The following is a 279,572-nucleotide window of genomic DNA, read 5'->3' as shown; positions in this document are numbered from 1 at the left end:
GGCCTGTGAGTCATTCAGATTAGATTGCGTCTGTCACACTGCCACAAATATGGCAGTGTTATCAGGCTTTGCATCTTTTATACCACTTGCTCCAACCACAAACGCATGTTTATGGTGAAAAATATGAGTAGATGCGGAATGCCCATTGAGCGCACGGAAACCCTGCAGTGCAAGGCGACCACGCCAAACATGGATTCAGAGTCTATAAAGGACATTTTAGTTGAACTTGGAGTTTAATGATACTTGCCGTGGTGTTTGTAGATCTTAGTTTGCGGTTTGAAATAATCAGTTGATGGTTGCCGACTTAACTATAGCAATCTGCTATGTGCTTTTATTCCACTGATTCTACACAATCCTGTTTGATCACACTACATATACAGAATATGTCTATTTTCCCCATTTCAAATCGGCTTGCGTGCCATTTGAAACCTACATGTGATCGTCTTTTGGACCTTTGGTAGTGTTGTTGTTGTTTTTTCCCCTCTCACTCAACTGGCCCACAGTCAATCACTACAATTAGGAGCAGATGTTCTGACTCACGGATGCAGTCGTCTACTGAGTCAAGCTGCCCAGTGAGATAGAATCGTCCAAAGTTGCCACTGTGTGCAGAGTTTGCATGTTTGTCCTTTTGCAGCCTGAAAAGAGATAAAGCAATATAGAAGATGAATGAATTGGAAAAATAAATTCCAGGCACAAACACTTTATCCTTCCTGACATCATGTGTGACGTCCCGCTATAATCCAAAGTGTAAACAAATACAAAAAGCCATATAATGTAGTATAGTAATCAAGAAATTAACAATATTTCTTTTACATTCTGTTAATATAAGAAGTCTTTATTATTGGGGGAATGAATCCTCTAATCCAACAGGTAAAAGCTACCGGTATCGATTTCTGTTTGGAGGGATAAAACAGCTTATGACTGAATGCTGCTTTTACTGTTGCTGATTAATGACCAATCTATCTAAAAGCATATATAGATACATGCCACGATTAAAATAATGGCCAGCTTCCTGGAATAATAACAATTTGGTGCACAAACTTTACATAAAATCTACAATGAAACTACAAGTGGAAGTGATACATCAAACAAGTAGCATGGAGCTTATAGACAGAAGATATTCATGAGTCTCCATTCAACCATGCCGTACACTTTACGGTCACAGTATCATCGTACAAAGTGGTGGCAGCTTTTTATTAGGGAAAGTGCGTGTTGCTTTTCTCAAAGAAAAGCCTCTGTGTCAGTGAGAGGTTGAAAGATAAATCCAGAAAAGTGCGACAATAGAGACAAAAGAGAGGAAAGAATATGTGTGAGGGGGGGGGGGAGAAAACATGTTGATTTGTTCAATTTGGCTGGAGCCATGAAGAGAAGGTCACCAGGGAGAAATAGTTATTGATGCATACTGTTTGAACTACTGACCGACTGAGATATAGGTTGAGGCAGCCCAGAGCTCGACAAATGACATGCCAAGTGTGACTGTTGCCGTGGTGACTAGCAACATGACTGACCCCGGCCATGCCTGTACAGCCGGAATCAGCGTGACACCCAGAGGGGATGAAGCAGGCTGTCTGCTTAAGACTGATTTAATGCATCCCTAAATTAAAGATATAATGTAGAAAGGTTTTTTGGGGTTGTTTTTTTTTTTCAATCTTTCGGTGCAGTGTTGCACATGATAAATCTTGCACTAAGACAGATTTTTGTCATGTCTATTCACTTTGTGGAATCAAAGGCACCTGCCTGATGTTTATTAGGACTATAAAACAGCATCAAAATCTGTTTCCTTGGCAAAAAAGTAAAAAAATACAAATGTAACATAATTTTCTTTCCCTGGACTAAAGTGATTCTATTTCACAACACAAAAATATCCAATTTCAAGAGTGAATATTGAATTTTTCAGCACTGAATGCTATTTCATTATGTTCTGTCTCTAAATTCACTCAAACCAGAAGATAAATGGCGAAAAGGAAAGTTTATCTGGGCTTGTACTTAGTGCACAGAATGTAGTCTGCGCAGTTACAATGGCAGAATACTTAAGTTAAGATATATCATGCTTATGTTGAATAGAATCTAATAGAAAAAATGAATAAAAAGCTTGCATGTTTAAAATTTGAGTCTGTTTCATTAGATTAGCTGCCATCATTCTCATAAATCTTTCAGAAACAATTTGGCCTTCTGGTGGTGAGGAAGAATTTGTTGTGGTTCTTAAAATGATCAAAGTTTCCCCAATTCCCGCAGTGTTGCATAATAAAACGTACTCTTAGACAGCGACACCTACTGTCAGAAGAATGCAACAGCAATTATAAAATGAAGCACGATGAAGGTGCATTTCTGTTTTAAAAAAAATCTGTTTTACTTCTCACTTGTAAATAAGGCTACTTTTCCCCATTTCTATATAATATATCTCAGCCTTCATTAATCAAGCTCTAGCTCTCAGTCTAACAAGTCCAGACGATTGGTCTTTGTCCGGTTAAACCAGACTTGATAGAACTGGTACACAGAGTTGACATCAGGCATCCAGGACTGTTAAGAGGGTTTTCCTAAATGGTAGTACATTAATATTACGTTGAAGAGTAAACCGATTGGTCGATGTGGGGCTTTTCCAGAATGGTGAGCATCCCATTGCAGTTGTATCTAATGAACAATGTGAGGTAGACAGGCTTTATAATCAGACCTCGTCTCTCTCCAGCAGTGTTTGGAGCATTTAAAGCAGGATTCTTGCCAGCCAGCTGTCGAGGTCTCCAAGACAGTCCATTCTGATCATGGTGCAGTTTTTCAGGAGACCTCGTCTTGAGATGAAACCTAGCAATATTTTCTCTGCTGTGGGTCGTCTTGACTTATTCCTGGTGTGATTTGCTTGAGAGAAAACAGACAGAATGGTCAACGAGGACGGTGGGTTAATGACCTCTTTTGCTCAAGGTGGATGTAAAAACTAAAATCAACTTAAATAGAGAGCTGTTAGTTATGGAACCTATTGGGGCTTTGTCTTGGATACAAGGTCTCCTCTGTTTAATACAAGCACACTGTCTGATCACATAATCCTCTATTTCCTTTAGCATAGAAAAGCCAAAAGTACCTTTCTCTTGCCAAGCGAATTACCTTGTCAGCCCATACATGTCCAATGTCGTCATGCACCATTTGTTTCCGTCCAGTAGAAAGAACCAGCTGTTTCCTGTGACTAGTGTGCCTTTACTGAACTCCGCTTTCCAATTCAAGTTTATTCCGCTCATGGATCTCCTTGTCTTCTGTGACATTTCTTCTTGGTCTTTGTTAGTTGGGATCAAATCCTCTCTTTTCCAGCACTTCTTCTCCCTGTAATTTAACTGCAACTACATTTGTGTCCACAATTTCTGGGTTGTTAACATCAAAATGGTCATTTGCTAACTTGCCCATGCAGCCATGGCATACTGCATTAAAAAAGAAAAGTGTACCCACAAACTCCATAAAGTGTTGAATGCAGTAAAGTGTCTGTTTGACTGTTTGACCGGTTTCACGTCGATCACCTCCTTGCCGAGCGTTCGATACTGTTCACTCTGAGAGGAAAGATCATGTTTGATGATGTCCTGGACGGGGATTTTTACATCTTTTGATGAACCTTTGCAGACAGCCACGAGAACAAATAACAGTCCTCCGGTCACCTCATCGACGTTTTCCTTTAACAGACAAGGTATTGGCACTTTTATGTTTTTTCAATTTATTAAAGGTTACTTTTACACCCTTGCACCTGATTTCTCCTCATTTACTCAGCAACGTTTCAAGTGACAAAAAACCTTCTTCGTTAAAGAAAAGTGTTGAGTTTAATCTGCAGCAGCAGACACACTAATAATGATGTAGTTAGTATGTCAGACCACCAGGGGGCGCGGTTGTTTCTTTTTTTATAATGAGACCACACACTCGTGTGCAGAGAACAATACGCCATGGACGTCAACACAATGAAGAGTACCGAACATTCATGTGGACAGATGAAGAATTGGATGCTAGTAGGAGTGAATCTCAACTCTAAAACTGCCAATATCGAGAAGCTACGGAAGCCGCGATGTTTGTAACTCACTCATGAGCAGAGCTATTTTTCAAAGAAGGAGGTGCGCATGCGCAGTACCAGCGCTCCATAGAATCTCTGAGGGGCGGGAATCGAGAGCGTGAAAGAGAAGGTCCACCTTGGGAGCCGGTGTGAAAAAGTGAGGGATGCAGTGGATTCACGCAGCAGTGTTGGGGGGCCGTAAATATGTAAAAATAGCATTTGACGACTCGGCTTCTGAGGTGTTACCGCATCAGCTGCAGAGGTGTAATTAATAAAAATGATTACGGTGGGATTTGATTGAGGTTTTGACTCTTTGCTGAGGTGTTTAGTGAAGCTCCCACAGACTCCTATTGGAACTGAGCCATCATTAAGAAAATGACTCTCAGGTGCGAGTGTCCCTGCTGTGACTATTAACTAATATTGTCTGCTGTGTGCAAATTGTCAGGGAGCAGAGCTGCTCTTCTTCAGTGAGTTTATCCATCTATAATTCTCAGTTTGGCCTCCAGGTTGAAGCATGGAGGTAGGAATGGACTGTTTTCTGATCGGTGCCTTTTGTTGCTGGTTTCTTCTTCCCCTTTTCTTTGTTGGTGTGAGACGTTGGCGCGGTGTTGAATTTGCCGTCAGTTACTTCTTGAGGAGAATTTCCAAAGTAAAAACAGGATGCAATGTGGTGCATTTTCTATAAGCCTGTTAATATGACAGATTGACCAATTAGACATCTTGTTTAACAGGCTACCTGTCGAAAAGATCAAATCAAATTCACAATATGCCAGATACCAGAAACAATATATAATGACTCTGCAAACATTTCATGGCGTTGATGTATTTTTGGGGTGGGTTTTTACAGTAAAAGTGTTATGGTAATAATTTGCAGTGCCAGCAGCAGGCATTTCTTTAATCTCACCTTTTAAAAAAAACACATTTGTTTAAAACACATTTCTCAAACAATGATAAAAAAAATTAAATGCACTGATTTACAAATGAAAGTATAAAACAGGAAATGTATCTGATAGTAAAATCGAATTATTGTACACATAAACAAGCCTGGATATAAATTCAGAGTAGATTATATATTGTGAATTGTGTTTTAAGTCGATAAATAAAAATAAATTCTCACTAATTACAGGAAGGTTTTTTCTTTCCATCACACCCTTATATTGTTAGTTTTTTTTTTTGTTTGTTTTTTTTTTAGGAATGTGGGACATTCTGCAGAAACTTTATCAAAATCTCTTGACAGCACAATTTTGTACATAAGCAAAAGTGAAAAAAGCAATAATATATTACAGACTCTTTTGTAATGACAGGTAGATGCAGGAAAGATTTTACCTTACTGACTAAGCTTACATTTTTTGTGTTTAATCCAAATGACCATTATTGTTTGTATCCACTTGTAAAAATGAAATCTATATTGATCGTTTTATGCAATTATTACATAATTTAAGATGTATACATCTTAAGCTGTTTAAAGCCTATTTATATCTGTACATATATTTTAGAAACTTAATGTATTATGTACTGATATCCCTTCATATGTAGTGTATATAAACTCGTACCACACATGCACACAGAGAGTTATCATGTCTGAAGAAGCAAAGCTATTTGAATGGAATGTACCAAGTTTGAATTAAAACAATTGGGCATTTGTAAATGTATAATTGTTTAGATCAATTATCCCTTTTTGTTGAACTGCAGTGAAGAAACGCAACAATTTCATTGAATGATTTCTAGCAAAGCAAATCAAAAGATACAGCTCCGGTTTCATTGAAGAGATTGACTCAGAGCTATTAAAAAGGCCCATTTGTGGGATTTAAAAAAACATAATAATACACTCTGTGTATTGTCTGAAACAGTCTTTTTTTGGGGTATGTGACCGGTCTTTGAACCTGGACAATTCACTAATGTCTGTGTTCATCAGCAGCTGTCCTTTTTAATAGCGATTAGTGGATGGCTGCACAGTCGGCGCTCACTAGATAATTTGTTGTGGTCAGAAACACCCAGCATGGCAAATGGCGGTTTACACAGAAGGCAAGAGTTACTGCGCTGGGGTTCTAAAAAAATAAAAATAAAGGACAATGATGTGTGTTTGTGAATATATCTACTTTATGTAACTTTTCTGAGTCTGCACAGAAGCTGAAATCGCATTGTATTTCTATTGCGTGTCACTGGGATGACTGAGCTTGCAATTTAGTTGATGCACTGGACATTATATGATTGGTTTTGTTGGTGAGATGCTTCCACCAGTGTAAGCAAGATGACCTCACTTTGAACTTTTTATTGAAAATAGAGCTGTAAATGTATAAACAAGGACACTTATTCACATAGCTACTGAGAACATGATCGCATGCTAATACCATCATGTAAAACTCATATTTTTCAGTTTTTTATAAATACGAATTATATGACATTCAATCAATGAATAAAAGTGATTTTGCTCTTTTTCACATCACTTCTTTTCCATACTTGAAGTCAAGTTGAGCAGCATTCATATATTCCTCGGAGGGAAATTGTGAGACATGCCATACTTCAGCTGTGGTTCGGGACTCTGTAACGTTTTTAAGTTACAGTAATTTACCGTTGGAAGGGTCAAGTTTGGAAACATAATGACTATCTTGACATTGCTGTATGCAGCTATAGACTGAGCCCAGACGGGTGGTTGAGTTCCATCGGGGGAAAATGTGCCGCGTGGTTCTCTGCAGTCTGACTCAGCTCAGTGTTCAGTCATTTGCTAATGATATCGTTTACAAAGTCATAAATGACAATTTCGTCAATTTCAGTACACTTGTTTGTTTTAACTGCCCTGTTAACATGCAAAGAGATTTGCGTTAAAAGGATCATTGGCTCCAATCTGTCAGGCTCCTAAAACATCTGTGTCTTTCAAGACAGTCGATCAACTCTGCGCCGGTTTGTCTCTTTCAAACATGAGTGGAGGGAGGGATGTCTAAAACTGACATGGGTGTGGTTGAATCTCTAACCCTGTGGCTTTGACTTGAAGGGAATGCTGGGCGATGGAGCCGCACTTATCTGCCGTCTCATTGGTCTGGTCTTGTTTTTAGGTCTGCCTCATGCGCCCTGACACCCTACACGTTTCAGAAAATCAACTGTGGGATTCAGTGTAATCCCCACTGCCCGCAACAAGTAGTTGGCTTTCATGACACCAGTAGCAGACTAACATTATGACCAAAGCTGTATAATGGTCCATTAAGGCTCCATAAGCTGTTTTATGCATCCATTTGTCCACGAGTAGGAACAATCCTGAAAATAGACGGAGATAAAAGTCCATGTGACCTTTTGCTCATCTGCCTACGTGACAGTGTGCACACACAACCTACGCCGTCAAAGAATGCGTCCCATCCCAACAAAAATGGCTGCCATCACCATCCCTCAGCCTGCACGTCCAATTTCAGTTTGCTGCAATGTGTGGTTTTGAAATACCAGAGCACTAATAAACACAAATTGAGGTCTTGTGTGTGTATAATTACAACAGGCACTGAAGTGGAGTTTAATCAGCCGGCCTCTGTGAGCCTTGTCTGCTGGATAGACGAGAAGTTTCCAGGAGGGATAATAGTGGTCATATTTTATGTTAAAATAACAGTTTCTACATTGTTACAGCTTGTTTATTTTTGATGCTGTGCAATATTCTTCTGGTTTTCCTCCACTAACTTAGCACAGTGTTATGTCATTTGTTGGTTTACAATGTTATTCCCTCAAAATCACAATATGGTATTTGAGTACATCCGATACGTTTGTCTGACTGGGCAGAAGAACTTCTTAGTTCTGGAGAGGACAAGCCTGCATCTGGAGTCCTCTGTGCAAGGATTCCTTTGTGTAAAATTGTTAAATATTTTACCCGTCAAACTGTTTTATTCTTGTACAGGAAAGCGCGGCTTTGCTTCTTCTGCCGAGGGGACCATTTGAATGTGCAAGGCATGCTGTGTTTCAACACAAAAGGAATAAAACTTTAATCGTTGGTTATGCAAGCCACAGAATGGCTTCAGTGGCTCGCGTCGGATCAATTGCCTCCGTGACATAGTTTCGCCGATAAAGCAGCCGTTAACTCATAACTGCATTCAGGAGGGCCTGTGAAGTTTCTTTCTAATTAAGTACATAGTTAATTTTTTTACTGCCTGCATTTAATTATTGCTTTAATGTGATTAGAATGAGACGTAAGAACACATGCAGAGAAAAGCTTATATGCGTCAGTCTCTCTTTTCCTTTATAAAGTGATGGGCGCACAGGTGAGCCGCTCCTCACCGCCGCACCATCTGCCAGCCACTTTTATGTGTCCTGGCTACCATAACAAATTCATTAACGACGTACTCGGTCTTCCATAATGTATATTTGATCATACCAGGAAATCTAATCTAGTGGCTGCACCTCATCAATAATTAACAGTCTCAGCAAGGTGTCTGTGTAAATGTCCTGTTTTGCAACAAGAGACTGTCTGTATCACTGAGGTGAGCATGTGGAAGGACATTCATTGTTGTTGCGCCGCAGCTCAATTTGTATTGTGCGGCATTCTGTGTAAAGGATGACTATAATTACGTGTCTTATCTACTGCGGTGCTTAGAGTATCCAATACCCAAGCCAGTTTTCAAATGTTTGTTCAGTATTCCTCCGAGACTCATAATCCAAAGGTGTAGTCCAAGGGCTCTTGTGAAAGTAATAAATATCCATGATCCTTGTCTGGACCACACAGCCCCCCGACTCCTCTGAGGAGTAGAGCGGTTATCATTCCTCTGATTTAAACACACCACTCATCTGCTCAAAATGGAAATGCGTATAATGCTCCAACAGGGAACAATAGAGAATTTAAGCGCGTTCACCTTGTGGAGGCAGCCTCAACATGCACCATTAATGATAATCAAATCCTCAAACAAGCACATTTATCTGCACATTCTCATCCACCAAAGATCATCTGCAGAGGCCCATTCTCTTTCTATGAATCCATGTTGGTCAGAAAGTTATTTTCCACAGCTTTGTATCGTTGCCAATAGACGCATACCTGCTCTGTCTGCAGTTTTCTTTTCCTCCCAAAAACAATAAAGCCAACTGAGAGGAGACCCCATACATCATCCTGTCTCCGAGCTCCTAATTTGGATTTTAACATGCTTTTTGGGTAACCTGTGGTGTTTGAGGGAATGGGAAAGCTGCAATTAGTTCAGGCTGTGCTTTTCTTTGGTACTCGGCAATGACTTTTCTTTTCCTGATTCTAATGCGCCTTTTTTCATAGGTGTGGTCTGAAGATGAAAGTAAGACAACTGTAAAGATGTCTGACTTGTAATTGGGCAACGAGATTCCTTTTAATGGAGTCAGAGATAAGACGCTGCATATTGGAAGGCAACATGGTCAACACATTACATTCTCAGAATGATTTTATGTTCATTGTAAATTGATTTGATCATATCCTGGCCATGTCCTTTGGGACTGATCATCTGGTGTAAAAACTCAGGACAAACTGAGGACTTTTGTTGCATTTCGGGGCTCTGTTTACATGACAACAGTGCACAGAGCCACTGATTGCGTAACCTTCTGAAAAGGGCTCCCAAAGTGCAACTGTAAATGGGGGAAAATGCAACTTTTTGAAAATGCTCAGACTGTGACGAAGAGCAGAAAGTGTCCTCGTCCTTGTTATTGTTTAGAGTGTATTCTCTGCGTGCATGTTTGTGGTTTCATTACAAAAACAAACGGCACCCGCTAGTGGCCTCACATAACAATTGCATTGTTTAACATTTGTGCTATTTTTATTTAAAGCGTTTCCAAGTAAAAGTGAAACTTTTCCTGAAATGAAAATGCGAAAGATATGCGTTTTCACTTAAAATGTTGTCATGTGAATGCGATCTTAAGTAACTTTGCATCAAAATACAAGTCCTAATTAAGGCAAAGCTAAACTTGCTTCCAATTTATGATCAAATCATTGAAATTATTGACAATAATTTTAAATTTTTAAAACGGACATCACATTTGTAGTCCCCTCTGGCTCCTGATACGTTGCTGTATCTCTGATTGATGTGGGGGCAGTCTTCCTAGAAAATAGTTCCCAAAGTCAATAGTTCCCACACATTCTGACATGCCATCAATTGCGCCTCTTTCACAGGATTAGTTCTACTTGTTGTTCACCATGTTGGTTCTTCTTCTTTTCTTCTTCTGTTGAATTAAATTTGATTTCCATAATATAATGAGGACTTGAAACGCTGCAATCGTTACACATGACCATAATATTTTTAACCATAATATAAGCATTTATAGGAATAACTGAGTTCACAATATAGTTGTATGTGTTGTAAAGCAAGGCAAATTTATTAATAGAGCACCATTCAAGCACAAAGCAATTCACAGTGCTTTACAAAGAAATAAAAGAAATACAGAATGAAAGAAATACATTAAAGCTTTAGAAGAAATGAAAGAAATGCATTAAAACAAATAATGAAGAAAAGTATAATAAATAAGGTTAGAGATTAGTTTAATACTTAAGTCAAATCTATTTTTTATTCAAAAGCCTGTGCATATATGAATATTGTAAGTCCTGATTTAAAAGAAGTGAGTGTGTGGGCAGTCTTCAGGTGTTCAGGAAGTTTGTTCCACAGCTGAGGAGCATAGGAACTAAAAGCTGCTTCACCTTGTTTTTATTCTGACTCGAGGAACACTGAGTAAACCTCTTCCTGAGGACCTCAGAGGTCTGGAGGTTTGATATTCTACAAGTCAATCTGAGATGTATTTAGGCCTGAGACCATTCAAAGCTTTATAGACCAGAAGTACGATTTTGAAGTCAATCCTTTGACGCACAGGCAGCCATTGCACAGAGTGGAGCACGGGGGGTAATGTGCTCCACCCTCTTTGTGTCGGTGAGGACTCTGGCTGCAGCGTTCTGGATCAGCTGTAGTTGTCTGACAGATCTTTTACTGAGGCCTGTAAAACACACCGTTACAATAATCCAACCTACTGAAATTAAATTGTTTCTCAGAATCTTGTTTAGTAAGAAATCCTTTGATTCTTCAATATTGTTCAGATGGTAGTAAGCTGATTCTGTTATTGTCTTAATGTGGCTGTTGAATTTCAGGTCTGAGTCCAGAACTACACCCAGATTTCTGGCCTGATTTGATGTCCTTAGTGACCTGGTGTCAAGATGAACACTGACCTTTAAGCTTGCTTCTTTGGGGCCAAAAACAATGACCTCAGTTTTCTCTGAGTTGAATTGTAATAAAGAAGCAATGTATTTAAAAGCTGTAGGACAGCTGCTGAATGGACCCCGTAGTGAGCGGCTGTCTCCTAATATGGAATCGTATGTGTCTGTACACACTCGAATGTTATGTCTCCTATCTGCTTGAAAAGCACACAGCGTCTAATTAACATGTCTGGCCAGTAAATTGCCGTTCTCCCACAACAGTGGTGATTTAAAAAAAAAAAAGAATAAAAAAAGATTGAATAAACAAACTCGGATGCTTAGCATATTGTCTATTCAAACTGGGGAGATGGTATAAAAGCACTCCATAAAACACAAACCACTAAGTACACAGCTTTAGTATTGCTTCCTCATTCAATTTTCCTTAGTGTCATTTCAGATTACACAAGATAATCATTTAATGCAGCGTTTCACAAAACAAGGTGGTATAAAAAAAAACAAATTAACAGTACGTGGTGATGTGTGTTATCCTCTTACTTAGGACCCATGTGTCTCTGGCAGAGGATATTCCCACCGCTGGTATTCTCGCAGATCCCAGTGCTTCATTTAGGAATTTTTAAATGACTGCTTGGCAGCCGCTGGCGTTTCCACGGCAACGCTGTGATTGGGAAAGGGAATTTGAATGGTCGCTGTCAGCGAGGAAAATTGAGTGCTGCCACAGGGATACATTTTACCCTGTGAGAGTTTATGTTAAATGTGGGTCAATCATAAGCCCCTATTAAGTCTTCACCCCGGCGAGGCATAATAATTTGCATGTTGCTTGCCTTGTCTGTGTTTCATTAAGAGTAGTATGCTGCTTGCTGGTTTTCTTGAGCCACAGTTTAATGCATGATGAACGTGTGCCTTTGTTAGGCTTCAGAGAAAATGAAGTATTCCTTGCTGGGCTTGCAGGTTAATGGAGGCAGATGTCATCTTGCACTTTGCCTTTTGATCGCCATTTAAAAAACAACATTATTTTGATAGGCCAATGAACAACAAATGAGCAGCAATGAGCTGTAAGCAGCAGTGAAGGCTTGCATTACCAGATATGTCAATATGTACTGTATATTGTATAGTGTTCATGTTGATTGTTACCTTTTTATAGCAATATTGTGTGTCCTGGTAGTCAATTACATCCTGCAGTTAAAGCAGATTCAAAAATTCAACATTAAAAACCAAGCACTGTCAATTCTTATGCATTCGGAATCTAAAAATAAATCCTTTGTTGTTTTACTCTGTTACCAGCTCTTGGACATTAGGTGATGCTTCTTTAACAAAATGTTTGAAGATCTGTGCTTATTCCCAAGTTTAATTCATGAACAATTTACCCATTCAAATGCTTCTTCCGAAATACTCTGGTTAAAACTTGACACAGGTCTGTTAGAATTACTGCTTCGGACACATCTGGCAGTATCTGCCTCTGGGTATATGAATATTTTATGGGTCATTTCTAATGGTATGTATCAAACCAAAAGTTAATAGATAATGTTAATCTATAATTACCAAGGAGGAACATCTGTGCATGAGGTTATAGATCATATAATTACGGATGTTTTATAGCTGGTCCATTACCATTGAGTTTGCTTCAAGCATTGTCAGATGTAGAAGCCACACAAGGGAAGTGGTGAAGTGTCATGGCAGACACATTATATTTAACAAAATCTATTTCTAAACTAAACTATGGGCCAAAAGTAAGGACATTTGGTAGATAATTTCCTTGTCAATATAGTTTAAGGCCTTCTGTTTTTTCATGTACTTTTTCAATGGTTCCACATTTGTTAGGAATATGTATTTGTTGGATGAGCAACTATTGATTTCCAATGTGCTGACAACCAGGTGTCTCACTGGTAGTGATATTTAAATGAAAGTCTGCAACCAGTGGCAATTCCACATCTCCACAGTGTGGGACCAAACTATCCTCTGAAATGACAATCTTTGTCCCCACAGACTGGATTTTATCAGACTTCCTGAATTTGAGAGTGAAGATGGTGGAATAATCTGCCAGCAGTCCGGACTTCATTGAACACTTGTGGGATGAGTTTTACCATATATGCTGATTTGTGAATATCGGCTCCCTGGAGCGTTGTAATGTGGCTGCACCGATGCATCCTACTGGTCAATACAGAAAAAAGCGGGTTAATAAAGTATGATTAGTTAGTTTGGTTTTATTCCATCCTACAGCCGTGTGTGAGCAGGCATCAGGCTCTGGTAGCTGTGTGCGTGGTTCTTCCACACACTACTAAGGCTCCTGTTTGTTTGATGATTACAAAGTTAAATTGCCAATATGTTTGCCCCCCCCAACACACACACACACACACACACACACACACACACACACACACACACACACACACACACACAACCCCCCATTCATACTTCCATCACCCAATCCACCAAGCAAACAAAAGCTTGGTTCCTTTTTCATGTACGTGACCCACATACTGTAAAGTAGCTTTCCAGTGGTAAAAGGTGTATTGCCAGCAAGCATTGTTACAACAAAGAGTCCATCTACAAAACAGATACTTATAAATTAGATAATTTATTTATTTTTTTCATCATTTTAGAATATAGCATACATCTTCAAAGCGAAAAAGTTACTTAGTGCTTTCAAACTAATGACTTTATTCAAGGTTCTGATTCCTTGAGTTTCTGTTTTTGCTTTTCTATCCAATATACTTGTTAATTTCTAGTTCAAATAATGTCCAAATGCAGAAAAGAAGATATTTAAGACCGTTAAAGTGCTGCGTAAGGAGTTTTGAGATATTTGCTAATGTAAATCAGAAGATAAATGCAACTGTATGGAATACCTACTGATGTGGTGAACACATTAAGTCATGTGATCGTTATTTTGTCAATCTGCTTTGCCTGTAGACTCCCTCATCTTCACACCAGCATGCACGCGAAAACGCTAAATTCCCAAAAGCATTAGCACTTTTGTTAATGACTGTTACTCTAAAGAGTGCCTCCAGAAACTGGTTATGAATGAGTTTATGTGTGAGCTCCCACGGTAAGCCTTTTCACAGACTGAAACCTCCTCCCCAGTGACTTCTGGGGCTGTAAAGAGCTCGTCTGCTTACCTCAGCACTAATCCAGGAAGAAAGCGAGGTCCGGCCACAGCCAGCTATGGATCCTCTGCTGCTATTCACAAAAACACCAGGCTCACGTTTCCAGCTCTGCACTGCCTCTCGGGGTTTCTGTCCTACACAGTGAGTTTGTTACTCCCCTTTCCTTGTCGCTGTGAAGTCGGAATGAAAAACAAGTTGCAGATTTGCAGTAGAAGTTCAACTTTTAACATGTCTATAAATAGGAGCGGTTTCAATGCCTGAGCTGTTAGGAAGCTTGGAAGTGGGATGCTGGCAATAAGTAGAGCCTGTACTTGTTCAACCACAAGGTGCAGGTAAAACCCTACAAAGGTGTTTTTCAAGGTTCACTCAACAGGCAAATTGTCTGAAAAGATGCTGAGACTCCAGCTTGCAGCCTTGTAGCAAACAAAGAATCCCTTTCACATATTTGCTGAATCCCTATTGCTCCATTAAGTTACTGTCGCAGGTTTTTAAACATTACACACACATCTTTCACCCCCGGCAAACTGAAATTCAGTTGAGTGTAGTCCTAAGTGAAGCAGACTATAAGAGGCCGAAGCTCAAGTGTAAACATGTACAAGCATCATTGTCTGCTTACAATCTGCACCGGGCCTAAAATGTGTCTGACACATTAAAAAAAAAGTGTCTTTTATGATTCAATTAGCTGCTGATCCTAAGTTCTGTCTTCTATTTATGCGGCTCGGTATCATGAAAACACCACGAACATGTCACCAAACACAGAGAGGATAAACGCCTGCTCACACTCATACATTTGGACTAATGAAGCCAAAGTGCGGTTCTGTTCACCATTTAAAGAAACCAGACACCCACACATGGATGGGGAGAACACGAAAAGTCCACAAACTCCGTAACACTCAGAACGTGAGTTGGAAACAGGTTTGTTTTTCATGAGCACGACATGTAGCTGAAATCCATTTGTAAATATTTTCAATCTGATTTCCCTTAGTCTCCTTCTGTGTAAAACAACTGTGGATTGTTGCAAATGTCACATGGCATTAGTACAACTGGCATTGTTGTGATTTACGAGGAGATAATTTTGTGCGCCGTCCTCACACTCGTGTACACGTCTAATTAAATCATGCAAATGTAACACTGGGTTGCCTACCTGAACACTTCCCCCAGTCGCAGCTTTATGAAATGTGACCTTGCAGCACGTTTCTCAGACGGCCTGTGATTCAGAATGAATGGATGCACAGTAAAGTCTGTGGTGGCATTAACAAAAAACCATTCATCCGTTCCACGAGGATGGAGAATGGGAAGTAATTAAGTCAAAGAAAAGTCACTGTCAAGGATTTTATTTGTGTTCTTTCACAACCGATGAAACATTTGGGGGAAAAATATCAACAACTGATGCTCGACAAAGATTTCCATTCACTTTGTATTTTTATAAAATAAAAGCAATCAAACTTCAATTAAAAGCTCCAACACGGATCAGAAGCCACATTTGATTGTGAGTTTGCAATGATAAATCCAATTTCTAATCCCCTAAATCGATTCACGTCGGTAAAATGATTTGGTCGTGTTCTTAATCATTGAAACAGAGTTTATTTTGTTTTAGGAATTAAGAACTCTTTAAGAAATTGAGTTGCATTTAAAACTGTTACATCTGCATGAAACGTTGGCTGTGAAGATGCAGAAAATGCAATGTTTGCGTGCACAGTTACAGTGGTATTTCCTGTTGCTGTAGCCATGTAATTATAGATGCAGCCATGCAGGCAAATACTGTTTAACTGATAATTACCATGATGGAAACTATTTATATTCATTAATTTTACAAATTGAAAAACTGCTATTTCCATAAAGACGTGCATGTGTAAATAACAAACCACATGAAGTAAACTCATTATTAAAACTATTTACACTAATATAAAGATTAAACATGTCTCACTTGCTCTGTGGCTTTATTTTCATAGGAACCACTGCAAGTGTGTGTGTGTGTGTGTGTGTGTGTGTGTGTGTGTGTGTGTGTGTGTGTGTGTGTGTGTGTGTGTGTGTGTGTGTGTGTGTGTGTGTGTGTGTGTGTGTGTGTACACCATGTACACGGTCAGTATGCAAACGTGTAGATTCATGAATTCATCCAACATGAGCAGGATCATCAGATCCTTGTTCAACACATGCTGAAGTAACTCCATCTCTGCCGGGAGGAAGACTTGGACATGGCAGCACGCGGCTCGCTTTGTGTTTGCAGCGGAGTTCAATTTGGCCCAGAAATGGGATAGTGTCTCCTATACTTTTTCTCATTTCAGGGAAATTGTTTTTTTTGTTTTTTTGTTCTAAAGGAGAAACCCAAGATGCCAGAACAGACTCTAAAATAGAAAACCAAAGGAATAAGATTTCTTCTATAGTCTCTTTAGAGATGGTAATGCGAACAATTGTGTTTTATTTAAAATTGGCCCATGATTTCACAACAATTCAGACTCTAATAAACATCACAGAAGCACTGTTTATAGTGGGAAATGCAGAGGGCTGCTTAGTGTGGCAACAATTAATTGTTAAGAAGTTCTTAACAGTGAGAAATGGTTGCACAAATACAAGCTGACAGAAATTGATCAGGCTAATACCTTAATAATACCCTCAGCCTCGGGGAATGACCCCATAATGAAGTCAAATACAATTTTATTCGGAGAAGTACCTCGTGACTAAACATGTCTGTAACCGTCAGCATCTGGACTGCTGCAGTTTAATTTATTTTCCAACTTTAAGTTGGCTCCAGGCATCTGCAGGGGTCTGCAACCTGCGGACCTGAGCCACATGTGGCTCCCCCAAAAATGAACGACTATTTATTGGATTTTTCATTATATTTGCACACTGCACTATTTTTCAAAAGGATAACAAAAAAGAAAATCTACTGAATGAAAACCAAGAAAATGACAAAAACAGCTAAAACCAGCAAAAAAAAAGTAAATACATTCTGCATCTCCAATTTTTAATTGAGTCCAAAGTGGCAAACACTGGTGTTTAAGTCATAAAGGACGGTGGACCCCTGGTTAAAAAAAAAAAAACATCTGCCCTGCAACTAATGGGGCAGCCATCAGTCACCTGTGAGGCTATCTTTAGTCACGATGATGGCAGAAACCGCTCGAAGTGGACCGCGTGGTGTTTTAATGGGTCGCGGCCGTTTAGTCAAGAACACATTCTGCAGTCTCTTATCTTCAATCTTCAGTCTTCAGCAGGCCGAGTGACACTCAAAACAAGGCACATTTACACTTGTAGGCGAGGTTTAATGCATGGATTTTCCCTGCGTGTGCCTTCGTCATCTCACAGTCCAAAAACATACACTTCAGGTCGATTAGTGGCTATAAAATGGAGGAATGAATGTGAGAGTGTGTGATTGTCTCTGTGTTTGCCCTGTGATGGACTAGTGACTGGTCGAGAGTGTATCCTGATTCCTCCATCAGCTGATGTCAGCTCCACAACCCTGGACAGGATGAAGCGGTGTAGAAGATCGGCAGATGAATAGATGCAGACCACCAAACTTTAAACGTATTAAATAGGAAACTTGTTTTACCACGAGTTAGATTGAACAACATAATTTCATCAACTTCAGGTAAAACATTTCCGGCTGTATTTAAACCAAGCAGTGATAGTTTCCCTTTTCAACCCTGGAGGTAAAAATTGTCACGCAAAAACACCTTTTCAAGTGAAAAACGGTGAAATCTCTGTGATGTTCTTTGTTGGCGCTGGCAGTTTCTGGCAACTATACCAGCAACAAAGAAGAAGACCTAAATCTCTGGTGGAAATCTCTGCCAGAGAATAGAACTGGTGCCTTGGTTCCTAGGTACAGTGTGGGTTGTCAGTTTTGTATTGAAGGTTTGACAGCTTGCATGTCAGATTACTTCTCTGGGGAAAAGAACAGTGGATCAGGCAGCTAGAGAAAGTCCTTTTAAAAAAAAAAAAAAAAAAAAAATACAATCACTCTCACATGGAAAAATATTCACAGTTTGTCTGAAACCAGCACGATGACACATGTCATATCTGAAGACTTTTTCTGGGATGTTTGAGTGCACAGAAAAGATAAGCAGTAATGTGAATTTTTGCTATTGTGATTTCCTCAATAGGTTCTGTAAAATATAAATTAAAAGGATTTGCGCTCATTATTATGATCATTGCTATAATTTGTGTGTTCTCGCACTGAAGTGGAATTATTTTTGTTTGAATGATTTCAAATTGTTCATGTGCTTCATTTGCCCATTTAACTCTGTATCAAATAAAAAACGATGCACAATTGTCATGTTCTCTACAAAAATAAATTCACTTTGAGCGCTTTCATCTTCCCAGTGTTGCATCACGCTGCATCTCGGTGTGTGTCCTGCATATAAATAGTACGGTGGCCCTTTGTCGACTCGTTCCTGCTGTCAGCAGAATGTGCTGATGTGTGCAGCCGCTGGTTGCTGTCTGTTCTGTCAGGGGTGAATGTAATCGAGAGTGAACAACACACACACACACACACACACACACACACACACACACACACAGATACCAGCACGCCCATCTCTGGTCTGGCTTCACACAATGGGTTGCGGCGCTGATCGCTGCCTGTCTTCAGCTAAGCACAAAAGCCGGTTTTGTGTCTTGCTGTGATAGAGGAAGCTGAAGCATGTTCCTCATTGATAACACTGTGTGGTGTAATTGAATCATTCATGGTGGATGGGACACGCAAATGTTTCGCCAGCTGCTGTTATTGTCGCATTGCAATGTATCGTAATGATCCATTTATGAGTAAATCAGATCAAATTTGATTCCAAATCTGTGACATTGTCATTGACATATGTTTGCTGTTACCCGAAGCAAGAGGGCAAAGCCTTATTTAGCCCCGTTCCTCATAATATTGATACTGCAAATGTGAGTGTGTGACTGCCTCTCTGTGGTTACCCTGTTAAGTAAGGACTGGGGACCCGTCCAGCACGTCCTCTGGGATCATTTGATGTACATGAATCTTCGGCAAAATGTCTTGCACTCGACCGCTGCTTTGGTTTGGGCTCAATTGGACAAAAATAAGTGTTTTTATCATATTTATCAAGCAGATTTTTCAATTTGTATTTTGTATTAATGCATCAATTTATTTACTAATTAGATGTAATTTTGACTTGTGGCATATTTTATCGTTTTGGCAATCCCTCATCTGCTAATACCTCCTCCGTGCCATACTACCTGTACTGCTGCTATATCGACTGCTGAACCTGGTAATCCATCAGTCTGCGCTTTTAACTATGAAGGACCCTATTCATTCACATCCTTTGCATGCTACTTTACCTAGATTCACATGGCTGCCTGCTTTAGTGTCTTATCAGCACTTCTTGATGTCTATATGCTGCGCCAAAGGACGTACATTGAATCAATTACTGAGAGTACGCATGAATCCACGCCATCCATTAGAGTCATGTGTTAACCGTGGATGAGATGCAGAACCAGACAGAGGACACTCGTGATATTGCTGTGCCTGCTTTTCCCATGACAAATTATTCACTGTTCCCCGCTCTGCCTTCGTGTAGTATCACTTTACAGAATATACTGTTATGTAAAAGGGAGTTCATATTATCACTTTATATTACCTTGAAAAAAATTATCATTTCGGTTTACGACCATCAAGTCAAACCAATGTCATTAGGAAACAATGCAGGTATAGGAGGTAAATCACTGCCATTGTGTTGTCCTCCAGTCATCAGCTCTAATATGTTACTGTGATGAATTGCTCTTATTTGCTATGCAGGCTCTTTTCAAGTTGTAATCAAATCACTATATACTTCAAACTACAGCCCCTCGTGTCACTTAATATTGGCAATGAAATGTGATTTTTAATTTGTTAAATACAGATTATTTTGTTTTGTCATGAAGTGACAACTGTGAGTCTTTCCAGGTTGTGTTTTATTTTATCATGGTGGTTGTGTTTCTATAGATTTAGAATTCAATGCTCATAATGGGTTGTTGACTTTTGATCCCTCATTGCAAAAAGAAAGCAGATTCAGGTATATTTAAAAGCAAAATTAATAGGCAACCTGAGGTAAACAAACCATATGATTAACTTTTTGAAGGATTTTTTTTGTGACGTATATGAGGCTGTGCGTGTTTGCGCACACACACGCCTGCAGATGCAGTAACAACGTTCAATAATGACAATATGAGGAAAAATAAAAATTGATTGGTGATCACATTTTTTCCAGCTTATCTTTCCTGCTGCAGCCATAGTGATCGCTCACGTTCATCAAAACCAATTGATAAAAATTGATCAGCCCCTGCGGTAGAGCTGTTCAGCAGAAGGGGGCATGTGTAGACCAGAGGATGAGTCTATCCCTCCCAGCAAACAGCGGCCTGGCTCTAACACAAAAACCCATATGTTTACACTTGATGTGACTGCTGATCTATATATTTAGATATAAATGTAGCCAATATTGTTTGTACTTCAAGAACTAAAACAAGGCTAATGCAGTTGCGATCGTATGAAATTGCCGAATTATGGCCATATTAAACACATGACTGACCCTTGGCTTGTTGTTTCCAGGCAGGACAGACCTGCTACCGCCGCTCTGCCTCAGAGCTCATGCTAATCAGAGCAATTAGATAACGGCACGTGTCTTAATTTATGCGGCTGGGGCCAACGCTGAACCTCATTTTGAAATGCGGTACAATGACAGTGATCGTCAATTATAGACGCGGTATCAGGGATCACGCAATGCCACAGATGGATAACACATTATTATGATCCCTCCCGCTAATTCACAGCCTGATTTGCATGATCCATTTAGGAAGCATTTATGAGAATGGAAAATGGCTGTTGTCAGTGATGAGGAAACGAGTAGGATAAATGGAGGTGGATATATATATATATATTTTTTCCTCTTGGTCGCTTGTTTATATCTGCTTTAATTTGTGCAAATGGATTCTAAATGTGAACCTGCAAGGATTTAAATAATGAAAAAGAAATGTGAGAAAATGAAATTTAAATCATGCTGTTTCCTAACTGCTTCTGTGAGGTTTTGCAAGTGTTGTACAGAGGCACGACTGAGCGTAACGGTTAATTAGAAGTTGTAATTAGTTTGTCTACCAGTCTTTTTTTTTTTTTTTCTTTGCTAATTAGGAGTTGCTTAAGTCTGAGCCTAAAGTAGGGCACTTCCAGTACTGCATGTTCAAAAGATTGAAAACAGATCCCATAAGCCACTGTGGGGTCATCCAAAGGTTACCACGAGAAAACTGGTTTTATCTGTAGTCAACAAAAAAGGCGCATCAAAATGTTGTCAACAAGCTGACAAACTGAGGCGCCTCTGTTGTGTCTGCCCATGCTTTTTTATTCTCCCCCCACCCCCCCCAAAAAGGCTCTGATGTAATTTAGTCTTTTAAATCCCTTATTCTCTCTCTTCCTTCTCAAACATCTCGAGCTGCATGTGCTTCTTAGATCTCATACTCTTGTTTTCTCTCTTCTTCTTCTTCCTCGTGGCTGTATTCAGTTCCAATAATAGTTGAAGTGGGCCAGGGTTCAGCTATTGTCGCACATCCTCAGGCGATTTCAAGTCCAGCGAGGATTGAGCAGTCGACTCCGAGTCCAACGTTATTTAAAAGGATGTAACCACAATATTTTCTTCTTTTTTTTTTTTTCTTGTCAACCAGATCTTGGTTGTTGCCACTTGGCCAAATCCTCCGGTTTGTTTTGACGTTGTTCGAAATCTGTAAGACACCGATCTTGTTTCTGATATTTTAGCATTTGGAGGAACTGTCTGTTGCTTCTTGAACTGGCTGAATCAAATCGAGTTCAGTACAACGGTAGAGAGGACATGATTGAATCTTGACATTTATCACTCCTGAAATGAAACCGCTGCCTGATGATGTTGTTGAAACTTATTTTGCTTGATTTGTCTGAACTTTGTCTGCTGGGAAATATTGCGAGCATTTTTGCCCGGTGGTTTGCAGAACACTATTTGAGCATTGGTTTACAGGGGCGACATGAATAGCTGCACACTTGTACGCGCTGAATTAGGCGGTGTTTACACGTGAAACCACACATGCATGGTATAAAAAACACAGCAAAATGCAAGAAACCTTGTTTATATTGGACCAATAGCTTGAAGGCAATTTACAACTTGATACTTGCGCATTGAGGTTTACAGGGCGTAAATAAAATCACACAACCAAACAATTCTCAGTCCAGTTGTTAAGTCTATCGCATACTATCTATCCTCGATTATGTTGTGACAATCCCACCTCCACACCAGGGATAAAGGCAACTGGATCCCTGCAAGATATGCCTACAGTTTAATCCTACCAATTTGGATCCCCCCATATTAACATGCTTCTTGTAGCTTTTGTCGATGGCTTCAGATTCACACAATGTAACGTTGGGCTTTCTGGATGGCTGGTCAAAGTTTTTAAAGTGTAGAATTATGCATTCTGCATCGTATTAAGATTGTCCTACACATGCCGTTGTGGGGCATAAATCTAAAAGTGGATGCAGTTAGATGGAAATGGTAGGATTGCCACACGTTCTGGTGCAGAGCATGAATCAAAACTGGATGCATTTAGATGCAAATTTATGCGGGCATAAGTATTCTGACTGAGAGGTGATGCATTTGCCAAATTCAATTTATAATACATGGCGAGTACTCATTAAGAAATGATAATGTGGCAGCTCATATCCTTTTAGTATTCGTTTTAGAAGGCCAAACAAGGCAGTTTTTGGTAGTTTATGAAGTCATTTTTCAATCAAATAAATGGATAGATTCAGTGAGCAGTTCATTTTCAGATTTTGTCTCACTCATAGAAATATTTCATTTTATTTGAAGATTATATATGTGCAGGATAAGTGTGACAGATTATTAAAAATAGATGTGGAATTTGTGGAACAGATGTCGTCACATCAGCATGCCAACACACACATACCAGCAGGTGTGTGAAGAGGAGCGCCTTCTAATGTGTTAGATTTTGATGGTATAATAAAACTGCAAGAGCATATTACATAACAAGTGCTCGTGGCATTTTTTCCCCTTTTCACAGAACCCCATAATTGTTTATTCTATATTCAAGGCAAAAAATATCTTGAAATATGGCTGTCTATATTATTTTTCTTTTTTTTTTTGTGGAAAATCTAGCTGTCTGAAAGCATTAGAGACAAGCAATACTTACGTTGAGGACGTTATTGGTTGTATATAAACTTTACCCAATCTGCACCGTATTTTGAAATCCTTTTTCATTATATTAGGTGTTAATTGAAACCACACCCCTAAGAAATTGTTGCATAATGTAATTTCCAACTAGATATACATCTATATAAGCTACAACAGCAGACTTTAGACCTAGTACAATCACTGAAAAAAGAATGACTTCCTCTGAGTCCAAACTTCGTATGATTTTCTGTAAAGTTCTGAGTTTAAACAGGCATATAAATCTGTCATCCTTGTGACGCTATACACACTCGTCTGCTCCACGACTAATACCATCAATAGCTCACCTTGTTGGCACTTTATTTACTTTCAAAATGAACAACTCCCTGACTCCAGCATTCAGGACACAGGAAAAGAAGATGTACTGGTAGATGATGCCTAATTGTTTTGTATTTCTCTGTTGTCACCCTCTCTTTCACAGAGACAACAGCCTTATGCAACCAGAGAAAAGGCATCTTGTCGGTTGAGCTGTGGGCAGAGCTAAAGCGGATAGTGTGGGTGTGACTCAAAGGGCATCTGAAGCCTTTTGAAAGCATTTTCTCATGTTTGGTGTCCAGGGAAAGGAGCTCTGGAAAGCTGTCGGGGGAACGGGGTGACAAGGCGAGCTGTGATATGACAGCTGTCACGTGTCACCTTCAGAGGACAGATGGTTTTAGGGGGGGGAAAAAAATCAAAAAGTGATACCTTGCTGATGTTGCTGTGAAATGGCCCAGAAAGACCACCCTGTACTTGTGAAAACACTGCACTAATTCCAGCTTCAAACTAAACCCTCAATGGGATAAATGGCAAAAGTAAAATTGAGTTTGGAGTTGGCGAAACTGGAGCTATTTTGATTGAGCTGATAAGGATGTGGGTGTTAAATAGAGAGTGAGTGTCGGCTTTCCATGTGGACAGATTTCGAATGTAGGACAGTGAGAACTGAAACGCGGCTCTGAGTCATTCGTGCCAGCTAGGTGCAGAAAGCACAATGTTCAAATCCAGCCACCCACATGCCTCAACAAAAAACTGACAAGTACTTGAAGCAGCATATCGAGCTTATTCTTGATTGAAATGGAAAACAGTCCATTTGAAATTAAAGAAAAGGTGCTGTTCTCTGTGTCCGACATGGCATTTGTTTATAGATATACCTAGATATACCTTTTGTTTGTGCCATATTCTAAAATTGAGATGTATTGAGATTGTAAACTAACTTAATCTGTATGAAAAGATGGAATCATTTCAGATTAGTAATGAAAAAAAAGTTGAAACCACGACACCACTCGACAGCCTAAATTTTAGGCTGTCGAGTGGTGTCGTGGTTTGAACTCTTTCCTCGTGGTGAGAAAGTCAGTCTGAATCCCTTCTTAGGAGCCTTTCTGTGTGGAGGTTGCATCCTCACTGGACGCGCATCAGTTTTTCTTTCGTTTCCTCCCACAATCCAAAAACAAGCACTTGAGCTTAGCTGAAGTGTTGAAATCCACCGTAGGTGTGACTGTGTGCACTGTCATCAGTCCACTGAAGGCCCTTTGCTTTATCGTTCAGGGCTGATAATTAAGCAAACATTAGACAGACGTGTGAAGGTTGAACCAATGCTGGTTGACAAACCTATGTGGGACATAAGAGTCCTCACAGATGCAGATTCATTGTCCATCTCTTCTTCTGTTACATAGCCATTCCTCAGCCCCGCCACATGGTGCTAGGAGCATATGTTCTCAGGCAGCCACCACATACAGTAAATATATTCCCACTTTACAAGTATATGCATGACACTCAACCGCACCGTTAAATTGTATATTTAAAGCTGTCTGTGGGGCGTCGAATGTCCTGAAACAATTCTAGTAAATCCACATGCGCGCATCTCATGGATTTGAATTTCCAAATCCACAAGGATAAATCCCATCCTACTCCCCCTTACCAGTCCCTATTTTAAGAGAAAGCTGAACTCTGATTAAGATAGAGATTCTGACTCATCCTTCTCTGTACTGTTATTAGTGTATTGTATACTGTTATATTGTTAAATAAAAAGTCAACATGGAGGATTTATTGGCTAAAATAAAAATTTACTTTAAAGACGATTTTGCTTTGACTGGTGTGTTGTTAAACTCCCAGAAACTGAAGACTCATACACTGATGAGTTCATTCTTTCAGGATTACAGTGTCTCATTGTCAATGTTGTTCCACCTCCAACGTGTTTGCAGTGATCGCCTGTTGTGCCAAACTACTCCTGTATCCCGGTCTGGGTCATTGCCGTCGTGTCCACACACTTGCTGTGTGTGTTTGGAAGCAAATGTGTGGAAAGATGAGGAGCAGGTGAGCAAGGAGACGGTGGAGCAGAAGAAACAGAATCTCTCTGCACGCACATTGTCTTCAAGTGGCTGGGGATCATTCCCACAATATTGAAATATTATTGCAGCAGCTCCATAACTAACATGACAAACTTAGAAATGTCGGTTCCCATGATTCACTTTGAATTTCTGTTCATTCATTTGTCCTTTATTGACTAACTATACAGCGAGTGAAATGAGTTCCACACATGGCTTGGATATTCACCCATAATCATATCAACCCCACACACAGAGCTATAGTTATTATAGCCTGCAGACATTGCAGCTGGCTGCTACAACCGCTCTCATTTGGTAGCAAGAGTAAAAAAAAACAACAACAAAAAACAATTACCCCCACCACTCCTCGTCACAACAGCAAGTAGTAACCAGCCAGGCTTGTACTGTATTGACGTTCTACACTGTAATGCACTGATGGTCTTTGTCTCCTCGCTCTGAATACGAGAGGTCCGAGTCAGGATGCGCTTTCATCCTAGGGGGCTGTTTATGTTGTTGATGTCACTTCGAATTGGGCTGTCTTTTCCTCTGTAATTATCTACGGCTTTGGCCTTTGTTTCCTTAATTCTTTTATTCATTTGAATCAGAACGCCGTCTGCTGCTCTTTGTGGAGTCTTCATGGGAGCAAATGAATGGATTGCAGCTTTTAATTAGAATAGAAAAGACCTCGGATTAGGTCACCGTCAGTCTCTTCCTTTCTGTTTCACTCGTTATTGTGGCTGTAAATAGCAATAAACAACGATGTGGCCAACATTTTTCTTTTTTGCATGAATGACTAATGAGTTCCGTCACTTCATTGTTGGTCTGTTTTTGTTAACGTGCAGTGATTTGTGCAGTGTTATGGAGGATTAGGACCACTGGGAACCGATTCTGAGCACCTTCTTCACTGAACAAAAGAACCAGAACAAATATTAAACTCTTGAGGCTGTCAATGAGCTCAAAAACTGTTGCTTTGGGAGAACGTGAATAAACTTACTCAGAAGTCTGTTCACTTTATTCCATAGACATAATACCCAAATAACTTATCTTTAGATTCAATTATTTCCCCGGGGGACCATGACAGGAACAAAATCCCCTAAAACATATTTTTCTTGATCTGTCAAGGTTGGAACTTGCTGCAGGAGATCTGTAAGAATCACACAGATATTTTACGGTCAGTGTCTTGATCCCATTTAGTGTGTTTTGTTTATAATTTTGCTGTGATGGCGATTTTGATTGTGAGGTAAGGACTCCTACGGGATGTGCAGGTGGTGAGAAAAGTGAAAATGGAAGGGAATGATATTTCCAACAAAGGGGGCACTTTTTCTAAAACTTACTTAGTTTTACGAAACACTGATGTTCTGGCAAATATAGCATGGCGTTGTGAATTTGTGTTTTCCCTGTTGCACTCCGTGACCTCTCTTTGATCTACTGGTGTTTATCAGCAATTGTGAACCGTCGTCTCTGTTGTGACTCTGAAGACAATCTTGCTTTCCTCTTTTAATTTATAATTTAAGCATTTCAAGATGATTTGCAACCATTCTGGGTTGGCTGTCTTCAACTTTTCACGCACGAGAGCTGAAGCATTTATTACCATGGATTGTTTTTGTTTTTCAGTTTTACCATGTGTTCGAAATGGGTCTCATGTGCCTTAAAGGTCATGAAACACATCAGCTGCACTAAAGGTTGTAAATAAAGCAGCTTATAAGCGTTCATCTGCAAGACCACACACACAATGTGACTCACAAGTTGTTTTGTTCAGTAGCAACAGTCTTTTTAATGGGATAAGAAACACTAAAACACTTGATTTTATTTCTATTTGGTAATCCATTCAGAGATATCCTGTTTCTTGTAGGTTCATGCGGAACTTTGAACTCTTAGCAACTCTGCAGAGACTCAGCACTACACGTTGTTTGCTTGTTTTGACAGGCGTGGAGTTGTTTAGGGTCATGGCTGTGGACCAGATCCTCCACTCACATCCTTAAAACATTACTCCGATAACCCCGTCTCCTGACTCCCTCATGTCCAAAGCTTTTAGTGTTGCTTTCTTGGAAGCAGAGTATCTGTTAAAGATTACTGGTGTCCACGAACTGCCAGGATGAGAGGCGAGTCTGTGCTTGAGACAGATGCTAAAGTTGAAAAGTTCAGCTGCGATAAATCTAAAGACCCAGCTGTCTCTCACACCGTTATTATTTACTGGATCTACAGCAGACTTTAACTTTACGTCAGACACTTTGACAAAAACAAACAATAATCACAGTACCTACATATTGGCTGCACGTGAAAATGGCACATACAATCTACAAAGATAGATGCAGCTCAAACAACTGATTATTTTCAATGCAATAAGAAAAACCTCACGACAAGGTAGACAGGATTTTATTGTGGGACCTGTCTTTCGTTCCCCTCGAAACACAGTCAACATACAGCCGATTTACATTCAAGCTTGATTCACTGTGTCTTAATAACAACAGTTAAGGTCAAATCTGCTTTCCTTGGCTGTGAGATCATTGAATGACTTTTATTAATACGTTGTTTCTTGTATCAATGATTAAATAATTCTTTTGGTTTGGCTTTGTCATCCTTTCTGTTAATGGGAATAAAACCCCATTCATATTTTCTTATTTATTTGTGAAGATTAGATTAACTGTTTTTGTGCTTTATGTTCCTTATTGCAGTTCTGTGAAGCCGTGAAAGGCTCAGTTGTCCACATGGAATTAAAACAAGATGTAGCCCTGCAAAATGGCTCTCTTCATTCTTACCTGGCAGCTAAGTAAACACAGTAAGACCAAGTTTTTGCGAGTGGATTATGAAGTGGGGAAAAAAAAGTGACCTTGTTTTTACTGGCTGCAGTTCAGGAAGTGAATTTCAGGACACCGTTTCACAGTCTTTGGTATATTAATTCTGCAGGCCCTCAACGGAAGCCTTGACATCGCCTGCCAACTCATTATGCAGAGCACAGAGCTCCCTGAAGGGTTTGTCCCCTCTTGTTGCCCTTTTGTGCATGCTGTTGTGTTTTTTTGTTTGTTTACTTGTTTGCGTGCTGGGACCTTCCCAGGCATTCGCACGGACCTCCAGTTCTTGTTTGGTGGTCACGTTTGTCCTCACCAATCAACTTCTTTTTGGACCATGTTCTCTCTGAACTTAAGCTCCCCTGGTTCTACACAGAAGATGCATGTATACATGACAACATGATATTGGTCATTAGCAGGGGGAAACAGCACATAACACTCATGGCATATAGATGTTATAGATGAAACAGAATTTTTAATTTCTTTTAATTTTTTTCATCTGAGCTGATAAAGTTCAGTTTGTGAATGGTAAACTCTTCCAAAAGGTTCATTTAAGGAGGCTGAGCAGTACAGCCAGTCAGGAACGCACAGTTAGTTATGGATAATGAAATGAACAGACAAGCTGAATTACATCCTTTAGGAAATCAGTTGCAAGAATATTAAGAGAACAGGAAGGACCATGTTATAGGTAATTTTCTCAGCTAATGTGAACAAGAGCTGCTGGAGGATTGATGAGTCTCAGGAAGTCTCGCTTCAAGTTAAGCTCTCGGACATCAGCATAATTGGGTTTCTAATGTAAATGTATGCAGTATTTATGAAGTATTTCTCAATTCTTTACAAGACTTTGGATGTTTAACCTCCGCACAGAGAGCAGCCAAACCAAACCAAGCAATGAGTTCATACTGACAGTAAATACCACACTAGTCTTCATTTTAGTGTGCGTTAATCGTACAGAAACTGATGCTACACAAAGTATGTGAACTGTTATTGTTAGCTACCAGAATACTAAATACATTGCATGGACTGAGGCTAAATATACAGTCGAGCAGATAAGTGTTTAGACTGCCTCTGCAGGAGATGACAGCTGCTGTCAGGAGTGATTTACCTCTCGTATTGGTATGGAGAATGTCATTCTTGAAGATGTTTCCCACAGACAAGAAGGCCTGTCAATGACTAGACTGCAGGAGCAGCAGCGGCAAGAGAAGCTGTCCACTCAATAGCAACAATTACATAATATATCCACACGCATGAACGGTTAAATAAATAATGCATACTCCATGTTCGTGTTTGTGTGCATGTGTAGTCCCGAAGCAAATCCTGATCGCTCTCTGCCTTTGTGTGTGTGCACGTTTGGATGTCTTCAGGCATTTGTACTCCCCAGAGTCCTGGTTTATTTACTCCAAGGCCCAAATGTAACATGGCTGCCACAACAGGCGTTGTATTAAATGTGTCTCGATGGGTCTCCCGCACGCCGCTGAGCGGCTCTGTTCTGCTCCTCACTTACAGCATTAAATCAGTTTCATTGCTAATAGCCAAGTGGAACAACATAAACTCTAAATCCCATTGTCACCATGGCTTGTTTGATTTGTATGTATTCACTCTCATGTCAAATGCAGGATCGTATGTATTGTCCCGCCCGTTAGAGATATGTTTAGGTACTTTTCCTTTGAAAAGAAGTCGTGGATAATGATGGAGAACATGTAACACTGTAGAATCACTGTCGTGTTTTTTGTACAGGAAAGGTTTATTCCAAGTTTGACCTCAACAGCCATTACTCAACTGGATAGGTCAGTTTGATAGATTAGTTAATGTAATATTGTATATTTGTTGTGTCAATGATAATCGTGGCGTTGTGACTTCTACGCCTACTACAGATGCCAGATTTAAGAGTAAAATTGAAGAGCTTGTATGAAAATATCATTCGGCTGACAATCGCCCACAAAAACCATCCAATAACATAAAAAGAATAAAATATTGACAAGCAAGAGTAGCACACAGTTCTGTTTTCTCATTGTATTTTGCACCTCCTTCCTCATATTCTCGATCTCTCTCTCTCTCACACACATACACACAGGAGGCAGCTGAGCCTCTTTGAGCATCAACAGCTGTATTGCTATGATAAGGCAGCAGAAACCCAAGGGTGGGCTTTATTTTTTTCGGCACGGTCAGAATCCGAGTACAGCAGAGGTTTTCACACTACGGTGGTACATAACTGTATTTCTGCTGAGCCCCATATTTATCATTCCTCAAACCATGTTATGGCCTTAAATGAAGACCAGTGACACAAGCTGAAATCTTCTCGACAGCTGTTCTGTCGAAGAACATCTGTATGAGAGAGAAAGATTGAACAGACAAAAATGAAAGAAATGGAGCAAAAAAAAAAAATAAGGGAGGGGGGATGTTTTCTGAGAAAATGTCCTCACTGCAAGGCCACTTTCCATTTCCACCATGGTGACAGTGATCTATGTCTCCTGGTGGGGAAAAAGAGCTTGTTTTTCTCCCCCTGTCCTTTAATCTGAGATTGACTGTACAGATAGTGAATGCATCAGTTCAAGGAATGACGAGGAGACCCCCCCAGTTGTGCTTCATCAAGGACGGCCTTCTGGGAATTCAGTGTCATCTTTCACTGTGTTGGTCTGGTATACTGGATCCAAATGGGAGAATAGTAAAATGGAAGCTCTTTTATAAATTGCTTGCTGTTAAGATGACAAAGATATTATCAAAATGCACTAATGTTATACAGCATTACTCTCCAAGACTTTCACACCTCTAAATTTCAAACTAGAAACGATGTCTTAAACTCAGTTATATGAATAAGAGATGGCTTTTATATCAAAGATAAATGAGCTCTGTATGTGCTCTGAAAGTATGTGTATTTGTTATTTAAAAAAAGGTTGTATAAAAAGAAGTGAACCCGCAATCTTAATTGGCGTCAACGTGAGCACAGGGATTTTTCAAAAGCAGTAGATTCTCATCTGTTTTTACTTTGCAGCGCAGCAAAACAAACGGAACATGAACTACACTGAATCAATGGGGACTACTGGGATTTTATGTGTATTTCTTCAGCCTTTCAGAACCGTTACTATCTATTATTGTAATTATGACTTTGATGTCTCTTTGAAGATCATTCAAATGCAGATAAAAGACCTGCAGGTTTGTGGGATGATCAAAAGTGTCAGTATTTCTTTCAATATTCTTTTTTTTTTTTTTTTTTTTTTTATGAAACATGAAAATGAGGGGGATTATGCTCTGCCTGCTGTTTGCTGCACTTTGTCACAAGAACTGATGACAGTCTGCAAACTTTAACTGGCTATTTATAGCTTTTAATTCTTTGACATGCAAATGGCTAACATGAAAATCAAATCCTAAGTACAATTTATGTTTTATACTTGTCTTGTGACCTTAATCACACAAACTGGCTTTGGGCACATCTCTAAAGTGGTGTCCTGATTTGGAAGTCCATTTACTTGCAGTGTTACATCAGTCACCTAGTGTATGGCCTGTGCTAAAATATTGCAGAAAATACCATTATTTTTAACTTAATACAATTTCCTAATACATACTGAGATTAGAAGTGTCTGCCTGCTTCCCTCTCATTGGGAAAGTCGTGTGATTTAAAAAATAATCTTCTATAGCCTGCAGCAACATCTCGCCCCTTCTTCGTTCATATTTCCAAGTCCCTGTTATATGTCAAGATTCTATAATTAGAAAAATATTTCACTGGACACATACTTGTTAAGCCACCCTCTGACTCTCACAGAAGGCCACACATAGATGCACACAACACACAATGCTGCCAGACGCATTAACCCTCTTCCTGTCTCTATCTCTGGCCTTAATGTCCCTCCCAATTAGTGCCAATTACTACTCGCACCACTGGTGTATAGCAGAAAGATTACTGTGAAATACCAAAGTCATTGGGCTGCTTATTGAACGTAACACTCTCCTGTCCGAGAGTGCTGTTACTGTATTGATTTTCAAAAGGCGACGCTGCTGATCCATGAAGGCAACATGGTGGCATATATTAGAGCCATTTGAGCCAATTAGAATGATGTATGTCTCGGCAGCCAGTGGTGCCATAGTCGGCGACACACCCGAACGGAGGCACGCTCCATCATTTTTCAGACTAATTAGAAAAACATCACATGCCATGAGAGGCGGGTTTGGGTTGAGGGTGTAACCCCTGGCACACCGTGATACCGCGACAAAATTACTCACAGACACACACAAACTCCAAGACAGACGATTAACAGTAGACCCCATTTAATGTTGATTTATGGTTCAGATTTTGCCTTAATACCTTGTATCATTTATCTTCATTTAGAGGGGGGAGACATCTTATTTACAAGTCAAATTGCAGATGATTTACCTGGCGATGTTTAACACCTCCACAGCTTACCAAGGTTTGATCTCACATCTGTAGGGGGTGCTCTGGGGCAACTGGGGTACTTGCAGGTTTGTTGGAGGTACAGCACAGACGAAAAGGAGCTTAACTCAAGCAGCCAAGCTTGGTGGGAGCCATTTCAAAGGAAATAGGGATGGGGGAGTGTTTGAGAGGATGTGTGTGTGTGTGTGTGTGTGTGTGTGTGTGTGTGTGTGTGTGTGTGTGTGTGTGTGTGTGTGTGTGTGTGTGTGTGTGTGTGTGTGTGTGTGTGTGTGTGTGTGTGTGTGTGTGTGTGTGTGTGTGTGTGTGTGTGTGTGTGTGTGTGTGTGTGTTGCACGTACACTCCATTTTACTCTTCAGTGGCCCCATGAACACAATCATTCGTGCCCACTTACATTCTCCCCAACAGAGTCATGCACAGACAAACAGCAAGCTGCTGCTACACGCTTGTGTTTGTATACTGGCGTCTGTCTGTGTGCAAGTATGGATAATATGTGAGACAGGACCATATGTGGCACGTGACTACCGGTCGTATCCGCAAACTAAAGAGCTTGACTGAGCGACACTGGAGGAAAACGAGATGTGACAATCACCTCAGATGCGGTGTTGAGCACGCATGTCGTCTGCATGTTTTCATGAAGGGAGACCAAAGCAATTGCATACATTTTGAACATGGCTGACTTTCATGTCAGGAATAGGTACAATGAGGTTTTGTATGGTCAGGCAAATGAATACACACACGCAAGGTCGCTGTTGAATGTATATGTAGACTTATTTATTAAAGAAAAAAAGGTTGTTTCATATTTAAATTACAATTTAGGTTTTCCATCTGTTGATTTTGCACAAGCTGTTCGGTTTAGAGAGACAAAATGTATCCGTCATCTGAAATGTACTTCTAAGACCAAGACACCAATAGTTTGAAGTTTTACCAATGCCACATTTTAGATCACAAAAAAGATGAGCAGTTTGTAAAACCCTGAACTTGGTTATATTGGTCTTATTTGTCTTCCATGTTTACGTCCACATGCTAAGAGGGATTTCTGAATTGTCAGATTTTACTGAGGGGGGGATTTCAGTTCTTTCCCAGTTTGGAGTGACGCTCTGCTTTTGCCTTGAAGCAGAAAAAGCAGTTCTCCGTGACCTCTTGTAACACTATTGTTTCAGTGCCCAGACCGATGAGTAGGAGTGGACCGTACGACAGAAAAACCCTGACCTACTTTCCATCCACAGCTAAAGCCAAATACGTTTTGGAATGCATGACAAAAACCGAAAGTGATTGCATTTTCATATTTGTTATTGAATAAATAGAAGGATAAGTCTTCCAACATTGCTGCTTTATACTTTTGTAGATGCTTGAATTGGGCGCTCTCCTGTTCATACGTACAGTAAATGGAAGGGCCCCATAGCTTTGTGTGTCCATATAAAGATGGCTGCAGAGTGAGGTGGAAGGACAGACTGACACAGTGGAACAGAAGACGATGGGTGGCTCTGTGTTTTCTCTGGATGACAAATTAAATCAGCACAGTGTCCTCTGCTCTAATGGAGTAACTGTGTCCTGTTTTATCTATTTCTGATGTTATCTGCCTTTGTTTTACTGCCGGCAGAGATTAGAGCTACTTAGCAGTGCTGGTCTCAGCAAGTTTAGATGAGACTGGTTGATACTGAAAGTGTCATAGAAAGGTTGAAAATGTTAAGTTTTGCCAGTGCTGCTAAAATGGCACCAAAAAAACCTGCTGGGAAAATGAAAACCAGCACATCAGAGTGACTCTTGTTACTGAAGCATTAAAAATTCCAAATGAACCCTTTTTATTTTTGCTAAAAATTTTGATTAATGATCTTTAATGGGGGATTTCTTATTAAAATATAGAGGCGGAGGGATAGATACTTTATAGTTCCTTGGATCAAAAGATTTGGGAAAACTATCTAATTGTGATTTATCTTGTGGTTTATCTTATTGACACTGATTGTGATTTGTGATTGAATTAAAAAAAACTAAAAAAACTTTACTTGAATGCACTGTCATGTTCCTTATTCCAGTTTCTCTGTGATAGCTTCCATTCACAGTGATGGCTAAAAGCTATCTTATAATGCAACAATGAGACCTGGAAATATATGATTTCCTTAAACGAGGATGCAACACAGTTCACAATAGCACTATTGGGTGCAAATACAAATTCAAAAGAAAGATAGGCAGTACTGACAGGTACACAGAGTTAGAGGAAGTGGTGAACTGACATGACTGGCATATTTGTCCTAAGAAACGGTACCATTAAATATGAATTGCTGATATCTATTCGTCAAAAATGAATTATTGCTTTTCGATAAATGAAGAGTTTACAGTATGTAATGAATTTGTTATTTAATGTAATTATTCATTTCATTTGGGCACTTTTCATCCTCCATATATATTCATCACTTTGAGTTTATTGCTGTAGTCCAATGTTGACCAATGTCTTATGGCAGGAGACGCATCATCAGTACTACAATAGTTTTCAAAAGTTTTTCAAAACTTTCCCATGACGGATGAATCTTGCTTGACAACTGTAAGGAAAGTGAACTTCAAAAGGCTCAAAAGCAACATTACAATTCATCTTCTCCATAGTTTAGTCTCATAGTCCCATTTTACAAGAAACTTTCCTTCTTTCTGCCATTTTAAAGAGAAACATGATCAGTTTTTGTGAACTGGCCGGCTGTATCGTCACGGTACTGCTCCGTGTTCCTCCGGTCTCTACTCAATCCAGACTGATCCCGTTTCCCTTAAAACACAACTCCAAAGGGGGCTTTAATCATTGGTAATTGAAGACCCTGCTGGGAGTAAATGAGCCTTAATCTGACAGCTGAGTGCATTCCATTAGCACCAGGGGCTTAGGCATTTAGATGGCACATTGGAGGCTGTGCAGATAGAAAACGGGATTTGTGGAAGCGTCGGTGGCTCAGCAGTCGTATCGGACGGCCAACACATTCTTAAGGTTGTGTACAACCGCTGTAAGATATTTTAACTTATGTGGAAATATTCCGAAGACGCTGCATGTAAATGCATCACGTTTGTTGTAAACCCACTTTGGACTTAAAAACTGAATTAATCAGTCAAGACTTTGTTTCCGGTCTCGGGGCATAACAGTTTAATACTTACTTAAATACCATATTTTGTATTTTATGCTTGCTTCACAGTTTGGTCTAGGTAAAAAATATTCCACTTTTATTCAAATAATAGCTCACATTTCCAATTCAGTTTGTGCCTTATCTGCTTTTTTTGTATGCCCCATCTGAGGTGAAACCCCTCTGACTTACATCCCATTTGACTGATAAGCTTCACATTTATATTTCTCTGTACCTCAGTCAGCTGGTGATGGAATAAAGCTCAGGAAGAGACAACTTTAAAGATGGGGTGTGAATTAAAAGATAGGACAAAGTTTTTATTACTTTTTGAAAAGGTCATTATAACGATAAACCTGTCATGTGTGGAAATATGGCACATTCAATATGCCCTTCATGCAAACGCTCAGGGAAGGCTGTGGCTACTGGAAGGATAAAAACACCGACAGCTCTGCCCAATACGTAACCTATAATATTAACAAGTCAATATTCAATATTCACACATCATTATTAATTCATGTAGGCACACTGGACCCTTAAGATGGCTTCTACTGCAAGCCTTAAGTGAGAATAAGAGTGATAAGTGCGTGTGTGTGTGTGTGTGTGTGTGTGTGTGTGTGTGTGTGTGTGTGTGTGTGTGTGTGTGTGTGTGTGTGTGTGTGTGTGTGTGTGTGTGTGTGTGTGTGTGTGTGTGTGTGTGTGTGTGTGTGTGTGTGTGTGTGTGTGTGTGTGTGTGTCCTCCAGTTGAAGGAGGTGTTTGAGTGTTTCTGTTCCTTCTGCTTGACCAACCACATTGGGCGAAAAAGCCTTAGAACCAAAAATGGCCATCTTCACAGTTTTTTCAATAACTTCCCAATGAAAAACTAAAAACAGCATCTGGCACCGTCGGTTGAACTGAAGCTGGGGAATATAAGTTGCGAAAGGAAGCTGTTCAGAGAGGGCAAATTACCTGAAACTGAAGTGTCTCTACAGCTTTTGCTTAAATTCGACGCTTTTCACTGTTTTAGGAGATCAACTGCATTTCATTATATTCAACTAACACATGAGTACAAGTTTGTTCTTTAACGTTTGGTTTCCTGGAGGTGACATTGACAGGGTCACTGTAGATTCAGGCCTTTTCTCATAGAAAAGGCAGTGAATAAATATCTAGCACAATCAAAATGATCTCTTCGACAGCCCAGTCGGGCTTAAGTAAAGGAAGCGACTGCGTCGTAGATGAAATGAGTTCAAAACACCGACGCATTGCATTTGCATATTGCTGAAATGGCCTCAATGTGTAAGATGAAAACAGGTTGTTGTTGTGCTAATGCAAGGAAAATGAGCCATGTTTACTCATCAAAGCCATACTGTGGTGGAAGCAGTAAAATATAATGAGCCATAGTGCATTGCAAATTACCGTGCGTTGTGCTGTCACGACTCTTTATCGGGAAAACAAGACGGAAGATTTACCGCCGCTGGTACATGTGTGTACTGTTTAGATTAACAACAGCCACATCTTGTCATAGTGTTTGTATGTAGAGTCATGACCCGAAGAGTTGCACGCTTCCACGTACCATGTGATGATACAGGACCATAAATCCTCGGATGTTTCAAGTGCAATAATGATTTAGTAGCTCCTGCAGAAGTTAAGGGTGAAGAATACAAAGCAGAGCTGCTTTTGAAGTGTGTATTGTTAAGTGCTTGATAATGTGTCCTTTTTCACAACGTCTTCATGTTTTGCTTCCATGTTTTTCTAGATTACAACCGAATCGCCTTGCAAACCTTCGCAGCATTACGTTTTGTAGACTACATGAAGCGAATTCTGACTCGATACGCCAAAGCAAAGCTCTTCATTCACCTCTTGGCCTTTTTTTCTCCTCTGTGACGCCTGTTGCTCTTGGAGCCGTAAAGGTTTTGACCTGTTGGTGGATTAGTAGCTTCTAGGCCGGCTCTGCCACAGATTGGGATTGACTCGGTACTCTGACCCATCCTCTTACAGCTAATTGGTTAACCTTCTAATCCAGCTGGCGGTCAGCAATAACACTCTCCAAAGGCAGCTTGGCTGTTTGGCTAAAACTCAGCCTGCTGCGCCAGGACGCTGCTGCCAGACTCGCTGTGAGTTCATTAACAAGTGAGACTACACAGATCCTTGGTTGACACGTTTGTGTGGGAGAGCTGTTGTAAACAATAAACTTGTACTGAAGCTCTCGTCAGATTTGAGTGTGACATAGAGCTGCAGAGCTTGTTGTAATGATCTTTTGCAGTCAAACGACTCTCGTGTATCAGTCATCCACAATCTGTCATCTGTCATCCAAACACTGTGCTCACTGTTCACAAATCCATCAGTAAATCGGTTGTTCCATCCATTCCCTCTCCAATTCAAATATACTTTCCAATTATAATGTCTGCCGACCTGCCAACAGTTATACTAAGGATTAAACAGACCAAATGCATTTCATGGGGAACTTTCTGTGTAAGTAAGCATCTATTCATCAATACATCAAAGTGTAACATAACGGCTCACTTCTTTCTAGCACAGGAAAAACTGAGCGAGCATCAAGAAACCTAATATTATCATACCAACACATCGATACCATGGACAAAATACATGCGAGAATGGTAACAAAAAAGAAATTATCAAACAAACTCAAGCCTCATCTCATCCTCATTCACTGCTGTATCAGAATAATTAAACAGATATCTTATAAACACTGTTAAACCCACACATCTCGATAAAAACCAGCCCGAAACCAAGAACCTTATGTAGAAATCATGTTAAAAATGTCAAACTATATTATGTGTAATAAGGATTACTCCATAAGCACACAAATTCATGAAATAAACCAGAACGGGCACTCGGTTGAGCGGATACCTTGCTGTTTTTTTGGATTTATTAGGAAATGGTTAACCAATAACATCCCAAAATCTAATCGATTGGTCGCTGGATGATGACAAATCATCCTTGAAAATGTCATGCAATTTGCGTGAGTACATAAAATATATACATACAAACCAATAAATAAATAAATACACGCAGACAAAAACACCCCCCTCTCAGCCAACTTTGTTGGCGAAGGTACCTTGTCTTGTAAAGGTAAGACAATTTGGCTTCCCGCTTGGGGGATACCTGCCGTATCTGGCAACACACGTCAGTAGGTTCATTTTCAAGTGGTTGTTACATACGAGCTGTCAGTCACACGTCAATGACGAGGCGGTCGCATGTAGAGAAATATCAGAATTGGTACCACATATGATGAAGGCGTGGGTCTGGTGTGAAAGAACTGGGTGGCATTTCTCTGCGGTGTGAACGTGCCCTATGTCACTCTGAATTTCCCATAGATTTGACTGAAAGTGTGTGTGATGACTCATTTGGGATTGGGTTCCACAATTGGACCTTAAGTATGATAAATGTGTAGAAAAAGTGTGGCTTTCATTCAAATTGTACATTACTTAATGACCAATATGCAAATGCAAACAAGTTTACTATTGTATGTATGTACTACTTCAGATCATACTAATTGTCTCATGGCATGAGCTACTATGCTACATGTTGCCACTGCCCATTAGTTAAAGTGGACCGCCCTCAGTCAAGGACTTCCACATTTCGTTATCGATCTATCTATGGTGACACAGCGACCTCCTCTACACCTTGTACATGTAGCACTGCTTGACCTCCAAGTTCCTGCTCCTTTCAGTTGGTCCTGTTCTTCCATTCCTCCTCCTCTATGTTGCATATCTCTTGAATGCTGGCCCTACACACCCACCCATTCCTTCTCTACACCTCTTCATTCACTGTGATGGAGCACTGCCTTCATGGAGGACTGGCAAAGGAGGTGGTAACTAACCACATGCACACACATGCATTTGAATGTAATGTGGGTTTTGGAAATGAGATGTACATGCACACTATGGCCGTAGGAAACCATAGCACGCGAGTAACAAAAATGGCGGCGTCCAGAGTATTATGACTTCCAGTCCATAATCTTCTGGGACTTGGTAGTTTTACAGCTGAGAGTCGCCTGTAACAGCAATTCAACTTGGTTGTCTGTCCATACAAATGCCGTGCACTCGCCATTGTTAATGTTTATAGTGTGATATTTTCTGCGTGGATGGGTGCGTGGCTTCATTTCGAAAGCAAACGGCACCCACTAGTGGCCCTACATGAAAACTACATCAAGTTTAGAGTTTCTGTTTAAACAGACATCTTTCCTGAAGCAAGAATGCAAAAACGAAGCGTTTTCACATGAAACATTGTGTAAACGCTGGCAAAGGTTCGACTGATCAGCTTGATAAGATTATAGATGTGAAGCAGTGGCTATCTTTGAACCGAACCCCGCCCCCTACCCACCTACTGGAAGAATCGTTACGGACAGGTAATCTGAATGAAGATAAACCTGTACCTGCAGGATTTTAATTACTATGTAATCTTATTGTTGTGCCATGCACAGTGTGCCAGCCTTTCAGTTTGTACTAACAGCATTATGCTCAACGAGAACAAGAGGCCATATGTTCTTGTTGGAGCTGTCAGTTCACATTGAAGAGATTTCACTTGCATAGAGTCCTCCTTTCTCTCCATTTGTGTCAGGTATTTCCTCCCCAGTGGCAAACTGGAACAAATGTTGGCGCTAATTGATCCAGCTAATGAAATGGCTGTGCCCGAGACTGAGGCCACACACACACACACACACACACACACACACACACACACAAGACGAATTACTGATGTGCTTATACTACAAGGGAGGAAATGATGGCTGGATATGAGGGGATAAATGAGTGGTCAATGACTAATTAATTGATCTGATGAGTTGTGTGCCTGTGTGTGTATGCGTGTATATGTTTGCGTGTAGCAGGTCTCTGGGCTAAATGTAGGAATGGCGGTTGATGGGATGGATTTGTCAGAGAGGAAGTTACAGTAAGTGATTCCTTAATGGGCAGCTGCGGCCTCATCTGTCCACTCGGGAAGGAACCTTTAACATACGGGCTTCTCCTGTGCCCTGTGCATGTTGTCCGGGGGGGGCACTGACACAGTCAATCACTTGATTAGTCAATTACCATGCGTTCTGATAACTGATTGGCTCTAATTTATTGGGCACAAATGCAAAGCTTACTCAATGGATGTGTTTGCTGCTTTTCTTCCCCTAGTTTTGCCGACAGTCGAACCAACAAACATTCTATTACTTAGTGCATTTCTTTTTTAAATAGCCTCTAATGGGGATTCTCATTAAATCAGTCACTGGCTACTGGCTGGTTTATGTTGCATTTATTTTAACGATGCTCCGAAAAAGCATTGAAATATCAGTTTGATAGAAATAATTGAGCAATGATCATGTTAATCCTGGTTTCAGGTCCTTCTAAATAGAGCAACGGCACATATCTGTAACTGTTTTGTCTCAGTTGTGCTGTTGTCATTCAAAACAAGGTCAAATAAATAAAGGGTTTTTTCTTTGTTGTTTTTTTTGTATTTATTCTGCACAGTTGTGTCTGTAACATGGTGGTTGGGAGGTGTCGTGGTTAGCACTCTTGCCTTAAAACAAAAACCAGGATGGCATACGGTTGAGGGATGGCGTCTATAAAAACCTGAGAAATTAAGAATTTAGGACCCCTTGCTGTTTCAAAGACTGTAGGCTAACCTTATGTAAAGTGTGTGTTTGTGGGGGGGGGTCAATGAAAGAAACCGTCGGAGGTTTAGAGATTCCTTTTATAAAATTCAACAGGCTGGGATTTGTCATTCAAAGGCTTGTTTCCTTCGAGTATTGATGAGGAAATAATTCCTTTCCTCGTTTGTTTGCTGCCAGCAATTTGTCTGCCTCTGTCTCTTTTTCTTTTTTTTTCCCCAACCTGCCCTTTTCATAAACACTCAAATATTAGTTTTTAGCCCTTTCTCCACATGGCCACAACACCCTTGCTGTCATTCTCAATTTACATTCACTTGTACCAAGCTGTGATGGTTTTAGCCCCCTGTGTGTCTTTTAGGCACAGAGCTCCAAAGCTGTGCAATTTGCTCTGCCTAATAATGGAATATTTCACGGTGAAGCCTCTGTTTTATGTGCCTCTGTTGTGTTTTGTGGCCGTGTGCGTACATCGGGAGTTGGCCCTGAATTGAAATAAAACTGTGCTGATGAATGTGCTTCCTGCAAGACCCCCCCCCCAAGGCTCATTAAAGTGCTACAGTACCAAGAGACCATTTGTCTCTGAGTGGTAAATACACACAGCAGAGGCAGAGAGAGGAGTGATGGCACAGCAAGCTGTGTGGTCTCTGTCTCTTACACGGAGGCTGTGCAAGAGGTGGGAGGTGTTTTTATGTACTGCGTGTGTGAGTTTGTGTGGTCCTCTGTATTCACACGTTTGCACACTCCTGCTCTAATTTCCTCCACTGAATAATGTGCTTCATTTGGATCCAGGGTCACACCGCTTCTATTAAAACAGATTCAGATACCTGGAGCCTCGTCGATATTATCCAGAATTAGAGGAATGCAGATTCTGGGGGGGGGGGGGGTTCTGATTGAAGCCTATTCTGCATGGACATGCTTTAATGTGGGAAACTTGTGTCTTGCCACAGCTGAGAAACAAGCTCTTCTGGACTGTCTCTCAGAGAAAATAGTTGATTTGCCTCTCCTGTTTAGAACTCTAACTTAATTTGGAGTGTTGGAAATTGCTTTACTTAACTGTAGATTTTAGATGGTACTTAATATAAACGTTTTTTTTGGAATCTATCATTTTTGATGAATACGTTAACATTTGGGTCAAATCACTTTTGCACTGTAATGGTAGAATTTGTTTTTCACCCACTGCCAAAAGGACTTCTGAGACACATAATTCCTGTTTCATAGTTGAAGAATGAAAACATGTTTTCTTCTTCTTCTTCTTCTTCTTCTTCTTCTTCTTCTTCTTCTTTCAATTAACCTGTAATTGTACTCATGCCCATGTTGTCTTTCAATGGTCCATACATGCTTTAGTTTTGCCTCATACTTCGGTATTCTGTGGTATAAACAATCCACCTTCTTTCGGTTGCCATGCCAAGGGGAAACCGTGTCTTGTCAGCCTAAACACTGTTTGAATGTTGTTTTGACAGAGGACATTTGTTGGACCATCTCAATACATACAGCTCTGATATAGAGTTGCTCTGTCTGTGTGGAGTTATTCTGTCCTTGGGAGTGAAAATGTTTTTGTTTTTTCTGGAGAGTCTGAGAAAAAGAGAACAGTTTTACTGGAAGCATTTCTACTGTTTTCTGAAAGTCTACATCCTTGTGATTGGTTAAAACATTGGAGGGTGTCATGCTCAGCGTGGAAAAGCAAACATGCAAAACTTCTTTCTGGTCATTTTGAGAAAATGAAGCCATTTCTCTGCTCTTGCCGAGTATGTATCCACCTTGTTGTGGAAAGCGTCAACTAAGTATCTTCAAGGAAATTACATAATTAAGAAATTCTAAGGTCTGAGGAAGCCGGAAAGTGGAATTACTTGCTTGGTTTATATCTAAAGTTAAATCTTAATGATTCAGTTAGATATTGACTCCATTTGAAAATCATTGTACCAGATGGTCATTCTTCTGAGTTTGCCTCCTCATATTTTCTGTCCACAATGAAGGGTGTTGTGTGTGTTGGCTAATCCCGTCTCGACTTTGTACTTTCTGTTATTATTTAACGTGTACCTACTTTTAAGGCACCGAGCCTGAAAGGCCTGGCCTGGAGGCCAGGACGCTATTGCTTCTGTAATGTTTCTTTCCTTTCTTGTGACTCCTGACACGACATTGAGCCCACTTCTGACCCCCTAAACACGCTCAAGAACACACCAAAATTGGTGCGCTCATCATTACTGGTGAAAAATCTAAGAAAATGTAAAAATGAACCCGCAGAGTGCCAGAATGTGCTCTCTCGCGCCACCTAGAAACACTAAAACGGCCACCACGGCCGGTAGGAATGAGATGTTCAGTGTTCGTCTCATCAAGACCTAAAAATCACATGCCAATACCCCTGACCTAAATCCAACAGGAAGTTTGCAATTTGCCTTTCAAAATCAGATTTTCACCCAACAAAGGCCGTCACGCAAACGCTATCTCCTCTGAGGGTGAATATCATATCGGCTTCAAAACACTATTAAATGACAGAGGAGACTCTCCTGCTCAATAACTTGATCACTTTTTTTGACAAGTCCAGCGGTTTCGTTTTTATTAGCAATACATATTAGAACTACATGGGAAAAGCAAAATTTCTTCTAAAAAAGAGCCGTGACAGAACACCCCGAACAAGTGGCGACTGTGGCTAAACCGTGACTCTGATCGACAAAGCGAGCAGATCAGAAGCGCGATTTCAAACTACATTTATCATTGAGTCAGATGGAGCAAAATCATGCGTCTGCGTCAAACTGCGCCTCCTAGTGTCTAAAGTTTACTTCTGACTGCTCCGAAACCCACACAGACTGAAAGACAACTTTTCCTCTCAAGAAATGATAATTTTCTCAAAATACTTGCCCAAAATCTGTGGATTCTGGGGAGTTGTTTCCAAAATATGCAGATAAAATCGATCCTCTCTCTACTCTGATGACATCACTAACTGCAACTGCGTCCATTAGTGTTGCTTCATTCACGTCAATGCCAATCGACCTGTGACCACTTAACCTGCAAGTCCTGACTTTCCAAATAAAAGCAAATAAAAACTCCTTCAAAATAAAAGTCCTTATTTATCAAAAATTACAATGTTAACTTCAAAATGGATATTAAGTGTTTAGCTAGGCATAGGGGTGAGCTGGCTTTCAATATAAAACCCCCAAAGTCCTTTAAAATATAAATCGTTGTTCATCAAATATTATTAGATTAAAGATTAGTTGGATTTCAAACTAAAAGCCCCCACATTTTTCAAATTAAAAGTCCTTTTTTGTTAAAACCTTCAAAATGTATATTTGATCAATATTTAAATTGGCCAGAGGCTATGAATGGGCCGACCCAGACGGGACAGAGGCCAGAGTGCGAGGTCCTGAACAAGGCTGCTTGCACGCTTACATTTTTTTTTTATGTCTCCTAAACTGTAAACTCATTGTCACCATCTTCAGATTTAACAGCATTGACAGAAGTAGTATCCTTTGATATTAGAAATGTTACTGAATAACTAAATTCAAAGAGTCACCTGAAATGTTTTTGGGAAGTCAATATGGGATTCATTATTTTCAGTTAAAGATTAAATACAAGCCTAACCAAACAAAAATAAAGGACTTACTTCTGTAGACAACAACATTACAAATGTACTGATCATCAGATATTTACTATGAGATAAAATAGTGGCTGCAAAAACAAATATTGGCTGTTAATTAACTTGGATCATGTGTGTCCATCATGCAAGAGTTTTGAGTTTTATATCTGGAAGCAATTTAAATTAACTTTTTTTTTTTTTTTCTGTTTAGAAAACTCAGGAAAGGAATCAGTTTGGACAGTTTCTATTATTGTTAGACATTTAACATTTTTCTGGGTTCATTGGTCTTCCTGAAACTAATCATGGATGATTCATTGACTCATCCAACAAGTCAAACTTGACTTGTCATCTATATGACACAACTTCAAGACAAAGGAACATGATGGCACAGAGACACTGTTTCGTAACACAACTTTGCACAGTTTCGCTCTCTCTTTCTCTCTCTCTCTCTGTCTCAACACACACACACACACACACACACACACACACACACACACACACACACACACACACACACACACACACACACACACACACACGCTTCTATTAATAATAGGGTGGGACTCCCGGGGAATGTGTCCAGGCAAGCAAAAACATTCAGAAGCTGGTTTGGCAGAAACTGACTGCCAAGTCTTTTAATTTGCCCTTCTACTATTTTCTCTCTCTTGTACAATCATGGCTCTGTGTATTTCCATGTATAGTAGGGGACAAGACAACAAGCTGAGCTTATTTATTTACCAGTCAGGATTCGTTCTTGCGTGACTGTGTGAAGTGTTCCGGAGGCATTGCTGACTCAGGCAGACGTGGTGCTCGGATTCAGCTGCTGCCAGTGTTGTCGATGGCCAAACCACCATATAAAATGAGTCCTTTTCTAATAAGGGCAGAAAGTAGCAGAGAAAAGAACAACTGCTTTCCATTTTGCGCTGTTACTGATACTCGGTTGGTTAAGTTAAGTTAAATGCTCGAAATAAATTTAAATTGAACACAGTTCAGGATGTGGCTTTACTTCGAGGTCTTCTTTTCACCCATTCTGTGTCGCCACAAAACAATTGTTAACTCTGCCACTTGTCAATACTGCACACATGGAAATGAGAGGAAATGCATGTTTTGCGAAAAGAGGACAGGTTTGTATAATTGTGCCATTGTTGTTTCTTTCTTTCTTCTCCCGTTTGAATCAAAGGGGAAATGCTTGTAATGTTTCACTCCCGACTTGAATCCAGTCTTGTCTTTCATTGTCTGGCTTGGTCAAGCAAAATTCATTCTTGTCATTTCAGACTGATGCTTTTTGTATTGAGAGCAGCGTGATTCACAGGGACACAGTGTGCTGTCAGAAAATGACAAATTGCCCAAAATATGCTATTACATTGTCAATTTCCTGTCCAGTTGTGCCTTTTTTGGAGCCGGGGTGACAATGGGCCCGGACACTTTAATTCTTTCTGGTGTATTCCGCATCACACCACTTGCAGCCTTCGTGTTGTTTCTATTCCATGTTTTCAGCACACATCCTTTCTTTGAGCCGCGCTCTGCTGCACACATCAGCTCCTCTGAGCCGCCTTGTGTAAAAACAGTTTGGATGGAGCGTAGAAAGCCATTATATGGGTGTCTTGATGATAGTTGTTGAGAGAAGAGAGACCATTACCTCTCCACTCAAACCACCTGGATTTTCTTTCTTTCTTTTTTTACCAAATTGTCTCAAGATGCAACCCCTTAAATTCCAAAAGTTTCCTATTGTGCTGTATCTTGTTCACACCATTACTACTATGTAACACTTGTCTGTACAGCTTTTCCTTAAATGTATAAAACGTTTGTGGGCCAGAGTTCATCAAATTATCCTGTATTCTGTTTTAAATCCAAACATTAGTTTTGTCCAAATGTCCAGCTTGTGTTCTTGTTGATATTACGTTTCATTTACATTTTGAATTATTATTATTTAATTTTTTTTCTGTTTTCATTAGTTTCACATTAGTCAACTAAACAGGGCCTAAAAGAGAACTTTTGTCCCAGGACTGGAGTTGTGCACTCGAATTTCTCCTGAAGTATGAAATGTCTTGTCCTGAACTAACTTTGTTCATGTTCTTGCCACCTCCAAAAAAACGAGCCACTTCCTCTGTACTATCAGAGTACGCATCCACCTGTGGTTTCAAATGAAACAAACAAAAAAAAGAAACTGTTTTGACTTTCTCTGCCTTTTGCATTGTATGGTAGTTTGTGATTGTCAGGTAATAGAGAATATATTGTGGCGGCGGCTGTGGGGGAGTAGGGGGCGGGGCACCGCACTGCAAGAGATGATGGGATGTTATTTCCTGGGACTTTTCCTCTCAGTATATTCTAATTATACCTGTTGGTTTTATGTTTGTGTTATTGTTTGATCATCCATTGCTATTACCCTGCACAGTGCGGGTTGTGTTATAACTGTGGGTGAGAGGGGCGTTGCAGTTGAACACGCCACGATCTTTGTTGAACGTATCCCTCCTCTTTTAGTCCTTACAGCCTCCTGTAATGACCAAGATGTAACATTGAGGCCTTTGCCCACCATCATTGCTCTCACACCAACCAGAGAGATCTCCACTCCTTCCTTTGAGCAGCCATTCATCATTCAGACACAAACTAATGCTCTGGGGCTCTTTCTTTGTCTGCTTCACCAAGGAATTCCTGGGACTTTTCCCATCCAGCCCTCTTGCTCAGCATAACAGATGCTGGCGTTAGCTTAAAACTGGTGGATTTATTATGATCAATAATCCATTATTAGGTTTAATGTACTTATTATAGGCCTCAGGGTAAGAGCTGGGAACAGAAGAGCAGAGGTGATGTTTGGAAGGCACAGGAAATGGAGGGTGCTGAGTGGTACAAGGTGTATATAATGCCTGCTGATATAGTCGTATAATGACAGCACGGCTGAAATGAACTCATTACTTCAGGATAAGTTCATATTTTCACTGTCAAGTGCTGAATATTTAAGAGGGTTGAAGTTTGCGATAATTTCTCAAATCAAGGCTGAGTAGAGGTTGAACAAAGTTAAGACTGGAAATGAGTTTTGTCACATTGTGTTTTAAGGCTTTCTTAAAAATGTTTAGATATGACTTAACACATTTTTGAAGCACAGTTGAACTTTGTTTTTTTTCGTTTTCAAGTAGACATTCCAGTGAGGTAAATACTCTCAACTGAAAATTAAACTCAACATATTCCCCCATAAGGTGAATTTACTAGGACTGCCACTCAGGCTCTGAGAAAAAGACACATTTTATAGTTTGGTTTATACTTCATGTTGGGATTTTGTTTGACTTCATGTCAAAATATAATACTTGCAATGTCTTAGGCATTGAGTTTGTTGAGATTGGGACTGACATGTTTGTGCCTGAAGTGTTCACACATAGTTAAATATAAACCACAAGGCTATGTATTGTAGAATTTTAGTCTTAGAAGTTTAGATTGTGTTTTAAATTAAAATTTTAGTATGGTATTGTCTCATACCATCACAGGAAAATGGGACCTTATTATACAGGTATTCCAATTAATTTTCTTTTGTACTGTTTTCTTTTTTTTTTTTCTTTGTCAATTTTGAACCTCTCATTTGAATTCTTTGACCTCACGTCCTCTGAGATACTGAAATACTTATTTTGTGGTGTGTTTTTGGGTGTTTGCCAGACTCTGAAAAACAAGGACAGGCAGTACAATGTAATGAGTCTATCACTGACCCTGAAAATCATGGTAGGGGCATAAAGCACAAGATGTTCTCTGCCTTTGGCCGTGCCCCGTGCTAAACCTTGACTGCTGCAACCCTGGGTTCTTGACGTTTTTGTGGCTTTCCTTGTGTCTTTCTGACATTATGCTCAAGCCAATTGGAAAACCATCTGCCATTGTTTTGGAGACCGATAAATCCTCCTTTGTCCACAAATAAGTCCCTCACCTCATCTTTCAGGTTTCACAGGTAAAGCAAAAGAGCCGGTCAGGCATCAACAGGAAATGTAAACTCGGTGAACAAAAGTAATCAGAAACGGTGAGTTCCACATTGATGAAAATAATGGATTTTATTAGGATCAGGGCAGAATATGCTGAATATCTCAGTAATTTCCTCGAATTGTTCTTCTGAGGTTTCCTGCAGCAGTGTACCGCATGATCTCGCAGTGAATCAAAAAGAAAGGAAAGACAAAGGAGAAGCTTGTTAGGTGTGATGCACTGTTTCTGGCCTCTGTCCTTCATTTCTAAGCAAGGCCAGCTCTATTTCCCCTCCTTCACCTCCACCCTCTTCCATGCTCTGCAGGAATATCTAATGCGGTTGCCCTTGCTGTCCGTATAGATTGTGAATTCCAGTTATGGTGCGTCTGAATCATTGGTATTCAGAGTGCAGGGCACAAGTGGCGGATGTGTCGGGCAGAATCGACATGCACAGGTTTATTGAAATACTCTTCTCGTTCCCCCGGTAATTGCTCTCGGTCTTGCCTCCACTCTTCTGCTTCCTTCCTTCGCTCAGTCACCCTACACTGTCACGAAATTGTGCTCATCTTATTGCTTGTTCCTTGTCCTTTTTCATTTCTGCCTTGCACTATTTAGTCCCTCCCTTGTTACTCCCTCCAGTACCCCTATTTCCTCATCTTTCTTTATCCAATTTATCTCTTGTTACCTTTCCCCCCCCGTACTTCCTTTCTCAATTTTCATCTTCATTAACATTCTCCTCGCTCTTTCCTCGGCATTTCTCTTCACCTATAAGATTGGAGTGGAGGATAACTAAGATTCCATCATGGTTTTCATGAATAGGTTATGCTGATGTCACTGACACTACCCCACCTCATAAATACACAATTATTACCTGCCTCTGTCTGCAGCACACATAAGGACTGATGTTCATCCTGCCTAACTAGCTGTGTCTTTGTCTAGATTTGAATTTATGCAGCATATATGGCATTCAGTGTAACGCCACGGCAAATATATGCAGATCACAACTTCAATTCACCTGCTCTGGATGTCATCCTCGCTCCTCTGTTTGTCTTTGGCAGAAGACTGCACGTAACAGCTTCTTCTGTTCCACCGTGCTGCTTTCAACTCTGCTTTTTCCACAGCCGCAGCTAAAACAAACACGAGCAGCGTGCGCCGTTCGTAGCTATAAATCACCTTTCTTGTTGCTGTTGTTCCCGTGCTCATTTTCCCGTGTTCCTTTCTGCCTTTTAAATTCCTGGTGTTTGTACAACGTCTCTCTCACATTCTGACTCGTAGTTTCTTAAACTGCATCACTGGCACCCGTTTCTCTCTCTCTCTTTCTGGACTCTTCAGGGCGGTCTCCAAGGGTCTAGTGACATTCTTTTACTACCAACATGTTTATACGGTGGTATGTGTGTGCATCAGATAGCCAGTGTACTTAAAATGAACTTTATATCCCTGCCACTGCCTGAAGGAAGCGAGAGGAGTGCTGTCAAGGATTATAGCTCAGATTGGGATGAGTGCAGGTCTGGAGGCAGACCTGGGTTGTTAAGAGAGAGGAATTATGAACAGGATTTCCTTGCACAGGATAAAATTGAGTGTCACCCTGACCATTTGAACCCCATAATCAGCCGTGGACTGTGGGGAATCCTTTTTTTTTTTTTAATGTCACTATCTAGCAAGTCATACTACATAGTGATAGCGAAGAAGGTATTGGAGGTTAGAGTGTGTTTGCTTGTAGGTGTCACTGGTTCATCAATATTAACAGTGTACATGCTTTCCGACGCGACAGATATTTTAATGGGCGTCCCACTTTATTTTCCTGTAGGATGAAAAAACATATGCAGCAGTCTGGCAATACAGAGCGGTCATCTCCAGATGGCTGAACGCCGAACAGTTTGACCTGGCTTTGCTCAATGATGCATGTAAGCCGCATTGACCACCAGTGAGATCAACTGACCTTTCATCTCGCTTGCCAGTCTGTGGCCATATTCAAGACAGACAGCAATTTATCTGCTTTGCTGCCATTTATTTTCAGTTAGTGACAGTCAGCTGGCTGTTGGCGGAAAATACGTATTACTGCCAACAAAAAGATCTGCAACTTTCCTCCATGATAAACTGCTTAAGAACGAACTTGCGGATGCGATACTCAACTGCACCACAGTTTTACATGCGACTCAGTTGCTTTTCAGACTTCCTTGTGTGTGTTTCGTTCGCTGCTCGTAGGCATTCTCTTTCTGAATAGCTTCAAAGATGAAGCACACTTTTATGAAGAGAATACATGGTATAAGAAACAACGGTTGTGGATGGGTGAGGTGGGTGTCAAGAGTGTACCGAGGAATAAATCCAAGTTAAAGGCAGGATTTGTGAGCGTGTGACGGTTGATGGATGGATGAAGGGTGTAGACAGACATGGAGGGGTTCTGTCTGCCTGCTGGCTCTCCCCATAGGAACAGCTGTCTTTCAGGCTGTAACAGATGTAGATTCACAGAGGGGGGAGAAATGGTCCAACAACTCATTTGGTCCTTTCTTCACTCCTGTTTACTTGTCAAATGAAGTATCCTTCTTCTGCCTCTTAGCTTTAATCTCCTTGAGGTTACAACATGGACACGTTTCTTCACACTACTTTTCATTCAATCATTAAAGCCATATACACGCCACTTTAATTTCCTTTACTTATTGTTTCTGTCTTTTACACTTCAGCCGTTGTCTACAGTCCACCATGATTTAACTCATGTCTCTCCGAAGTGGAACCCCACTAATGAATATTTATATTCTGTTATGTTGGGTTAACTTTTTAATGTTTGTTTATTTGCCCATTAAGCACCAAACTTTTAACATTAATGGTGAATAACAAGTGTTAACATCATTGATGCTACAAAGATACAAATGATTCACAATGGTGAATAACGGTAAACAGGTTTTGTCACATGTATTTTTTCCTTTATTCTACTCACAATTCTAACCAGTTAAATACCAGAAATATATATGATATCAACCAAAAGACACTCTTAAGTAACACCGCCCACTGGTAAATAGTAGTTGTAGTTATTGTGAGAATAATGACCATGAATGATTATAAATTGTCTACAGTTTCATCAAAAATTTAGCTAAGGAAAAACTTCAGAGAGGACATTGCTAAACTGAAAGAGGAGTAATTGATTCATTTTGAAGAGGAAAACAACAATCACGTTCACACAAAATGTGTTTACTTTGAAACCAAAATATATTTTCTATCATCTTGCCCTCACATTGTGGAGATACATTAGTTCCCTTTTTAACTTGCAATTCAAGTGACAGATGTTTCCTTCAAAGATACTACATATTGCAAGTTTACAAGACAATATTATCTTTGGTCCTGTATTTTGTGTTCTGTTCTTCATACTTGACAGAAATACCGATAACATTTGATTTCAAGCGGCTGAATTAAAAGTTAGGTTCTCGGTTGCTCATCGACTGACCATCTTAAAGTCTCCAATGCAGTTTGAGCTTCCGGACCTCTTGTAGAAATCCAATGTTAAACTAGGTTGCATACATCAGCAGTTAAAAGTTTCAGTTGCAAAAATTACTCTTCACTCTCTGGCTCCTTTTTGAGTTCACTGAAAGGATAGAGTGCTTCTCTATGTGTGTACATCTTACCAGCTGCAGGGCTTGTGTGTTTTCCTCTTGTAACAAATCATCCTCCAATTAATTTCGACATATCCGAAAATTAGATTGCTCCCTGCTTGAGGCTACTGCTAAATTAGGATAATCCGGAAATTTCAAGGGCTTGAGAGACTGAATCTATTCTGAGCTGAAATAGTCAAAGAAAACACTTTGACACTTGTGATTTCATCCTGTAGAAGGTTATCAGCTGGTCTTACACGGTTGTTTAACTTTGTGGGCGGTCGCAGTGTGATGTTTCTGTTGTCTCTGGTATTTTCAGTATCTGTGTGTCATATCAGTCAGTGTGAGATCCACATAGGAGGCAGATGAATACAGTGCTGCATATAACGGCTTGCTCTTCCAAATATTTACCTCATACTGTCCAAGTTTGGTCCTGTCCCTGCACTGCACTGTCATTCCTTCCTTTACCTCTGCTGAAGGATCTGTCCTCTCCTCCTTCCCTTGTGTCATCCGTTCCACTTATTCACTGTGGCTGTGTCTGTCTGGAATCTATTGTGAAGGATGTGGGGAAGGCAGGCAGACTCTCCAGAGACCCGGCAGCAGATTCAAAACACAAGGCATTTGACTTGGGTGTCAGAGGATGTGCGCTCAGATAGTTGACTGTTGAACTGCCCACCCAGAGGCCTGTCTTAGCAGCAGTCAACCAGACACAATGCAGCAGGGGAGAGGAGGAAAGTGAGAGAGGAGGAGGAGGTTAACAGCTGATACAACCATGTACGGCACACTATCCTGCCCAATGGGAGGTCTATTGAGTGAAAGCGCTTTGTGCTTCAGTGGTTTGCAGAAGAATTGTGCTGAACACAGGCACTACATTGCATGTCGATTAGCCCCCATTTACTTTTTTTTTTTTTTTTTTTAAATTAATGGCTCTATTCTTGTTTACTACTAGAAGCTGGTGCCTCTTCTTGCAAAATGCAGATATAACTGCATGTTTCTGGTGTTCACAGGGTCATTTGTGGAGCAAGTGTAACTGCGGGTTATGCCAGTTGCAAAAGCAGGTCTTTTCCCCGAGTGCTTGGCGCCACTTCTTTGAATTCAATCAAATTGTGTTTGTTTTGACAGCACAGTTCATACACGTCTTAGCAGTTTAGCATCAAAGCAGTTGGGTAAAGAAAAGCCAAATCTCAAACAGGGTCCTAAAAGTGTTGTAATGCTGTACTGTGCTGTTGCATCCTCTGATCATATGCCAGTGACTAATATCCTGTATTTGGCTGTGAAAAAGAACCCAGTTCTTCGCATCATGCAGGCTACAGTCAAAGGCTAATACGCTTTTTATAACTGATAGAGATGCTTTTGCTTGCAAAGAGCCTAGCGCTATTGTCGGATATATTTTAGGACAGATAACTACCTTCTCACAAATGGGAACAATTTACTATAGAGACTTTTAATAGTGTGACAGATTGCATTTCGATCAAGCATTTTTCCATGTGAGACATCATGGAACTGCTGCAGTGGTCAGAATTCAACCAGGAGATGCAAACTGAAAAGGCGCACAGCCACTCAGCCCAGCATGAAGCCAATCTTCTCACCCGCCTGACCGACTTCTACAAAGTTAATCAATGATTAACTCTAAAGCGTGCTGTGATAATGAACGTTTAGTGAGATAACACCTCTGTCCATTTACCTTAGTGGACATTGGAGAGTATATAGTCAGACTCTTTGTTACTGACTTTCTTTTGTATACTTAAGTTCAAAATGTGTCTTTTACTAAAGCTAAGGTTTTTTTGGTTTCTTGGTTACTTTATTTCACTAATCGTATAGTGGTTCTTTTAAGATGCTCACTCAAGCATTATTTTAAGATATATCCTCAACCTCTGGGGTAAATATATAATTCCTTAAGTTAAAAAAACCCACAAAATTCAGGATCTTAGCCAAGCACAAGTGTCTTAACTGTTTTTGACATCATGATGTGAAAATGTGCATCTTGTGTATTTCATACAATAAACCTGTTTATCAATTTAAAATGGCAAGTGAAACATCACAAACACACTCCCATATAAATGACAAGCTCATCTTTTGCAGTGCTTCCAGATTCGATACAACGGGAAAATGCTTGAACAAGTGTGGCTTACAGGAAGCAATATGGCAACGTAGGGTTCCAGACCAATAAAAACGACAACAAAACACGTGTTGGCTTTCTGCAAACAAAGCTGCTGATGCTCAAAGCAAAGTTACAAGAGTGCAAAGAGCTTGGAAATGCTTTTAAAGGCTTGTCAACAAATGCCAGGAATCAGGAGATAATGATGGAGGAGGGAGGGCCTTATCTCGGAAGTGCATGGGACACTGCACATTTGAATATATATATATATATATATGTGTGTGTGTGTGTGTGTGTGTGTGTGTGTGTGTGTATATGTTTTGAGAAGCTCAGGCCAACGGGTGTGTGTTGTGGCTGTGTAACAACAGTTGATGAAAAGAATCAGTATATAACTATGATTTACTGTATTTCCCACAGGATGCTTTTCTTCTTTAAGGCTCCACTTGTCTTCTCCCATGTCTTGTCCTATATCTTTAATTGAATCTAGGTTATGTTATATCCCAGGAGTACTTCGTTTCTTTTGCTGGATATTGAGTCAAAAGTGTTTAAGTTGAGGAAAATTCAAAGTCCTTTTTGCTTTTCTGGATTCCCAAAACATTTTTATTATTCTCCATAGAGAAAAGGCTGTTCACCAGAGTGACCATTTGTCAGTCAATCTTTGTTGTCTGCCTCTGAAACAGTTTGAATTAACAGCTGTCTTTGTTACTGACAAGTCCTCGCAGAGAGAGGAAAAAAGTCAATGGCAGCGAGCTGTCTAAACAGATGCATTATTCATATAAGCTCATAAAACATTCTTCCTCTGCGCGACTCCTTCTCTCCTAAAGAAGCCGCCGTGGGGCCTGAGTGGAAATCTAAAGATGTGAGAGAAACATGGAGCAGCTCCTTTAAGGTGTCAGATACTCGGCTGTGCGTTTGGAGTCAACAATAGTTTCAGAGAGAGAGAAATATATTGTGAGGGAGCACGTTTCAAAGCAGATGATATACCTCTGGTTTGTAGGAGTGAAATGAGAAATGGCTTGGAATAGATATTTGACCATTTCCAATGATTTGAGTCTGTCCTCGTGTTTTTCCCCTCATGGGTAGCTTGTCTCGACAACAAGAGAATCCCAGAGCTGCTCATTAAAAAATGGCCTTTACTTCTTGATGATCTTGCACACCTAACTCTCAGCTGCAGTGTTATTCAAGCAGAGCTGCTCGCAGCGCCCCACCATCCCACCAGGGACAAGGACCTGGGAGTTGAAGGCCGCTCCCACAATACCAGTCACACCAGAAGCAGCGGGCACATCAGATAATGAAGAAGTTCAACAACGTCTCAACCTCAATCAATTGAGGAATCGATGTCACACAGCAGTGTTGAAGAAATGTCTAGAGCACCACATTGGTAAAATGTGATAGTTTGCTCATGTGTGCATAGACAGATGCATGTGTCATGGTGCACAATTTCTGTTTCCTGATTGAAGTCGTCCTGTTGCCTCTGGTTTCAAATTCCTTGACTTGCCCTCCTCGTGTGTAATTGCTGTTCTCTGCCCTGATGTGTGTCACCTGAGTGTGTGATGTGTGTCACCTGGTGACTTCACTATAAGGCTACGTTCACACTGCAGGTCTTGTTGCTCAATTCCAATTTTTTGCTGGAATCCAATTTTTTTTGCGCGATCATTCACCTTACATTTTAAAGGCGACCTCTATCAGACTGCCGCGTGAACGTGATGGGCCCGACGGGTTCGGGCCTCAGAGCGCATGTGGACAGATGGAAATATGGATGGCACGCAGGTCAGCACCAGGGTTGCCAGATCTGACTCACTGTTTTCAGCCTAATCAACGTAAATGTAATGTAAAACCCAAATACCTCAATAAAAACCAGCCCAAATCTTAGCCTGTGTAGAAATCCTGTTAAAACCATAAAACTATTATATGTGTAAGAAAAAACCATAAACACACAAATGCACGAAATAAACAAAGTTAAAAGGTGAGGCAATTTGGCTCTTCAATTGAGGGGTATCCGCGATATCTGGCAACGCTGTTCAGCGCGTGTAGATCCTTTTTCAAGTGGTTGATAAATAAAAAATCTAGACAAAATGAGGAGGGAAAGAAGAAGGAGAATGAGGAAAAAAGAGAGCACAGCTTTTAACATTTTGGCGAAGCCGCTTCCTCCGGCGCTTATCCGTGATGTCAGTCACACGTCAATGACGAGGCAGTCGCACGTAGAAAAATTGGTACCACGTGCTATTGAGCCTGCTGTGAAATAAATCGGAATTGGAGCTTTCACACAGCCACAGAACAGGTCTGAAAAAAATCTGAATTTGGTCGCATTTCCCTGCAGTGGATGAGGCCTAATTTGGGCTTCAATTCTGCGTTTGTTCCTTTGGTCTCTGAATGTCTGTGTTGGTTGCCCCCAGTGCTTTTGAATAAATCCGACTCCAATCTCATGAACACGAGCCCTCCCTTTGTTTACCTGTGACAGCATAGTGCATATCTTAAAGTATCTGCGAATAGCACATATAACACATATAGTACATATGGACTCTTAGATATTTGATGATGATGTTCCCCACATTTCCAAAGCAGAACATAGTGAATCCACGGAAACACCTGGATTCCTCTCATCGATCCATCTTCTCTACTGCTTTATTTGACTTGGGTTGTGGCTCCTGGAGCTAATCCCAGCTGACTCTGGGTAAAGACAGACAAAGGCTAACACACACTGTCGCAATCATAATTTAGAGTCACTCATTAACCTCAGTTGTACGCTTTAAGGAGGAGGGTGGGGGGTGTAGGGGGTGCACCTTACCCCCTACACCCCCCACCCTCCTTCTTGCACTATATTCTGCCCTTTTTGACTGCTGCACTGTCACTGGAGTTGTTTTTAATCTCACTGTACCTGTACATGTGACAATAAAAGGCATTCTATTCTATTCTATTCTATTCTAAGATTGTGGGAGAGAACCGGAGAACTAAGACTGAACCCCACGCACCCACAGGGTGAACATGCAAACGTCACACAGAGAGGCCCACCGACCCTGGCCTGACTCCAACCTGACACTTTCCCAGTAACTAACTACTGCACTTTATATTGAGACAGCTTCAACCCGAAACTTGTACATTTTTGAGGAAATTGCTCAAATCAGCCAGTATGTTACTAATGCCTTCTTCTTCAACATCTGTACTTGAGCTAAAATCATGTTGTTTTACAGTGAAACAACTAAGTTCAACATCTGCTTATGTCTGCATCTTGGTGTTTACTTTGACTGTTTATTGTACCTCTGCTGTTAAATCTCCTAGATTAAAGAAAACTATTCCCACTGCTTCCGTAAACACCCATCACACCTTTCATTTTACTGAAATTACAATGCATCCATTGAGTATCAGGTTGTTTTTTTTGTGTGTGCGTGTGTTTTTGGACCATCCCTGTGATACAGAATAATTTGGATTCAAATGAGCTTGGCAATGTTAACAAGTCATTATGTGTTTGTTGGTTGTTGTTTTTTTTTTTAATCAGTGCAGCTGCAACCTGAAGAGCTTGAACCTGAACAAATGTGGCAATTATTACAAATTGCTTCACTACCGGCCTATCTAAACAAGATTTGACAAGGAAATGCTCAGGATCTTAAACAATATTTTCCTTCCTTGTCTTGTGGTTGTTTCATTCTAAATGACTATCACAGTAAATATAAGCAGGGTCATTTGCATGTAAATCGACCTGTATTTATCCAAGGTCAGTTTTTAACATAACTCCAACCCAAAACTTACGTTGGGTTTGTTACTTTTAATCTTGCCTCAATGAGATGCTTTTTATGCTCTGTATTTAGATCTAACAATTTAAATACTATGCAACAGTGAAGTGTTTTTTTTTAACAGTATATGTAGAAAACTAATTTGATCCCTTCTCTTTTTTGTTGGCTGAGACTTTTTTTTCTGTTTTTTTGAATACCAATTCATGTATTTGTACTTGGCATTAAGCGCATTCTTCTAAATCTGTAGAATACATCCATTTCTGTATTTAATCTGCCCTCGAGAGAGGAGGATTTGCTCCTGTGTGTCTCTGCATATCTCAGCCACCTCCACATAAAGCCAGTTATTTGCTGTAAATAGCTGGCCCTCTCCGGGGAATGGTTTATGGCCTGTGACAGCCGGGATGGCTGCTGTTCTTTACGGTCTACCAGGGCTCCGCTCTCTAATCGGCCTCTGTTCATGCAAAATGTTCAAAGCCCTTCCTTTGCTTTTCAAAATATTAGACGATGTTCTTGAAAAGCCTCCGAGGCGACGTGTTATATAACAACAATTAAATGCAATGTCACATTTGGTGCTTGTAATAAAATTGATCAGTTTAGATGATGTCACGCAAATTTTAACAGCGGTTCTGAAACTAGATCAATTATATTTTGTAGTTACTCATTACTTGCCGATTATATCTACACAGTGTTTCACATATTTCCTTGTTTTAGCTGTAGCAACATTGATGTTAATGTTGAATTTATCACAAATGCTGTAATTATCCATGAAATTATTACACAATAAGACCTGGAAATTAGTGAAGCAAAGCTTTGATCTATGTGTGAGAGTAACAGCGATTACCAGAAAAGAAAGCAGAGGTAATATGTAACCTTCATCCTGAGGCAGTAAATGACTCATCTGTTTTGCTTTGAAAGTTGTTTGAAAGAGCAAACTTTTAATGACTCACATTTTATTCTGCTCTTTTCACAGCTCTACCGAACTGACCGTTGCACGCACGCACGCACACACACACACGCACGCACGCACACACGGTTGTATAATTGCACCAAAGAGCACCACCTCACACCACAGCAGAAAAGCCTCTGGTACTTGCACTCCACAGATGATTGGCACAAACCCAGCTGCAGGGGCAATAGAAGCAGTCCCAGCAGGTGGACGGCTTAGAATAGAAATGAACTTTGAGATGTTCAGTGCTCGAGGCAATGTTTCAGAACCTCGACTGAGAACCGGCGTTTTTTTTTAACGCAACAATGCAGCGAGGCAAAGGAGTATGAAATTGTTTGTGTGAAAACATTTCCAAATGCTCCTGACAAGAAAATGACTTTTCTTATCTGACGTGTGGAGTGTGTTGCCCTCAGCAACTGACCTTGTTTCTACTTAAGATGTTCAGTGTACTGTATGGATTCAAAGCAAATTAATTTGAGGCTTTTCAACTTTGTGTCCTCCCTCAAGAGGAGGACTTGTGCTTCTTCAGTCATTTCAAACTTGAAGATTCCTTGAACTGCTCGGAACCTTGCTACCCAATCAAGCCACGTGCGTACCGTGATAACCACAAACAATATCTGCTCAGCAATCACAACACAACTTCAAGACACTTAAATAAACGCATGTGACATCCGCCGTAGCAAAACATTTGTTCATGCATTTAAATAGGAATATTATTATAATGATGGATACGTTCTGCTTTCATATTCTGCTCGTCTGCCCGTCTGTTAACTCTTTCCCATGCCACTGACTATTTCACTGTAATTGGTTTGGGCCTTGGAAAAAAAGAAAAAAGAAAAAAGAGCTCAGACATTTAACCCCGTGTTGTTCACCCTGTTGTGGTTCTTAATGATTCCACTATCAATCTCTCACTTACACTGGCACTTTGACCATTACTGCTGTCAAGATGTGGAAATATCACATTAAGGTATGTGGCAAAGTGTCAGCACTAAAACGAACCTTTATCATTTGATGCCTCCGGAGCAGAAGAACACCCGTGTGCTGTTTGTCAAGGTGAAAGAATTAAAAACTACTTTAATGAGTGAAGGAAAAAGGTTCATCTATTTTGGGGGGAAAAAACTCCCTCATTGAGCTTCGTATAGTTTGTTATCAAACCAAATCATGAAATATCACCCGACATATTGCTCATTTTACATCTATTTCACATGTAGACCAGGAGCCTTAGGAACAGCCTCAGGAACACGTTCAGGTGCAAAAAGTGCAATCTTAATTTTCTCTTTGTCTGACGGGTACGTGAACTCTACACACATTTCCCAGTAGGGTTCAGGTGTGTTATTTGAAATGAAATACGATGCCTCAGTTGCAGCTTTTGATCTGTCCAAAAAGCTCGCAATCTTAGCAGAAAACCACGTCTCACTGAGATCAAACAGCATCCGCCAGACTGTACGCCGAAGCCGGGCTGTGAAGGACGACTATAAAAAAAATCAACTATAAAAGTGTGTCTGTGTTTGCACACGTGCCATTTTTTCCCTTGCAGGTGAGGCTTTCAGGTCCCAGGGGGGGCCTCTGCACGGACTCAAATGCAGTAGAGCCATTTCTGTCCTTAATTGTAAAGCATGTTTGAAGAAGCTTGCTTGAGCAGAAAATTGAATAAAAAACACTTTAGTCATCACTCTGCTACATTATCTTCCGTGGCAATGAGCGAGATTCCAGCAGAGTGTTGGTTTCTGTACGGACGCACCGATGCCATTTTCTTTAAAGGGCGAGTACTAGAAGGAGTACTAACATTTAGCTACTTGCCAATATTGACTATAGATACAAGTACTTATCAAATGTCATAAAGTCTCATTCATACTCCATACACAAACAATATGCGAGGGCTATGCGTCATCCTGCACACAATGAAGTGTTTTTTGACTTGAACAATTGTGAAAGGCATAGTCAATTTATCACACAGTGCCAAAATGGAAACTTCTGGGTCATTTTTAGGCTGTGTGTTGCTAAATAACGGTTCATAAATAAGAAAGTACTTGTGGTCGTGTCAGAGGAAGAGGTGGAGTTCTCCGTCATGTATGAAGTATAATTATAGTGACCACCCAAAGAAAGACTTAGAACATGTTAAAGGCTGTTGAATTGCCAAATCTACCATTAATGTTGATTTTCAAAGAATGAGTGTGCAAAAAAAAAAAAACTAAACACGCGTGTAAAAATGACTTGAGAACACAATCAGTTCTATCCAGGATGCTGAATCTGCTCCTATGAATGACCAGGCCTCCTCCTCCTCCAGGATCAAGTGAAGGCTTCATGACCAGGACCCCTAAAATTCACCACGAAATCCAAACAGTCGGGACAGTTTGCAGTTCATAAAAATCATATAGTTTCTTTGAGCAATATTCACTCAACCAACAAAACTAAAAAAAAAAAATAAAAAAAAAACGGTGCAGAGAGAAAAAAATAACGTGTGTGGTTAAAAAGCGTGGATCACAGCCCGAAGAAAGCCACAACATCTGTCAAACAAGCGGTTTTGTTATGGCTCAGGCATTTATGCCTGCCAAATGAAATGGGTACACCAGCATGTTTTGGTAGTTTTACTGCTGATGTTAATGGGACAGTGATCCTAAACATGTCGCTGAAGCACCCAAAGACCTTTTCTGGGTGATGTTTATGCAGTACCCAACTGTACTGCTCTCTTCTCATCGGACAGTGCAGATGTTGTACCTGAAGCCACTTTCCTTTGGGATCCCCGCCGTTATGCTGCTGTTACCATTGGAATCATGTTAAACTCCACCCCGCAACTGCTTCTGCACACCGCAGCCGTAGGAAAGAGCTCTTCTGCAATTGTGCAAGTAGATCAACAACAACAAAAATGACAACACTCCAGAGTGTCATGACTCCCAGTCCATTTTTTTCAGCGTATCTGCCGTTTCCATATAAATGGACTTTGTTTTTCAAAACGTTGCCTTCTCTGAAACAAATGCAAAAACAATGCTTTTCCACTTGAAACGTTATCGTGTAAACTGGGCCTTAGATGTCTCCCTGCCGCAGCATAATTCTGGGATTAGGGGAGGGTTAAACCTAAAAATAAAGAATATCCTTGTGGGATTAATAAAGTGTTTCTCTTCTAACATACTTGGCACAGATGTTTATGCCAATGTTTCAGGGGCATGTTTGTAAAGTTTGTCCTTTGGGTCTTACCTGTGTCGGGATTGCTGGGAGCAATCCTCTGTGCCGCCCGTCAGCCGTTTCCAAGCACCGTAATCTCATGATGTCACCCAGTTTCTGTCAGAGGTGCATTGAGGGGTTTTGTTCTTTCACAATTTTCTCTTCCCCCTCTTCATCCCCTATCGTCACCTGCCTGAGGTACGCGCTTGATAGTTCTTCGCAGGGAGCATTTTTCTTCATGCTTTTGTGTTTCATCTTTGCTCGTGGCTTTAACACTCCCCCGATCTTTTCTGCTGACTCAACAGTCAGAGGCTGTATGTGGGTTAGTATTGTAAGTTGTTCAAACAGTTTTGCAAAAACAAGCCACTGCAGTTTGATATTGTCTATTGTTTTCAGGACTAGTCATCAATTTACCTTTTTAAAGATCGTAAAGTTTCATTTTCATTTCAGATGACATTAAAACATTGTGCGTCTACGTAAGTGTAATAAACTGAGCTAAATCATCAAAAAAGTTGTATTCATAGAGATACTTTTGAAACAAAGGACAACATTCATTGATGCATAGTTTAACATAGTTTCTGCCAAGTATTCTTCAAGGGTTTGTTTTTCTTTCTACTAAAATAACCTTGTTTTCTGTCTTAGTCACTTCTTTGTTTTCTTTTTAAAAGAACAGTGCAACATAACTGATGGGCTGAAGCCCGGCTCATAGTGAGACATTGAATCTTATTGATTTGTAATTTCCTAGTTGGGGAAAGCGTTTGGCCTATGATGGAATCCTTATCCACGGCCATCATTGTCACTTATAATGACCTCTGGACCGTTTCTCTTTCCATCCATCTTCTTTGTCACACCGCAGGAATTAATACAGCGCCTGCACCTCGTGCTCGATAACCCATTTTCTTTCCTTCATTTTTCACTTTGGTGTTCATATGTCACTGACCTACCTATACGAAGTTAGCTGGGAATAGACACATAGTTGAAGAAAACTGTTGCCACAAATCAGCTGTCATTTACACATATTATTGCAATCCAACTATCAAAATCCATGTCCTGTGTATGTTGTATCTGTATATATCATAGTCCTTTATGAGCAATCTCTTTTGGCCCCGAGGAAAGGTCAGATGCTCAGAGACCTTTTCATTAATATAACATGTTAACACATCGAGGCCCGCAGCCATCATCTTTCAATCCATTGAGACCAGATTTATTGTAGTGAGACTCTGCGGCAGTCTCGTCTAATTGCTCTTTTGTCCTCGGTTCTCCTGAGGTCCAGAAGCTGGAAAAGGGTGGACCCATGGCTTCGTAAGAGATCTTTACACGCCATACACCAAAGCTCTGAACAGAAATACTTTGCTAACTTTATTTTTTTATTCTATTTTAAATGTTTCAATTATATATTGTATCTCTGATGAAGGGATTTTACTCAAATTGACAAGAAAATGAAGTCACACACATTTATAGCATTTAAATATTTCTGTCATGAAACATTTTTTAGGAAATTTTCCAACAAATATCTAATTCTAGAAAAAGCACCTGTTCACACGTATGCATATTAGTTAATTTCTATTTCAATCACCCAGTTTTAATTAGGATGGAAAATTAGGTCTGTAAAAGGAAGAGCTGATCTTTATTAATTGTGCTTTCTGCACTGTTGCCTTGCTGAGGGAATTGTTAAAACGTTCACTGAAGTCACGTGACGCTTCATTTATCATCGGCTGGAAACCCTCCCTTTGGTAGACGGAGCCCAAGGCATGCACGCACGCACGCACGCACGCACGCACGCACGCACGCACGCACGCACGCACGCACGCACGCACACGCACACACAGACACACAGACACAGGCTGTCATGCTAAAGGCATCTCACAAGTCCTGTTCTAGGTGAAACACCTTTTTCCACCTCTGTCTGCTTGTATTTCATTGTCTCTTTGGATTTAATTACAAGTCGGGTACAATTCATCCGTCCTCCGCAATGAAGCAATCTCTACTGAGCGTTCAGGGCAGCAGTCATCTCTCATTGAGCCGCCCGGTTTGGCAGTTAAACCCTATACCTCTGGGTGCCGTTGTGCTCTGAGGTTGGCTATAGATCACAAGGTGATGTGGCTTGCTGGAAGTGCTCCCTGTCAATATCTCCTGTCGGAGATCCTCCAGTACGTCTTGAGCCGGACTCGAACCCTTCCAGATTATACCTCGCTGTAATTAAAGTCAACTGTGGAGAACAAAGGAGGAGTTTGGTCAGTCTGGTTGAAGAAATACAAACGGCTAACTCAGAATCTACAGCCTTAAATCAACAGCTGTGCTAAGGGCTTTTTTTTTTTTTAAGGTTATGGTTATTTGTATGTTATGCATTTCTTGTTGTATTTATAATCATCCTCAATGAACAAGTGTTTAGAATTATTTTTGCAAGCAAATGCTTTGTGAGCATTGTGAGCAAAATAAAAATAGACCAGAATACATGCATGATCACTGCTCGCACTTGCACATCTCAAATTGTTACTGGCCATGTGTCAAAAATGTGCATATTCTATATACATATTCCAATTATGCTGCTATGCTTGGCCGCTGCATGGTCTTCCATACTAATTATATGGACTGTGGCTGACTGTGATGGTATATCAGTGCAGTTCACAGGGGATTAAGTGGAGGCTCCGGTGGGCAAGTCGATGCCCTTTGAGTCACCAAATCTTTTCTTCAGCGAGCTCTGCTGCTGCGACTCGGGTCACAGGTCTTCTGGGTCTTATTAAAGTATTGCCAAAGGCAATAACGGGAGTCATATTGGCTGATAATGCTCTCTTTGGTAGAGCCTGGGTCTCCATGATAACGGCTTAAGACTCCAAAACCACCGACACATTTCCGAAGTTTCTGTTCGGAGGAATGTTTTGCTTTTCTCTTGTTTTGCTCTGCCTTCTATTTTGAACACAGTCGAGCTCAAAGAAGCTTTGTGTCAGCATGTAATGTTTGAAGACAGTCTGACCCATTTACCGAAAATTAATGTATTACCTGTTATGAAAAGGCTTTCTTTTTGTGTATGCCTAAATGTGTTCAGCTCATTAGCCTGCCATGCGACTTTTTAATTCTTGGCTCCCATAATACAATAAATTTTAAGTGGTGGGTTTGTAACACCAGCGATTTTAATTAGCAGTACATTTTATTGTCGTGGTTCTCTGCACTTGCACTGCACAAACTCCATCTCTTTTATGTGCTTTCTGTTTTGTTCCCTGGGAAAGGCTTTCGGCTATTAACGTATATTGTGGGTATAAAATCAGGTTGCGGGGGGATTAAACAGGATGCCAAAGACTCTCCGTTCCATACCGAGTCAATAAGAACAAAAATCTGTATCACTACTACTTTATTTTCTCCACATTCAATGCTACAACCCTCCTTTGATTGAGCTGGAATACAGAGTTCTAGGTGTAGTAGGTGTTCATTTGAAAAGAAGACGGCTTGCTTTCCAGTCGGTGTTCCACTCAGGGTAATCACCACCGATGTGTGATCGGAGATCTATCCATCACCGCCTGCAGCTTTTATTGAACCAGGCCGCAGGAGAAGTTAAGATGCTGTCTCCTGCTGCAAATCAAACGAGTGGTCTGATTGATGGCATCGGTTTTTATTTCTCCAGCGGGAGCCGAGCCTACTGACCGGTTCCTTTTGCTGCGGTGACTGGCAGGTGTCTGTCGCCGATATGTTTAGATATGCAATCCCCACATTAAGCCCGAGCTGCGAACCCTCTCCTCCCTCCCCCTCTGGGTCTGCAGATGTTTAGGTTGATGGTGAGCTGCCAGCCAGAGTGGCAGCTGGTGCAGACGTGCTTCCTTCACCTCTGGTCTCCGGAGACGGTAGCCCAACCAGCCGTTTGTAATTAAAGCGCACAGAGACAGATCAAGCTATTTCCTTCTCCCTCCATTTAAAATTCCGGGAGGCTGGAAAAGAATACGTCCGATGCCCAAACCCACCATCCTCCAGGGGACGATCCTTCATTTGTAAGTCCGCAAAAAGTAGTTCAATTTTAGCCCTTAATTGCATCCCAAGACAGTAAACAATGCAGATTTACTGCTGATATTTTTTGGGTTCACCACAAAACTACTAATCATCATAATTCTCCCAAAAAATATTTATTCTAATCATAAATTGGTTTGTGTTTTTATGTACAACCCTGAGAGTTTGGTTTTATATCATGCCTTTAATATATTTCTGGTCACTACAAAACTGCTTGCTGTTCTTGATAAAAAAACAACAACATTTAAGCTGTTTCTTTTGGCTTAATCTGGCAATTCCAATCAACCTCTAAAAAGAAAAATGAAAAGAAACACTATAATGATTCTAACACAATCGACTTTCTTACCACTGGTCCTTTTGTAAAATAAAATTGACCTATTTACACTTGTATGCATGACAAGTTAAATACTTATCCGTCAGAAATACTTTGCAATATAAAAATGGAGAAACATTCTTTACTTTCAAGTGAGCAGAGCAAAAAGAAATGTCTTGTAGTAAATAAATGGCGTGCCTATTGCTGTCTACTGCATTCAATTTGAAGCATGTACTTGCACTTTCTTTTTCCCCACCTTGGCTGTGTTGCAGCAGAAAATCCTACATATCTATCAGGGACTGACTGATAGCCACCCCTGAAAGCCTTGACCTAGAAACCAACATCCGTGACCTTCATGGCGCTTCTGCATTTAGGTGGACAGAAGCCATTCTCTGCTTCAAAGGATTTTAAAATTGAGGTCTCTAAAAGTGCAACCTAGACGTCTGAAGCCAAAGGCACCCTAAAATTTCAACCAGCAGATATCCCCCACTTTCTAATACCCAAAGTCTTCCTTGTCGGAGAGAAACAGAAGCCTCCCAGTTTTGACTATTAGCATAGAAAGAGCCCCGCTCCCTGCAGAGCCACTATTGTCTATCTACCTACCTGCTGGAACTTTTGTTCCATAAACCTTCTCCGGTCGCTTTCAATCAACACAACCTGCCGACAGTAGCAGCAATGTTAATGTTCTCTCTTGCTGCCACGCTCTCATATTTACCGGCTCGGCTGCTACCTATTTGAGTTTTTTCTTATTTAAGCGATGGTTATTGAGGTGTTATTGATGTAGCAGCAGCTCTCTGGCTCCAGGGCGATACTGCTGCACTCAGTCGTAAGAACAATGTTTTTTTTTTTTCCTGAATAGGACATAGACCACAGTTTCTATTACGCTACAATGGCGTCATAAAGTACAGTACTAAAAACTATTACCACAGACTATCTGGTAGTGCCTTGATATAGTAAATGTTCAGCAATTGGTAGATAAATCAGATAGTTAAATGACATAAAATGCTTTGACTATAATCTTCAAAATGATTTACTACTTAATGAATACTTCCAAGTTAATCACAAGGTGAACATAAATGGTTTTGGTCTTTTCTGCTTGTTCACAATGCGTTTTTCCATTCACAATAATCGCAATGGTTTCCAATCGAGATCAATAAAAACAGACACAAGAAATCATGATGATAAAAAGGAATGAGAAGGGCAAAATCAACATAGGTCTTCACAATGTTAGGCTGATTCAGTCGCATCTTAAGAAACTCTTTAGATCTTTACAATCAAGAAAAAAGGTTTTTATAACTGACAAGCATGCTATGTTTAATGAGGCTAATTGGAAAGTGATTCTCTGTCATTGGTTAAACAAAAAATGATCACAATGCTTGATATTGGAAAAGATTGACTTCTCTGCTCAGGTTGCAATTACAATTAATGAAGATAAAGTTGTCTTAGCCTGAAAGCACTCCTAAAGTCTAGGTACTTGTCCTGAATGAAAACCATTGAGTGATATAATTGCCTGGATTTACAAACAGTTCACAAGACACTTGTGCAAGGTTGCCACCTCTGCCGCTCTTGGACTTGAACTCTGGTCGTTTGCGGTGTCCCGGGGCAGCAGAGTGGAAACACAGCAATCTTGGCACTGCCAGAGCGCACTCCGAGTGCGTCCACCATAGAGCGCCCCAGTCTCCCTGTTCCATCTGTCACTGTACTCCCATAATCCCCTGCTCCTGTAAGCAATCTAACGACGTGACTCTGCCCAACACAGTAGGGAGTGTTGGAAAAGTCTGGATAGGTCTGTATTCACTGTGAATCTTAAAGAGTAATATTTAGTCTCTGTAATCACCAAGGTTTTCAATCAGTCTTCAGTCTGAATGATCTTAGGCATCAGACGTAATGCACTTGTCTTTTCTTCCTGTGGTAATGTCAGTGTCTTTTCTTTTCATTTCATTGTTGTCTTGTATTAAAATATACTTTGAGTTCACTCATTACACTCTACATGCTTGACTGCAAACGATAAATACTCTACAGAAGATGGGAGACAAAGGAACATGTCAATGTTGTGACTGTGACAGCAGAAGACAGGTAAATCACTGGAAATGTCAACTCACTCAAATCTGATTGGACTGTAACGTGATGAACGAGCTAAACTGGCAGACATATTATACTGACATTCTGACATGAGTTTTTTTGGGGGGCATATTTCTGAGATTGCGTTTCCAAAAGTGGGCTATTTGATATGCATCCTCAGTCCTCACTGACTTGCCATGTTTGTTCTCCAGACCTGCCGCATGTAATAATGGGCCATGGCAAATCACTTCCAGCTTAGCGCTGAGATAGTGATTGTATCAAACTGACCCCTAACAAGCTGTCAGCTCACATTTGATAAAGCATGCATCAGCACTGGTGAGCCTGGCACACATTTGTACGGAGCAGACAGGCCTTACTCATGCAGTGTTGTTCCCTTACGCCTCCGTGCCTCGTCCTTCCAAGTCACAGATTTACCAGATAGTTTTAACTTGTTGTTTCTTAGTGGTGGTGACTTCCAGCAGTGCTGGATTTTTGGTACAGGCATCTGGAAGGCATGCACAAGATGTCTGTTCATGTCAATACTGTGTAGACGGATAAGAAATATCTGTTTTTCTCCATCGGCTGCAGAGCTTCTGAAATCTTCAGTTCCCCAGTCTCCACATAGAGGGAGCTCATGCGTGCTTAGAAACCAAACCATGGAAATGCTGAATGAGTTGGAGAGAGAGAGAGAGAGAGTGAGTGAGCGAGAGAGAGCGAGAGAGAGAGAAATCACATCGTAGGGGAGTAACAATGTCACACAATCCAGCAACAAGATGATCCATTAGGACTGTGCTGCAGGTTTTTACGCAAGGCTTCCCGTTAAGGATCAACTTTGGACGAGTCGGTGACAAACCTGGAGAGCCGCCGAAAGCCCCGAGTCTGCGCGACAAGTTGGAAGAGAGAGAAAGGAGTCGTATCACTATTTTTAAATGGACAGTGTGAGATTTTGGGGGGGCGTGGACGGTAAAGGAGCAGCAGCGAGCATGTTGGGTTCTGGCAGCGTTTCCACTGTAGTGATGTGCCGGCTGCAAGGACTCAGCTGCGCGTAAAGACCGAGCGCTCAGGCGCGGCAACCTGCGGGCAACAGTCAAGCGTCAGGCTGCAGACTTTTTGGTCATTTTGAAGGAGGTTTGGCTTTTTTTGGGGGGGGTGGGGGGGGATGATTTATGTCTTTCTCGCGTTACCGTCTGTGGTAAGGAGTACTTGATGGAAGGAGCAGAAACTGATAGAGGCTGCCGTGCGTAACGTGGGAAATCTAACCAAGCAGCTCTCACAATAATACTTTGAGACGTTTGTTTTTAAGACGCATAATTATCTGGACTGGACGCACATGGTGCGTCAATGTAGCAGGAGGGATCAATGTTCCAATAACGCGTGGGATTTTAAAGCTGTCTGGTAAAACTCAAGGCTTTTTTTTTTTTTTTTTGGTATAATTTCTCATTATTGACAGGTGTTACAGTATTTCATTGAAACACCCACAGATGATAACCAAACCTTCGCTATGGATTATCCACACATTGTTTGACTCGGTTTATATTTGTGCAACACATATTTAGGGAACCCGCACACATCTGACAATCTTATAATGCGTTTGAAACGCCGGACGGTGAAGTAACATTTACTTTGGGTTCTTTAAATTCTCGAGTCGCAGCCGATTTGGCGACAGCCACAATGACAACCAACGGACCTGTCATCGTCTACGAGTGGCTGAAGACCCTCCAGCTTTCCCAGTATGTCGAATCTTTCGTGGATAACGGATACGACGACCTGGAGGTCTGCAAACAAATCGGAGATCCCGACCTCGATGCCATCGGCGTGTACGTCCCTCACCACCGGCAGAGGATCCACGATGCGGTGCGCAGGCTGAAGGAGGAAGCCAAAGAGACGGCCAGCGGACTGTACTTCACCCTTGAACCCATGTCACCGGCGGCCGAGATCTACACTGGTCACATGTTGGAGTACGAGTCTAAACTGCGAGGATCCAAGTCCTGGACGGAGCCAAACAGTGACCGGGTCGGGCGTAACGGAGGGTACATTGGCGCGCAGAGGAACCTGACTCTGGGCAACAGGAGGGAGCTGGTGATTTATCCCAAGTTGAAGCTGAAGATCATGATCAGGGATAAGCTCATCAGAGATGGCATCAACCTGGCCAAGCCGCCCTACTCTAATAAGGTAACCCTGATCATGGCACTTCAATGGCAACAGCATCCAAAAGTCATACATGATAACCAGTGAATGAAAGCACAACATACAAGCTCTATGCACACTCACACTTTCATTTCATGCAGCTTTCATAATGTAAATGTATTCTTACTGTGCCACATCTGCGCCTAGTCTGGAGAAAGTATAAACAGTGTGATTTGCAAAAGTGGTTGTTTTTGCATTGTGGCACAAAGGAGGCTGTCACCTGCTCAGCAATGTCTATCATTTGGATGAAAGCAGGCTGTCAGTCAGGGCACATTTCCTGTAAAAGGCATATATATCAGTGGTGAGTTGAACATCAAAGGAGAAGCTGAGCCACAGATAAATGCTAGTGTGATACTGAGTATTTTCAGGACCACTGCACTTCGCAGAGGTGTGAGTGGTCCCTGTCAAGGTGAATGATTGGGGTGAAGTTGCGGCAGATCAATAAGCAGAGAGGAGGAGCTCTGAGCAGCTTTCACTCTCTGTGATTCCCTGTTGGAGCAAAAGATTTACTGGCTTGATTATTAATCCACTCTGACCTCACCTGTCCACTGATTTCAGTGTGTATTCACTTAGTGGGTGGACCAACCAGGCCAATAAACCACAGGTCTTTGACAAATGGGCACAGGGTGTTGATTTCAGGAGCAGTAAATGAGGTTTGAATCATATGCCTCACCAGTTGAGAGGGCTCTGCGCAATTACTGCTGTTTACATACAGGCAGGCTTGTCATTGTAGTGTCTGCAGGCCACTGGGAAGGTACAAGTCATCCCAACTGTAATTTATTTGGGGCTGTAACATGTTCTTTTCTACTGCAACAACTATAATTCAAAACAGCACTGCGTGTACAACCTTTCGTTGCAACCCCTCACGTCGTAACAGAGAGTTTCCCAGCCTGTCAGCAGAAAAGACAAAACATAAAAGCAGCTGCTTAGACTTCCACTGATTTATTAGTTTATGTAGCCTTTAAGAGCTTCCACACTTTATTCAACTGATTATGAACCTATTGATTAAGTCCACAGCTATGTATCCACATTATGATTTGTTTTGATTTATATTAGATATCATATTTAGGAGTCGATTGTGTCCAAATTAGCTATTTAAATTTGGAAGCGGCTGCAGTTTCTGCATGTTTTGTAAGCTCTTTTTATCTGTAAATTTTGCCACTTTGGCTGACTGTGAATCCCACAGAGATTTGGGATTTGTGGGGGGGATTAACTATCAGGCCGTGTCTGAAACAAAGTGTTGCTTCCTGAGGGTTAAACTGGCTTTCCCTTTCGAAGGCTGTGTGCATTTGGAAGCACAAAAAACAAACAATCCCAAAAAATAAAATGCATTTGGGCTTTTAAGAGGCCTGAGCAGGTTAAGGTATTTCTGTCTTTCGCCAGCCGTCTTTGTGTGTGCACAACCCTGCAGTTTTTGAATTGGCCCAGTGCTTTTCTCCCCAGGAGGAGTGAGAGGAGTGTGGGAGATGGAGCTGTAACCAGCCGATGGAGTTTGACGAACCGGCCTCTGATTGGTCTGGAGATATCTACCTTCTCGCTGCCCTTGAGACAAGATGTCACCCCCGGAGGAGACTTGTAGCAGAGAGGCAGACCCGGGGCAATTATTGGACACACAATGTCAGCCTCCGGAGATGGTCATTGTATAGCACAACTAAGATATCCATCCACATTTCAGCTGTTGGCTATGTTGTTGGTACACAGGAATGTGCCCGAGCTCCAGGCCCCATCCTTTCTTTCTGAGCCGCTTTGTGTGGCTACATCTTTAGTGTTTGTCATTAAGCAAAACCATCGACAATCTGAGCACCAAGACTCACAAAATCCTCTTCTTCAGTATGTGCTGAAAGTCTTCTGAGACAACCCATTACCAGACGATTCACTGAAAGGACTCTTGAGCTTGTGATAAATACTCACGATTTCTATCAAGGCCGCAGAGACCCCTCGTCTGAGATGGAATATTATTTCTTGTGATGTAAACAAACACTTTACCCTAGGTTGAACATTTATGGCTGTCTCAATGGGGAACACTATAAGCCACAATGATCCTAGTGATAACTTTCCTGTTAAATGCATTGCAGTCACACAGTTAATAATAGATATTTATTTATTCATTTTCTTCAGTCACACTTACCTTGTTTCCAGAATGAAGCACCATGCTATACATGAAGATGTGGAATCGATCCTTTTGTCCAGTGTCTTCCTTGTGAGACCACATTTGTAAACCTTTAAACTAACGATGGTTCCATTTTGATCAGTGGCAATGTGGGGGCATTGAAAAACAATTTTTTTTGATCTTCAAAGCTCCTTTTCTCTCAAAACTGTGCCTTTGGTCCATATCATGAATGACAAGTGTCACTCTGCAGTTTGTGCCTTTAACTGCAGGGCTGCCTTTGAATTTCTCTGCTGAAAGGGGAAAGTTTCTAGTCTGGGCGTAAATCGTGCACCTGTGAGCCGCTTTTGTGACGTTTAGTTTGAAAGTCAGTTTGCACAGGTGCAATGTGAAAAAAGGATAGTTATATCACGTAGTTGGCATTTTAATTCTTCACCGTAGAATGAAGTACCAGTATATATATATTTTTTTCAGAATTGCAACCTCATTAAGTGTAATTTGTTTCTGAAGAAAAACCATGTCAGACACAAGTTCAGAACATTGTAAATTATCTTTGTTCTTGCCTGGAGGGGACCTTTTAAAGAGTGGTTGTGCCTTTCACTGCTTTCACAAAGTTTTTGATAATTGAGACTACTGCCATCGGCTGTTCGTGTCTCTGCGTGCTTTTCTCTGTTGATTATATATTTCATGTAGGTTGAATGATTTTTATATTAAAGTCTGTGTTTGTTCCGGCCTTTTTGACTCCGGGACACAATTTAAGTGCTCACGCCGAAAGGTTTGACAAAGAATTCTACTTTATCTGTAATTATTAAAGTTCATTTTTGCCATTTTCTGACGCTTTGCTCATTTTCAGAGACATATCATTGATTTTCTGTTTGACATGAAATTATGTGAAGATGTTTTCCCCTCCTGGTTTCATCCAGGCGCCGGTGCTGGAAACAGACACAGTCAGTCATAATAGCGCCTGGCTGTTAGTGCCGTGTGTCAGGAGGAAGTAGAGGCTAAACAGCGGGAGATTCTCCATTGTTTGTATGGAAGCTTATGGAGCCACATGTCCTTTCACTACTGCTCTGTTTTGCATTCCCAATTTCCGTCTATTGAAAGAGGCAGCGGAGGCAAGTGTCCAGCATTGTGCTGATGGGTGGGCGATTAAAAATCTGATTATCAAGCAGAGAGAGAGAGAAGGAGAGAGAGAGGGTTGTAAATAGATGGGCACATTGTTTTCCATTGCTGGAGAAGATTCAGTGTTTGGACTGACTGATTTGCGGGGAAAGTTTGGTCGTCAAGGCCTTTCCGTGACCCCACAAAAACAGCTGATCAAATGTTACTAGTGACAGTCGTGAAAGGGCGGCAGCTCAACTGGCTGGAAGAATGTCAGAAATGCAGTGGACTCTCCGGAGTGTTGTGTCTGGCCGGGAGGACGCAGCAGCAGAAAGCAACTTTTTAACTGACTTTTCTTTTTCTTTTAGCAAAAAAAAAAAAGCAGTTCAGCACCTTACATGCTGAACATTCACCTCGCTTCCTGTTTCAGGCCTCTTATCTTGATTAATATTCCAACACGCTTTGCCTAGCCAGGAAATTAGTGTTTTGTTTAAGATGACCTTCTTTTAGCCCTCTGTGGTTATTGAAGGCCCTCGGGTTTCACTGGACTGTTTCCAAGACTTGGTGAGAAAAGTAATTCCTGCAAATTAAATTAATCAAGAGCTTTCCTCTCCGGCACTCCCTAAACATATACATTCGTAGTCCAGCTGCAAAGTCTGGTGAGCTGAAACTGAATTGGATTAACATCCTCTGACTGATTTTCCTATAAGTACTGTATATGCATACTGCATGTGCATTTGATGATGCACATGTACCCTGAAAGTCATTATTTAAAGTTAATATGAGCCGTTTATTGCAAAGTTTGAGCTTTTATATTTGCATTGATGAGTAAAACCTTTTGAGAGAAAACTCAGAGCTTTTCATTTCGCCTGTGTTTTTTTTGTTTTTGTTTTTTTGGTGAATGTCTTCATCCTCAGTGGTCGCTGTGATAGTGCTGGCATTTTGCCACGGAGAGAGAAAAAGCCTTTCTTGACAGCCCCAGAGTTTTCCATGAGCACTGCTGAAAGCACTGTTTGCTTAGTTTTTATTAAAGCCCCCTTTAAAGGCATAATCAACCCAAGGACTCATAAAGGGGAAGTCATAAAGAAGTCAAGGACCGGCTCTATTGTCCTGAGAGGACAGAGAAAGTCAATTAGCAAAGTGAGCTGCTGTTTACATTATAGAAAAGCTGGGTTATATGGAGAACTGGAAGGAAGGGAGATCACGTTCCCATCAGACAGAGAAGTCACATCTTGGCTCACACAGCGGCTCTTTTTTTTTTCTTTCTTCTTCTTATAAACAACCCACATTTTGGGAGATTTGGACCATCATAGAACAGCCTAAATTCCCAGTAATACTGCTTCGCTCTTCGAAAAACAGTGATGGCTGGCATGCAGATCCAACTCCATTGCTTTTACCCTGCTTGACCAAAACACGACGCTTAATTGCTGATTCAACTCAAACAATGAAAATGACACTAATCTGAGTGCTGGATGTTATGTGTGTTTCAAATGTATGTAACACATTTCCTACCTCTTCCATTTACATACAGGGCTGTATACGACAATACATTGTTGATGACATAAGTCCATAAAAATAACACCTGCAATAGCAGTTTCTTCCATTATTTTCCTAAACCATATCGCAGAAAAAGTATATCCATTCACAGGCTGTTTTCGTTCTACTTTTTGGACTGTGAGTAAAGAGACTCGCTGTCTGTCCCTCCATCAGAAAGACCGGACCACCAATCTCCTGGGAACACGTGTGAATTTGGAAAAGCAACATTTATATTATACATGCAACTGGCTTTCTCATTTAAGCAGGAAGAAGCTCGCAGGGCTTGCTCCCGCTGTGCTGTTTCTCACATCACCAACTAGTTTCTAAGCTCATTTTATTCCCCCCAGCCTTGTGAACGTGTTTGGAAAGATTACATCTCGCAGAGCTCAGATTTACAATTTATCAAAACTGCACTGAATATTCTCTCTGCACAAGTCGTCAGCCAAGATTATGTTCTATGTTCAGTTCAAACTGAATAATTGTCCTAATGCTCTCAGAGCAAACACTATTTCTTCCAGTCTCCTGAGATGTATTTACAGTAAGTAACGCGTGACTTACAGTATGTATCACCTAAAGTTGTGGAGTCATGGTAACCGCTTTAAATAAAGCAGAGCAGGCGGTCATTTCATTTTCCACACTGTGGGGGGGACTGGTCCTGATGACACACATTCATGACAGATACATTATCAGAGCTATTCTGGTCCAAGGTTTTAGCAGCTTCCAGACAGCCTGTCTACATGACGCATATAGAATCGGCACCAGTGAAGTCTGCAGCATCAGTACTAACACACCTTTCCTCTTTTTACCCGTTCCAGCTCCTCTTTTATTCTGTCGTTTAGCTGATTTGTTCTTCCTAATTTACGTTTTGTGCTGCTGGATGAAATTTGAAGGCCTGATGTCAAGGGGAACTGCCACGATTGCATGTTTTTAGTTGGCTTCACCAAACCCCCATCAATGTGGATTATATAAGCTCAATGTCAGAAATAGGCTTTATTTTCATGCAAAGTTGTTTGACATGTGAAAAAAAAAAAAAATCCTCTGTACTTTTGTGTCAAATCTTTTTAACACACTGGTACATTTCATGGTTCAGTCCACAGAAGGCTTGTCAGCAAACAGCAAACGGAGAAGCTAAACATTCGGTCCCTGCTCAAAACATGTTTGTCTTTTACACTATTCTTCACTAATTCTCTGAGCGCTGGCAAAGCCAAAATGCATCAACATAAAAGTTATTGTCCTCCCAAAAAAAAATGCTGTGGCGTTTACCGTTTTTTGCAGTTTTTGTCCCCAATAACAACCCTCCACTGCTGATAATGAAGACATCAGGTGCCCCAGCAGAATGGCGAGACAACAGAGATGACAAGAGAGCAGGCCTGAGCATCTGTCTGTGTCTGAATCCAGATTGCAAACACACTTGCAAGTCAACACATCCACACGTGTTTTCTCTGCCTCGACATCTCTGTCTTGCACACACTGATTAATACATTCACGGTGATTACTCGAGAGGGGATCATTAAGGTTTCCCTCTCCCATAAAAGCAACAGTTTTTGTTGGAAACACACCACCATAAACAGATACTGAATAGATGCCGCATGAACATATCACTCTCGTGGGGGGTTGGGATTGTCGTTTTGCCTTGGGTGGTCATGTGGGTATGTGACCTATAGTCCTAGAAAGCACACTTATAAGCCATGAGGTCACTCACGAAAGCAGCTTTGTTAAAGTTATGAAGATAAACTGTTTGATAGCTAAACTTCAAGCCATGTGCCTTTTTCTTTAATATCACCCTGGAAATGTTGAGCAGAACTTAATACAGGATATAGAGGTTGAAATAATCAAATAAAGCTGTAATTCTGACAGCAGTATCGGAGCGCCATAGATTTAAATATTGCTCAAGCTTTAGGCTAAGCGGCTCTCTCTCTTACAGTTATTTGTGCAAATTATAATCCCGGCGAAAGGGTCAACTCAGTTTAGCAGCTGATGATTAATCCACCGTTTAAATTTTTGATAACTCTTATTCTCCGACATATTGATGAAAGAAATACGACTTAAGTCATAACGTCGAGATGATCTTTTAAAATGCTGACTCGGTGTTTCAGCTGTTTTTTGTCTGCTGTTGAAGTTGCAGGTGGGAATTTTTGTGTAATTTCAAGTCAGTAAATTCATCCATACAGATTTTTTATTTTTTTTTACAGCCACATTCACTTAAGTTTGGGGTGAGGGCTGAGCTGAAGGCGATTCCAGCTGACACCGGGCAAAGGGCAGGGTAATTCTTGGACAGGTCGCCAGTCTATCACAGGACTAACACCTAAAGACTGACAAATACCCCTCTCACACACACATACTCACACCTTGAAAAATCCCAGAATCACAAATTGAATTAGAATGCTTTTCCTTTTGGATTTCTCGAGAAAGTTGGGAGTGTAAACAATCAAACGCCACACTGTTCACTGCGAGAGGTGAGTGGTATGTTACACCACAGTGCAGAACCAAATGATCAATTAGTTTGTGAAGATATTTCAAAAAAGCTATTTCTATGTTGGTTTTTTTCCATGAGCAGATGTCTGCTTTTTGAAAAATAAATAAATAAATAAATTACTCATCATTTTGTTAAGCCTCGCATCTGAACGATGTCCCCGAATGAACTGACTAATCCTCTTTCCTGTAAAGATGCTCTTAAGAGTGACCAATGACAATGTTTTCTGCAAATCGTAGGCTCCATAAATCATAATGATGAGGGTGGAGGTGTATGCTCGTTTGCCAGTCTTGATGACGTTCAGGGTTGTTTATCTTCGGGCGTCAAGCAGCTTTGGGAGGGTCGATGTTCCTCCACCTGCTTGCAACAGACCTTAATTGTCCCACATGCAGCTACAGTTTGGCTCATGTCGGCCCATATAATCTTGGCCTGTGTTTAAGGGATGTAATGTCGGGGTGTAGAGAGATGAGTGAGGCATGATAACTGAGAGTATGAGTGTTAGAGAGAGACAGGAGAGTGTGTATAATTACCTTGTCTGAAGCCGCTGCCAGCTGGGCGCATGGAACGCAATACAACCGACGCTAAAACCCCTCCACCTCTCCTCACTCCTAATTGGTCCATTTCGAAAGCATGAGGGCAGGGCGACGCTGAAAGCTTTGATCATGGAGACCACACCAGTGTCGATATGTTCCTACCTGAGTGCTTTTGTAGTGGTTGTGCCTGGCAGGTGATTAAGCCATACAAAACCTACCGAGTGTCTGTCTGTCTGTCTGTTCGGCTCAGTGTTCCCCGCGGCTCTGCATACCTGAATCTGAACCCTAATTACCTGGTAGTTTTCTACATTCCTTAAACACGCTCACACAAACGCTCTCGCACCTTAAACTTGTATTGCACATGGGCTTTTTAGAAGCACAGACGGCCTGCCATAGGTATGCAGTCGTCTTGTGTGGTATGACATCTTCAATTATTGAAAGCATTTACAGGTTCCCAAACAAATTAACCTGAGCATTGTGTGTGTTCTGTTTCTCCGTTTCTGCTCATCAGTTCTCTCTGAGCTTGTTTCATACTGCTAAATGTAATGGAGGGAAGTATGCGATGGCAGATTATGCAAAGTATCCTCCCAGAAAACTGACATTTTCACCATAAGACAATGCACACGTGGTCGTTTTGTGCTTGTGGTGGACGCACAAATTGTAATAAATGTTCAACTAATGTCATGACTAAGTGTGAAATTCAATTAGGAACATGTGGGAGAATGTAAAGAGCAATGTTTAAATGTTTCATTGTTTTATTTTCCTTGAAAAGAGGATTAGGCTGAACTCTAGCAGCTCTGTGCATTTGGGATACTGCCAGCAAGTCAAAGTCATCAATCTCGACATGTTCAGTATGGAAGGCGAGAGTTCATCACACTAATTGCTGCTTTTTGACCTCTGTGCACATTACACTTAATAGTTCTATTCATTAAATGCTAATCACTTGCCACTCTGCTTCACGCGGGGATGAAGAGTTTGTACTGTAACTGTGAAGCCGGACCAAAAACCCCTCTTGAGGCTTTAAATCTGCTGTCTGGCGTCATTAAAGGTTCACTAGGAGTTGCATATCTGAGGCTTCTGCAGATAGGACTGTGGTGAAGTTTTTGTTTGTTCAAGTCAAACAACACATTCAAATCAGACGTTCGAATCTTACCCCAAATATGCAGAATGAGTGCACTCAAGAGATACTTATTTATACTGTGTAAATGAGAATATGTGCAAAAATGGATTTCCTTTCAGTTGGGCATCCACTTCATTGTAGGCATACTTGAATGGGATACACAGAAATGGACACGTACCCGACAAAAACTGTTGTTGTCACTGAATGTGTTGACCCCGCTGCCAAGTTTGTGCTTCATGAGAACAAAGACTTCAGTGTGCTTCCCGCTGGACGTATCTAAACCTCTTTGATGATATGGTTGAATTTCAGGATGCTCATGTGGCCGTCTAAGGTCGTCCTCTGTTAATGTCTGATTTCTGTCCCCTTGGTTAAAATTGTAGGTCAACCATAAAACCACAATTTTCATGTCAGCGGATCTTTTACACAGTGCTTCGCCAAAACAGCCACAGTTTACTGTGATGACCCTTGACAGTCTTTTCTAAAAGGAAATGCACTCAGACAGACCTCAAAATGCATAGTGTATCCGCCCATTGCACTTTTGTCATCCTGGGGTTGGCCTTCAGGGCTTCGTGCCATTATCCCAGACAGTGATTTCATATCGTTCAGTCTTAGAGTTCCTGATATCAGCAAACGAACTCAAAGCTTATCTTGAGCTGAACACGTTAACAAAGTCACCAGGAAACTTGGGTTCATTAGTTGGGGATCGTTCATGAAGAGATCTCTGTGGGAAAACTTCCTTACTGTAGTTGGCCTGGTGTGGCTACTACTCCGACGCAGGAGTTTATGTAACCAGTCAAGTGACAGATTTCTGATACTCAGCTTTGCTTAAATAGGATTAGGCTAAGTCCATATTTGTTTCGACATGGAAGTCTTTTGAAGTAACATTACATCTACAGTAGCTTATGTTTAATATTTGAATTTTTCTGGTGTCTTTTGTGGAAAATTCTGGACTAATGAGGACAGCTAAGCTCAAAAGTCTGTACTGTGGCTCAGTCTTTGCTTGTCTGATTATTTGTTGTTGTTTCTGAGGACAATGACCCCTGCAAAGCAGACTGGTGATACAAACAGTGGCGATGGTTGCAGCTGGAAGTTAATCTGGTAGATCACCTCAATCCGTGGAAGAGCACAGTGTCGATGCCACAGGGAACGATTAATGAGCCCGACTGACGGCCCTCCATCTGAGGACGACCGGCGAGGTCGTGCATCACAAGTTTTCTCTGCTCTGCCAAGCATCCTCACCCACTTTCACCTCATTCTCGCACACTTACGGGGAAGACGGGAGGCAATACAAATTGACAGACTGGCAGACCTGACACATCAACAGAGGGGAAGAGATAAAGTCCAACAGGCAGGCAACAAGGCAATTTCAGACAGAAAAACCTACAAATGAAATGCTGGTCAACATGCGGCTTGATTGACAGAGGAAAGTGTGTGTGGTGTACATATTAACACTCATCAATCTTCTCTCATTTGAGACATTTCCAGTGGGTACTACTGCTATCAAGTTCATAACCATGATATATTTATAATAACCTGTTTTTATCTGCAAGTACAAGGATGTGGTTGCAGCTTTGAGCACGAGGCAATTACCCTCATCTTGTATGCTCCAAAGCATATAATAGTTGAATAATTAATATAGAAATGATTAGATCATGATTCAGTTCATAAACCGTGCAGGAGCGATTGCTGAGGTTCCAGTTTAAAGTGACTGAGTGAAGCACTTCTCTACGGAGAGAGCAATCTGTAGCATGAAAATTGAATGCCTTACAGTAATTTTTCTTCAGGACGTATTACCTGATTAAAAACTGGATTGAGACTAAGATGTGATTACATTAAGGATGGATGGATTCAAGAATATTTGCAGTTTTGGGGATTTTATCCTTCTTGCGCCTAGATTTTCATGCAGCATCAACAGTGACCACGAAAGAAATGCACATGCTTTTGAGTAGAATCGCGCCATGGGAATGCTTGCAATCGATTGGCTCTCCCTCAAACTGCATGGTGATCTGTTCCTTTGTTATGGTCACTCAGCCTCGTCCGTGAAGAAATAGTCTTTCCCCCCGCTGGTGAGAATCCACTGTCAGATCAGAACAATAGACTGCAAGACTGAGCTTTTTCTCCCAGCAGCCCCTGCAGCTCTGATCCCTGTCCGCTCCATTTATGGAACAGCTAAAACATTAAGTGCAACCCACCCACCCACCCCCAAATCAAACAGTGACCTCACTTCACCCAGATTATTCCTGGAACTACGGTATATGCCCTGAACTGCCATCTAGTTACTTTCATCCTTTATATCCTTGAGTGGAACAAGTACATTTGGGTCAAAAGACTAGATTATGTAGCTTATACTTCCTCTAAGATGACAAAAGGTCTTCACCACAGCCAAGCTTAGGCTTGTTTTGGGAAATAGAAGACGGTGCCGCAGCGAATGTTGTTCGATTATGTGAAGATGGTCCTCATTGTCATGCAGGAATCCCACAGCTTCAGTTTATACCAATTGTTATGTAAAGCAGTCACTCATATTGTACAATCTACTTGGGTTGAGTTTACAGTTAGAGCTTTTGTATTGAAAAGGTACAGAGAAATGCAATACTTTCTGATGATATACTGCTACGGTGTTATCTTTGTGGTTTTGATTTCAATACACCTGTACACACAATATCCGTTTCTCTTGTAATGCCATCTAGGACAAAAAAAATAAAAAAAGCAGGCCTTCTTTTAAAGAAGATCTTGAGCTCATGTCCTAAATATGTTTATCTAGATATGAAAGCAGCTCACTGCTTCTATGATCATTACCCAGCAAAATCACAACCAGGCTCAAGTGTCCTTATTGTTGATTATGATAAGGCTTCTCCTGTAATCCTAATGAGGATATTGATGATCAACCCTCTTCTGAAAGCTTGAGAGGGCTTTTGTTATGAAATGGCATTATGTCCTCAGCGGCTGAGACTCAGACGTGATTGCTTATTTCGGTCACAGAGGCAATGCTTTTCAAACATGTTTAGAGAGTTTTCCAGAATGCCTGACTTTGGGTACTCGATGTATTTAAGAAGTAGTAGCTTGTGAGGTGTGGCATTGCAGCTGAAAGTCGAAAGTTGTTTTTATCAATTAATAGAATATTGCTGTACCATTTTAGTTAAGAAATTCAGACCTATTCTTGAGATAATCCACTCCTTAATGCCATTGGACTCTTAAATTGACATTGTATTTTCGTGCAGATTACAAATATAAGGAAGGATCACTGTCAAATATACTGAACACTTTAAGTTTTAAGATTTTGTGTCCACAATTTCTTATTGGAGCACTCTCTTGCACACTTTTTCTATTTCTCTCCTTCCTACAGTCATCACTTTCCTTGTTTGTCTTGTTTCCTATTGGTCCATAACATTAAAACAACTGCATTGTGCACAATACTGCATAGTGATAGTGATTACTTATTAAATGTAGTTACTTACTATCACACCAAAAACAAGACGAAAGTCACCTGCAGCTTAGATTTTGTCCCCGGAAACGTCAAAATGTAGTGTTTGTTGACTGCTTGTACCAGCAATTCAATTTACATGTGAACAAGCAAATATAACAAACTCATTATAATATGCTGGCTAAACCTTAAACTGACATTATGTGCATGCTGCTGCTTTAACAAGCTGCAAATAACTCTGTGTCCATAAATAGCTGCCTGGCCATATAGGAAGCAACATGACATTCAAGTCCAGTTAAAACTATGGAGCCATGCACACACTTATAGACAACAAATAACTTCTTTATGGATTCAAAAGCTCTGCAACAACATAAAACTGTGCCATCAAACACAACATAATGCATTAGGCTCCAAGAAGAAACAATTTTCATTTTCAGGTAAACAGCATTACAGGAAACTGAACAGTCACTCCATCTATAAAAATGGATACAGAGACCGGAGGAAATGGCATCCCAGCGCCACAGTTTGAGTGGTTGCAAGTGCTTTGCATAATCTACCGCACAACGCGCAACAAATGATTAGTCAATATGACCAGTTTCTGCCGCCATTACCCTGAGTGTAAAGGGTTTGAATGTGGTTACCCCCAAACATGTTCAGTAATTCATTATAGAAACCTCACACAATAAATGTTAGAAGGAAACGCTGTTTTAAACCATTGTTCCTGTAATTCCAGCCCACCTGAGGATTTCTTTAATATAATGACTTTTTAAAATTGAGTTGAATCAATGAAAAAAATAAAATAAAATGTCAAAGTATATTGAAAAAGCAAACTACTTTTTTTGTGTGTGTGTTCTTGCTGCTCTGTAATGGTTGTCTCATCGCGTTCTTGTGCTCTCTTGATGTGCATCACTGTGTGCCGGCTGCCGCTTGAGAAAGTAGACATGCATCTCAGTGCCAGATAACATCCCACTCGTCCACAGGGGTCTCTGAAATCATCTTGTGTAGTCTGCTCAATATCTGCATGGCTCAGATCCTGTCAGGGAGAGTCTGATGACTCCTGTTTAGCAGGCTGCTGATTTTCTCTCTGGGACTATGTGACTGCATTGTAGATTAAATTGCAATATGGACAAAAACACAAATGTGACATTGTCTCTATGGTTGTTTTTCTCAGGCATTTATTTTTTTATTTTTTATTTTTTTAAACCTACCAAACCAAAATGCTGTATATTTATTAGCTGTGTCGTTTTCACAGTAAACTCCTGATCATGTTCAGCATTTCAACCTCTCTCTACTTATTGTAGTCCAATGACTGAGTAAAAGCCATGCAGACTCTCGCCAAGGACACTTACAGTTGACTCAGCACTTTGGCTCCCCGGGAGATAGAAACTGCCGTGGGATGTAAAACACAAGCAGAGATGTGACAAAGCTTTTTTTATGGTGTGTGCGCGTGTGTGTGTGTGTGTGTGCGTGCGTGCGTGCGTGCGTGCGTGCGTGCGTGCGTGCGTGCGCGTGTCCGTGTGTGCCTGAGCACACAATCTGATATCGGCCACCCCAGAATCATCTACCCTTCAGCTCCTATCGGACACTGAGTGTCCTCTTTTAATACGTTGCCACTGCAGTGCACCTCCATTCTGCCCGCGCTGTAAACAAGTTCAATATTTTGATGCTGTTAAGCCTTTTTGTATTTGGCTGTCCCATGTGACAACTTGTCTATTGGGTGTTCTCTCCTTTCTGAAAGGGAACATGAAGTCTGGGTATTTAATGTTGACAGTCCCCACAGCCCTGAGTAAAGCCCCCCCACTGAACTCCATTCACAGCTCACTCATTATGGGATGTCAAGTCTGCCATCCTTCCTCTTTTCCAAGCCATGAAAGTGTTTTTTTCTTTTTTTTTAACTGTAATAGGTTGCCAAGGCAACATGCAGAAGCACCGCTGAGGGGTTTTTGGTGGCGTGTTCTCCTGTGATCCTGTGGACAATAAGCCCAGCGACAGGCATCGCCGCTATGCCGGCTGCAGTAATCATAATGACTGAGATCGGGCCTTGCAGCCCAGTTAGGGCTGTCAGGGTGTCATTTATTCACGGACACCAGGTGACACAGTCCCAGTGCTATAATTCCCTCAACTGCTTCATTTGCTTTTCATTTCTCATGTTAACCCTCAAGGGTGCAAGCTAAAGCTGAAGAAGTAGGTCAGTATGTGTTGAAAGATTGAGTGTGTGTGGCAGCATAGTGGTAGAATGTTCTATAAGCTCTTGCCCTTAAACACTTTTCTGCTAAATACCAAGTCCTTTGAGGAATGCATTACCAGAGATGAAGACCCTCTCGGTCATTCCATCCTGAAGGGTTGGACTCAGGCATGTCCTGTAGGAATATCCTGACTCAGCCAATCGTGGCACGCCCGCGAGCCCTCAGCTGTTAATGTGCTCCTAACTGTGTGTCACGTATCCCCCTACTGAAGGTTAGAGGTTGAGTGGAATCATTCATCTGGTCTCCACAGAGGCGGAAATGGCAGCAACAAGACAGGAAGCGTGGTTCACGCTTGGTGACGAGAGCCGCTCGGGGCGCTGAAACATGCAAAGTTCCACATTTCCACACGTGCAGGAAGTTATTATTAATTCTCTGCTTTTCCAGGGAGAGGGGAGGGACGAGTGGGGTTGAAGCAGGAATGTTTTCCCCTGTGCTTTGGTTCACAGCAAATGGGATTTTACTATAAAGTACAGCACTTGTACTTATACGTCGTCCAATTTTCATTTCAAATTGAAATCATTCAAATATTACACATATATGCCAATATGAAATCACCCAATAGTCAAAGATATGTTTTCAATGACATTGATCTTTCAGCTGCTGCTCTCTCTTTCATTTTCAATTAAATTCTAAGGAAGTGTGAACATTTCTGAACTGAAAAACAAATAAACAAAAAAAACATTTCTTATTCTTAAAGATACACTCACAACACAACCTATTTGGTAATCCTGTAGAACCAATATTTTATAAACTGTGTAATGATAAGAAACCATTTGGTATTAAAATTACATTAGGCATTGGGCATTCTTAGTCTTCATTGTCTTCATTGTCATTTGAATTGGTTGTCTTCTTCTGTAAAAGTTAGTGAAGTTATTTAAATCTGCACTTTTCCTCATGACCTGTATTCCTATGTTGGCTTGACTAGGAGCCCCCCCCCCCCTCAAAAAAAAACCCCAGTGTATCAGATGGCATCAATATTGCATGTGGTTGGTAGTTTTAAGTGTGATTTGGCAGTGTCCTCACTGTAAATATCACCACCAGAAGACATGATGAGTTTGACCTGATCTGCCATTTTTAATGTGGGTGATGTTGTGAGCAACTCTGGAGCCCTTTCCGCATTAAACCAAGTTTATTTCAATGACTGTGATTGACACGTCTGGACTTCAAAACAAAGCACAACACTGGATTTGACTGTAAATGTTAGTTTATTCTGTTCAGTCTGAGTTTCTCAGACGTGACTTAGCAGTTAGATTATAATGTGTATTGATTACGGTACTCGGCTAAGTCCTTGCATTTGTTTTTGGCGTTTAAGTTTTTCTGTTTATTTACTTTGTAGGAGATGTATCTTCATTAGCAATTCAGGCAAACTCAGTACAAAGAGGAGAAGGCAAAGTTCATTTATTTATTTCCATTTCCTGGCAGCAGCAGAATCATCTATTGTGTGCATGTCTGCTCTGCCTCTGTCCCGTCTCCCTCCCCTCTTTTACTCAGCAAACGAAAACTCGCTGACAGAGGCTCTTTGTTAATGGGGGTGGGGGGGGGATGAGACTGGGTCATGCAGGCAGATTAGTGCTCATTGAAATCCTATAGCAGGGGTCATTTACATAGTGCTGCCTAAATCCACTTGTGACCTCATTGGTGAACCCATTCATAACCCTGACACCCTCCACTTATGTCTGACACTGTTTTGTAAACAAAGGTTGAGCATCCTTCTCAAATGTCATTTTCTACATGTGTCTGGCACTGCTGATCTGCCTCGGAAGGACTTTTTTTTTTTTTTTTTCCCAGCTGCCCAAGAGTAGCAGTGATTTTCAGTCCACTGCGGTGTTTGCTTTCAGGAGCTTTGGCTGGGAGCAGCACATTTTTTAGCATGAATGCCAAGTTTTGTGAGGACCTTCAGACGGCCTAGTCTGACAACATGGGTTTGTCACATGTTACTTTCTTCACACGAATGTGTAAAATAACTGAAGCCACTGTTGTGATCTTTGGAGAAGGTTTACAGACAAAAAAATCCTCCCTGATTCTTGTGCATCTTCTGCCATTTTGCCAAATTCAGCAAGGCGGTAAAAAGAAGTACTTATTGCTGGAATACTCTCTTTGGCAAGTTTAATTGGAACAATGCAATCAAGTGGGACTGCTTGCATTTACATGCACGTACGAGTGTAGCCATAACCAGATTACATTTTTTGCATGAGTGCAATACTAAGCTGCTCAGCTGAGCCAAACATGACGAAATAATGAACTGCAGATCAAAGACGCTGTGTTTATGTGCTGTGGACTCCACAGCATCATTACCAGACATTTAAAAAGAAGCCCACAGAAAATAGACCTTGGAAATGGTCTGTTGTAGCAAAAAATTCATAACCCCAAAAATAGAAGTCAGTTATTTCTTACAGACTTGGCAAAACTGCAATGCAGTCACAGGGTTTTCAGTGTGGCAAAGAGAGATGAGATGAGATACTCAAATCCGCAACTATGTGCACCTTCTGCTTTACCGTCACTGCATTTGTCATTTACAACATGCATATTTGTCTATTGCAAAGCATTTGATCAAAATCCATAAGTTGCCAAACATTTGCTTCTACTGCACCCTTATGTCTGTCTGCATGCTAATTATACATTGTAGTAAGATTCTTTCTTGCTGGATTAGTGGGACCAGGATAGATTACCTAGAACCCACAGTATGCACTTTTAGGGGAACAATAATGCTCCACATTTCTCATGGTTGGTTGAAACCACAAAACAGAGAGATGGAGAGACAGAATGAAAGCTAGAAAGCGAAGGCAAGTCCACATGTTTTCTATTTGTGTTCTCTAAATTTAACATCAATGTCCCTACTTCTTAGAAATCAAACTGGACCATGCTTAAATGCATGGACCTTACATTTTCTGAGACTATGTTTACAGTAATTGGCTTTAGATCTTTGGATTTTGGGCAGCGGTGGTCTCGAGGTTACAGAAACTGACTTGGGATTGGGAGTTCTCATGTTCAGATCCCACAGCTGATGTGTCACCACTGTGGCTCCCCGAGCAAGGTCCTTGACCCCCATCAGCTCCCCGGGGCACCGTGATGTGGCCGCACCTCCGCATCCTAGAAATAAGAAGAGGTCAATGTGTTGAGGGGAAAAAAAGAATTTCCCCCCAGGGGGTTAGTTTTAGTTTAGTTTCCAGACTTTACTCCCAGCAACAGTTTGCTTTGATCATTCAACACCATCTTCCTCTGACTCGTTCCTATCTTCTGATGTATAATTACAAATTCAATTTAACTCGTGAGGAATTTCTCCCTCACGGCTGCAGGTCACCGTAAACAAGCCGGCGCTGCACGTTACGACCTTATCACAGTGTGACATGTTATCTTCCTTATCAGTCACAGCTGTTTTGTTTTTTGTTTTTCCTGAGGAAACTTTCTAGTCTGAACTAATTTACATCTAATAAAGTATTGGTGCCAAAAAGCAGGATGCGTCATTGCTTGCGCATTTATTATTTTGTGTATCAGTTCACGTCCAACCACTGACTTACTGTGGATTGCATCATGTGCATTAATGCTAATGCATGCATGGGGCACCTGTGCCCAGTGTCAACACTGTACATTGTGTGCTTGTCTGATTTAATGCAGCCGTCTTACATTTAAAAAAGGCGAGATTGTTTGTGAATGTCTTCAACATAAAGGTGTTTTTTTGTTGATGTTTTTTATTTATTTATTTAAAGATGGCAAAGTAAAGACGGTCGAGGTCAAGACCTGAACGTCTCTGGATATCGCATCTTTCACAGTCTAAAGACGTTTGGTTAAGATGAATCTATATCAGCTCAAAGTGGGGGTCTGTGTGGGTCTGATCGTCTGCCTCTCTGTCTTCGACCCCTGTGCGACGTCTTGTAGTGTCAGTCAGTAAAAGCCCCAGCTTCTGTCGCCTTAAAAACAGGGTAAACAAGGTGAGTGAATCAATAGATAGTCTTTATAGCGGTTCTGCATGTAGCTTCAGCGGTGGTACCACCCAATTTGATTAAACTGGTTTCAAGGTAAAACATTTACTCCATCAGCCATGCCTCTGATGAAATGTTCAAGACTGTAAAAAAAAAAACAACCAAAAAACTCAATAATGGAACCAAATCACTTCTTGGTGATCAGATTAGTTTTTAAATGAAGAATAGCTCACAGCATTTCTCAAATTTTCAATGAAATAGATTTATTTATTTTTTTCCATTCAGTGTCTGGATGTTTTGTTATAGAGTGGAGCCGTGGCTCTCCCACTGTTTGTCTGCCTCCATTCATCAAGGTTGCTGAGTGTAGCTCTGATCTAAGGTCACCGGCTTTGCATGAATGCCCCCTTTACAATATTTTTTGGAAAATTCCTTAATTTTCAACAATGGGATGTTGACATGACATCCGCTTCAATGATTTTAGAAATAATTTGGGCGTCCTGTTGCGAAAGTAAAGTGAGGACATTGGTCAGACTCCAATTTTCACTGAATGTATTGTAGGAATATTTCCATTTCGGTTTTTTTAATTACATTTTCTCTCGACACTTCAAAGAACTCTGTTATTGGACATTTCACATTTTAATCGGTTGAAGTTCCAGGTCGTTATTAAGGCAGTTCCAGCATGTCCTACAAAAGGAACACCAAAAGGGTTTTAATCGTTGATAATTGAAAACCCTGCTGAGAGTAAATGAGTCACAATGTGACAACAGAGCTATACAAATAGCCCGTAGAGCTCCTACTGCTTGTCTGTCTCCACTCCGCTCCTCGTTTCTCTTCCTGATTGCAAAAGCCAGTCATTCATAATGCTAAATTCAGATGACAGCAGCTCTGCAATTATGTCACCACCAACTGACATGATGCAGATAAAGCTGCTCCAGCAGAGATCAGTCTCCCACTCCCAGCAGCTTTTAAAACTTTAGCAGTTTGGTGAAATATTAAATGTATCTTTTTTTAAATTCTGTACATCGCATTGGGTAAAGGTGAATCACTTCCTTTGCATGCTGAGCAAGAATAATGTGCTTCTTTATTTCTCACAAAGCACACAATTATTCTTCTCTATCTCGGATAAAAATGGTATTCGCAGAATAATCAGTCTAATGCTGAAATGAGGATTTGATTACTCTTGAAATGTGTCACGGATAGCCATTTGTTTTTCTCGAACAAGACCTTCTCATTGATGCTGCACCCATTTAGCGCTAATGATATCCACAGTACTAAAATGCTGTTATCATTATCCTGTATGAATACCCGGTCTCAGAACTCTTCATTACTCCGTGCGTCCTCTCTGAAAAGCTGCTAATGCTGCCTCCGAGAGCGCATCGACCAAATGGTCACGTACAAGCTCTAACTGCTGTTTTTACCCAATGGCGGAGTTTTACAGCCAAACTCTGGCACTTCCATTCTGCACTGCAATTAGAAGAGACTGCTGACATAATAGATTAGTGGCTGTAAATCTATTATCTCTAGATGTCAGAAGGTTTCACCATTTTATATGAAATCTTTAAATGAAAGATGTAAGGATAAGTAAAGGACAGTTTGTACATCGATTGATTCATTGTGTTTTGATTTTCAGCTAATTCTCTGTAGAAATGGCTTTGAGTCACTTTTATTTTTTCCCTTTTCAGTGGTACATCGTTTTGAAGCCATGTCATGTGAACACACGTTTTTTTTTTTTAAAGAAGACCAGAGAGACATTTGAGCTTGTAGGAGAAAGGATTTATGCAAAAATAAGTGGTAAATACATAATGCACATGCATGTTTTGTCCGTGAATTTGTGCATAATCTTCCAATATGAAAGAAAATATGACCTTTGTGTTTAACAACTTGTCTATATCTTTACAGTATCATTTACCCAAGAATGCAAGGATGACTGATCATAGGAGTCATCATAGGATCGATTTTTTAATTTTTTTATTTTTATAAAACTCGTGGAATCAAATGGCTGCTGGACTATTTTTAAATACGAATAATACGGGTACTTTCAAAGACACGTGGATTCAAATGTTTTCCGGTTTATGTAGTGCTTCCTCGTCACTGCCATCTATAACATTTGAACATTTCAAAGCCTTTAAAAACAGCTTGCTGATAACAATGTGCAGCACTTGTAGCTGGCTTCTCATCCCCCAGTACCTCACTGCTTCAGTGTGTGCACCTGACACTCGACTGGCTCACTGATGTGTCTGGATTAAGTCAAGCATTAGACCTTCAATGTGAGACATTTCCATAGAAAAAGGCTTATATTTTTATATTTGGACCAATACAGTAACAATAAAATGCTGACTATATTGTTGTCCTTATTATCGATCATTGGATGCGTCCTGTTGGTCAACCCGGGGGGATGGATTGAGCTTGTGGTTCGAAAAGGTTGACATATTGCAGTGGGGGTCATAGAAAGGCCGTGACCTGGTAAAATGGCTTTCTATAGCCACTAATTGGGGGTTGACTGCGATTAGTCAGCTCAAGGACAAACTGTTGTTCTCTGATTATGAGCGTTTGGATTGTGGTTCAGCACTGGGCTGTGATCCTTCTCTTTATAAAGCATGGAACAAAAACAAGCATGGACCCTGGTTAATGGTTAATATAGATCTGAGTTTACTCAACCAGTTTCAGCTCCACTTTGAAAGCAAAGGTTATTAACACCTTGACTTTGTAAAAGTGGAGATTTCCCGCATATTCCAAATGATAATAGGTTAAGTAACCATCTGGCAGTAGTGCCCTGTCTTATTACCTCAGAGGCAAGAGAGTTCAGTTTAATTGAGATGCGCCCAGTCAAGCAAATTAGCCCGTAGCTTCCTTGAGGTTGGTCATTCAGCGACTGCGTGTTTGCACAGATGTGGTCATTAACTTGACAGGAATGAGTAGCCGGGGCAACAGAAGTGGTGCTGCTCCACTTTGAAGCGTGTCAGTTGGATACAGTAAATAGTGTGCGAACGAGGAGCAATGGGAGGAGAACCTGATGATTCAGTTGAACCGAACTGCTGAGAACGATCGAGACCAGAGATGATGCCGCATCGCCTCGCCAAGATGAGTTGGCAAAGGTTAATTGCCCTCAGTTGTTGCTTTCAGCAAATCTGACTCAGTCCAACAAAGGTTTTAATGGGATAGTTACGGTATATAAAAAGTAATTGTGCATGCTGAGATTTTCTGTGGAGATGAGTCTTGTATTAAATAATGGAAATTGTGAAAAATCAAGAATCTTAGATTTGAGTTTCAATCTTTGCATGTGTAAAAGTTTTTCCAACAAACTCACTTAATATTTGTGCAGTCATTTTAAAAGGATCCGTATCTGAAGTACCAGAATATTTTCGTGACCGAACCATTAAACTACCACAAAAGAATTTGAATACCAGTTCTCCTCCCCGTCCTCGCTGAGCTGTAAGATACTGTTTAATCTTTTGTCATGGTGTTGAGTTCAAAGAGACTTAAACATTATGGCAATTTTTTTTTTTTTTAACATCTTATCATAAACTGTGAAGCTGGGGGCAAAAAAAATAAAAAATAGAAATGTCCTGCTGATCTGAAGCATTTCTGAATGTCTCTTTGCTCTTCCACAGTGAATATTAGAAACACATGGGGAATAGGACATGTAGGGCATCTGGTGGAAGGCCCTCTAATTTTAAAAACATTCGAAATAAAAAGAGTTTGATTAACCACAACTCTTAAGTCAGAGTTTCCAAGTGTGCATGTTGCTTTCTGCAACATATCCTGCTTCTCGAACTCTGAATATCAGGCTTTGCCTTTTAACGCACCAGAATCCGATGACAGAAATCTTTGGTAACATCTCTATTATATATTCTTATTTCAACCATATATTCTTAATATGATTATTGTTGTTTCTAATTTTTTGATATTTGTTTAAGAGTACTACTAATGAATTTAAGTGGAAATGTTTGGTGATTTTCATGTTAATGGTTCAGATTTACTCAACAACACTTAGATCCTTTTCTATTTAGTGCAGCACGTGTTGGAAATAGAGAAAAAAATGTGCCTGGCTGCCACACATGCATCAGAAAATCCTCCTTGTTTGTCATCATGTCCAGTTAAAAAGCTGTTTAAAGGGAGTTATAGCCTGCTTCATCTTTAATTTTGGGCCCAATCACAGCATGGGAGATGGTTTGGGAGGCTACAACAGAGAAAATGTGTTTGGCCGCTGGCTCATGTGTTGCACGGAGTCATAATTAGTCTATTGCAGCTGAGCAGCAGCAATGGGTCATATGATCCAGTGGTTTTAGTGCACTTCAAGTCAGCTTCTCTCCCGCTCATTTAACCCTGCTAAGCAGATATGCTGGATGGTCAGCAGGGACTATTTATCAGATTCTCTCAGCAGTGCAGACATGCCACAAACCAAACTACAGTTCCTACATATTTCTCTCACATTTATAATCTCCTATTTATGCTTCTTTACTTTGTACATAGAAGTCCGAGCAGTTCTCTATTCATCAGTCATTGCAGAGTACCGATAAGTATGTCTGGAAAGCACGACCCTTGTTTCTTGTGTAGTGCATAGAGAGGCTTATATAGAAAAATGTCCTGAGGTCACCAAGCATTTTCAAAATAATTCTATTAGAAAATGATGAAAATGTGTCCCCAGTCGAACACAGTATAAATACCTCTTTAGTGGGAGTTAATTCAGGTGACCGTGGAAGGGGAAAAGATGACAGGCGATTACTTATTGGCCGACTTGATGGCGTATTTCAATCATTTGTGCCTTTGGTGATTCAATCAGCAGTTATGGGGCGCATCACTGTCAGTCATGCTTTGTATGCTCACCTATGAGCTTGGATGGTAATTACTCACGAGCAGCTCCGTTCGCCTTCACTGAACGGAGGAGTCGACTGCTCCAGCTGTATTTCAAAAACAGACAGCGCTCTCACAGATTATGTTTGGTACATCTAATCAGAGGAGAAATACGGGCCGGTTTTGCTGCAGTGGCGTGCAGGAAGGAGGCTGAGGCAGGATGCTGGCGAACATGCGAGGAATCACTAAGCAGTCTGGGTAATTATTTCTAAATCAATATTGTGACAAGCAAAGCTCCGGAGTGCCAAATCCCAGGCCGTCAGATTTGAGCGAACTTATCCCTGTGGAATCTCCAAAGCTCAAATGCTGCTGCCATGATTGATTCTCACATGATACCGTTCACATGATGGCCATCTGCAATGCTAACGCGGTGATCCCAATCGATCAGACTATCTCCAGTGTATGTGTGGGGGTTGCCTTATCCGAGACTCAATGCACATATATATTTGTGTCTGAGTTAACACCATAGCTTTTAATGAAACATGTTTTTAGTTCATTTGAAATGTTCTGCTGAAATAATGATGCAAGACTTTATTAGTGAAGGGAAGCTGCAATACAGTATAACACATACACCATATATAACACCCAACACGTTCATGCATGAATTGCAGACAGGAGCTGACCGAGGAGGCCATAGATATTCATTAACAAGTCATTAAACTCCTGCCTTTGAACCAACCTCCACCGGCTCAGCACACCAGCTCTACTTTATTAACCTACTACGACTGTTACAGTCATTTATTTCTGTCTTGTTCAGCAGATTCCTCCTCCAAGGATGAGTGTCTGATTACAGCCTAAGAGTTTTCATTTTTAATTTCCTCTGTTGTTCGGTGTTGCTCAGGAATACCGTGCAGATTAACTAATTGTATTGTTCTCTGGTGAGACGCGGTAATGGAGGTCTTTCAAAACTTTAAGTAGATCTGACATTCGAGCAGCCTTTTAATAAACAATGGGAGGGTGTAAAGTCTGCACGCCATATGTACCGTGAATGACTTGTAAAACACATTTTCCAGCCGTTTTAGCTCTATTGTCGCCGCAACATATACATCCACGATTGTTTTATTCTTTATTTTACCCAGCAGAATAATTTCACCAGCTGAGATCACACAGTCAGGAATATTTAGATCCTTTTTTTCTGATTTAGTTTTAGTAAGTAATCCCGTCATTTAAGTTTATTGACAGATGTTTACTCCTCATACTAAGTTTTTTTCTTCCCTCATTAATTTCTCACCATATGTTCCAGTACCTGTTCTTTCCACCACTACTCTTCGCTTCTCCTTTTTGAGTGTGAGACACATGTCTTCACACCTATCAATTCAACCTCACACCTCCTGACAAGCTATATTATCCTTGTGCTGCCTCGGACTCTGCACCACCACCTTGCCCTTCTGGCAGCGGAGCCTCCGTCCGAGCGCGCACACAGCGTCTCGTCTCCCAGATGCAGGCCGACATGTGACAACATGGAGGCCCTTACTCAAAGGTGACAAACTGGTCTTAAAAACACCTCCGAACCTGTCGTATCGTGTAACCACGTGCTATTTAGGGATCAAAATCTGTTGTTTCCATTTTCCAGAGATAAACTTTTGATTTCAGAAGGTATTTTGGGTCAGTTAACACAAACGGAATATCTTGTTCTTAGTACGTTTCAGTGAAATGTTTCATCAGTACAAATGGCAGGAACACGAATTTTCACAATCAGATTGTTATAATATAGTAGTTCCCATTCTGTTTTCTCCTTGTCCTGGCTTGATCAGGGCTTTGTAAGATCTGCCAAGAACAGAAGATTTGTGTGTGACCTTCTGCAATTATGATTAGCAGAATGCGAATAATAGTTGGCAATGAATTCAATTAGTCCTATAACGGAGCTATAGATTTATTTGTGTGTATTTGAGAGTATTGGAGTGAAAAGCCTTTTTCTGCTTGTGGTCAGGAGCAGCTTGGTGAAACCAGGGTCCAAATAGGTTGAGCCTCTTTCAAGATAAAGGCATCCAAATGGCAGGGCAGTTAATAATATGTCTTTGTTTCCTCATCCTCCAAATAGCCTTGAGATTGACATAAGCTTGAGTTTTAAAGATGATCACAGGAATTTGCTTTCGAGACTAAACCGCCTTCCATATGGTGGCGCTGGCAGAGACAGCGAAACTACTTTAGCTTTGTTTGCAATCAAGTGGATGCCAAAGGTCTGTGGTGAAGATAATGTGGCTATTTGTTACTGCGGCTAATTCCACTGGAAGGTCTGTGGCCAGTTTTTATGCCACCAGATGGAGAGGGAGAAGAGAGAGGAGCTGGAGCTGATTGGGAAAAGATGAGGCTACTTTGCAGTTAAATTCCAAAATAGTAATGATCAAGCTGCGGCTCAGCTCGGTCTCTATCCCTGTTCCTCCTCCTGCCATTCTGTCCTTTGCATTAAGGATAACGAACATCCTTTCCCCTGCTGTTTGCATAGATTGTGTATTCTAGTTGCGTGTCGGGTTAGTTAACATGCAGAGCACATTGATCCAGGTAGTTCTGGGGCGCAGGGCTGTAATTTCCCTCACCAGGAGTCAGTCTGAGGAGTGAGCCAATGATGAGCAAGTGTCTTCAAGAGAAAAGGCTGGTTTCAAGTTTAAACACAAAGCTGCTTTTCATCGTCTGGCTGTATGGCCCTTAAAAGTGCAGCGCCTTTTCTTATTGTTGTACTTCACTGGGGTTGTGGCTGGCCAGAATTCCATCAGGATTCATAGAAATCGTGTGTTACTCACTGCTTTACAAGTGAGCTGAGATGAGCCTACTACCACAAGATTGTTTGCTTCACATGAGTTTAATAACAATATTATAGGGTGCAGCTTATTGCATTTAGGCCATTATAAAAGCTCAATTTTCTTCATAAGAGCCTGTTAAAAGATGTATAGTTCGAGGAAAAAAACTGTTTTTTGCAGATCATTTTAGTCCACTGCAGCAGACTCCCACTAAAGAATTCACCATCAATGCTCTGGCACATACTATATCCTTGGCATATTGGCAGCAAGAGCATATCTTGAATAGGGTTATCAGTCCCCCATGGGCTCTTTCTCCAATCCCACAAGACATCCCTCTCCACTGACATCCCACGCGTGATTGGCTGAGTGGGCAGTTGGCATACTTTTCTAGCCTTCTTGCCTGTTCCTTTTGATTCCCTTTGGCTGTGTTGGAGGTGATGTAGAGTTCATTTCGGGATTACATCCTAGCTGCAGGGCCTGTGGTAAAGCTTGGGCGTTAACAAAGAGAATTATGAATCTCTTCTTAAATCCAGACGGAGAAGGGTGGATGGTGAGAAGACGTATAACCTAATTACCCTGCAAATCAACACTCCAAACCAAAGCTGCAGACATTGATGGCATGCTGAATTTTAAGCGCTGGAGCACATGTGTAGTCATGCATATGAATGTGTTTGTGTTTATCGGCTTCAGTGTGGGTGCACATTCTCACACGTGCCTGCAGGTTTGCGCCAGATACAGAACGAAGAAAAAGCTTTCAACAATAGCACCCAATACATGACATGTCCGATTGTAAATTTAGCGTCAATAAAGCAGGCTATGTTAGGCTTTAAGTGTGTATGAGTGTTAGTGTGTGTGGGGGGTGGGGGGGTTCTCCTCTCTCACCTCAGGCACCTTTACTGTGATCACGACAAAAAGACAAACTCTGCCTAATTCATTTTGTTGCGTTTTTGGAGTTCTTACAGGATTACCATGAGCCAGCGAGCTCAGATTTTCTGGCAGACATAACGGTAAATGTAGCCATGTTCGTTCTGTTTTCCAGCACTAGGCACTTCTAGGCAAAGCCAGACCGTTTCGATTATTAGTGGTAGATCAGGGCTGCTGCAAGCTGTCCATGGTCACTCGCTGTGTACGAGCATATAAAAGGTATGACTGTCTCTCTCTTTGTATTGGCACTTCTCAACACCCTTCATGCCGTATTTGTCATTGTACAGTCACTATTATAGTTGCTTTTGTAATTTCTGCTTTGAATTTAAAGCACATGTCGGACAAAAACCTGTGACAGCATTCAAAGTGTCCAACTGATTAAATAACTGCCTGTCCATAACAATACATCACATAAGGAGCATTAAATGGCAATTTCCCAAACATAACTGCTTCAAGCTCAGCCGTTATATTTGCAGATTGAAGTGGTACAAATAATTTCGATACTGTTTAAAGCAGCGCTAAGTGATTTTATGCATGTGTGTCCCGTTGTCACTCTGTCACTGATGAGGGGGCCTGTGATGCTCTCTGACCTTTTCTCCTGACCTTGCGCTGTCTAGTCACCACCTGGCTCCAGGGGAAATGTGGGATGTGACACAGGACACACACACACACACACACACACACACACACACACACACACACACACACACACACACACACACACACACACACACACACACACACACACACGCACACACACAGCCTGCTTCACACATACCTGACCAAGATTAATGGCACCTCCGATATTCATCATTATTCTCCCTAACAGCAGTCAGATATGGCCCGGGGCCAGATCTCTGCCACCGAAGCCCAGTAAAGTAAAATATGTGATGCTCATTGCTTTGCTGCAACCTGGCAACAAACCCATGATACTTTGGGGCTTGTTAAACCTTCGTTAGGAATATCTGCCCGGCTTTACAATTCAAAAGAAAATTCATCAGAGGGGTCAGAAAAGTGCTGCGGTTACAAATGTAAACAAATTGACCCCGCGGTCCATGCTTTTGTATGTGCCTATCAGCTCTGTTTGACAGTGAAGTGGCCTTCACTATCCTTGGCTGTCTGTGGATGCTGCAAGTAAGCAGTGGGGCCCCAACACCTCTCGTTATCCGTCCTAATTGTCTCAGGATGAGGGTCAGTGAACCTCAATACAAAGGGAGAGGTGGTGGTGCTCGGATGGGGTTGGCAGAGGAGGGGGTATTGTTTCAGTTGGATAGATAGAGAGGCAGTCGTATGGAGGGTGGAGGGGGGGGTCTATCTGCCTGCTGCCTCTCTTCATAAGAACATCTGCCTCTCAGACTGCAACAGATGCAGAGGCACAGAAGGAAATGTGGAGGGAGATGGTGGGAGTTGATGCACCCTGCCAACTTGTTTCAGGATAATCCACCACCAGTTTTAAATATTTGTCAGCACCTTTCTTTCTCAGTTGCAGCTTTGGCCTGTGGCATAGAAACCACAAAATCATTGTTAATACTTGTATTAAGCTCTGAAGTGAGAGCTGAAACACTGAACCTCATTAAAAGACACACCTTCAAATTTATGAATTTAGCACTGATGTAGTCGGTTATTTCCTCAGAATCGAGGCGTCATGAAAAAACAATCTCTGACCACATAACAAGTAAGAATGCAGAAAATCACACTTCGTAATTAGGGAACATTGGCTGTGCACTTTGGCACCTCTTCATGCATCACCAACCAGAATTCTATAAATTGTCTCAAATGGGCTGAGAATAGTTATTCTTCAAGAGGCTCTGCCATTATACATGGTACATTTAAATAGAATTCCAATTATTTGATGCCATGTTATCTCAGATTGGCTCCCGAATGGCTCCACACACCATCTGTTGTGTAGCCTAGCATCATTCGCACCCTACGGTCCTAAAATTTGCACTTAGAACACACACAACCGCACGCTCGTTCGTTCAGGGTCTCAGACTAGTGCCTATCTGTGATGCGGCAGCACACCTCAACTGATAGCTTGCTGTTAAATCTCAATGAGCCAATTTTCTTCTTCCAATGAGATTCGCCCAATTATAGTTCTGTGTATTGGTTTACCGCCGGACAGCTGCTACTGCTGCTACTGCTGCTGCTGCCGCTGCTCGGAAATTGATTGTGGTTTAATAGAAGATTGACTGTAGTTCCTGCGAGATATGTTTTAATCAGATGACTTTGATTGAATAAGCATAAATAAGCTGGATAACGAATCAATATATTTAGCTCCGTACACGAAAAGGAAGAGGCGGAAATGAGGCACCACATGGGGACGCTGCATTCGTAGTGTCTGAGATGTGCAAGTACATTATGTCACTGCAAAATTTCTCTCCACTCTCCTTTTTCTGTAGTTTGGGGACATGCTCGATCTCTGAAGGGGGGCTTTTAGGTTCAACACCCCCCCCCCCCCCCCCCAAATCCCTGAAGGCCTCACTATAAATACATGTAGCACAGGTATCTGAGCCGTACTCATTTAGCAAGCAGACACGCTTACACACACACACACACACACACACACACACACACACACACACACACACACACACACACACACACACACACACACACACACACACACACACACACACACACACACACACACACACACAACCTTTTTTTTTAACCATATTATTTACCTTATGACCAAGTATCAGAGTGATATTTGGCTCTACATTTGTGTCTAACAGCAAAGTGAAGGATGCATTTTCCAGGTTCAGTTGACATCTTTAATAGCCAATCATACATTGAGCCAATGTCTGAAGTCATCACTGCTGGTGGGGCAGAGGAGGCCCCCTGCTGCCTGGAGCTCACAGTGGCTGGATTTCCAAGCCCTCCCTCACCAAACATTTCTGTTTGATCCAGAATTAGTAAATGCTAATAACTACATGACAAGGAATCAGACATTTGACATTTTACAGGAAGGGAAACAAGAAAAGAAAACAACTCTCATCTGTACCCCCCCCCCCCCCCCCTCAAAACAAAAATGCAGATTGTGAAAGAATAATCAGTTATTCCATTTAAAAAAATATTTTAAGGAGGTTTGATACCAAGAACATATTTTGCCGTAAAATCTTAGTTTGTCTGACATCTTGGACAATAGCGAGGATTTCTCTCATCATTTATCAGGTCGGATTCGTAGCTTTGCTTTCCACTCATCTTTGCGCTGCACTCTGTCTTATCATCTCTCCCATCTGTTTCAGACAGAGGTCTAGTGAGGATGTGAAGTTTCATCTGTTCCGAGTCTGGCTGTGGACAGTGATGTGCCAGCAGACCAACGGGCCTGTGGCAGTGCTTATCGCCGTGCACTGGTGACACCGGCCTGGTCTGCGCTTTATCTCTTATCTCTAAAACAGGATGTAGTGCAACACAGACGCTGGCTCAGAAGCAGCTGAGCAGGATATCAGGTTGGCTGCTTGCTAGCTAGCTTAACGTGGAAACGATAGGAAAGAGATTAACTGTGTCACACTGCTGGATGGTGTGTTTATCTGTGTGTGCTGCTGTTTGTGCAACCCTAGTTGTTCGTGACAGATGATCACATTTCCTTTCAGATTAGGGCTTACGCGTTTCTTGGCAACGCAAGAAGTTATCGTCCGTATTAAACTACAATGTGTTAGTGTTAGGGTGTTCATTTACAGAATAGGACTTTAAAAATGGCCTCTTTCTCGCGATTATCAAAAAATTGTAAAGTGAGAATTACGTGCCAGTTTTTGCTGAAGGGTCGTTGGCTTGGATTACACAGGTGTGAAAGATATCTGTGTCCAGAATACTGTTTAAGTTTGCCTTTCCACCAGGAGGCACACAGTGCTGGTCTTCATTGCTCACTCAACTGGCTGACGACAGCACCAGCAGTTAAATCCAAAAAAGTGTCACGTTATAATCATTATTTGATAAAAAAAAATAAAATAAAAATCTGTGATAATAAATTGAATCCACTGAGTCAGCAGGTTGAAATGAAAATAACAAATTGAAAATAGCCACATTTGTGTAATAATTCATTTTACTCCCTTTTTTTAAATGAATGGTACTTCTTTTTTCCTTTTTTCTTTTTTTCTCTATTCGTATTCTCTTTTTTCCCTTTTTTCCACAAAGAAGGAAAATAATGTGGGAAAAAAATGAATGGTACTTCTATTGGTACAGCAATCTGTTATAAGCTGGATATACTGCTCATGAATCGTAGTGTCCCCACTTCAAAAAATACTTAAGGTGTTAATTCCCTCACTAACTCGTTGCATTATCACATGCTTTGAGTTCCATTTCTGAAGTTCTCCAACGCAAGTCCGTGTCAGCCCCTTTCCATGTCGACTCTGCAACTACTGACCACTGACTGTGTTTGTTATGACAAGGATGATTAACTTGTGTTAGTGTGTGAAGGCCCTGCCAGGGATTGGAACTAATTCAGCACAAAGCCAATACGCCAGGAGGAGGAAAAAAAGCCCTTTCGCATGTGTCACTGAACTAGATTACATGTTTGAATACCATCTTGCCTCTCTTCGCCTTTAGCAAGAAAAACCTAATACCATATGGCGGTTTCTGTGACATTATCCCTGCTGATGGCATTGAGATGATTGATCTCTCTTAAATGGATATGGCGAAAGGTGCGAACACATGTACTCCATGGTGGCACGCCGTCCGCTACTTTTCAGCGGCCACCAAGTGCGTAAGCTCAGATGTCCCTCAATAACTTGGATTTATTGATGAGCGTGTGGCACTGGAGAGCCTCGGGGCCTGCACACCCTGTGAGTTGACCTTTCTGCTATTGGTGTGAACTTTGATCCGTCATGCACATGACTCATTACAGAACCCACTACAATTCATGACCTTTCGCAAGATAAATGGGAGGTGCCAAATGTCAGTTGCAACCTGCGGCAACATCGCATATAAGGCTGTGAGATTTCAATGAACGAAAGGGCAGAGGTCTGACTTACCCTATTTAACAAGACAAATACTGATTCGCTACTGTATTACACCTTCAGGAATACACACTGCGACCCTCATGTACACAGTCCGTTTTGCATAGCAACAGTGACTCAGACGCATGTCACGTGTCACCGTGCTGACTTAACCCGGGCAATGAGGATGTCTTCCACAGTGATGTTACAGAACAGCCCTAATTGTAAGATATTACCTGCTTTTGCGTGAGTGAAAACACAGTTACCCTGAAGATCAACATTAGTAATTGGCTTCTCTTCACCTACAATGAATTTCCCTTTATGACTAGTGAAATTCTATCAGTAAAATTAGTGACAAGGAAAATCAAATACAGAAACAGCAGAATATCCTTATAGTTCATAGGAACAGTGTATTTAAAGCCTGCACATAAGAGCTTGTTATCAGCCCTTCGATATGTTTACTGTGAAGATATTGTATTGTATTTCAGCTCTATACGTTAGTAGCTACAGTATCCTCTGCTTCCTTAACTCCCCGCTCCAACTTTAGATTTAGGCTAGTAAATAAATCCATTGGGGCAAAAAGGTATTTCAGCAGAACTTGGCTGGCCAACTTCAAAGATCAACCCAGAATAGCATCACCCCTCAGTCTGCAACTGAGTCTGGTTTCAAGTTGAACTTTCATCCCTGTAGAAGGTTGGTGTTCCAAATCTAGAGTGTGTGTGTGTGTCTTCTCCAAGTTTAGCCTAATTATCATATATTTAAATTATCAAACACATTTATGATCACACGCTGCACAGTTCCTGATGCAGGATGCATTTTTTATTGCTGCCCATAGGGCACAAACATCTCTATAAGCCCTTGTGAGAGCCACAAAAACAATACTGCTGATCCTCCAGACCTCACACACCCACACAATGTGCCACTGAGCTGCGCGGAGTGCTCAATATAACTGCAGCACTTTTTCGCTGTGGCATAGATTAGTGCATGCACAATTAAAATGGGTCATTCCACTAGGCACTGCCAGCAAGGTATTTTTATTGTTGGGAGTATCCCGTTGGATTAGCTCTCTGTTATGTCCTTCCTGCTACATTCTTTTCCTACAGAATGAAAGGTCAGACTCGGTAGGGAATAAAACTTTGCCCATTACTGTGCAACATTTAGCAGCCTATTAGCATGCCTAATAACAGTGAAACAAAATAGTTTTGAGAGGAATGTGTCGTAGCAGGCATATATGAGAGGTTTGGCATTCAACTTTAAAGAATAGGAGATTTGGACGTATCTCTGGAGCACTGTGCATGGCCACCCTCCTGCTCATATGGCTACCATTTCTTTGTTATTCAGAGTACATGGAAGGGAGTCATTATGGCTAATTCCACTAAAAGTCATCCATGCCATCTTTCTGCTCAGAATGATCTCGTTTGATAAACTTCTGGCTTATCGCCTCCTGAAACATAAAGCTTTCTGTGCTCTGTTGTCAAGGGCTTTGATAAGGAAGCAGAAGGGAGCAGAGGCCTGAATCAAGTCGCTGCACAAATCATCCATTGCTAGAGGGCCCCGGCTGTCGGGCGTACTCTATCACACATTCGAATCGAGAGAATGAAAGTGAAAGATGTGGAGCCAAGTGGAGGTGTGCAGCTGCTTGATTAATAATTCCACTGTTTGAATTCAAAGTTGGCATCGATCTGATTGCCAGTGTGCAGTTTCACCAGCTTCACGAGGCATTGTGACTGGAGCACAGAACCTGCCAGTCAGCACACACACATTTTTATTTTTTTTTTTACTTTCCGACATGCACCATGTGGTTTCACCTCACTTTATTGGCAGTTTAGGTCAATTCAGGATCCTCCTTGGGAATGGAAAAGTGAAAGAGTTTGTCTTACACCAGTGTTTCACATTACAGCATCGTCTCCTGAGGCAACCCTGTAGCACACTGGCAAGATCTTATGTCACACCTATGTTCCTTTTATAAGTAAGAGTCGTAATCCTATATTTAATGTTACTGGCAATGTATGGCAACTCCGAAACACATCCTGAAACTCTATGAAGGCAATCGGGGAAGCCGTAACAACGGAAAAAGTTGCCTTAATTTTTTATTAAGACTGTATAGGGCCACTTCACGCTTGTTAACATCAAAAACGAATTATTAAGTGTTTTTAGTTGAAGTCCTGTTGCTGCCGTGATACAGACATATTCCAGGATGGAATTGAACACTAATGTGTGTGTGTCTGCTTGTGATGTGAATGCCTTGAGAAAAGAAGAGGCAGTGAAACATTTACGTTCAACTTGAGAGAGTCTTGAGATCAATAAAGCAGACAGGAAACATTTTATGACATACAATGAACGAAACAAACGATTAGCTAATTTCCAAGACCTTCAAATGTTTAAAATTCTAGTTTGGTACAAGCTGTGTTTACCTTCCAGACTCCATGACGATTTATCCATTAAGACAGAATAGCTGCTTTTCACTGTCAGCACCTGTCACATAGACAAGAGTTCTGTCAAGCGCCGAAGCATTTCTGAAAGTATGTTTTATCCCTCCTATTTATACCCTCTCAGACATACGCGTGGACATATGTGTTGGTGTGAAATGAACGTCCAGCTGTATTAGACTCCTGATCGGACGAAGATGCTGAAATTGCAAATTGTAAACCTGTTGTGAGGAAAGGTGCAATTGATGCTTCTCCCTCTCCAAACATCCAGTTACTCTCGCAGAGACATTACCCCTGGGATAGCTGCTCATAACCCCTCTTGTTCTGGTTCATTGAACTGTATCGCTTTTAACTTGGAAATCACCAAAATAACTATTTTCAGTCTGTATTCGCCACATCAGAGTAGCAAGATCAATTTATCACTATTCAAATTAGCAGAAAATAGCAACACTGCAAATTCAGTGTTCCAAATGCATAATTACAAACTCCCACGTTGAATACAAGACATTTATCAAGAGGGAAACTTGTGTCTGTATGCATAATTGACGTGTGCTCATTTTTACGGCTTACAAGAACCGAGGGGATGCCAGTTATTACCATGCTTAGATTCACAGCACAGCGCAGGACAGATAATGAGAGTTAAATCTGAAGAGAGTTTAAATATGTGGAGTGTTGAGTTCTGGTGAGGAATGTACAGAGGCAGGCAGAGGCCTATTGGTCTGGAGGGCTGCTGACAGACAGATTGATGTAGTGTTCACTCCTTTGAGAGATGATGAATGACTTTCTGTGGTGTTTAGAGTTGCCAGCTTCCCTACAGTGGGATAAATCTTGGCTCTGGAGAGCGGAGTACGCATTCTGGAGGCAACAGCGGAAGAGCAGGGGTAGTGAGCAAGCTGACTTTCAAGATGGTTCGGGTTGCATTTACAGTACGACGAGGCTCTAAAACCTTCAGCTTGACATTCTGCTGGAAAATCCTCTCATGCAACTTGAGGCTATAAATGGAAACTTCCCTCGTTTTGTGTGTCATGCGTTCACTGTGTCAAGATTCCCACATGGATTGAGTGTGCTAAATCTCATATGTTTCAAATCACACAGGGCTTCCTGGCGTCCTGGAAAACATGGAAATTGTTGATCTGTTTGCCAATCCTAGGAAATGAGAGGAATGGGAAACTGTCCTCTGACTGCTGAAAAATAGATTTGACAACTTCAGCAGTTCAGTTCAAAACCGTCAAAATGTCACAGCAGCTGAATTATTGTTCAGATGCAATTTAAATGGCTGGTGTTGGTGAAGATATGCTGCACGGGACATTGAGATGTAGCCAGGAAAACCAGAAACCCTAAGTCAACAGAACTTTTGAATTTGAAAAATATCACTTATTTCAAACACTTGAATATGTGAAGATTAGCACCAGCATTAATTGTAGATGGGCAAGCCCACTGAGGCCCCGTTCACACGACAACATTTTCAAGTGAAAACAGATCACTTTTATTGCGTTTTGAGTGTTTCCTTACACGGCAACGGTGCTTGGAACTAAATGGGATCTAAATGTACTGGGTCAGCTAGAATCGAGCATAACTTATGGCTAAGTCACAGTCACGAGAAGACTTTTGCTCAGTAAAGATCGTCTGAGTGTGCTTTATATAGTTCTTTCTTTGGGAGTACTCTTAGTATGCAAACATTGCACAAAAGCTATTGGAGTGCAGAGGCGTCGTCTCAGACAGATGTCGTAGAACCCTGTGATGTTTGGTTGATTAACATCATGGACTGGCGTGCTCCTGCTGTTGCATATGTAGGTCAGAGAAATTAAATCTAGAGATTTTCACTTACACATGGAAGTGCCTGTGCACGGCTTTAACAGCAGGTTGCATGTCAACAGCAAAGTGCATGTCAAGAAATCTTGACATGACTTCACAATATGGATATGGCAGTTCTGTACTGTTGTGAACGGCCATAAAAGGAATTCCATTGCTGAGAAACTATACTGCCATTCTGGCTATTTAGAGTCACTTTTGATCCTGCTGGAAGATAAAGTGCCTTTGACGAGATCTGTAATAGCTGTCAGAGCAATTATTGCATTTTGCCAACGGCAATAATCTTTTTTGGGGGGGGAGAAGGGTTTGTTGTGTTCTCTGTGAACCTTGTTGGCCTCCTCTTAAGTCATTGATGCCGTAGGCCTGTCTTTTGCTGCTGTAGAACCAGCACATTAGGCTCTGTGTCATCAAGGAGATGGATGGACAGTGGCTGCTCAGCTGGCTCTCCGATAGCACTCCAGTTGCACAGGCGGCTTTTTCAACAAAGGAGACATGCCAGCAGCATGGAGGATGGATGGAGAGGTTGGATGTTCAGGGAGAGTCTGGATTAATGAGGGGCGTCCGGTGACTGATGGGGCGACATCACTAGACGGCTGTTTCAATTTCAGCCTCCTACTCTACATCCTGTCGATGTTATTAATCAGGCAGAAAGTACAGGAACTGTTCTGTTCCTCCATTTGAAGCACTCATTATGCTTTTTAGTTGCCCTCGTTCTTTTCAACTTTCACCAGTTTGTCTTTGGGTGCCGACAAAGGATAGACGCTGGTTGTCTTTTCATGCAAACCCAAAGCTTTGTTTGGGGCTTTTCGATTAAGTCGTCAGCTAAGAGGTGTCTGAGATTCATTGTTGTCAAGATGAAGTGAAAGCAGAGACAAGGGCTTTCCACTTCGGCTAACCAGTCCCGTGACGCCCGGTCGTAAATTGTGGCCTTCGTTCCCTCTGGGTCCCCTCATTCCCCTCTCTCTCCTCCTTCATCCTATCCAACCTCCCCACTGGGACCATTAAAATGAGTATGATAGTATGGTCTGTGTTGGAGCTCGCTGCCTCTGAAGTGGGGACGGCTCGTAGAGGAGAAATAGAGGAGCAGGAGGAGGAGGAGGAGGAGGAGGAGAGAAAAAGGCTAGAGATGAAAGATGAGAGGAGGAGCAAAAGCTGTGAGGAGAGAGGGAATAAGAGGAGAAGTGAGGAGCGGGGGAAGGGACACAAGGAACACATTAACTATTTATGGGTATACTCCTATGGCTAATGGGAATTACATCTGTTTTAATTATTGATGGCCTAACCGTCTGTCTTTATAAGCATCTCCTTTGGGAATTGAACTGCCTGACAGCTGTATTGCATTGTTGTTGTTTATGTACGATGTGAAATCACATGTGGATTGGTCCATGGCACTCCACTAATAACATTTGGCTGAAAGTAATAGTTCGGAAATTAATTTCTTTCCTCCTGATGCATTGCCTTTGTTTCATGTCACTGTGTTTTTCATGACACAGAATTTATAGAGGCACAAGATAAAATAAACACGTTCACATATTCTGCAGTTTCTCTATTTTCTTTCTGTCTGAGGCTTGTGTCGAAGTCAGTAAGGTAATCTAACTATTGGTTTTTACAGGCAAAATATGACACATGTTACATACTGGAAATAGCATAATGTCTCGAGGGATACATCTTTAAAAAAATGAACTATTGCACCTGCACAGATAGGGAGGAATGTCGAAGTTAGATTTTCCTTAAACAGAAAGTCTTTATCTTTCAAGGGAACAGATTTTATGTTTGCTGAGACTTGGCCGACTTGGGTTTCTGCGTTTTTCTCTTGCCAGTCATCTCTCGAGTCTCGCTGTACTCAGATTGTTTGCCAACTGGCCCTTAGTCAGCTCCATTGTGAGAAGGTATTGGTGTAGCAGATGGCACTGGAAAAGCCTGAGGTATCTTCAGAAAACAGAGGTCCTGGCTTTGCTGCAAGTCATAGAAAGATTGCTTTCAAGACAAGAGGAACTGCGGTGTGCTTGACTTCTGTATGTTTTATGTCAGAATATGTGTAACTATATTTGTAGTCAGTCTTACCCCATAACATCCCAGTATTTATGAATGGAGCTACTCCGAATGAGTTAACTGTGTCTACCTTTATCTAATGGGTCCTCAGAGAGCTGCTGCAGAAAGACAAAGACAGACTGGTCCTTGCAGTTATTAGTCCTTGCCATCATTATTGTCAACAGAATCTGGCATTTATCACCTGGCACTCTAAGCGGATTGCCAGAATCAGACAAGCCCTAGAGACACAAAAGACATCAAATCTTAAATTAAACTTTAATGTTCCGAGTGTGTGGGTGTCCTGAGCTGTCCAGGTATGACCATGCTGAAATGTCTTCATGCATACTAGCACTTTCTTATTATGGAAGCTGCAGAAGTCCTGATATGCCTTTCTTCTGTGAATTACTGTCTGATGAATTCTGCGCGACCCTACTGATTAATGGGCTCTATTAAAACCTGTCTGCTGGATGTGCTCTGTGGGAGGAGGCGAGGCAGACGAGTCGTGGGGATGGGTAAGAGCTCATCCTCCCTCTGATGAATGGTCTCAGAAATGGTCCTTACTGCGGGTGTCATACAGCATCTGGAGATGTGGCAACACGCCCTTCAGCACATCAACAGAAGTGTTACAGTAGATTGCATCAAGAAGTGAGTTAGGAAAAAGTATGTAAGAGATGGCGTGTCCAATTGGGAAAAAAAAAGCTGTGCAGCAGCACAAGATGAGTAACGGTCGACAATGTGAATGCGACAAGGCCGAGAGCTGAAATATGTTAATCAACCGAGTGACAAATGCTAATTGTGTGATGAGTGGCTCTAAATGAAGAGAAGTGGCCCACTACCTCACACTGAGGTGTTATCTTACTAACAGTGCATTATCATCCTCATTAGAACATGTCCCATGATTAATTATTGATCAGCTATGCAGCGAGAAGTCACTCACCAAAGGCCGCATGCTGGGCTTCGAGGCGCAACTCTTCTCTGTGCCGGACAGACACACACACAGAGGGAGAGATTAGAACCTGCTAATCGTTGTTTGCTCTCACACAGATCTGTGTTTTCCCCTGTGTCAGTGTATCTTTAACATGCTCAGTCAGCATCACTCGCCATGTTTTACTTTAATAGAAAGCGGAACTCTGGAGATCGTGTGCGTTGGAGATCAAACCTTGTATTACAGACACAATAATGGAACAATGCTTTACTTAGAAAATTGACTCTTTCGTCGCTTCAGTGTGACATGATGATAACATGGAAGTTTTTCTCCTCCATGTGATTGTTTTACACATTTTTTATTTATTTAATGGTGACCCGATTATTGACAGTCAACTATTCATCTACAAACAACAGTAGCTGCTCTTTTGTGTCTGTGACATGTTTTCAACTCTTTGACTGATCCCATTGATTTGTCACCAGCATTAACTCTCTTATAGCCTCCCACATTCCCCATCTCAGTGTTATGAGATGAACATAAAGTGTCTGTCACTGCACCAGTAAAACTGTGGCACCTTTACTGTCATCTTTCGTTATCTATAGACCATGATTGGTGAATCTTTTTAATCCACATTCGTCCACTCCAGATATCTGTATGAGTCCAGACGTTCTGCTACTGACTAACGACTCATGGCACCAGCTATGGACTTTTTATTTATTTATTTTGAGATGTGTGATTTCTCGCAATGCTGAGGAAAAAATCAGTCTGTCAGAGTTAGACCTGCTGGTAGTGGAGGTGATGTTGTGTGTGGATGTGTGCACATGCACTTAGTGTGAGCGGTGTGACCAGGTCAGGGTCTTTTGGCCCATTAACTCTTCCTTCAAAGCAAGATATGGAAGATGATGAATACATGCATTACTATGGCTTTGTTCCCTGCTCTCTGTCCTTTATGTTTACGTTGGAGTTTTATCACTCTGAATTGGAATTGATATCTGGTCATATGGAGTCCTGATTGAAGAAGCAGACTCAAGGTTATGGGCATATTTGAAATGATCTTTGTCATTTATTTGGCTCTACAAAGGCAGAGCAGTCTTATTATTGTATTGTGATGAACAAACATGGATAGAGTCGACAAGGAGGACGATATTGGGTGTGATCACCCTTCTGTGTTTTCTCAGGTACCAGTTTTCAGATCACTTTGTATTGTTTATCTAATGAAGGAGTTTATTATGCCCTAAAGTGTAAATTTTAATAAGCTATTGCAAAGAATGTGAAGATATAAAGCCATGTTGTGTCTCTCCCCGAGGTAACAAGCTCTTGGTTGGTAACTTGTGATATAATTGAGTGTGTGGTCATTGATTTTCTTGTCTCTCCTCTCTCACAGGTAAGTGGATGGTGTTTTGCCGCGAGGGGGTCCAAGGGACTGTGGGGTGGTGAGTGTGGAAGCGTTTTCAGCATCGAGTCATTTCTCAGAACAGGACATGGTCCCAGTCCTCTTTACATCCAGACATGCTGAATGACCGACTGCTCATCTTAAAGCTCCATTTTTGCTTTGAGCGGGACCCTGAATAACTTCTCTCTCCTTTTGAATCATAACAGACAGGCACGTTTTGGCGTTTCAATCAAAAGGTTAACTGTCAAATTGATTTAGAGGTCTTTACAGACCCGAGGTTAATCAAATATAAGCAGGCAATGGATTTTGCATCTTGTCAATAGTACTTATCAATGCCTGCATCTTATTTATTTAGAGATGATTGACTGCTGATGAAGGAGTTGCTCTGTTGTCTTGGAGCTAGTGCTGCCTAAAGAAAGAGCCCGTACTTCCTGAATCATTTTGAAATCTCTCCTTGAAACATTTAGAAAGCAGCCTCTTTAAAGAACTATAATATGACTCACATATATTAGAAGTTGACCTTTTACTTTCACAGTTTTCTCCCCCACACTGCTTACAAGACAGCAATTACACTTTCTCTTGCACTAATGCTTTCTCTCTGGGGATTAACTTCTGTCCACTCTGAGAAAGAAAAATAAACTCAAAGCCCTGAACCCGAAGCCACAACAAAGCCAATTATTTTATAACCAATTCCTCTCATTCTATGAGTGACACAAAGATAAAGCTCACGACAAAGTGGATGTGAAAACATTATCTGGCAGACAACCTGACAAGCAAGACAAAGGATATAAGTGGGCCAAAATAAGACCTTTTCCTATTGGGTATGAAAAGCTATCTCTCAAAGTGCATTGTGGGTAGTCATTAGGTCAATGTCAGCAAGTGGCCAGAGATATACGCATTTGTCTGATTAGATTTGTCCATTCGGCTGTTGGAATATATAGTATCATTATGCCGAAACATTATGTAACGGACAGATGGTACCATATAGTTGCATGCTTGAAGAGGTAATGATACTCAGCCCATGTTTTAGTGTAAATTTGGCTTAAAATACTTTGTCCTGTATCACAAAAAAAGGCTTGATGAGCTACAGAAGTAGTGCACGCTGATCTTTGTAGGCACAGTTTAGCAGGTGATTGCTGCTGGATGTCCGTGCAGCTTTAGTGTGGTTCCCAGACTACATGCCAATGAGGAGATTACAGTTGCATGTAAAAGATTGATAAAAGGTGTCGCGCTCATGACTGGAGCCAAAACATGAGCAGCTTTTCTGTCATCACGGCATCAGTCTTTGCTTTGGGACTTTCGCTCAATCAGCGGGTGTTCATCCAAAGTCAACATCGTGCAGTAACACGTTGTTTATCCAGTTCAAATCCAATGCAATGCCCTCCAGAGACTCTACAGCGCATGATAGACAAAAGGCGAACCCTCACTGCAGGTAGAAGCACAGAAGAAAGGAGAGGAATGAAAAACACACACGTCCTGCAAATTTGAAAAGGTCAGGCTGTGGACACTTCTCCACATGTGCGTGGTCCTGCATCTGTTCGGCCCAGCTCGCCTCTTCTCAGCTCACACGCGTCACTGCAAACACATCAGGACAAAAACTCTCTACGTAAATGTTTCAAAGCTTCAATACATATTTGATCAAAGACAGCGTGGGACCCGACAGCTATGGAATTGATTATGTGGCGCACAATGCTGCAGAGTAGGGATTTGTGGGACTTTACTTGACCCTTTAATTTCAGCTTGTTATACTTGAGTCTTGTGGGTTTTTTTCATGCATCTTCACTGATTTGTACACAGAGGCTGAGCGTTATGTCACATGCTTTCAATGATTTCTGGTCTGCACATGCATGCAATAAAGGGATTTTCCCAAAGGATTGGGGAGTTGGATAATTTCTAACTACTTTGTGAAGAATTAGATTTTTTTTTCCAATTTCGTCAAAATGATCCAATGGGTTTTTGATGAAAAAGCAAAGTAATCAGCTTCAGGTGGTTATGAACAAGAAGTCGACATCATATCCAGTGTTTTCCAATGAAGGTCAGGAGGATAATAGCTACAGGGATGCAATGTGATTTTGCAAAGCAGCTAATTTAGTAGCACAACATCAAGATTTCATTTTGAGCGCAAGGGAAGCGTCGCTTCATTTTAGTGATTGACCTTTTTTAATTGATTTCTTCTCCTAGTTGCACAGGTGCCGTAAATATCAAGATGTTCAGGAAAACAATTAACCTTCATGGAAAATGATCTGCATATTTTAATCATGCTTATTGATTACAAAGCACCACATTCATCATGATCTGCAAATCCTCCTTTTTTTTTTTTTTCTCTAATTCAGTTTTAATATCTGACGGATCTCATATCTCAATATTTGAGTTAATTGTTTTTGCTTTTCTAAATTAAACAATAAAACTCTGCGAGACGTATGATTGCAGAGAAGTTGCACGAGTCACTCAATCGTCAGCTAAGATGTGTGAGTCTGTGCTTTCCAAAGGCTCAGCCAGAAACACACACTTAAAGTGTCTGTTTCTTCTCCCATCTGCTCCGAGCCAGTTCATATATTCAGAACTTGTCACTTATCTTCTCCCAGTTATCTTGTTTGGCGTAAGCATACAGGCTTTAACATCCGATATGTACATGGTGAGTTGGGTAAAACATTGTTTGGTAAGTGTGCAAAACAAAAACACAACACAGAGGCTGTGTGTCCCCAATTAGACCTCACAGCGACTGTGAACTGCAAACTAAAACTGACACTGTGTGCATGCAGCGTATCAGATGTTCCTCTAAACCTCTGCAGTGCTAAACTTAACCCAATTAGATATCATTCTCCTCTCTATAGAATCTGTTTGTTACAAATACTGTTTTGAAATGGGAGCGTGTGACCACATTTCTCCTGATCATTTGTTTGTGAAATCATGTGATTTACCAAAGTGGACGCTTTGAGGAGCGAACGTAAACAACTATTCAATATGCAAAGAACATGAGGAGATTTGACAACAAAGTCCAGGTATCGTGAAACCTTGCAGCATGAGTGTGTGTGCCAGTGCATGTATCGTGATCGGAGCTGACATGACAATGTGCTAAGCCTCTTAAGCTGACCTTCCACCACAAACTGCGTTGCGTTGACAGTATCTGTGGCCGAGAGCTGCACAGCACTGAAGTCACAGCACAGTAGTACAGTGTGCGTGCATGTGTGTATAATATATGTAGTGTTATTCTGGTAATGTTGTCAGTAATCCAAAGTATTCATTTCCCCAGATAAAATAATCGGTTGGATCTTTCTTTTTTTTTTTTTCCCCCCAGTTTCACAGAATCACAAAGGCATGTGATGCACATGCACACATCCACTGGCCCATTTCAAAACTAAACCTTTCGGGATTGGATTTGACGCTGCACTGTCTTGGAAGCTTTGGCATTTTGTGCCTTCTTTTGTCATGGTTTGGTATCAAAATAATTTGCTACAGTTTGTGAGGCTTGGTTGGCACATCCACTTCCACTTTATTTGAATAGATTCTGTCTGGTTAGTAAACTCAAATATAAGTGATACACTTTTAGCCCCACAGTCCTCACATCACTTTGGCAGTAACACAGACTGAGGGCCACAGCTTATGCAAAACCAAGCATCTAACATACTGTGGAAGTCTTGTCATGCGGGACTAAAAATAAATGGTGATCGTCTGCAGTCGAGGAACATCTAAAGAACATTTGATGTGACTTTAGTGGGAAAAAAAACTGTAACAGCCACATCATCATTAGCATATCATACACCTGTCCAAACTGACAAAACTGACAAAATCAAACGAGGTGCGCTGGTGTTTGGAATGTAAATATTAAATTAGGGAGGACTGAGGGGCCTTCTTTAGATGGGATGAGTAGGATGACATAGAAAGACGTATTTGTGCTGTGATGAAAATCTTGCAGATAAACATCCTTTGTTATGGTAATGAGATGACGCGGTGGATGACAGCCATTGGCTGTGGTAGTATAGAGTGCTCTTCAGGAGCCAATGGCTTTTGTTATCAGTGGCTGGCAGCTGGAAAGCCCATAAAGAAATGGAAGCCTACAAGAGGCACTGGGCCCTGAAACACATTTTATGCGGGGCTCATTTTGCCAGTCGGAGTGAAAGAGGAGAAAGATGTGGTTGTCTGTAAAATTGCCTCAAGAGCACCACTAAATTTCCTGAGGAGGAATGGGAATCGCTATTAGTACTTCATTCAGAGCGAGATCGTCAGCCTTTGAAGAGTATTTTTGGCTTGATCCTGAATGTCTTGGTTTAATGGTGCATTTAATACATTTCATATTAAAACACTGGTCAGGGTAATCTTGTTTTGTCACATTTAGTTGTCTCCACCTCTGAAGGGATTTGGTAGATCTATCCTTGTTTATTTGCCAAAACACGAGTAAATACTGCGTCTCTCCTCTGCTGTTTGTATTTAGTTAATCATCTCTGTCAACTAAATGAATTTGCTATCACCTACGCACAGCTGCTGCACTGAAAGCCTTTGGAGCTTGTTGTACTCTTTACCCTTGTGACTTCAGAGAGTCTGCCCTTAATTTTATGCACTGTGTCAATGCAAATGTGCTTTTTTTGTTTGACAGCCGGCTGCCATGTGAAAATGTGTTCAATCAATCTTGCAGCCCCACTGTCCCCACATTTGGCAATCTGAAGACCCACACATCAACGATTCACCGCAATTACAGTAGAACCTATTCATTGTTATCAGCCTCTCCGTCCCAGCATTTCCTCTTTCTTTGTCCTCCACACTCGAGAAGGGAGTGTGTTTTTATCCTGATTCAGAGGGTGGCCAGCATTGCTAATAACTTCTGGAATCAACTGCTATTCCTGGCAATCACATATCCCAAGTCTGATCAATAAGAGAGACTGAGGCAGCAGGCTGCCATCCAGCCCGGCCCCTGATAGCTGCTATTAAGAGTCCCCTTAACCGCTAACATCAGAGCGGCATGCTATCTCGCTGTGGCTACTTCCTTCCATACACCACCGATAGATGACAAGTAGAGCTGTGATTATGAGCTTAAAATTAAAGTTTATTTCCCCAAGAGGGGTACAGAGTTTATGTGGTTGTTTGGAATCGCTCACCAGGGTTCACAGAAGTTTTTTTCAATTAATTTTAAATCTGTTCTATTCATTTCTGTGCAGACGCACTTGAATTCTCCAGATTCTGAAGAGAAGAGTGAAGTTGCCTGCTGTTGCATCCCACGGTGTAGCTGCAGCTGCCATTTCCACTGTAATCTTTCACACATGCCCCATCTCAGAGGCCAGTATAAGTTCACTCATTTCCAGAGGAAGCGTTGTTTACTGAATCCCACAGGCGAACAGATGGATCAACAACCGGAGGTGGTTTCCTTGTCAGAACAAAAAGAATCAATATCACAAAGTCTTTGCACATTCAATAGCAATAAGTTGTACTTGAGATCATTTCTTACCTGCCTTTCGCCCTACGTTGCATCGTTCATGTAGGGCGGCCAGAGTGCCAGGAGAGGTCCACTGCAAAACAGAGAAGCAATTATTATAAGAGAAGTCGAGGGAAAGCAAGTGTTGGGTTTTTATGCTTGAAGCAAAATGTTAAATATTAACCGGCCAAATTTTTATGTGCGGAAGGGACCTTTTAATGCCTTAAGTGTGAAATCCACGACCTCCAGATAGTCTTCTTTCTCGTATGCCTTGGAAATAGAATTAAAGCAACACAAAGGTTCTGCTGCTTAAACATGCCTGGGATCCAGAGATATTGAAGGATTTTATCATCAAATGTGGGCAAAGGTTTGGGGTTTTTTTTTCCACTTCAGTTTTATTCTGTGGAATTTATCTGACCTGCTTGTAAATCTTGCCTTGAATTTCTATGTGGCCATTTAGGTCCTTGTTTAGCTGTTGTCATGCACTGAACCTTGAAGGGTGGATAAAGTGAGACAATTTGTAGCTGTGCTTTGTTTCCCTCTGGAGAAAGCACAAGCTGTGTTTGTCAGGTTTGGACTGTACTTCTTGCGGCTTATCTTGTTATTCCCATTTCTGATCACTTTCCTAAGCACACAAAATGTAGTTTGATGAACCAGACGACAGTAATCCTTTCTTTCCTCCTTAGGTAAACAATTGTTCAGTTCATAAGGAGGCTATGCAGGAATTTCTTCTAACACCTAAGTGAATGCTATACATCTCATTACAAAGGGGATTTAGCACAAATTTAGTAAGGGACTTAGATTAAAGCTGAGTGCCTAATCCCTCTCCAGCCCATAGCTGAGCCCTATTGATGGATCGTTCTCTCAAGAGAGGTAGAGAGGATCAATAGGCAAACGGCATCATTGATCCTGACTGCTTTGAAGTCATGTCTCTCCCAGTCAGAGATCTCCATCTCTCAGATCCCTGCTGTCGCATGCTGCCTTGTCTGGTTAATGGCTGTCATAAAACAGCATGACTGTTTGCAGAATATGAGGCAGTGTATAAGGAGCCAGTTGCAAGTTTTACAGACTGTATAATCTATTTAGTATTTGATTTTATGTTGGCATTAATTTGGATTTATTGTGCATGTTCTTCTATTTCAAATATGTGACTAATGCCACAATTATGTTTACAGAATACTTACTAACTATTGCGTGTTTACTGGAAAGGTTTGCGCCTCAGTGATGAAGTATAAGGTTCTGATCGTTGGAAGGATTTGGATTTAAGATGAGCCCCAATGATGAAGAATCAAGTCCTAATATCCTGGATTTCCAGTGCGTTAATAAGTCCCAGATGTGCACACAGTTCACCAGTGACATCACCACAGTGGTCCAGACAGACATAGGCATCTCTACGGTGAACAGACAACCGTACCATTATGTGGTTCCCTTCAGGAGTTTGCTGTCTCTCTTGTAACCATTTGTAGCAGAAAAGAGAATCAATTTACTCGAGGTGTGGAAATCCGAGTTTTCCAGCTCAGAATACAGATAGCGATCGGTGGTCTTGGAGAAATGCAACAAATCAAACCAATACTTTTTTTTTGGGGGGGGGGGGGGGTTCTCCCTATATAACCTTCAGCAGTTGTGTTACAAGCCATTTTTTCTTCTATTTCTGGAGAAGCTCACTCCTCTTCTTGCCACATTGTGCTGACAGAGGCAGTTATCACAGCTTCCAATAATGTGGGCATTACCACTGGTGAGCACAATAAAAGGCTTTGGAAGGCTTGTCAAATCCATTTATTTTACCACAATAGGATATGAAGGAGAAGACCCGCTTGGATTTTTTTATTTCCCCGTTCAATTATGTCTTTGATTTGTCTTCGGTTTCGGGGGGAAAGTGGTAAATTACAGGCGAGGTGATGGGGAAATCCTTAAGTGCATTCTCAAACACTACTCATAATAAAGGTCGAATTAACAAGATCTTTTTTTTTTTGTAAGGGCTGTCACTTTGTTTGTTTTAGATGTTCTGTTGGATCTCTGCCAGTCTGTTGATGTTCCAACATTTTATTGAAGTCAATAGGGTGAGAACCATAATGGCAAGTCAGCACTAAATAAACAAGAGTCATAAATGTTGAAAAGCCACGCAAAGTTTTATAATGTTATGACAAGGCAATAATCTTACTGTTACTAATTTCACTGGTGTACAACCTGAATCAAATATGAAAACAGCCTGACTCGAGCCAGTAAGATATTTGAATAACATCTCAGCTCTGGAGCCGTATGCTTTTTGTTGAGTGTCATGAGTGTATCAAACGGTTTGGAGTGCATCTTTGTGCTGCCGTGAGTATTCTGTCCCACCATACATGCTGACAGAGAGCGAAGCCAAAACAGCCCTGAGCTCAGCTCATTAGGATCGCTCTGTGCTCTGCCCTGTCAGCCTCACTCTGCCAAGGTAAGATGTTCATTTCCTCCAAGGAAGGAAGAAGCAGCACAGAAGAAAGAGAGAGAGCGAGAGAGTGTTTCTTTATGGATCTCTGAACTCAGTCAGGCAACGGTAGACTTCATGCAGGTTGATAATTCTAGAGAAAAACACCTTTTAGAGGGAAGGATAAGCCCTTAAGTTATTATTCACTATGTGAAAGTTTCACATCTACTCCTAAAATCACTCAAAGTTTAATTAAAGGCAGCAATATTTAGAATCTATTTGAAGTCAGACTGCTGATTCTCTTGGTATGAATACAAATAATCTCAACATTGTCCCAAAAAGTAATTTCTGTTATGATATCCAGAATAAAGGACGAGGACGAGAATTAGCCGGAGCTCCTAGTTTCCTATTAATTAAAATAGCTGTAGATTTACATCGCTGTCATTTTACATGTATATTTATTCTGCCCCTGTCTCATCAATGCAGACATTGATTGGACATCAGCACCATGTAGACCACAGTCAGGGACATTTGCAAAAGACCATCATTTTTCCAGTTTAAGTCATTTAGGAGTACACGGCAATTTGGGGAATAGTAGTCGATGTGGTGCTATTTTTCCTTTAACCTTTCATATGAGCTGAATAAAAATCCAGTGTCACACAAGTCCAAATCTTTTCTTGGTCTGAAGTTGGTTTTCTGTGATATACTTAGACTGACTTTGGCCTTTTCCCTTAAAATAGAATAAAATGATTTAAGGATCTCCAATAGAGGGAGAGGGGCGTGGGACATTACTGTCCATCACTGATCCAATGTATGAGAGTACATATATGTGTATATAGTAACATTTATTTTTTAAAGTTCCAAAGAAATCATTCAAAAAGAGGCACCTTGTTTCAAGCATACACTCAAATCAAAGTGTTGTGTACGTTATGCTAGTGACAGTGAGAGATATCTGCCCTCTAGTCCTTGAAGCAGGCCTGACCCCCCTGCATGTGGTAACACGCTATGAAATGAGGCTCTTGACTTAATGCAGCAAAGTGGAGTGAACGCATAACGCATAGCAATCCTGTCAAAACAAATTCTTACCTTCAATATACTGTCTCGGTATGCGCCTGGAGTTTTCCAGACTCTTATGTACCGCTAAGTGTAAGTACACACTTTCACTGTGTTTGTTTGTGCGAATACAGGCGTCTTTGTCTCCAACCTTTCACACACTGAGCCTGTTTCACGCCCTTGCCATTCTGCTTGTGGCAGCCAGCACCAGCAAACCCAGCCTGGAGGGAGTTGTTTATTTGAAGGAGGCGGTCGATGGCGTAGATTGCCCAGTGAGGCTGTAATTACACTGAAATCTAAAATGGCAGTACTTGGAAATGGATGAACTGGTCAATAAGTCACACTGCAGCTTTCCAGCGTGAACCCTGTGTTCACACATCTGGTAATTTTCACCCCTCGGCACAATTAACACTTGCTGCGAGAAGACGCCGACAATTGATCGTTGTGGTGTTAACAGAAAATATAAAGTTATCCTAGAAATCAATGTAAGGTTTTCGTATGTGTCATGACAATTGCTCATATTTCCTCGGCTGTAATTGCAAGTGAGAGTTAATTTGGGGGTTGAATATGTGGAGTTTTGTTGTCTGTATTTATGTGTGCTGTGTCGTACCAGTGAGATGAAAGAGGGATGTTAAATGGTTTTGATTGGAATTCTCAATAGTCTAAAGGGGCTCCTGATTGCTCCCAAAGGATTTGCAGTTTTGATGTAAACTGCAGTATTTTATATTCTATTAATGAGGTTGCAGTCTGCGAAATCATGATCAATTTAAAAATCTTTTTAAACAACTCAAAAGCTGCAATTATTCCATCCTACTTACCAGCAACTAACAGACTAATAGCCACAAAAGTAGTGTTTGTTGCAACTTTGAAGCAATTTTCAGCCTGACATGAATGCCAACGTGAAACTTATATAAGAAACGCAACAGGTAACCGATATGTGGCCACATTTACCGTTGTCTTTCAATGTGTTTGGCAATTTAAAGTCTCGTTTGAGCAAAATTTGTGGCAGTTCACTCATTTCCCCCGAGCTTTCCGTGTGTGTGCGGTTCTCCACACGGATGCATGTACACAGCAGCACACAAACATGCACTTGAACATCTCCTTTGATTGCCCTCACATGGCTTCCCAGAGCGCCAATTACTGCCACTCTGCATGACACTGCGTCTGTGTGCTGAACGGTGGAGGCCCGTAAAACCAGGGCACTGATGTCACCAGCTCACACCGGCCTTGGCTTGACCCTCCTCCGTGCCCTCCCCTCCCAACCCCCCCTCGTCTTGACTCACCAGTACAGACAACTGGGACAAAATCTGCCTTGCAGATACAATGGTTGTGTGAAGAGCTGGACCTTTGTCATCTGTCTTACCCTCTCTGTCTTTATAGATCACACTCTGTTTCTTTTGCTTTTTCTGCGGACCGCTCCATTCGCGTACAGCTGCATTGTTCTAATAGATAATGAATTCTCAAAGAAGCACAGCCAGACATAGACGTCTTCTTGCCAGGAGCGTCACTACGACAGGGCATAGCTTTATGCGGCGGGAACAGTTCAATGCCGTTTTATGGAATTTCACTTTTTCACAGAACTTGAAGCTTATTTCACATTTTCTGTGAAATTAATCAAAAAAATAAAATCAGTCTTCCAGTTTAATTTGGGAGGCACATAAATACACTCAACCAAAACTCATTCATACTTCAGATCCCGACTTAATTTCTTGCGATTGTACAGTAAGCCCCTTGAGAATATCAAAGCATGCGTTGTGATTTTAATGAGTTTAGCAGTCATCCGTGGCATATACCGAGTCTCCATGGTGTTAACCTGTTTAATATTCATGAGTTCTTGCTTATTGTGATCAAGTGTTTTGTTCCCATGCAAAATTGATTATGTTTCCTCTTAACTATATTAAACAATAATTCCAAGCCTTTATGGTGGCGTGAATCTGTGAAACTTTAGTGACATATGAGCCTTCTTACCGAGGTATCACTTCTCTCTGGCTGTGCTTTGACAAAGTTCCTTTCACCCCGGTTGACTCTGCGCTTGTATATCACTACTTAACCGACAGTGGCACATTGTTACAGGAGCAGAGATGTCAGTTGAAATGACTTCAGGGCAAAGTGAGAGAGCATTGTGAAATTTTATTTATTTTTTTATTTTTTTAAATGCTTTCTATTTTTTACTTTCTCTGTCACTGTCATGTTTTCCGCTGGTGGGCAATGCAGCCAGTGGCCCCGGGGACAGGGACAAAGACTTGTGGGCAAGGACGCTTGAGTGAACAGTGCAGAGTGGTTGATGGCTTGTTTCTGACTTTTAGCTACATGTAGTACATCCAAAAGAAAATAAGAAAATCAGCATGTGGGGATATTAATATCAGAACAATGCTGTGTGAGGAGAATTATGTGGATTGGCTGAGAGAGAAAAAGCATAGTGAGTAATAAAATCAACTTACATAAATATGTAAGGAAGACCCTGGCAAGCAGGCAGGAGCAGCAGATGGCACTGTCACCTGGAGAGCATTATGACAGACGGCCACCTGTACAAGGCTCATCGCACCAAAGCTTTGTATCATGAGTTATGTATTATACCTGTAAGTAAAACTGGCTGAAGCTGCGCTTGTGTACTCTCTCTAGATGCTAAGGAGATTACTGAGCCAAATCTACTAGAGCTCTACATCGAAATTGTCTGTCTGTGTAGAAATACATCGATCTATCCGTGTTATCCAAATCATGGTCGGGGGAGAAGTAGATCTCAACTGCCAGTGGGCAAATGCAGTTCGTCACAGAGGAAATCGCTCACATTTACACTGGCATGCAATTTAGACTCTAAATTCATGAACTTCCATTGTGAGATTCAAAAAGAGTAGCAGTTCAAAACAATTGTCTTGTCTAAATTTAAAATGGGAATTCACCTCTTGAAATGTCCTATCTGCTTGATTGCTGTTCTATTATAAAACAAATCAATAGATTTCCATTTATGAAAGACAACAGATACAAGGACTTCTTGGTTTCAAAAGCCGTTTCTGTTCTGAATTTAGGACCAAGTAGGAGGAGTCGTATCTAATCTGATTTGATTATGTGGCTTCTGACAGGTAGGCAGGAACTTATACTATGCACTGATGGCACTTTAGCACTCTCGATTTTATAGCTGATAAGCTGCTGGAGCCGATCTATGGTAGTTCAGTTTCTATTGAGTCACTGCAGCTGATGTTGTTTCAGGACACTGCATTATTCTTCCCTCTTGGATTTTCAATATGCCATGTATGTTTCGATGTGCCATGCATGTATGGCTGTATGGATGTAATGTGTGATAATCATGTTTTATACTTTGCTGCAACATAAATTGCCCTACGTGGACACAAATAAACTGAACTGAACTGATGTGAGGCCTTTTCCTGTTTTGACCTCTCTATGTATGGTGACTTGCTTGTCTCTCATACTGTCTGCAAATATCCACAAACCCACTGAATTGAATAAGGCTTTTAAGCGCAATGGCTCCCTGCGAACCTCTAAGCAAAGAAAGTGCAGATCATGTATCCCCCCCCTCTCCTCCAGCCTCCCTTTAATTGTCTCTCAAGTAAAGAGGGGGCCTCCTTAGAGAGCCATCATCCATTGCCATCCATTATCTCTCTCTGGCCAGCTGTGGATGGCTGAGCACTGTCAGCCTGTGCAGCACGGTGGGACTCAGGGTTTGCAGGGCTCCCCGTACAGACCTTCCTCCTGCACCATTGTAAGCCTCCTGGGCCCACCAGAGAGTCACCACACTGGTGGAAAAACTGACATCCATCCTGCCCTCCCTTCAGGCATCCGTCCATGATCTTTTAGTTTGTGTTTTTTTTTATTATATGGTCCCGATTCTTGTTTTGACTCCTATAAGTTTGCATACGCTCAACTGGCAGCATTTGGTTGTACTCTTCTTTAACAGTTTGTGGCTGTTTTGTTTCAGCTGCCCGGTTTTAAGTTGCACTTACCCCGACATCTCCGCTGGTCAAGTGCAATTGAGGATTGTTTTCTTTAGGCGCAGACCAGCTAAAAGCCTCTTAAGATATGTTGGATCATTTTAATGCTACTGGTGCTTAAAAAAAAAAAAAAAAGCTTTGGAGAATTTCAGCGTAAAACCAGAACTGGTCAGCTATTGATTTGTTTACTCTTGAGCCCTCTCAGTAATGAACTACATCTATCTCTACAGTTATTATGCCTCATTGTAATTACTCCACAGCCAAAATAATTTTCCACGAAAAACTCATGCAACATTTTAATGAGTGGTACTCCTGGGAATGAATGAGGGGATGCGGCAAAGAATGCATGATTAATCCTTAAAATGTCTCTGGAATGCACCTCCTTGGTCTCGATCCAGTTTTTGATCAAAGAACCCAAGGAAGAAGAAAATGGTGTGCTTGTCCCAGCAGTATTGTTGCCCTTGAAAGGATTAATTATTTATTGAATGTGATACTGCATGTCTCACTGTTGCTCACAAATCCTTGATGATTGCCGTGTTCTGACATTGGTAATTATCATGTTACTATATCGTTTCATTGGCATTTTCATTAGAGAATCTGGGTTAATGTGAGTGGAAACAGCTGAGGTTTTGCCGCAAGTATGGATGGAACATAAGAGTATTGTTATTGAATTGGCAGAAAATGTCATATCTGCAAAATGCATCTTCAATTTGAAGACCATAATTTGTTATTCCTTATCATTAAATATTCCCTTTGTTCAATGTTTTGGTATCTTTAGCGGGTAGTGTTTCCTCTATGCAGGGAACTTTTCAGTCATCAGCGTCTGCCCCGAAGATCACAGCTTTGAACTGCGAGTAAAATGTTCGGCTAAAGGAACGGCGATGAAATATTCATCAGGAGCTCCACGGCTTGGGACTGGAAGTTGGAAAATACGGCCAAAAGTTTGCAGTGAAAATGAATCTTTTTAAATTTTGCTATCTTACAAGATGTACTCTACTTGACATTGAAGTGGGTCGGCCAGAAAACGGCTGGTGCACTACTTTGATACTTTATATTTAATTTCTAATGTGCTCATGGGCATATATGCTAATGTAGCAGAAAGTAGATGTACGGAGAGAACATGAATAACCCTTCAAAGCTGTTCAACTTAATGCTATAGAGATTTTTGGGGTTTCATTAGTTTATTATTTACTGTACAATGTTATTTTAAAAACATTGGATTCAACAGTACCTTTGTCTGCACAAAGTCATTCTGCTCTGAATGGCAGGTGACGGTCATAGACAGAGAAAGTGAATGTGGTCCAACCACCTCTTGGTTGTCACTTTGATGGTCACATCATTTTCTGCTGCATTTCTGTTGGTTGTTAGAAGCTGCGGCTCATCCCAGCAGTCACACTGTGCGGTGTGGTCAGATGGCGGTCGTGAAATTCCTGACACGGTCAGAAGAGGATCCCAGACTGTCTGTGGTCGTCTGCCGAGGCGAACCTGTCTCACCTTTGGATATAAGACCGCGGATTTTAGGCAACAGTCACAATTGTCAAAATTCCTGAGTGTAGAGCCATTTCATTTTGTCCTCCTTGAGAGTCACTTTGCTCATTTTGTCTGAAAATGCTTCTGGTATGCAGAATTCTTACCTTAACTCAATGTATTTTCACAAAAACCGAACCATCTTTTTCATTTTGGGGATCGAGATATTTTTTTTCCATTTATCTTGGTTTTGTCAAATGTATTCTTTGGCCTTGTTTCTAAGCAGAAACACTCTCACACTGTAATGTGCAGCCTTTTTTCCACAATCACATGCTCCCGTGTTCACACCATCTGCAGCTTGGTTGATAGGCGGCTGTTTTCTGATGAATTGGAACTAGTTTAGTAAGCTCTCGGTGTAAATAGAAGCAGCTTTGTGACCAAGAAAGGAGTTCCAGGTTATTCAATCCACTACATTGTTTTGATAAGTTGTCATCCCGCGACCCAGAAAAATCATTACAGTGACTTCAAAGTTTATGTCTGATCCTAACAATGGGTCCAGCTGCTGTAAATTTTGTTTCCAATGTACAGTTCTTCCCGGGTTTACAGATTATTAATTATATAGAAACCTGGGAACAAGAGAACAGCTCTAATTGTGATGTGTTTGTGAGCCATTGTTCAGGGAACAAAGTGACGCCTGTAGGGTCAAGAGGTTGACGTTGTCATGCATGCAGCAGTGTTTGAAATACAGGTATGGAAAAACTAGAAAGCCATAGACTGTGTTTGTCAAACACTGAATTGTGAACCGGACAGCTAATTTTCCCCTGTTAAGCATCAGAAACGTCCTCATTGTCCTTCGGAGGAAGAACAGAAATTGTGTCTTGACTGTTCTTTAGGATTGTCTTTGGGCCTAAATCATGAAGAAGTCAATGTTAAACAGTTCTTTCTCTCAGAGTGCTTCAGATGGTCTGTTTTATAAAGCCAGACCAACACATGCACACATAAGCACGTAGACCTCCAGCGTGACGGTGACTCACAGACCACAATCCTGCTCTGATCACTCGTATGAGCAGGCTCATAGCTTTTAATCATGTGCCAAGGACTTACTCAGCTGAGTCTGTCCAAACCGCTACAAAATATCGATTTTTTTGTTGTTGTTTTTTTGTTGCGAGTACAGTTGCATAGTGTTCACTTAAATCTGCCTACTGACTTGTAGCGTAGGTTATGTTTGCACACAAACATTAGCAATGTCACATCAATCAAACATCTATGTGTAATTGCCCACCTAATGGAACAGGAATGTATTGATTTGTGAAACTAAGTGGACGTCTCGTTTCAGTCGCAGCAAATGTGGTCCTATTGTGTGCCACTGAATTTTTAATCGTCTTTTAAGGCTCCAGCAAAAAACATAAACAGTCTCTTTTTGATGCACACACAAACATGTTCTGGCCACACAGTTGTTTCTATTGTCAGCATCTATAAATAGAAGGTGAGCTCACTGTCTGTGTTTACTGCTGGATAACTAAATTCAAGGTTGTCAAGCTCACAGCTGTTGGAGGAAGGAAGGTGGATGAGGACAAAATCATGTGAAGAAATGTTTTAACCTATTTGTAACCATAAAGGAAATTTCCAAGCGTTGGCATAGGAATATATGAATGTATATGCTATTTTATGTGCTTAAAATCTATTACAGGGACTTTGGTCAGGGTTGAAGATATTGTATATAGAGTTATTTGGTTATTTTTTATTTTGATATCACAAAGCTGCATGTCATGGTAATAAAAGTCATTTGTTTCCTATAAAACTTCAAAAGTAGATGGTGTTATGGTTAATTGTCTGTGTATACTTCATGGACTCATTGATCGACATTTAGTGTACTTTGAATTTAAACTGAACAGAAGAAAAATACTGTATCCTATCTGTAATGCAGGCTATAGTTAGCGTTTCTTGTCACGCAGCAAAAACATCTAATCTGTAAAAATTCAACGAGGTGTCTGTGTGTGTGTGTGTGTGTGTTGACTGTTTCTCTGTGGTGCACTATCCACAATGAACTCTGCTTTTGTCTATATGTTCGTTCTTGCAAAGAAGAGTTGTCACTACTTGACCAGACAGTGCCAAATGAGTGGAATTATTTCCAATCTACCCACTGAAATATTGAGACACTGAGACATTCTTGTCCCAAACCCATATTTTCTGAGGTCTGGAACAAAATGGAGAATAACCCACCAGGAATTTTGGTTTTGAAAACTTGCATTGACTCTTGTGACCACAACCCCTCCTCATTTAGTCATTCCTGCGCCTGATAATCAGCAATCGACAGTAAAGTGGTCCTAAAAGGGTCCGCAGGCGGTTATGGCAGTTGCGTCTGCTCTCGGAATAAATGACGAGCCTCCGAGCTTGTTCCAGCAAGTGCTTTATAAAAACTCACGCCTCTGACCACTGACTTCATCCATTTGCTCAACAGCTTGATGAATGTGTCAGCAACTTTAATTAGAGTTTGTATTCGTAACATCGTCCACATGTTCACGGTGTGGGATCACTGCTTTGAACAGTGGTGTGATGAAATGTTATGTCTCGTGCGAGGGCAGTGGGGGGGGGCACCGAGCATTCCCACAAGCCAGATCATTGATCGCGGTGGTAACTTTATGGCTGAACTGAATCCAGCCAGCTACGAGTCAGGGAAGGCTACATGCGCTCGGAGCTGCCAGCCTGTCTGTCACTCGTCCAACTGTCTCGGCCAGGAGACGTGAGAGACAGGCGGCTGGTCCCTGGCTTGCAAAATATGTTATCAATAGCTTCTCTGCATTTTCTTGCCAGTATTACTTTACTGAGAGTTAATTCCAGTGGCGCACATAGATAAAGACCTTGGTGATATATGGAGGCAAACGTCAACTTTCTTTCATTGTGACACTTTTGGTATATCTTTAGACTCTGTTTAGGCTTTTATTATAGTCTCCTCTCTGAATGTGTCATGGTCTTTTTTCTTTTCTTTTTTGTTTAGCTGTAATCATATAGAGAACCACACTGGCACTGCTTTTACGACATTTCCACCATTAATCAAATTGAAGTATTACAGAGCTGAGGTGTGTTGACAGCAGCTGATCCTGCTATCAAATGGGAATGCTGCCATTGAAATATGTGTATGTGTGTATACATGTTGAAGGGAGCGAGCCGCAGCCGTCTTGCGTGTGCACCGAGCTCTGCAGCTGACGGAGCGCAGCCTGGCTCGGGCCGCGGATCTGTGCAGACGCCGTCTGGCAGGGAGCGAGTGTCTTTGAGTTGGCGCCTCTTCTTTGATGTGTCATTGTTACCGGCTGAGCATGATGGGCCTTGTTTTCCTCCACCTCCACTCCAACCACTCATCTTTATCACAAGGCCCCATGCTGGGAATTGCTGGGGAAAAAAACCAAAAACAAATTATGCCGTGACTGCTATTGAAACAAAGAGGTGATGAGAGAGGTAGCCTGCTTGTGATGTTTATTTATTTATTTTTTTTGTCAGACTGGAGAAGCAGTGCAGTAATAAGAGCTTTCTGGCTGTTCTGCATGCCTTTTAGAAAGAGATGGTGCTTTGGAAGTGTGTTGTAGTTGTTCTGACAGCGGAGATGTAACCTTGGGATAAATGTAATTGTTTGTTTTGTGCAGATAGCATTTTAAACCTGAGCTGGGAGACAGCTAAGACCTTGAAGGACAAAAAGCTGTGTTAAAGCCATAATAGGATAAACCAGCATCCAGACAACGTTCTCTTTCATACGCAGCCAACACACACGCACGCACGCACACACACGCACGCACGCACGCACGCACGCATACAAACAAGTAGACACTCACTGATATTCGATTTACCATCACAAACATCCACGCACACATGCTCACCTCACTGCCCCTGTGAAGTTCCTCACACATCCATCACTTGTCAGTACAGAGGTAGTGTTGAGATGATGATTGATGGCTTTGACAGAACAGAAGAAGAAGATACACACATGTATCCTATCTAGCTGAGGAGGCCGACTTGTTTTGCCTCAGGTGATTATTTGAACTCCAAGGTTAATTGTTGAAGTCAGTCGGCAAGAAAACGCCATGTAAAAGTCACAGGTGTGTAAAAATGCTTTATATCCAGGTTGTGATTTGCTTGAGGGGATTGGAGGGATATACTCCCCTCTACTCTCCATATCCCCACTGCTGCCGAATTGTGGAAATGTATGTTTTCTCCGCTGCACCCGCTCAATTTCCACCGTAACAAACTACGCCAGTTTATACAGTTTACCTCTGGCTTTACAACTCTCGTGCATTAGTGTCTGCACAAATACTGACCTCATGTAAGTGGTTTCCTTGTTTTGTTTGTCGCAAACAAAAGTCTTAATGGAAAATCTCTACCATTCCCAGGCTTCCCAGTGAAATATCATTGGCTCGTGGGACCAGCTTGCTTGAATAAAGAACCACATTTCCTGATTGAGGATGTACTGTAATTTCACACATTTATATAATGTAACATTGCGAAGGAAAAAGCGGCTCCGTGCAGTTTATTGTCCAGTCACTCAATTTCCTGGCGACATCTATAACTTTGATCTGGAAATTATTTGCAAACCAAATTCTAATTAGATAAAAGAACAAAGAAGAAAAATCTTTTATTATATATGAGCATTCTTAGGGTTTTTTTGTTTGTTTGTTTGTTTGTTTGTTTGTGTTTTCCTCTTGCTTTGTCCCGTGAGGTGGATCTCTTCTCTGGGGATGCTGAGGTGTGAAGGTCACGCTGACGCTGCACCTCCACCCTCCGCACAAGGAACCACAGTATCCATCTCAAACCAGTGTAGCCCGCTGCGTCCCCCCCCCCCCCCTGCAGGTGCCACCCAGCAACCGGTGTGACCTCGGACAAGGCCATGGTCGCACGCCGCGTGCCGCTGCCCTTTCCCTACCTCACGCAGACACTGCTTCTGCAGGGCGCCGCCATATGTTTCGCCATCGACTGTCATACATAGAGGGCAAAGGTGAGAGATGCCCAGCGGTATCATCCTGGCAGAGTGCTCCACCCCATCAGGGAACCAGACACACTGTGGTACAAGTCCTGGTGCGCGCTGTATTTTGACAGCAGGACTTGTTTTGGCATTAATCTGAGGAAATGCAGATTCACAGCATGAGTTTTTTTTTTTTTTTTTTTTTTTTAACTCTTTAAGCTTTCTCTTGCATGAAATCCTTTTACAAGTTATTCTTGTCCTTTCTGCCCGTTCTACATTAAGCAAATATTTTTTCAGCAGATTTGGCAGAAACTTCTGTGACTGTATCAGGCTTTTTTTATTATTTTTTTTTTTATTTTATTTTATAAATGTTTTCCCCGTCACTAACGCGGTAATCCAGTGACTAAACAGCCACGCGCTGTTCCGAGTGACAGAGTGGCACTACAGATATGAAGGTGATGTTTCCTGTTGAATTAACCCTCGGTGATGCTTCACCTTCCTGCTTCCTGTCAGTCGGAGAAAATAGGACAGAAATTTGATGGCCTGTGGAGAGAAAACAGCAAAACTTCGTCGAAGCCCCGGGGAGAAGGGGGCACTCGCTATTGTTGAGCACAGCAATAACAATTTCTCACTCACAGGGACAAACATTAGTTTATGGGTGGTTTATGGTTCCATTATTTTTAACATTGTGAGGATAAATACTCCTGCTGATGGATGTCGGTGACCTCTGCCCTCTGTGCAGCCAACATGTGGTGTTTAGGAATTTCTGCTGTTTTTACCCCTCCCCTGAGCTTCTGGCTTTATGTTGACATGTGCTGTCCAAGTCAACAGCATGTCGCGTAAAAAAAGCAACATAGGAGGCTTTGTAAATATTTAGAACGGGCACTTATGCCAGCTTCATATTTGATAAGAAAATTTGGCTTTGAAGTTTTTCAAGAAACAGAATAAAAATGTGAGTAGGAGTATATTTCTGAGCTTTGTTTAAAGACATCCAACATGGTATAATACGACATAAATCAATCCATCTTTACTCCCTGACACAACGATGATCGCTTTGGCTGACTGTGATATGAGAGTGCTAACCACTACACTACCATGTGAATTAGTACAATTCTAAATTTCTGTCCACATGTATGCGTGTATTTAAAAACCTTTTACTGCCTGTGACGAAGAAGGAAACAAATGCTGTTATCGTTTGTCAGGCAGCTGTTACTATACTTAGGAAATGAGTTCATATATTCTGTATGCGTTAAATTACCTCTGAAAAGCCATGACCACCTCCACTGTGACCTATGAGGAATCTGTGCGGGGGGAAAAAAATGTATCTGTGCATCTGTCCACGCTGAAGCCCCTCTTCACACAAGTGCCTTTAGCAAAAAAGCAGCCCATGCATTTAAATAGGAATATTATTATAATGACAGACTGTCACATCAACTGTGTCCGTATGTGTGTACGTCTAAGTGTGCCCCGCTGATTTTGAAGAGGGGAGGGGCCTCGGCTACAAAGCATGGTCACAATCTGGCAGGTTTGAGAGTCCTTGCGGAGACACGAGCCTGAACAGTTGACCTCGTGGCTTGATCTTTATGTTAATGGCACAGAATTTATTATCAACCAGCTCGGCCCTCGGGGGCTCCAGTACTGTCACAGATTTATGCGAGTCTAAGTAGGATGACAGAATAAGAGCAGTGATACATTTATTGTTTTCTCTTCTCTTCTAGTCAACAGAAACACAGCCGATCTTGAGTGACTGGGCAGTACCAACTGCTCCAGAAGCATTTGTGTAGGAAGCGTACAGTCGGTGTGTGTCATTAAAGAAATATGAGGGTGGATGGTGTGAGTGCTGCCAATCACGTCATGTGGAAAACAAAAAGTCTTCAGTGAATAAAAGCTGTTTTGTCTGTTACTTAACACCAACCGCCTGTGATGCAGCAGTTTGTTGCTTATTGTCATTAGAAATACATTGTTATTGTATTTGAAGTGCAATATAGAGTATTACTCAACCTGTTGATGATCACTGCACTGTCATATTTGGATTATTTGTGCAAATATCAGTCTCCCAGCAAGTGTCAAATTACTTAAGGTAAATGTGCAGTTGATTATATATGTATAGTGCTGTCACCTTAAGATCAACATTAAAAAGAAACAATGGCTCTCTTATTCCCCCTCCATGTAAAATGAGAGTCTCCATCAGAGTGAGATCACTGTGAGCGCCTCTAAAGTGTCTGTGTAGTACTGTTTTCCTAATTAGGCTGGGCAATTACATGAGCTGATGAAAACCACTTGAATAAAGGTCAAACTGTCTTCTCAGACACAGGACCAAGTCCAATTCACCTGATTCAATTGCTTTGGGATGCATCTCCTACCGAGAAAACGAGAAGGTTTCTGAACTGCAATTATTGAATGAACACGCACACGTTAGACAAAATGAAAATGCATTTGTTTACGCAGTATCTACAACGTAATCAATACCTACTAGTTCAGCATGATACTTTCTTCACCAGTGCAATTAAGTTTTTTTTTGTTTCCTGGAAACTTCCTCCCATTTCAGTGGCCACATGGTAAAATCAGTGTTGAATATTAGGACAGAATTATTTATACTTTTTTGTTTATTAGCATGTTTTCTCTGGATTACTACGGATTGAAATTGTTGTGGGGAATTGTTTCTGTTGTAAAGATAATTTGTAAGCTACATGCATTCAAACTGTAATCCAGCTCGGACCTCCAGCCAGAAGGCTGCAGAGAGCATTTCAGAGAAAGGTTGTGCATTAGAGCAAGCAGAAGGTCATATTTCTCCTGATGATCAGTCTTGCTGAGGACAGCTCCTATAAAGAGTGCACATAAAAAATAAATAAATAACGGTATAGCAATTAAATGAAAGGTTTTCCTTGAATATGAGCCTACCCACACTGACAGCATGAAATTGTTAGCTGTAACTGAGCAAGCCCCTCAGGCAATTTACCGTTGCGGAGTGCATGAGAATTTAATGTATTTTCACTCACTTCGGTAGAGGGATCACAGTAGTTTGCAGTATGTCATTTGGCTGTCTGAGGGGATTAGGTGGCATCGGCATGTCTGTAAAGCTAAAAACAGCGATACCTCATTAAATGTTTGATATTGGCTCGCGCTGTGTCTCGCCTCTTTCTACACTTCATCCAGATCCATTCCAACCATTTATAAGATGTAGGGTATATTTTGCTTGTCAGCTGTCCCAAACCTCGGAGTGGGACTGAAACCAGATGGGTGCAGTAATGGTTACATCACATAGTGAACTGCTGCTGAACTCCTGGTGAAAAAGTGCTTGTTGGTGTGGACCATCGACACACCTGACTCCAGAGTAATTGCTGCAGTTAACTTAAATCAATTAGGAATCCCAAGCATCATTACCTGCTTATGCTTTGCACCCAACACCATCACTAATTCAAAACACAGTGTTAATTGCTAATGTTTTAATAACGATCGCCTAATTGTCTTAATGATATGGTGGCCTGCTGACAGCAATTTTGGGTACTGGTACTGAAACCACAATGGTTTTTTTTCCTCTCTTTTCCATGCATTTTCTGTGGATCGTGATCGCGGTGGCTTCTCTTCTCCATTCAGGTAAGAATAATTCCCTAAATCCTGCCGAGTATTCCGTTCCATGGCTTTTGTGTTGCTCTCATACAGATGTGCAGCATTGTGGGCATCACTGTTGTCAGTGTTCCTTTATCGCCTTGCGCGCGCCGCTCTAACATTGACTGATCTTGTCCTTGTCTGCGGATTCTGCCACAATGCGACTAACCTGATTCATTGAGCCTAATTTCGTCTCGCTTTGGTCTGCCTCACTGCCTTTGGGATTGCGGTGGGACAAAGACGAGGATGTTTCTGCTGACTTTGACTGAACAGCTCTCTGAACCGTGAAGCAAAATGGTCTTCAAAAAAAGTTTCTCTTTTCAATTTTTTTTTACGATCTGTCCAGCCCTGTAATACCGCACACGTTTACGCAGATGAATTCAAAAACACATCACGGATACGTAATTGGGTAGACAAAGACCTGTGGAAAGAAGCTCCCAGTGAAGAAGAAAACAACAAGGTCACCCCATTCTTCCTCCGAGCGTCCATGGAGCAGTTGAAAATGGGGACAGAAGGAGCGTGTGCCAGACAAGATAACACACGAGAATGGCGTAGCGTAATTGAGATATCAATCAAGGAGGTTATTTCAGGGGTAATTGCTGAGGTCCTTTGGATTTGTGTTTGTGTGTGGGGGAGAGAGAAAGAGAGAGAGAGGGAGAGAGAGAATAAAAGACAAGATTCCGTGTGGGGGGGGGTGAAATTGGATCGTCTTGAGAATCTGTCATTCGTCTTGGTTGAATTGCCATCATATTCATCCCTGTTGAGTTTTCTCTGCACTTCTCCACGAAACTCCAAAAGCTGAAACTCCTGTGGCATTAAACCAAAAAAGTAAATATATCTACTTCCTGTTCTTGCTGACAATAAAGGTTTTAGAGGGTATTTTTTGGGTGAAACATTCTTTGGGCCAATTTTAGCTTTATTGATTTATTCACTCATATAGGGAGAGTTATTCTTAATTCTTCAAATATATGCAGTTATTTTGGGGATATCTTTAATCTGGGTTCAGTAAACAACAAAAAATATTCACCTGTGTGCATAACTTTTCACGCTTGGCTGAGATAGACGCATCTCTTTTATTTTAATGGTTTGTCTGATTTTAAAATAGATCTGACATTCATATGGAGCTTAATGTTTATGCATATGGAACGATTCTTTTATTAAATGGCCAATCCACTCCTATATTCATATGGATGGCCATTTGAGTGTTTTTGAGAGGCGTTGAGCTATGTTATAAGGGCAACACGGTGCTCATGAATATTCCATTTCCTCATGAGATTACTTCCTGTAATAACGCCACTGCTCCACTCCTCAAGGACATACTACTACAGACGCTACACACTCCAGACACACACACACACACACACACACATTCTCACACACTTGGACGCGCGTTGCTTAAACATGCCTGTAGGTTGCCTTGCACTCGTTCCAATGCACACAAGCCCAGGTAGATTATTTATATATTAGCATATGAATGTTCACTTTTAATTTGCCATTTTATGCCCAAGTGCTCTCTGATACTTTACTCGCTGCATGGTTAAGTCAGAGAATAGGCTTTTAATTGTGAGGATGGTAATGAGAAGAATGGCCCTGGGTAAACTGGCAAAGGTTTTTTTTTTGTTTTTTTTAGCTTTACCGAACACTGTAACATCCCATTTCATCAGAACCGGCGGTTTGTGAGCAGTGCTTAAAGGCACAGTTAAACAGTTTGTGGAAACACACGGAATGGGAGGATTGCCAAAAGTCAGCAAAATATGTCAATAGCGGTCTGTAACTACTTTGATTCATTTTTTTCATTACCACAACCTCTATACCCAACTAATTGACGGGTAAAATCCAAGAGATTTGGCTTCACTTTGAGGCACACTACGCAAAAAATGTATTTTTCAGTACCCATATATTTTAAGCTAAGCATAGGTTTTCTCAGATTACTCTGGTTTCCTCCTACAGTCCAAAGACATGTAAGTGTGTGTGTGCGGTTCTCTCGCTCTCTCTGTTTACATTGCGATGGACTGGCGACCTGTTCGGGGTGCACTCTCTCCCACGTTTACCGTCGACGGTGGTATCTATCCCGATTGGGATAAAAAGTGACTCGACTTGATTTCCAATCATACGGAATCACACTGCATTATAATGCGTCTTGATAAGAGGTTATGCGTTGCGTTCATTCCACATCCAGTTGTAGAAGTAAGCAGCTCTTACAGAGAGAAAGCTGAAAATCCCGTGACACCACAAGAGATAAGTGGGAAAAACCCGATTGAACCAACACAATACACGCAGTACACACTACACAGGGAACATATGTTATTGTGAGAACTGCTGTGAAGTCTGCATCATTTTGCTTTTATGATATTGCAGACTATGACCATTGCAATTGTCGAGTGTGCAGTATAGGCAACATATGGAGGTATGGTTTAGTGTTTTGGGTTGGAGACCTCCTGTTTGCTCCTTTACTGCTGGACATCTGGATCGGTCATCATCATTTACGCCAGTTAAACAGTTTGAATGGGGGCCATTTTCGGAAAAAGGAGTTTTCTTTACCGAGATTTTACATCACCGCATAGTTAAGACTAACATAGCGAGCTGAGCCTCTCTGACCACTGCCTGTGTTTTTAATTGCGCTGGTGATATTTAACTGTGGACCACACGATGAGGGATGAAATGAAGGGGAGAGATGTTATTTCTGGATGGAATGAGGGGGTTTATGAGGTTTCTCTTGACTTCTCTTTACTTATTAATCACCATGGGTTTTTTTTTCTTTTCCCTTTGATTACATTCCCTTATTTTTCTCTTTCTTGCTGTTGTAATATCTCAAGACCTACTTCTCTACCACACATTTATAAAAAATCTATTTGATATCATACACAACTACTCAATACTCTCTCCACTAGCAAAACCTCCTCGGTGTACATGCAATCATTCAGTGATCACTTGATAGACATGTGAAACGCTCAATTATTGGCTACCAGCAAACAATTATTCACGTTATTCGCCCAATCGTCATTTGAGGCCGGCAATTAATGACGTCTGCAGCCAACCATGAAGCAGACATGATGGGTGCATTAGGACAGCAGTCAGGGGTGGTGATGTGGTGAAATGGGAAGAGGATGTTTGAGCATGTTGTCAACAGGCCCAAGATGGGGATGACAAATGACCGATGCTGGTTTCTCATCAAGCTGATGTCTGTGTTATTCATGGAGCTGTGTCTGATTGAATAATGCAGTTTCAAATGAGCGAAACAAGATAAAAGGCACCTTTTATCTGGCATCACGGGGGGGGGGGGCTTTATGTCACCTGGATTTAAAGCACCTCCGGATCCACTATTGCTGAAGTTTTCCCCCTCGGTCTGAATCAGTTTATGGATCAGTTGGTTGATCGATCAATCTATGAATTGATTACCTTCACCTGACTGGGCCTCTAATCGCTTTCAGCTTTAATCTTTCTCTTTGTACTTCAGAAAGAACCGCCCGAGTCCAGCGGCTCTGTGGTAGCACGATGTTTCCTTGCAGGAAAATCAACGAGCTGATAGCGAAAGAAAAAAGTCTTCCCAGGCAGTCTTGTTGTGGATAGCAATCTGACTCAGGTTCTTTGGAGGAGAGGTTGAAAGCCTCTAGTTATTGTCAGGATTTTGTTTTTGGGCACCAATTATTCTTTTCCATGTTTCTGGTTTGAATTAAATATGTTTATGAGTTTTCTTTTCCATGAATCTGTCTTAGAGGAAGTGGTAACATTGAAATTGAAATTAAATAAATAAATAAATAAATGCATAATAGAATTGCTCTTTTCTGAGATTGCCAGCTGCTTATTGGACTTTAAAAGGACTTTCTCTTGTTTGGCTGATGCCGACATAAAAGCTGTCTGGTGCTTTGAAGACACAAGCCTTTTGAGAACTGATGCTGTGCATCAGCACTTTGTCCAGGCGACAACAACCGTGCTGCTACCGAGGACCAAACACAAGGCGATATTGGATGCAAATGAAATTGGGTTTAAGAAAATACTCCGTTCTAGAATGTCTCTCAGAGGATGTTTCAGGCTTCTCTGTTCACCTGGTCATGGCTACAGATACACGGATCGTCTTGATAGATTGAGAACATTGAGAAGATAATTTCACAGGATTGGTTACTAATAACATACGGACATGCTGACAGACAAAAAAGTAAAATGGAGACATTGTGTGTACGTGTGTGTGTGGGGGGGGGTGGGGGGGGGGGACGTCATTATCTAGCTCCAGTCTTCCCAGCAGTGGAGCAGATCAATACAGTGTACCCCAGCATGGCTCTGCAGTGGAACCAGCTCCACAAAGCCTCTCATTATTGCCTACACACACAAAGCCCACACACTTTCACACACTTACACACAGCAGCCACACACACACACACACACACACACACACACACACACACACACACACACTGGTAACACTTGCAGACATGCCTATGTAAACATTGTATTTATCTGTCAGTCTTCAGTGCACGGTGCCCACACGTTGCACATCTGAACAGACACTTTGCTTTTGCTCTCCTGAAATGAAACATTACCAGACTTGGTTAAATAACGTTTCATCTGAATGGACTGAAGGCGGTATGACCTGTGTTGTTTAAAGAGATTAGTTCTAATGTACAGTTACAGTAAATTGCACAGAGGCTTGAGTAGTATTTTTGTGAATCCATGATTTTACCTTTTAACATGTCATTCTTTTCCATTTCACATGTATGAATGAAAGCTTGCACACATGTACAGATGTATTGCATTTTGAATCATTGCAAATCCCATTCTCAATATAAAAAAAAAAAGAGAAAGAAATGGGTCATAATATTTACTGTGTTAATGAGTTTCTATTTTTGAATAATTAACATGGAGTTGGTGGGATTTGAGGAGGGAATTGGGTCTCAATGTAATCCTCCATGCCTCCAGTGAATGCAAATATATCGTATGTGAAGCTGGTTGATATCTATTCCGAGTGGCTATACGAAACATGGATTAGTCTGGTATGTGACTTCTGACTCGAGGAGGTGTCTCCTGAACAAAAGATGGACCAGAATAGAACAAAAGCAGCTTAGTTTTTGGGAAATCCTTTTATTTTGACTCTTGTCTTACAAATATTTTATGTTTCTATACATGTACTTGCTCTGTAAAGACAAAGGAAAAACTCAAGCACATCTGCCCTTTTTGGAGTTCTCCCAAAAGCCCTTCAGCTTTAGGGAGCAGCTCAAAGAGTCCTCCAGCCCAGATGATTTGCATTCGCTGTAAAGTTCAACAAGCCAATGGCTGCCGCCACCGATCAGCGACACAGAACTCTATTTGTTTTCTCACTCTTAATCAAATGAGGGGCAGGCTGTTTGTGCTGCAGTTTGCCGACTTTCATTGTCTTTATTTCTTCCACATGACGCGCATTGCATCTAAAATGAGGTTGGTGGCTCTCTCGGGGGACCGCATGGGGCTCGCCCGTCGCACTGGGAGAGTGAAAATCTGATCCAGAGAATACAGCTGTGCGTATCGGTGTCTTTTGTGTCATTTCCTTACACACACACACACACACACACACACACACACACACACACACACACACACACACACACACACACACACACACACACACACACACACACACACACGTACTGAAACGCCAGATGTTCTTCCGTGTTTTATAGCTAGCTGCCCTCAGGAGAGGGGAGAGCCACCTGCTGGAGGAGCTCTGCTGCTGGTGCACTCTGACCTTGAATATCTATAGAGGCATCCATCTGCTTCCCGTGCCCGCCCTCCTGCTGTGTTACATTAAATCTACATTCTGGATACAAGCGCTAGTCTTTGATTAGTGCTGCGAACTAGGCCTTTCTTTCAACGTTGTTGAGGATTTCCTGCTGGAGTTGAGTTAACATAGAGGATATTAATGTCCTCTCAGCTCAGTCTTTAGGTATTTACATTGTAAGTTAGTTTGACGTTTCGAAGACAAAGGGAATATTTTATTCTGAAAACACCAGAGCTGTCAGTCTGGAAAATCATCTCTGTGTCACATGAGTAGAAAAAAAAATTGGAGACCCTTTTTGGCATTCACACAGTCACCCATACACCACAATAGTCTCACTGAAGCACATTTATTGGCGGCACATACGTTGAAACACACAATGGTTTGTTTTATCAGATTATCTGACTTTCTCGGCCTGTCTTGAGTTAGCGATGCAGAATCAGTACGCTAACATTGTCACCCGCTCGATGCCTCCGATGCCAAATGAAATAAGAGACGCGTGATATATATTTAAGCTCCTTTCATCGTACCCACTCACATACCGAGCCTTCATATGTTGCTGAGAATTGCCATGGCAACTCGTCTGTAAGGTGTCACAGGGAGGGTGGGATTAAGGGACAGAGAGAACGAGGGGAATAAAAATGAGAAGACTGAGCAGAAAGAGACGTGGCAGTGCCCGGATGAAAAGTGAGGGAGACAGCAAGTGAGAAAAAGAAACCGGCAAGAGGAGAACGTGCATATGTCTGTTTCTCTTTCAGCGGAATATATATATTACCAATAATCTTCTTGTAGGTGCTGCCTGGAGGGTTGGGCCTGTCAATGAAAAAATACAGGTGCACAAATGGCCAGCCGTGGTTATGCATAGGCTTCAAAGAGTCGAACCTTTAGCAATATTTCATTTAAATTGAGGGTTTTGAGCAGAAAATGTGACGGCAGAGAAAGTAAGAGATAATACTTGTCTCCATGTTTCTGCAAAAGCTTGATGATCTTCAGTACAGTACTAAAGTATTGATGTTGATGTTGAATCCCTCAGCACCGGGGTAACTTTGCCAGTTATTTTGCAAGCAGAATATTTACTATTTATTTTACACAAATATGGTGATGCCACATGCAGGGTACGATTTGAGATGAAAGATGTAGAAGGGGGTTGTTTCTGTAGACTGAGCGAATGTGAGTTTAGAGTTCTTTTTTTTTTTTATGCATAGGAGCTGGTAGCTCTGCTTTACAGAATTAAACAAATAAATAAGGTGATAGATTTGCGCCCTGTCCAGAGAGTATCTTTCCTTTCACGCATTCTCAGCTGGGATAGAATAAGCTCCAGCTCTGTGTAACTGTGAAGAAGATAAATGGATGAACAGAGGTGTAGATGGTTATGTAATATAAGTAGGGCTGATTAAACTGATAATGTCACTTATATGTCGTCAACAGTGCTGATGGTTCATGTAAATCCACTGGTCTATATCTCTGCATGGCCACATGAGTAAATCAAACGTACTACAAAGTACAGCACTCCCAATTAATTTGTACAAAGTGAATAAAGTAACACTTTGGTGCATACATATTTTAAATTCTACTTAGGTTCAACAGAAAGAAATTGGAATATGCCCTCTGGTTTTATGATTCAAGTGAAATTCGCTGGTGTAATATTTCATTAAGGGCCTACAATAACGTCGGCTGCACTCCATCTCAGAAATCACTCCATGTTTTTCAATCTTTGATAAAGCAGACGATATCTATTACATGACTACAGTCCGACAAGTGAGGGGCTATCAGCGAGATTCCCTGCTGTGTTACTCTCAGTAATCATGCTTAGCGAAGCCCATCCTCCCCCACATACACACACACAGACACGCAAACACACACTCGCATATGCACACACCAGTATACAAACACACATGTACGGTTTCTATCTGCCTGCACACCACTGCTGCACACATTCATACAGCCCAAGGAGCAGAGAGTTATAGTAACAGTATTTTTACTTTTCCCAGTGCGCTCAGTAAAGGAACTGATCCAAGCTATTTCCCATTGGCATTAAATATGCATTATTCCCCGCCTTTCATGTGGGCGCTGAGCTGTGTTTTGTGTAAGAAGTCCCCGGGATATTTTCTCATACTTGGAGCCCACCAATTTTTTTATCTTCATCTTTTAATTAAGAAGGAGAATGAGGTCTGCAAGAAAGAGAGCTAATCTTTATTAAATGGAATTTCTGGGCCACTGGGTTGCTCCCGGGCTGGTTACGAAACATCCTGCCAACAAACACCACAAACCCCCAGCTTCACCGTCCATTATTTCTCATCAATTAACCTTGAGAAACCAAGAGAGAAGACCACACTGAAATAATGCAGGGATTACAATGAGCAGAGGGTGCTCCTCTGCCTGATAATTATTTCAACCGCTCACCTGTTATGTCTCATTCTCTTTGAATAATGTCAAGCAAGGTTTCATTGCTGACAGATCCCCATTGTTCACTCTGTCAGTAAGCAATCGCCAGCTTAGGCTTCATGCGCAGCTTGTGGGCCTTGAGCTTCGTTCCATCTTGAGCAAAGACGTGGCGATCAATCTTCTTCTGACAACGGTCTGACACAAGAGTGGGGGGTCCATGCCCATATTATCCATACTGGCGCATCAGAAGAAGGTGATTCCCTAATCCCAGTGCTGTACTGGCTGCTGCAGTTGCCACCGGTCGCTTACCACCCCCCCACCTCCTGGCAGGTCGACCCTCTGCTGTTCTATTATCCCTCTATCTGTAATTAAAGGCAGCCAAGGGGAACGGAGATATAGTGGGGAAGGAGGAAAGCTCAGGAAAGGTGTCCATATTTCACTCAGAGGCCAGCTGACTGCAGAGATCTAAGGTTTTCCTTGGCCAGGGGTTTATGTAATTAGATCATTACAATGCAGCATTACCGCCAACTTCTGCTACTTTAATAAAAAAAATAAAAATACTGGTGAGAGATGGCTGTAAAGTTGGCGTAAAGGGGACAGAAACCTCCCCAAGTTTCCTTACATTTTTGCAGTATATCTTGGACATCTTGAACAAATGCCACTGTTTCGTGAGGGTAACCCCTTGCCATGGGATTTGTCTGAGTTCCCCCACACTTGCTAGAATTGAACAAGATTGGAACCTGTCACGGTAATGGGGTCCCTGACCTGGCAGGCCCATCACAGACTGTGTGTGTGTGTGTGTGTGTGTGTGTGTGTGTGTGTGTGTGTGTGTGTGTGTGTGTGTGTGTGTGTGTGTGTGTGTGTGTGTGTGTGTGTGTGTGTGTGTGTGTGTGTGTGTGTGTGTGTGTGTGTGTGTGTGTGTGTGTGTGTGTGTGTGTGTGTGTGTGTGTGTGGTGGGGGGTGGGAGGTTTATACCAGTGCATATACACAGACATGTGCACACGCGGTGATGTATGAGGACACAAATCTTCCAATAAAGCCTCAAGGGCATGCCTAAGCTACTATAAACAGGCATCCTTGGCCATCAGTAAGGTGGTAAATATTGATTATTTTTAAATGACCATCGCATTACACTCATAAATATACATTGATTGCATATCCGTCGGTTGATGTCTTTCGATTTAGTTTTGAAAAATGAAAAACCATTAGCAGCTCTTGCAGCAAACAGCCATTTGTGAAAACGTATTTATCTCCCAAAGGCTCTGTTGGGAAAAAGTTGTTTAAAGAACTGTTATTTCCACTCAATTACTTAATAAGAAAGGAAAAAAAACATACATCAATTTTACAAATGCTTTTATTTATAACTGTAATTTATCTTATAACCTCAAACCATACCCCCCCCCCAAAAAAAAAAAAAGTGGCAGATAATTTTTCCAAGAGCCTCTGGATTTATTTCCTGGTAGTTTCAACCATGAATTGTGTCACAGTCCATCGACAGAAAACAAAACGTCACTCATCCTAAAATAGAGCCCATCCACCATCATCTTCATGTCCTACTGCAGCTTAAACCACCATACCTTCCACAACCAAGGCTTTACCAATGCTCAATCACCGTGTCTGCAAAAATATACAACACATCATTAATTGTGGTCTACTTCTGGTTATTTAATACACTGCGTCGTCTCTCTCTCTCTGTGAACTCCCGTCACTGGAAAAGCCTTGAGGGTATAGCTGGTTCATGCATAATGCTGCCAACATTGTTGAAGAAATTTACAACCAAAGTCAGCGCTCACTTCAGCATGAACTGCGTTTTACCTCTTACCCTCCTTCACAGTTGTATTCACTCCTGAGAAGTTTGGGCCTCCGCGTTTCTCCCCGATTTCCTCCAGCAGCCGCTGAGACGTGTTGATCGCGTTGACGTTCGCGTGCCTCTCTCACCGTGGGTGTATATAATCAGATTTGTGACAAGAAAAGCAGCTAGTCAGAGGAGGTGAGAATTGAATTTTTGAACTCGCTTTTCATTGGTCTGATATGAATACTCCTCAGCAGATTAAACAGCACGCCGCCGCCTTTTCTCGTGGAGAGAAACTGAATAGCTAATTTGAGACAGAGGCAAGCAAAGATTAAAACTGATTCTCCGACTGGCAAAGGAAACCGCACAGTGTGCCAAGATGCATGCGTTCCATCTTTGCCAAATTTGGCTTTCACGCTGAAAAGAATGAAAGCCTCTTGTATGCATCAAAATACTGCAAAGAAAGACAACTTTTTCTTCTTTTTTTTTCTGGGTTGGCAACGCAGAGGAAGAATAAATTGTACTGATGGAAATGTAATTGTCACAATTTCAAGTGAAATAATCAAGATGGCCTTACTGACACATTTGATAGACAGGAGCCTCACACTTTGGCTCACTGTCTGACTCACCGTTAGTGAAAGTCTGAAGAAATAGTGAGACGAGTTGAGAAATTGAGCGATGATGTGATTCTTGACAGGCTGGATTTTGCGCCTGATACAGCAATTGCTCAACATGATGAAAAGCTGTGGAATTGAAACAGCTTTAGAGAAGAAAAAAAAAAAAGAAGAAGAAGAGAGATTGAAAGACTACTGACCACACTTCACGTGGAGCTGCTGCTGCTGCTCGGTGGCCTCACTGCCTGGACAGGGAATCCCTTTAGACAACATTACTGCATGTACCAGAGTGAAAATGAAAGATAGAAGCAGCTTCCTGCATTTTCTACATCAAGTCTCTTTTCTGTGTGTTAAAACATATCTTTCTTTTTTTTATTTATTTTTTTATTCCCTTTGAATTTTCCTTCATAGCAACTTTTAAAGCGGTGATTTGCATTCATTTCAATTTCGGGTGTCTGAAATTAACCTCTAAAATAACTTGTGTTGTTTGGCGAATCCTGTGTAAAATATTTTTATTCAGCATTCTCATCAAGATCAAGGATAAAGGTATTGAACATTTTAATAAATGAGTTCAGTGAAGCTTGACAGAGTCTGACATGCAGTTGATTCAGCCTCGAGGCGATCTTGAACAGAGGAGCGGCAGAGAGCTTGATCTGTCTTTATGTGCTTTTAATTACACACGGCTGGCTGGGTTCCAATCCCCGGAGAGCCAAGGTAAAGCACGCGCCAGGACCGGAGGAGGACGTGGAGATCACGAGGCGGGGCGATCTCGGGCACCTCCAAGGCCAGCTCTGAATCAGCCTGGCAGACACTTTCACAAGAGCCACAGGCGCCTGTCGATTACTCCTCAGTGTTTTGAATGACACGTAGTGAAAACAACTGTCAAGTCAGGGACTTGTAAATCACGTCCAGTTCCCTCACAGATGTACAGAATTACCTCTTCCTTTGAAAAATGTGTGTTTCACTTCGGAGGAGCAAACTCAGTTGAGATGTTTTGCTGAGGTTTCCACCGAGTGTGACATTTGATGAGCGATATTAACTTTCGCCGCCCTTTGATTTGAATCTTTGATGTTTTCATTTTCTGTGTTCAACTGACAGACATGCTGTCGGACATGATGAGCGATGTGAGAAGACAGACGTCCATGGCCATATCTGCGACGGCTGATCATAACGATGACAGTCAGCTGTGTCAGCGCGGTGTCAATCTGTGGCCTTGTGTGTGTGTTTCCTGTCAATATTCCGACTCGATCGCGATGCAATCGAAATATGGCCATTCACAACACACACATATTGACAAGCATATGAGTCCAAAATCATTTAATTTGAATTTGATGTCCATAGCTCTTTATCACAAACCACAGCTTTTTCGTCTTGGTTCCAATCTTTGCCCCCCCCCCCCCCTTCTTAGCCTTTGTCACAGTTTCTGTCACACACTGTAACACACATTTCATGGACACACATTCCACCAGTTCAAAGATCATTGAGCAGCAAGAGCTGGGGGAATAAGACCTTCTCACACAGGGAGACCTTTTATGTATCAGAAACCCGTCATCCACATGATCCTCGCCTCCCAGAACTGTACTTTACTACCAAATGAATGGTGCAACCTCCAGGCAATGTCAAGGTGAGGGAAACGTGTCAGCGCTTCCCCGGTGAGCTTTTTCTCGCTCCGGCTCTCTCCAGTTAATGACTCGAGCGCAGAGCGTTACCTCAGCCAGGCCCGGCCAGATGAGCCCAGAGGAGATGGTCAGACTGTAATCACAGGCAATCATCGGCTCTCTCCCCGGATTTTGGCTGCTCTGGACTGAACGGCATGCTCCCAAACCTGCGATTCAAGCTGCAAGGTGGAGTGAGACAAAGAAAAAAAGAAGGGGGAGGGTGACGATGATCGTTAAGATTTATAGCAGAATAGATGAAGACTGTGGTGATATGCACCGCCTTTGTTTGGCATTGTAGCATGATAATTATACAAATTGGCACAAAACCACAGAGAGAATTGCAGATTGTAGACCTCGACATGTGGCTAAGTAGTGACGCAAGACACATCTATCGCTGTTGAGTAAACTCCATACCACTTTAAAGACACTTTCTAATTCAAATGAGGCATGTCTTTGTGAATCATACCTTTAATCTGCATGCGAGCATAAAAAACATGCCCCAATCTGTCTCACTATGGGTGTATAAGAACGTGCTCTGTATAAATGATAAGCCTATCCTCCCAGTATACAGTTGCTATAAACCAACCAAAAGTCCACTACATATTATCAATCTGTACTAGTTGACTTCACGTTCAAGCACACAAGCGACTTGACCCTGCGGTCCTGCTGCCACCCTCCACTTTGTGTAGAATAAAAAAAAAAAAAAGAATGCAGCTTGACATTGAGTGTCCAGGCACTGCGACTTCTCGACCCCTCAGGCGAAATCTAATGGAGGTCTGCTTCTTTCTGCTCGCCTGTCTGTCTTCATCAACACACAACAGCCCCCACATAGCCTGCAGCGCTGATATTAATATGGACTACTGTGTGGTTGTTCATTTCATTTCACAGCCAAGCTTGCTGGTAATGCTGAATGAGAGGAGGGCGTCTGCACCAACAAAAAACCTGTCCCATATACTGGGCCTTATAGTGGGGGGGGGGGGGGGGGAGATAACCCTTGGCTTAGATACATGCATGTCGGCTCAGCATTTGCGGCTGTAAACTTTTACATTGTGGTGTGTAGTGATACTGTGTGAGAGCAGAGCCTTGGACTGTTTGTCTCTAACCCTCGGCCCTACGTGCTCTGTGGTTGAGTCTGGTTGTCTGCTTTCTGCTGTGGTCTTTCATCACGTTCACTCCCTATTCTGGCATGCCTGCAAGTACTGCGTGTGTGTGTGTGCGTGTGTGCGTGTGTGCGTGCGTGTGTGTGTGTGTGTGTGTGTGTGTGTGTGTGTGTGTGTGTGTGTGTGTGCGTGTGCGTGTGTGTGTATGTGTGTGTGTGTGTGTGTGTGTATGTGTGTGTGTGTGTGTGTGTGTGTGTGTGTGTGTGTGGGAGAGAGGGAGAGAGAGAGAGAGAGAGAGAGAGAGAGAGAGAGAGAGAGACCAGCGCTTGACTGCCATCTAGTGGCTGAATCCGTTAACTCTTGTGGTCGAGGTCAAAGACATCTCATATGAGCGTGTGTGTATTAGAAAAATGATATGTTTGAGAAAACCGTGACTTTGAGGGCTTTTGTGAGCTATTTTTACAGTTGGTATGCATGTTTGTGGAAGCAGCGGGTGGTACCTCATTAATGAAAGTCCATGTTAGTGTAGCAGGTCAGTTAAGTCAATGAGCGACTGCTAATTTTTTACTTCACTTCTGTGCACTGCCACTTGTCACACATTTGCATATAAATTGCTTTAAATGTGATGCTGCTGCTAAATTCCTTAACTGCTGCTTGTTTAAAATTCATGAATGCTTTTGAATTTTGTCAAGCACGGCTGAGCTGTCGAAAAAAATCCTTTGATGCATTTAAAAAAAAGAAATAAAAAAAGAAAAAGATCCTTGCAGGTGTGCGTGTACATAGGCATTTGGCCTGAGATTTTGTGAAATTTTTCTAGTATTTTACTGCTGAAAGAAGCTCTGAAGCTCCAGCTCTCACTCTCTCTGTCTCCGTCTCCGTCTTTCTCTTTTGTGTGTTCAGACTCATTACCCAGTCTTGGCGAGCAGACGGAGGAGGGAATCTTGTCTCTCTCTGTGTGTGTATGGGTATGAATGTATTAATTTATCATTGCAGTTCCTCACATTCTGAAGCAGTCTGTGCTGGAAGGGCATCGCATTCTATAGCATTTTAAACTGGGTCTGCGTTCTTTCTTTGTCTTGCACCATATTGCAGCAGAGTTAACCTATGATTGACCTCTTATCAATGTTTGAAAACCTTTTGGACATTTCTCAAACTCCCTTCATGCAGAGGATATACAGTATATCCACACTTGCTACTTTCTCTCCAGCTTGCTGGTGTTGCCATCTATTGCTTGTGGGTGATCAGACTTTAGATAAGTACTCTTGTTCAGAGTTAATTTGTGTCTGCTGGTTGATTGTTTGCCTCGGGAGAAACAAGGATGGTGCTAAAAGTAATTGAATGGCCTATTTACATTCAGCTAATTGATTCTGAGGGTTTTGATGAGGTGGAGGTTTTTTTTTTTTCTTCTCTCTACATGTCCGTGTGTTTGTGAAAGAGACAAAGACAAGAGTCCAATAAAGCCCAACAAATAAAGCAATTATCAAACAGAAATCAAATAAAAAGTACTGTTAGATTAATACGTACCTGAATACCACACCTCAGATGTTGACAAACTGTTGAAAATAATCTGTGTTTTTATGAGCGTTTAAAAGAATGCTATGCTGGGTTTTTTTCCCGTAACGATGACGACCTGCACAGTCATGAAAGGAAAGCCAGCTCAGCAGCAGCGGACTGCGTTGAAGTCTGTGCCTCCTACTACTCATGATAGGTGACGATAATAAATACATAACTCGTATGTGCGTGCGGCCACATTTCAGCTTGCATAGAGTCAACGAGAAAACGTTTTCCGTTTTGTTTAAACACATTCATGTATGCTGGAGGGTTCTGTTGGCTTTGATAAAGGCTGAAACGTTCTGTTGTTCGACTTATAGCTAAGCCGTTCTGATGTTTTAATAGTGATTGTCAAACAGTCTCAAGGAGTGGCCCGAAATAAAATATTTGACTGCATACACAGGAAATGTTCTCTCTAACCACTTGAGTAAAGAATGCTGGCCGCATTTTCTTTGTCCTTCATCTCTTGTGCGTATACACTCGGCCTGTTTATGTATTTCGGTCACACTGAACATCCTTGACATTCTTTTTCGGCACGTCTTGTAATTCCTTCACGGCATGTTTACTTGAGCCTTTGCATCACGTTTTCTTTTCTAAATGTTGTGACGGCGGGTCTAAACAGGATGCAGGTCAGCTATGTTATTAGTCTTTTCAAGAGATATTCAGGGTGGTCAGAGTGTCACTGGACTGATATCATCGCCTTCTTTCTGTTTGGACAAGGCTGCATGACGACGTTGCATCCATATTCAAAAGGAGTTTTATATGAATTCTGCAGAAGTATTCATTGTTGAGCTGTACAACTTGCTTTAAGCTGTCCTGCCTATCAAAACTATCCATCTTCCATTGGAAACATTGAAGAAAACACAGGCTAAACAACTGCAGTTTGTGATGTATAGTTCCCATTCGGGCTCTAAATTGTTTTGAGTTTCCAATGGTTTGATATTTGCGCCTGCATGCCCACGATCTGTTTCCTATTTGCCACGATGTCAGACTGCGCTCAACATCACCTCTGTGTCTGGAAGAGTAGTTCACTCTATGTTATTTGGTGCTGTCAGCAAGACTGACTTTGCAAGCTGTGTCCTGAAGGGTGGATTTGGGACAAGTAGAAGAAGTTGCTCTGGTGCCGATCCAAGCCCACATCTGTCCTCCCCTGCCCTTCACTTTCTCTCTCTTACCCCCATCTTTCCTTTCTCTTCTCCCATGACCTCAGGGAGTCCTTAGGAGGTGCACTGTTCCAATATAAGATGATTTTTCTTCTTTTTCTTTTCTTTTTTTTTCTCCTATCCTGCTTTGGTTGCTCTCTCCCAAATTAACAGAGAAAAACCCCAAACCTCACTGCTGAGTGACTCATTCAAATAATTGTTGCTTTTAGCTGTATCAGGTTACTCCTTCCTCCGACTCTCTTTGCTGCTTTTCTTCCTTTTCCCAAGTACTGTTTGGTATCTGGGCCACTTGTGAATCAAGGCCTTTCAGTGAAAAAAAAAAAAAAAAAAGTGACATCAGAGAAGGATCTTAAATCTGAGCAGTAATGTCATTCCCTTGGCAGATTATAGACAGACAACTCCTCTCTTTCAGTCAACTGGATCACTTTAAGTGTGTATAGAGAGGAGCCTGTCTTATTTTTAGCACAGTGCTCATATAGGTGTGTCTAGGTGGAGCCCAGCATTGTTCACAGGAAGGCACCTTCAAGAGGAGCGAGCCAGACTATTCATAATAGCAGAGACGCTGCGTGTGCGTGGAACAAGACAGCGAGAACAAAAGAGACGAGAGGAAAGGGGAGTGCACTATCAGAGGAAGGCCAGGCCAATGCAGTTTTGAAACAAGCAAGAAATTCGAGACTTGTTGAAACATTTCTGGGTTGAAGAAGGAGAAAGGGAACATGTGGAGTGAAGGATAAGATCCCTCCCCCTGCCTGATGTGAGTACCCGTTGACTATCCTATAGCTCACCCTCCCTGCTTTCTCCTCCTCTCGGCGTCCCATGTGAGCAGCAGCCCGATGACTGGACCTCTCTATGTCTCCGCTGTGCTGACGCTTTGCTGCGCTCCGGCAGACATGCATTGTTCTCCACTGTACACCACTTGTTGCTCCCCTTCTCAGTGAGTTAGTCTGTGTGAGCTCTGCAGAAAGACCGAGTGTAACAGACCCGACTGCCTCGCGGTGAGTAATGGCATTTTAATTATGAGGAAAGCTCTCATTCATTTCTTCGGTTAGTCGCAGGTTTGACACAATGTTTCCGTGTCTGGTAAACCTGAGCTGACATGTAGAATGAAACATCTTGAAACTGAGAGTTGTCGCTTTGTGTCGTTTTTCTACGGGACCTTTTGTTCTGAGCAAATTGGAGAAAGAGCCCTCCAGTACTGAAAGCATTTCCAACCTCACCTCTTATGTCTCAGTGCTGCTCCTGTTTTTGCTGACTCACTCCATTAATTTAATTCAAAGGGCTTAGTGATGTGTGGGTGTGTGTTATGTACATGAATTCACCATTGTGTACAATCTTTGGAGCACTTCTTCGTAATTACATCTCTGTTCTCCTCCATTCCAGCATGTACTGAATGTGTACAGCAGCGTAATTAATTTCTCCTGTGTTTCTGTGTGAATGTGGGACTTGGGAGAAAAGACTACATACATTGGGATGCCGACATACAGCTGTTACTCACTGTTTGTCTTCATTCTCTTAGGTTGTTATTGATTTTTTTTTTTTATCCTATCTTCTCACTGAACAAGAGCAAGGGGCTCATGGCTGCCCAAGACCCCCAGTAAATAAGACGGCTAAATATCAACACCAAATCTCCTGCAAGAAGTCGCTCATTGATTTGGTCTGTCGCCAGATGCACACACAGGAGCGCGCACACAATCGGGCCTTGTCGTCTAGAGGAACTCCATTGTTTGCTGTGCGTAATTGTTTGTGTGTATGTGTCTCAAGGCCTTGTCCAAGAGGTCTTTGACAATGAAGTCTGTCACCAGGGGGATGTGGATTTCTATATCCCTCTCCGTACCTCGCTCCCTCTGCTTTTCCTGTCCACACCCCCACCCCCCTCACCCCACCCACCCCCACCCCCTCTTTCACATCTGGATCTCCACACAGCTGACAAGGAACAAGGGAACGGACGGAAGGAGGTGGATTGGGGGGAAAGGGAGAGAAGAAAAGGATAGAACTTGGAGGAAGGGGAGTTTTACTGAGGCCAAAGTTCCCCTGGTAAACTTCCCTGCTTGCAGGAAGAACAAATGTCATATTGTCATTATGAATGGCTTCAAAGGAAACACTGTGGACTTGTTCTCACACATTAACTCATTGAACTCCACCTTGTGCACGTATAGATGCATGCAGAACAGAATGTGGGATGCACATGGATGAGACAGTGAAGACCTGCTGAGCTGATTCATAAGCTCCTGGAGTACGCAGCTCAGAGGGGGAAAGTGTTGGCACTCCATGAAGAGCTTTAACTTTAGTTTGACTGGGGTTTTCAATGGTAATTTTCACACTCGGCTTTCAGCTGTCAAAACAGCTCCTGTTCCCCGTCAGTCTCTTCACTGCTACCTTCAAGCTCATCAGTCCATCGCTGGAGTCTGATGAGTGTCCCTGAAGTTTAAACTATAGTGAAAAGGTTCAGCTGAAAGAAAGTCGGTTGGCCTGGATGCCTTACTTTTTTTTTCTTTTTTTTCCCCATACCAACAGGTGTGTGTCCGCATCATTAGAATTAAATAATAGTCATGGCAGTGTGGATGGATGTCTAATTGAAGCCGCCTCCACATCTGCTTCTGAGGTTCTCATGCGGCACTCAAGAGCTGCGGACTTTGGGGGTGGTGATGATTGGGACAGTGATAAAACACCACATTTCACTTCCTCCACAGCCTCCCAAGAATTGTTTGACTTTGCAGTTTCTGCCATATGTGCATGTGTTATTCAGCCATCTCCCTCTGTCAGTGCAGCTGGTCTGAGCCTGTGTGTGTGCGTGCATTTACTTTTCAGTTTATGTCTGGCTGTGAAGCCAAGCCTGCGTCTTTGCGTGACGAATAGGCCAGAAGTGATGATATTACAGTGCAGGTGGCATGAGTGTGTCTGAGGTCACTGCTGAATAGCCTCTCTTTGTCATGTGATATCTTTACTTCTCCCGTAAAAAGCCTTGTTAAAGATCAGTTTTGACTTTTAAAAATCTGCATTGCACGACTGCGATGGGCAGCTTTGAAACTAATTCCTGTGCCGTTTGCAGGGACCTTAATGGTGTCAGCCAAGTTCGAGGGTCTTACATTACATCAGTTAGCTGCTAAGTCGAGCGACGGCTACGGCTGCTGAGGTGTTGTCATTTGGCACAACAAGCAGTGTACTGTACCGAGTATGTGTGCCAGCAAACACATCACAGCACAGAGGAGTGAAATGTGTGCAGCTGGGTTAGAAAGCTCTGGTTTGTTTTGGTCAGAGCAAAAGTAGTCACTCAGCATGAGTGTCAATAGTGTGCACAACAATGATTCTCTCAGTGGTGGATCAAGACCCAGACGACTACTGGTGACAGAAACCTCTACAATGGGAACTCTGATGTATAATCAAACCTAGATAAATGTTAGACTTGCACACAAACCTTGAATTTAAAATACCCACATTCATACACAGTACGTAATCTATTTTTCAACATTCATCTTTAAACGGGGCAGGACCACACAGGTTAAGCGGCCACAGACATTTCTCTGTGTGGATACTACTATAATTTGCCATATTTGTTATGGAACGAACTAGTCCTTCAAGGGGGCAAATACAGAGAGATGCCAATTACCCTCAAACGCATATTATAGTAGAATATTTACGAATGCACATGAAGATCATGCAAACAGAAGGTATTCTCACTGTGTCGCAACAATGACCACCAGTTTTATCCTTTGGTTTGATTAGATTTTAGATGATGTTCTGAGCTGCACCTTCAGCTCACCTTTTCCTCATTTTTGATCCTCTACCTGCACTTTCTTTTGTATTTCCTCTTTTATCTCAAAACATGCATTTCTATCACCGCAAATCAGAGTCACTCCAAGGAAGATTAAAGCATCTGAGAGAGGGGTCATGATGTCATACAGACTGTAAGAAGAAATACCCATATCTGTGCATTGGCAAATATGAAAACTATGCACGTATCACTACCTTGTACCTCATTGAAAGTAGAAAGAGTTGTACAGTATATTTGTTCTAATGTTTAACATCTGCAATGCCACCACTCTCTCTTGCAGTCCCATCATGAACAATTTCATGAGCTTTCCAACCTACTAAAATTCATCGCAGCAGCTGGTTACAATTACATAGGCACTCATTCCCTTGGTAAACATTGCTGAGGCATATTTAAATCTGGGTTACAAGCATATTTTTTTCATACATAAAAACAGCGGCATTAGGATTTGTTTTGTGAGCCAAGGCATTTTATGTCAAGACACAAAAAGTGAACATGACTAGTCTGCTTTAGCTGGCTTAGAGGCAAGTGTGGAAGTAATGTGCTCCTGACTGCTCATGTTTGCATCTTCATTTCAGTCTTATATTGAAGTCAGTTTTGGCAAGTGCAGTATATGCAACATGATGCAAGAATTTTAAAAAGGCTTATAAATGTTGCGGAAAGCAATCTTGCAATTTTTTATTGTTTTTTTATTTTACATGGGTTTTTCTTCTATGTGTGCATGTGAGTGATCACTCGACACATTCTTCCCACGGTCAGATTGTGTTTTTCATGTGTGGTATGGACTTCCACAGTCTGAGGCAGAGTATGTGTGGGTTATATTTCTCAATGTTGAATTGTTAATTTTAGTGGTAATTCTGTAGTCTGGAATAGATTTATCATGTTCTGATGTTCTTAAATGTAATATATGGGTTTAGCATAGGCAAACATACAGTATGCTTGAATCATTATCGCTGGATACATTAAATGATTGACTGTGGCTTTGTGGTTACCACTTAAGAAGGCTTTTAAAGCGAATAAAGTCTATTTTGAAACAAGTCAGAGGCCAGGTAAAATCCAAGTTTTCAGCATTTCAGAGGTTACACATCATGTTGAGATGAGAGGATTACGACTATTCTCGGCGAAAAGAGAACATACCCTGATTCAAGCCTGACTCTATGTCTGGACACAAAGAGCTCTGATTACTGCTGGCACTGCCGCCTCACTTCTCAGGATTTCAAGCACCGACTGTCACAGCAGGGGGAACAGGAAAGGATATAGGAACACACAGAGACACGTATGTACCAAAACAAAAGCACATCAAATCAAATGATTAGCTCTTCTTAGGTTAATCTGCTGCTTTGCCACAAGTACAGTTTCATTTTAGAGTGTTTAGAATTGCATATTTCCTCCCAGACTGTGTGTATGGAGCTCATCTGTGTTAACTGAATATGTTTCAGCTTATGTGGCGAATGTCTGATATGACAACATCAGCCATTTCTTTATGAAAATGGCAATAAAATCTGATGAGCATGCTCAACACCATACATGCTTTTTTCTTGTTAGTGTTGCCGGTGGCAACGGGCTTGGCCAGGAGCAGTGGTGAAGTCAGCATTGATGTACGAGCGTTCGAGGAGTGCGAAGGATGACCTCAACAGAGGGGAAGTCCTCTGGGACTCATATCAGCTGCAGCCAGCGTTCACTTTTAGGATTTTCTCACACTCTGTATCTGCACTAATATGTAGAGCCGCGCCGAGCGCCCTCCCCTACCTCCTTTGTCTGATGCTTCACATACATCACAAATCATGAGTGTGCAACACGACCGGGACCTCTGACATGCAAAGTCACACTCGCCACATGTTCACCAAAGTGCTGGGGATATTTTGAGACTGACCTTTTCAAGCTATGATTGAAGCAGTTTGTGTTATTTCCGTTTCAAGCCTCGCACTGTTAAATAGATCATGCATTTGTACTCATAAGCCTTAGCTCCAGTTAACTTATTAAATTCATTTCAATTACTTTTAGCCACCAAAACAATAACATCCTTGGTAAGTATTTTTATCAAAAATAAAATGTCAGCAAGAAATCTATTTGCACTTACTGGCTTTGTATGAGGCAACAATGTCTCATAATATGTGTATAAATAGATTCTTTTATAGATTACCCATCATTCATTTTTGGACATACTTCATCACAAATTCTGACAATCTGAACAATAAAGAAGATGACAACTTTACGTATTTCCATGAAAGTTGGCTGTCGTGTTATGTAATTATTCTTGAAGTGGCAGGAAATGGAAGGAAGCCAGTATTGAGTGCACACATCACACATTTCTAAACCTCAAGCCTTTTTTCTTTCTTCCCGAGCTGCATGGTCATATTTGGACTTGTACATTTTGATAAATCATATTCAGCATAACTAATATTTATCTGTGGGCTAGTAAGTGTACCCCCTAAATCCAGGATTGCAATGAAACATCCTGCATGCTGCAATTAAAATAATGCTCTTTACAAGTCAATGGATTCCTGGAAGCGAAGCCATTTGTGATGCTCGTCAGTCTGAGGATTTTGGCATCTGGCACATGTGTTCTGTGGCTTTTTCCACTGGGTTGCACAGGCATTTGTGTTCACGGTGAACGATGTTGTTGGCAACCGTGTATATTTGCTGATATTTGAACACATTAGATTGAGGTTGTTGTTGTTTTTTTATATATGTACACAACAGCTTCAGTGCCGTGGTGATGGACATGGCTCATCCACCCACCCCACAATGGCTGACCTGTCCAGGTTGGCAGAGGGTCAATCCAGGATTCAAGAAGCAGTAAATCCACAAATGAATGGTTGCCTCTTCCTTGGACAGCTGTGCCATGACTGGAAAAAAAAAATAATTGCACTTCCAACAAACACATCCATGGATACAGATCAGGAATGTGTGTACTGGTAGTTATTAGCACAGTGTGTCTGTTCATTTGCAAGCACATGTGTGCTATCGGGTGCATGAACCTGTTGTTTAAGCCGGCACCACTTAATCCGAAGGGAATTGTGCTTTTGCTTTAGACTGATGTCTCACTGATGGGCCTGTGTTGAGTAGCTGTTATACAATTGAAATTTTGTAAACATAAGGTGAAACATATTCTGAATGTAAAGGAATGCTTTGTTTCAGTTTACTGTCCTGTTTGGATTTTATCTATCAATTTGATACGTCTTTCTGAGGAAGTAACTGCTTCCTCTGGAAAAACCAGATTATTTGTATCAACCGTTCAATGATGTCTCACATTCAATGTTAGTCATGCTTTGACTCCATGAGAGATGACATGTATTATCTGTGCCTTGCCCCAGGGGGAGCTGTTGCTCCAGATGTGGAGAGTAAATTCCCTGCCCTGTCCTACCCTGTCCTGCCCCCTGGACCCACATGCCACCAATTTAGAAACTTTCTCCTGTCTTCAATATCTGCCACTTGTTTCTTATTACTTTCCTGTTGTCGATATTTTACTGTCCTGTTTCTCCCTCCGCTCCCGAAAAAATCCCAACTTTTGTAGAGTTAAGAGTGTTGTAAAGTCTCCCACCTTTTTCTTATTGCCATTACATCATTGCCGAAAACCAGGCCACAGCTGAAAAACATGTTTCCACCACATGCCCATGTCCTTCTCATGCCAGTCATTTTCCTGCATAAACAGACTGAATCAGGAGTCTACTTGAGGTTACGACTGAGCTAAAGTTTGGACAGGAAGTAAGTTGGGCAGCTTTTTATTCCAGCCCCAGTGACATTTCCGTGTAAGGCAGTGCAAAGTAAAGTGGATTATTGAGTCTGTGCGCTCCATACCTTGATCCCTGCAATCTTGTTGAGCTTCAATGGGCGGTGAGTAAATGTGTTCCTGGTATACATTTAATCCTAAATCGATATTAGCATCAGGGATCATGTTGAAACGGAACAAATGTTTTTGGGCTTTGTGTTGCTGCATAGTGGCTGAGAATCAGAGGTTTGAAATAAATCATCCTGTTGGTGCCTAGTTGCTTTAAAATCCTCTTTTTAGTCATGATGTTTACTAAGTGACTGGTCAGTAGTAGAAAAATAACTTGCTGTACATGTCTATGTACATGTGGCTATTACAATGCACGAGATACATTGTTGGAAAAGAATCTATTTGGAAAATGACAAACACACACGCACACACACGCTCCACTCGAAGATCCGCCTCATTAATTCTGAATTTGTTTGTTATCTCCTCCTCAGACCTGATGTAGGAGGCTTCAAACAGGTGAAAGTATTTTGAAATCTCAAGACGTTTTACGCACCATATGTACTTTGGTAGTTTTCTGCAGTGGCATCATCTGGAGCAGATCAATTTGCAGCTGTCCCTCAATAATTCCCAGACTCTGACACAGTGAAGGAGGGGAAAAGAAAGTCTGCGTCGAGAAAATAGAAGAAAGGAAATAACTAAATCCCACGTTTTTCTGTTTGTTGTGTGTGACAGACTTGTGACTATTAACTCAGAATGTCTTTCTTTTGCTGTGTCTGCCTCGTTTTATTGTCATGTTTCCCCCAGTCTCATTTAAAGGAAGTTTTACTCCATCGAAAACCAATGCCCTAATTTTCTCCAGTAACATTGCATGGTTGTTGATGCTTCAGTTTAGAGGTTGTTAGGGAGCTGCATAGTTTACAAACCCTGGTATTTTTTTGAGGGGAGTCGTGCCAGTGAATGATGGATTTATGCTATGGTAATGGTTTTGATAGCAGGGAGATTGAAGGAGCCCGGCGAAGAAAGGTAAATACCACCGTGGCCTCGGCTAAATGCCAGCTTTCCACTGCAATATATGGATCGTTGTTTGGCCAGCATGGGCCCGGCACCAAGCCCTGCAGCACAAAACTTTGGAGCCAAGACGGGCCTCCTGTGAACGTGTTTATTTGTGTTTGTTTGGGTGTCCTGCGGGGCCCTCATCATCCTGACCGTCCATATTCTCCACTCCGCAGCAGCAGGGTTTGCTCTCAGAACCTGTAGCGGGAAATAGGTTCTCTATTGATAACCAATCCAAGTGTTTTATAAGGAGAAAAAAACAACATGCTTCTGATTCAGGTATTGAATGTGTCTTTTCAATTCGCAGGGATGTTTTTAACGTGGCAATAAATTAATTGACAGTTGCTCTATTTTTTACTGGCTATAACCCTCCATAACTTTTAAAACCCATCTGACCACTAGAATCTACTCAAATACAGACCGTACTGTTTAAAAATGTGTCTTTGCTCGACACACTCCCGTCTGCAGCCCAGAACGTGTTTTTATCCCAACATGAACTTAATCTCAGTGGGTCAATTAACCTTTGTGCTGCTTCTGGTCCCACTGAGATGTCTTGGCTCCAGAGAAGCTGCACTCTTCCAAGAGAGCGAGGGGGGCAGTGGATCAGGCTCTTCACTGGCTGGCCTCTCACCCAGACTGGAAGGACAATGATTAATCCCACAAAGCTAATGACCACCAACTGCTCCATTTGTTTAATTTATCAGCTTGGGAGTAAGATTTGTTTGTTTGTTTGTTGTTGTTGTTGCACATGGTAGCATGTCGGCTCAGGCTCCACACTGATAAGATCTGTGGGGGCATGGATAACAGAGGCCGGTGAGGAATGGAGTCAGTGAGTCAGAAAGGTGTGTTAATTAGGTCTGAGTGACTGTCTGGACCAGAGATTTCAGGCAGGACTCCCCACCAGCCCATAATGAGGTCTCGTCAGGCTGAAGCAACCACCGGCACACCGTATGCCAAGCATTGTGTCGTCACCATGGTTACCTCTAAATCCATTTTGGAGCCGGCTTATCACAGAGTGAAATCCTCCCACCTTCCATCATGATAGAGCTCAAATATTTATACTTAAAGATAAAAAAAATATATAAAAAAATCAATATTAATGACTTATCAAGGTCTCTGGATGTAACTGCAGTTATATACCGCACTGCTGAGCTCTGACACCAAAGGCTCTGTTAGATTAATGGACTTGTTTAGTTATTATCGATTAATGCATTCTTACTTCAGATAAATGTTTTTGCCAAGTCTTCCTTTAGAGACGGTCTTCTTCCATTTTTTGTATTTAGACACTATTTCACATGGGTGAAGGTTAGTTCGCTTTGAATGAAACTGACATATAAAACACTTTTTTTTTTATCATACGATGTTGGATTCAGCTGAAGACATGCAGAGAAATACAACAAATCAATATTTAATCCGTCAGTATTGTTTGTAGGATGAGTGTTGAATAACTCACTCACAGAAATTGTTTTGCCGGTGTCACTGGTTTGACCACTGGCTTGTACGTCGCCACATAACCCCCCCCCCCCCCCCCCCCCCCCCCCCCCCGCCCCGGAATTAGGAAAATATACAAGTGTGTTTTTGAGGTTTAACGCCGCCGCTGGTTTCATATTTTGTCCGTGTAAGCAGGATCCTCTGGGGTAAAATGGGGGGAAATTCCTGTGAAAGTGGAGGGCTACAGTGGTTGAGCTGAGCTTGCATTATGTTTGTGTGTTGTGTGGTTGAGCTCCGAGTAGAAAGCCAACCGGACACACACACACACACACACACACACACACACACACACACACACACACACACAGTAAACCCTGAAAGCTTTGTTTGTTATTAATGATTTAATTAGACAATGTACTAATCATGTGTATTTTTGAATATAAAAAAACTATAAAATGTTTTCACATTCCCATACATTTTCAGAATGGACTGTGTAACTTATTGAGGCATTGATGAAACCACATAACTGGTCTTCCAGCCTTAGGGAGGGAATATAAAAAGGTTGTGCTATGATGTTGGCGAATGGTATATTTTGATACGTATGTTTGTATTTGACTTTCTGTCAATTTCTCATTAATTTAGCTGATTATATAGATTTTCTTCACTTATTTGTTTCGTTCTTTATTCAAATTGTCCTTTGTTTTTTAACTTTTCACAGATTCAGCTCCCCTTTCGATCTGCAGTGCCGAATGAGGCATAAATATAGAATTTATTCTGTGCGACTGCGGATCCATCTCAGCCACATTTCATTACCTGTTTAACTCGGTCTGCTGACACTCGAGTTACCTGAGTGAAGTTATGACTGCCTGTCTTCAGCAGGTTGTCTAAAAATGGATTTGGGTTTAGTTCCGTGTGCAGGAGCCTTGTGTCTATATACTTACAATTTAATATAATAACAGTTATCTTCAGTTGAATAGATTGTTTTTGTGAAACAGGCAAGCTCTGGAACATTTTTTCCCTTTTGCCTCATGAAGCTGAATAATAGCTTTGGAAAATGATTCATCATCACTGGCACAGTACCTCCCAATACCTTTAACAGTATGACTTTAAACAGCGCTGAGCAATCAGTCACATGCTTGTGTTGAAAGTCCCTCTGCACTGAGGTTTTGATATGCATCCACCTCTGCAAGTTAGAAGAATCTTTTTTTGCGTGTCAGCAAGGCAGGTCATTTGCCTGTAATGTGCAGACGGCCAAATGCGTGTGTGACAAATCATGTGTCACAAGTCGTGCGTGAAATATATGATGGCTGCGCGAATACTGACAGTGATTATAGAAAGCTGTACCACAGCAGCCCTGCGCTGGCTGAGCAACAGGTTATTATAACATCTAATACAGAACCGAATGTCAGTCTGCAGTATTTTGCCGCTAGCGTACGACATGATATGAAGCTGTAAATCCTCATGAAACATAGTGCGGAATATGTGTGTTTGGCTTTAATTCAACATAATATCAATTTCACTGCTCAGTGTGTATCAGTGTTTGTGTGTGTGTTTTCCAGGGATACCACATTTCGCAAGACCCAGTCTATCTTTCTCAATATTCAGGACTTCAGTGTTTTCTGTCTTTAAAAATGACAGGAACGCCTCTTACTTTTCACCTATTTCAAGACTCAATCCGTTAGACTTCTCTCTGTTATGTGTCGTGCAACAGAATTCTGATAAAACAACAGGTGAGAGTATTTAGGTGGAGAAACAAAGCAGAAACAGGCCCATATAACATTTTATGGAGCCCTACTGGCTACTGTCTTACAACTTTAGAGTGAACGCAAGCTGCTGTATCTGGGCTTTAAAAGCTGGAGCATGTTCATGTTTCTCTGCATTTATTGGAGTTCTTTAAACCTGAAATACACACTATATAACTGAGCTTTGGTTGAAACCGCACTGCTTAATTACACAGTATGTTCACAGCACATGGGCTCATTAATGACATCGAGGCCAAGCAGATTTAAATTTTTTTTTTTTTTTTACTGTGCTTTGCTTTGGGGCTAACATATGGCAGGCTGGCTTACATTAAAGGGTGTGGAAGAATTTTATAGACAGTTCAGTGTCCTGCATGAGCCATGTGGCCTGTAAGGATACTTGTCAACAGCAGAGGGAAGCACTCTGTCCCACCTTGACGCCTACATTCAGAGCTGTATGAGGGACTTTGATGTAAACAGTGAAAAGTAGCTTTTTAAAAGGGTTTAGAAAAGTGATAAAAAAAAGTTGACTGGGAAAATAATCCCCAAAGTTTTTGGGGTGATTTCAAGATTTGATTGATAAACAAAATTTTTTTGTTTTCAGTCTTTTTCAGATTAAACCTTCTGACTGAAGTTAGTTTAAAAAGCTCAATTTACAATCTATAAACACCATATAGCTATACTCATAATGTTAAGTTTTTTTTTTAAGAAATCTAATTCCATGCATTAGGTCAGCAAAGATATGAATGTGATAAACATGTTTGCTTTAAGGTACAATATGTTAAATCTGTGTGATGCCACTTAAGTAGTGAGACGTACCACCTAGTGGTGCAAAGTGGAATATCAAGAAAGGGCAATTGGGAAATATATTTTTTAACTTCAGTTTATCCCGGACACATTTCACGCTGATGGCTTTCACATTACAACCGGTGTTCCTTCACATTCTGTTCATTACTATGACATGCTTTGCGTCACCCACTCATAGTGAGAACGTGCTACCATGTGGAGTTTGCATGTTCTCCCTGTGTATGCATGGGTTTTCTTTTCGGTTGTTTTTTGGGTAGTCTGATTCCCTCCCTCAAAAAAAAAATAAAAAAATGTTTGAAGATAATTGAGCACTTTATATAACACGTAGCTGTGAATTATCTGTCTGTCTGTCTGTTGCAAACTGGCTAGTGGTGACATATGTAGGTTGTAGTCCATTTCACCCACAGCTGAAATCAGTTCCAGCATCCTACAACACTAAGTTGAATAAAGCTAGAAATGAAATTAATGCATATTATGCACAGTGTAAGGCTACTATCTAGAAAACCACAGCAGGATTAGAACCTGTTTTGCCCAAAAAGACTGTCTTTTCACATTCTGCCCTATCAAGTTCAAATAAAACCCAAATTTTTGTGAGACGAAGCAAAAATTTATAGCATTTTCTGACCTGCAAGACTGAACGGAACTGTGTTTCTTTGTGTGCGTGGTTTCATGGTGACAGTATTTTGTCTGCTTTCTCTAAAGCGTGACACTGTTCTGAAACTGTACATCCAGTGCAGACCTTCGGTACACAGAGTGAGATGACATACTCGACATGAGCCGTCAGCCTGGCAGTGCCACCCTGACACCAGCACAGCTGCCTTTTCCGAGTCGCATGACCTCCATCCCACAGTGAGACCGACACATCTGCGCCGGCTGCACCTGCGGAGCCGCTCCAGCAAACAAGCAAACAAACCGCGTTCTTGTTATTTCCATTTACACCTGTGGACACCACGCTGACAAAGACGTAATTTTGTTCCTTCTTCGCTGCTTCCTCCGATTCACACTCCCACCTGCACACATCCACCCAGTTCAAATATGCCAACTGTGCCCTCCGTTTAAGGACTCGTAGCCTTTCACACAGGGCTGCTCGTGATATTATAAGCTCGCTTACATCCATAACAACATCTGTCCTTTCAGTCGGGCCTGATTGAAACACCCTGAACTCAATGCTCGCGCACTTGCATACACACAATGGTGTAACATAATCACCGACCACATGGTCACAGAGGCATGCACTGCATTGAGAATCCAGGAATTTGGGGCTTAGCAGAAATATGCTTTGTTTTTGCATTAGTGCTATTTCAACACAAAGCACATGAAAGGGACCTGGAATTACTAATACGCCACTGAAAGGATGGATAAGAACTTGAAATAACAACTATTAAGTGCTTGCAGTTGTGGGAGGCATAATTTAATAGAGAGTGTGTGCATATCGGCAAAGAGAGTCGACCAACGCATGACTGCTCTCGTACAATGTGAAATTCACTTAATTGCATTAGAAGAACATAGAGAGGTGAGCGCCAATGAAAGTGTTTCGTTTGTTACATTTGCCAACGAAAGTCGGGGGAAAGGTTGTGTTTTTGTCTGCGCGTATTTGTTTATTGGTTTGTATGTATGTTTGAATGTACATATGTCATTTACCAACTTTTTGCAAAAAGTATCAACCCGAACTGCATGAAGAAAGTACGCGCTCTAACGGGTGCACAATGGTGTCAGAAGGTCATGTTGTTACAAACATTGTGAATATCCACATTTTTTTTGCTATAAGATAATCATTCTGTGAGATTCAGACTTATTTGAGTTGACAATAGCCCTTTAAGTCCTTGTTTCTTCTGACTGGCCGCACCCTGAATGAGCTGTTTGTAGAAGTCCTGACAGTATATATGGTGTAGCTCACAGCCGGTTATCATATGCACCTCATGACTCATGCTGACCTTCATCTTGGTTTTTTTGTTGTTGTTTTCTTTGCATGGTTCTGTTTGTTGTCATTCTCTGCACTCTCCCTGCTGCCCATGCATATCACTCCGCCTGCTTATCTCGCCCTCGCTCAGTGGTCATCTCTCTTTCTGCTTTTCTCTCCCCTTCCAGCCCAGTGGTAAGTCCTGTGTTGATATGAGAAGTTAACATTGTTCCCGGTTTCAAAGCGCCCCGGTGTTACGGTTGACTGCCCTATGAAAAGTAATACGGAGAACACACAAACAGCGAGCGCCAGCTGATCATTATATGACTCCCTTAAAGCCTTGCTTTCAGTAGAAAGACCAGCATGTTGATTTAATTTAATGAGTTGCTTAGCTGGGGGAGGGGACCAAAGAAACAGTAATTAGTTGTCATGCTAATTGGGCTTGTGTAATAACTCCTACACAAGACTCAGCGGCGTGTGAAGCACTGAAGGGCTGATCTGCCTGCCGTCTCTTCATTCACACACACACATTTATTACACTTTGGGATAAACATAAGCACACCGATATGCACGGGGATGAATGGCAAGAACAATCGCTCACTCTTAGACCGATTCAAAGAAAAGGCCATAAAACCGCCGGGCCTTTGACCGGGGGAATTAATGATGTGAAAATCGTGATCCCAATTATTCACCAAGAGAAAGCATGTCGAAGACTAAAGCATATCGGTTTAGGACTTCAGTCCAATTAGTTGATACGTGTGAGAATGGCACAAAGCTGAGGAAAGGTGTCTGCATACTGAAAATGTGAAGGATCTCGACTGGAAAACACATCTGTCTGTAGGTGTGTCAACAGAAAAGTATACATGCACGTGTCAGTGTGTGTGGCCATGTAACATTCCTCCACCTTGCTGTCAGTCTACCAGGTTGTTAATCACTCAGTACCCGTCTTAACTCCCAAAGGGGGTTATTTTTAAACCACTGGGTCACATGACCTCTTGGAAGGGTCACTCTCACTATCAGGGGAGGTCCAACCCTGTCGTGCCTTCATGTAATCTGCATTCTTTTTCGGCCTGTACTTCAGGTTTCTCCTCAGCGTCTGGACTGCTGTCTCTTTACACCGTGACCCCACACTCGTCACCTCATGCTTCTTCTTACGTCCTCCTGCTATTCCCAACAACACAGAGCTGGAAATAGAGACTGTGTTTTAAAATGCGTCTTACCGCACCGATTATGCTTATTGTTCTATTGTCAGTGGTTAAGAAAATATTTACAATGATCATGGTGGTCTCTAATAGGTGTGTTTATACACGCTACCCGGCTTTCTTATAATCGTGCTTATTCCCCTCCATTGGAAAATGACACATTTGATACACTATAATCCAGGGCAAGTGCATTTATAGAGAATCTCCCACCTTGACAGATGTTTTTCCCTGCAGCTGCCTGTGGGAACTTTGACGTAGGTTAAGAAAAGGACGTGGGAAAGTGATTAGTTGAATCGTAGATTTCATTTATTCTACTGACTCCAGGAGTCGATCCTGCTCTTCTTTTCAGTCTAAATTCCATAGAGCATTAACAAGAGTAAGTGGAGAGGTAACAAATAATGTTATGAAAGGGGAATGCTGACGAAGTTCTACCACTAAATGTGACTGACATAATTAAATATGGTCATTTTTAGATCTAGCAAAGCCTGACAGATATCCCAAATTCATGTCAACACTGAATATATGATTGTTCCTCAACAGATTTGAGGTTAATTCCTTTTGTCTGCTTCGTCTCAATCTTTACGACGCTGCTTTTTCTGCACATAAAATCAGCATTGGATCAGCATATCAGGATCAGCATATCATCTGCATGATAAGACAAGGAAACTATTAGTAACGATTAGGAACAACATTCTGGAAGGACTTGAAAGAAAAGATGAAAGACAATGGATGTGTCAAAGTCGCTGCGATGCGGGAGATGAGTCAGGAAAAGGTTACGGTATTTAGGTTTCTTACGAGTGCGTCAGCAGTTTTTACTCATGACTTCATCCTTCTCATGAAAGCAAATCCGATAACCATGAAAGAAGTTCCTCTTTTAACGACAAAACCTATAGACTTGGCTAATTGGCTGCAGGCGCATCTTCTGCTTGTTCACGAGCAGCACATTTTGTCCTGGTTTCTGACCAAATTGTTCCCATTGAATCTCATCCAGGAATGCACTTGAAGGAAACTTTAACATGGAGCGAATCTGCAATTAGAATCGGTTGAAACAAGTAGGGAGTGACTCTCGCTTCCTCTTGTCTGGCAGTCCTACACCTTGATTAGTGGTTAGTGTGAAAAGAAGGAAAGCAGGCAGCTAAACACACACACACACACACACACACACACACACACACACACACACACACACACACACACACACACACACACACACACACACACACACACACCCACACACCGGCAGTGTTTGATGAGCATGTGCTCAGTCAACAGGCTTCCTCTTCTCCTCATTAACAATTTGACCTCTTTGTTTGAGGCGCCCCATGTGGGGGTCACACTGTCTCGTATGTGGGTACAGTACATTTATTAAAGGAGACTTTTGTACGTACAGACAGCGTAAGAAACGCCTTCACATGACACTAACATACCACAACGTGGTCACTGCGGGGCACGAACAGATGAGAGCTGAGGCACGGAGCAATGGCGTAATTGCACCGCGGACCACTTGCTGCCGCTGCCACTCCGAGGTTACATATGTGATGTCGGCAGACCCCCGCACTGTCAACTTGATGCCGAACAAAGCTGCTCTTGTGTGAAAAGGGTGTTCTGTGTGTTTAGACTGTGAGCGAGGTGGTGTCGAGCAGCTGTTGCTCATCCAAGGCCTATAAAAGTCATTCTTCACCTACACAAACCTTAAACCGCGGTCCCGTGTATGAAGGAAAGGCCAGGGGCGTCCTAGAGGACACAATTGGACATCTGGTGTGTGGGAAAAGAACAAAGATAATTTCAAAATGTGTTTTGTTTTGCTGAAAATTACTCCACTTAAGTCTAGACTGGAATATCTCTGTGGATCACTCTATGATCTTAAACCAACCGTCTTGTTCTACAGAAGAACTATTATTAATGTTAATCCCCACACCTTTCTTCCTCCTTCTCATGAAAAGCCTCATAACCACTCCCTGAACAAATAATGGCTTTAAAATGAGAAACACAACAATATAGCGCGCACCTTGATCGTATTTCAATTATTATGACAAACATATAAGTCCATGAGTGAAATTCTTGAGTCTGTTGGTCCATAACTAATTGACCCAATGGGGGCTATCAAATAGCCTATTTGCTTGCACTTCGGATTGAAACTTTATCTTTGTGGATTATTGTGTAACTGATGGCGTTTTGCATGGTTCTACAAAAGGAATGTGGGAAGACATTTTTCAGAGTCTGCTCTCTTTTGCCTGATTATTTTCCTTCTCCTTGCATGCTCTGATTTGATGTGGTTGGTGTCTGGCCCGGCAAACTGCGTGCAGGTAGTAATGCGGCGTCACAAAAACCACAGCGGAGGAAGCCGAGTGAGGAACGATAAAATGCTCGGTGATTCTTTTCTCCGTCTCTCCAACGCTAATCCTTTCTGGCTTGTGTCAGAGGATCGGGCAGCTGTAGCCACTCTGAGAAAATGTGGCCTGGACAACAAGAGGGAGAGCCAGAGATAGTTTCAGGACTCCTCCTCTCACAATGGAGAGGGTCTGCTGGTGGGGCATAACAATCGGCTGATCAGACAGGATAGATGTGCAATTTCATGCTTGTACATAAAGTGTTTCTCTCTATTCCACTTGTATTCAAATGACATCTGCAGAGCTGAAAACAGTGTTGTTACACTGCAGGCCACCTGCTGTTTGCATTCTGTATGTATGTGTGCCAATCCTACAGAAACACTGAATTATCAGTAACAAGCAATAGATTGTTTTAAAAGGTAGTTACAATTTAGGGGGGAAAAAAAAAAAAAGTGTTTTCTTGTCATCCATTATTTTTGAGTGGATTCATGCAGGCAAAGGGCACTGTGCGTGTCACCCCTGAAAACATTTTTTTTCCCATGCTCTTTTTTTTGTTTTTCTATACAATTGTGTGGAGAATGTGCTTTGTTCACAATCCCCATTCAAAACGGGCAAGGGGAGATGTATTGGTGGAAGGCATGTCAGCATGAGATTAAATGAAGAAAGAAAAAGTTCTGCACTGTTACAACCAATGGAACTATTTGACTTTTTGAGAATATTCTGTATCAACCACAAGTTTGAACCTGCCTATCTGTAACAATTACAGAAGTTCAACTTGTTTGGGAAAAATAATTGTCAGGTGTAACTGCAGGTTTCAGTGAGGGGAGAGTGCAATTAAAATTTCCTGTGAAAAACATGTTTCAGAGGTACAATGTCGACAGTGCTTTAATCAAATCAGTCACACTCTATTTATGCAGATTAATACAGATGATTGAGAAATTAATCAGAAACAAATACTGTGTATAAAAGGCACGAGTACACTTATTTAGATAATCAGAAATTTGAACATTTTACATTGCTATTGTAGAATATTTCAGGGTTTAAAAGTAATAATCTCTTATGTCTTGACATTATATAGAAATATGAAAAATAATATTTCCATAAATATCTCTGAAAAGGTTAAAAAGTACTTTTTCCGCACATGTGATACACTGGTGTCCTAGTTCATGTGTTATTTACAAAAAAAAGTAGCTTGAACCTGACTTTTGTCACACGTTGTATGTTCAAGATGATAACAACAAATATGATCTAATATAATCAGAGGGATAAAAAGAAATCTTGTCCAAGCTATTCCCATCTCAATACTCAGCACCACTATGATTGACTTTGCATTCTGAGGTGAACTTAAGTACAATTCTACTCAGCAATACAGACCAAACCAAAGGGGATGTTGAAAATAACAAAGAAAACGTAAAGACAAAACAAGGATGACAACACGACTAAACAATTGATTAAGAGTAATTCTGCAGGGGTTTGTTATTGCAACTCTTCCAGACTATTTGAAGAACGTGTGAGTCTTGAAAAGATGTGATTAGTCGATGGTGTGACTCCGATGGAGCTGTTCACCCTGCCCTGTGTGTGTGTGTGTGTGTGTGTGTGTGTGTGTGTGTGTGTGTGTGTGTGTGTGTGTGTGTGTGTGTGTGTGTGTGGTGTGTGTGTGTGTGTGTGTGTGTGTGTGTGTGTGTGTGTGTGTGTGTGTGAGTGAGAGAGAAAGAGAGTGCGGTGAAGTGAGGGCGGGGGGAGGCGCACTGTTTGGAGGATTAGCTCTGTGTTCTCTCTCGCTCCACTTTTTTAATGTAAATACGCGCTCGTGTGGTCGCTTCGCAACTTTTGGCAGATTTTCTTTCCTCATTTGTTTTTATTTTGACGGCCATCGTGGAACTTTAACAACTTTTCGAAAAAGTTTTTTCCGCCCGCCTTGGACGACTTTTCCCTCCCGGCGTGAGGTTTGGTTGATACCCGAGCGCGGATCAGCGCGGTGCGGAGGGAGCAGGGAACCGCTCGCGAGGGGGGGGGGGTTAAAATCACTTGTGTGTCTACACGACACAAGGCCACCTGTCTTTATCTATTTTTTAATATCCAAGTCGAACAAACAACTCGCCGTGGGAGTTCCGTTAACATGTCAGGACGCAATTTACGCATTGGACTTTTAATCGTGCCAAGCAATGCTGGAACACTTCACCGGTGCGCCAAGGGCAACATTCTGTAGGAGCAGCGTTGGCACGGATCTCTTGTTTACGACTGGGCCTCAGCCTGTGGCTTCGGACTCCAGCTTCATACAGATCTGACTTGAGTAAAGTCTTCCTAAACGCATAATGGAGGGTGATCAGGGGACCTGTGCGTCTCCAGAAGAGCCTCAGGGAGACGGCGCAGCCGCTTCCGACAGTTTTTCTCAGCTCTGGACGGACGTAATGGGGATGCTGGTAAGTTTTTTGTTTTTTTTTGGGGGGGGGGGGGGGGGCTGCTAACGAGGATTATTGTCTGCCATGATCACAACAAACCGTGATTTTTCACCCCCATCTTCAAAGCTGACAGTGGTTTGCATACTGTGCTTGTGTGTCAATGCAAATCACGCGCAGCGACACTTTGTGCGTCTTTAAAGGCCAAAGTATTTGATCCAGTAGCTCCACTGGTGTTCTCCTTCAGGTAGTTAAAGAGTGCTTAGGGCGCCGGAGTGGATTGGGAGTATGGTAGGTTTTGAGCTGAAGATTTAACCCTTTGTAGCGCATCTCAGTGTGTTTTATGTTGTGTGGCATTTCCATGCTTCTCATTTAACTTTACCACAAGGACATTAATCCTCAGTTTTGTGTTTGTCAGTATCAAACAAAGTTTGGGCTCTATGACAACATAGCTACCATCAACACAGCGCAGTTAAGATTCTGTGGAATAGTTTCTTCGAACAGAAATGATGTGGACTATTTGATTTACAATGCAAAGCAGAGGTTTTGATAGAATGAAAATGCTTTATTAATCCCAGAAGGACATTTTTTATGACAAATGTTATTTTCCGATGTGTGTAAGCTTACCTCATCTGGTTAGTTTCTTTCTAACTTCTGTTATTGGGTTTTGCATGCTCAACACGTTTGCACTTTTTAAAAGCTTGTAAATCGGGAGGCACAGTAATAACAACACAGAATTTTACAGGATGTAGAGATGTGATTGATCTGCTGACCAAATGTATGGCAGCCACTTCATCTGCTTCTAAGCCAGAGGTGTTAATTTGGTTTAGTCTGGCTACTGAGAATATTTCTCTGGATTTATTGCCCCTAATGCAAATGTCTGCAAGGCTGTACTCATTGCTCATCTTTGTTGTTTTTTCCCTTTCAAAATCAAACATAAACACTATCGAAAGGTTTGGTTTTTTTTTATAAAATCTGGTCTTTTCCCCTCAACAAAACTCTTTCATAAAGGTTCTTAAAACTTTATATTATATGTTAGAAATCTATGAAGATATTTATTGTAAAAAAATGGTGTCACAAATAGTGGAGTCTTAAAATCTGATTATATGTTTGTCTGTAACTTTAAATTGGTAGATCAATCTAAATGTTGAGCAAAATGACACCAAAATAAAATAAAAGGTTGAACTTTCCTGGTTTCGTCAGTTGGTCAAATCAGGTCAAGTTTCATCCAACAAAATGTAGATGCAAATTGTGTCGGTCAATTTATTCAAACATAATTGAATTCTGTTTTAATGTTGCTGTAAATGGTTCAAATGGCAGGAAAGCAGTGTCTGCAGACTGAAGTCTTGACCAAATTGCCCTTTACAGTGAACTTTATGTTAACAATATGAGCCCGTTTTTAATCTTGAAACACATTGTGAGACTGTAAGAACAATGAACACCATATCTTTGGCTGTTTTATATCTAAAAAGCATTGCTCTTTGACTTTCAATGGCCTTTGTTTTGCCTGTGATATGTGCCCTTTAAATTCCGGCCTGCCTCATACTCTGCGACCCACCGTGTCTCACTGTAGCAAATCCCTTTGGTTTTGGGTCCCCACACGTGAGAACAGGCCTACATACCTCTACGGATCCTTCCTGATAAAGATCTGGTTGACGTGCTCGCTGTACTTTACGTTTCAACACATAAACCAAACTTGAAAGCTGCTCCGTCTTCATACATGAGGGGCAACTACAGATAATTATTAAAACACTCAGCAAAGAGTTCTTGCACATAAATGTCATCTACCGTTGAACTTTCAGAGTGAGTTTTTGTCATGTTTTGACTGGAAATCAAAGGCTCCTCCAGTGTGCAGGGTTTCTCCACGGGCCTCCCGACTCTGAGGTTAACCATACACACACACAACGTGTGGAAGAATGGGTTTAATACGAATACCTCGGAAGGCCAGTCATTTATTTGTGGTTGAGGCAGAGTAAATAACCCTTCAGCTAATTAAAATTCAAAAGTAGCTTCGGAAAGTTGTGGCACACGAGGTATACCAGTTATAGATTTGCAGATGTTTGCTTGTAGTTCGACCCCACTTCTGGAAAATATAGGGTATTTTTTATTTTTTCTTCAGAGCTGCATTTCTTTTTGTTGACTGGCAATTGAAGTAGTCTGATCTTAAACCGACAAATCTGTCGCACATATGTATTTTTTATTTTTTTTGAGTGATGAATCCATATTGATGTTTCCAGTTTTATTTCCATTGCATTATATTGGCCACTGATCTTTGATGCCGTTGTATTCAATAAATAGCTGTTGATGTTATAAAGTACAGTGGAGAAGAGTGACATAGCCAGGACTTTCAGACATGCCTCAGCCTGTCTGCCATCAGTTTGTCCCAATTTCTAAATCTATGTGCTGCAATTTCTGATCTGGCTATGTGACAGGCATTTATAGCTCCAGCTTTCCCATTTTCGAAAAAGTTTTCCTGCCTTTGCTAGGTCAAGGCTTTATGGAAATACTTTACGGGCCTGCAGAGAACCCTTCTCTTCTTATGTTGTTCTGCTTAGTGTGAGTGGAAGTTTCATCTCTAAACCAAAGGATGCAATGCTCCTCTCCAGACATGATTATTGATTGGGAGACATATGGTTGGAAGAAAAGATTCTTTAGAGGCATGTATCACTCCCTATATAGGAGCTGCATATGGTATTTTTCTGCTTAAGTCACTTTATATTCTTGCCAATACTGTTCTGGCGCAGTCTATAATAGCCTAATGTTTGTCTATTGTTGCCCAGTCGAAGTCTGCTCACTTCTCCTGCGCTCCCCCTCCCTGACCAGCCGCATTATTGAGGTCACACAGAGATCGGGCAGGTTTCCTCTGCTGGGATGGCAAAGCACTGTTCTGCTCGAGCCACGGATATCCCGAGGAAGCCCCCTGAAAAGAGTGAGCTGCGGCCCTTTGTCCTACCGACCTCAACAGTCTCCCACCGTTGGCTGAACGCTGCAGGTTTAAGTCAGACATCTGTTGATGCTGTGGAATCCTCTGTTGCTCTACCTTTAACAACGTTCAGGGCAGCTGTGGTTTGGTAACGCAACATGTTACATCAGCAATCTTTTATCCTTCTGTCTCCATTTTCTTTATGGTTCAATTTTAGTGTTTAAGTTGGTGATTTGCCTGGTGGAGTATAGGAACAATTACTTACCATGCCTCCCGTAATAACTTTTGCAGAGCAATTTCATTTCATCCATTTGGGGGTAAAGTGTCCATGACTCATACTTTTTTTTCTTTTCCAGTCGGTTATTGTGGTTCCCTTGAATACAAAGCATCACTACAATACCACACAGTTCAGGCCAGTTGGTGGAGATTTCAATCTGCCACTCCAGTCCCGAGATCACGTAGCAAAGAGAAAGTGATCGCACTTCTGACGTTCTAACGTTACATCAGATGCACAGCCCTGTTGTAAACTGTTAACATTGTTCTTTCCTCCAGAGAGTGGGTAGTCACAAGGCCATCCTTACAACAATAGTTAATGCAATGTACACCACAATTCCACCCCGACGCAACTGAACCCCCGGGTGTGTTGAACAAAGGAATGTGAGCTGAAAGGAAAGTACAGAGTAAACATGCGAGGATTGAAACCTCTCATCTTTTTTTTTTTTGTAGAGATTGCAAACACGCACCTTCTTTGAGTCACTTTGCATCACGATGTAAAAAAAAAACGTAACGGAGTGTAACTCGATCGGCAGATTAGCTGTGCATCCCGGCTCAGATTCCAAAGCATGAATAGAAACCCGAGCCCACTGCCGTGCACGCTGGCTGTGGAATTTTTAATAACGCCACCAGAGATAGTTTTGAAGGAGCGCCCTTCAAAGATTCATTTTGGTGTCGATTTTCACTTCAGCTTCAGATGGCATTTCAAGTCAACATGTATCTGTAGCGAAGTTATATTGTGAAAATAAAGACGGGAATAAATGTTTAAAATGGCTATCCTCTGGAGATACTAGAGCAGACCCCGCAAAGGAAATATTAGTGGTGTTTGTAATTTTTGCGCAGAAACACACCATTTTATATAGTATATTACTTCACTATATACCTTTTGTTTTTTCTTCAACTTCAACACGATATTCTTCAAATACGTATATTAAATGCGAACAAATTATGTTAAAAAATGTCAATTTAATTGTGTGATTTGTTCTCTCTTGCCCAATCATTTACACCAGTGAGTGTAAAATGACTGAACTGGGCCCTGTATCTACCTTGAGAGCAGGTATCTTGGGCAACAGGGCTTCATCTGATTGGCCAGATGTTACCAATCAGAGCGATGCATTGCTATTTGTATGTGGTTAATGATAACGATGGTATCGCAGTAACTTTAAGTTGGCTATATATTGTGCAGAGCGAGATAGATAGTCCAAGTCATTTTTAATGTGTATATTCTTGGATGTATTCCAAGAAAGTGAGCGTCTAGAGTCTGTCTGTAATAGATTGTGGATTTTGGTTGTAATATGAAGGGGATAATCAATTGCAGCTCAGACTGAATAAGACCATGTTTATCTGTTGGTTGCTTTTGACAACAAGAAAAAAATATATAGGTCACAGACCCGGCAGGTAACGGAAGCAGAGGATGTATGTTAGTAGTAATCATGATCCCTGGAAATGCAAGAGGTAGCGCTTCAACACAGTAACTTGTCTTGTCTTCTCATCAGAAGGGATGCTGCTCGATAATGACTTACTGAAAGTCTGCTGAGACAAACATTTGTGTCAGTACGAATGCCGGGAATTCCAGTCAGTTGACCAAAGGCAGCTGGGCCTTCAGACTGTCGCCTCCCACCTTCAAAACCTGTTTACCGTCGCACGTAAACCAAATATGATACCGAAAGGATTTTCATAGCTCTCGTTCCCACTTCCGTATAACAGTCAGACATTAATGTTACGCAAGTGTAAATAGCTCCGCTGTGATTGCATCATGCATTGCCAAAATAGAAATCTGCTCTTGTGCGATTTAAAGAATTCCAAAGTTTTGAGAATGGAGCAAGCCATGGTTCTTTTCCTAACGGACGAGACTCGAACTCTTCGAAGTGACATGTAATAGTTGTGCTGTACATTGGGAGGAGTCCTCTCGATAGAAGAAAGATTGTATTGAGCATGATGGCAAATTACACAATGACATTATTTACTGGAAATCGACACAAATTCCCTCATGGTTTCACATTGGTGTAGGAGTTTTGTTTCTATTGTTCCAGTCAAAACAGGGAGTTGTCTTCCCTCTCAGCCAGGGTGGAGTGACTGTTGCGTCACCTACTTTTTATTTGAAACATTCACGAAGCTGGATGTGTCTCTAAATTAAGTGTTTTGCTGGAATAATCCTCGTGTAAATGTGATTGTTTACCTGTATCTGTTAACATATGGTCTCAGTCTGATATAGGTGACGCTTTTCTGTTCCCACACTCCAGATGTTTCATTCTCTCACACCACAGCCGCTCCAAACCTCAGAGCACACAAATCACCACTTGTCTAGCCTCTACTCGTCCCCCCCCCCCCTCCAAATTTCTAAACTGAATTTGTAGACCTCTGTCAGCTCTTTCACCTTTCACTCCCACATTGACAGATTCTTTCTAAATGTGGACTAAGCGCCCGTTCAAGCGTTGACACACTTGATAATTCCAACGTCTCGAAATTGTCGTTGGTCTACCCGTCCTGACTCTGCTCAGTCACCCACTGGGGTTCACAAGAAGGTAGTTTCACCCTTGGCACATGCTCTCATGCGCTGTCGTGCAGTGGATATGCAGAACAGCCCATGTGAAGTTTCACCTTACAAAGTGGTGGGGGTGACGGAGTGTGTGTGTGTGTGTGTGTGTGGGGGGGGGGGGGGGGGGGGGTCAGCTGTGCTCAGCGCCCGTGAGCTAATGTCACTGGAGAATTGGAGGAATCCCACCTATCTACACACACACACACACACGATTGGTTGCACACATGTGGATTCATTCTGTCAGAATGTATCCGAGAACCGTGAACCACGTGCATCTTTACCTGTGCGCAGCGAGTGTTTGTGTCTAGTCTTCCTGGAAGAAGTAGAGACAGAAAAAAGCTCGATGTCACCGAACCCTTTGCTCTGCTGTGCCCCCAAATAATCCTTCTCTGTTCACACTGATTGCAGCGACGCTCGATCATGTTGGCGTTTGTATGATCCGAGGATAGATTTCATTCTCATAGTCCGGACCTAACAAATAGATCAGTGCGGTCTTTTGTCAGTGGGCTGTGATTAAAACATTTCAGACATCTGTAACGAGAACGTGCTTTCAGCCGATGTGAGGAATGAAGAGCAAAGCATGTGTCTGCACAGAGACCGTTCCAACTGGGATTCTCAATCATCTCAAACCATATGTCTGGCCCGAACAGAGACGGGAGGGAGGACAAACCAGAGTCAACCTACAGGATGTGGACTTCTCTGAAAACTCATGTTTGATCATCAGCGATTTGTTTACGACACAACTAATCACAGTTTCTTTACTCAATGCGCTTGAGCTGTGTTGTTTGTGATTGGCACGTCCAAGTTTGTTTTGGTTCGATGTTTTTGCGATCCCCTGCGTGCGGGCGCATGTTAATGTGTGTCCTCTTCGACTAGACACCCGGTTCCGAAGAAAGTCCTCTCGCCCAGCGTGTGAATGTATGGGTGTGTGTGTGGCACGCTAACTCGCACTCACAGAGATCCTTTCATTTGCGGCCTGGCACGCAGATAGGGAGTCCGGTTGAGAAAGACAGAGACTGAGAGAGCCTGTTCGGACCCTGCACAGTGACTCAATGCTAGCTGTCTGCCTGGCACAGATTAGATCAACACTGATGAATATTCAGCAGATGGGAGATCATTGCCAGAATGGCCTACGTTTCTACCAAAGCGAGAGTTGGAATTGATTTTCTCTCTCACATCATACAAAGAAGGTCACTTTACATCTTGTTAAAAAAATATCTTATGAGCTTGAACTAAAGAACAGGTTTTCCTTTTCTATTTTTCACTCGCAAACATTGGTCGTTAAAGGCGATGACTATAAAGCCAATCTATGTCAGTCTATTTTCCAAACTAACTTCATGTGAAAGACGCCATCATGGACTCATTGTATAACCTTATCTTGTTTTTCTGTCGTCACTATAAAAGCCGAGGCTAGATTCCCCTGCCCTAAGAGTGTAATGTTGTGTTCAGTAAGCAATTTACTGTTTGGAGCCCCGCTTCCTCCCTCAACCCCAAACACATCTTCCTCACAAAGGCAGGAACCGTGCTGATCTAAACTGCAGCAAGCCGGAAAAATGTGTTTGGTTTGGAGTTTAGGGACTGTCTCAGGAGCTAAAGAGCATCCTCGATACAAGCCCCGGCGAAGACAAAACCCGGGAACAAACCGCGGTCTGCCTGTGGACTCCGAATAGAACCTGATAAGACTGAGAAAATGACCTCAGAGTATTTTGAACTGCTTTGTTTTGATCCAGTATCTCATCAGATTGACAAGTTAGATGTATGTTTTTCTTTTAAAACACACAGGATTATCTTTCACTACTTTCACATCTCCTGAGAAAGCATTAAACGATTGTGCTCATGTCTGTGTGGGAAGTGGCTGAGTGATTGAGTTCCTGTGCAACTATCAAGTGTTTGGCCAGTTTACCAAAATCTCTGCCTGTTCTTTATTAGATAAATTATTTAAGATACTTGTTCAACCATTTGCGACTGGTTTGACAAAATTGTGTTTCAAGCAATGTGAGACAATGGAGAGGAGTGGGCATCTCACTAATTTGGATATTTGTTTGAATATAGAAAGAGTCAATATATATATAATTTTATTTTTTTTGAAACGGCATTTAAAGTTTGACAGTATTCTGATGTTCACTAAACTCCGCCCTCTTCTTTTCCCTTCAGGATGGTTCTCTGGGCAATATAGATGACCTTGCCCAGGAGTACTCCGAGTACTACAACACCTGCTTCAGTGACGTCAGCGACCGCATGGAGGAGCTACGCAAGCGACGAGTGTCCCAGGAGCTTGACCTGGTAAAGACACGTTCTCACACACAGAAAACGATTCTCCCTGATAATCTCACGTAGACAGAAGCAGCAATCACTCACAAGATTTGTTGCTTTGTAATAATGCAGCATGCACACACATTTTAGCTTCAGTTAGATTTTATTCCCCACTGACTCAAACCAAACCTCCTTGGACTAAATTTCTCTTTCTTAGTGAACAACCTGGCAGGAAAAACAGTAACGGGAGAAAAACAAATGTCCGTTCAAGTGTGAGGCTCTCCTCAAAGGCCGTGTGTCTTTGCTGGTTGTGAATATAGTGGTGTTCTGGAAGTGCAAGGGTTAGTTTGGGGGGTCTCTTTCATAAGGATCTAGGGTAGTGGGGCACCCCTTTTGGTTGCCAAGATGCAGGGAAATGTATGATGGAATGCTGCTTGGCGCTGCTTCGGAGGAGCGAGCTCCATGCAGCGCAGAAACCAATGGGGACACACACTTGCAGGAGAGAGCGTGTACAGTAGACCCGAGGATTAGAGTTAACAGTTTCAACATGCTTAAAATACATATCACAAAAGACTGAACTATGAGAGCTTATGTTTTCATGTATTATGTTCAGAATGACATCATTTTATACATCAAGTAAACGTGGTAATCACAATTAGCTGATAAAGATTGTCTGATTGGATTATTTTGGAACATTTATCAATTGGTGGCCACAGCTCACAAGTCAGAATTTGAAAAATCAAGGAAAAATGAGCAAAAAGGATAAAATATCTGAAATGTTGCCATTAGGAACGGCAGACATTGGCTCGGTTTGGAGAATGAGCTCTTGACATCATTTACTTAAGTGTTTGTGTTTATCACAATACTCGACAGCATTATGGCATTTTTAACTACTAACCTTGCGCTAACTCGGATCTCTCTAGCAGCACAACAACCACCTTTTCCAATCATGACTGTGATGAGTTTCACAGTAAGGCCTCATCCAGAGGACATCAAACAGATGGAGGGGAAACAATGTGGGCAGATTTTGCAGCCTCTGTAGAAGAGGAGCAGCACAGAGCTGACTGGGACTTGAGCCTGAAGCCTGGTGCAGGAGGAGGATAGGGATATGAATAGGGAAAAAAAAGAAGAGGGGAGGAGGAGGATGAGGGGAATGTAGAGGAGTGGAGAATGTGAGAGCCTGCAGCTGTCCTGCCACTCTGCAAAGTTTGGCAGTGAAATCTAGGAGAGGAGAAGAAAAGCACTGGAAGGAAGGGACACAGGTCAGACAACACCTTATGGGGAGCTCGCAACCGAGCACGCTCAACCCACACTATATAGACTTGACTTGGACTTGTTTTCTGTGTAGTCCTTCTCTAAAATTAGTTCTTGGAAATGTTCATGTCTTGAGCAGTCTTTTCTCTCCCTACTTTTGAGGATACAATGGATTTGGACACAAATTTCACCTCCAAGGCAATATTGCTGAGAGGTTTTGTGAAACCTATACCCGAGACACAAAGTGAGACGGAACAGACGAGCCAGAGAGGAACAGACGGCACATTGACACCCAGTCAGAAAGAAAGTAATGAATGTCATATCTTGTGAAGTGCGTCCACACAGATCTGGCTGCAGGCCAACGTAATGCAGTCTTCTCCCCAAGGACCAGTAGCACATGTTCGCAGAAGGTCACAGCGTCCAGGAGCCACGTTAATGGCAAAACATTTAGCAAGTGGCACTCTGGAGAAGCGTTGGCATTTGGGGAAAACCTGGAAGGACTGTGCTCAAGTAATCAGCTGCCTATAGACCCACACACTCCTTTCACATCGTTTCAATTTATCCAACAAAGTTGAAGGTTAGTTCCAACTTTTGTGGCCCTTTGTGAATAATAATAGTTACTTAAGTCAATTCTGATCAGCTTGAGTGAGTAAATCCACAATATTCAATCTAAAAGTCACCTCAGTGCTGGCCCTTTTGGTCTTAGACTACACAAGAGGGGAAAAGGTGAAGTTACTACGGAAAAAAGCAACTTAAAGAAGTTAATTTCATGAACACCACCTCCAACATTTCTAGTGACAAGCTCTCAAAAGTCCCCATAAGAAGTCCCCTCTGTCTAAAGAGAAACTCTGGTCAACCTAAAGAAAAATATCATTTTCATTTTTGAGTTTTGGTTCTCCAAAAGGTTTTTAACTTGAATTTTATTTTGGGAACTGTAACTTCCGTGAGGTTTACTTTTGTTTGCTCGACACATTTGCCAGCTCTTGTCGGCCACTTTAGTCACTCTGTTGTGGTAAAACGCGGGGCCCTCTTTACGAGGTGCTGATGACAGAGGCTCTCTCAGAGATAACTATCGATACAAACACTTCCTGACTGGTCTCGGCTCAATTGTTTCCTTACATCTTCGTGTTAGTTTTACCAGTTGCCTGGGCACAAAGAGTTAAGCAAACATCCCCTCAGGGAATGTGGGTATGGATTAGTGCTACCATGCCATAGCTTCCCAGCACTCCTATAGATGTGTGAACGTCTCTTGATGGCACGTTAACTTGGTGACGCATAAGGTTGAGCAGGAAATGCTGAAGCGGAGCAACATGTTCAGCAGTTTTAATGAAGATTGTTCCCTCGAACGGGCCAGTCAAAGGTCAGGTCGGAGGTTAAAGACACAAGTTTAGCTGCAGATTTAACTGTAAGTAAGCAGCGTCTATTGGGTTTGCTTTGGTTCTAAACTGAATGAAAACATAGGTTAGTCGTCTCTGCAGTAAATCTGGAATAACTGAACCTTTTTATACGAGGATTGTCATCCTTAGTTCAAAGCGGAGAAGTCGGCACAATGACGTCTGATTTCCATCACAGAAGACTTCCACCAATTCATTTTTTATGTGTGTGTCTTATATACCATGGTCAACCTAAGCCTTCTCAACTTAATTAAAGCCAAATGTTACTTATTCTTCAGCTTTCTGTTCATGGCTTGGTTCAGTCACTTCAACAAATAATATTCTACATTTTCTCAGGAAGGTGCAGTGAACACAATCTCTGTAGTTTGTAATAAATTTGAAAACATGCCAAATTATACATATATGCTTGATTCGGGATCCCTTCATACGACAATTGTTTACGACCAGAGAAGAGAATCTTCATATAAATTATTCCCATCTCTTTAAAAAGTAATGGAACTGAAGGAATAAGCTAAGAATAAATCAAGATGGCTCATTTTGCAATTTGTGGGCATTGGGCAAACCCTTAAGCACATTTACGCATGCTGTAAAGCATAATGAGACACGGCGAGCTTCCGTGACGGTATCTTACATAAATTGTGGATAAACAAAAAAAGTCTCGAAGATTAAAACTGAAACGGTCGAAATCCTCAAAGTTGTTTGTCTCTCTGCTGACTCTCTGATCTTAAACTCTGAACACACAAACCCCCTCAGCTGCTGTAAGACTGATCTGCTCACCTCGGGCATGCTCGGTAATTGTTTTCCGTCTGAGTTACTTGACAGTTGGGGGTCAAGACTCAAGTGCAGGCTTGTGTTTTCTTGCGCCATGAGGTGAGCGGCAGACAGTGTGAGGAATAAACTTCATGCAAGCTTTAACACATTACCCAAAGTGGGTCAGTTCAGCTGGGTTATAGCCACAGTGTGGAGGAAAAAAACAAACAAACTCTGTTGTGAATTCCGCTGCGTGTTTGTCGTTTCTAACTTCAGCCTTTGTGTGGAAAAAATAAATAAATAAAAAAACTCAGCATGCCCACGCTGGGTACTTTGTTTCTGTAAGATTACTGTCAAAAATGCTGGCGGACCATTCTTATTGGCATAACCTTTCTGGTAGATTTGCTATTTTAGTTCACTGTTGGTATTGCAGTTCTGTCATTGGAATTTGTAATAAGTCTGGAATGTGTCTTGAAGTACCAAATCAACAATGATCCTCCAGTCTCAGGAATGCTGTACGGCTAAGAATTAGCAACGACTATTGTTATATGGATACACATGCACACTCGTATTCATGCGCTCATGTGGCATCTCAGTAAAAACTCAGTCTTCATGTTTTCAGATTGCCGACGGTTCTTAGATCGGGCCGCGCATGCAAGGTGATATTTTAGCCTCTGCTGAGTGCGTTGCCTTTCTATTGTCTGCTTTCGTGCAGTTACATGGCTCTATGTGACATGACGCTCGATCCTCCGCATGAGCCAGTTCTGCTGGCTTCCACCGTGCCCATTGTCTTACCACTAACGTCTTTCTATGTTTGTGCCAGTTCCTCCACATGCTCCGCCCACCCAGACTCGCCATTTGGCTCACCTCACCTGAGTCACCTGTTTTTTGGGTTTTTTTTGTTGCATATCCTCCTACTTTTTGTCTCGGAGCTTCGCTGTACTTTCAGTTTAGAATAAAAAAAAAAAACATATTCTGTAGTGCCACTGGTTTTACTTTCAGTACATGTTTTCATCCTGCTGCTGCAAAGCACAACTTGTATTTTGTGGGTTAATGATTGGAAGCAATTTGTTGCTGGGAATTACAGTTGCTTTTCAAGAGCGTGAGTGTGCTCGGAGTTCAATCATTTCAGATGCTAGAGTCTCTGTCTGCAGACATCATGATCCTCATTAGTTGGAGTTTTTTTTCTTTTCTTAACTCGATTTAGTCACACTTAAGCAATCATTTTTGCTTGCGAGCCCTTACACACAGCGTAATGCGCACAAACAACCCCCGTGGATGTCTGGAGAGAGAGAAAAAAAAAAAAAAAAAACACATTCACACGCTAACGTGCCAGTTTTGGGTAAGTAGGGCAGCATCTCAAGATGATGCTGGAAAGTTCAAGCAGAGGATAGCGTGTCCCCTCTGGGAGTGGGCTGTGAGATCTAAGCTTTGCACTCACACATACCCACACTCGACACATTCCCCTCAAAAATGTATTGATTTGAAATTCTCTTTCAAAAACTGTGTCAGTTGCATTTCAACTTCTTTACTATTCCCTGACGGTTCTGTGATCGTAGAGCAGATATCTAGGAGAGGGAAGCTTACCTTCATACAATTCTGCTTGAGATTTCTCATCATGCCTTAAGAAGTGAACAGGGTGTTGTTCTGTTTGTTTTTGGCCCCATCCTCTCATCTTTTTGCCTTCTCAGCCCCTCTTCTGTGTCAGAGATGGCACGCACACACAGGGAAGCTGAGGATGAGTGGGAGGAACAGAGAGCCGCTTTGTCGTTCAGGCGCTCTATCTGTGGAAGCAGAGGCGCGATGTGTGTCGGCGCTCCTTGGTCTGAGTTTACGTCTGTGGTGACATGTGTAGAGCCACATATCCACCGTATGTGTTTGCCGGGCACCGGACACAATCTTTACAGCCAGTTGGCATCTCGCCTGCGGTGACCCACCGGTGAGACTGGCATATCTGCACTGTAGCTGCAGTCTGGAGAAGCCATCAAAGAGGATCTATTGCAGAGCCAGTCTGCTGCTACCTTTCTGAAAGTGTTGGTGAATGTGTGCGAGTGCACACCTTGTTCAAGCAAACTCTCCTCCTTCAGGTAGGATTTTCTGAGCACACAATAGTCTGCACAATCTAGCTGTTTAAACAGGGCTGCCAAAAGTTGTGCTTGTTTAAGAATGTAATAATCCAAACAGTCCTGTCCCAGATGTTCTCTCTGTGTACTCTGGCAGGTTAGTGAAAAAAAGCCTTTATGACCTTAGTCAGGTACCTGCACTATGACTTATGGGAATGGTCATATTCCCCGGAACAGGCAGATTGTTTAAAGGTTTTTTCCCCGACATGACTTGATTTACTGAATGCGGAAACTGCCCCCGTTTGCTTGATCACAGTAACAGACAAACACAAATTGCTGGTAGGACTTTTAGTCCTGAAGTTAATGTGTACGGCGAAGTCAGCCAAGCTGTCTCTCCAACAGTTGTATGGTCTGCCCGGTTTGTTGATTGCTGTTGTGATAAGTGTAGGGTTTAGGCCAATTTGGAGGGTTTTGGCCACCTCAGCACTTTAGGCCCTCTACTCATTTGACTCTTAGGATTCAGGCGCTTTAAGAGCTCTCATAGTAGGTTATGTCACCTCTGACTCATTCCTTTACTCACCCTTTGAAACTCGACAGCGTGGAAGACTTGTGCTTCTTTGCCCGAAAGCTATTTACGGAAGAACAAAGGCTAAACTGAAGGTCACTTTGATTAGGAAGCATGGCTGGCTAACTGTAGGAAGCCCTTTACTCCCAGCTTCCTGTGACTGTTATCCTCCAATCTAATATCTGGGTGTGGTTTCAAAGGATGATGCTCATTTCTCGACACCGGCACATTTCCTATTCCTACTTTCCTTGTGGGGAAATTCCACATCTATTTATCTTTTCTCAGTGGCAGTAGCACAATGTTTCACTTAAAGGTTTTAAAAAGCCATTCGCGTCGCACCCTTTACCCTGCGTCTGCGGCGCCGACCTACTTGCATGACGTCAACTCCTTTATTCAAGCTTATTGATCCATAAGGTAACCTCTTCGAGTATTACCTGAAATGCCACATGAATTCCAACGCCGCAGTCTCTTTACATGATGAATAAATTGCATAATATTTCAAATTTAGCCTCGGCTTCAAGGCCCTTTGAAACACATTGACTCATATGAGTCAGAAACAGTCGGTCTTGTGTTTTACTAATGAAACATTTCTGTACAGAGCACACATTGTGGAGGATCAGAGAGCAGGCATTTGTCTTAATAACACATCCTTAAAAGCTGTGAGACCACATTTAATTTGCACATGTATGAACACAGAACTGCGATATCAGCATCTCCAACATGACATTTCCTCTAATTCCTCCCTCGCTGGCATATTATTAAATGTCAGACACAAAGCAGGAACTTATCTTAGGTTATGCTTTCTTGGCTGGGTTCTGGCAAACGTTCAATAACACAATGACTCTTTAACTTCCTCAAAGAAATCCCAAAATATATGAAAGAGGTCATTACACAGATCTACCCCTATTTTAGTAATGATTAAACATTCGGTTGAATACCCTCCTCCTGTAGACTCATTCCAATCCCTTTTATAGTCCTAAAAATATGTTTAAGATATTCACAATCATACCACATTATGCATTCATCTCTTCTATTCAACAATTACTCAAATCACTCACTTTCCCAGCTGATTTTAACATCTGCACCTTCATGTCTGTTTTCTGCAATCAGTGTTATTTAAATTTTGAGCTTTTTCGCTTTGCATGTTTTGAGAAACACTCCATGAATGAAAATGCTTCAATAACATTAACGCTGTTGCCGTGTTGTCAAATATTTGACTCCTCACAGTTTCACATCTTCCTATCTACGGCAACTCTACTTCGGCAAGTTGCAGGGGGCTTGGTTATTCTTAGCTACCCCCCCCCCCCCCCCCCCCCCCCCCCCCCGAGGTCATGTCAGGATTAACTCATTGGAATCAAGTCGCACAGTTCTTGTTGAGCAACGGGCATGGGTTAGGAGCACTAGAAATTAGCAATGTTGACATGATGTCTGCCTCTGGGATGAGGCCTTTGAGTTTGTGGTCCGGGCCACATTGTGAAACACCGATCTCTACCCCGAGGTCTTGTGCTGACCCTGTTTGCTTCTTGGCTGCATTCAAGGGTTTTTGCACATGGTGGGTTTGAGCAGAAGGAGCCGGGTTATATGCTCCTTGACGTCTAAAAGACAGACGATAACACACAAATACCTGTGCCGGTGAAGTCAAACCCTCGGGGCCTTGCATAATCACACACTCCAGCTAAAGTTGCAGACGCATTAGGAGTGTGTAGTTGTGTGAGTGATATGTTATAATGAGAACATCTATTTCAGAAGTATGATTCAGCACTGGGGTTGTAGTGAAAACAAGAACTCGTGTTCTGGATCAGCTCAGCATTGAGTTCAGTAGAGATAGGTTTCATGTACATGGATGCTGGTGATGGTGTATTGTACTCTAATGATGTGAGACACGCCAGCAGGTGTTTGCTTTGAGTGGAGGGAGGTGTGCTCTGACTTTACTCTAATTACTCTGAAGAATTCTTGGAGTTGGCTCTCATCATGCCTGTTTTTTTTGCTGGAGGAGCCAAGACTTTACTTGACTCCACCGCTACCCAGGGCCACGAAGTAGGTTCAAAACCAGCATTGCAGGTTTGGGTACTTCCTGTCATGACTTGTAGGTGTGCACACACGTGCTTGTGTTTGTTTTCACCAGCGTGCCGGTGTGTCTGAATCTAACAGAAGATTGTTTTTTTTTTTCCCTTACATGAGGGAGTTATGACGCATGACCTCCATTGTAGAGTCTTTAACCAACTGGTCTTTCATATTTATATATCAACCAAGATCTCATGATCCCTTGTCGGTGTTGTGCTTTAAGTTCATATGTCATAGTCAATGATTGATTTTTGAAGCTGACATCTGATACTTTTTTTTTTATCTTTTATCAGGAGAAACAGGACCCAAGCAGCACCTCCCTTCTGCTCCGAAATGAAATCCAGGTAAGCAGAGAGATCATGCACACGGAACTTGAATGGAATCTTTGGGAAAAGGTCAATCTGACACCTGTCTCCATCTCTGATTTCCAGGAATCTTTAGGCTTCAGCAGCGAAGTGTCGACTCCCGAGACGGACAGAAAGTATGTTTTTTCTCTCCCAACTTCATCTCTATGAAATGTGACCATAACCAGTGTGGACGTGTGAAATATGCCTGGATTGAAATGTGTGTCTGTTGCGTGTCCAAACACTGTGCGGTGCACTTTGCGTCTGGATCTCATCAACCCCGTTCCTGTCTGCAAACAGAGTCATTGATCATTCTTAAACTTTGTGCCTTGTAGTCAGGTACAGATGAACAGAAGCTAATTTTTCCCCAGGCACAGTTCATGGTAATGATGTATGCTGGCGTGATGGCTCGTACGAAAGATAACCGACCTTGCCTTTGGGGATTGGACGGCGTCTCCTCAGATAGAAAACTCATGAGCCGTGTCATGTTAGTGAGTAATAGACAGCTCCACTTGACCTTACTGTAAGTGTAGGCAACATTGAAAAAAAATAAAATACTGATTCGCTCTGACAGGCCTACATGCACGATTCTGTTTCAGTGTTTTGCTGAAGCAAAAGAACAGAATGATTTCACCAGAATTAGGGTGAGGTTTCTTCAGAAATATTACAGCTGCAACAATCAATGCCTCATCAGTCTAAGCAGACCTGTGTAAGCGCTTTTCCAGTTAGCAGGAGTCATTCTGGTTTAAAATATTCACCACCAGCATTTTTAATCATATTGTTCAGCCGCACCTGTAATGTACAACGCATATAATTGTCTGTAGTCATATATCGTCACTGATATGATGTAGTCAGGTCCTCTAAGATCTTCTGGTCACACGTCCCTGCTGCTATTAGAGGAAACCCGGTGACTCCTTCGTACGGCTGACCTGCTCGGCTCAGCAGCGATTCTCTCGTCTCTGGCCGTCTATATTTCCTTCCTGCCTTTGTGTTCCCGTGGGGTAGAGGGGGGGAGACGGAGAGTGCGATGGCTAAAAGATTGTCGCGAAAGAGCATGAACGAAAGAGCAGGATGGAACCAGGCATGGGTGGGGTTCCTTTTTACTGGTTCCTGTAACACAAACGTATGTGAGCTCGTTTTGTTTTTGCCCAGCAAAGTATTTTGTTTGCATGGCATTTCTCAAACATACCTCACTATGAGATCACTGACCCACGGTGTTACACAGCTTTCAACTGGTCCAACTAACAACTCTCCAAATGATCTCCCCTGTCAAACCGGATCAAACTCATGGGAGCTCCACACATTCGGTCCCTTTATAGACGCGTTTTATTTGGTCTCTGCAAAGGTCGGCAGTAAATTTCAAGGTTTTCTCGTGACAAGATGGCTGAGAAAGATTTTTCAAACGGCACCGCCTCAATTTGTCAGTGCTGCCTATTGACAGTTCCACCAAACTCTGTACATGTATGCGAAAAAATCGTAGGAGGAACCCCCCCCCATCACCCCTGTTTGACCCCCAGCGGAGTTGTCATGGTCACGTGATGCGCACGTGTGGCTGAGGAAGTGCATACCACAGACATGATCTCTTTTCCCATGGCTGTATATGTTGAACAGACAAATGCTGAGGATGATTGGAACCAGATTTCAGATGACGTTTCTTTGCTGTTGGAGAGAGGCCCTGGAGCAGCTCCTAACTGTACTCTACTCTGTCTCTTCTTCCTTACTGTCTGGTTACTTTCTCCTTTCCATGCTTCACATGGCTTTTATCAAATCTCTCTGACAAGGATTCAGACTTTGCCTTAATGTTCATCTTCTTGAATGAAATCCCTTCATTTATCTTCCTGCACAGCTCCAAAGTCATTTACGACAGTGAAATTGAGATGAAAATTGTTTTTTAATAATACCTTCATTATATTTATTTAAAAATTTTTTTAAATGTTCTTTATTGTGCCTGTCTTATTCTGGTCACCCCTCTCTTCTATTAAGTTGCATATTGTCCACTTTCCTTGATGAATGGATATGCAGGTAGAGTGATTCCGATTCCTCACAGCCCCCACAAAACCCCCGCTCGCACATTCACGTGTACAGCTGCAGCTCTCCCATCATCACCTCCCTGCAGGACTGTAACAGCTTGAGGAGATTACCCAGACTCTATCCAGGGGTTATGCTCGCCCTGTGTCTGCGTGTCTACTGTTGCTTTGTTGGCTCGAGGTGGGCACAGCTCCCATTATGGCTGGTATGCAACTGGTGATGACAGAAAACTCTCGGAGGCCCGAGGGCTTCAATCCCGGGACTTCCTGTTCAGGAATGTGATTGATTGGTTGGTATTGTTGTAGAAAGTGGACGACATGCTTTATCAGTAAAGCTAACAGCAGAAGTAAATTGATCTTGATAAAAAACAAACGTAGAATAATGGTTGATTATAAGACTAAGAGGGTTTTTGAGAGTATAGTTGCTGTGGTTCTGGGAGCTCAATTTGTACAATAATCAGATGGAAGTGTAAGCGGTGAAGATTCTGTTCCGAATAGCAGTGCCGTGTCAGAAAAACTAAAGCAACCTGTCAGCATATTCATGACTCTGAGCATCTCAGCCCACATGGAAATGTGATGTGGTGAATAAAGTAGAAGGTGGGCGAACAGCAGGAAAAATCTGTCAAAGTGTGCAGTTTTCTAACTGCACGTGTTTAATATGTCTGTCTTTCTGACTTCCTGCCATGTAAACCTCTGCCTTCCTCCTCCATGTGACCCCCGGTGACTTTAGGTCAACCGTCGTTTCCTCCCGTGGACTCGGCCACTGTCACATTGTCGGCTCTTATTGTTATGACAAAAACATGAGGAATCATTCAGCTGCAGGTGGTCAGCCATGCAACCACACATAAACATAAACTCCACATTATGCAAAGAGCAGAAATGAAATAGAAAAGCATGCCAAAGATTTAAGGTTAAACCAATTAAGTTGCCGAGCCACACAATGCCTGGGCTGACACACTCTTCGGAAGATATCCAGGCTCAATCAAAGCGGATATGTGCGGGTGCATGCGCCCGTGCACTGCACATGAGGTTAATTTATAGAGCATAGACAAGGAGGGGGGGGGGGGGGGGGGGACGGTGCCACAGAAAAGCTTCTATTGAGGGAGTCCTATTAGCATTAGCTTTGGCCCTAGCCTATCTGGAAGGTGGGGGGTGAGCAGAGGGGCAAACCATACAGGCCTCCATTCAATTAGCATCTCATTATGTTGCCATGGCAGCCAGGCTTTAAGCCGTGTGAAGATTTCCCATTGCACCGAGGGAGCGCGAGAGAAGGCTGCCATGTTTGAACACGCATATGTTCCCACATACGCGCACATACACAAAAACACGCGGCCTTCGGAGAGGGAAGTGACCTGTTCGTCTTGTTTTTGATCCCCTTGCGCTCTTTCACATTGCTTCACTGGGAGCCTCGTGTCTATTTGTGTGTGTGTGTGTCGCTCAGCAGCTGTATGCATACACACACGGTTGAATTCATAAAGGGCACCTGAAAGTGACAGATCGCCGTGCTTTTAGTGGAGAGATTAGTTTTAATAGGCCTCCGAGGGCCTCGAGTGAAAAGATTTGCATTTGTTATACCTGTTATACCTTAATGAGTCATTTGACTTCCCTCGCTCAATTCTTCATCAGCAAATGTAGCTCAGTTTGATTTTTATTACATTTCCTGCCGTTACTTTGAACACAAGGCTTTAAAGCGCCAGCGCATTCGTTTCTTGTTTTGCTTTCACAAAGAAAACCGAAATAGATTGGTTGATGTGGTTTGACTTCTCCCCCAATGCATGGGAGAGTCAGCCAACATCCAACTTGCTGCTGAATTAACTGAACAATGGGTGGAGGCCACTCGTACACGACTCTCTGATTGAAAGTTGACTGCAGTTCATGTTTTACAAGAGCCCTCTAAAATGATGTGTTTCTCTGCGTTAGCTCTGGTTATTAAGGATGGTTTCTACACGTCAGGGAATTCTTTTCCATAGAAATTTTCCATCTCCCTCTTAAGCTCTCGATTTCTCTCCTCTCTCTCTCTCTCTCTCTCTCTCTCTCTCTCTCTCTCTCTCTCTCTCTCTCCCTCTCCCCCCCCCCCTCTCTATCTCTCTCTCTTCCTCGTGACTGTCTATCCTGTGGAGGGAAATGGAAACACAAACAGGCTGAGTCTGCCCTGTGGTTTCTCCTCCTCCTGTCTCCTGTTCCTCTCCTCCACACTTTCCCTTCTTTAGTCTGCTCACTGCATTACATGGTTGTCTGCCCTTTCCTTCGTCTTGTTTTTATTTTTTTCTTTAACTGCCTTTAAAACTTTATTTTTTTTTTAAATCTCAACTATTTTCACTTGAGCAACTTGAGATGGCAAAATTGGCGTCATTGTGTAGTTTTCCTCACTTCTCCTCTTTCCTCTCTACCATTTCCCCCTCAAGCCTCAGGAGCCTAGTTCTCCGTCACTGAAGAGTCATCATTGACCCCAAGTGGTAAAACGCCAAACTGCAGCAATCCCTGGAACTGTGCAATGAGTTTGTTCAAAGAAATTCTATTATATTAAGGTGTTAGATTTGAAGGAGCGTGCGCGTTATTGTCAGATTTTTTTTTTTCCCCCCTCATTCATGTTTCCTGTTTCTCCAGAATGCCTCTCCAGAAGTCCAGCTCTGAAGATGGATCTGGAGGTAATTTTGGATGCCCTTTCACAAATTTCCCCGAATAATAACAAAAAAGTGTGGAATATGAAATGTCGGAATTTTTGATGATGCAGAATAGAAAATGGATGGTTTGTATTTCTGTTACAATCATCCTGCCTGATGAAATATTACAGTAATGTCTTCTGTAACTGAGGTAGATTTTTATGAGAGGATATCAGGAATCTGACACCTTATGAAGGAACCACACATTTGCAACAGTAACTTTTTTTTTTTTTTTTTTTTTTGAACATATGTTAGCTTTGTTTAACCATTTACCAAGCGGATGGCGGTTTCTGAAAATGAAGGATTCCCTGTTAAACATATGATTGATTAAGCGAGATGACACATTCAAGTAGGCGATCAGTATTCCGATTGTTTTCTTGCGGCCAGAATCATTATAGTATATTTGGCGTTTTATTTGTTCCCTACAATGATTCTCGTCTTCCCTTAGGCAAGTGGGACAGTAAAAAGAAGAATAAATCATTTTGGCAGAACTTCCGCAAATCTCAGCACAAGCCTGTTGCACGACAGACATCCAAAGGTTTGTGTGGTTTCCCTCCTCACTTCATCGGGTTGCAGGATATTTGTTGCGTCATGTTTTTGCATGTTTTTTTTTCTCCTCGACCCACGCAGGGGAGGATATTGGCTACGTGGCCAGCGAGATCACCATGAGTGACGAAGAGCGGATCCAGCTGATGATGATGGTGAAGGAGAAGATGATCACCGTAGAGGAAGCTCTGGCTCGGGTAGGAGTCTCCGGCGTCGTCTCTCACAAGTTCTCCTCACTTTCCTCGACCTCCTCAAACAACTCGGGCCGTTGGTCCGTAACGTCCCTTCACATACATTCACTTCCATCTGGGTTTGGTTTTAGACCTTTGCTCTTGTGCCCCATTTTCCTGGCTTACTAAAATGACTCACTCCTACTAACGTCAACAGTACTCATATTTTAACCCTGCATTGTCATCTTTACACACACACACACACACACACACACACACACACACACACACACACACACACACACACACACACACACACACACACACACACACACACACACACACACGAACTTCTAACCGTGTGTCGTCTCCAAAGGTTCAGGACTCTGGGAGTTTTAGGGTGTCAATTCTTGGGAGTGTGTGTGGGTGTGTTGATCAGCTTGCGCAGCTGATGGGTGTAGTAACTCGGTAGCTCCCTCTGTTGGCGGGATGCTGTGGTGCATTGTGGTCCTGTTCTCTCTCGGTGGATATTCAGTCGGCTTTCGTTTTAATTATCTTGCATTTTGATTTGAATCGTATTTCCAATCAATTTCTTTTGATTGTTGGGTATCTTTCTTTCCTCTATTACTACTTCTCTTTCTTTTCTTTCTATGTTTCTTGGATCTTATCTCTTTTCTTTGCATTAGACACAATTTAAGATGCTTATCAGTACTATCACTGTCCAGTAGTATGTGACACCTGGGCCGTACTCCAAAAGGCAGATAATAAATAACTTTTTTTTTTTTTCTACACACAAAATTTTTACTTTGTCATATTTGCCAGTAGATCATCTGTTTGCCCTGTGGTTGTGTGATAGTGTCTAATTTATGTTTATATAGTAGACCGTTGAATGTACCCTTTAGGCCCCCCCACCAAAGAATAAAGAATAAATAATGTAAAGCACATTTTTAATTCATCGTCAGAAAAATCCTGCACCGAATCTAAATGGGATCTATTACATCAATGTTTATTGTAATATTCTGGACCTCCATTAGCAGATGAAAAGCAATTGGACTTACTTAAAGTTTTGAAGGCTTTTCAGTTTAAGGACACGTCGGCTCCGATCAAAGTGATCTGAACTGAACTGGAGTCTTTCGTATAAGAGACAAAGCATCTTATAAAGTCATGTCGCCTTTCTAGACAAGAAACAAGGATCTCACATTATCCCCTGCTCTCTTGTTACACAGCTGCCCAGATCATGCAGTATGGGATGTTTGTAATTTCACATCAGCCTCACTGTCTGAGCAAGTGACCCTATAAAGGAACCTGTGATGTGAGATAAAGTTAGCTGCTTACAATCGAGCATTAAGAAGGTCATCATGAGTCTGTAAATTAAACATTGAAACGTGAACACAAGAAGGAAAACACCCCAAAGCGTAATAGATCTCCTTCAAAATCCAATGTATCCTTTCAACACATGACAAAGGAACAATAAGAGGAACTGGTGACTTTTTCTGACTCCTTTAATGGTTGCTTGCCTGATCATCAAACTTAGGCTGCTTCATTGATGTCACTGCATCACTGTGAATGAGCACTGCCGATGTCATTTGAATTCCCCCCCGTTGGCCCGTGGAGAACCATAGCATGATAGGTGAGAGTGGGTGTCCCTGCCCTGTTCCTCTGCCTCTCTAAACTCTTCTTTTCCATGTAGCTGAAGGAGTATGAGCGCAGCAGACAGTCTTGCAGTACTGACTCTGCAGAGTGGACTGATGGATCCGCGCCCAATCTAAACCAGTCCTCAAACTGCAACGTAAGTACACCCCACCCCACCCCATTACCCCCACCTCCCCACCCTCTGCCCTTTCACTCTACCTCCCTTAACACTCTCACCTTTCAGTTTAATGTTTTCAGCCACGGAGGATGTGATGGAGTTTTGTGAATCATGTTCTTCTTTGTGGACGTGTGTGTGTGTGTGTGTGTGTGTGTGTGTGTGTGTGTGTGTGTGTGTGTGTGTGTGTGTGTGTGTGTGTGTGTGTGTGTGTGTGTGTGTGTGTGTGTGTGTGTGTGTGTGTGTGTGTGTGTGTGTGTGTGTGTGTGTGTGTGTGTGTGTGTGTGTGTGTGTGTGTGTGTGTGTGTGTGTGTGTGTGTGTGTGTGTGTGTGTGTGTGTGTGTGTGTGTGTGTGTGTGTGTGTGTGTGTGTGTGTGTGTGTGTGTGTGTGTGTGTGTGTGTGTGTGTGTGTGCGCGCGCGCGCGCGCGTTTTATCCAAATCTAGTTTAGCTGAAGTAGTTTTGTTTGTAATACAATTCTCCTGTAGACTTTTCATCAATATAAAGCAGAGTTTTCATTGAAAACAATATTATATCTCATTACATAATTCAACTCAACTTCTACCTCACTTTCTTCTCTTTGTCTTTTTCTCTCTGCTCTCCATGCATTGGTCAAACTACAATATACCCACCTTTAAAGAAAAAAAAAAAAAAGAGACATCGCCTCCACCCTGTTGTATGCACATTAATAACATTGCATCACTTCTGGAAATTGCTTACTCCAGTTTTCTAAGTCTGAAGTCATACATTGGCAGTTGCAATGAGATATATGCAATTTGCTTGCAAGTGCTCTCCCATATTTTATTCAGCAGTTTAATCCTGTCGTGGGCATCTCATTGGAAATGTATTCCCAAAAAAGACACAACTAGCGGCTGCAGTGGCAGGGAAATGGTCTTTTAGAGATTCAGGTCAGATCTCTTTACATCAATCAGTTGTAAATATGTATGGAAAGCCAAGCGGGGTAGCAGACTAATTCCAACCCAAATATTCTGCTGCATCAATATCTTTAAGGGGGTTGAGATGTTGAGTGAATCTACATGTGACTGGTGCTTTGAGTTATGGAGCTGAAGCTCAGACAATCATGTGCTTTTCTCTTCTTTATATGATGACAATCCTCCAGTTCTCGCTGCTTGTTTGGGTGTTTGTGCCTTATATATGCGGCAATATGTCTCCTTTTTGTGCAGATGCTGGAGGCACAATTGTCACAACAGCGTTTCATTAGTTTTGTGCTTTATGGCATCGTCTATTTTGCTTTCAAGCAGTTCCATACGCTGACCCACTTTAAAACAGGAAGTGAGATTATGCAAACACAAAAAATTCCAGGTCCCGAAATATATGAAACCCCACACATGTTAACTGTTGCTCGTCTGCAATCTGTTGACTCAACAGTGCAGTCTCAACTGCTTTTGCTTTTTATGTACTTCGGGGAAACCAATATAAAGTCACTGTCCTATTGTTTAAGTAAATCAAAGGTTGATCGTGTTGGTAATGGTGGGGTGGGGGGGGGTGTTGAATTTGGGAAAAAATGGGCATTCGTGACACATGCACCTGACTTTTATACATTAATCACTTGCCAATTCTTTTGCTGAAGACATTCATGTTTGCATTCATAAGAAAATCAGATCAACGTGCCTGTCTTTCTCTAACTGAATCAGTAAATCTATGAATAAAGACTCATGCAAAATGGTTTCCTCACACCATCAAGGCTCCCTATTAAAATATTCCTCCGGGTAATGATTGATGATTCTCTTCTGTATGAAAAATAGGCCAATTATGCCGTACATAACCTGAGCCCGGGCCCTGCCTGCCAACTGGCTTTTTGTTGTGTGGGCTTGAATTGCGCATGAGAACGCAGATCAACTTATCAGGCTGTTAAACCTTGCGCTACCTCTCCGCCGCCAGCTGCTCACTTCCTGCGTGAAGAAGACTGATCGATAGGGGATTTTGTAGACATGAGAGAGGATTGAGGAGTTGCAGCACTGAAGGAGCATTGTGTGGAGGAACACACAGTTTGGCTCTGAAGGCAAGTGCTGCAGGCAGAGAGGAAACAAGGGAGACAGAGAGAGTTAAGATAAAGACATTGCGTTCGTCCCCACAGTTAGAAAAGGGGGAGTTCTGTATCCCCTCTTGCCCCAAGTTCCAAAATTGTCTACTTCAGGAAATATTTCTTCTCTGCTGGGGCCTCTTCTGGTGTCACGTCCTGCCCCTTCTCCTCTCCTCTAAATGGAAATTGGGTCATTCACAAATTCATGTAGTTAACAGTTCGACTCCTCTGTGCATGCCTGTACTATATATACAGACATTAATAAACAGTACATGTGCGTAGCTGACATGGTTGCAATCTAAAATTCTTTGGGCTTTTTTTTTTTTTTTGGGATGCGGTCTTCCCCCCCCCCCGTCTGTGTTACCCTGCCGATCAGAGCCCACATTCCAGGGCTGGCCATTAGTGATTTGGGGGCCAAGGCAGGGTCAGAGGGGCTCAAATGCTGGGATTGTTCTCCATGCACAACACGCCTTTTCTCTTCTAGCTATGCGGCACGACACATCCGAACAGCCCCTCATTCCTCCGGACTGAATTCACTAACAGGCTGCGTCTCTATCTGCCAGCATGCACACGGGGGCAAGGATATTATTTTTGATCAATCATGCATGAGAATATAGACAGGGCGCTGTGGACTAGTCGGTTCCTGCTCCTACTAAGTGATGGGCTATAACCACAAGAAGTGATACCTTGCCTTTTTAAATGAGCTGGTAAGTTTTATGGTACATAAATTGCTAATTTTCCAATTTTTGGAATGTTTTCTTTTGGTGATTGCTTTTTTTCTGTTTTGGCACAGCTTTGCAGAAATGTTCTGGTTTGGAGTTTTTGTCTTTTTTTGAGAGAGAAAAAAAAACTCTGCATCAAGTTATGGGACTGATTTTCAGAGTAATTGGAATAACAATTGTGGGATTGGAATTTTTATGTCGACTTTGTTTTCAATGGCTGCCTTTTAGCCCGTCTTGATTCATGGCCTCATATATCCGGCCTTCTTTCTCCGTGCGTCTCTTCTCCCCCATTTATCTGGTCATTTGCATGGATGGAGCGCCATGGGACTTTGTCAGATATCATAAATCACTGCCATCTTTTATGGCTCATGTCGAGTTTATTGCCACATTCAAAAGCATTTGTGATGAAAATTGTTATCCCCACCAATATGACAAAGGTTTTCACATTTTGCAGATATAGTTACTAAAATAAGTTAGGATGAACTTTCCTGGCGCTCAGTTGTGTGTTTCATCCGTGCGGGGAGATGAAGCCCTCAAATTTGTTTGCGCATAATGACAAATTTAGAGGTTTTGTTTGCTTTGTGAACTGGGCGACGACTTTTCACGTTTTTGACTCGTGCCTGCTTGCAGAAATGGCGACGTCGTCATGTTGCTTCGGCGGTTAATGTGGACTAGCGATTGTGGACACTGTTCCGAGTTTTGCTCAAACCCAAACCACAGTTGTTAACATCATTCCCAAAGTGTGTCAGCAGCCTCTGAGCCAAACCCCAAGTCTGATCTCATGATAGAGAGAAAGCATTTTCTTGCTCCTAAAATGTAAGTGTGGCAAGATAAAACCTTTTATCAGGCTGAGATTTACTTACTGTTGGCCTGGTCTATCTTGCTGTGTTTTCGTGCTTCTGTTTGCTTGCATACATGCATGCATGTCTTTCTACAGTATGTTTCCTCGGACACATGAAATTGGCAGCGTATGACCAGAGAGCTGGTGTTGCTTGGGAAACCAGTGGCAAATAAAAACAAATTAAGTTGTTTGAGATTCACAGTAATGACAGTGGTTTCTGCCAGGCATTCCTCCGCTTCAGCTCGTCGCCACAAATCAAGGACACTGCAAGACGGGTTCATACAGTAGTTTAGGAGGAGGGCTCGTGTGTGTGTGTGTGTGTTTGTGTTACAAATGAAACCGTTTGTGAGCTGGTCTCATTCCATTTCCTTTAGTGTCTGTGTGCGACATCAGATAGACCTTTTAGTGCAGGTTCATTTTGTCATTCACCACTGGAAGTTATTTGAGATTTAAGTGTCATCTGGTTCATTATTTCAATGTATTTAATGCTGTTTACTCTTGATTATGAACATCACACGGTGCTATTTGCCTTCATTCGTCCAACCCTTCATCTCTCACCTCACTAACTTTGTCAGCATCCTAAACAAAGCTGCCATCTGTCGCATTATAACAGAGTCCTTGCAATCACAAGGGGGATTTATCCAAGTATACAACTTTGTCTGCTTAATGAATTGAAAACAAATCTGTGCATATTTGTTTCCTAATGAGAAGATGTTGATGTGTTTTTTTTTTTTTTTTTTTATGTAATCACTGTTCCTTTGTATCATATCGCTGTTCTATCTTTTCCCCCCTCACACCAGTCTCGTGAACAGTCTGATGATGAGCAAACAGAAGATTCTGTAAAGTTCAAGCGGCTTCACAAATTGGTTAATTCGACACGTCGGGTCAGGAAAAAACTCATCAAGGTGGAAGAGGGAAAGAAGCATGCCTCTGAAGGTTTGTCATTCTGTCTGACCATCACGCGATCGTGGATTTATTCCACAGCTAAAAACTAAATAACTTTGTTTGTTTGTTTGTTTGTTGTTTGTTGTTTACTGGCTATAGTACAGATCAAGAGACTGAGCATAATCTGAGATTCTCTTGACTAATTACAGATTTTGTCTCTTCAGATTTTCTGAATCTGGAGGCACCTCCCACCTGTGAAGACAACACCGCCCTGTATACTGGGGTCCTAAAGAAGCCCCTTTTGCCCCAGGAGGCTTCTCTACCTTCCCTCCTCCACGATCAGCTCTCTCTGGATGGAGACACAGACAGTCTAACAACCTCCCCTTCATCCAGCAGCCTGGACACCTGGTCTGGACACAAACTGGTCAAAACCTTCAGCAAGTCTTCCAGCACCCACGGTCTCATCCGGCCCCCGAGGAGAACCCCGGCTGGCTCTAGTGCCCTGGGCGGCTCCATCTCTGGCATTGCAGGCAGCGGCTCATCCTTCTCAGAGCTCGATGGCTGTGGATTGGATGATGAAGGGAAGCTGTCTCGCTCCACAACAGACGGCGAGATGAGGAAGGCCCTAAGCTCCATCTCCCACGGGGTAAGTAACAACGAGGCCCTCTATGCCTTTTACGGCCTCACCAAACCTCGCCCCAAAACCCACTCCCAGTCCCGCCTTCTGATCTCCCTGGATGACGGTCCACACGGCAGTCCCAAACCTCAACCTGCCAACCGGCACCACGGCAGCTGGACCCACCGGAAACCCGACCCCAACTACGCGTACTCCACCAAGCACCTCCTATACCAGCGCTCGCGCAATTCCAAGACCCCCATCTCTCCCCTGTCTGTCACCCCCTCCTCCCCAGTCCGCTGTGATGTAGCCAAGTCCAAAGTTTTTGGAAGTGGGGGAGGGAGCTGGGTGTTCCCCTCTCGCAGGTTGCGAGGTCGAACGGCAGTCAGTGAACTGAACATCACCTATGTGGTAGAACGGAGCCTGTACGGTCACCTCAACTGGGCTCAGCTGGTCCGCCCAGTTACCCTCAGCCGCGCTGAGCGGCGCTGTTTGTTGGAAGAGGACCGCGAAGCGGACAGGAAGTGGGCGGCCAGTGTGGACCGCTGCACCAAGCGTGTGCTCTTGCGCATCCAGCAAAAGTCTGTGAGTTTAGACCGTGAGGTTGAAGTCGACCGGCCGCCTCGTGTGAGCAGGACGCGGTGTACCTCAAAGTTGCAGAATAGCTCAGAGTTAATAGGAGGAGGTGTAGCAAGCGTCCACAAATACAACATTCACAGGTCATATAGTGTGTTTAAAAACAGACAAATTAACACTCAAGTCTTACAACTCTTCACCTATGCTGAAAACATCAAGAGCTGGCATGTCTATCCATCTCAGAGCAAACCGCCCCTGGAGGGATGCCATCTTTGATGACCTTTAAGTGAATGCCTTTGGCTTCAAACCTCTTTATTTCAGCTGAATATGAAATGATTATAAAATGTGTAATGCCCCGCTTGGGAGGTGAAGTTAGAGCAGAGGTTTTATAAGTGCCTTTTATAAATGTCGTATCCCTGAAGAACATGTGCACCTCGCACAGTCACACTGATCCCTGTGGGCAAAGTACATTCCTGGAGCTGCTCATCCTTGTAACTGAGCAGCACATTGCCTCGAAGATATATTCTGTCATGGCCTCATTAAGTCAGCTTCACTGGCGGGATAAGCTTTATGCTCATCAACTTTCAGATCGATGTTATGAGGCTGAGAATAGCCGAAAAAATGAATAATACAAAGAACAGAAAGATAGACGTAACACTCACACTGACTGTAAAATGCAAGTAAGATTTTTAGTTTTTTTTAATTTCAACTAAAGTAGCCTGGTTGCCTTGTAAGTACCTTGTTTCCGTGTACATAGCCTGTGTATTAGCAGAGGTAGTGAGACATAGAGGGTGGTGATCTAGTGGAGCTATCCTGCAGCTTTGATGGTGTATCGGAATCCTATCGTGTTCTAGTGAAGTCACCGGAGGTCGTTCCCATCCAAAAACTCTGAATCCACTTTTTCTGTTGTTGCTTTTGCCTTCTTTTTGGCCCGTGTCTTTAATGCAGATGTGATTTTTCTTTTTTCTTTTTTTGAGTTACTGTAGTTATCTCTGAGAGACATTTTTGTCTGGGTGCATGTCCATCCCATCGTACATCGTCATCACATTCAAACTTCTTTTTCAACGTCTTCTCAAACTTTTTTTTTTTGGTTCTGCAAATCTGCTTTTCTGAGGAAGCTGTGATGTGGACTGCAGCTTTTGGACATGAAGCATCCAAACTATTTTGTGCAGTGGTTGTGTCACGTGAAGATGGTTCATCCGGGGTTTGTGTGAGTTTGGTGGAGAAGCTCAGAAGCAATGAGGACGAGAAATTCCATCAAGTTCGCCACTTAAACTGAGAGGGTTATTTAGCAGATGGTTTATGTCCGTGTCTGTGTCTACAAGTCTACATATTTGTGTGCGTGGAGTTTAAAGACATTTGAAAAAGCCCAGCCGGCTCCCATATAATAACCCCTTCCTGCCCTTATCTTGCCGTTGATCTCTTAAGCTGAAAAAGTTATAATCTGAATCTTTTATTTAGTTGCAGTGAAAGTTACGTGTCCTCATGTCTATTTTTGTAAACATTTCCCCGTTTTGTATTTGTCATCTATAACGACAAGGTTAATGGCATTCAGCTGCAATATGATAAATGTGTTTTCACTCATAAAGTGTCATTTTAATTTAAGTCAGACCACATAAAAGGAGTTTTAAATACTTTCTTCAGAGTTTTAGTCATTTAACCTTCATAAGGAACTTATTGGGTTGACAGCATAACAGTTAATTTCCTTCGAAACCACTGCTGTAACTTACACTTTAAAGCAATTCATATAAGACTCTGTTACGTCATGTCTCTTGGCTGTCCGCCGTCCTGTATGACATCATGCCCCCACATCTATACAAACCATACACCCATGCACATTAATCAAACAGCTGCCTGTGTCGTGCCAAGCATGAATCATTTTGAGTCGCCTCGGCGGGGTGTGGGTGGAGAGGTTGTGTAAAGTGACCTTCCGCACGTGACTCATTTGATTGTGTTTTGGCTTCCCCACAGAGAACTTGCAGCTTTGGAGGCTTTGACCTGTCCAATCGGTCTCTCCATGTGGTCAACACAGGCTCCGAGGCCAATGTAAGTGCTGCCAGCCTGTGAGAGTACAGGGAGGCTGTGAGGAGCACGAGCGAAACTCTTTATTTGCCCCAATTGTATCCCGGATGATCCATTCTCTTATCGAGCTTGCTTTCTTTTTCCTCCTGCTTTTCCTTCTTCTTCCCCAGAATAAAGAGCAAGAGGCAATCTACAGAGAGGTCGTCAAGTCTCCCACCACATCCCGGATCTCGCTTGGCAAGAAAGTCAAGTCGGTGAAGGAGACGATGAGGAAACGCATGTCGAAGAAGTACAGCAACTCTCTGTCTGAACAGGTAGACATCAACAAAGTCGCACTCACACATGAATGCATTTTCCGAACACTGTTTGGAGAAAATTCCCACCAGAATCAAACATTTTGCAGCTTTGCTTTGTTTCTAACAAATGAGGTAATCGGTAAGACCGGCCGAACCGTGACTTTATTTAAAAAAGGAGCGGGTAAAACATAAATTCTTCACACATTGTGCATTTTATTCTTAAAACAAAGAGCCCAGCAAAAGTGTAAAGAAATAAAAGCTGCCCCATAATGTGCAAAACATTTGAGGGGATGTTTTGCAGTGGAAGCCACACTTTGTGTCCACAGGCTGTGTGTGGGCGGGAGTGTTTGTGTTCGTTACAGAATAAACACGGAGCATTAAAACACATTCAGCATTCGCATTTCTGTCTCCGCCAGTCCCTCCCAAGGGTGTCAAGGGTGGAGCGTGTGCTTCATGTTGAGCTCATGGAGTGATGCAACTCTCCCCCAGGCCAGCTCCAAAGAAACGGGGAGTTTCGGTGTGAGAGTGTGTGAGGGCTGTCTCATTAGCGTTGGCCTCATTTTCTCTGGGCATCCAGTGGATTTTTACCGGTGGCTGGTCCAGCCTCGCATTTTGATGTGACTCCGTGCTATGTGTCATTATTGCACAGCTGAACATCTGGTCATCACTGAGTTTGACCCAGATATCCTCCTGTAAGTCATGGTGGAAAGCCCGAAAAGAGAAATCAATTACCGCCTGACCGTGTTCGTCATTTCATAGACCACATTGCCACCTAGTGGATTATTCAAACATGCGCAACCAATTGGAAAAAAATCATGTCGTGCTGATTAAACATACCTCTGGGTACATGTGAGCAAAACAATGTTAAATTCACCTCTTCATATCATACAAAGTGTCTAAACAGCACAACAAACTATCTCATTTTAAACACACTTTAAATTTAAAACTTCACTTATAAGGAAAACTTGATCCCTCGGCAGAAAGCACTAATCACACAAGTCAGTTTCATTTTGATCCAAAAGTAGCCACTACTTACATTTATATTAAATATTAAGGACTGAATGTACACATTGATTTTCATGTCTGTAAAAATGAATATAAGCACTGACCACACATTTTTTTCTTATCGTCCCTCATGATATGACTTGTTCTTGTTTCATTGTTAATTCCCATGTCAAACGCTGAATTCCTTTCAACTCTTCTCTGTTTTGTTTTTTTCCTCTTGTCCTCCTTCATTACCCATCTGCTTCTCCCCCTCCATTTCCCATCTTCCAGTCCAGCCCAGATGGAGCCCCTGGTTCCCCGCAGTCCCCTTTGCCTGACACCGGCTCTCTGGAGAAACCGAAGCTCAAAGCCGGAGGCTCAGTGGAAAGTCTGCGCAGTTCGCTCAGCGGACAGAGCTCAATGAGTAAGACAATTTGTTGACAAGAGACAATGTTCATGGAATTATTTTACATTGCAATGTTTCTTTTATTTTATATTTTCTTTGAAACGGAATCGGCCTCATTCGAGACTTTGTTATGAGGAAAGACGACACTAGATGGTGCTTGTGACTCTTTCTGGTTTTCCTGTTTTTAGCATTAAGTGCCCAACAGTCGCAATTTTGTTTTTGTGGAGTCATCCGTCCAGCTGACTTGAGCTCTCAGCAACAGCTCGCGAACCGTGTTTTGATCTCCCAGGTCATTTCATCTAATTGCATTGTTTGGTTTCTTCAACCCCGTGTTTCTGTCACATCCTTGTGCTTTAAGATCCACAGCACCATTTTAACTTCAAGTCTGCCAAGTCCGAAGACTTGGCAGAGTGTCAGCGATTCAGAGCCATAATGAAGTGCGCCCACACAAACATGCACACACTCAGGAAAACATACGGTAATAATTAGAAAGGAAGTCTTTTCTCTTCACTTCCCACATGTCTGCTTGATGGCAACGGAGGAAAATAGGCGGCCTCTTCCAGAATTTGTAGCAAAACACTGTTCCAGTTTTTATTCACCGCAGATGCAAAAATAAAGACAAAATTAGGAGCTTAAGAAAATGTGATAAGTATAGTCTTTTGAGTGTGTGCGTGTGACTCGAGATCTGTCTTCCCAAAGCTGCTCGTTAAATCATGCCATTGCACAAAACGGATATTTTGGAGAAAAAATGTGATGATCTATTAAGAAAACTTTAAACTGTGGAAAGTGGGAGGAGCAGAACGATCTGTCATGAATGAAAAGCGGGTTTTCCTGACCGTCAAGTTGAGGGTCATTGAGGTTATTTCACCATTCAAGACTGCACCTCCGTGATGGATGAGCTTTAATCGCCGATGGATACACCAGCGTAATGTTGACTTCAAAGCACTTTGAATCTGCCAGGATGCATAAAGCCTGATTCATCCCGTTTAAAAATAAAGACTTGGAGAAGAATCGGGGGGCCAGATGGAAAGCTCCACCACAAACAGCATGAACTCATGCAGTAATCATGTAGAATGTAGAGATGATGCACATAGAACTGAAGAGGAGAATCTGTTCACCAGCCATTTTTTATGTGCTCAAAAACACATCTATGACAAATAAGTTAAAACCATGTAGCATCAACCTATATGCCAAATTTCACTTTATGCCGCACACACAAATGAGATAAGCGTCTTCCGCCATTTGGAGACTATAGGACTATATTTGTCTCAATTGCAAGCCTAAAAAAAGCCAGATTTTAACTCGCTAAGCGTTTTCCTAATAGTTGGCTTCTGCTTTAGTTTTCCAGCTGATGCTATATTCATGTACTTGGAGATTATCCCAATAATTAACTTGTGAAGGGCTTAGTTTCAATTTGTAGTAATACAGTTCAATTATTTATGAATTTTGGAATACTACCAAAAGATTTTAATGAAAAATGCATCATGTTTTCAACAATTATTCTGATAAGAGTTGTTTTATGAATTTTCCCAACTGAATGGGTTACACCAACAGTGTTTAGTTTTAAGCGTGGAAGTTGCTTTTTTCATTCACCTACCGGTAATTTTGCATCATCCTTAGTTTTGTTCCTCTTCAAGAGACTGAAAAAGGTTTTTGGTTTAACATTCACTCATTAAAAAAAAAAAAGCAATATCCCCTATTAGATAATATTAAAACTTCACAAGACTGCCATATATGGGTCATTCTTTATATCTCTTAACATAAACTCTTGACCGCTGATAGGTAAAGTGGGTTATTTCTTAATGGTAGACTGTAATCTGGAGTGTCTTAGTGAATGAGAAATATGGGGAAGGAGGTGTACATTTATTCTTATAAGCAGAAACATTGACCATAGTAAGAATTTGTCTGAGTTTCTCCCCCCCCCCCCCAAAAAAAAGAATGAAAACTGAAAAGTTGTGTAGGCTGTGAAAACATCATTTACATGTTTAGCCTGTTACGCATTTTCTGTGAAAAGTGTCCTTTACAGTCACGGGGGGGGGCTGAAGCATGAACGTTTGTGTCTTTGTGTACAGGCGGTCAGACGGTGAGCACCACCGACTCATCGGCCAGTAACAGAGAGAGCGTGAAGTCGGAGGACGGCGACGACGAAGAGCTGCCCTATCGAGGACCGTTCTGTGGCCGTGCCAGAGTCCATACAGACTTCACCCCCAGCCCCTATGACACAGACTCCCTCAAACTAAAGGTTCGGGCACTTTGTTTTCTTTTCCGCAAACAAACAAAGTCACACCACCATATAATTCAGGAAAAAATTAAATAAAAATCTTTCGCCCTATGATTTATTTACAGCGCAACGCTGCAGAAAGGACTGTACTTCATACTGATAATTACAACACATTAAAAACCTGCACAGTCTGTGTACTTACATCCATAAGCACAAGGTCCCCCAGTAGCCAAAAACCTACTGAAACCTTTGTTTACATATTTCGAGTTGCTTATTTTACTGCCACCCTTCAGTTCAACTCATCTATTGTCTTCTCTTATGCATGATTCTGCAGCGCGGCGACGTGATCGACATCATCAGTAAGCCTCCCATGGGAACATGGATGGGCTTGCTGAACAACAAAGTCGGCACCTTCAAGTTCATATATGTGGACGTGCTGAGCGAAGAAGAGGAGAAGCCCAAAAGACCCGTGAGGAGGAGGAGAAAGGGCCGGCCACCCAAGCCTACGTCAGTGGAGGACCTGCTGGAACGCATCAACCTCAAGGTGGAGAACTGAGCATGCCTGGTTTTCTGAAGCGCTGCCATATTTCGAGTGTCATGCTGTTGACGATGTCCTCTGAGTGTCGGGGAAGTTTTCATCTGGCACCTCAGTCAGAAAAAAAAACAAACCTTTTGAAGTCGGTAAAAACATCGTTGTAGCCAAATAGCTCGAGCCCATTTGCAGACAAGCAGAGATAAATATAGGTCTCCGGCAAATACAGGCTGCACAGCTCAGGATGCCTGATTCGACCCGGACGCATAAACATTAACACCCACCTCGTGACAACCACGGCCCAACAAATAACCCGCATCTTTCATCAAAACCTACACATACTGTGAGTCTGATATCATCTCCTCCCACTCAGGAAGTCAGCAGGTCTCGCATGCCCAGATACAGACTTTGTGGGTTTTCCTTTTTATCCATTAATGTGGCTGATCTGTGAATTTATTTCAATCTTGGCCACTTTAGCAGAAACGGTACCAGTGGGGCGATGTCGGCAGTTTTCATTTGACCCATGTTGTCCATTCTATATTTACAATTTGTGGCGAGCATACAATTTACTTTAATTCCCTTCTTCACAGTCTGAAGTCTCACGCTTGGATTTTTCCTCATATAGTAGTTCACCTCTGTGTTTATACGATATAATATAATATGAGTTGTGTTATATAATAATTTTATGTTATATGAGTGCCATTTTGATGTTTGCTAATTTCTTATGAAAGCAGTTTATGTATCAAAATAGTTTTTATTTATTCCACCTCCTCCTGCAGCGTCTCGGCCAGGTCGTCGTTGTAAACGAGAAGCGTTTCTCAACTGACAAGAAGTAAATGCTGTTGATCCGTCGTAAACCAAAACAGCTGCGCTACTTGGTTCTCTTGGATATGCTTTTGCAAAACGGAAAGCCAAAGTTTGAAACATCAACACAACCTGTTCAGTGTAAATCCTCGCACTCCCACAACTTGTCTTCTTTGGACGGTCAGCCAGGAAATCTCTGGACTGGACGCTTGTTTAAATGTTTCAGACCAGAAGGATTCAGGGAGTGAAAAAATCCAGCTGTCTGTGTTTTGAGTTAGTTGGTGGTCCCTTGTTTAGTCCCGCATCAACCCAGCAGGAATAGAGCGCCATCACACGCCGCTCTCCGCTCTCGACTCCACCGTAGTAATTGATAGTCTTGCTGGTGACACACTGTCTGCGTGTTTGTCCAACAAAACTTGTGGGTCACAGAAGTGCCGAGCACAGCGGCTTTCATCGTGGAAATAGTTACGAGTGTTTTGAGGGATATTGTCAGCCGACTGTGCACTTACACAGGGTGTATCTTACGAACTCATTCCTTGTCTGTACCATCCCAGATAGCGCCACGGCTTCTGATGTGTGGTTTGTGTCGGTGCGTTGCGCCCGCTCCTCTGCGGTCCGACTGAACTTTGATGTCTTCCTCTCCCACCTCCAGTTGTTTCCACTTTTAACTTGGGGAGTTTCTTATCCAAGCCCTGTTTAACAGTTGGTCACAGATAAAAGCGGGTGCGACTGTGGCCACGCGCTCCCCGCTGCTACTTGATTGCAGAAGCGAGCGATCCGCCTTTACGTGTCTTTCGCAACTCGGCCAAATTAAAAGTCTGTTGACAATGGAAGCAGGCCCGAGCCCGACGTGATTACATGCAATCCGAAATCAAAATAGGAGCTGAACTTTGTTTCACCGGTGGTTTCAATTTATGAGCAAGTGCAGACTGTATTCATCCTCATTACTATGCTCCTATATTGGGATGTTTTATAATTTCATTCTTTATCGCTGACCTGAGGTGTTTTTTTTTTTTCTGAGGTCAAGAATTTTTATTTATATTTTTTTTCACATTCAGTTTTAAGACACCTTGGTCTTTACAAGAAACTTTCAACTCTCTTCCAAACAGGAGCACATGCCCACTTTCTTGTTCAACGGCTATGAGGACCTGGACACGTTCAAATTGCTGGAAGAAGAAGATCTGGACGAGCTAAACATCAGAGATCCTCAGCACAGAGCCGTACTGCTCACTGCTGTCGAGCTGCTTCAGGAGTACGACAGTAAGTAGACTGAAAAGCTTCGGTCTCTTTTCGGAAATACGTGTTGGAAAACCGCTGTCAGTGTTGGGCCGGTTTGATGTAATTTTGCAGAAAATAGTCCAGTCGTGTGCATGAAAAGCACCAAATGTCAATAGAATCCCTCGTAGGTCTTGAAAAACCCTTTTGTCCACTAAAGCTGGTGTATAAACGATCACAATATAAGTTCAAACAACAGGAATAGACCGATCCAGACTGAGACTGAGAGGGGTTTATGACATAATACAATAACATACTAATATAATATATAAATACTATAAAATTGCATCTGAAGTTGTGAATTAAATGTGGCAGTAACAACATTTAATTTTAAAAGAAGCAATGTAGCATGTTTGAGAACAAGGATGTACTTTAATTCATTACTTTCACCGATGTGTAGTTGTCGATACTACCCAAATGAAAGGAAGCCATTAGTCTCTAGTGTTGCTGACGTCCTTATCCTCTGTGTCTTGTGGCGTCCAGGCAGCAGTGATCCAGAGCGCGGCGGCTTGTCGGGCTCCCAGGAAAAGCTGCTGTCCGAGGGCCGAGGCCTGGTGGGAGACTCCCCACGGGATTCCGGGTGCTACGAGAGCAATGAGAACCTGGAGAATGGTAATGAATGCTTTCCTCAGTCTGGACCGCCTTGACCCCAAAACCGAGACTCAGTCCTTGTACCTTAGTGATCCATTCACCTTCTTTCCAATGTGAGCTTCCACCTCTTCTTCCTCACTCGCATTATCTGTGGCCATCCTCGCACCCTGCCCCTCCCACTCCTCTGTATGAGCCACTCCTCTTACCGGACCCCTCAACCTTCCCCATCCCCGGCTCCATCAGTGTGGGTGCTGACCTCAGATACGTTTCCAATTCTTTCACTCCACTTTCTTCACTGCTCTTTTCACCCTGTAGGGCCTCTGTACCGTCAGTGCCAAAGTCCAGTTGTAAGTGAGAGGGAGCCAGGCCCCAGACCACTAAGCCTAGTTCAGCCGTCAATGGTGGGAGCACAAAGGGAGAGGCTTTCCCAAATGCACAGAACGGTTCTGATGAGAACAAACTCGCTGCCCAGTCACGGACTCAGGTTCCCTCCCGTGGGTTCAAGACCGATAGATGGATGCCAGGAAGACGAGCTCAGAGAGTATTTCTGTTAAGTGTTTTTATTGCAGAGGAAATCTTACAGCGTGTTATGTCAATATATGGCTGTATTATTTTGTTTTTGTTTTTTTTTGTGTTTTTGTTTTGCAGTGTTGACTCTGTGGGCCCATAAGATTTTCAGAAATGTTCTTGTCGGGAAATAGCTCACACCTGACATTAAATCTCGTCTCCGCATCATTTTGTCTTTAAGGTGCCAGTATCGCACACTCATGTAGCATGTGCCTAAAACGATGTGGAAGCAAATATGTTTACACTAGTAGTGTGCATATTATTTTAAAGTTGTGATTATGGAAGCTTAATAGAGGTCTTATTTCTCAAAGTTTGAGGGTGATGTGTACTTTCTGAATCTGCTCTCTCTCTCTCTGCATAAGACTATGCTTTTTATTTTCCGCATAACGCATTCTTTTAACAGTTTCATAACTCATAAATCATCGCTTGGTCCTTTTCTCTGTCTGTATGAACGACCGGTGTTCTCTTAATGTGTATACATGTCATCCAGGTTCAATAGTGAAGCGTGCAATCTGCCACAGTAGAGATTTAAGTTGTGGAATAAAACCACTCCTCTACAGAAAAGGACTCTGCTGCTGCTTGTTTCCTTTTTTCTTCTTTTTTTTTTTGGGTTGTTTCTGCCTTTTTTCTGTCTATCTTTTCCTCCGCACCACTAAACTGTGTTCACAAACTAGCGACATAACATTCAGTAAACATTTCCTCTTTCCACTTTTCAGCATCATTTTTAATCTTCAGGCTCAGGAAAACATTTGACCTACTACTTAGTTAAGATGAACTAAAAAAAAAAAAAAAAAAGTCCTTTGCAAATATACTTAACTTCAATCCTTTGAGGAGGATGTTGCTCTTTAGTCCTGATTATGTGCTACACTTTTCTTGAAGGCATGTGTCGCATTCCAATAATTTTGTGGAGCAGTTCCTCTTCCTCATTAAACTGCTACCACAGTAAACATTTTAGGGTTTAAAGGCATACATCATTTCTATGGTAGGGGTTATTAGTGTAATTCATTTGAAAATGGTTTCTATAGATTTAGGTTATATTTTACGCTTTGCTTGATTTATGTTTCATAAATGGTGGCAGGATATAAACAATGACTTCTTTCTGGGAAAGTGTATGTACAGTATAAATACAAATAGTTAAAGATTGAATTTACTGTTAAACAGTATTGCACTCTGCACCTGATGTGGGTATTACACGGCCACATGTATACAGACCAGCCTACAGTTACAGTAAATAATAAATTAAAGTCAAATATGTGTGAATGATGCAAGCCATTTAGCAAGTTAACAGACTATTATTATTATTGCTTTATCCGGGTTGAAAGATTTTAATCAGATTTGAATAGTCTTTATTTTTAACACATAATTAAACTCATTAAGCCATGTCTAATTATCACTACTGACACTTAAATAGAAATAATTACCACATAAGTAAAAGTGAAGTTGCCAAATGATCACACATATCCAACTTGTATATTTATACCTTTTACATTTCAAATGATGATTTGATGTATTGCTCATCAATAGTACTAAATCTCCTTGATGAGCTTTACAAAGCAAAGAAAAAAAACAACATTTCTTGTGTCTCTCTGAATTAACAGCCCTTCTTTAACTAATTTGTCACATTTGTGACACATCTGGGAATAGTTAAAAGATTTTGTAACACTTTATCCACTGATCGTCTTTCTATTATTCCACTATTTAAAATCTTTGGCAGGCCACACTGTGTGGCTCTCCTCCATTTCATCCATCCATTTTTGCTCTATATATGCCAAAGGAGACCTGGTAAGTTGCTTCATGCTTTTGTTCCAATGTCTCTGAAGTCTTCTTTTGGGATGCCTATATTTGGGAATGTTACTATGACTACAACACATCAGACAGTGTGTCAAGAAGCTTATCGTGTCCCTCTGGCACGCCAGTGTTTCTAATGACTTGGATCGAGCAAACCTTTTTAAATAGTTGGAGCTGTGAACAGTTTTCCAGTGATGTAAACGTGCATCATATTGAGTATATAATAAATTCATTGATGCCACATTTGTTTTCTGCAGCCGACTTAGAAAGCCTCCTCCAAACATATTTGACTTGGCCTCTGAGGAAACACTCGATGGGTTTCCATGGGCTTGTTTTTGTTATACTGAACTATGATCCAACTTTGTCTCTCACTCACACAGTTAAGCCTCCAGGGCTCTTAGTCTTGCCCCATAAAAATTCATGTGCATTAGTGATTAGTAGCAAGCTGGGTGTAAAGAAGAGTCTACCTACCTCATGTTGGAATTTTTAAAATAAAAATAAAATTTTCAATGTGTTTGGTAAACCAAGGTGTCAAATTATCAATGCTAAATAAGGATTTTTCATTTTGCAGGTAAGAACAGAAAACCTTCCCGCTCCAGTCGTTCCTCAGCTGGACTCCAGTCCCCGGACTACCCGACGCTGCCCATGACCGTCTCCACAGAAGCTTTGCAGCAGAATGGCAAAAACCAGCGCACCAAGTTCCCTAAAAGCTTTTTCATAAAGCCTTCCCTCAAAGGCTTCAACTTGCTAGGGCTGCGCAAAGCCCAAAGACGGTCCCCCATCCCGGCCAGTCGCAGCTGCGAGGACCTCGATGGTCCCCCACAGGCTACAGGACCATGGAAACGTTCCCACTCTCTGGGAGATCTGCACTGGAACTCTGAGCAGAAAGTTGATCTGAGTGTGGAGCAGAAACCCACAATGGAAGTGCCCAAAAAAGACAACAGCAGCCCCATTAGGGTCTGTAGAGATGGTGGCCCTCCAGCTCAAACTGGGACTCCACCCGTGAGTCCTAGAGGAAGAGCTGACAGACCACCCGTCCCCTCCCAGCTGCCTCTTCTCCCACTTTGTCCTACGAGCCAACCCACCGGCCCCCCAGAGCTTCTCTCCAGTCCCACACCAAGCCCTCCTCAGTCTAGCGCGAGTGGGGAGCGGGTCATCCGGACTCACCCCAAAAAGCCTCCCATCCCCCCTCCGGTACCCGCCAAGAAGTCAAGGGAAAGACTTGCCAATGGCCTCCGTCACCCTCCTCTCTCACTGCCCTCCTCGCCCTCCCCCACACCCTCGCCCACCCACTCCTTCAACCGCTCTCAGCCCAGTAGCCCCATCATCCGCAGCTGCAGCCCCAGTCCCAGTCGCTGTGCTCCTGCTCTGCCCCCCAAGGCCCCCAGTACCCCGGCCAGTCCATGTGCCGCCTCCTCTGCCTCGTCCATTGGCGAGGAGTCGGGTACCCCACCGGCCACGCAGCCTCCTTGGCTCTCAGATCTCGGAGGGAAGATGGCTGTTACAAGAAAGCTTTCCCATGCCAAGATGAGTCCTGACCTGCTCACCCTCCTCGAACAGCGGCTGCAGGCTGAGGGCATCGATCTCACCGAGGAGCCCTACTCTGACAAGGTGAGCGCAGTCTCCTCTCAATCACCCAACAAGTGAAATCATTCCCAATTCAGACGACAACATTGGCCAACTCTTGTCATTGGCAACAAATAAAAACTTTTTATTAACTTTTGAATAAATACAAGCAATGGAATAATTGATCTTTTTTTTTTTTTTACTTTTTTGACACAAGTAATTTTGTTGACTCACAAATACCTACGTCGAGGTATAAAAATCCAAAATACAACAGGAAATTCATGTCTGACTAAATACATAACAGAAACATGTAGCATATTTGAAGCCTCAAGGCGCTACTTGCCTGGCATCAGTCTCTCTTACTTCAACACTGTAACATGCTCAACTTAACTCAGTCATAATTTCACTGTAGCTCAGATCCAAGTTGTGGTGTTGAAGCCAATAACATCAGCAGTTTGCTTTGGATGTCATTTACTTTAAAAATAGACACCAATAGAGTCTAAAGTCTGTGTTCCTTTGTGTGTGCAGAAGCCGTTTTATGCGCCGGGGCATTTATTGGTGTGGGGGTGTCTGTGTATGTGCAATAATAAATATGCTGCCCCGGGGCTGAGGAGGAAAGATTGTGGCTTGAGTCTCACTATGAAGCGGTTTAGACTGTTAAGTTTATGGACTGATTCTTACTGACGGCAGACGGGGGTTATTAAACCACCCGCGACTTGCCAGACCCCAGACTGGGCCTCTTAGACATGGTGGAGAGCCCCCACTGGGCAATCCAGCAGCTACTGAGAAGCTCCCTTACACTGGCCTTCATAGAGTAGATAAAAACTGAGTGTTTATTCTACATTATGTTTATTCAACCCCTTTAATCATTCATGTGCTCACTCTTTATAGCATTGAAATAACCTTCATATGTTTATGTTGTTTACGTCGTGATTCGCCGCGGCATCATGTTAGACGGTTTATTTTCCATCGACATTGATTTCAGTGTATAAGGTTCAAGTGCATTCCATTCTTAATGCTCTCTTCCTGTGTTCAGCATGGCCGATGTGGCATCCCCCAGCCGCTGGTGCAGCGTTACTCTGAAGACTTGGAGCAGCCCGTCAAAGATGTGGCCTCCACCATGGACCAGCTCAGAGTCAAGGAGCTCCGTAAACAACACCGCATGGCTGTAAGGCACCCGCACAGATCGTCAATGAGCAAAGAGTCGTTTACAGAAATCTTTGAAACTGAAGAGGCGAATAAATGCAGAGAGGCAAACTGCAGGTTTTTGAAAAAAGCTTCTGTAGATCCCCCTTTCTTAATATTGAGGGGAAGTGTCATTGCAAAAAGGTTATTTAAAGGAGTATGTTCAGGTATTTAGGGTTTGTTTTTGCTCTTTACTTGTATATTCCTTTCTAAAACACTGTTTTGCCACTGCCACTGTGCAAACTCTGTGATTTTTCCGCCACCTAATGCTGAACCCATGCTTCGTTTGTTCCTCTGTGCTTCTCAGATCCCCTCTGGAGGATTGACAGAGATGTGCCGGAAGCCACTGCCTTTAGGTAACATCAGCACCGTTCCAGACTGGCTCGTCTCCATCGGCCTGCCCATGTACGCCGCGTCTTTGGCAGCGGCGGGAGTTGACAGGCTGAGCCGCGTCGCCTTGTTAACAGAGAGCAGCGTGTGGGAAGCCGGGGTGACTGACGAAAGACACGTCCGCCGCCTAATCAGCGAGGCGCGATTGGTCGGCACGCACAGAGACGTGCAGTCCTAATCTGTGGTGGAATCGCCTGAAAGGAAACCGACCCCCTGGTTAGTGCCATCTCATTTAAACCCGGCCAGGAATGTGGCCGTTTGGGTGAAACTGGCCACCGGAGTGATTGACCACGCAGGTGACCACAGCACTATGCTACTTCCTGTCTCGCACATGTCAGAAGACTCGTCGTGAGCCCTGATTTTCTCTCTTTATCACTCTCTTGTCTTTTTGCAAATGTTTACGGCAATGAGGAGTTTCTCCTGACAGCCAAGAAATCAGATGCCTTTTTTTAGACGACTGTAGACTCACTCTGTGGGATGGCTTCTATTCTGGAGACTCCCCCTAAAGTCTTAAAATAAAGACTTGGATCTGCCTTTAAGGACGATAGCACACTCTTTTGTAGGATGGATGTTTTTTGTTTTGTTTTTTTAACACAGGAAGAGGGTTTGTTTCCTGCATATTTCATAAGTGCTTCATTTCATCTCTTGGCTCAAGGCAACATAATCTGAGGGTCTTTCAAGGACGCAGCTCAGCCAAAGTGATCTCCTTCTCGTTTAATATTCTTCTCCCACTAATAGGTTCATAATAACAAGGAACTCATTTAATATCTGGATTTTTTTTTTTAATTAACCAAATCCATGAACCAATCCAGGAATAGCAGGTGGCTTGTTTTGTATCATGTTTCTGTATTATAGCATAATGCACATCTTGATTTTAAAAAAGAAGAAAAAAAAAAAAAAAAGATTTCTATGGTAAAAGTTTGTGTTTGTCTTTTTATTGTTGCGGCTTCGTTTTGAGGCCAGCTCTGTTGTTTCTAAGCTAAAACATCACACCTTTATATCTCATATCTTACTGTAACGTTCAATGTTGCTGCATATCCTGCACACCTCGCTCTCGTGTTCCGAGTATTCCAGAAAGCTTTGTTTTACTGTTGTAATCACAATCAGCTTTCACGCAAACAAAACATTCCCGGGTGTATCAAAGAACATTTTGAGTTGCCTTACCATTATATATCCAACACATGGAACGTGTTTGTAGTTTTGACTACACCGTGACTGAAACTGAACTTTTGCCAAAGGTGCAAGCCTTTTTATGTTGAATATGTGGGAGAGATTGTTTGTTTTAGTTTGTTTTTTTTTTAAATAAACACATTCAAACAGAACATTTCAGAAATATGCATGGGTGAGGATCATGTGATGTGACGCATCGATTTACCTACAAAACCACAGAGAACAGCACAGTATTCGTCCCATGCTGAACACCCCTGGGCCGAGGTTTAGACACAGGGAGGACATGGAGGGAGGACAAATGAAGATCCTTAGACACGACTGGCATCCGGAGTGTCTCATCAGGAATTTATTGGACTGTCTGCACTGTGGTTTCAAAGTTGACAATTTGAACTGCAGCTTGATGATAACATCCTAATGTCACACAATTGCCGGAAAAACAAAGAAAAGTGCCACATCAGGTGCAGCGCTGAGCTCCACATTCAGCACAAACCAGAATTAAACTTCAGGGAAACACTCGGTAGGGTTTGCCTGCTAGAAAATACTTTGAGCCCAAAAAAAAATAAATAAAAAGGAACTGAACTGAAAATAACCAGAAATCCATTGTTGTTTGATTTGCACACTCTGCATGAAGTGAAGCAAATATACATGTTCTTTATTCCACTTCTTTTTGATAGTTAAATCTTTCTTCATAACCAGAACTGAGCTGAAGGTCTGAAAAGTTTGACCAGCTGGTATTGCTAAATTTAGTGGCTGTTTTTTGCAGTGGGCACTTGATAGATAGATAGATATTTGATGCCTTTGTTCCTCTTCAATCACAGCGGTGCTCTGGGAAAACCGGGATGGGGTGGTCTTCTTCTTTTTTTCTTTTTTTTTCAAACGGTGAAAGAACCCCAGAAGTGTTTTGTAAAGATTGAAAATACTGACACTGTAAATGCACTTTAGATGGTAAACCTAGCTGTTTTACAAGTAAAATTGGCTACATTTTGTTCACAGGTCCATAATTGGACAGCTGTTGTCAGGTATTGCAAAGGTTTTCAATGGGTATTGCTGGTATTTCATTTTGGTATTTAGTTCCCAATGCCAACTTTTGTTACCATTCATGAGTTAATCTGTTCCAGTAACTCACTTCCAAATTGTTTTTGCAGTCTTAAAAAAAAAATTGTTAATTACATATATGAAATGCTTCACAGAAGTTGCACATTCTGTATATGTAATTGATATTTAAATAACTTATTTTTGTTTTGGTTCTTTTTTTCATATCACCTGTAATTAGCTGTACTATATGAATAGCAATACCTTCCTGCATAATGCATATTGCTCTAGCCAGTAAGGAATTACAGTTTGTATTGTAAAATATGTGTACAAATATTTTATTTGATTTTCATCTTCCTAATGATTGTCCATACAGATTTGCCTGTGTATTGAAACAACAAAAGTAATGTCCATAACTATTTGTCATTCTGAAGTATAATAAAATCTGTTTCTTCTCCTCTGTCGTGTGCGTGTGCATGTGTGTGTGTGACACATCAACACCTCAACCATTGTGACAATAATGATATTTAGCATTAAAAACTTAAGATTTAAAGCAAAGGAAACAGCCTCTTTGACCACAGGAAGAATGTTTTTTTTTGTTTGTTTTATTTAGTTTTAATTTAGGTCCAGGATTCCAGTGAAACACTGGAAATCTGGCAGGAATAGGAAGAGCAGCTCAGAACATTAATGAGTGATTGCTGGACAACTTCTGGCAGGAGGAAGTGAAACTTTTTGACAAAGTTGTTTAATGTATAAACGTATTTTAGTCTGTGGCCATTTTACTTTCAGAACTTGTGATATCACTTTGGGATAATTGACCATTATGTAAAAGTGTTTCCTTTAAAAAGAACAAAACTTGTGTCCTCATTTGTATATTACCTGAATCATTTGGGGGGGGGGAAAGGAAGCAACTACATATAATTTCTAGTCCCAATTTGAAATCATTCCAAACAAAGCTTGTCCAAACATGTCTAGGTAATGCAAACAGCACTCATTTCTGTAAGATACAGTATATTGCCCTCCTACATTTATCAGGCTGACAGAAGAACACATGCCGTGTTCGGCTGAATTTAAGTGAGAGAGCACTTGAGCCTGGTACAAAGACATAGCATGTTCCATGACACATAATTACAGATTATGAAAGTTTTGATGGATATGCAATGATGTAATTAAAGATGGATATTCAAATGGGATTATCCGTTCAGAAACATTGCTGAGCCACGGTCAGTAGTTCTGAATAGACACCACCTGAAGAATTGCAGAGCTTTTAACGACATCCACACTGTGTCATCCCCTTCTGCGAGGCAGATTTGGCTGACTAGCTGGGTCATAAACCTTGAATGCATTCACCTTTTTGTGCCTACCATGCAATATGAAGCATTCACTTTGCTATTTACAGTTAATTTACCAGGGAAAGGGCAAGCCAACAGACATTCAACAGAAATACTCGGTCGCGCTTTATTAAATTTTCTCTTAAAAACCAAATAGTTTTTCATGACCACGGTTGCTCCCCTGACTAAAGTAGCTGTCACCAGTGAAAGGGTCTTGTTGGGGTAGTTACTGTTTTGAATTACCTCCTAAGTGCAGGTAAGGTCTAATGGTGGGTTGTGGGCTTGCTGGGGAAAGATATATGGCTCAGTGTAAGGTCGTTACTGCTGCCCTGCAGGGAGAGAGAAAGTTTCAAACAATACACACAAGAAAAGAACCCAGACAGTTGTACAAATACTGTTACTTTGCTTACAAAATTGTCTTATCAAAAACTACTCAAAGCATTGGTGACTTTCATATTTAATTGCGTTGTCAATAGCAGATATACAACTCACATTAACTGTATGGGATCTGCATTCAAAGCACATTTTAAAGAGAAACAGTAAAGTATAAGAATCACAATATGACTATTTTGTAAACAAATGTTGATATAACATTAGCATTTTAAAAGTACAGCCCGTTAGAGTTCTACTTGTTTTTGCCCCTGCCTTTGTGTCTTGTAGGTTGTACTTACACGAGTACTAAGTATTAGGTAGAGCAAGTATTAGTATAGTAAGTATTAGGGGGAAATTCCCCCACAGAATCATCAGAAAAGCAGAATATATGTTTTGTTTATAGTCATGTGAAAACATGATCTCTAAAAAGTATGTCTAAGTCATATCAGAGCTTTGAATAGTGTCGTTATGATCATATCTGCCTTTCGGCTGATGATAAACTCACCATTCACTCATGCTCACTGAAACTTAAATATGGTATCTCACAGCCGACACCAAATTCTTGCCACCGACTTGCTGTCAGCCTCTATTATGCAATACACTAGAATTGGAAACGCACCGATCCTCGCGCAGTGCGCCTCTCCAGGAACACTAGATGACGCTGTTTTTACGCACAGCAATCACGAGGCGACTCCCGTATGAGGTGGAAGTTTTCATTCTTTCCACGTTTTGTAATTTGACACCCCTCATAAGGCACGGAGAAGAAGTATGGACCCTTAACTCGACTGGAAGGACAGAAGGAAGGAGCAGTCATCCGACCAGCGAGGACCGAGCCAAGCCAAAACGCTTGTGCGCAAAAACAAGCCCGTTGCTCCGGCGGAGGAGGGGATCTAGGCTGCCTGCGCGTCTACCTATAAAAAAAAAAAAAAAAAAAAACCTATCAGTCAGGATTCAAATGATCCCTCAGCGACAAGTTTCAATTTCCTCAGACGGATGGGTGACTTTCTACGGCGCTTTGTGAGGAGGAGATGATGAAGAATTTCAGCAGCAGTCCCCTTCACAGCAACAACCAGACTTCCAACCACTTCAGAGAGCGAAACAACAAACAGCACTGCTTACTCTGGGCTGTACCGTTTAGATTCTCTTCGCGAGGGTATGGTTTCTGCATGGCTTCGCTGTTCCTCTTCTGTTTCGGCTCCCTTTTTTACCAGCTGAACGGAGGACCTCCTGAAATCCTGCTGGGCATCAGACAGTATCTCGGTAAGAACTTTTCATTTCTCACTCTTGGCCGTCGCCCCCCTGATTTAAAAAAAAGATTCCCCCTGGATAAAAGTTGTGCTGCACTTTCTGACGTATTCCTTATGCGGGGCGCATTCATTTACGTCTGTCCATCAGGGTAAAGGTGTCTTTCATGAAATCCACTGGAAGCCACAGCGTCCACTCCACAGCGCTATTGGGTCGTTCAGCTGTCATCGTCGTCCTTCAGTTTTAACCCAGATTAGATTCAAGTAGACGGATGAGCATCCTGGCGAGGGAGCATTGGTCACTGACATTCATATGCACAAACTTTATGTTTTCATTAACCCTTTCATGCAGGCTTCACCACGTTTTACACAATCTGCATTTTAGAGGACAAGCAGAGGAATGTGATTCCTCATTCGCACAGTTACAATATAAGTAGAGACATGTCAGAACAGGATTGAGAACTATTATGCTAACAAGAACTTAGCAACTGCTGAGGTTGATACAGTGTGTGGACGGTGACTGACAAGTCTTTTGCTCGGCCAGCTGGTGCGCGGCGGCCAAGCGGCGCTCTTTACGCACGGCTGGCGGCTTGAAAACCACGGACGATCCAGAGTTTGTGCTGGGATTTTCACTTTGTTTCTCAGATTGACGTGGTGCCTTTACAATTGATTTTTTCTTCTAACATCAAATGCTTCCGTATCACAACTGTTTCTGGTTCATTAATGGAATTGCCTGTTGCAAATCGATGGATTTATCTCAGTCTTCGAGACTTATCTTGACAAGGCTGTATTTCAGTCCTGCTACGCTAGATGGTGACAGGAATAAGTGGGACAGCACCTGCAGGCAGGTCATAGGAGCTCCTGCATGGGTGAATCTGCCGTAATAAGCTGTATCAGGGTCAGAAGGGTTGTTGGGATACACATGTGTTCTCTTGTAGATACAAACTCTCTGATAGCCCACACAGCCTCAGATACAGAGGTGACTTCCTCTCAACATGCCTGTCACTGGGCTGCAGCAGTAAAGTATGCATGCACAAGTGTCCATGTGTGCGTGGTGAAAGGAGGTTGTGTTCCCACCTATTTCTTACAGAAGGCTTAAGGCCTTTATGACGTGATAAACATCTGGAACAGAATGAGAGTCACTCACCAAGTCAGCCGCTAATCCCATGGGTCAGATTGATTTCCTGTGGACACACACTTCCACACACTAATGCATGCACGCTCACTACAGCTGAACAATATTGCCAATATTGTGTTTTTTCTCAGCACAGTTAAAAAAAACACTATTTTTTTCTTTAGTATTTGGTTATATAGGTAAGCAAAAAGTATTTGTGTTACTCGTGTGACTCTCAGTGCTTTCAGGCAGCATTCACCCTGAGAACACAACACGGTTTCATTCAACAATAGTGGCATCAAGCTGATGTACAGCAGTCAGACCATGCATAATGTCTATTCTCCCTTTACTAAGCAGCACTTCCGAAAAGTGAACCTGAACACACATAGACACACGTACACAATTTGACAATTATGGTAATGATGGAACAGATGTATAGCTGTTAGCACGGGCAAACACAACCCTGTGGGGGTCTGGTCCCACTCCCATGATGTGATCTTCACAGTACAGCAACCATGAGGACTTGGTCAAACACCGACCCTCCTGTGCTGGGGTAACTTGAAGGAAGTGTAGCTTCTTATGTAACAGTGATACAATCACACCACCGAGAGCTGGATGAGTAATTGCAGAGAGAGAGAGAGAGAGAGAGAGAGAGAGAGAGAGAGAGAGAGAGAGAGAGAGAGAGAGAGAGAGATTCCTCATAAAGAGAAAGTTGAATGGTGAAATTGGTAATGTGATTTCAAAAGGATTTGGAAAAGTTTTTCATTCCTAAAGCAGTAGTCAGGTAGCCGATTCGTGATAAATTTCAGGCAACTTTATTTCTTTTGGGACCTGAAATGGCTCTTGGAAGGCAGATCTGCATTGTGGTATGTTCTGAAAAGGCGTCAGAGTTGGAAAGGAGATGACCAAAGTGGAAACACAGGCTTGAGATGTGGCCTGCCCAATGTCTTCATTCTGCAGAAACCTATGCTCGAGGGGAGAGGAGAGAGACATTTGGGATAAAGGAGGCACAATTGGGGCTTTTTTGTGTGTGGATAAGTCCTGTGACAGCGTGGCAAAATGACCTGTGCAGATGTGATAGAAAGATGCTTGGAATCTACAGAGTAACTGAGGAAGGTCTAAGTATCAAGAAGTATTTATTTATTAATGTTGTTGTAGTAAGTCTTGTGTTTGGGAGTAATACATAATGTCAGATAAAACAGGTTTAAATTCATATTGCTTGAGAAAGAGTCATTACGTTACCACCTCCCCATGACAATAATATTCTCCAGGGATGAATAGCAGGTGTGTGAAGCCTGCATTATTTGTCTTATATTTCAAAACACCTGATCTTCAGTTTCGATTCTGTACAATTTTAAAGAGTCGTCAGGCGACAGCGAACATGTGCACGTGTTTACAATGCATAAGCATTTCCTAAGAGCAATAAAAAAAAGTCAAACTTTTGAGATTACAAAAGCCAACACATGTGACTGCTTCTACAAAATCCCTTTCAGGAAGTTTGATGAAGTAGTGAAACTATACTTCACAATCAAATTGTAGAAACAAAGAAATTCTTTCTCTTTTCGCTCACAAACACAGTGTCGCTATCAGTATTAGGACTTTGAAGAGAGTGTGTGGAAAACTGCGACTGTTGTGATTCCGGAGGATAAACCACACGAGCTTGGAAGGAGTGAAGACATTTCAACTTTTTACTTGAAGTGCGTGATGAAAAACAAAAATCGACCTCCCATCATTTGATTTTTCTCATGAGCGGCCTTAGTTCTCTTCCGTAGAAAATACAGACTAATTCGCCGGATTTGTAGTGACTGTGCTTCAGGTGTTTGTGTTACTTTCTGCCGTGTGCGAAACAGAGGGAACACAACTTGTGTTGTTTGCGTTTCGGTTGAGTTTGGTGTTTGAAGCCGTCACTCAACATGCAGTCGCGGTAACTAAACTACCAGTGCAGACCTTCAGACCAGATGTCACGGTCTGCTCACCTCACTGTGTTTCCAATCACTGACCCTGTTCCGACACTTTCTCAAGACCTTTTCTTTCCTACACTCGTAAATAGTGATGCAGCGTCATGTCCAAGAGTGATGTGTCCGTGTGGCAGAACAATGTGTGGCGGCGTAAAATCCTACCGGACTGTGAAACAGGCACTTTACGCTCTTTTGAATTGGCTGAGGTTGCCTGATTACATTGTTTCTTGTTTGAAAAAAGAAGTTGTTTTACCTTTGTAAACCAATGCAAAACATTTCAAAGAACCCAAATCAGTTTACTTCAAAGGCTTTTCGGTGAGTCATACCTGCCAATGCATGCCAGATTGCCATCAATAGCTAAAGAAACCAGATTTTTCTATGTCCAGTCAGATCTGCACACGTGTCACATGGCTTCTGAAGTCATCGTAGCATGATCAACTTTGAGCCATGTGCTTCAGCGCTTTAGTTTATGTCGTATAGGAGTAAGCTACACATGTGTTAAAACCTTTATTAGGTGAGTCGGCCATGTGAAGTGTGAGTTTTGAAACAAGCTCGCATCTCCATTCACAGATGTGTCCACTTCCTGTGAAAGGATATTAAAAACGCGGTCTTTTATTGAATTGTTGGTCTATTTCAGGGATTTAAACTGACAGATTTAGTGTCCATGTGACTGCAGTGACAGTCCCATACGACAAGCCAGTTTAGTGTCATATTGAATAGAAATAAGTCCAGAACTCGTAAAGACTCACTGAGTTGCCGGATGATATATAAGTGAAAGTGGCCTTATGTGAAAAGACACATCCAATTTAGTATACACAGTGTCATGCTTTGGATGTGTGAGTAGAAGAATATTTGGCATCTGTTGAACACTTAAAGTTGACAAAGCTCATTAGAAGGTGAGGCATGTCCAACATATCCGAATGTCCCAAGCATTACAAATACCGTTACGCACAGATTCACCATAACCACTGCGCCACCGTGTTGCAAAAACAATTTAAAGGTTTTGTAATTTCCTCAGCCCTTGTTGTGAAAAGGTGAACATACTCATGCTCAACACAAATAGTTTCTAATAAGGCTCAAGGGTCAAAGAACTGACTTTTGTTGTTTGTTTTTTTTTTATCTAGTGGGAGGATTTCACTGCTTCAAGTTCAAAAACAGAGCAGCGACAATGAAATTACCATGTCCTGATTTTGTCATTTGCATTAGTGAGAATGATGAACAATTGGCTGTTCTTCCCATTTCTTCTATTTGGGGTTATTACAAGGAGAAAGGGAATTGGAAAAACAGCTAATGGTAAACCTTGTCATTACATAATTGAAGCAATTCACGTTACCAATTAGCTTCTGCATGCCTGAAAGGCTATTATTGCCCTCTCTACTGAGACGGGCAAACAGTAAAACAGCACAAGCTAATTATCTTTCATTAGTGCATTTGTTTTCCCCACATGAGAAGAGAACAGATGGTAAAAAAAATAATAAAATCACCAAGGCACCAGCTCCAACTGCTGTTGGAGGATTGCTGAGCAATGACTGTTATAACTCCCATCTAATATACATTCTAGGGCAATATATTATTACTTGCCTTGTGTGCAATACACATTAAAAAATATTATTTAATAATTATTTTTTATGTAAATAAAAGCAAATCTTGTTCTAAAATGCTTAAACATAATCAGTTAAAGTTTTGTTTCTTACATATTCAGAGACTTATTATATAGTTGCAGTATAGGTTTTTTGTTTCATGGCTCTCAACACCTTCAACGACCCCCTTTCAGCTTTGCAGGTAAATGAATCCACAACAAAAAGTTAGGTGTTTCCCAAAAACAACTCATCAAAAAGTGAGGGGGGGGAAAAAATGTTTATTGAAATTGAAATCACAAATAATGGAATTGTGGGATTAAAGCCAAGTTTACGGAAACTAAAACAGGCACTAAGTCCTCCTCAACATCCTGCCTGGCCTCGTCTCCTTTTCTCTCTCCTCTACTTCAGCTTCCTGCTTGGTGGACGGTGGAGATCCTGCAGATGCAGGTCACTGTCCCTCGACTCCATCCACAGTCCACCGGAGAGTCTCTGCGGTCTTCTTCGTCTGGTTTAATGTCCATCCAGGGCTGTGAGACGAGCATGAGTCAGACCAGATCTGTACTTCTTCTGTTGCTATGTTGAGATGTGAGAATCCCCTGTCACATGCGTGTGAGACTTCACCCTTAATTTGCTCAGAGTGAAAGTGAGCTGGGATTGAGGCACCGTGATCCTCAACTAGAGCTGTAGAGTAGACAGGTGGATTGAAATAATTTTATTAAGCAGTTTGTTTGAGTCTATTCGTAGCCTGTAATGAGCTTGTTGGACTTTGCTTGAATATGGCTCCTGTTAAGAAAAATAAATCTAGAAAAGGTGTCTCTCAATCTATAAAGTTGTATGTGTATTACATGTAATACACATATATTACACAGGCTCAAAAGAAAAGATGTTGCTTTGTGTTTGCTGTTAATAGATGAAACACAGTTCTTTAAAGTCTGCACATTGTACTGCTCTGTTCACCTTATTCTAGTGAATACCAACACACCAAAAACCCGCCACAATCAGTAACTGGTCAATTCTGTAGTACAATCTGGAATATCCTACAAAAAATATAAAAACAGGACATTTTCATTTCCAAGCCACAATTGAAGTTTTCTGTCTTGAACGCTTTCATTGGTTCATATAACGGCTCCCTGACCCACTGTGCTTAGTTTTTTTATGGTGTCTGATTTGACCTTTTTTATTTGGTTGTACTTGTAGAAATAATCTCTTGATACTCTTTACTTTGTATTCTCTTTTAGCCATTTCCCCCGTCTCGTTCAAAGGGACTTTACATTTGCCAATTCAACATCGTCGATAAGAATTTGCTCGTAATAACAATAACTCACCTGGTTAAATAGTGATTGAATAAAAGAAATAATGACAATTTGTGACTTTAAGGAGAGTGCTCAAGGTGACGGGTAGAGTTGTACACTTGTGGGTACTTCTCTTAAAAGAGTTGCTCCCTATTATTGTATCATATTATTTATATAGACAGAATTAGACGTCCGGCAACTCAATTCAGCCTTTGAGCCTTCATTACTCATCACTCTGGCTACTTCAATGCATTTTTTCTTTTTTTGTTTGTTTACTTTTGACAGCTTCCTTTCCTTGATTATTTGCCACGGGACACCACGTGTGCTTGTTCACATTGAAGTTCTTCGTATACTCCTGCCATCAAACAGCAGGTCTGTGTGGTCTCGAAAGCCGGGCAATTATTTTCCAATTTCACCAAACACATAGATTCTGACCGCCCCCCCCCGCCCCCCCCCCCCCCCCCCCCCCCCCCCCCCACCCACCCCCCCGAGTCGAGCCGAGCCCTGTGTGGCAAGTGCAGGGCCCAAAGTCAAGTTAAGTGGCTGTTACGGGACTTGTTAAACTGAAACATGTTGCCTGGTGGTCAGTGACATACCTTGTTCGAGAAACGCTTGCCTATCTTTAATCTGAGTGAGTTCACCACAACTCCGTCGGCTCCCCTCATTTCATGGCCATGAAAAAGAATATAGTGGTTTAAAATAGCAGCCTTAATTATACAGCGGGACAGATAGAGCGGCATTTGCCCAGCCCATGTTGTTAAAAGCACGATGTGCTCTCTCGGAGGAACCGATTGCCTTGTCCTTTTAAGTTTTATGGCGTTGTGCTCCTTTCGGGTTCAGCTCAGTTGAATGAGAAGCAAGTCATCCTGATGCTTTCTAGTCGCTGAAGTCGTTTGTAAAAACCATCTTTGAGTGCATCACAATTTCATGAAGCAACTCGTCTCAATATTTATGAAGCGATAGTACGTATAGCAGTGTTTATGTGGCAGGGTACGTTTTAATGAGGAGCCCATATAAAGTGACAGTGTGATCTGAATGTTGACTAAAATGATTGTTTTTGGAAAAAATAAACAATTTTTCTCCGTGTAGATGTCTACTAATAGTTCAGTATTCACAACGTGTGTCGGTCTGTCCGCTGTTTTACTTCACTCTTCTCAGCAAGTACCACTTGCTCAAGAGCATTAGCAAATTAACTTAAGACGTACTGTTTCAATGATGGGCACTTATTTGCGCCCTGGCCGACAACCAGAATGCAGTCTCCGAAGCACAACGTCCGCACACAATGCATTTGTCTCCGACCGAATCCCCCAGTTACACACAGAAAAATGGCAGGAAAAGTCTTAAATATTGACTTGGAATGGGATTGTTTCTTGTCTCAGACCAACCCCACCTCGACCAAAAGTCACACCTGAATGGGCTCTCCTTGCCTGAAACCCACTATTACCTCTCATTCTTTCCCTTTCTCCCGCTCTTAAACGCTTACATAGTTTTCTCTCAACGCAGATCTCCTGTGTGAGTTCAAGAGTGCAGCAGCCGCCTCCCCCCACCCACGAAAAGTGAGAGTCGGTGCTAAAATCCACATCCTGCCATCACCTGTCACACTGACAAACTCTTGGATACATCTAGAGCTTTTCTGTCATGTTTACCCTCCATGCAACTGGTTCTTCAAGGACCTGATATTCAGTGGAGTGATGCATGAGGTTGTTGTTGGTGTCCTAAAAGGTTCAGCAAGTGTGGTTAGTATTGTCAGATCAGGGAGCGGCGGGGTGAGGTTTTAATCAGATTAAGGTGTTTAAATTAGATAATTATTGCTTGAAATGTGAATTCACCTTAGTACTTCACACGCAATTGAAAGTCATAAGTCATGTGAGGACCTTGGATAAACTTTGTTTTTCACACACGGTGTGGCGCATTCTCTTGAAAAGACATCAGTTGTCTGGCCTGCTTCACTGGCCCAGATCCTGGTTGTGTAGTGTTTCCACCAACCTGCCCAGAACAACTTGCCTCTCTCTTGGCTCACCAACAACTTTTCTGTTTCACCAGTCTGGTTTCAACTGAGCTGACTTTGTGCCAGCTGGACCTCCATGTCCTATAAATCCATCCATCACAGAAATCTGCTGAAAGCTTTTCTAATTCTTTACTGCAGATTGTCACCCCCCAAAAAACAGCCACTCTCTCTTCCAACTGTTTACTCTCCCTCACTTTGCTCTGCCTCCTTCCATCTTTTTCCACTTCCCTCAGTTCCTGGGCACTTTCTACATCTTCCGGTTGTGTACCTCTCTGTGTTGTGACCTCCTGTCATCCGCCTCCTGCTTCTCTTTCTTTTCCTGGATGTGTGAGCAAAACCCTCCCGTGCAAAACGTTGTCCTGGACGGTGAAATGTGAGCGAACAGATGCAGCCCGTGTGTCGTCCTGCGCACTGCCGTGGACGTTCGTGACGCAAACACGTGAACAAATGTGCCACTGGGTGCATTGGCTGTGCAATGCTGCCAGTTGGAAAGTTTGTGTTCCTGATCATTACATGTAATTCCATTGCATAATCAACCACAAGATTCCTGAGGCACTGTCTCTCCCAGCCCTCCTGTATTGATACCCACTCGTTTGTGTTTATTGTGTGCGTGCACTTGTGTGAGTTTGTGGACAATGGACAAGTATCACCACACCTACAGTTTCATATTTGGTCATTTTCAAGCTTGTGTGCAGGTGCAATTCCTTTGCAAATGCTTTGAGAATGGAAAGCATGTGTATCAGCTACCATTTCTCTTCATAATTTAATGATGCCAATATAGGAAATACTTGACAGATCTGCTGTTTTCTCCCCGAGAGAGGAGAAAGAAGTGTTTGTTGATGTAAGTTTATGTGGTTTAGGAGATTAAGGAGAAAATAGTTGAAAGTATGTCGGAAAAAGCCACACACAAACGATATGAAATAGCTCGAACTTGATGAAAGAAGTGATAAAATTTTAAGTCTTGAGATCACAGACTTTGAGGCTTATCAGCAAACACTATTGCTCACTTCCTTCAGCAAGCTGTTTACTTTAAACATTTCTTTCTAAATGTCTCTGCTTTCCCAAACATAAAAAGTCAGTCTCTGAGCACCAAATTAGAAGCCATCATTATCCATTTTTCATCTGAAAGTTTCCTTCACTCCAAATATGACCCGTACAACTTTTCTCTCTGTGTCTTTCTCCGATGTTTCATAACGGGCTGTTGTGCTGAAGCTAAACTCGTGTTGTCTATAATTAGCCGCTCTGTTCTGATGAAGTGTTTCTGAGGGGCTGAAGCAGACCGCTGACCGCCAGCTCGCGTAGCCCAGCCCACATTGCGAAATTTAAGAGAGACTCCCATCTTCATGGCCGAGCTCAGCTGGGACCAGAACTCATAGAAGGCGTAAACACAAAACTGGTTCTGTCGGTGCCCAAAGGGTGCTCGGACCATGTACCGAAAACTATGACACCACCAGCATCCCGAACCACTGATAGAAGGCAGGATGGAGCGACGCTTCCATGTTGGATACAACACGCCGTAGCTCGCCGGGGGTCAAGGTTCAACATGTTGTGTGATCAGAGATCGTCCTCTGCATACCTTTCTCGTATTGTAAATAAGTTGTTTCAGTTACTGCGGCTTTTCTGCCATTTCTAACCAGTCTGGCCGTTCTTCTCTGACCACTGGCATGGATCTTCCTCTTTAACTCGGTGATAAATAAAAGCTTCTGATGCCAACTGAAATTTCATGCGTTCTTTTGTTCCTACAACAAGGGAAAACAATGGAGCTCTCTCATATTACTATAATGTATTCCACCGAACAGACAATAGTGCACGCTTTTTTATGGGAGCTGAATGGAAGCATATTGATGGAGGAAGTGTATATCAGTAGGTACAGTAGTCAGTAGTACAAGCGCACTATGTATGTAAATGAAAGAATATCAGAGCTGTCATCTGTGTCAGATATACACAATGATATATATGATATCAATAAATCACACAGCAACAAGTCATTTTGGCCCAGAAAACTGCCCGGTCCAGTAAATCGGCAATTTCTAAAATAGTCAGATCAGCCCATCTACCATTTTAAAAGTCACTTAATTTCCCTTTCTGCTCCCATCCTCTTGCTTGGTTTGAAGTTTAGCAGGTCATCTTGACTTTACATGCAAGGCAAGAGGCCTTTGTACCCACAAAGTTTTCCATCTGACACATTGATTACAGGTCAGTGCAGACTGTCTGTGACTGTGAGCTGTGACCAGCAGCAAATGGGCAAAAATGACCGCCATGGTCTGCAAATACTGTATGGGAAATGCATAAACGCTGCCAGTTTGTGGTACACTGCTGACGTTTCTAGAATCGGAGGGACAAATTTAGGAGAAAAAGAAACTGGTTTGACTCAAAGCAGTGCATTTAAAAAGTGGGAAGTATTCAGTAAGTTTCACTCTGCCGTTGTATTTTACATTCGATTACTCTGGTTTATGCCGGCCATGTTCTCTCAGAATATCTTGTCCCTCATTCACAAGCTGTCCTTGATAAGTGCAGAAACTAAATTAATGAATACCAGTCACAGATCATGAATGAATGCTGGCTTTCAAAGTTCAAATGGGCCACAATTAAGAGATTGTCGTCGCTATCCTGAAATGACAAAGAGTGGACAATCAGGCGGTGTTTGTGAATGAAAGCAATTTATTTCTGAATGCGGCTTTGGGAGTTACTATTTAGTCTGAATTTGAATTCTTGCCCATGTTTCCAAGAGGCCAGTCAAGGGTGAGAGAGTTCCCCTCACCCTAACGCTGTGGCACTCCACCGCCACGTATGAATTAACAGCATCGGCATGTGGACGCCGCGTTTGTTTGCCTCTGACTTGCCTGCGTGTGTACAGTAGCAATGTGTGTGTGGGACTGAGAGAGATATGTCAGAATCAGCAAGGTGCCTATTAGGACAGAGGATACAGTACAAGGTTCCAGTGTGCCTGTACTCTCCATGAGGTGATACACTATGTAACCCGGCCTTACCGCAGCAATGAGAGGCATATTTAGCACCTCAAGATTTTCCAAACGCCTTCACTCTGCACTTGATGACAGAAACAGAGAAGGGATATGCTTGGTGCGCTGCTGCTAATGCAAGGAAACCCACTTTATGATGAAAATTAGGTTTCTAATGACTCATAATAGGTGTATATTTCTTCATCGCCTCTCCTTAGAACTTGTGGTCTGGTTCAGTTTAAGTAGTTTTTGAGGAAGAAAAGAAAAAAAAAAAACAAGCATGGGTGGCAAAGAACTGATAAGATTCTACTCTAGAAGCTTACTGTGCCAGAAGAGGTGGGCCAGAGTGAAAACTACTTCCTCATCAGTGGTTTTGTTAATGAAACCAACATCTTGGCCACTCATAAGTACTTAAAGCAAATTTTTGTTCCACATAGCTACAAAAAGAGTTTTGTTCATTTCAAATTGCCTACTGCCTTTATACTTCCATCCACTAGGGGGCATGAATACGAAGAAAGTCAATGATCACTAAAATGACGTTGGAGGCACGATCAGAGGCAGTGTTAGGGGCGGGCGGTGGTGTATGAGGCAGTGAAACTCAAAGTATCACAAGCCACTCTTCTTGTCTCAACACTGCCCCCATGGTTATGAGCGGTACTGCTCCTTGAGCACAGGAGAGTGACAGAAATACAGATGAACTTAATGCAGAGTTTGGACCAATGGCTTGTTCATATCTGTACGCATCTCTAACATTGAACATAAATGAGTCTTGGGATGTGATATTTCACAGTAGCTTCTATCATTTGAATTGGCCTCATTATTTTGAGATTTTCTTTATTTCAAGTAAGCGAGGACTGATAATAGCAAAGTATGCAGAGGTTTATGAATGCAGGTATTAAAAAGTAGACGAAGATGAAACTATATATATTCCTATTGTCTCATCATAAATTGAAAAATATTATCATCTCAGGGACAGATTGAAATAATATTAAATATGTCTTCTGTTGATGCTCAATGTCTTTGTATGTGGGATGCTGGACTCCTTTGGGGAGATGTCGAACATCTCAAAGGTGCTCTGCAGATTTCAAAATTAGATTCACATTTGTAAAAGACGGCCAGAACAAGGCAGTTTCAAAGGCTCCTGATTTTGTATCTTTGTTAAAAGTCGGTTCCACCTTCTTTTGGCTTCAATGTGATGTTTTTCAAATGAAAAATCCCAGAGGGTGTTTAACCTTTCCTAAAGAGTTGCTCCCAGTAAAAAAAAAGTCAGACACAAACTGCCGTATGTTATAGAGGCACGTTATGTCAGACCTTCTATGGCAGGTGTTTGTAACCTTTATGACCAAAAGAGCCATTTTTGTGACTTTCCACTAAATCGGATTTACCTGGAGCTGCCGAGCAAGAATGAAAAATTAGATGAAAACAGCTTATATAGTTTCATACATAGTTTTATATGTTAAGTTGCTTTTATGAAGTTTCAATTACAATGTATAATGGTTATCATTTCATTAAAGTTTCAGCTGTTTTAGCACCTGATTTGAGCAGTTTCACCCTTTTTTTCTTCAGTATTTGGTAGACACTTGTGACATTTTTGCTGTTTAAACATTTGGGGCTCTTTTCTAAACAGTTTAATGTATTTTCTTATATCTATATATTTTTTTTTTGAGTTGTTTAGTTATTTAGTTTTTTTTTAATTGTAGTCATTTTAGTTGGGTTTTTCTTTCATTTATTGTAGTTTTAGCTATTTCTTCTCATTCTACATTTGCCATTTTTAAAAGCTCTTTTCATTCATATTTGAAAATGACGCTGGTGTGTAAATAAAATAAAAATAAGATAAATTGTTTATATAGGTATAATTCAGTGTCATCTTTAGGGAGCCACTACAGAGCGGCGAAAAAGCCACATGTTGCTCTCTTTTTGTCATTCCTATGGATCTGCTCCTAAAAAATTAATTGTTCCAATTTCTGTTTGTTTTTTTCCCCCATGGATTTGTTTTAGGTGAGGAAGTGAAAGGTAATGTAAATTCAGGTAAGAAATACAGGGTGTGCTAAACAATCAGGTTGTGTTCTTCTTGTGATTTAAGATTAAAATAGACTGATCTGAGAAACGGAACAGGCATTGCTGTTAATGGGATGTTTCCAAGGTTTCATCTACAAATAACGACTCTGCTCTTCTGGGACGTACAGCCTGCCAACTGTCTGTTGCTCAGCTGTTGCTCTTTGCTTTCATTCTTGCCACCATGGAAAGTACCAAGTTTCTGTCATTGCATTTTCAGTTTCAACCATTGAGGGATTGTCACTACACTACTCTACACATAAATGAGCGTTTCATTCAGGTACACTGAAAATATGGCTCAGTCAAAATGCTCTGTTGTGTCCAGAGTAAACATGATTTTTGATTAAGTAGCCATGAAATCTGATACCACCATCTATTATTCGCCAAGTTAAAGTTCTCTTCTTCACAAAGACGTAGTAAAGTCTACAGCATGTGATTCACATGTGGCTAATGCACTTCTCTCTGCACCTGATGAGACAAGAGAAAAAACAACTCTTTGGGTTTTGTGTGAGTGGTGGTGGTGTGTGTGTGTGTGTGTGCGTGCGTGCGTGCGTGCGTGTGTGTTTGTGGTTTCAGGAGGCAATACCAGATGATGTAATTGGGTTTGAAGGTGGTCCACTGCAGACGCACATCCTGTTGCTTCTGGTTTGGGGAACGTGTTCTTGCACACTCACACTGCCACTACTAACACATTTTTCACTTTGACACTTTTAACATTAAAGCAATCACGAGCAAACTCACTGAATTGTATTCTTTTATTGTTATGCACATCAATACATGATTTTTATTTTTATTTTTATTTTTTTTTAAGAGAGTAAATTATTTAATAATGCACAAGTTAAATAATTAACATACCGTACAGTTCCCAAAAGATACGCAGTGCTCGAGTGCAAGCCTCGAGGTGCGCATCTATTGCGCACACGCGAGCATTCTGTGAAATACGGTAATTACATGTGTCTTTGTTGACACGGAAGTACAGTAGTTCTGCAAACCACTTGTGCATATCCAAATTTGTTGCGGCAGACTTGAAAGACGGTTAAGAATAAAATGACCGTGAACCGCCGACCCGACCCCCTCCGCTGACCCGCCTTACACCCGACGGTATAGATGGGAGGGCAACAGGGCGACTGCCCTGGCGGACAGGTGTTAAGAATTAAAAAACTAAAAAAAAAAAAAAAAGAAACTTTCAGCATTTTTGCACCCACTGCAAAATATCATATTTTATCAAGTAGTGCGGTTTGTGTTTTATTTGCACACTCCACATCTTTGAAAAAGGGAGGTGCTCTTCTATTAGGTGGTGCTCTTCTATTGGGACCTATACGGTAAGTCATTGACATGTTAATACATTCCAAAGTATAACCACACGCATTCTGTTCTTTGCACATCAAACACGCAGGCAGACAGTCATCAATGCTTATACATGCACGACACACACACCCTGAAGGAACTGAGCCCGAAACAAGGGAGTGGCAGGGTTCTGGTCCAACAGTGGTTTTGAACCATTGCTGCACACCACGATGGGGCCTGACAGCAGTTTCTGTCAAATGGGTATTTATGTAACAGATGCGCATGGAGGTCAGGGCTCTGCCACTGTGTAATTAAGGGAGAGGTTTGGGGTTTGGTGGACTCTTGACTGCATATGTGAAAGAACATACATATGTAAAGTGGCAGGTCTATAAGCACTGTTCATACATATCTAAAAGCTCTAAATGCTTCTTGTAGATGATTGATTTCAGCACACACTTGCCTTCTGCGAGAATTTGTCTCCCTGCTTTCCATCTCCTGTACAGTCGCTACAAGAAGAGAGCTCTCAACATTATAGTCAGAACGCAACTCGATGAATGTGTTTCGCTTCATTCTTATGAGCTCTGCAGGATTTAATCTTTTCCGGGATGTGTTGGTGTAATCCAGCCATTCTCAAACTCAACAATAACATGCCCCGCCCCTTGAAAATCATAAAATTCAAAGACACTTATCATTGGCCAGCAATTTTACAGTATCCACCCTTTACATTTAGAAAAAATTTGCAAAACATGTAAACGGTCCATATTTCTCCATGCTACTGTCCCCTTCAGTGAATATGATTAGAGGTACTCATTTACAGTGGCTTTACTACTAACATTTCACTGTTACGTTGAAGTCGTCATTCCACTCGTCGTCGGTGGAAGTTAAGGTCAGAGAAAGGCCACCTTCCAATGGAAAACCAACTTTAAGATAAAACTGGGTAAATATAGGTCAGAAACGGGGGGGGAAATGCTACTTTTCTGAAATGCTGTCACTGCACATGCGCATCACAATCCTAGCAAATAGTTTTTCTGTGGATTCAGTAGATGAACACATAACAACAATGTTTGCCTCCAGACTGTCATGACTCCGAGTTCATTTTCTCCTGGGACTTGACACTTTTATAGTCACCTGGAGGACATTATTGTTTATAGTGTATTGTTCTCTGCACACGTGTGTGTGGTTTCCTTACAAACACAACCAACAGCGCCCACTCATGGCCCAACATGATAATTACATCAGTTTCATAATTTCTTCCATTTGCATGTAAACGGACATCTTTCACAAAATGTTGCTGTGTAAACGCAGAACTTTTCTGAAACAAAATGCAAAAGCAATGCATTTTCACTTGAAACTCAACTAAAACTTTTATGTTCAATATTGTAAATAATGACCGACCTGCAAAAACCCCGCGGCTGTGGCCCACATTTTGAAAAGCCACATTTTCTTTATGAATAAAGTGTCTAACTTTAACATCTGGTATTTTGTAGAGAGCTAAGTTTAATTAAATGGGTTTATGGGAATTTGAATAATTGCGCTTGTTTAACGCATCGTTCCAGCATTTTTGGATTTGAAACAGTCTGTGTCAAACATACACCTTAGGTCTGGAATCCGACATCACACCTTTCTGGGTGAAACGGAGAAATGTAAGAATGTGATATATGAAGGTGTGTTGTTCTGGTGCATGAGAATAGTTGCACGCTTGAATGGCCTACATTCATACCCCCCCCCCACCGCCGCATCCACCACCACCCTCTGGAATATTTCATGACATGGTCTCAGTTTTGACAAGGCTCCTTGAAAATCCAATAGAAAAACCCAACTTTACTTTTTTTCAAAATCTTCTTGTCTGTCCACCCCGTGTTTCTCCACTTTGTCTTTTATCGTCTCACTTTCACAAACCTGTATTTTTGTCCTGCCACCTCTCCCGCTCCTCTCTCTTCATCCTTCACTCCAGTGTGAGACTTAGCACCACACAGACTCTCTTTATGCAGTGTGTTTGTTCTGCAGGGCCGAGCTGCAGCACCGTCCCTCTCATGCCTGCTGGTGAGCAAAGTGTGAGGAGGACTGCTGCTTGCAGAGACACACTCACGGTTTGCATCCGGAGCCCTGGTTGACACTGGTTGACACGTATGCACACTGAAGCTCACATGGTGCTGTCATAGCATATAACAATATACAGAGGAATGCATGTATCTCCTGCCATCCCTCAGAAAACAAGAATTTGTTGTTTTTTTCCTCACAGCTGGATCTGCCTTTAAGCCAACACCTCCTGACAGGAAGCAATAAAATTCCACCACACTCAATAGCCAGTATACTGCTGCAGCCCTTAATCATCATTTACGTCACGTGTTAGCACCTACATTTCATGACATTGCACTCATCAAACTTTGGCATGCTGGAGAAGAGTTTTGAGGACGATCCTGTGGATCCAAAGTGCTGTAATTTATGACTGTGTGTACTTGATCTGCGCTTCCTGGCGCAATCATTACGTTTCTCTCTGGTGAAGGCATTTCAGACTGTTGAGACCGCTCCAGTCGCCAGATATTGCAATTCATCTCCTGCTGACCTCCGCAGGGGCCTCGCAAACTGATTAGATAACAATTTGTTCCTGTTTCACTCTCATCGTCCTCCCCTTCTCCCTGACTTTCTTTTCATTTCCTCGGTGTGCTGGTAGACTACCGCAGCTGCATTTCCAGAGTCTGTTTCTTGAGTCACATGATGAACTCTGAGGAATTCCGCTTCGCTGTAGTAATTCACTGGCTCGATCTGATCCCTCCTTCATCTGCTGCTTTTTGTCTTTCCTCCTTTGCCCCCATTCGGCTTTTTTTTTTTTTTTCCCCCTTGTTTCCATCCAGGAGTTTACCCCCCCACTCCCACAGGGCACAGGGCAGCAGGTGATTTACGTTGCGCACCACAGATGCTCTGCAAGTGTGTGCGTGTGAGTGTTTGTGTGCATTTCAGCTCCGTTTTTTTCTCCTCACAATTGAGAGTATGGGAAGCCATTAGTAGAAAGCGAAGGCTAGTGGTTGAGGGAGTGTCTTGACATTTTAGGAAATTAGACAATTTGCTTTCTTGCCAGGAGTTATATAAGAAAATCAATACCACGGTTAGTATGCTAAATGTTCGGCTCCAGCCAGCAACTGATTAGCTTAGCTTAGCGTAAACACAGAGCAGGAAATGGTTAGTCTGGCCCTGTCCAAAGGTAACAAAATCTGCTTACCAGCCTCTCTAAATCTAATAAGTTAGCTTCAGAAGTGCTGTGGGGGCAGATTTAGCATTCAGATAGAGACCCACTACTTCTTTCCATTTTCAGTCTTTCCAATATGCTAAGTGACCTGTCTGACTCCTAAAGGGATAGGAAAAAAATACAACAACATCCAATGTGGGAAATTAATGTACACTGGACCCTGCAGCCCATTTCTGCATTAAACAGTTAAAGACAGAGAACAAAGCTCCCCCCCTCATGTTTCCACATTTAATGGCTACGAAATAATGATAAAGTACATGAACATGTTGCCTGTTATGTCATAATGCTGCATAATCTTGTCAGCACCACAAAACACTGAGAAAATATTGTCACTGTTGGAGTCAAAATCTTCCAAACAATAGGTGAACATTTTGAAGATTTCAATAAGAGAACACCTGCATACAAGACAAACAACAACAGCAACAACAACAGCAGCAGCTTAAACATTAAAAGCAAACCGCAGCCTCTCATCCTGCTGCTGTACAACAGCCTCATAAAACAAACTCCAGATGTGGAAATGCATCATGATGAAATGGCCACAGCTACACTAGTGACATCTGTGTGGCTCACAACTGGAAATGATGACAACAATTACAGTTTTCGGTCGTGAATTAACCCTGGAATCCAATTGCCGTTGGAAACATATATGTGTTTTTAACATAAGCACTAAACTAAGAAACCGGGGGGGGAAAATGGCATCTGGGGTACATTATCAGGTATTTTGAGGAACCTGAGGGTAACATATAGTTTACAAAAAACAATCAAGCCTTTTAATCATATTGCTTGACGTAGCTGGAAATGACAGATGTCATTGTAATGCCATAAATTCACAGTCAGAGCTGCTGGCAAAAAAAAAAAAAAGTGCAGTCATAACCTCCATCAGTAGACACTCCATCCATAAGGACAGTGCAGCAAGACATCTGCTGACAGGAAAAGGTAAGCGCGAATTGCAGAAGCGCTGGCTGAAGGGGAAGTGGCTTGCACAAAATTAGCTGACAGAGCAAACGATTAAGCAGAAATCCCTAGGAGCAGCACATCCTGTAATTAGTATTATTCAGTGTTGCTCATTGTTGCAGTGAAAGGAGGTGATGGAGGATGTCACAACCAGGAACACTGTTCATCACGTCACTCCTGCAGTTGGCGCTGAGTGTTTTCGCTCAGACCGCTTCGATTGCGGCATCATGAGGATTTCCACTGTTTGACCAATTTTCTACTTCATGGTTCAATTCTTCATTTCAAGCCTCTTGAAATTCAAGCAGTGTTGGAGAACTCTGTGTCAACCTGCGTGATGAAATGAGGACTCAAAGGTTTAGAAACGGGCCTGCAGATAAATTACTGTATTCACTGGCTCCCTAAAAGTAACACAATTTACTTACTTGAACTAACCAGTGGTGTAAAAGCAGTCATTGCTTTGATTCATGAAATGTTGGTTTTGAAAGTGGTGAAAAGGTTTCGTTTTCCAATTCAGGACTCGTGCTGCGGTGTGGTCATGACACTTTAAGAAAACAAGCTTGGCTATGCTTCAGTTTTCATTCCCGTATTAAATTAGTGACGTTGATCCACCTCTCTTATTTGCCATTCAGTCTCTTTGACTGCTGCTTCTCTTCTTTAGGTTTTATGACATCTGTCGCTGAGTGCAATCAGCTTTCTTTTTATTTGAATATATAATGCACGAGTGTCTTAGTACTTAGATACTGGATGTGAATCATAGTTTTCCCTTGGATTGTAAAAGGTTGCCATTTCACATAAAGTCCAGTATGTATATTCTACTTGATCAGTATACACATAATGTATACTGTATGTGAAAAAGGCGACATGTAGTATGAGCAGACCGTAGATATGTCTGTTGGCACTGTCTTTCACTTATGTTGAGGAAAAAGTTCTCATTTAGAATAATAACAAGTACATTACATACAGTCCGTATTTGCATCTTCTGTAGTGCTTTATCTGAGCTGACTGGATGTAAAGGCAGGATACATCCTGGACAGTTCGCCGGTTCATCACAGGTACAAATCCAGAGAGATAGACAGTCGAGCCCTCCCACTAGTAATTTGGAATCACAGATTAACCTCAAATGCAATATGTTTGGACTGTGGCAGAAAAGCAGAGATCCTGGAAATAGGATAACATGCAAACGCCACATAGAAAGGTCCCTGGATCTTCTCATGAGACTGCTCACCAGAACTCCACTGTAACATCTGGAGAAATCTTCTGTATATATTTTTAAAAAACAAAAAAACTCACTGAACAACAGAAAGCATCTGATTCCTGGTTTAAAAGGAAGTATAACTTCTGTGATTTGTTACATTTGTGGTCACTTGTGGGTCTTGTCTTTCCGCCTTAATAATTGGCAATGATTAAGGGGGGTTTTTTGCATTCGTTCCACGAAGTGTGTCTTTTATTTTTTACTTTCTTGGCCTTCATCTGCACAGCCACTAAAAAGAAAGGCAGCGCTGCTTTGCTGTGTCATACGTTTAGCAGCGTCTTCCTTCCTTTCGGTATACATTGTGGCATCCGCTGGCGTCCACAAATCCCATGCTGACACCCTCCTTACTGCTCAATCCTCTGCACATCGGTATGAATGCGTGTATGATTATGGGGGGCTCTTGTGCTACATTTCATCAACCACAATTTTAGGGAAGAAATGAGTCTTTCCTCCAGGTATCGGTGTCTGGGCACCTGCAATAGCAAAGTAACGGGACTGCCTCTTCTATTTATACAGCAAATCTGTCCCACCGTTGTTGATTCTCGGGGGACTGTGGTGTGATGTGGGGCAGGGCACAGTGGGTGGAGACGCTGATGCTGAGCTGAACTCCCTTCTGTAATTATGGTGAGATGTCGAGCGACGAATGTTAATGAAGGGCCACTCCCACATGGCAAATCAAAGGGTTGGGTGACCACACACGCCACGCGCTGTCATGGTTCCGGGAGGGCAGACCCAAGATGCAGAACACACGAGACCACGTTTGTTTAGAGAGGTGAAAAACTCAAAAGTTTATTAAACAAGGGGGATCCTTCAGCTCCCAGAAAAGACTGCAGAGAAGCTTCCACGGTGCCGGATGGGAGAGGATGGCGAGGTCCGGGAGTGCACAGGAAAACCGGAACTTTTGGGGGCTCAGGGATCATCACCAGGGGACAAAACTCTGAAGAGAGAGAGCGGAACGAGTTATCCTCCCCCACGGCTGCGCCTGCTCTGCTGTCACAATGCGAGGGGGAGCAAGGAACACTATACACAGAACAGAAAGACAACACTCACCAAAACATAAAACATATAACTGCCAGGACCGGACCCACCGGATCCTGACACGCGCAGATTGTACTGTATGTATTGTCACTCACACTGACTTTGTTCGCAAATGCACGAACAGCACCAGCATTCCGGTAAGCATTATAACCTGTCGGAATTTAACTGGATGTGTCAGTGTCATGCATTGTTTCTGGGATTACTTTCATTCTGCTATGTATTTCTGTTTGAAGTCATGTCTTTTGCTGGTACACACCTTCCACAGTCACATTTCTGTCTGCGGTACACAGAAACAACATGAGGATGTGGTTACAGATGAGAACGTTTAGTCCTCACAACATGAGGAACCTGTAATCTGGTTTCACATACTGTTCCAGGGCAGATGCTCTGTCGTCCTACAGCAAAGCAAAGTCCCCCTAACGCCAACCTGATGCCTTAGCCTTTGGCCTTACTCTCAACAGCCATTCCTGTGTGGTTTTCAGCTCCCACCTCCAGCCTATTCTGGGATGTATGCTTTCCTAAGCTCTACTTAGCTTGGTTGCCAGTTTCACAAAGCCAACAAAATGGTCCATGAGCTAAATACATGTTTATGAAATTGCCAAACTTACTGTAGCATTCCCGGGCCAGGCCAACACCAAAAAGGAAAATTCCAGAGGCTGAAAAAGTTATTCTGAGTTGGTTGGATGAAAACTTTAAGAGTTATCGATCCATGTTAACAGTTTCTATACCAAACAGAGCACATAGTTGTAATTACTCTGTAATTATCACACTTTTAAATGTATTTTAAGTTGAAATAAGTGTAATACAACTCTTTCTCTAAGTAAGGTTTATTGGTATTGGTTTATTAGTAACCATATTTTAATACATTTTGTGGTTAAGCTTTTGCAAGGATCACTTTTTTTTTATCAGCTTTCTTTTTCCTCTTGCGTCATTCCTGCACTGTCATCACTTTTCACATGTAATTTGTTTCATAAGACATCGGTTCATTCTGTCGGTGTCCAAAATAATACTGACGTCACCTTCTTGCCACAACCAGTAAAATACTGTAGCGCCTTAATACTGTTTGAAAATAAATCAGACCCTTGTAGCTTTAAGGCTCCCACAGACAAGTTTATTACCTGCTACACTGTGCAGCATTGATTTAATAAACTTGGGTACAACTTTTGACCGAATTATGTCGCTCTCTAATGAATCACAGGTTCCAGCTGCCACAACATATTTCAGTCTACACAAATAACAATGCTCCATCTATCATCATCAATGAACACGAACCAAGAATGGAGCAGTTGTTCTCATTAGATTGTAAAAGCTTGGACATCGTGGACGTCTCGCCTCCCCGTGAATCTGAAAAAGGCGATTTTCTGCTTGTTGGTAGCTTGTAGCAGCAGTCGCTCTGCGGTGTGGTGAGATGCTTGGGAAACTTCATCACCTCCCTTAACAAGGGCCTCGATCCGTGCAGCCTTGTTATTTAGTCGCATTACTCTAAAACGTATGTGACAAATAGTAAGATGGTGTTTTTTCAGAGTACCTCTTCAGATTGTTATTATCCAAATTAGTTCCTCATGGTTTTTGGATTCATGACAAAAATAGAATTACTGACAACAGAAGGCCTCACAGAGTTTCCCGCTGCCTCACAAATCACAGTTCATAACTTCTTGGCTTGAAGACGCACAGTATTAACTTTCAACTTGCATTACTTGCGTGTGTTGTTCTAAAATAGATACGAAGCTTATGTCTATGGAAATGTTTTTAGTATATCGGATGTTTTCCCTGGTTACATCGGCTTTCTGTGCCACACTTTTGTTTTTGTGTTACTTTGGAACAATACAATTGATATTTTCAAGGATTGCAACTTAAAAGCTTGATTTATGTTTTCCTTTTATGTTACAGTATTGATTAAATGATTGAACTTGGAAGTAGTTTTGCAACCGCTCTTTAACAGAAGCGGGTCCGTGGATCTTGTGACACAGTAATCCAATTAACCATTTAGCTACATACCACTGCATACCCGCACTACAGTTAGTTTCTCTGTCAATCACACACACACGCATGCACGTACGCACTCATGCACACCCGCACACCCGCACACACACACACACACACACACACACACACACACACACACACACACACACACACACACACACACACACACACACACACACACACACACACACACGCACACACACACTACAGATGATAAAAATGAGGATTTGACTTTGGCTCCTATTCAAGTTTGTGAATACCTTCTTCCTTTCTTAAGCAAATCCCCTTTGCCCTGTCCAACTAATCAGTTTTTCCACTTGACCATTCATGACCCGTGGTCCATTACAATCTACCTTTTGTTAAGATGGATGGCGCTTGGAAGAGGAAAAAAATGAAGAGAACAAGATGAAGTGTTGGACCACCACAAATTGGCAAAAGGAATGTAGTGCTGGTTCACATAATGTCTGTGATGCATTGCTGAAGGGATGAGCGCAATTGTTTTAAAGATACATACATTATACCCTCATTTTATTGATCTAGATTCTCCCATACGTGCATGGACAGATGATGAATCAAAGAGCCTCTCGTTGTTTTTTAATCAGTGTTATTTCACCTTCATTTCATTATCATTGAACTCAGGACCGGGCTGAGGTAGCAGTCAGTACAAAAGCAAAAGGGAAAAAACTAAAGTTCAAAAAAGTAAAACTTTGTAAACTTGTTCAAGTCGCATGAAAGAACTTGAGAAAAACAAGTATGTCCCCAATGATACTTTTGAATCCACGATGCGGTCTTTCTGAATCAAGCTGCTTTACATTACATATTTATGTATCACATCCATTTGATTTAGGAAGGCCAGTAAACATAGCCTTACAGTCATCAAGTTCACTGAAGATAAATTAGTTTCCTCAAATTGTGTCAAGACACAAGCACCTAAATACCTGCTGTACTTCTCTGGTGACAGTAAACTGTATTTTTGATTGGCTGATTGTTTACCCAGTTCACATGATGATAGAATGATTCAACTTATGTGTCACTTGTAAAGCAAACATTGTTTTTAAAGTCCACAATCTAAGTTGGATTTGAAATAGTAGGGGGCCCAAGACGAAGCCTCTGGGAACTCTGCATGAATATGTGTTCAAAATGTTGACATTGTCTGTGTTTAGAAACATGATTGAAGACCTTCACCGGAGTATCCTCAACATCAGTCTTTGGTGGTCTTGAAAAAAAGCAGACTTTACATGTGTTTTCAAGACTGGGGGCCTTTTGTTTATTTTGTGTGAACTTTATGTACATTGAGAAACAGCTTACCGAGTAGCTCACAGAGTTTACACAGACTTCAAAGTCATTTGAAAGTTTGCCTCGTTTTGCTTGTTGTTTGTGGAAACTCAGTTATGTCCACCGCACCCAGGACATCCAGAATGCATTGGGGTGTTAAGGACTTTGCATTTATAATAAATTGAAAAGATTCGTGGCACACTGAATCCAATCTTAAAGCTGCCTGCAGATATACTTTGTATGTTCCTAGTTGTTCTGCATTTAGAAGATTAATCCTGTGGGTGTTGTGGGATGCAGCCTGACGTCATAGCTATCAAATTATTCACTAGTAATAAGTCACGCTCAGTGCAGGAGACTTGTTTGGAAATTCACAAATTTCAAATTAAGCTAGTAAAGGGTCCCACGAGGCTCATCCTTGCCCTCTGATATTTGTCATGGGATCAGAGGACAAAGGGGTCAGCGAGTACAGTTCACTGTACAGTAGTTCATTTTTGGTCTCTCTGTGGGTGGTGGGGGCGGAGGGCAGCTGTCAGGCTTTACAAACCTCGTGCCCTGGAAAAAGTTAGTTCCAATCCTCTATCCAAAACGCTAATGAGAAGCACACACACAGGAGGCATGGAGGGGATGGAGGTCACGGGGGCGGGGGTGGGGTAGGGGGGTTGTCTATGATGGATGACAGAGCAAGGAGCTGAGATGTCTGCCTCTCTGCATCCTCGCCCTGCGTTGACCTGAAATGCCTCAGAGAAGAGCTGCGTGCACACGTCTCCCTCAGCATTCCTCGAAGAAAGCTGTGAAAAGCAGACAGAGACAGATGAAACGACTGAAACGCACCTGAGGGCGAGCACAGTGCGGCAGAGTCTGTATTTATAGATCCAGGATCTGATGAGCCACAGCACATAAAGGAAGCAAGGCAACACAGAGCGACACAGTAACAGATTTGAACTCAATGAAACAATAATTACTTAATGCTGAATCACCAGTATTATTCTTATTATTCTTAATAATAATAATAATAATAATAATAATAAGTATAATAATAAGTATAAATATTAAGTCATGGACTTCTGTCACAAGCACATAGGAAACTTTGACTGGACATAGACCAGTTTATGCATTCATTTTTTTAATGTTCTCAACCATGCTCTGGATCACATCACATTACAGGCACAAAGAGGCATTGTTCTCCTGTTGTAGTTTGTCTCTTTAGAGTTTCATTTAACCTCCACCCAAACACACATACAAAAACACAAACTCAACACAAAGCCTGGATAAAGTACTGAGGCAGATGGACAAAGACCATCAGTGTATGGACAATCCCTCATATAGCTGCTCCATAGTGCTCCCCATACTGTATATAAGCAGCAGCATCTTCACACTGCATACCGAGGAGCCCTGCCTGTGTTTGTCATGTGGCTGTGATGGAGAGTGGAGGGCGAGAGGGCAACTCCACCATGAGTTTTGAAGTAAAGTGCCACACGCTGTTTAATTCACTGTCTCAAGCTTTACTGCCTGGCTGGTTTGTTCTGACGGCTGTCAACGGATCGCAAAGGGTGGCAAACAAGCCTGAAAAGAAACTCAACTGAAATGTGTTGTCCTGATCACTGTCAGGGACACGTGTGTGTGCGTGCGTGCCTGCGTGTGTCTTTTTTGTCGGAAAAACTTTAGTATTTATTTGCACATGAATCAGATTCAGGCTTTCTTGGTCGCAAAATAAATTTTACAAATGAATTATTGTTTGGAATCAATTATATGCAGTGGATTAGGATTTAAGAGCTTGTAAAGCACAGATTTAGTGGCTTTTCGATCTTTATGAAACCGTCTTCAAGTCGTCATACAGAAGCCCTTAGCTGGTCTACAACACATCTAGTTTTATTCATACTGATTTCAGTGTAAACCTTTGGAGTTCTTAACATTCTTTACTTGTTGTTCACAGGTAAATCCACATATTTGGATGACCACAGACAACCGCCTCCAGGAGTAAGTCCTTCACTCCATCATGCAGTGTCTCTACTTACCTTTCCCCTCCCTTTTTATCCCATTTTCCTTTTTTTATTTTTTTTTTTTACTTTTTGCCCTTTAATCTGTTCCCCTTAACCTCTGTCTCTGATGTGCTACCCTGCAATCCAAGCCAGTTAAGTCCAGGCAGGATAAGGGTTAGGTCTGTGTGGAGTAGCTGCGTGCAAACTCACTCTAAATACCAGCTCGACCTGGCTTCAGCGCTACAGTAATGCTTTGAACGCGCTCCCTCTTGCTCTCATACAGCGCAGACACAGGGGCCTTGTATTCATCCAGCTGCATGTCTGCAGGACTATCTCTCCTCTGTGCTCCCTCTTTTTCTCCGTGCCAAATGCTTTCTTCCTCCGTCTGCCCCTTGTTCATTGTCTGCTCCTTCAGTCAATCACCTCGCTTTCACCTCGACCCTCATCCGTTTGATCCGTAATCCGATGAAGCGTTTTATGACGGTGTTTAACATTTAGTACTAACCTGAGACCTTATCAAGCTTGGAAATGAGGTTTGTTTGGGTCTGTGTGATGTAAACAGCTGTTTGGTTTTAGGTCTCTTAAGTACATCTGGGCTTTGTTTGTGACTTGTGTGTTTCAAACTGTTTTGGCCATTCAACACAAACCATTTAAATGTTATTTATATGAAACAAACTGTGGCTGACTGAGCCAGTGAGGACGCCTTGTTACAAAAGCTTCATAGTTGTGTCTAACCCAGGATTTGACTTCTTCTAATAAACCTCTAACTGGCAAACGTGATAGTTAATGCTATGGTGACATCATTTGTAATCTTAAGATGACTTGAATGTTTCCTGAGGCATCCAATTCTAGATATTTACAATATTATACAAACTCAGAAATATGGCAACAAAAGTGTGATTTATTGGAACTGCACATTTTTTTTTAAAAATATATGATTTGCTTTGTTTTTTCTATGTAAATTTTCCTTCACATTTACTAATGTCAGATTTATGAATGTGTCTCATTTTGCATACAGTTATCACATTGTTTCAATTGAAATTCATACAACGCACATTGCAAAATTAAATGTGTGTGAAATCCATTTTCCTGAAATAATATCTCCCGTATTTTGATTTAGAATTGATATTCGCATAAACGAGATGACTGGCTTGAATACTCTCCTGCAACTCAGAGGGAAAAGTAATATTACTGAAACTCTTATTTTATGTAAATTTGCTTTTCTTTTTTTTGAAGCCCAACGTTGAAGTATAACTCATGAGATATCAATGAAAGTATAGCATACCCTCTTCAAAATACATTAAGAATAATTTGAGTTGTTCAAATAAGTAACGGGAGTCCGCAGCGTCCACGACAGAGAAAGTTAATGGGTGTTATGTGAAGAAGACCTTTTCAAAAATAGCGAAGAGGAGTCAATATTGGGTGAAGATACAAAGATAACATTGACATTGCTCCTGGATATTACACTGTATAATATTATATTTTATAATATGAAATATAAGACATCGCAGTTACGATCAATACTTATTTGCTACATCTTTCACTGTTTATATAACACACACTGACTGGTTTAGGACTCAATTTCATGAACCAAAGCTTTACTGATGTGAATCAATGATCTAGCCAACTATCATTTTATACCCACTCGTTCCTCAGAGTTGACTCAGGTTAATCAATAATCATCTCACGAATATTTAACAGTTCTTACAAAGTCTCCTGGGACTATCTGAAGTGTGTCTCGTGCATTTCAGTCTGGCTCTGGGACTTAAATTAGAAGCCAGCTGCCATGTGGAGCCACAGTCCGAGCTTTACAGGCTTTGCTCGCCTCATGCAGCCTGCAGATGTACGGACCCGCCGAACAGCGATCGCACATCGATTTCATATCAGCTGTCGCGTAGACACACAACACTAATGCCATGTCAAGTCCATCAGCCGCATCTTTCATTATCGTTTGTTGTTGACATCATGCCGCACATGTGATTGATCGGCAGCGTCGCCTGTGGTCTGATGTATTATGGCGTGTGCGCACAGAGGGGCCGGGGTTCTGGTAAATGTAGGGAAACATTAGGAATTGAGTTGAAAGCTTGTTTCAAGTGAGGCCGTGTAGAAAAACCACTCGGCTCTCAGAATAGAGTTAGAGTCTGCATATAGTTAAAAACATGACAAGAATGTCACCAAAAATGTGTAGCCACCCCTCCATAGGGCACATTCTCCGACATTTTACGACACTGGATGGGCAGTAAATCTTACACTGAAAATAAGTACCACAACACATTCCTGCATCAACTCACTCAACTATTAAAATTTGGAAAGTTAAGCCTGAAAATACATTTCATACCTTTAAAATGGTAAATAAGCAGATATGAAAGGGGAACTGAAAATCTTAAATTCTAGAAAGCACTCAAAATGTGTTGGTTTTAACTGAATTTAATGGTTTTGATTTTGATTTGCCTGTTTAAGAAGAAATCTGTGTTTGGTAAATAAATCTACAATAAAAAGTTGTATTTTCAATATTAAAAGCTTTAAATTAAACAAGTGCACAGTTTTGAATTTAAATGAATGTAAATTACATGGATCATTGCAACTTGTGATTTAAAAGCAGATTACATAGTGAAAGTGATGTAAGTCAGCTAACCTAAAAATACAATTTAAAGTTGGATATGTAATTTGTAACACTCACCACTGTAAATAACACGGACATCATTTAAAATTTTACTTTAAGTCGACATGATAGTTACACAATGTTTCATGATGTTGTGAGATAATATTTTACAGATATGATGACACATCTGAAACCTTTGCATTTATTCGATAAACTCACACCTGTGAAACCATGACTCATGAAATAAAATATTTCAAAAATCAATATTCTTAATTCTTATTAATATGCTTGGATGGAGATTCTGCTGGCACAGCTACTTGCAGCTCAGAGATTCCCCGGCTCTGTATCCGGGGTGGAGGAGACGTATGGATGGGTTGGTGATTAATGACAGGAAGTGCGAGGAATCTCTGCTGTGCCGCGAATGAAACTCGAACATGCTGCTCCGCAGGACGAGCACTTGACAACAGAGAGCGGTGAACCCTCATCAGGCCTAAGTGCAACTCGCAAAGCACAGGAAGTGTGTGTGTGTTCTCAACAACTGCTGCATGAAGATGGATGGACTGTGTGTGTGTGTGTGTGTGTGTGTGTGTGTGTGTGTGTGTGTGTGTGTGTGTGTGTGTGTGTGTGTGTGTGTGTGTGTGTGTGTGTGTGTGTGTGTGTGTGTGTGTGTGTGTGTGTGTGCATGGTGGTCTTGATTTGTGGCGGACCAAGACATGTTCTCGGTTGGATGATTGAAGGAGGCAGGTTGCAGAACTCTGCTCATTCTCAACACAGATGGGTGGTCAGACCAGAGTTTATGTATTGTTTGTTGAACTAATGTCACGTCTGAATACGGAGGAAAACACGATGCTTCCAGAGGTTACAGTGCAAATGTGTCGGCTGGATGTAGGACAAGCAAGTGGCGGGTAGAAGAAGGGGACCGCGACAGAAAGGAAAGGTGCAGGACAGCTCATTTCCTCACAGTCGGCTTGATATCGGCTCGCCAGAGACTCAAAGCTGTGGAGAATACAACGGCAGTCTGACTAGAAGCATCTGCGGCAGACACAGGATGGAAAACAGTCTTTGTTATATAATCCTTTTTTTTACACCATGGATCTACTACTGACAGAATCCCTTACAGGCACACTCTTTGGACATTTCCCACGGCGTGCATCACAAAACCTCGGCTCTGTGGAGCGAGAATAACAATAGCGGCTCTGAGAAGTTGCCCTTTCAGTGCTGCTAATGCCGGTGGGACGTGGACTTTTGATGGCATCTCTGATGGCATCTCTGATGTTGTTCCTGCGTTATTCAACTGCAAGCTGTTACAAGTCTGACACACTCATTTGTCTTGATTTCAGCAGGGAATAGTGTCCGAAAACACTGCATGCATTTTCATCCGCCTCGTTATTGTCATCAGCGCCGAGGAATGTCGGGCCGCCGTCCAAACCAACCATCTCCTCACGTCTCCTCCTGCTTCGAGATTTTCCTCACAAAGTAGTGGCGTTGATGCTATTAAACATTACATCAGTCATGCATCAGGTGTTTTCAAGTTAATTAAAAAAATAAATAATGCTCAGACGTAAAGGGGGATCAGATAATGCTGAGTGACACAAGCCGCAACACGCCTGTCAACAACAACTTGTGTAGGTTTGGATGAGCGCAGGTCATCCACCTTATGGATGTTTTTTTTTTTTTTCATTTCTTTTGTCTGTGAGTCGATTTTCCCACATTTCCTTCCCTTCGTGCTGCGTTTCAAACTGGTTACTCTTGAATGATCTTGAAAATACTCCGATTCTGGGAAAGACAAACAGGAAGTGGGAGTCATCTGACTCGTAAGATTTCAATAAGAATCCCCCCTCCTCCTTTTTTCAATTATATCTTTCTCCCCCTTTGACTACTTCAATAACCATCCCGCTGTTACTTTCTCTGTCTTTCCACTGAGTTTTGGCAAACATTCAGAGAGGCCCTTGCTGTTTTTACTGTGTCTAAGCTTGGGTGGGACTGCTGCTTTTGGCAGAGACGGGACAGAATCAGCGTGTATGTGTGGCCACGGTAAGCGCCGTGATGTGGAAACTGACATCAGCGCTGATACCACCTGAAGATGATTAATGTTTCAGGAGGAAGGGAAACATGAAACAACTAGTTGCGTGTTAAGGATGTCTATAGTAAATAGTCTGTCACTTAACTTGTTGCTCTCAATCGATGAACTTTGTCATTAAGCCAGTCAGACTTTTTTTCCAGGAACTCTTTCAAAACTCCCTTTTCCAGACCGGGAACGTCAATAGAAATGTGTCTCCTATCTGATTTTCAGGATTTTCATGGAAGCTTTTTTTAAGCGACGGCAGAGACGATCTGACCTGTGTGTGTACTTTTCGTGGCTGAACTTTTTTCTTTTTTGAAGGAACTCTGCCAGATGGCCTCGTCTCTCCCATCCTTTCATTAATCCTTTAACTGGCCCCTATTTTCTCTCACTCCTGCTCGCTCTGCTAAATATGCTTGGATAGCCTTCATTCTTCTGGGGCCACTGGCGGAAACCTCATGGGCCCTCGGGGATAATTGTCAAATTAGTGCATTCTTGCCGCCCGCGTGCCGAAGCGATTCTCATTTTCAATACGCATGTCAACCTCAACCGCCGCCTCCCTCCAAAGAAAAAGTAACACTTCTGTTTTTCAAGAGAAACGCTCAGATTCACCTAATGCGAGCATCTGAATCGCGGCTGAGCTTCTCGTTTAATTGGTGAGTCATGAGGAGCCCGCTGCAGCTTGGGCGTGCGCAATAAATCGTTAAAAATGTGCGTCAGGATCACTTCGCTGAAACGGCAGCAAAGTCTGACTCATTAAGCTCAGCGAGGAAATGAGAACACGAGGAACGCAGGTCTATATCAGGCCTCTCGTTTGTTGTTGCTATTTTTCACGGGGGGGTCAACCGAGTCCCGGGAAGTGATAAACAGGTCAAGAAAGAAGAGTAAAATGAGAATTTACTCTTTATTATACATGTGATATGTCTTTATTTCTTTTTATAAACATGTTTTTTAAAACATCCATGAACAAATAAATATCTTCCTATAGATTCATACTGCCATAATTTTGTGAAATAGTCAATAACAATCTAAAGATGTGTCTTAGATTTAATATATTTATCTCTTTTCTCCCGCTTTCTGTGCGTCTGTTCATTCCCAGGTGCTCCCGTTCCCCAGCCAGGTAGTTTATAACCGCGTGGGGAAGTGCGGCAGCCGGACGGTGGTCATCTTACTGAGGTTGCTGGCTGAGAAACACCAGTTCACCCTGGTCTCTTCTGACATCCACAACAAAACGCGGCTCACAAAATATGAACAGGTAAAATCTACAAGACGGCACATTTATGGATGTATACATTTTACTGAATTTTATTTTATTTTTTTACTTAAAATTCACATGTGAAAATGATTGACATGTCATCAATTTGATTGTTACGGTTCACCGGTTGTTTTACTTTATGTCTTTAAACCAAGACTCTGCGGGGGTTACAAACCTGCAACAGTAAAATAATTTGACATTTAATATTTGACTCGTATTTGATCCTTTTAGTGGAAAAACAGACAAGCTACACAGATATTGTGACCTCCTCAGTGATTTAATTCACTTTGATGTGTCTAATTTTGCTCCATGTGGGACTCTGTGGTTATTGAATCCTAAACTGATGCTTTATAAGTTGTTATTTGCATATAAATATAATGCAGTCCAGCTAAGCTTGAATCATCGACATGCCTGCAACTCAGATCCTCACAGAAATCACCATTGTCCCTTCTGAGTTTACAACTTAATGATCATAGATGATTGAATTGTCCTGTGGTCAATGTCAGCAACAGCAGCAGCAGCAGCAGCATTGAAAGCTTCTGTTTCATTCAGTGTAGATCAAGGCTTAAAGGACCAGAGTCACTTTTTATTATTTCCTGGAATAGTTTGAGGACATAACTGTTGCCCTTTAAATGGGGAAAAAGTGTTTTCATTTGAAATAAAAAAAAATAAAACCACTGACAGTGTTTTGAAGTCAGTGTTAGAAACAAGTGCTGCTCAGTGCCAGCGGGGATTACACTGCAAAAACACTAATCCAAAGTAAGAAGTTTAAATGTCACTCTCTTGAAAACACAAAGGGAAAAACCCACAATTCCAGATAAGTTATATTGACATAAGACGGAACATCATTTTAATTACTAAATAAGCTTTGAGAGTTTAGAACTCTTTCTAACATGCGCTAACTGTAAAAACAGCGATAATCTGAAAACTTTAGTCGGGCACTTGACTATATTTAGTTCCACATCACTTCCTGTTTCTTACTAATAATGACAAAACGATCAGGTAATGCATGGAATTTCATGCTGAGATCGGTGCACTTTTCTCCCAGCCTGATATATTTAACAATTTGAAACACTCCTTCTGATCAGACACTGTACACAAAATCAGTAACTTTTACGGAGATTTGTCAAATTTATCTCACTGAGAGTATATGTTTAAATACAGATTGTGAGATATGTGATTATTGCATGAATTGGTTTTCAGAAATCACAAAAATATACACTAATTAAGATAATTACTATCTAAAACTACACCATCAGGTCGAATTTATTTAAAAAAAAGATTTGAGTTCTGTTAAAATGGTTACTGACGTCAACTTCTTCCCAACAACTTATGTTGCTGCGGTAACTAAACTTACACAGCCTGTATCCAGAGGTGTCATTGATCACAGCCATTATCCACAGATAGTAAAGAAAACTTTCAAAATGAAGATGTTGGACTTGAGTAACACTGATTACTGCAATCTTGTTTTCCTGAAGTAGTACGCAGCATGCATGAGTCATGTATGAGTAACATGGACGTGAAATGTGGTCCGTGACATTTACCAGCAGTGTGGTGCTTCTTTAGCCATCGGGGTGAGAAAGTTACTCAGTCATGTGTTTGTGCGTTACACTCATGCACTCTTACACTCTCATGCTCTTACGCAATGACACTGACAGAGTAAGTATGGCTGACTTCTCCAGACGACGCTAAACTGAGCGATTTGATGTAAATGTTAATGCTAATATTGAAACAGTTCCCTGTTTACCCATTCATGAAAACTCTAAAGGCTGGCTGCACACACACACGCGCACACACACACACACACACACACACACACACACACACACACACACACACACACACACACACGGTGGTTGAACACAATTAGTCTCATTAATTCCCTGTGAATGCTCGAAGCGTTGCTTCTCAGAACGAGCGTGCGCATTCCAGTGTGTGCTCGAAGAGGGGGAGGGAGCCTATTCAAGACTGTGTGTGTGTGTGTGTGTGTGTGTGTGTGTGTGTGTGTGTGTGTGTGTGTGTGTGTGTGTGTGTGTGTGTGTGTGTGTGTGTGTGTGTGTGTGTGTGTGTGTGTGTGTGTGTGTGTGTGTGGAGATGCTGGTCTCATCACTTGTGGTTCTGGCTCGGGCCTGCAGTGTTTTCCTGCCGGCTCTTCCACCCGTGCGTCAGTAGCTGTGCCCAGGGTCGATGCCTCCTGCGTGGGTTGCCACAGAGTGAAGGTGCCTTGTTGGTCTGGAGCTCAGCAGAGCCCCTGCAAGCGTCAGGCAGACAGAATAGTGACCCATCTGTCCCTGCCAGGTCCGGGGGAGAAGAATATAAACAATTCCTGGATGAAGAAAAGAGAAACACGACTTCATTAGCAGCGACTCACATCGACAGAAAATCTGCTTCTTTTCTGTGCATTTGTTTACATCAGTCTGGGATTTTGTTTTGCCCAAAACATTATGCAGCAGATGCTCTGATTTCATGGCTATTGTGGATCTTCAAGAAGTGGAGCTGTTGCATCGCAACAGCTTTATAGACGTTTGTTTTTTGTCTCGCACACAGACTTTATTGAGTTTGTTGAAAAGGGTTGGATTTATTTGGATGCTTCACACCTCTACACTGTGCATGATTATTTTACTTTTTGAAATACCTGTTTTTGTAGGAAGATTGTTCACTGGTGTACCTGGAGCTCCATAGGCTTGCAAAATGCTCGGGCTTTTATCCACTTTTATTGAGCAATGTAGAGACAAGCTGAATGAAGTTAAACCCGGGGCAGCAGTTAAAGCTTGGTGTGGTTTTGGACTCTCGTCTGTTTCCCCTGATGAGACTTGTGAGGACACCACCAGGGCTTGAGGAGGAGGAGGAGGAGGAGGAGGAGGAGGAGGAGGAGGAGGGGGAGGTGTTGGGGGTTGCAGGTATGCCTGGAATCTCAGACTGTCCTCCACTTTCTCCCCTGGTTAATAAGTGGGTGGGTGAGGGGGGGGGGGGGGGGGGGGGGGGGGTCTGGCCAGACAGACCAAGGGGGTGGGTCAGAAAACACACAAACTCGCCAAATGTCCCAAATGCATTCAGCATCTGCACATCAACTGGCAGTGGGGGAGAGAACAAGGGGGATAAACATAAAAAAAAAGAAAAAAGGTTTTTTTTCAGTGTAGAATTTAAATGATAAAACAGACAACTATTGTGCTTTAATACTGTATGCTCAGGAGTGCTTGTGAAAGCTTTCAATTTCACATGCAAGAGCAGAAAAGGTCAACAGAAACTCCAAGGAGTGTGAGTGGAAATGTACTGAGTTTATAGAAAAGAGGGCGGGTGTGAAGCCCGAATCTGACTGGGGCCTCTGATTAACTGCCCTGTGTACATAAACAAGTATACATATTACTGTCCCTATCCAAATAGTGTTGCTATGACATAACAGGTGCCTATACATAGTTTATAAGAGCAGGACATTGAAATGGTTCCAGCTGATCTTTGCCTCAGGGCCAGAGAGGTTTTTAATATAGAGAAGTGATTTAAATTGTACAGACTGGGTCCAGTCTCGCAGACATGTTGCCAGCATCAATAATACTTTACGGTACTTGAAGTAGTTGTCATTTATTTGTGAAAATGATCATATTTCAAATATGAAATTGACACTCCATTTCTATGAAATTTTTACTCCATTTTCCATCATTCCCTCCTTATGAGTCCGTTTATGTCTATTAGTGTGTCAAAACCAGCTACTTTTCTACAAACCTGATATATTCCCCTCCACATCCAGCTTGCTCCCATCTCTCTCATCTGAAATAATTGATTCGCCCAGCGGTTCCTTTGGATTCAGGTCAGCTTCACGTCCCTCATGTACACAATTGTGGCTCATTCACTCATCACATCCAGCTGCTTCTTGAATCTCACCTGCATGCCAAAGAAATGGAAGTGGAGGCTTTCGTTCCCTTTTCCTAAATGGTCAAAGAAGCTTAGTGAAGTTTCTCGTTTCCCCACAACTCATTTTGTGAAATGTTCGGTGACCACAAGTCACCCTCGAAGACTGTGCAGCCGTGACATTGATCTACCAGCAGTCCTGTTCCAGTGGACCACAAGGAGCCTTTTCAGGAATTGCTTTGTGTCATTCATTAAAAAAAAACACCTTTTATATATATATATATGGTTTAAGCTCTATATAAAAGCTCTCAGGTGCATAACGGATAAGAAACATACAGAACGAAAGGACTGGCCAGTAAACGAGAAATCACAGAATACAAATTACAGCCTGTAGATCTCTGGAGCCGAGTGTTTTCAAGGCATTAGCTACTTATAAACCCTCCTCTTCATCTTCCTATGTGTATGGCTTCTCTGCCATGTTTATTTGGCTCTGATTTGTCCCTGAGTGTCATATTGGACAACAGAGGGAGATTTAATTCCCTACATGTGGCGTTCAGACGTTTTCCTTCTCCGTGTGTTTGCTTATGTTTCCAGTGTAACCTGGCCCCTGCAGGATTCGTGCCTGTCACCTTCTGTTAGCCTCGCGCCCCAGCCTCTTTCTCTTTCCTCTTTCTTTGAACGGCACCAGATAGTTTAATACGATATTACAGTGTTCCAACACACACGTGATGGAATGTATACACGGAACCGATCCATTTCATGCTCAATTAACTGAATTTTATTTAAAATTTGATTAAAACTCTGCACAAATTCGAAAAACAAAATCCTCACGATACTTCAGTTTTGATGGCGTAATTCATTGACATGCCCGAAAACGACGACGTTTCTTTCCTCCATTGTCCTCCTCATAAAATAATTCATATATAATATTATTGTGGTTGCACCAGGCTCATTTAGTGTGTGTAATGTGAACCAACTTGGTCAATCTTTTTCTACAGTGTAAAATAGCAGTTGTCAATCCACATTGCAAGGCATTATCGCCACCTTCTGTTAAGAAATGTGAATAAACAACAGGACAATGATTTTTTTGCCCTTATAAAGAGACGCTGCCTACTTTTGGGGTCGCCGGCCGCCAGTTGGAAATCACTGTTTGAAAGGATTGTGTCTTTGTCTCTGGAATATGCTGTTGTCTCCTCACTGGTTGAAGGTCCTGAAACATGGAGGACAGGATGAATGTCGCTGGAAAACATGAGTCGAGGCGTTAAGATGATCAGGACAATCTATAGTATAAAGTCTTTTTTTTAGACTCTTGTAAGGTTTACTTTTGATGGATGTACCATGTACTTTTATTGTTGTTGTTGTTTTGCCTCAGGTTATTTAAAAAATAAAAAGCAAAGCAACAATCTCTGACATTTACCCATTTTAAAGTCCTACATTATAACTTATACCAATTGTTTTCCAAATAATAATTCAAAATAAGAACTACCCTAATGCTTAGGCATGGTCTCTTAATCATACCAAGATTAACAAGAAATTTGACTTTTTATTATGTAGATTTATGACATTTTTCTAAACTTTGAAATGACTTAGATTGTGTGTCTATTATTTACATCTGTGAGTTGGATGTCTAAATCTCACGTCGTCAATCACTCCAATCTGGAACAATTTATGTGAGAAATGACTGAGAATTAGGATTCCGTTGCGTGGCCTTCACTCAAAGAGCTCATGCGAAGGATCTGTACTGAATCTGACTTTCCTCTGATATTGCTCTGAGTTTATTTTGGCTACTGTTGGCCCCGTGGGATGAAGAAACTTGGAAGAACAGCTTCAGAAAGTTTAGCTTTCTTGAGAATAACATGCCTGTAGCTCCCTACATCGGTGGTGATGGGTGTTGTGAGGTGAACAAAACACTGCCACTCAATTCAACTAACAGTCAAATATGTGAACTTATGAACCAATTTATTGCTATTTATTTTACCTGGTTATTCATACTTTTTGAATAGTTGCTGTTTTGTCTGTGTTTAAAGTAATGGGGCATTGTTCAAAGTACAGGAGGACCACAGTTTTAACTTTGTCTGGTGTCATGAGGATTATATTGTTGCTATCTAATACCGTAATTAGATTGGGGTTCTTGAGTTTCCTTCAGATTTATTACATTTGAATAACTTTGGTTAATTTATCTCACCTTGAATTACCTTCAGAAGATGTTTTTGGCTCATCAATTTGATGTGTGTGTGTTTTTTTTTTTTTAGGTGGATCTCATGAAGAACATCACAATCATCCCTCAGCCGTACCTCTACACACGACATGTTCACTATCTCAACTTCACCCGGTACGGCGCTGCAGCGACCAACAACATGACTGCACTTGTCTTAAATATTCAGGTCTGAAGTGATTTTTGTTTGTTTGTTTGCTTGCTTGTTTGTCAGGTTCAGGGTAGAGCAACCTGTGTACATCAACATCATCAGGGACCCCATCAACCGCTTCATCTCCAACTACTTTTTCCGTCGCTTCGGAGACTGGCGAGGCGAGCAGAACCACCTCATCCGGACTCCATCGATGAAAGATGACGAGCGATACCTGGTGAGAACTTAAAGGGTTTTCTTCATTGTTGACACAGCCAACCTTCATTCCTTCTTTATTTAAAGCTGTGTGTCCGCACCTTCTGCCAAACTGCTTCAAACTGTAAACCGCTGACAATTAACCCGCTGCAACTCATGAAGCAACTTCCTGAGAGTAAATCATTGTGATTCAAAGCAACTAACACATGGTTAGATTCATCCCTGGTTAACTTACTGGGATCATCAGGAGTGAAAAGCAGTAGTAACATGTTGGGATGTGTTGAGGATTTTAAACCATTTTACTATTTTTGTCAAACTGTACTTTGTACTCCAATTGAAAATATGATTAAAAAAAAATATATATATATAATTTATGTGAAATTTACTGACCCTTGTCTAACACCTATAATCCTGTCTAAACTCACTGAAGATTGCCATCTTAGCCTTAAAGCCAAAAGCTCAAGCTGTAGGCACGCAAGTTTATTTCCCATTTAAAGGTTGCCACATTTGTGAGGAACAAATTTCCTTTCTTTTTGTGTAGTTTATGTTTAGTTACTCCCCCCCCCCCCCCACACACACACACACACACAGCATCAGCAGAATTTCAGCACTTCTAACCACACACTTGTAAACAGCAGCTGTCAGTTGTGGCAGAGACGCCGCATTCGGTTACAATGTTGTTGTGATCCCAAGAATAGCAGTGGCCACGAAATGACACTTTATGTTTGAGCCTTCCTCTGCTATGTGTCCTCCATCTCCACCCCCAAGTGCACACAAGTCCATTTAGTCTTTATCGACCTTGGCTGAATTGATCCCACAGATGCTTACGGTGTGAAATGTGACTAAACGTTCGGTGTTTGTCATAAATACGCAGCTTATTTTACTGACTGAATCATTTGCAAGTGCAGGATTCTGGTTCCAGGGTTTCTAACCTGATGCTTTGCTGAGGCATGAAATGAAGTGTTGTGTACTGATGTCTTATTCTGGTGTCGCCATCATGGAGACTGTAATTACAGAGGCATATAGACTCGGGAATGTTTGCTGAGCATAGCAACAGTAATGATGCTTTTTGCTCCACTGCATTATATCCTAAAGGGAAAAATAATCCCACTGACATTTGTGAGCCAGATTTTTTATTTATTTTTCAATTTTTTTTAAAGAACTGTTTATTTCTGTTTGTTAATGTCTTGAAACAATCTTCAAATTCTTTAACTCAATAATATAAGCAAAATATTAAAGCCACTCTGCTTTCTTTGAAGACGTTCCACATGTGATGTTGCTCGGAGGGAGGATTGGAAATTGTATGGCTGTAGGAGCCTGATCTTAACCCAATATTTAAACCTGATTATGATTCCAATTAGAGACCTGAGTCACCACATCAGAAACTTGGTATCCTACAGCTGCCTTGCAGAGATATTTATCCCTGGAGCACTATACCAAAAGCAGCTCATCTCGCATTTTACACAGCATACCATTTTCAAACGGCCCTTTTTTTTTTTTTTTTTTTTTTTTTTTTTATGTCTTTGTATATTTCCCAGAGAGGAGGAGAAACTTAAATACAGTTTGAGTTGGTCATAAATGGTGTAGTTGGCAGTCCTGAGTATGATGTGGGACTGGAATTCCCCCTCGATATGAGATAAACAACATTCAAATTATTAGGAACTTAAAAAAAAAAAAGGACGCAGGTGAAAACAGTGATCCCGTGTGACACTTTATAATAATAATCAAATCCTGAAAAGTCGATTCTTTCAGTGTCTGTGAGCCGAGCGCTGAACTGAGGGGCTAAGTAGAGGAGTGAATGTCATTCTGGCTTGAGTCTGACTGGGTGTAATTAAGTATCGCACTGCTTTCCCTGGAGTTTCAGACCATGTGAGTTGAGTTATTAAAGTATGCAGACCACGGGGGCCCCTCGCTACAGTTATGGGGAGGGGGAGGCGGAGGCGGGGGGGAGGCCGTGTTGCTTTTACCTGTGACCCGTGTGTGTGTGTGTGTGTGTGTGTGTGTGTGTGTGTGCGTGTGTGCGTGTGTGCGTGCGTGCGTGCGTGTGCGTGCGTGACCTATACTTTTGGGGACCAAAACCTCCTGTCAGAAGGGGGTTTTGCCAATTACGATTTTGATGCACGTGTAGCCTTTTTTTTTTTTCTTTTCTTTTTAACATAGAAGGGGCACACAGCGTATTTTTAGTAAATCAATGTTTTTCTCAGATGTTCTTTTCATTTTATCTGCCGTCTCCCAAAAATGTCTCCCACTAAATGAAATCTAATTAAAAAAATCAACAATACCTGTCTTTGTTTTTGATGCAGCAACCACAGCATTTCAGTCTGATGATACAAGATCTCTTTAAGTCAGAAAACCTTTAAAAAGGTGCCGTTATGGAAAGTGAAAGGATGAGAGGTATGAACTCAAGCCTTGGTAAAGTCAAATGAAAGACAGTAAATACATCTCAAGTGAAAAGGATTTTGAGCTTCGGTTTGTCTTTGCTTTCTATGCCGAGGGTCAGAGGTCAAATGTGAAATTGGTTTTAGTCCAACAGAGTGAGCGTTAATGCCGACCGGACTGATCAAGCAAGATGAGCCTTCAGCTTGAGACGTTATTTCTTAATTGAGAGTTCATGTTGCCTGACTGAACCCGGGTTTAAAAATCAAGCTTGTGTTGGCTTCATTGTGGGATGTGGGAGGGAGATTAGAGGAAAATGTCCTCATAAGTTTGGCTTTCCGGAGTGTCTCTCAGACGCTGCCATTTCAACAGTACGAGAGTTCAGACCAGCGGCGGATAAATCCCCTGCCTGGTGTGCGTTAACCCTGCCTGCCCCGAGCTGGCTGCGTACGAGAGGTGTCAATAAAAGAACACTGTCAGTTTGCTCGCTGGGGCCGAGGGACCCCGACGCACGTGACATTCCTGTGGTCCACTTGGATTTTCCGTCAGTTAACCACTCCCCTTTTTACATCCGCGTACACTACAATGTACAAAGGCACGCTCTGGTCACTTAAACCCCTGACGTATACACACTTGAGTGTACACACATGCACATAGTTGTCACAAGGAATTATGAATTATGTCTTTCTCTGCAATAATGGGGGATATATAACTGGTACAGCGAACTTGTGAATGTCATTGCCCCAAGTAAAAAAGTGACTGAGCCTTGTGTCTGTGTGTATACGACAATGTTCGGACATGTGTAAACTTGTGAGATATCTGTGAAGTAATCGAGTGGATGTGCTAAAGCTGGAAAGAGAAAACACTGTCGTTTTCACTATTGAAAAATACTTGTCGGATCAGATGAGATTCCCACAGTAATCACACAGAATGACGGCAGATGTCAGTCATGCCTGAGCGTGCCTGGTGAAAGATTGACTGGCTGGTTTAGAGCGGTTGATGTGACAAATAAACGCCTCCTTTCTGTCAAAAGAGAGAAATTATTGTAAATAACACAAATCTACTAGTTTTGTGGTTCTTTTAGATATTATCTTTGAATAGTTCTCTGTCATGGAAGGACAATGTCTTGCTGGTCTAAATCTGCTCCTTCATCAATGATGTGTTCTTTACTGTTTTAATATGTCATCTTCACCCTTTACATCTTGTTACATTGATATAGTGACACACTAAAAACCCTAAACCGACTTGTTTTGAAGGACAAAAAAAATTGATAGTTTAGTTAAAATGCACTGAAATGGAAAAAAAAAACGTTTCATAAAAATAAACACTTAATTGCAGTACTGATCCCTTAAAAAGTCAAATAACTAAATCCGTTTTCCCCCTCCACTGCCAGAGAATCTGCATTTAACTATTAATTATAGTTGATCAAAGAGACATATATTTTGCTGCGGAGTTGAAAGAAACCACAAACAGTTCTAAAAACGGAGTGATTATTATAGTTACATACCCAATGTTTCAGGTTTAGTATTACTGTTGAGAAACAAGCATTTCCCACTATTTTCAAAAGGTTCATTAAAGCGTATTTGCGGTTTGTTTCTACCGCCACCAGGTGGCAAAACAAAAGAGGAGCTGTGGATTTCGACGCTATTTGACCTGAACGTAGCGCTCCCATGCTCCTCGGTGAAAACTAAGGCCAGATGTCCCACGGGAAAGGTTTACGTCACCGGTTACTCCTGATTGAATTCAGTCTGCGACCCATTCATTGAAACGGGAGACCATTGTGGAGATTAGTGTCCATTTTGCTACAGTCGCTGTGAGCGCTCGGTTGGTCGAATCCACAGAGCGAGAATAGGAACAATAAGTCCGAGTGTGCATACAGAACCTCTCTTCGAAATGCTAATGGACCCTTCCAAAGAGAGCGTATATTGTGTGTGTGTGTGTGTGTGTGTACATTTGATTGTGTGCAGTTGTATATAGTCATGGCTGGAGTCCCAGAAGTGCCCTTAACGTGGAGACATGAGGGTCTTGTGTCGAAGCAACGCAGAGGAGGGACTTCCTGGCAATGGGATGTGTGTGTCAGGGAACGCCGGCACACGTGTCACTTCCTGTCCACATTTTTCCGTTTCTGGCTCTCAACTTATTTCTCCCTTTCTGTTTCTAATTTGGTTGCTAACGGTCTCCTTGGGAGCTTTTTTGGCTTCGCTGCATGTGTAAACGGGGCAATTGTGAAATGTTCTGTGACCGTGTTGCATTAAAGTTTAAGTTGCACCGATAACTCGAGTTTCCACTGAAATCACAGCACGTGGTCTACCCCGCACAGCGCGAACCATCACAATAGTTCTTTTTTTTTTTTTTTCATTATTACATCTGTTTGGGGCAAAGAAACTCACTCCGAGTTAATTGCCGTGGATACACCATCGCACTCATTGTTCCAATAATTCCAGACAGGATGACTTAAATTTGAACTAAAACAAAACAAAACAACAGCAATACACACTGACAAAAATACAATGCTGACTCTTTGCTCCAGTTTCCTCTTTGGTTTTGGTTTCTCTGAAGAGCCTTTTCCATTGCTCTGCTTCACTGATCACCAATAACTCCTGGTCCCAGAAGTTCAGTCATGAACTTCAAACAGACCCTGCAGCTGCTTGGCGAATCAGACGCACAATTGTACGACAGTATTCAGCTGCGAGTTAATAGAATTACGGACCGAGTGAACAATGTGTCGTTCCAGTTCATGCATGCAGGGTTTCACACTAATGCTGCAGTAGACACCACTGAAAAAGGATTTATTGGTCTTTCTCTCAGTGTGTCTTTGACAAGACTGTCGGCATTATCATCACTTCATTTCGAAGCTAGTTTCATCATTCAATCAATAAAAGCGTGATTTTATTGATTTGTATCTACTCAGTTCGTGTCAAATCTGCCTAGTTTCTCTCCCCCCCCCCCCCAGCACTGAAATCCTACTTATTTCTTTCTATGTAAATAAGGTTTTTTAAGGTTTTCAGAAACCTTTTCTTTTTCTGTGAATTGATTCAGGAGGCAAAAAAAAAGCCGTGTTCACATCATCACCCCTCTTTGTGAAGGCCTGATAAATCTAACAGGATAAATGATCTCAAAAGGAAAAAAAAACTATCGATGTGGCTGTTAACACTTTTAATGCTGACATGTCATGTCATTAACCTCCTAGATTAGTTGTGATATGAAGAAAATACAGCAGCTACGAAAAGGCAGCCACAATCGTCTAGTTAACGCTTCCTGTCTGAGTCTGTTTTTGAAACGCTGACCCCGGTTGCTTGTGTTCGTTCTCCTGTAGGCCCGTCACGTCACACCCCTCAGCACCCCGTGTCTGGGTCTCTCACAGTGTCTGAGTCAAAATAATCTCTGTGAGGCACCACGCTGGCCTCGGTGCTGGCTTTGACAAATTGCTCTGTTTTAAGTCAGCAATTCCAACCCTATCGTGGCATAAATCTAAAGGGCAAGCTTTGGCGTAATCATTATGCTTTCGATTTGCTTCCACTTTTAGATGTTTTTGTCTTGCGGTACAACCGATCTTTTAACACCTTTCACCTCGTGCGTGCGCGTTTGAGTCATTCCTCGTGTGCTTGAATGTTTTGTTGCTCGGGCCTCGTTTCCATCCGTAAGGCTTACGTCACCTGACATGGATTTGACTGCTGGTTCCTTAGCTCTCAGTGGCCAATCACCTTCATTCCTGCATGTGTGTTTTTAGTCTTTCCCCTCTTTTATTCAACCCTTCAATTACTTAATGGCTCCCATGTTGAATCAGGGGTTGTTCTCAAAGTTCACAAATCACTTGTAGTCTTGTTTGGACATCTTTATAATGAAAGTCCCTCAAATTTGCAGTCTTTTCTGCAAGCTCAACACGAACTGACACGAAACTACAGGATATGATTTTCTTTTGGGTGCAGTTTAGGTGAAGGGGCAGCTTATCTCTGTGCACAGGATGTTGTTCTACAAAGCACTTTGGCTTCTCAGTTTGATGAGCGTCAGCATGAATTTACCACAGTGCAAGTGAAGAGCTCCCTCTAGCGGTGCAGGAAAGTCATTATGTTGCTGATTTATTTAGATTTGTGCACGCAGAGCAAAACGAGAAGCAAACATGGACTTATTTGTGTTTGTCTGCTTTCAGGATATCAACGTGTGCATTCTAGAGAATTACCCAGAGTGCTCCAACCCTCGAGCTTTCTACATCATTCCCTATTTCTGCGGACAGAATCCACAGTGCAGGTTTCGTGGACCTTTTATAAGGACTCATGATAAAACATTTCTTCATAATGCTCATGTTTCTATCATGTCTAACTGATCATTTCCATTCCTTCCCCCACAGAGAGCCAGGAGTATGGGCTTTGGAGAAGGCCAAACAGAACGTGCTGGAGAACTACCTCCTCGTCGGCATACTGGAGGAGCTGGAGGATGTCCTGGTCCTGTTGGAGAGGCTCTTACCTCATTACTTTACTGGAGTACTCGACATCTTCAAGAGTCCTCGTAGGTGCACTTTCGCAAATGGATATTTAATGGATGTTTTCTTAGAAAAAAAATAAGACACCACAAACGTGTCGGTTCAGGGGTCTCATACAGCCAATTCCGGTTTGAGTGGGTGGCTAAAACAGTGCCACAGTAACTTTTAGATTTAAACTTTAACGTTTTTCTTTGTTTGTGGTGCAGAGTACACGTGATGAAAATGAGTATATTTTCACAAAAACAATTACCAGAGAAAATGACTACAATCTCAACATATGACCAAGTTTAATTAAACTTTCAGAGACAAAATACAGTGAAATGTCCCAACAAAAAAAAAAGTCTCCTCTGGCTGTTGCGTTGTGCATGTTTTCGCAAACTCACCCTGACAACATGTCAGTGAGCAACAAGGCAGCGAGCTTTCATGCCGACATCTTAACTTGGATTTTGGTGTTTTCAGTGTTTTCTTTGAAATGTTTACACTTTGCTTGGGAAAGGACAGTTTTGGCCAGAATTGGTAACAGTGTGTGATTGAAGGGCAGAAGTATTCCTATCGGACTTACTCTAATCACACAAGTGCCAGATAAGTCGTCATATTAATCCTCTGGTCATCACGAGAACATGTCAAATTCTTAAGATGCCGTCCTTTTGTTTTAAATAAAATTACGACACTCCTGTGAGAAAAGAAATATTTGAATTTGCCTGTATGTCTGACGTGTTTTCTTCCTGCAGACTTCATGAAGATGGGGAACATGACGGGCACAGTGCGGAAACACACTCCCACTCTGGAGGCCCTGCAGGTGCTTTACCACCACATGCGCTACGAGTATGAGTTCTACGACTTTGTCCGCAACCAGTTCCACCTCATGAAGAAAAAAATCGGCCTCAAGTCGATCTCCAAACCCCCTGCTTATCCCCCTGCCTTCCTTCAAGAGCTGGCCCGTCGAACGCAGGAGCCCCTGGAAGAAGACGAGGAGCTGGACACAGACCTGGAGAATGCCAACAGCTGGCTGGTCCAATCGTAATGGGGCGTTGAGGAACAGTGGGCGTGGCCAGAACAAAGGCTGTTGGGATGGAGCTGGCGGGAACAGGACTGGAAGCGGCCTGGGGGCCAAGGGGAGCGTTCACTGTCCTCCAGCAATCTCAATAACTGTGAGGTGTGTTTCAGGTGTATCCTGACACTTGTGTTATGCAGGTTCTGTTTTCCATCTGAGATTGGCTCCCATTGCGGCAGGCTCAGCACTGAGGAATTGGAGGGTTTCTGGAAGGAAAGACGTGTGCTATTTAAACTATTTTATCATGGACGGCGGGAAATCATTTCAAGCTCGGACTGTTTGATTCAAATATTCTTTGAGCTTGTTTCGGGGTTTGCGAATACAACCTGTCGTTGCTTTAATCTCCAGGAGAGATTGGCATGAGATGGGAGCGGTTGAATATGTTGGAAAATATACTAAACATTGGTTGTTGGGGTGATTGCTGCAGGATCAATGTGCAGAGACTTTGCTCAAGTAAGCGGTTGGTATTTTATTAAATGGTTCATGCTCTAAAAGCTGGATTGGGACATGATATTCATGACTTTAAAACGTGCCATAAGCCTTGTATGTATATTAGCTATCCAGAAAAAAGAGGCAAACTTCATGAAGAGTTCTGGTAACTGTGTGACGAGACAGCAGAGTAACATTTTGTTTAATTTGTAAACTATTATTAGGTATAAATGAGGGTTAAACTGTTAGCACTCAATTATGAATTCAAAGAATTCCGACTTTGTGTGCATGAATGATTGAGTTTGACCAAACCAGCAGTGTATTTTAGTGCAGATGTGATATTCGGTACAGGTCATTCTTAAGTGGAGTAAGAGTGGAATGATAAACGCATTTGTGGAGCCAAATTTGTGATCCAAAGTTGAGCGTGCCAAAAATCAATGTTTCTGCTGCGATCCATTACAAAACTACAAAAATACGCGGCACTTTATTCAAAGTGGCCTGAACTATTTGGCAAAATGAGGGATTTGGTCAGAACTGGAAACTAATGTCCTTCGTAATTTTTAGCTTGGTTATTACAAAGTGCGAGAAGGTTTCATCGATCAATGTGTTTTCATGGAAGTGTGTGAAGTCTTACCAGTCTTAGCTGATGCTAAAATATTCCAGCAGCTTCTCAGAGTGCATGTTTTCATCACTCTTGTAAGAATCATCCAGAAAATATCTCATAAGCTAATATGTGATCATCATCTGCGTATTACCTTCCATCCTAATCTCATTTGTATGTACATTTTTCATTGTTATAGTTTATGTTCTGTTTCCTTTTTTTTTTTTTGCCAGTTTAATTTATTATTTTGTATTCATTTGCATTCCAGATAAATCTCTCAGGAAGGAAAACATTGTTTAATAACTTGATCATTTCTAATTTTGGTGGCTTTGAAAATATATATATATATTTTTTTTTGGGGGGGGGGCATTTGAATGAAGGGTGTCTAGAATGAGTTCACATCAACAGCTGAAAAACTGGTTATCAGCAACTAATGCATTTTTCAGTCAATAAATGTCCTCTAACTATTGCAGAAAAAGTCTCTGCCTCACTTGAAGAAGGTTTGTTGTGTTGTGTATGTGACAATCCTGCTTTTGATATTGCGTAAAATGGTTCTAATTTTATTACACCAAAGATTTGATCCTGCTGTGTTCAGAAAATTTAAAAAGCTCTTGTTGATATACAACTTTCGATTGATTCAGTATATATTATTTCTTACCATGCTACACCTTTTCTCCGGGGCGAATCGTCCGATCCTGACATTCAGTGGATCTGTTTGCAAAAAGGAGGAAGTTTCTTGGGGTTTTTTTTAGGCTGTAGTAAAACGTAGTTGCTAAAATGACCATATCCCTGCAACGGGAGTGAATTTGATAACAATGCCTTTACTCTGTTTGAGACCGATCAAACAGACTGAATCCAACATTCAGAAATACATAGGAAAAAAAAATGCCGTTTTCACGATTTCAGTGGTAATTGTCTGTGCAGATGGATGTACATTGTCATACAATAGCTAATTAAAGACTTAGTTGAGGTTTAACGAAATGGATTGTTGTGGTTGCCAAAATTTAAAATGTTACTATTTCGACATGATAGATGATTCGGCTTGTTTTAAAAGTTATTTAATTATTTTCCAGTCCTTGGTTTTACAGTATAAACTTAAATCTAGATTTAAGTAAAATGTACTTGCTGCATTGACAGATAGGCTCACTAGTTTTAAACAATTTTCTTCTCAAATTTAGAGCTCTCATATGTTACCTTTTTTGTGGCATATATATCGTAGTATTATACGGCATAGATAACTTGACGTCATGAAAACACAACTGAGTCAAAGAAAAGAACCAATAAGTTGTCCAAGGGATGTATAGCGGACATGTTGATGTGCTGTACTTTACTGTGTTTTTGTATTTTATTTTGATTATAGCAGGTCGAATTGCAACACACTACCTCTCCACTTAAAAGAACACGCACGTATTGGCTACACTTGTGAGGACCTCCAGCTCTCTCTTTCACCTACTTCTAATTTCTGCCCCGACACCGAGCCCGCCCGAAGTAGTGGGTCACTTTCTAAATAAAGATTCTTTTTCGCAACGCAAATGTACAAGAGGGCTCCAGCACGTCCACACAGCAGAGAGGGATTCCTGACGCTCTCAACTACTCTAATAACCGTGCACTATTTAGTCCATCAGTATCATGACTTAACTGGAAACTCACATTGGCTGGCAGACTCCTGGTTAAAGTGAAGTACAGCACTTTGAACACACACACACACACACACACACACACACACACACACACACACACACACACACACACACACACACACAGGTCGTGGAACACAGAGGGGGTTTTATGTGCCGAGTGGTGCAATGGAAGCTGGGGCTGCAGAAGGTGGCGACACTTTACCCTGCAAACAGGAAGTTGTTCGTATTGGTGGGCCGAGGGACAAGAAGAAACTCCCCCAATTTTCCAGTCCCGGGTTTGAATCACAGACAGAGAAGGAAAGACAGAACTCTTGAACTCTTGAGGAAGGTGTTTTATCAAAAAAAAAAAAAAAAAACATTCAATTAAAGATTCCTAGCCATGTTTAGGTATCACCACCGTAAGACCACTAACATAAGACTGTAAAACTACACCAGCTTCAAAAGGTTACAACTGTATTGAGAAAAGGAGGTCAACAAAGTCATTGTCAGCTTCACTGTGTGTTGTTTCAACGAGGAACAAAAACAACTAATAAAAAAAGAAACCATTTATAGAAAAATATTCTTTTTGACTATAGCACAAAACAGCTTCAATCACCTGATGGTTACATGTCAGGTTTTGGAAAAACAAAATTTAAGCTTTTGCCTCCTTCAGGTTGAAAATAATGCCGAGTAGTATACTCCGGTATTGTAAGGCAGCTGCACATCTCCACACTGTTGTGGTACATTCCTGTATTTGGTCCAAACATCTGGAGATCATATTGTGACTCTTGAACACAGTACTGCAGTCCTACTCAGCGGGGTATGGTTTCCACATGCTGTAGACGCATATGGAAAAACTATGACACCCATTCATTTAACTACAGTGCAGAAAAATGCACACACGGACTGAACAGTCAGAGCAAAGCTCAACAATTGCATCTTAAACCAGATGGAATTGAAATTGATGTCAAAATAAGCTGTAAAATGCAGTTTCACAGTGATTTCGATGCCCTGAGATTAAAGCAGTTAAAAGCTGACTGGTTATGAATCTTGTTGTTGGGTTGTTGTTGTTTTTTTAAGGCACTTTTAGGAGATACTAATATCACATTGTACTGTTTGCATACGTAAAATCAAAATAAACTCTTATGGTTTCATCTCCAACCCATCCTCCGCATATCGATTTCTCGGGGCTGGTTGCTTGGTCCTGGGCTCACGTCCCAGAGACTCAGCCTCTTCCAAGGTGTTCGTCAGAGGCTGGCCCAAAGTCTCCGGCAAACACAACGTCAGCACTCCGATGATAAAAGCCAGGATTCCCACAATGACCTACACAGAGGTTGTAATCGAGAAAAGGAAATTGTTTTATTGCCATGAGACTTTCATAAATATGACTAATGAGAACACGGTGCAAAGTAGAATGAGTTTATGGAGTGTAAAAAAGACCTCTTAAGGTAATTTACCTGAGGTAGGTACGTCCAGACATCAGCTAGGTAAACGCAGAAAGGTGCAACCACACTGCCGACACGGCACATCATGCTGCCAGTACCGACTGCTAGGGATCTGCAGGGAGAACAGACAGACTAAATGTAGGCACACAGAAATATATCAAGTATTGAGCCGTAAAAGGTTTGAATTTATGCTCTGACTTTAAAGATTTGTCGACTTTAACAGTCGACCATCTGACAATATTTTAGTTAAGAGGACCGTTCATTTCTTTATTTGTATTTTGAACATCAACCCATGTTTACAACAGTAATGTCGTAAAGGAACAAACTTGAGATCTTCTCAACGAGTGGACTTACATGTCTTGATGCCGGTCACGAGGCATGCTTTGTGAGTGTGTTTTCCACCATACCTGATTATTGTTGGATAAAGCTCACAGGTGTACAGGTAGATGAGACCGAAGGCAATCGCAATGGCAAACTTTCCGATCATGCTGAGAGCGATAGCCAGGGCTTCTATTTCCTGAAAAAATAATGCAAAGACGATCAGACAAAAAGAAAAAAAAAAAAAAAAAAGCTCCACATTGCAGAGCCATGCAAAGTCAAAGTCATGTTTTCAAAGCTTACATTTTGTTTGGTGTACGCGGCTGTGTTGTGTGAAGCTCTTACTTTTAAGTGTTTTTACAGCTGATTCCATCACTTTGACCTTCAGACTTTCCAACAAAAAAACTTTAAACCAAAAACACTCAACCGTTTCCAGTCACCACTTTGTTTGTACAATTCAGTAAGCCATAGCAGCACTGGCCAAATGGCAAAGTGTAAACATGTCTGAACTGCATGTAATTCATCCAAACACTCTTTACCTGTATAATGACCTTGTGCATGTTTGTGTTTCCTCGTGAGTACGTGAACCAATGTGAACACTCCAGTCACATACCAACTGTTAAGATGGTGACTATTTGACAGTGTATTTGACAAGTACAGCCTGTTACTAAGACGCAAAGAATACAGTCAGCGATTCGCCAGAACAAATAACAGCCAAGATAACGAAAAGGAAAACAGAACATGTGAGGCCAAAGAAGGTAGTTCACGTTCATCATTGGTTGAACAATCTCAAATGTTGCTGTTATGATTATACATCCTGAAAATGAGGTAATGGGGTATCTGCTGTATGTAAATGTGATCCAAATAATAGTTTAGTAAATGTTTGCACCGTTTGGTTCAAAAGTGAGTAACACAAACACTCTGGAATCGTCCATTGTTATTGTTGTTGATTTACTCTCTCTCTCTCTCTCTCTCTCTCTCTCTCTCTCTCTCTCTCTCTCTCACACACACACACACACACACACACACACACACACACACACACACACACACACACACACACACACACACACACACACACTCCTATGTAGACTGGATAGCATAGGAAAAGGAAATTCATTGTAATAAAGTCCAAATATAAGAAACCACAAGCAGTAAAAGTGCTTTGTAATTGCAATTGTTGTCCAAAAGGTAACGACTTCTTTTTCATGCAGTGTCAGCAGAGATCATGGTATGTTTTAAAGGGAAAACATATAAGTTTGTGTACTTAACACAAGAAATTGGTATAAAGTGTGGTATACAGAGGTTTCCAATTGGATTCTCATTATGTTTCATCGTGTTGTGTCTCCCTACGGTTTGTAGAAAGACTTTTGTCCACACGACTATTTTCCTCCTTCCATTTGCTGAGTGCTGCGCTCTAAGTGACCCGCGAGGTCAAAGGTCCTATTTGTTTGAACATGAACCACCAGCTGCTTACCAGCAAGTAGCACTAACTTGGGTCAGAGCGCTGAACACACATGTCAGAAGTCCAGACCCAGAGCACAGTCGGAACAATAAACCCAAGGCAAACAGGCTTGTGCAGGCATTGTAAAAAAATGACTTGCAGCTTATTCTTGTGTCCGGTTCGCTGCTGCTGCACATGTGAAGTGCTTTGAATGCAGTTACAAATCAAGACATGCAAAGGTAAAGCACATTATGCTGAGATGATATGGTTACGCAGCTGAACATACGGCAAATATTAACAAAAATAGAAAAGTGGGTTTGTGTGCGATTTGTAATGAATCGGTTCACGTACAGGTACCACAATGATGAGTATGCAAGCCACCCCAGCCAGGAGCAGAGCTGGAGCGCAAGTCATCTTCCTCCCAATGCGGTCCATCGCGAAGCAGCCAACCAGGTAGGAGGGCAACTCCACTGCACCTGGAAACAGTCAATCACAGCCACGCTCAGTCGGTGGATGTCGACTGTCGAAGGACGGAGACGGTGACACCCTATCTGACGGACTTAAATAACCTCCTGAAGTGCTGCTCAAGCTCAGCAAAACTGTTTCCGCCGCATGTTTACTAGAAGCCGCAAGCCAGGAATACATGTATATGCTTCTTGGAAACACACGAACACATTAACTACTTGTTGAAGGAACGAAATCTCATTTGGAGAACAAATCTTAACAAACGACACAAAAAGCTCAACGCTGTATATCCTTTCAGTCTAAAAGATTCTGCTCCCCATGTTTTTTTTTTCCCGGGTAAATTCATTCTTATTAACGAATCGCTTACCGACAAGAAACAGGTTCATGTACTGATTTCCCCCCAGATTGACGGAGCCCAAAGAGAAGACGTAGTAGCCCAGGCTGCCGATAAACCAGATGGACCACACGGTGCACGTACGAGCTGCCATCCTCCAGCTGCCAAACAGATCCAGGATGGACAGCTTCTTTTCCGGCTGTGTTGGCCGCTCCCCCGCCTCCCGCTCTATCAAAGCCGTGTCTTTGTCGCTCTTCCCAGACTCCACGAGCTGCTCTGCCTTGAGCGTGCTTTCGAGTCCATTGAAACGTGCGATGGTGTCCAGCAGGGTCTGAGCGTCCTTGTAACGGCCCTTTGCGAGCAAGTAGAAGGGCGTCTCGGGGAACTTCCAGCAGAAAAGCAGGAAAGGAGCGGTGCAGGTGGAAAGGATGATTTGGTAGATCCACCAAACCCGCACCAGGTAACCGGTCAGAGCCACCACCATGATGCCGACAGCGAAGGCCGCATGCACATGCATGGAGGTCCAGGTGCGCACCTTGCTCCCGGTGAACTCTGTGACATAGACAAACACCACCACCAAATAGCCGCTGGACACCTGTCAGGAAAAAGTTTAATAAGAAAGAAAAATAAGCCCATAGTTTAGAGGGATGGATGTTATTACTAGTTTCAAAAATGCAGGACACACAGTGCATGGCCTTCCTTTGCAGGAATTAATAACTGTGCTGGAAATATTACAAAATACAAAAATATTCAGAATACTTAAGAAAAAGCCATGTCGGGAATGAACATTTAATTATGCATGTATTATGAATTCAAAACTGAAGTCATGCTTCATTTTAAAGTTCTTTTATGAGTCGGTACACTTGCCACAGAATGAACAGGACTTGGTTTATTAATATTCACAGTCTGCTTCTTTCTTTCTTTTTCTTTTTTTTTTTTTTTTTTTTAATATAAGCCACAAATTGGGCTCTAATAACTTTAAGTGAACAGCATCAACTGTATCCAAAGCAAACCACTAAGGTCTAAAGTTGAGTTCTAATTGCAGGAGGAGCACAAGTAGAAAACTTATATCAGCTCACAGTTGCATAGCTGAGGCTCTCCGAAGTTAACGTTGACCTTTCTAAGCTGCAGCTCACGCAAGAGTAAGTAAACTGTCAGTGCTTATCGTGTACAAACTCCAGTGCTCATACGTTAAAGAACCAGACCCGAACAGCCTCACTTTGAACTTATAGTTTAACCGCAGAGGTTGCTCTTGACATTCAAAGAAATACTTCTAACGAATCACTGCGTGGCTCAGAGTTTCGTTATTCGCTTAGAAATGAGCAAAAGCTTTTAGTGGCGACTGAAAACTGCCGCCGTGCGTGGCTGATTGGCCCTATCTGAGGGTCCGCTTCCATGTGAAAAACAACAGCTGTAGCTAAAGAGGACTGGGGGGGGGGGGGGGGGGGGGGGGGGGGTGAAACCACGAAGCAGGAGAACAGACTCTTCCATCACAACTTAACTGCCATTCAGCTTTTGTAGCCGTAATGACCCATGCACACATCATGTAGTACAAACAAACACGTTTTCTTTCGACTTTCATGAGGCCCAATTTCACGTGGAAGGCATGATCTGATCTCGGATGCAGAAGGCTTACTGTATAAAGTGCAGTAGTGAAAACACTGAACTCACCATGGCAAGAAGAAAGCGGAGCACCACAAACAAATAGTAGTTCCCAGAGAACGCGACAAGCACCCCGAGCACAAACTGAGAAAGGCTGGTGAACATCAAAATCCTAACACGGCCGACTCTGGTGGGGAGAGAGGGGGGGGGGGGATTCCAGGGATGTACAGACAAAAAAAAAGTTTGATTTCAGACATGCAGGTGAGTTATTCAGTTGTCACGAGGAGCGCAAGGTTTCACAGGAAGTCGGGAGCCAGGCCGTTCTGCAGCAAACCATTAAAAGATACAACCCCCATCCACACTGAATAAACTTTGCTCGTGCCGCGCTGGAGTAACTTCCACCTTGAAAACTGATTTCAACAACACATTCCTCAGTTTCTGATTGATAATGACACGCTGGTATCACACAGTTTGTGTAGATCCGTTGGCTGCCCGTCCTCAGAGTGACTCTCTCATTGGCCCACATTCCAGACGTGGTCTACTGGATGGAGATCTGGTGACTGTGGACACACTTTTAGCACAATGAAGTCATTGTGAAGTTCGAGAGTCCAGCTTGAGATGTTTCCCTACTGAACATGACTTTAAGAAGACGGTGGTTATAGAGAGGTGGTGGAGGTAATTAGTGACCGTTGTTAAGACAATGTTCAGATCGTTCTTTGGGCCAAAATTGAGTTAGTTCTTTTACTTCTCCGTTGATTGATTTTGTGGAACTGTCAAAACTGTGCCCCGAATTAGTATTTCTGCCCCTTTTTCCAGCTAATTCACAACTTTCAGTATCTGATAGGTGTCCAATGTTACAGTTTTTTGATGATACTGAGAGAGCATGCCAAATCCTGTCAGAAGTGACGGGATAGGAGTGAAAGTGCTAAGAAGATACTGCCGACACTATTATCCCAGGAGTAGAAACCTAAACGGTACTTGTTGTTAATGTGATATTCGGAATATTTAAGCAAAAGTCAAGCCTATTAGGATCCGGTTGTGTTTTTCCAATCTAATCTTGCTCAGTTGTGGCCACTCCAAATGAACTGTAGCCTCAGTTTGCTATTCTTAGCCGGCAGGGGAGCCACTAGGTGTGGTCTTCTGCTGCGGCCACCCATCTGCTTTAATGCTCAATGCGTTGTGTGCACTGAGATGGTCGTGGTTGTAATGAGTAGTTAGTTCTGCCGCCTCTCCGTCATCTGGAACATATTTAGCCATTATCCTCTGACCTCTGCAACTCAAAGAACACTGAAAGTGTTTCTTTTCCGAACAATTTATTGAGACGGCTGCGCATGAAAATACCGGAGAATCTGCACTTTCACCTTTCATGCCCAGTTTGAACTAAATCATGTCAAGTTGGCCATGTTTACACGCATTGGGTTAATGTCATGGAACTGGACCAATACATCTTTTCTTCTTAAAAGAACATTTAAAACGGTGTACTTAATGTTATGTGCGTCAAAGGATTGACTTCAAAATCTTACTTCTGGTCTATAAAGCTTTGAATGGTCTCAGGCCTAAATACATCTCAGATTGACTTGTAGAATATCAAACCTCCAGACCTCTGAGGTCCTCAGGAAGAGGTTTACTCAGTGTTCCTAAAGTCAGAAGAAACAAGGTGAAGCAGCTTTTAGTTCCTACGCTCCTCAGCTGTGGAACAAACTTCCTGAACACCTGAAGACTGTCGACACACTCACCTCTTTTAAATCAGGACTTAAAACATTCCTATATGCACAGGCTTTTGAATAAAAAATAGACTTTACTTACTTAGTAAACTAATCTTAATAAATCTCTTACCTTATTTATTATACTTTTCTTCATTATTTGTTTTAATGCATTTCCTTTATTTCTTCTCAAGCTTTAATGTATTTCTTTAATTTATTTTATTTCTTTGTAAAGCACTGTGAATTGCCTTGTGTTTGAGTGGTGTTTTATAAATAAGTTTGCCTTGCCTTGCCTTATGGACAGTATAGGCGTCATGTTTTGCATAGGACTGTGGTTACTAGAAGTCCTTTGGTTTCCTTGAGGTTCTGCTTCCATTTTTGTTCACTGAAGGGTGTTAAATGATGACTGTTTCCATGATTTGCACACACACACACACACACACACACACACACACACACACACACACACACACACACACACAGAGTAAAACACATTAATACTATTGAGTCATGGAAAGCAAGACGTCCTCACAACCTCAGGTATGCATTCCATCATTACAGGATAAGTACACAAACAAACAAAAACATGAGACTTGACACCAGCTAAATATAATAAAACTAAAATAATCTTAATCCCAACACTCTCTAGTTTGTTGGCGAGATCAAATATAAAAAAGTGAGATCAGTGACGGTCACAGTAGTTTACTCCATATCCACTTATTCTTGTGAGCTCGATGAGGCCGTCAATCATCATGTTCATACAAGAACAGACCGGAGTAAAACGCAACATGTCGGGTCCACAAACCGTCACACGGCGGGACAAACCGCGATTGAACGTGATGAAACGGCGACCATGCACCGTAACTACGCCGTGAGAACCGTGACGAAGCACGGCGCGACGTGATAAACTAATTAACCCACTACGGTCCGCCTCCAAGTTCTATTACGGCCAATTGCGTGCTGCCACGTTTTGTGACGTTCATCCCATTTCGCTACGGCCTACTAAGTTTCTCATGGCAAATTTTTTTGACAGATAAAAAATCTGGCACAGCGCCCACGGCAATCACGACCTGTTGCGTTTGCCCATCCCGTCCCCCTGCGTCGTCTCACGTCCATCCCATTTTGTCCACAGTGGCCTGAAACGTGGCTGCCGGAAATATAGTGTAAACCTAGCTTTAGAGAGAACAGTATCACATTAGTTCGGAGGTAGACAATCAGAAAACTGTGCACAAAACCAATAGAGATGGCGACACTTTTGTTGTTTACTGGAGTATTTAAGTTGGTTAAGATGCAAAGACAGCACATACAATAGCGACATGAGGTATCCTGAAAGGATAAACAACGGGGTTTACTTCATCCCATTTCCAAAACCCAAACAAAACCCAAGGTAAAGCAATGTCTTTATAATCTTAGCAATCTAGTCATATAAACTCAATCACATCTTCCCGACTTTGCGCCCCCTGGTTGCCCCGGCACACTTACCTGTGCCAGCTCGGGGTTGCATGGCAGTATTTGTTTACACATATTTCACCCAACCTCTGCTCGAAAATCACCCACATGCTTCTCTGGGTAAATCTCGGCTTACCTGTCAGCAATGTCGCCGAACACCAGCGCTCCGATCAGCACGCCAAGCATGAAGGTGGGCTGACACAGCTTGGCCAGCCATTCTCTCTCGCACACCAAGTCCCACTCCGTCACGATGTTCTGTTGAACTTCGCTGTGATCAAAAATAAAGTTCCCGCTGCATGCTTGCACTGTTTTGTTGCCGTAAAAGTCATAGGTGAAGTCCACTGGATCGATGCGCAGGGCGCTGCGGCACCGGCTGAGCTCCCACTGCTCCCCATCAGCTGTCCTCACCACCATGGGTCCACTTCGGAAGACCGGCAGGAGGTCCTCCAGACTAGATCCTGTCATGTTTTCGTACAGGACATGGGTGATGTTGCCAGGCACACTGCACACAAAGTTTGGAGTCTCCACCAGGAACACAGAGGACAGGTAGTGGATGCCACATGCTATGGCCTGAAAGGCGGCTGCAAAATACAGACAGGCCTGAAACCTACAGAGAAGAAAGTAAGACCATGTTAACAAACAATGTGTGAAATAGCAACTGGAAAAGTCACCACCAGGAGAAATCAGTCTTATTGGATGGAAAACTCAAAGCAACTTTGATTAAAACAAATCCTCTTTGCTTTCAAACTATGACATAGAAGCTACTGGTATGTGTAGACAAATAGTTCCTCAATCACAAAGACTTGATTTCTTACAGCAGAATGAATAAAGCAGAAGATGTAGAATAACCTATCAAATATATCTGAAATGAATGTATGAGGCAAACACTTCAGCAAAACAAACATTATCAACATAAACTGAATGAAATAAAAAGAGCTCAGATTAAATGTTGACTCGATACATTCCTGCTTTTTTTTTTTTTGCTTTTTTTTTTTTCATAAAACGTGCAGCTCTCCCAGCCTGGGTAAGCTTTGAATTAACAAAGCAGGACATGCAGTTCCTCTGAGATAAAAACTAAAACACATGTGATTTGAAGGAGAGAAAAAAAAAACCGTCCAGAGTAAACTAAGCAAGCCTGCTTGTGTTTAGTGGTGTTAGTCTTTTTAAATCAACATATTTGCAACAGGGCCCTAATATATCTAATGATATCCAACAGGTTGTTGATTATGTGTATAAATACATACATGAAGTTACCCTGGCAACTACTAATTGGGTGAAAGAAAAACGTCAACAGGGTTATTGTGGGGCGGGAAAAGAAAACAAGAGTACCGACGCTGTTTTGTACCTTTTGAAATGTCCGAGCTCGTCGAAGAGCCTCTCGACCGTCATGGTACCGGCGTTGGGTTTTTACCTCACTGAACGGTCCTGGAGCGTCTGTACCCGGCGGAGCAGATCACACACACAGCGCCTCAGCAGCTCGCAGTCCCAGGAGCGACTCTCCAGAAAGGAGGTAACGCTCAGAGCGCGCGTAACGTCAAAATCGTCACCCGCCTCTGTGCGGGTACGGTCCGCTCCGAACCCAGACCTCCTGGAGTGAAACATAAACCTCTTTGGGAAAGGAGGGGAACGCCACAACGAGAATTTTAGATATGTTCATTAGGTTATGGAGTGGCCGAGGCGCGCGCAACGCACGCACAGACGCACAAACTCATAGTCTCAATACACTGGGATTGACACACAGATACACAAGTTGTGTTTTCAGTTGAGTTGTATATAAGATTCTATTTTTGGTCTTCACCAACTCCCAAAGAATAAATACTGATATATGTATTCTATCAGTGTGGACCAAATAGTTGTACTTTGTCTACTCCACGTTGGAAGTAGACAAATCAGAGTAGACCCAAAATAGAATTATTTTGTCTACTCTGATAGAATAAATATATCAGTATGTATTTTTGTCAAATTCTGAATA

At 41.8% G+C, this 279,572-nt stretch overlaps 3 protein-coding genes across 13 annotated transcripts; 2 read left to right on the top strand and 1 right to left on the bottom strand.

Moving 5' to 3' along the window:
- The first annotated feature begins 70,182 nt into the window (after window positions 1-70,182).
- sash1a (SAM and SH3 domain containing 1a) lies at window positions 70,183-216,536 on the top strand. 11 transcript variants are annotated; one of them, XM_080491341.1, is made up of 20 exons: window positions 70,424-71,163; window positions 178,766-178,894; window positions 187,248-187,298; window positions 187,386-187,435; window positions 191,933-191,973; window positions 192,437-192,526; window positions 192,619-192,731; window positions 194,395-194,493; window positions 198,918-199,053; window positions 199,227-199,648; window positions 202,166-202,240; window positions 202,387-202,530; window positions 203,788-203,920; window positions 205,975-206,144; window positions 206,458-206,667; window positions 208,569-208,719; window positions 209,218-209,346; window positions 212,252-213,291; window positions 214,283-214,414; window positions 214,739-216,536. In XM_080491341.1, exons 1-20 carry the CDS (start codon window positions 70,663-70,665, stop codon window positions 214,997-214,999), a joined length of 4,077 nt encoding a protein of 1,358 aa, XP_080347467.1. In that variant the 5' UTR covers window positions 70,424-70,662; the 3' UTR covers window positions 215,000-216,536. The 11 variants fall into 11 exon arrangements, with proteins under 11 accessions (XP_080347466.1, XP_080347467.1, XP_080347464.1 ...); XM_080491338.1 differs by having other exon boundaries at window positions 199,212-199,648; XM_080491347.1 differs by lacking the exon at window positions 70,424-71,163 and adding an exon at window positions 151,073-151,279.
- A 2,940-nt stretch (window positions 216,537-219,476) lies between these two features.
- Window positions 219,477-267,714, top strand: usta (uronyl 2-sulfotransferase a). The gene is made up of 8 exons (XM_080491337.1): window positions 219,477-219,986; window positions 245,910-245,953; window positions 251,719-251,874; window positions 257,973-258,052; window positions 258,150-258,303; window positions 264,808-264,905; window positions 265,006-265,163; window positions 265,869-267,714. The coding sequence occupies exons 1-8, from the start codon at window positions 219,755-219,757 to the stop codon at window positions 266,159-266,161; spliced, it is 1,215 nt and encodes a 404-aa protein (XP_080347463.1). The 5' UTR covers window positions 219,477-219,754; the 3' UTR covers window positions 266,162-267,714.
- Window positions 267,715-269,180: 1,466 nt separating this feature from the next.
- Window positions 269,181-279,195, bottom strand: slc22a16 (solute carrier family 22 member 16). The gene is made up of 8 exons (XM_080490053.1): window positions 278,946-279,195; window positions 277,737-278,207; window positions 274,518-274,635; window positions 272,880-273,441; window positions 272,399-272,523; window positions 270,693-270,802; window positions 270,298-270,397; window positions 269,181-270,163 (listed from the first exon to the last, which is right to left on the bottom strand). Exons 1-8 carry the CDS (start codon window positions 278,987-278,989, stop codon window positions 269,984-269,986), a joined length of 1,710 nt encoding a protein of 569 aa, XP_080346179.1. The 5' UTR covers window positions 278,990-279,195; the 3' UTR covers window positions 269,181-269,983.
- Between the last annotated feature and the right edge of the window lie 377 nt (window positions 279,196-279,572).

Source organism: Lipophrys pholis, assembly GCF_963383615.2.
Source record: "Lipophrys pholis genome assembly, chromosome: 21".
Classification (NCBI taxonomy): domain Eukaryota; kingdom Metazoa; phylum Chordata; class Actinopteri; order Blenniiformes; family Blenniidae; genus Lipophrys; species Lipophrys pholis.
This window is presented reverse-complemented; position numbering and strand designations above follow the sequence as displayed.

What these genes read in the sequence shown, in the direction of transcription:
- sash1a (XM_080491338.1), top strand. Translation starts at nt 70,663, where the DNA reads ATGACAACCAACGGACCTGTCATCGTCTACGAGTGGCTGAAGACCCTC. An exon ending in TAGAGGAAGCTCTGGCTCGG is followed by an intron (nt 192,732 to 194,394) that starts GTAGGAGTCTCC and finishes TTTTCCATGTAG; the next exon opens with CTGAAGGAGTATGAGCGCAG. An exon ending in AAAGAAGCATGCCTCTGAAG is followed by an intron (nt 199,054 to 199,211) that starts GTTTGTCATTCT and finishes GACTAATTACAG; the next exon opens with ATTTTGTCTCTTCAGATTTT.
- usta (XM_080491337.1), top strand. Translation starts at nt 219,755, where the DNA reads ATGATGAAGAATTTCAGCAGCAGTCCCCTTCACAGCAACAACCAGACT. An exon ending in GGGCATCAGACAGTATCTCG is followed by an intron (nt 219,987 to 245,909) that starts GTAAGAACTTTT and finishes TGTTGTTCACAG; the next exon opens with GTAAATCCACATATTTGGAT. An exon ending in CGACATCTTCAAGAGTCCTC is followed by an intron (nt 265,164 to 265,868) that starts GTAGGTGCACTT and finishes TTCTTCCTGCAG; the next exon opens with ACTTCATGAAGATGGGGAAC.
- slc22a16 (XM_080490053.1), bottom strand. Translation starts at nt 278,989, where the DNA reads ATGACGGTCGAGAGGCTCTTCGACGAGCTCGGACATTTCAAAAG. An exon ending in GAGCTCGGACATTTCAAAAG is followed by an intron (nt 278,208 to 278,945) that starts GTACAAAACAGC and finishes TCTTCTCTGTAG; the next exon opens with GTTTCAGGCCTGTCTGTATT. An exon ending in TCTGGACGTACCTACCTCAG is followed by an intron (nt 270,164 to 270,297) that starts GTAAATTACCTT and finishes ACCTCTGTGTAG; the next exon opens with GTCATTGTGGGAATCCTGGC.